This window comes from Typopeltis vanoorti, chromosome 5 (genome assembly GCF_054136105.1).
Source record: "Typopeltis vanoorti isolate ZY-2024b chromosome 5, IOZ_Tvanoo_1.0, whole genome shotgun sequence".
Lineage (NCBI taxonomy): Eukaryota > Metazoa > Arthropoda > Arachnida > Uropygi > Thelyphonidae > Typopeltis > Typopeltis vanoorti.
In genome coordinates, this window is record NC_143553.1 from 72,502,214 (window position 1) to 72,790,571 (window position 288,358).

The following is a 288,358-nucleotide window of genomic DNA, read 5'->3' on the forward strand; positions in this document are numbered from 1 at the left end:
TCCTATAGTTTTCATTCTAGATGAAAGCCTTAACTGACCGGAGTAATGGATAAAAGATAGACATAAGCTAGTAAAATTTATTCCCTTCTCTTCATTGCACAATCCTATCATCTCCCATTTTCCCAAGAGCATTTAGCATGTATGAATCACGCTTTCGTTAACTTGTTCTTGTAGACAATACTTGCAACTTTATCTAGAATAGTTAAAATATATAACTTAGAAACTAGAAACATGAATATCAGTATTAACTTTGTTATGAAATTTGTATTGAAATCAATTGTTTGTAGATTGTGTGGAATCTTTCTGCAAATGCGTCCTGAAAATATTGAACTGTCTTTATATATGTATTGTTGTGGTTCAACAAATATATGTCGACTTAATGGGTATATGAAGTAACTATTTGTAATGAAATGAAGATATTAAACTGTTGATAAACAGAGGTGTTTATTAGTTTGTTTATTTATGTTTGTCTGATATACATAACGTACTAAAATAAAACTTTTTTTTATTGTTTAAAAAAAAACAGGAAAAAAATTGAATTATACAAAAACAGTGCGCATACCTCTAATGATTGTCATAATTTAGTAGTAACTGTCTGTTAGAGAACGATTCAATAGAGAGGAAATTTTTTTATTTTGTATCATGACAGGAGGGGAAAATGAATAATGGACTACCCTGGGATGTAAGGACTGCATTTTCTTGCTTGGTGTGTAGTAAATGAGTAGAATTAACTGAACTGCACTGTTGTATATGATTGTGAGTGAGCTGTCACTAAAGGAGTTTCAGAGAAGTATGACTGGTATTGGGTGAATAATAATAATAATAATGGGTGAATTGGGTGAATAGTGTGACCTCCCTCAATGAATCTTTGGACTCCATTGAGATGTCGTTATTATTATTATTATTATTATTATTATTATTATTATTATTATTATTATTTTATTCACATAACTGATACACAGTCAAACAAGATATCATAGAAACAAAAATTTGACTGATGATACAGAACAATTCAGTCATTCTACCCAAGAATCTAAGAATAGTCCGTCAGAAAACGTCGTAAAATATAGACTGCCCAAGTAATGCTGGTTTTTGTAAGTCATATGGGATCACTTCGTTGATGTTTAATTGCTGTAAATAGTTGGGTAGCTTCTTTGAAGTTATACTTAGTGCACCGATAACTATTTGGATGACTTTGGTGTGTTTAAGAAACAGCAGGCCAACTTCGATTGCCAGATCTCGATTTTTAATCGTTTTTTCCAGTTCTTTGTTGTTAATGTTGTTATCACTGGGTACTGCGATATCAGTAATCCAAAGCTGTCGATATTCGATAATTGTGATATCAGGTCTATTGTGTTCCAAATGCCGATCAGTTTGTATTCTAAAGTCGCAGAGAATTTTTGCTGATTTGGTTTCCAATACTGTCTCTATTTTATGCTGCCACCAGTTATCGGAAGTAGCAAAGCCATATTTTTTTCATACATGCCAATGGCCACTTGATCATGGTGTATTTATAGTCAGTTTGAGCTATTTTGCTGCAGGCACTGATTAGATGTTCTACTGTCTCATCTTTCTGATCGCATAATCAGCATTTGCTGTTATTATTGATGTTCAAAATTTTTGCTTTCATTGCATTAGTTTGTAATGCTTGTTCTTGAGCTGCTAGAATAAATCCTTCTGTTTCTTTTTTAATGTATTCGTATTATAGGCATTGCCACGTTTTGTTCACGTCAATTTTGTTTTTAGTATCTCGAAGAAATTGGCCATGCACGGGTTTATTTTTCCAGTGCACATGTCGGTTATTTTATTGTTCATTTTTGTAATCGGATTTGTTTCCTGTTGCTTTTAGAAGGCCTTCTTATGTAATTGCTTGAAGCATTGGCTCAGAACCATTGTCGATGTAACTTCTTAAACTAATTTCTTCTTCTTCCACAGTCTGTCTCACTTGCAGCGACCCCGTCCATCTATTCTCTTTGGTAGTTACAACCGGTAAAGAGCACTTCGTAAATGTAATGCATGAGGTTTAGTCATTACTTTTCTAGTTTTATGATCCAGTTTGTCCAGGTCTTCTTTTGTGCAATCTATTATGCCAGCTGTGTATCGAATCACTAGTATAATAGCCCAAGAATTCATTAAACTAAATGTTTAATCCATTTAGTTTTGTTTTCAGAACATTTCTAACTCTTTTAATGTATTCTGATGCCCAGTTGTTTAACTTTCGAGCGGAGAATATCATTGGCTTCTAATATTCCTAGGTATTTATAGTGTTCGTAAGCTGAAATTGCTTTTATATATTTCTCTTGAACAAAATTAAAATTATTAGTGTCATTAATTTTTCCTCGTTTAGTAGATAAAATTGCGCATTTTTTAAACCAAATTCCATTTTGATGTCCTGACTGAAAATACGAACTGTGTCCAGTAAAGAGTGTATTTGCTGGTCGATTTTCCATATAACTTCAAGTCATCCATATACAACAGATGGAAATTTTTAATATTACATTTAGGAATTTCATATCCAAGTTTTGTTTTCTTCAGAATTATAGACAATGTTATCAAACAAATGTTGAAGAGCAATGGTGACAAGGCATCACCTTGGAAAATTTCACGTTTAATGCTAATATCTCCGAATCGTTCATTATTCACTATTAAAGTTGTTTTCCATGATTTCATAGCAGCAACCAGAAAGGAACATATGTTTTTGGTAATTCCAAATATTTGTAGTGAATTAGGATCCAAGAGTGTGGGAGGGAATCGAGTTCTTTCTTGTAGTCTATCCATGCCATGTTTAAGTTAGTTTTTCGTCTTTTTAAATTTCTGAGAATCATTTTATCAATAAGGATCTAGTCTTTTGTTCCTCTAGATTTTTGAAAATTTACTTTTTGTTATCGGATAAATCTGATTATCTGAAAAGTAGTGGTATATGGAATTTGCTATGATTGCAGTGAACAGCTTAAACATAGTTGCTAAGCATGTTATTGGACGATAGTTACTTGGGTCCGTACCCTTATCTTCAATGAAGAAAAAAGTGCATCCAGATATCATCCAATCTTCCACTGAGCCTGACTGCAACAAATAATTAAATTCTTCTGCCATTCGATCATGTAGACTGGTTAGATGTGCTTTAACCAAAATCCATGTAGTTCGTCTTTGCAAGATGCACTCCAGTTTTTTAATTTTCTGGCTTGTTCACTGACCATTTCTTTAGTGATAATGACATTTTGCATTTAATTTTGCTTCATTTCTGATTCTATTTCATTAATAGAATCAGAAATGAAGTCAGAAATTAAAAATCTTTATTGTGTTCAACAGGATTATCCCAGATTGACTTCCAAAATTTGAGTATTTCTTCTTTTTCTGGTGGATGATTGTTTGCATTTGTATTTCTCTGGAGAGACTGAAAGAACTGACGTTGGTTCTGTCGAAATTGCATATTTTGTACATATTGGTTTATTCTTGCTTTATATCTTTTAATTTTCTGTGCAGTCGCTATAATTCTTTGTTTGAGCTCTTCAGTAACTTCAGCAATTGTTTTGTTGACCAAATTATATGTGTTATCAGTTTGTTTTTGATGTTAATATTTTTCAGGCAGTGCTTCCTTAAAGTCTTTAAGTTGATTAGATGAGCTCGAAGTTTGTTGAGTTTTTGTTCCAAACCGATTTTCTATTTATGATGGCATAATTAAAAAAAAAAAAAAAAACTTATGATGAGACAGGGAATGGTAGGAATAAATATCGTTTGATGGAGCAGCAAATCCTCTCGAAAATTTGTTGCCCATGTTATGTGTATTTCTCTGGTTTGTGTATATTTTGCTCCATTTTCCAAGAAATTTCTTTTGTTTACTGAGACTCAGTATACATAACATCCGATCATTATCGGAATTATCTACACTTTCAAGAATCTACATTCATCAGTTTTTTTTTTTTTTTTTAGTATTAGCGGTTCTTGTCTTATCAATCACGCATATGCTGGTATTTTGTTGTAGATCAACAACTTCTTATAATACATAGAATATTCATTTTTATTCAGGAATAGATATTTTTTACTGTCTGTTGTTTCCAAAGACTAGAATAAAAATGTCTCTATACCGTTAAAAAACTTTGCAACCTCAACAGATGCTATACTGCTTAGCAAGAGAAACATAAAGTTTTTTTCTCCTAACATCCACTTTCAAATTCTCAGTTCCAGAAAACATGTGTAACAACTGTCTGTAATAAAGCTGTCGGATGTAGTAATCGCTCACCTCATGACAAGTGACAACATTCAGTTGAGTTGGTTGACACAATAACCAATCATAGCTGCAAGATGCTGGGTGAGCTCAAAATTTTAGCTCGCCCAGCCACGCATTCTCAGTGGTTTAAAAATATTAGAAAGCTAAGAATTTGATCTGCTGCACCCTCTTTACATCTTTTCAAAGGGTGCAAAGGTGTATGCTAAGGCACACCAGGGCTATTAACGCGAATGTGATGCAATGTTTATGCAGTGAAGAGTGCCTTCTTCATGAAGTACTAATGCTTTATCACCCTCGTGAAGAGGACAATGAAGCATTAGTACAGTATATTGTGTTCAATTTTAGGAATCGTGCGAAGTCTGCAAACAATTCATATATATATATATATATATATATATATATATATATATATATATTTATATATATTTATATATATATTTATATATATATATAAATATATATATTTATATATTTATATATATATTTATATATTTATATATATATATATATATATATATATATATTTATATATTTATATATATATATATATATATATATATATATATATATATATATATATTTATATATTTATATATATATTTATATATATATTTATATATTTATATATTTATATATATATTTATATATTTATATATTTATATATATATTTATATATATTTATATATATATTTATATATATATTTATATATATTTATATATATTTATATATATTTATATATAAACATATATATATATATTTCCCTTGTGAGTCCTTGGACTCCCTGGAGGTGTTATGTAATAATAATAATAATATATAAAAGATAGATAGATAGATAGCACCTGTTTCAGCTCTCTGTAGGCACCTATGTTTTTCTTATCGAATGCCAGTTTCTTGATCAAGTCAGCCATATAGTAGCTCCGGGTGCCTTTCCATAGTGATTTTTAAAGTTTAGTTTGTTGACTGTGGTCTTGTTATCTGATATATTGTTCTGGTTATTCTATAGATTGTACTGAAGCAGCATTTTAGCATGACTGCGTAGTAGCATAAACCCTAAATGTTTAGAGTAAAATATCTGTCATTGAGTCCCGTATGAGTATGGGATCCATTTTTGTTCCCAGAATACGAGTTTTACCATTTTATTTTGCAACGATTGTAATATGTTAAGTTTGTTATCTATGCAGAAAGCATATGATGTGATTGCATTTCTTAAAATGTTTTCACATAATGCCTTATAGATTAGCATTTTTGCGTATATGAGAGCAATGCCTTTTAATTGGTAAAGAGTGATTGTTATTATCCTGAGTTTGTTGTATAGATGATTTGTATGGCTGTTCCAATTTAGATCAGCATCGAAGTGAAGTCCGAAGTAACGTGTTGTTTTCACCTGGTTGAAAACAACACGTTACCTGGTTGTTGTGGTTTTAGGTTTAGTGCTTTGTGTATAGGAGGATGGATGTCGGTTAGTGAGATGCTTGGTTTCTATGGGTTGGGTAGGGATTTTTTTTTAAATATCATTAGCTTTGTTTTTTTCAGCATTTATATATGTGTCATTTTTAGTTAGCCATTTATGATCTGATTGAGATCATATTGCATATTTGTGTAGGCGATATTTGCGTCATTTGAATGGACACTATGGTCGTGTGTTGTCTGCACATTGGAAGATATTATTATTTTTATGGGAAGTTGGTTAATGTTGTGTGTGTGTGTGTGTGTGTGTGTGTGTGTGTGTGTGTGTGTGTGTGTGTGTGTGTGTAAACAGAATCGGAGAAAGAATAGCTCATTTTGGTATTCCACATGTTACTGTTAGCTCCTTGCTGTGCGCCGATTCTATACGTGTGAGGTGCTTTTTCCATGTGTGCTTTGAACCACAAGAGTAGACGTCCTTCGAACAAAGTTTTGTGTGTTAGTGTTAACGGCGTATTGATTTGATCTGTGAAATCTTCTAGGAAGGTTGTTGTTCCTTTATTGATTTGAAAACCATACTGTGTTTTGGAGATTATGTGGAATTTTTCTATGTATATATGTGTAGAGAGTTTGCGATATACTGTACGCTCCATAATTTGGTTGATTACCAATAATGTGGCGATGGGTCTCTAGCTACTTATAAGTTCTTTTCCTTGCGCGCGCGCAAAGAAAAGAACTTATAAGTAGCTAGAACTTAAGCACTCACACAACAACAACAACAACAACAACAACAATAATAATAATAATAATAATAATAATAATAATAATAATAATAATAATAATAATAATATTTTAATGAGCAACAAACATAACATCTTAGAAAACAGTAAATTAAAATATGTTTTTCATTGTTTTCATATCAAAATTTACAGGTGTGTTAAAAACAAAGATTCTTATAATATACTGATATACTATTTTGCAGCAAAATTTTATTTCCGATATTGAATGTGCCAAGTATGATGACGGATAAAGACTGCATTTCCAAGCATGCTACTTGTCTTAAGAGTTATTTTAGGCAATAATATGATTTTTTTCTACGAACATCACTTCAGTTTTTTTTTCTGTCATAATATCACTTCTAGTACTTATATATTAATTATGACTTTATTCAGCTCCATAACCATTGATCGTGTTCGTCTCTCCCTAACGGTTGACACGGAACACCACGAAACGCTTCGCTGAAATGCCTTTATACTTCTGCTTTATTTCCTTAGTTACCCTTGCCTGAAAAGATAGTAATTAGTTAAGGATGATCGCCGTTAAAAAAATTATGCCGTGCAAAACTGCTAAAGGCCGGCAATTATATATCTGAAAATCGTTTAGGTCTAGTTCTTGTTAATCGCAGTTATCAGAATATTTCTCACACTTAATCTAAACAGCATTTAAACTTTTTCTCGGTTTTGCTAAAAGAAAGTCTATATTCTCTTAATTATCCATTAAGTGAATAAATGATACTCGATAGTGCCACACATTAATTGCATAAATGGATTAATCATCTTATTTTTCTTTGCATTTATTTTTTTCCTATTTATCTTTTTTGGGCGTTAATTATTATTTCAAATGAGTAAATCCATGTTTCTAACAGAGCCGAAGTCGGAAAAGGAAGTGCTAACTCAGTTAGTTATTTCTTAATCGACTATTTAGACTTATTTAGATTGTTTATTTCTCACTCGTGTAGTTTGGTTTCCAATCAGAGAAGTTAAGAATCAAACAAACCAGGAGACTTCTTGTTAGGCCATGAATTCGCTGTGTTCAAGAAGTGTCATTAAGATTGCTTTTCTGATTGTAAATTTTGTACGTTGAAATTTGAACGTCAAAAGGAAGTGGGAAAATGGGCATGTGAGCAGTTCAGGATTGAGAATTAAGACAGTTTTTTGGCGTGAGTGGAGCGTTCCTTTCAGAAGAGCGGCAATGAAAGTGTATCAAAGCAAGTGCAAGCCAAAAGCAATCGCTCGCTTAGTTTGGTCTAAGGATTTCCTCTGCTTATTGAAGGGCTGAAGAAGTATTGGGCTTGATCTCTAAACTACCTTGGTCTTAACCTAACAATTGTACAATACATACGTTGTAGGTTTACAATTTTCATGGTATGTTTGCAATTTTTTAATGATGTTTTTAGCTTATAAGTGTTGTAAAGATCATTGCTATTCTTCTTACTAATCCTTCAATTAGACAAGATACATCACCTTATCATGATTTCAGACTTCAGTACTCCTCTATAATCGATGGTAATCAATAAGGAGCACGAATCTTCACAAAAAAGATTCATTACAATGCATTAGTAAATCTTTATAGCACATGGTATAAGGATTTAGGACTGCTTAGTCACTAAATCAAAACGGCCAGCTCATATCGTTTTCATTACAGGAATGGATTCAGTTTGATTAACGGTTGAGGCAACTAAGATCACAATGCCAGTATACAAGTAATGTGTTTATCATTAGGTGTCTGCTACAGCCAGTTTTTCTATTTTCAGGAACAACAACTCGAGTTTCCGGGGTTTTTTTTAGAATTAAAAATTTTTTTTAATTCTAAGAAAAATCCGGAAACGCTCGACTGCACTATAGTTCCACCCTAAGACTCATATGTTTTAGAAACTTGATGATGTATATATTATTATAAAAAAAAGCAGTTAACGCCTTTTATTCCCTCATAGGGAGTAGGCGAGGCCGTTTTAGCACTATCTAACTTTTGGAGACTGAGTGGGCAGTTCAGTCTCTACTGGAAGCCAATCAGAGATAGTTGGCTCAAGGCTATCACTTATTTAAGCGGCCCGCAGTGAAGAGACGGTTCAACAGATGCCCCTATCCTTTTGTCCATAACACACTATTTTTAATATTCGAAATAGTGTGGGTTCTGCGGTCGATTTTCTTCAGTTTATAGGACGTAAAACTATATAGTTTCCGAGAGAAAAAACTCGCTTACGCCTGCCAGAGATAAACTAACTTCAGAACCGGTCAAAAAGAAAATGTTCCTCTAGTCGGCGACTAGATATCAACCTAAGTCTATCTTCGGGCAGTTTAGCTGAGAGGAGTGCAAACACTAATTCCACTGAGCTACACGGGACACCTCCAAAGACTCTTTGCAGGAAGGAACTCTACTACATTTTTCTACAGACATCTAACCGTCTCCCATACTATTCGATTCTCCGATTATACACAATTACCATCAACGCCAATTATCAATAATTTATAATTTTGTATTGAAGGTGATAGTGGTGGGAGAATGTGCAGAAAGTGTAAACAAAGTGAGGAGTTGAAGTATGTGTCAGGTTGTGAGACAGTTATGTTTGAAGAAATCCAGCACGTGAGTGAAAATAGTGGCTTGATAGGGAATTGCGATGTACAAGATAGCAATGAGAGTGGTGATCAAAGAAACAGTGAAAGCAACTATACAGAGAGAGAAAATGGTTTAACACTTTCATTGCCAAGCAGAAAATTGGAATTTCGTGTGGTGGCCAAATTTTTTTTATTTTTTTTATTTAGTTAGCGACGTCCACGCGATAACGCGTGATCGACCGCTTGGTGAGAACTCGCATCGCGTGATCGCGCGATACCGTTCATTGCCAAGCTTAAAATTGGAATTTCGTGTGGTGGCCAACTTTTTTTTATTTTTTTATTTAGTTAACGACGTTCACGCGATAACGTGCGCTCGGCCGTTTGGTGGGAACTAGCATCGCGCGATATCGCGTGATTGGCAATGAACGTGTTAAATGATAAAAAAATGAGGAATTATTTGTAGGAAGTGAGATCGCTAGGTTGCGCGCAGTGATACAAAATGCGCTGCGGCAATTATAGCACCTGCAAAACTCTTTCCGGAGTGATTCAGCTAACGTAAATAAACAAGTATTTGAAAGGAAAAATAAGCGTAAGAGTGGGAGAGTTTCTGAAATGAAGGAAAGAGTGTTGTATGGTGACTCGTTATTAAGAGGAATGATAGATGGGAGTTTAACTAAATCATACTTACCGGGTGCAAAGTTTAAGGATGTAAGTGAGAGTATTAGAGTGCAAAAACAGAGGGTGAAAGATTTGATAGTTGTGGCAGGTACGAATGAATTGAAAGGAGATAAATTTTTTATGTGAGGGAACTTGAAAGTATTGTTAAAGGTAGCAAAAGAAAAGAGTGATAGAGTTAGGATGGTGAGTCTGTTGCTGCGGTATGACAGAGAGGAGTTTAGAAGGAGGGCCATAATCGCAAATGATATTATGCGCAGGTTATGCGGACGGTGTGGTGTGGAATTTGTGGACGTGTGGAATGAGTTTGATGGGCGAAAGGACTTATACAAGATGGATGGCCTGCATTTGAATGGATTTGGTGTGCGGAGACCGGAAAAAGTGTTGCTGAATGAAGTGAAAATGGATGTGCAGAATCAGGGAAACCAGAACTACCAAGGAGGGGAGGGGGTGGATATGTGGATATTAGTGAGATAGTTGAGTGTAAGAATGTATATAATGTACCCGAGCCAGTACTATGGACAAAAAATGGGAATGGGATATTTAGAATAACGCATTAAGATAAGGGTGGGACAAAGGGATCACTGCATTTCATGTATACTAATGCCAGGAGTATTGTCAGGACTAATGCCAGGAACAAGAAGGAAGAATTTTTGGTCTTGATTGGCTCTTCCTGGCCGCTGGTTATTGGCATGTGTGAAACATGGCTGACGGAAAATGATATAGTTAGTGGGATAGAATGTGTAGGTTATAGTGTGTTTAGGAGGGACAGAGAGAATAAAATGGGGGGAGGGGTGTTATTGATGATAGTGATGAACTGCTGCCAAGGAGAATTGAAGTTGTATCGCAGGATAGTGAAAAGAGCTCATTTGAGGCTATTTGGTGTGAGATTGAGATTGGCAGAATAAAATATACAGTTGGGTGCTGCTATAGACCAGGTGATGGAATAGATGGTGGAGATAGTATGCATAAGCAAATAGAAGAAATGAGTGGAAGGAGGGTATTATTATGGGGGATTTCAAATATGGTAACATTGATTGGAAGGAGGAGAGGACACATGTGAGGAAGAAAATGGATTTTATTCAATGATTAAGAGTTAACTATCTGAGATAGCATGTAATTGAAAATACTAGGGGTGTGAGAGTACTTGACCTGGTAATAGCATCTAAGAATTTGACTGTAATGAATATGACCATGTTGCCACCTATTGCTGAGAGTGATCATAAGGTCTTGACCTAGGAGGTGGCTAAAGTTGTGGAATTTTCGATTAAGACAGGTTTATATGTGAAATTACCGTGCTGGCAAGCATGACAAGCTTAGGAGATTGCTTGGATCAGTGCCATAGCATGTACAACTGCAAGGGCTAAATGTCAATAGAGCATGTGAAGTGGTCAAGGAGCATTTACAGGAGGTTATAGCTGATTGTATACCTAAGGTCCGAATAGTAAAACAAGTAGGGGTTAAATGGATGAATAACACCATTAAGCTTGAGCTGCAAAAAAAGAAACAACTGTGGAGGGAATTTAAAGAAAGAGGTGACTTGCAGGCACACGAACGGTATAAAGTGCAGGCCAGAAGGGTAACGAGTGTGGTAAAAACAGCAAAAGCGGATTATGAAAGGAAGCTAGCTATGCAAGCTAAAGAGAATCCCAAACAGTTCTTTCAATATGCTGCTAGCAAGAAAAAAACTGTACACGGCAAAATGATTTTAAGGAATGACGATGGTAAGGAGATCACTGAATCAGTCCTATAGTGGAGTTACTGAACGAGCACTTTTGCAAAAGTATATCACCCAGGTGGTGACATTGAAAAAATGAAGGAACCATTAGTTTATACGGGAATTGTGATGAATGAAGTGGAGGTGAATAGTCTATTACAGAACCTTAATGTGAATACATCTGTGGGATTGGATGGTATACCGGCACGGGTCTTGCGTGAAGTGGCTAAAGAATTATCAGTGCCCTTAACCATGTTCTTTAATCTGAATCTCGGGTCTGGTTTAGTCCTGAAGGTGTGGAAAGAGGGGAAAATAGTTCCACTGCATAAAGGAGGATCCAAGACTACGGTTGCAAATTACAGACCGATCAGCATATCAGGAGTCGTTGTCAAGGTCTTGGAGAAAGTAGTCAAGGGAAATATACAGGAATGGATTGATGAAAATAAGATACTGTATGGGGGACAGCATGGCTTTGTGAAGGCAGATCATGCCTCAGTAATTTACTCAAGTTTTATAACAAGGTGACGGCAGAACTGGATAAGGGAAATGGGTTTACAGTGTGATACTGCTGGACTTGGCAAAGGCGTTTGACAGGATACCAAATGAAATTCTAATCCGTAAACTACAATATATGGGAATGGATATTGGGTTGGTGAGATGGATAGGTGGGTGGTTGATGGAGAGATATCAAAGAGTAGTTTATTCAGAAGTAGAGTCCAAAAGACGGCCTGTGACTAGTGGTGTGCCGCAGGGTTCTGTTCTTGAACCACTGCTATTTAATTTGTTCATTAACGATATAGGGAAGGATCTAAGAGGAACAGTTCATTTGTTCGCTGATGATGCAAAGTTGGGTAGGGCGATAGTGAGTGCAGAAGATTTCAAAATCTTGCAGGACGACTTAGATAGATTGTAATTCTGGGCTAAGGAGAATGGATGTCATTTTTATGTCACAAAATGTAAGGTTATGCATTTGGGGGTCAAAAGATTAGCAGCAGTATACCACATTGATGGAACTGTACTCCACGAGATTGATGAGGCCAGGGACTTAGAAGTGTTGGTGGATAGGGAGATACATTTCAAAAGTAGCTAAATCAGCTCATCAACTCACTTGGTTGTTGAAAAATACCTTGACGAGCAGAGACAAGGAAGTTATTGTACCTCTGTACTGAGCCCTGATAAGACCTCATCTCGACTACTGTGCCCAGATTTGGTCACCTAGGGGTTCCTTCTTGATGGGGAGGAGGTGGAGAGGATCCAGGGGCGAGTGACTAAGATGATAGCGGGTCTATGGACTGAACCATATGAGAACAGGTTGAAGATTTGTGGGTTGCAGAAATTCGTTGATAGGCGGAAAAGGATGGAGACATTCAAATTGCTAAAGGGTTTCTATGGGATTAATTCAGAGAATATTTTTGAGATCTGGACTGGTGGTGGGAGACCTAGGGGACACTTATGAAAGCTGGGAAGGAGTGTGGTTAGCAGGGTTGTTAGAGCTGGGTTCTTTACTTTTAGAGTGGTAAATGAGTGGAATAAACTCCCAGAATCTGTTGTGGGTGCTATGATGGTGAGTGAGTTCAAGGCAAGATATGATAGATACTGTGAGAATGTCGTATAGTTTTGTGGACATGATGTTTAGGGCCTCCCTCGATGAGTCTAAGGACTCCCTGGAATCGCCCGTAATAATAATAATAATAATAATTTATATCGTAGTGTCAACAATTTAATTCTCCAGATGAAAATAAACTTATATAAGAAGATGAGATAATCGATTTTCAATTTGTTATTGTTATTAGCTTTCTTCGATGACATAAGTATTGTTTAACGTGATATCAGCATGAAGCACACAATTTTATCCAGTTCCTACTTACTTTCTGCTTAAAATATTTGATGTAACACAATGCGAGATTACTTTTACGTTAGTAACAAAAAATCAGAGTACTCTGAAGAAAACCAGTCCTACAGCCGGTGCTACTCTTTTTCTAGGATGCAGGCTAACAATATATCAACCTTTTGCTATGTATTATAAGAAAGCCAGACTCTTATCCAATGAATCCCCCATTATCCAAATCCTTTGCACAAGTTAAATATCAATCTACCATTTGGAAATAGCCCACAACTTCCAGAAATAACTGTATACTCCTTATTCACCGGCGTAGTTAATTTATTGTAAAATGGAACTAGATAACTGAAATTAGACCACACTTATCAAATCATTGATAAAGGGCGGTCTCTGTTTAAAATCTTTCCCTATCTAGCCAAATGCTGTATCATTTTCCTATCAGTCATTCCAAACCATAACCATAACAGCAGATATAAAAATAAATCTATAAATTTTTGCCTGTATTATGTTTCAATGCTTTTGCAAAAATAAGCCTTAATTTTTTATTCTTTGAGTATTCTTCCAGATAGTTTCATTAAACAACTATTTAAATGACATTAATTTCCTCAGTGCATTTCGAAGTACGCCGTAGATTTTGATACAAATAAAGTGGGTTATTCACAACCCTATTACTTAGGGTCATAAGTACATCTAGCTTATTTACCACCAGTAATTAAATTCTCTGTTCTTTAGAACAAAACTATTTCCAAATTGTGAAACACTGTAATATAAGCAGAATAGGACAATTTAGCGGCAGCACGAACTTGTTAAAAGTCTCTCTCTCTTTCAAAAGCATTTCATAGGGTGCCACATGATAAGCTGATATTAAAGATACAACTTATGCCAGTGGGTTAAACAGATGTTTTATTTGAGTCATTCAAGCTGTTGCGAGGTACGTCCGATGAATACCAGAGAATTTTCAGATAGTGAAACAAAACAAAGGGAAAAGAATTAAGGCCATCCTTGGAAATGGAGTGCAAGAAGTGGTAAATAAGAGTTTTAGGAGTATTTTTTAGGTGGAGAGTGGTGGGCGAGTGGAATGCATTGGTTGAATGGTTTGTGAATGCTAAAAGTATGAATGAGTTTAAGTAGGCTGACCATATTTCCTTGAGACAAAAACAGGACATTGGGATGGCAAAAACGGGAGGAGGGGGTTACGTAATATTCTGTATTCATGAAAAAGTAAGACGATAAAAAAAAGTTTTACTTGCCTAATATGTATGGGATAAACGTTGGTAATTATTGCTTCTGATTTAGTATATGTGCTGAAGAAAATTTTGATTCATAAATTTTATTTTTCAACCTCGACAAGCAACATTTGCGTGAAAATGGCTGTGATGCTCAGTATGATAAGCAACAAGAGCTTCACTTGCTGCAATTTTATCACTTTCGCTATCACCATCACGTCTTTCCATAAACGAGCTAATGTTGTTAACTGAAGCCAGAGTCTTTTCAGCATCCTTATATTTCTGGTTATGTAGATGTTGGTTGATATCGATTCTAACTGCATGAGCTACGGAGAAATGAACATTACAATGTTGGCATACCACTTTTGTTCCATCGCTACACTTGTCCAGTTTAATAAATTTGAATTCTTCATGGAAATCGTCATTAAAACTTCACTTTCGCCTCTTTGACATTGCAAGGAGACTTAAAGCTTTATTTTATAAACTTTAAAAATTAAACTTAAAACTTTAAAAAATATGAAATTTAAACCACCGGCATTGAATAACAAAACCCGGTTAGCATAAAAACAAAACAAAAACTAATGCTACAGCAGAACAGACGCCGCGTCTGAGACGCGCAAGTGTTGCCAACATGCATTTTTTATTTTCTATGAATAAATCACTTCAGATATCGAACAATGCGACTCCATGGTTATACATATTACTGGTATCCATGATATTTATATACGATTATAGGTTATGAATAATAATTTATGATTGACCAATATTAAAGTATATTTATAGTTTTATTAAAAACGGGACAAAATTAGCATTTTTATTAAAACGAAGGGACAGCCGGGAAATATAAAAAAACGGTACTGTCCCTTTCAAAACGGTACGTACGCAGCCTAAGTTTAAGGTTCAATATGATAAGTACGTTACAGGCAAGAGAGACTTTCTGATATAAGTCTGTAGACTTTTGTAATATTTGTAAAATTCTTATATAGCGCATATTGTATAAACTTCTCTCTCTCTCTCTCTCTCTCTCTCTCTCTCTCTCTGTCTCCTCGATGATTTTCAGGCTAGAAGATTTAATGCAATAATAATAATAATATCCAAAAGCTAGATGGGATCAGAAGGCCTCACTTACCCCCCATAAAGGAATAAAAGGTGTGTTAAATTTTTAATAATAATAATATGTCGGTGACATGTTATTTTAATAATTAAAAAACTGTGCACAATTAATTAAATATTGATGTTCAGTGAGCTTCGTTGAAAAATTGCCAAGGATTATTTACTCATTAGATAGTCTGATTTTGAAGTTCTCGTTCATTCTTTTATGCTTATGGCCTTGGTTTCGGAGCCATTGCTATTTTGGTTTTATAAGAAAAATACTCTTGTGTAAAAACATATTTAGACTACTGTAACAAGACGCTATTATTAAAAGAAACTTCGACCATTGCTTATTTTTATTATTGCTTTCATAAGATTTGCTGCATATCTATATTTTCATAATCATTGCCTAATCATCATATACAATAACACAAATAATATTTTAAAAAAAAAAGCGCTTATCCGAATTCATTGCAGCAGTTTATTCATAATATCATTTATTAATTGAATCAATCCATTTTGAGAAGCAAAGTAAGGCAATGTTTGGATGGAATTTAATAAATCTGGTATGCCTGTGCTTATTATATATCCACGGTGTCAAAAAATTGTGGGATGAACTATGTTGATAAATAACGTCACTATGCAAGAATGCTATTGTAAACGCACCTTTTAGGATGATCTCGCATCATTTCCATACTTTTTAACTTTGTTAAGTATGCTGTCTTCTTGCTGCTGCTGTCTTGTCTCTGATGAACTGCATTGTGCCATAAGCCCAGATTACTGTTTCATAATCTCAAATACCGATCAGTAAGCATATCTTTCAGTGCATTATAATTGTGGCTTTAAAGTTCCACAGCTTTACAAAATCAGTACGACTTCCTTGAAACGTCACCAGTATTTCTGATCACAATGGAAAGCGAGATGTGTTTCTCGAAAAAATCCATGTTTAGTCCCCAGAGCAGCGTTTTTGAATTCTCTACCAGTAAGTTAATCTTAGCAGACACATGGACTAATATACTATCAATTTATAACCTTTCATAAAAGGGGTGACATAAAAAAAAATTAGTTAACGCCTTTTTATTCCCGTATGCGGGGAGTAGGCGAGACCATTTAGCCCTATCTAACTTTTGGAGACTGAGTGGGCAGTTCAATCTCCACTGGTACCAATTAGAGATAGATGGCCCAAGGCTATCACTAATTAAGCAGTACACAGTGAAGAGAGACGGCTCAAATGTGCCGCCATCTCGTAGTCCCTAATCCTAACACAATATATTTAATGTCTGAAAATAATGTGGGTTCTATGGTCGATTTTCTTGAGTTTACAGGACGAAAAACCCGAGTTTCAGGGAGGAAAAACCCGCTTTCCCGTGCCAGAGATCGAGTAACTCGGGAACCGGACGAAAAAAGGCTTAGAAAAATTTCCTCTAGTCGCCGACTAGACTCGAAACTAAGTCTTCCTTCGTGCGGCCAATCGCCGTGGTGTGTAAACGCCACATCCACTGAGCTACACAGGCTCCAAGGGGGTGACATAAAGGAAAAAAAAAAGAATGACAGTATATAAAGAAAATAAAGGTATATAATACGTACCTTTATTTTCTGTACTATTTGTTAAAATATACCGTGTATAGCCCTGTAGAAATGGAGTTTATTTTCATGAGGCTGGAGCACCAGAAGATACTCAGTTATAAGTTCCTCTAGTCTCAGCTAGAGAATCTGTTTCTAGGCACACTATTCCCAAAATTATTCCATCTTTGAAACCGACAAGTATGGTTTTTCTCCCGGAATCTCAACTTCTTAACCCCTCAACCCAAGAAAATTGTCCAACAAACTATTCCGAGCAGTAATATATAGTGTGAAGGACAACAACATTAAAGCAATTATCTCACATAAATTTTTTGTTGAATTCTTTTGGATCACTGAATATTCTTGGACCAGCTGTCAGTGTTACTTAAACGGTAGCGTTTGACCGGCCATGGATGTTAAAAAAACGTTAGAGCGAAATCTATCTCGATTACCCTGTTTTGGGAATAAAAGTATTTATTTTTTTCTGTGCGTTTTCTCCTTTGTAATATTTTTCAATAACTTACAGAGAATTTTCCCACTTTCATGAAATTTTTCTACTGTATTCTTAACAAAGTCATTCCCTAACTTTTCCTTACTCTTAAAGTATACTTTTCTTACATTATTCTTAGTAGTTTTATTTTCTTAAAGCACCTCCTTATCCTGTTGCTAGAAACTGATATGATTTCTTCTTTTCGTAAACCATCTCCTTAACTTTTTTAGGTCCAGCTTGGAGTTCTGATTGTTATCATTAATTTTTTCTTTGCAAACAACATCACTTCCTGTCTCCTTGCCAACTCATTGAGAGTTTTCTTCAGATTTCTGCAGTTTGCTTTTTATTTTCTAGCACATTTTTTGGTTCAGTGATATTTTTAAATATGCATCTATACTTTACTCTCAAAAGCTGATTATTTTTCTTTTCAATATGATATTCATTTTGATATTATTCAAAACTAAATGATGATTATCAGTTCCTATTTTACATTTACAAGGGCGCCTGTGTAGCTCAGCGGAAGTGGGTTTGCACCCCAAAGTGCTTGACCATCGAATGGAAGACCTAGATTCAAACCTAGTTGCCAACTAGAAGAACATTTTCTCATTCTTTTTTTCGAGTGCTTTCCGAGTTAGTCGATCTCTGACACGGACAAAGGGTTTTTTACCCAGGAAACACGCTTTTTTCATCCTGTAAACTAGAAAATCGACCGTAGAACCTACTATCTCAGACAATACATATATAGTATTAAGATTAGGGAGTACGAGATGGCAGTAATTGTTAGCCACTTCTCTTGACCAGATGCCTGATATTGTTAGTGATAGTCTTAGGCCAGCTATCTCTAATTGGCCTCCGGTGGAGATAAAAAAAATTCCTCTCAAGTCTCCAAAAAGTTAGGCCTAAAACGGCCTTCCCCTACTTCCTGTGGAATCAAAGGTGTTATTGTTTTTTTTTTAAATTCTGTATACCTGTGTATCCAGAAGCAATGTGAATATATCACTGCCAGCAATAATGTAGTTAATAAATTTTTTAAATTTGTTGCATGTTTTATCCATGGCAATGTATGAACATAATTATGCTGAAGATAATGTTCCTAAATATACTCGCACTTCTCATTATTATTATTAGCTTTGTTCTTTTCTCCAAAATTTTCCAAATCATTTCTATAGATCTAGCATCTGTTTCCTACTTTGTTGTTTAGATTTTCAACATGAACTAGCGTTTTGTGTTTTATGTGTATTATTGGCTATCCACATAAGTTAGATAGGAATAACAGGAAGCTGTTTTATTCCTGTGTAACTTTTGGAAACTAAGCGGGTTGTAAGTCTCCTCTCTTTATTTATCTCTGATTAGCCAGTTAGCCAATTAGAGATAACTGGCTCAAATTGCAGCATCAATGATTGTAATCAGCATCCGGGAGGAGAGTATGGAAGACAACTGCTGCCATCTCATGTTCCCAAACACTACAGTATATTATTGTTTGATATAGTATGGATTCTAAGGTGAATTCATTTGAGTTAGGGGTTCTGGGAGAAAAAATATACTTTACCGTAACAGAGATCGACTTACTCGTGAACTTGTGGATTAAAAAAAAATTCACGTACAAAGATTATTTAATAGGATAATTTTCGCCTGTGTGTCACAGGTATTTTCAGTACATATTAAGCTCAAATTAAACAATAACTGACAATTATTTTTGGAATTGTCAGTTATTGTTTAATTTGAGCTTCATATGTACTGAAGATGCCTGTGACACACAGGCGAAAATTATACTATTAAATAATCTTTGTACGTGAGTTTTTTCCGTTATAATATCGCTATGTCTACTCACGGTATACCTCTTTTATAACTTATTGTGGATTAAGCACTTAGAAAATTTTTCTCTGGTCGGCAACTAAAATCGAACTTAGAACGGTCTTCAATGCGTAATGCTGTGGATGCAAACGTCATTTCTACAGGACTACACAGGTCCTGTGTAAAAAAAAGAAAAAGAAAAAAAAAGTTAATTTACATATGAAAAGAGGAAGCTAGTTTTGAATCTTTAACAATCTGAAATTTAGGATAATTTCGGATTTTTTGAATATTTTCTCGTCTTGCCTTTCAGAAAGAAATTCAAGTTAACACATTCATCAAATTTCTCATCAAGCCTTTCCACCAGGCTCCCAGTAGTGATATTTACGTAATAGCGGTCGTATTGCAGAATAATTTTTTTTTTCTGGTGCTCTATCTCCTTTTTCGCCGTCTAGTGATATTTTTGATAAACGAATATTATTATTATTTTATTCATTTATTTATATTATTATTTTTTTTTTAGTTAAGCGTTTCGCACATTTTTTTCCATTTATCATACCTTTGACATATTATTACCTATTATTACATAACATCTCCAATGGATCCAAGTACTCATCGCGAAATGTCATCCTTTTTTCATTATGCCATCTACTAGTGCTACGTAGTATTTCTATATGGTAATGAACGTAAAAATATGATACTGTATAGTTATTTGTGCAAAATCTAAAAAACTACAATATGATCGCGCAACAATTTTTCATCAACCTAGCATCAGAGAAAAAAAAATTATAATATGAAAGACTTCTTGTTATAGTTGTATAATATAGTATTAGTGACAGTGCAGTATATCAGGTAAAAAAAAAAAAAAAGATAAAAAAGTTAGGCACCACTAATACAGACGACCTTGAATTATATGTTTGAATATACTATTCTCATGATATGTACTTGAAAGCCGGTTAAGTTAATAAACTGAAGATGTATGTTTATTTGAATGCTGGTTAATATTGTTATTATTACGTGATACATGTAATAAATTGAATACCATTGCATGCAAAAAGAAATTAGTCTATACTTGCAAAGCACAGCATTAATTCACGATTTATTTCCGTGGCAAAAAAAAAAAAAAAAAAGATTAATTGATATAAATGGTATTTCTCCAATTGTAACTCGTTCTATATCTCAGTTATACCTCTACTTTTTTTTTTTCGCTCACTTGGAAATGAACTTATAATATTACCGGTGAGTTGTTTATTTTTTAATAGTCATTTTATAATTTTAAAAACGATAAATGCATATAATATAGAAAATTAGTATGCCTTTAACTTTAGGATGCATATTGCATCTATTAGACCGCTTTACGTGTGTTACGAGAGATGAAAACCAGAGATTTGGACTCTGTCCTCCCCCGCGAGAATTTTTAATAAGCTTAACAGAACAAGATTGTGTTAATGCTTGTTAAATGCTGTTGTATATTATCAGCAGACTCATCGCGTATTTAGTGCATTTCTCAATGCTTAAGCACCTTCTCCGGCCATTTCACTCGCGTTTATTTTAGAAAGCATTTAGTACAGTTAGTGTTATTAAGCGAGAGTTGGGAATGTATGTTACCTAGTATGCCATGGGCGACAAAGTTATCTTCTTATCTTCTCGATAAAGCATGAACATTTCAAATCATGCATTTATTATAAAAATAATTACCCAGTATCAGTTATCTTAGCCCTTTGTGTTTATACATGCTTTTTTCCCATGTTGATAAATGTGCTTTAAACTTCATACTTCAGTGAAAAAAAAAATTCAGATAATACAATTTTAACATGGTAACTGCTGCAGAAGACATTGTTGAGGTATTTGGTGATCAATTTATAAGTGTGTTTCATCCTGATCAGGGTGGAATGAGGAATTTAAGTGTAGAGGACATAGGAGAGGATATCTCGATTGTGAGTGAGCAGGAGGTATTTGAGGAAATAAATAACCTTGATGTTAATAAGGCAATAGGATTTGATGAAATATCAGCATGCATCTTAAGAGAATGTTCCAGGGAACTGGCAGTAGCATTGGCATGCCTGTTTAACAAGAGTTTTGCAACACGACAGGTTCCAAGAGAGAGCGGAAGGAGGGTCAAATTGTTCCATTGCATAAAGGCGATGATAAGGCTGTAGCTTCAAATTATAGACCGGTCTGTATATCTGGAGTTGTGGTGAAGGTCCTGGAGAGGTTGGTGAGAAGTAGGATACAGAAATGGGTTGATAACAATAGTATTCGCTGTGGTTATCAGCATGGGTTTGTTAAGGAATCATGTTTCACTAACTTATGTACTATAACAAGGTGACAAATACCTTGGACAGAGGAGATGCATATACAGTGGTGTACTTGGATTTTGCAAAGGCTTTTGATAGATTGCTACATGACAAGCTTAAATAAATGGAAACAGATGGGATTGGATAACAGACTAGACTTCTGTGTTGGATCAGTGACTGGCTGTAAGATAGGTATCAGAAAGTTGTATATGGGGGTGCAGTATCTCAAAAGAGAAAGGTCACCAATGGTGTTCTACAGGGGTCAGTTTTGGGTCCATTTTGTTCAATTTGTATGTTAATGATATTGGGTTTGGTTTAACTAGTGATATCCAGCTGTTTGCAGATGATGCAAACTGGGGAGAGCAATGCACAGGCAGGCTGATGTTAATGACTTACAAGAGGAATTGAATAGATTGCATGAATGAGCAGGTAAGTGGAACTGTCAGTTCAATGTTTCCAAGTGTAAGGTTTTGAGATTTGGTAAGCAACAATGGGATGCAAAGTATACACTTGGTGGGGAAACTTTAACAGAAGTAGTAGAGATGAGAGATCTAGGAGTGATGGTGGACAAGGACCTGAAATTCAGGGGCCACATTGCACAAGTTGTGAAGACATCACATCGAATAATGAATAATGACAATGATGTGGAGAACCCTGACATGCAGAAATAGAGAGGTTATGATTCCATTGTATAAGTCCTTGATCAGGCCTCATATGGATTATTGTTCATGGTGACGAGGATATGTTGGAAAGGGCAGAGAAGATTCACAAAGGTAGTCAGTGGTCTTTGGAATGTGGAGGACAGATTGAGAGAATGTAAGTTGCAGAGCCTCGTGAAGAGGAGGAAGGGGGGGGGATATGATTGAGACATATAAACTGGTCAGGGGTTGTTATCAGTTAGACATGGAAGAGATTTTTCATAGAATTGGAGAGGGGAGTAGAACAACAAGTGGCCATTGCTGGAAACTGTATAAGGAGGGTGTGAGCAAAGGAGTGAGAAGCAGGTTCTTTGCATGGAGGGTGGTTGGCGAGTGGAATGCATTTCCTGAGTGCGTTGTGGATGTGGACACATTGAATCAGTTTAAGACGCGGTTGGATGAGCATTGTATGCATATAGTGAGTACCTCCCACGATGAGTCTCTGACTCCATGGAGGTCGGGTGTTGATAATAATAATAATATCATAATCAAATGTTAAAAAGTTGCCTTCATATCATATTGCCTCCTGTTAGTATATGAATCAGAGATGGCTAGCTTTTTTTTGCTCACAGACGTTTTTTTTCCATATGACCAATATATTTTATATATTGGATATTACAGTTGAGAGGGAAATTTTTTCCCCCCTTTTTTGGAGGCCAGTTTTCATAGTTCACCAAAAATAATTATTTTGGGAGTTCAGTTCCTTTAGTTAACAATCTTCTAGTCCTTGAGTACTGTTCCAGGAGTCAATATCAATTGACTCCTGGAACAGCACTTCATAACCATATTTTTAGTTAACCAGCAAGAAAATTAATTCCTTAGTTTAACAAGACACTTGCGAGATCATTGTAGTTCCTCTCTCAGACTCATTACTATATCTAAGAATTATTTCACATAAAACCCTGCTACTTCTCAAAGTTGAGCAGCATTAACACGATAAGTTAAAAAGGCTGATATTAAAAGAAACCATAAAAAAAACCCAATGTATTTGTTACTGCTGACATATTTTAAAATGAAGAGCCTCTAACATGCTGAGAAATTAGAGAAAAAATAACAAGCAAAAACAATAACAACAAAATCAGTTTAATATATTATTTTATTGAAGTAATGCAGTAGTAAAAGTTGTTTTTTGTTCTAAGCAGAAGGTAATAGATCCTTTTTCTGTTTTGCTGCTGATTTTGAAATTACTTTTTGGCTTATTCAGCTATTTGTGCATTGCACTATCATACTGAATAGAAGTGGTCTGAATTAGTTAATTTTCTTCAATCATCTTATAGGATCAACTTCTTGTTTTGCTTATTTATTTAGGTTGCTCATTTCTTTGATCACTAGCTGGCATTTTGCACAGCTTCAGTAATGACCTTTAAACATATAAACTTTGAATTAAACAAAGTTTATAATTCCAGTTATACTGCAATTATGATGCAGGAATTACTGTGATTCCTATATCATATTTTTATTGCAGTAATTATTTATCACTATTGTTGCTATTTGATTTTATGGTCTTTTTTTTTTTTTCACTTGCTTTAAACTTAGAATATATTTTGCAATTATTGTAATACAAAAATAATTTCAGTACCTCTGTAACACAACTGATTGAGCATTAAGATAAGTTGATTTGAATTGAATAGGACTGTACTGATTCGCTAGAAGGTGTTATAAAATGTCGGTCAAGTTCAGTAATGAGGAAATTATAAGAGCATATCATTTTTACTGTATTGATGAAATTTTTTATAATTCCAGTTTATATAGGGGACAGCTGTGTAGCCTCTTTTATGTTTGATTTTGCAAAGGCATTTGACAGGATATTGCACCAGAACCCTGTTATGTAAACTGGAGTAGATAGGGATCGATATGAAGCTGGTGACATGAAGAAAAGCTTGGCTCATGGACAGATATAATTAGTATATGGTGAAGCAGTATGAAAGCAAAGGCATATGACAAATGGTGTGCCACATGGCTCTGTGCTTGGCTGCTGCTGTTTATTTTGTATATTAACCACCCAACTGGCCACACAGATAAAATATATCAAAAATATTATTATTATTTGACACCTCCAGGGAGTCCAAAGACTCATCGAGGGAGAGTGTGCCAACAGCATCGAACGATTTGTCCCCTTCCAACTGCTAACCGCACTCAAACTTACTTAACTGAGCCATTAGTAGCAGAGGCTCTACTAATCGACCAACCTTTATGCTGCATATCCATCTCAATTTTTCTATAATATCCAAAGGTTATATTGACAAAGTACAACGAGTACTTTGCATCCATGTAATTATAGATGTATATACATGTCCAGGCTGGTAGGTTGGTCAATGATATTAGGAATGATTTAAATTTAGCTGTTTACCAGTGATGATAAACTGGGGAAGGAGATAGTTAATAAAGGTTATGTATAGATCCTTCAAAATTATCTACATAGACTGGCAGTGTAGGTCAAGATAATTCAGTGTGGCAAAGTATAAGTTTATGGTTTTTGGAATGAAATTATTACAAGCTATGTATTAGATTGATGGAATTGGACTGGAGTGGGGGGGGGCGAACAGCATTGAGGTTCAGAGGACATATGTAGACTATTATGCACAGATTTGGTCATTTGGACTTCTTGGAAAAGTGGGAAGCTGTGGAGAGGATCCTCATGTCACTGACAAAGATGGTTACAGGTTTATGAAATTTCCTTGTGAAGATAGATTAAAGGTTAGTTGGTTACAAAATTTGGTTGGCTGGCATAAAATATGGAATATGATACAAACATAAGTTATGGAGTCTTTTTAAAGGATAGAAGAAATATTTCAGTTGACAACTACAGTGAAAAAAAGGTTCTTTCCTGGAAGTTGGGTGAGAGTGTGGTTAATAAGGGCATGAGGATTAAATTTTTGCTTTGAGAGTAGTGAGTGAAGGAGTTGAATGGGTGAATAAGTTCAAGGAAAGTATAATGATAAAAAAAAAATAGACCGTAAGGATGGATTGATAATTTACTGATACAAGGCCAGCAAAGGTTATACTTCACCTTTTTTAAACCATTACAGTGATTGCAGCAGTACACATGATCATAAAAAATAAATAGCTAAATAAGTGTATAACATATTATGTAAAAGAAAAATTTAAAAAAAAAATTGATCAGTTCTGTTATTTGCATTGAACATCATGTTTACAATCCGATATATTTGTATAAATTAATTATTTTTAATATGTTTAAAACTTCATGTAGTCTATTCCAGTCTTACAAGATTTCCCTGAGTGTATATGGCTCAGCCAGATTAGTAAAAATTACGTTTATTTCTTGAGCAAAGTGCTGGCACTCCAGCTGTGAAATCTAAAGCACTGAGGTAAATGGAATTAAAGAGGAAAGAAGTTGGTTCAGTATGTTTGAAACTGGACAGTTAGTGACCATTTACTAGAGCATGAGCTGAATACTAAGTTGTTAATGAGTAGACAGATACCATGTGATAATCATGCTCAAAAAATTAACAGTAATACATGCACTGCTAGCACTATCATTCATATCTCTCATCATATCCAATTAATACTAGTGATAGAAACATATTTGTTCATTTTTTCAGATTCCTAATAATCCTTCCAGCTGTATGCACATAAAATCCACTTGCCATGGGCGAGTTATCAGAGACAAGTGGCGAGTGAATTTTTAGCCTCATTCTAAATGCATTCAAAATGTATTGCGTTATTTTTTTCATATAATTTGCACTTTTTTTTTTCATTTTAAAGTATCATCTCATTCATTATAAAGTTATTTCATCAAGAACTGAAAAAAAAAAGTTTTATTTTCAATCAGGATATAGGATCATATTTAATTAATTTAATAAGTTAATATCTTTGTACACTGCTTGTTCCTGCCAAAAGTTGGTTAGCATGAAGATACTCTCAAAAATACCTTGTTGCTGTTTCTGAAATGTGAAAATTTCAATCTGTGACAACAGATGGCACTATTTATCTCTTACCTTCTTTTATAAACTCAAGCCTAACATGTGTCTGCAGATTAATTTTCAAATAAATAGATCAGGTTGAAAGTTTATTTTTCACTTGGTTAGACTATAATAAATTTAGTTTAATCCTTTATCCAAGTTTGAGCAAACAAAGTTTGCACCTGAAAATATCTTCAGAACTGAATATGGTGTTGTACTACCTTACCGGGGTAAGGCAGTACAACACTGGGTAACTCGTAGCAGAGGTGGACCAAGCTAACAACACTCCTATCCCAGTATCTCCCATAATGCAAAACACATCTCCTCCCGGATATGCATAATGTTATGCATTATGGGATTGGCCACTACTCAGACTAGTTTCGACCTTTTTCGAGGTCTCTTCAATGGGAGCCAGGCCCAGAGGTGGAGATACCAGGCAGAAGCAATAGCGAGGTCACCTTTACCTATAGGAGTTGCCAAAAGGTGTGTCACCTTTTTTATTAAATTACTCTGGATTTAGAGAAAGATGTTGAAAGTTTATTTTTCACTTGGTTAGACTATAATAAATTTAGTTTAATCCTTTATCCAAGTGTGAGCAAACAAAGTTTGCACCTGAAAATATCTTCAGGACTGAATATGGTGTTGTACTACCTTACCAGGGTAAGGTAGTACAACACTGGGCAACACATAGCAAAGGTGGACCAAGCTAATAGATATTTTCAGGTGCAAACTTTGTTTGCTCACACTTGGATAAAGGATTAAACTAAATTTATTAAAATAGTTCAAGTATTCTCAAACAGCATTTTATTTTGCATAACTTGCAAGTCATTGTTACTCTTATAAAAATCAGACATCATACCATTAAAAAATATTAACAAGATTGATTTTCATTTGTTTCAATGCCAACTGTAATTCTCCCAACATTCCTCTTTAACCCTTAAGTAGGCATGCATTTGTAATGTAGTATTAGCATAACCTTATTTTCACAGTTCACAACATGAATTAGCTTAGTGAATTATGTACTTGAACATACATGATGAAAAGACTTTTAATGATGTTATTTAAAAAAAACACATCTTGCAAAGACAAGTCGAAGACTGGATCACGTTATTGACGATGCATCGTGGAAAGTTAACCTGGCTCCATTGCTAGTGTTGATCATTTTCTCTTGTCTTAAACTTTAATATTTGTATTTCCTTTTGAATTATTTTTATGGATAATTTATATAAATTCACCTTTTTTTTTCATATATGATGGACAATAAATGAAAGGAAATACACTTTTGCCCTTCACTTCAGGTAAAGGATCGGAAAATATTGAAAACACCAGAGAAAAGAGTTCTGTTGTGTCATCAACAGAACTCTTGGTGACAAATGGCTTAGGGAATTGAAGTGGTTGTACTATGAAGATAAAGTCGCATTCTGTAATGCAGGCTTTCCCAAATTGTGTTCCGTGGAAAGTGAATAAGTGTTCTGTGAAAATTCATCGAAATTGATATGAAGCTGGAATGGTTTTAAATGCTGCGACAAGTTCAAACATGTTTGAAAATCAAGAGCTCCTCCCTTTGGTGTGAATTGTGCTATTAAGGCCAGTACATGCTGGCCTTGACTCAGCCGCTCACGGTCGACGATACCTCCGAGTGCAAGCGAAGTACAGAGGTATCTATTCTAGGAAACGTGCATCACAAGCAAGGTCAATGTGATGCAATGTGCCCAGCATGCCTGTAGTGTGCGCTGTCGCATTTTTACGATGTGATAAAGCCTGCTTTGGCAATAGTGTGCGCTTAGCTTTACATTGAATACAGGACCAACGATTCTCAACTCTAACCAAGGTGTTCGGTTAAAATTTCAGGATTTGTGAAGTGTTCCATCTTAGGAAAAATTTGGGAAACACTGCTGTAATGCATAAACAATATCCCGGGACTGCTGACAGAAACTTTAGCTTACTGCAAGGTTTTTGAGCCTTTTTTAAAGTTGGATATATTTAGGTTTCATGAGACATTCAATTTTCACAAAAACATGCTCCATAGACTTGGCCAGAAATCATCCAGGAAATATACTTCTAGTTGCTTTCCAGAGAAAACTGCATTCTGTATAAGACTCTAATCAGACCACACTTAGACTATTGTTCTCAGATCTGGTCCCCAAGATTTGAAGGGGATAAAGCAGGATAACTATGGAAAGGGTGCAAAGGCAGATAACAAAGATGGTTTCATTGCTCATAACTAACATTGTAACTAACTTTACAATGTTAGTTATGAGGATCGACTGAGGGAATGTAGACTGCAGAGTTTGGTAGATAGAAGAAGGAGAGGTGATATGGAGACTTTTAAACTGTTGAGAGGTGGTTACAGGGTTGACACAGGGGAGTTCTTTTGCTTAGTTGAACAGCAGGAAGAAGTGATGACAAGGGGCCATCCCTGGAAGTTACGAAAGGAAACTGTGAGAAAGAGAGTGAGGAGTGGTTTCTTTTCATGGAGGGTGGTTGAACCATGGAATGCATTGCCTGATAGAGTGGTGAGAGCATGAACAGTCAGTGAGTTTAAGGAGTGGTATGATAGACTTTGTGTTTCCTTGATGAGTCTTGATAGACTTTGTGTTTCTTAGGAAGGACCTCCCATGATGAGTCTTTTGGCTCCATGGAGACCTGAATAATAATAATAATAATAAACTGCTTAAACACCCGAAGTGTCTTTTTAAAAACTTTATAGACCTAGTAGTAAAACAGTACCAAAATGACAACATGGAATGTATTTGTGTCAGTGACTGCTGATGTCATTAAAGAAAAATTAAGAAAATCGGGCACTCCAGTAGTGAATCTCTTCCATCTCTTTGATATCTTTTTTTGGAGTCTTTGATTTCCTTAACTAATTTTTCTTTAATGATGTTAGCGATAATGTAACCGACACAAATTCTTTACATTTCACGTCATTTTGATAATATGAAGTTTTTGAAGTCGCTAAGTGTTTATTGAATTTAGTTTTATATAATTTCAGATGAGGAGAAACTCATTCATTATGTGAGATTATTATTATTATCCCAAGACCTCATGGAGTCAAAGACTCATCTGGGAGGTCCTTTTATCACATACAGCTCATACTGTGCCTTGAACACATTCAAACTCAGAGATGCATAAATAAATTTCAGAAGAGACATTTGTGTACATAATCTTCTCCAGAACTCAGCTGCAGTGTATTGTGATAGTTGAGAGAGTGAAATAAAGAAATTCTTCTGGTCATGGAAGAGTGTTAATTGGTTAATAGGCAATGGAACAAAAGTAGCATGTAATTCTAGAGGGCGGAGGGAGGGAATGAACTAGTGGCAAAATTAAAGAGACATGCCAGATCTTACAGATTATGGCACATCATTTGAAATTGACTGTTTTAATTCTGTTAAAGATGTTCTCTTTGCTGTTGAAATTGAAATAGTAATAATTTACTTAGGCATACACACACACAGCTTTGGAAGTGACCATTACTTATTACTAATCAGGATAAAAATGGATATCACATTGAAAAGAACAGTATGTAAGAAAGTTTAAAAAAAATTAAAGTTGAGCTGCTTTTACAAGGAAATTGTAGACTTGACTATACAAACATTATTGAAGAAAAAATGAAACAAATTGAAAACAAGAACCAAACCTTGGAGTCTCAGTGGCAAACTGAAGAAGACATTGATTAATTTAGCTAGGCAGGTATGTTGGGGAAGTTGTCTGCAAGGATAGAAAAATAAGAACACCGTGGTGGGCACAAGAAGTTAAAAAGTAGTCCTGAAAAAGAACAAAGCATACCAAAAATTCCTAGCAAATAAGTCAGCAGATGCCTTAAAAGAATACAGATAAAAATGTAAGAGAGCTAAGCTATGTGTAAAAAGTAGCTAAACAAAAGTCACGGGAATACTTTAGTAAGAGTATCAAAAATACTTCTTGTAGATAGGTTTATACATTGGTTAGACATACTTCTAATTTTTTAGGAAATGACAATGTAAACTATATTATTAATTATAAAAAGTATGGAATATGAAAAGTATAAAGTATGGAAAATAAATATCAGGAAGGGTGCAAAATGTTCTAGAGGCTAGAAATGGAGGAAAGAGTACTGTAAAAGGAATCAAAGATGATAGAGGTGACATGAAAACTGAAAATAAGGATATCCTAGATGTCTGGAGTAATTACTTTGAAAGACTGTTAAATTGACCAAGCAGTGACAGAACCTTACTAGAAAATTTTCAAGAGGAATGCAAAGAGGAGTACATATGAATACTTGAAAGGGAATAAAACTGAATGTGAGAATTACAGAGGAATTTCTTTAGTGTTCCAGGTAAGGTTTATGCAAGCATACTTGAAAAGAGAGCTTCTATAGTTCAGTCAGTATAGATGAAGTCCTTTGGTTGGAAAGACTTGGATTAAATTCCCGCCAGATAAAGGTATCTTTCGTCTCTTTTCAGTCTCTTTTGACGAAAGGTGAGTTAGCTGGTCTCATATTGAGGTAGAGGGTTTTTCTCCCAGAAACTCAGCTTTTTCACCCCTAAAAACAGACAAATTGGTCAGTAGAAGACTATATAACTTATTTGGTGAGATTTACTTGATGTTTTTTTTTTCTTGTAGCGTGTACAAATAAACACCTGGAATAGTTTTTCAAATTAGGCTCAAAGATAACTGCTTTCTGTGAGATATTGTTCAAGAGAGTACATTGTATTTTGTTATTACAGGGAGAGAGAAATATATAATTTTGTGCTGTTGTTTTATCTTGGATTAGCATTATACAGTGCTATAATTTCAAAAAATAAAAATAAATAAAATTTCATTGTTTTTGCAACATAATGTGTTTATGTATGCAGTAATTCTGAATTCTTTAGCATTATGACAGTGCCAAGTGAGAAGACCTCCATAACCTCTATTTCTTGTTCCATGATTAGACTACTGTTTCCATTCTACAGATCTAGATAATACTTGTTCTGATCATGTTACAGAAGTTATCCATGTTAGAATGAGAGCATTCATTCCCTACTCCACAATTCCCATCGACTATCCAAGCCATCCAATTGTTTTTCAAGAATTATGCTAAGGTAATTGGAAATAAGACAAGTATTATTATTATTATTATTATTACCACGGGCTACTCCAGGAGTCCTTAGACTCATCGAGGGAGGCCCTAAACATCATGTTCACGCAGCTGTTCAACATTCTCACAGTATCTATCATACCTTGCCTTGAACTCGCTCACTGTCATAGCACCCACAACAGACTCTGGCAGCTTATTCCACTTATTTACCACTCTAAAAGTAAAGAACCCAGCTCTAACACCCCTGCTAACCACGCTCTTGCCCAGCTTCCATGGGTGTCCCCTAGTTCTCCCACCACCAGTCCTGATCTCAAAAATATCATCTGAATTAATCCTATAGAATCCTTTTAGCAATTTGAATGTCTCAATCATGTCTCCCCTTTTCCGCCTATCAACTAGTTTCTGCAACCCACAAATCTTCAACCTGTTCTCATATGGTTCATTCCATAGACCTGCTATCATCTTAGTCACTCGCCTCTGGATCCTCTCAACCTCCTCCCCATCAAGAAGGAACCGAGGTGACCAAATCTGGGCACAGTAGTCGAGATGAGGTCTTATCAGGGCTCGGTACAGAGGTACAATAACTTGTTTTTCTCTGCTCGTCAAGGTATTTTTCAACAACCAAGTGAGTTGATGAGCTGATTTAGCTACTTTCACAATGTGCCCCCTAGACTTCATCTCCCTCTCCACCAACACTCCCAAGTCCCTGGCCTCATCAATCTCTTGGAGTACAGTTCCACCAATGTGGTATACTGCTGCTAATCTTTTCACTCCGAAATGCATAACCTTACATTTTGTCACATTAAATTGACATCCATTCTCCTTAGTCCAGAACTCCAATCTATCTAAGTCATCTTGCAAGACTTTGACATCTTCTGCATTCACTATCGCCCTACCCAACTTTGCATCATCAGCGAACAAATGAACTGTCCCACTTAGACCCTTCCCTATATCATTAATGAACAGATTAAACAGCAGTGGTCCAAGAACAGAACCCTGTGGCACACCACTAGTCACAGGCCGTTTTTTGGACTCTACTCCTGAATAAACTACTCTTTGATATCTCTCCATCAACCACCCAGCTATCCATCTCACCAACCCTATATCCATTCCCATATGTTGTAGTTTACGGATTAGAATTTCATGTGGTATCCTGTCAAACGCCTTTGCCAGGTCCAGCAGTATCACTGTAAACGCATTTCCCTTATCCAGTTCAGCCGTCACCTTGTTATAAAACTTGAGCAAGTTACTGAGGCATGATCTACCCTTCACAAAGCCATGCTGTCCTCTGTACAGTATCTCATTTTCATCAATCCATTCCTGTATTTTTCCCTTGACTACTTTCTCCAAGACCTTGACAACGACTCCTGATATGCTGATCGGTCGGTAATTTGCAACCATAGTCTTGGATCCTCCTTTATGCAGTGAAACTATTTTCCCCTCTTTCCATGCCTTTGGGACTAAGCCAGACCTGAGACTCAGATTAAACAAGATGGTCAAGGGCACTGATAATTCATTAGCCGCTTCATGCAAGACCCGTGCCGGTATACCATCCAATCCCACAGATGTATTCACATTAAGGTTCTGTAATAGACTATTCACCTCCACTTCATTCATCACAATTCCCATATAAACTAATGGTTCCTTCATTTTTTCAACGTCACCACCTGGATGATATACTTTTGCAAAGTGCGCGCTCAGTAACTCCACTATATCGACTGGTTCAGTGAACTCTTTACCATCGTCATTCCTTAAAATCATTTTGTCATGTACAGTTTTTTTCTTGCTTGCAGCATGTTGAAAGAACTGTTTGGGATTCTCTTTTGCTTGCATAGCTAGTTTCCTTTCATAATCGACTTTTGCTGTTTTTACCACACTCGTTACCCTTCTGGCCTGTACTTTATACCGTTCGTGTGCCTGCAGGTCACCCCTGTCTTTAAATTCCCTCCATAGTTGTTTCTTTTTTTGCAGCTCAAGCTTAATGGTGTTATTCATCCATTTAACCCCTCCTTGTGTCACTATTCGGACCTTAGGTATACAATCAGCCATAACCTCCTGTAAATGCTCTTTGATCACTTCCCATGCTCTATCGACGTCCAGCCCTTGCAGTTGTACATGCCATGGCACTGATCCAAGCAATCTCCTAAGCTTGTCATACTTGCCAGCACGGTAATTCCACATATACCCTGTCTTAATCACAAATTTCACACCTTTAGCCACCTCCCAGGTCAAGACCTTATGATCACTCTCACCAATAGGTGGCAACATGGTCATATTCATTACAGTCAAATTCTCAGATACTATTACCAGGTCAAGCACTCTCACACCCCTAGTATTTTCAATTACATGTTGTTTCAGATAGTTATCCCTTAATAATTGAATAAAATCCATTTCCTTCCTCACATGTGTCCTCTCCTCCTTCCAATCAATGTTACCATAATTGAAATCCCCCATAATAATTACCCTCCTTCCACTCATTTCATCAATTTGTTTATGCATACCATCTCCACCATCTATAGCAGCACCCAACTGTATATTTTATTCTGCCAGTATCAATCTCACACCAAATAGCCTCAAATGAGCTCCTTTCACTATCCTGCAATACTTCAATTCTCCTTGGCTGCAGTTCATCAGCTATCATCAGTAACACCCCTCCCCCAATTTTATTCTCTCTGTCCCTCCTAAACATACTATAACCTACACATTCTATCCCACTAACTATATCATCTTCCGTCAGCCATGTTTCACTAATGCCAATAACCTGTGGCTAGGAAGAGCCAATCAAGGCCAAAAATTCTTCCTTCTTGTTCCTAATACTCCTGGCATTAGTATACATGAATTGCAGTATTCCCTTTGTCCCATCCCTATCTTGATGCGTTATTCTAAATATCCCATTCCCATTTTTTGTCCTTTTTGCTGGCTCAGGTACATTATATACATTTTTACACTCAACTGTCTCACTAATGTCTGGATATCCACTTCCCCCCCCCCCCTCCTTGGTAGTTCTAGTTTCCCTGGTTCTGCACATCCATTTTCACTTCATTCAGCAACACTTTTTCCAGTCTCCGCACACCAAGTCCATTCAAATGCAGGCCATCCATCTTGTATAAGTCCTTTCGCCCATCAAACTCATTCCACACGTCCACAAATTCCACACCACACCGTCCGCATAACCTGCGCATAATATCATTTGCGATTATGGCCCTCCTTCTAAACTCCTCTCTGTCATACCGCGGTAACAGACTCACCATTCTAACTCTGTCACTCTTTTCTTTCGCTACCTTTAACAATACTTTCAAGTCCTCTCTCATAAAAAATTTATCACCTTTCAATTCATTCGTACCAGCCACAATTGTTATTTCTTTCACCCTCTGTTTTTGCACTCTAATGCTCTCACTTACATCCTTAAATTTCGCACCCGGTAAGTACGATTTAGTTACACTCCCATCTATTACTCCTCTTAATAACGAGTCACCATACAACACTCTCTCCTTCATTTCGGTAACTCGCCCACGCTGTTTATTTACGTTAGCCGAATCACTCTGGAAAGAGTTTTGCAGGTGCTCTAATTGCCGCTGCGCATCTTGTATCACTGCGCGCAGCCTAGCGATCTCACTTCCTACAAATAATTCCTCATTTTTTTTATCATTCAAACCATTTTCTCTTTCTGTATAATTGCTCTCGCTCTTTCTTAGATCACCGCTCACATTGCCATCTTGTACACCGCAATTCCCTATCGATCCACTATTTTCACTCGCATTCTGGCTTTCTTCAACCATAACTGTCTTACAACCTGACACATACTTCGACTCCTCACTTTGCATACACTTTCTATTTTCTATTTCTAAGTATGCTATCTGATCAAAAATATCTAAATGCTTGCTCATCCCAACTCTGACCTTAATATGGAATTGGTCAACCCTTTGCTGCTATAATAGCCTTCACTTTTCTGGGAAAGCTTTCCACTAGATTTTGGTGTGTTGCTGTGGTGATTGCTTTCAAATTCTTCCATAAGAGCATTAGTTAGGATTGGTTGTTGATGTTGGATGATCATCAGTCAATCATAAATGGCATTGTTGTGTTGATACTTGAAAGGACCTTCACCAAACCATTGCTGTAAAGTTGGAGGCACAGAATTGTCTAGAATGTCATTACTGAAACATTAAGATTCCCTATCATTGGAACTAGGTAACCCTAAGCAAAACCATAAAAAACATTCCCAGACCATGGTGCTTCCTCCACCAAACTTAGGTGGGAGATTAATTTCATTACCCAGTATGAGACCACTACCCCACTTATTGGAAGCCTGAAGTGGCTTGAAAAAGTTCCATGTTTGGTCTTTAAAGCAAGGTTTTTGGACTATGTAAAAATAAATTTAAAAAATCCCAAAAATATATACAAAATTGATGAAAAGCTAAAACAAAAATCCTTAGACCACCCACAGTACCAGTGTACATACTATAAATTTATTAATAGCCTTTTGTTAGGTGGGAACCACAAAAAAAAAAAAAAAATTCACAGTTGGTACAACATATTTGGGCAGGTAGTATTCTCCTGTCATGTTCCAAATCCAAACTTATTTATCAGGCTGCTTGAGAGTGAAGCAGGATCACTCCAGAGAATGCGTTTCCACTCCAGATTTCATTGTCAGTGAGCTCTACACCACTTCTTCTGAGCGAGCTATAAGCATGCCTATAGCTTTGAACGAGCTATAGGCATGCTTAATGTTGTCTTTGCTGATGTTAGGCTTATGCAGATGTGCGACCGTGAAAACCCATGTTCTTCAGTTCCTGACAAACAGCCATGTTGCTGCTGTTGTTGCTTGCAGCACCATTTCAGAAGTTGATAGTGAGTGTTTCAACTGAGAGTAGGCAGTTTTTTTTCATGCTATGCATTTCAGCATTCATCAGTCCTACTCTGTGACTTTATGGACTACCAGGTCACAGTTGTGCTATTGTTCCTAGGTATTTCTATTTCACAATAACATCATTTTCAGTTGATCTTTGCAATCTACAGCAGGGTAGAATTTTCCTAAACCTATTTGTTGCAAAGGTGGCATCCTATGATACTGCCACATTAGAAGTTACTGAGCTGTTTAGTACAGCCCATTTTCCTGTTAATATTTGTCCATGAAGATTACAAGCTATGTGCTTCCTTTTATACCTGTATGATTCATAGTTGTGATGTATATAGCTATATCCACTACTGCTAAGGGGTATCCAGATATTTTTGATCAGATAGTGTGTATCGCAACCTGCTTGTGACAAAAATTTCCAGCTTTATCCTCAGTCCTGTATTGAAGCCTACCACAGCAATTGCAAAACAGTCATTAACAAATCAGAGCCTGACTTTGAACGAGCTATAGGCATACGACTTTCCACTTGAAGAAATGGCATTCATGTTTTCTGTTCCCTTGCACAGCTATTGGATACAATTTTTTCCCATTTGTGCTTATACTCTTCAACCTAGATGGCATTATTGACCTAATGAAAAAACTATACTGCTGGCATCATTCTTTTCTATAATATTTGCATAGATGATAAACCAAATCACCTCTAATAATAATATTAACAATGTACTGGTACTGGCTACCTCTTTTGGCTTTCTGCCAGAAAGACATCAGAAGAATATTGAATAACTTAGATAACTTCTGATCCCAGTGGTATCTCAATTGAACTAACAACTATCTGTCCTGGATCATTTCTGTGCTGTATTATACTCAGCTGGCATCAACCTCACAGCATAGAATCAAGTCCATATTCAGCTAATTTTTAAAAAAAAAAAGAAAAAGAAAAAGAAAGTCAATGTCACCTGGAGAATTACCAACTAATCAGTGATCAGTATGGATTTTACTACTCAGGATCCACTATCTTCTTCCTTGCCACAGAAATATTTGGAGAAACCTGTGTATTTTAAAGCATTTGATAAATTCTGGCTTAGAGAGTTTCTCAGAAATTTGCTATTGTATTGTCCACCTCTTTACAGATTTCTGTCCTTTTTTTTTAATCTGATCCACACATGAAAGGCCACAAGACCTATTGCACATTAGTGCTGTGCGTGGGCATGAGGAATAGAAGAGAGGAGGAGTCTGTTCACATTTTTGCTTGAACAGCTGAGAGTTGTAATCTTTGGGGAAGGCAGGGTGGGGAGACTGTTCCAAAGTAGGTGGATGAAAGAGGAGGCAGTGAAGTTGGTTCGATGAGTTTCAAGATGGACTGTAAAAGAGTGTTTGTTAGTAGTGGCTCTTGTTTTAATGATTTTGGAGGAGAGTTGAGGAATAATAGTCAATTCAGAGAGCACTTCCATAAAAGTATCTGTAGAAGAGGCACAAGACAGAAACTGAACATCTGTGAGAAACGGATCATTAATTAATGGCAGGTTTTCTCAGCAGAGGCATAGGAATGCTATGGTGTGGGGGAGTTGCCAATGGCACTGGGGTTTGGGGGGAGCCAGTGACAAGATATTTATTTTACCACTTCTCAAAAAAAAAAAAAAAAAAGGCATATAGCTATGAATTTGCCAAGGATGCCAAAATCCTAGCTACACTACTGTTCCTCAGACTCTGCTATATCACTCATCTTCTTTCTCATATACATAACTTTCTCTCACTGACACCTGAAACCCTATCCATAGTTTTGCAGATGATATGGAAGGCAGAATTGGAAGGCCAGGATATCATTAGTGCTTGGGAAATTGTGAAGGAATATTTATTAGCAGCAATAGTAAGCGGTATTCCATGAGTGAAGAAGCAGATACAATTTGGTGTAAAGTGGATGACAAAACAATATCAAACAGGAACTGAGGGTGAAAAAGAGATTATGGAAGAGAAATAAGGAGCGATTGGAACTAAGTTCCAAAGAAAATCATAGGGAATTTTTTAGCTATGTGACCAGTAGGAGGAGAAATGATTGTGGAAGAATGACATTGCAGTATAAAAATGGGAATAGAGTGATTGATGCAGAGGACATAGTGGAGTTGTTCAATGAGTACTTTATTGGAGTATTTCATCCTGGAGAAGAAGATTTTAATACTAGGGGATAGGGCAAGTTAAGGGTTTAGAGGTGCAAGAGAAGAGTGTTTTCCAAATACTGAGTACTCTGTATACCAGTAAAGCTGTGGGACTGGAAGTTATTTCACCACAGGTTTTGAGAGAATCTGTTAAAGAACTGACAGCTTCATTGACCTCGCGTTTCAATAAAAGTCTGGCTGTGGGAAAGGTACCCAAGGAATGGAAGGAGGGTAAGATAGTGCCACTGCACAAGGGTGGTATCAAACTGGAAGTGTCTAATTATAGGCCAGTTTGTGTGTGTCATCAGTAGTTGTTAAGGTCTTGGAGAAATTAGTGAGGGACTATATACAGCATTGGGCAGATGAGGGTAATGTTATTTGTGAGAATCAACATGGATTTGTTAAGGGACATAGTGGGGGTCTTTCTTTAGTAATATGATTGCCTTTTATAATAAAGTGACAAGAGCAGTTGATGAGGGAAAGGCATATATTGCCATTTTTTTAGATTTTGCAAAGGTGTTTGACAGGGTGGCACATGATAAGCTGATATTTAATTTGCAGCACATTGGTTTAGACGTTCGGTTAATCAACTGGATTTAGGATTGGCTGTCTAATAGATATCAGAGAGTTGTGTATGGTGGGCAATATCAAGGAGGCAGAAGGTTACAAGTGGTGTTCCACAGGGCTCAGTACTGGGACCTGTATTGTTCAACCTTTATATCAGTGACATTGTCAATGGATTGCAACGGAATGTGAAGCTGGGAAGGGTTATCAGTAATAGTGCAGATGTGGCAGCCCTGCAAGAGGATTTGAATAAACTAGACAGATGGACAAATGAATTGGGGTGTCAGTTTAATGCAGCAAAATGTAAAGTCTTGAAGTTTGGGAACCATTGATGGGAGGATGCATGTTCGATTGGAGGAGCTATACTAGAGGAAGTAGGGGAGACAAGATCTGGCAGTGATGATTGATAGAAAACTGAAATTCAGGGAGCATATTGCAAAGATGGTGAAGGTAACCCAGAGGAGTGCTGCAATACTGAGGACACTGACCTGCAGAAATAAAAGAGTTATCATTCCATTGTATAAGACCCTGATCAGACCACACTTAGACTATCGTTCTCAGGTTTGGTTCCCAGGATTTGAAGGGAATAAATTAACTGTGGAAAGGGTACAGAGGTGGATAACAAAGATAGTTTCAGGACTGTACAATGTCAGTTACGAGGATCGACTGAGGGAATATGGACAGAAGTTTGGTGGATAGAAGGAGGAGTGGTGATATGATCAAGACTTTTAAACTGCTGAGAGGCAGTTACAGGGTATGGAGTTCTTTTGCTTGGTTAAGCAGTGGGAAGGAGTGATGACAAGTGGCCATCCCTGGAAGTTACGAAAGGAGGCTGTGAGCAAGAGGTTGATTGAATCATGGAATGCATTGCCTGAGAGAGTGGTTAGAGCAGGAACGGTCAGTGGGTTCAAGGAGTGGTATGATAAACTTTGTGTTTCCTAAAAACAACCTCCCACAGTGAGTCTTTTGACTCCATGGAGGCCTGGATAATAATAATAATAATAATAATCTCTATTCCTCCTACTCATAGCAAACAAACCTTGCAGTGTTTGAACATCCCGAACTTGAATATCTTTTACATCAGTATCCTGGACACTGATCTCCATACCAGCTTTCAATAGGATGATGAAAACCTAGGAACCTTCATTGCTTCTAGAATATAATTTGGCCTTTTTTCTTCACAAAAATTGATGTCTACAAAATATTTAAAGAAATTTAGCATCTAACTGTAGAATAAGAGTTAAATCAAAAATAAAATCCAAAATTTACCAACATATTATTCTTAGAAACAGAATTGCTTTAGAAACAGAGATCCTCTCTCATGGAAACCTTTAAATCTGATTTGACTATTTTCAGTGCCAGAAACAGTTTTTCAACACTGACTTTGGTGGGTGGCATTGCAGTTACAGTTCTAACTACATCACTAATAACTTCTGGATAAACAAGGATGGCTTCTTCTATGGTCAGTTTCAATGAGCAGTCATACTTTTCCACTTCTTTTAATCCTTTCAAACACTCTTGCCGAAATTCCTTTATTTTGACATTTACTGATTTTTCCATGCATAAGTGACATTGCTTTTCTTTTCTTTTAAATATTCTGTTTTGTCCAAATAGGCTTCAAAGTCTAATTCTTCATTTGAACTTGAAGAGGACAATCCTGAGTTACCAATGCTTCTAGCTTCATCCAGTAGTTCAGGTGTTTCAGGTAGTACTTGTAACCCTTTCAAACTGTACTTCATAGAGTGTAGTAATTTGGTCATTCCTCAACAAAATACTGTTCATTGGATCATTGTAAACAGCAACAGCTAACAGGATTTGATTATTCAGCAAGAAAGAGTCCCTCTTTTCTTCATTTGAAGATACAGTGCTATTGGCAATTAATCGTCGACTTTTGTTCGCATGATCCATCAAGCTCTTCCACTCCAACAAGAAAATTTACCAGGTGTTATATTTTCAGATTGCAACTTCTTGGTGACAGTAAAAGCCTTTCAAGGAAGCCTTTTAGCTCAAGCAAATGCCTTGTCATCAAATAAGTGCTTCTCCAGTGTGTTGCTTGATCCAAAATGGCTCCTTTTCCAGCATGTGTCTGCAGAATAGCATCTGTTTTAGGGACCCCTGTCTGCAAGAGCTACTTGCCAATGAGAGTAGCTGCATGATGATCTTTCAATCCATCTCTTATTGCTAGTTGCAGAGTATGAACTGCATAACGCATATGTTGAACTGTAATTAGCTTAAATGCTTCTTCAGCAATACCATCTAAAATTTTAATGCTCTTTTCTGTTTGTGAATTACTTGCAGAAATGCCATCTTCTAATATTTGTGTGCTTCCTTCATCAAATTTATTAATTTTCTTAATTCTGCTTAACATATTTGAAGCATTCTCTGTTACAATACATAGAACCTGCTCCTTTTTAATTTCAAAATTTTTTAAAGCATCTTCCATTAACTTTAGAAGATATTCACTGTTGTGATGTGCCTGGGTGTCGTTTACTCCCAGTGTCTGAGTTACCATTTTATTGTTTTCATCAACAAATCTAACATTAAGGAGTCGCCCGGTGTTGTACCACTTTACCCCAGTCCTGAAGATACTTTCAGGAGCAAACTTTGTTTGCACACACTTGGATAAAGGATTAAACTAAATTTATTATAACATTAATAGCAAAATAATTGACTCTGTTATGTGTGCATGCATGTATGCATTCATTTTAATAAAGACAAAACGTCCTTTCAGACTTTTTCTCTGAAGTTCTTCTCCAAAAATCCTTATACTTTCTCTTTCCAGAGAAACTCCAAGTTTTATAGCCATTTCTCAATTTAAGCCTAAAAGGACTGGAAGGTTGTGAGAAAAAAAAAATGATAGCAGTACACTATTCTTCACTGCCATTTCAATGATGTGGATTTTAAACTTTTCTGGCATCATTGTTGTGGTCATTTTGTCAGATGTAAAGAATATTGGTAGCTGCGTTTGGCCTCCAGTAGATTTCTGATATTTCTTTAGCACTGAAGTAGAGGGAATGTTTTTATTGCTGTCTTTTTTTTAATTTGATGCTCTTGTAGGTGCATTTTTATTAGAACCACAAAAACTACTATTTTTGCATCACATGCTTTTTCACAATCATCATCTTCTATAATACATTGGCATGCATAATATTTCTCATCTGTTGTTATTGTAAAGTGTTCAAAAACAGTAGACTTTGTTGACACTTTTTTTTTTGCCATTTCAAAATAAAACATCATAAAATGTTTTATTTTGAAATTTGCAGAGAACTTGAAATTAAAATATATCCTGAAAAAAAAATAGGTTAATCAAATTATTATCTGTGAAATAGGAAATAGCAACATATTATTTATATTACAATTTAAATTCATTAGGGGTCAGTACATTTTTACTGATTCTGACTCCAGTAAACCAAAAATTGCTTCTGCCTCTGACTCCACAACTCTGGTTCAACTGTTAACCCACTGAACTTACTACTTCCATTCGTCTTTCATTCCTTCTACCTATGCCAGCCTGGCCGACTGGCTAAGTGGTTAGCATATCTGCTCTTTGTGATTGCCTTTAGGCAGAAGATGAATTTCATTATTCAATGTGAGATCACTGCCCTGCTTATTGGATGCTTGAAGTAACTTGAAAAAATTCTGTATGGCCTCTAGAGCAAGGTTTCTGGATTATTTCTGGTGCCTTTCCTTGATGAGTCCTTGGACTCCTTGCAGGTCATTTCAATTGTCATACAATAATAATCATGTAAAATAAATAAATAAATAAATAAAAATACAAAAAATATAAATTTGATCCACAGTTGTAATGTAGTATGTTTACTACTACTATTTCTGGATTGAGAGTAATATAAAATAAGAAAATGAAAACAAACCTCTGTTCTCTGGAACAGCCTTCCACATGAAGTATTTATCCAAAGACTATATATATATCAAATTTGATAGATTCCTTCTCTGTTAACTCCTGCCCACACATGATATTAATTTGCAATAGGTTCTGCAACAATTTCTTGTTTGTAAATGATATATTATTATTATATTATTATTTTTTTATTATTATTATCACACCTCCAAGGAGTCCAAAGACTCATGTTGGGTGATCTCATTGTCACACATACACACAGTTCTTCATTCTGTGCCATAAATAATGCAATCTCTCACACTCATCGCATTCTACATTCTAATCATCCACCACTCCCTCTGCAAGAAACTCCCCCCCCCTCTGTCTACTCACATCCTCCTTATATAGATTCCGAGGATGGCATATTGTCCTCCTCACCTATCCCATTTTACAAAAAATCTCATTAATATTGATCTGGTAATAAGCCCTGACCAGCTTATATGTCTCAATGATATCCCCCCCCCCCCCACCTGGTAGAGTCCTATCTACCAGACTTTGCAAATTGCATTTCTTCAATCTCTCTTCATACTCAACATTCCAGAAACCAGTAACCACCTTATGGACCTTTCCAATATCACTTTATCCTTTTGAAAACCAAGTGACTGCATCTCTGCACAATAATCCATATGCAACCTGATTGAATTCTTATACAATGGAACCATAACATCCTTGCTTCAACACATTGTAAAATCTTACATGATTAAAGTTATATCATGTTCACTTTTACAGGTTAACTAGAAGTACATTTATATAAGGAATTATCCTTGTCTAAGATAATACTAAAATTCCTGTATATAGTAACTTTATTATAAGAAATATATCTTGTATTATTCAAGCTGGTGTTGCATGAATTGTGATATCAGCATATCTCAATGTAACGTGACTCTGAGATGGGAATCTTGCATATGTACTACGTGAAGTCCACAGTATAAAAACTCTCGTGTTAGGAAGGGGAGCATTTTGGGGCTTTTAAACTTTTCTTCCTGTGTCCACCACGATGTAAAAGCCTACTGTCGGTCGTTGAGGTATCTCGTGTGAAGAGGTCAGCACAGTTCGTCGCTGAGAGACTGGTGCAGAAAGCAGTTGTTGAATGGCCAAGGTCGTCATGTTGCTTATGAATTGAATTTGGAGGATGAAGAATATCAACAGTGAAGACAAAGAAAATGGCAGGAAAGAAAGAACAGGTGTACAGCTAGAAGAAAAGGAACATTACTGTGCAGACCAAGGAATCGAATATGGATTGTACCGAAAGAATGAAGTATATGGAATTCAACCTATTGTAAGTACTTAGAAGGATGTGTAAATACTTCCAGACAATTCACATTATGTGTTTTTGTTCCATATTTGATTATGCTAATGTAAATACTCATGATGTATCTAAATAATCATCTTGTAATAGTAAGTGAACTGCTAAGTGAAATGTAATTATCGTTAAACAAGCTCATGGGAAGTAAAATTGTAAAATGAATAGAAATGACTAGTAAATAGTGCTAAGTTATATATATAGGTTATAAGATAGAGATGTTAAGATTGCAGGGGGACTAAGCCTAAGATAGAATCGTATGAAATTATTTGACTTGTAATTTCTTTGTATCCATATATATATATATATGTTGAATGTTGTAAGTAGATTTCTTGGCTTAATTAAATTAGTTTGTGAAACAACACATTGAGGTTGATTTGTCAATGCACTAATCCCAAAACTATGAACCTGCATGTATCTGACAAATGAGGGGGCAAGGTATTTATATTATGCTAAGTAATTAGCTTAAGCCACAACTGAATAAAAAAATTAACGGTCAGAAGTAAAGGGAAATGATATTTATGTTGTCTACATTTAAGATTCTTACAATTTCACACTCAAAGGATAATTTAACTGGCACAGTCATAAAACACATAAATTTGTTAAATTACAGAGTGTGATAGTAAGAAAGCAAAAGCATAAAGTAAAACTAATATAAATATAGATAGAGTAGATATAACAGCATCACTGTCCACTGCATGATTGCCACAATCTGCTGTACTAAACCTCACTTTTCACAATGTGAAAAGAGCCAGAGGTTCAGAGGAGATCAGATCAAGTGAATGAGGCAGCCATGCAGTGGGAAACACACAGCTGATCACTCTGGCTTCTGTGAAATGTCCTCAAAACCTCCTTATGCAGATCGAACAACGTGTGGAGGAGCCCCATCTTGCATGAAAATGATTGAATCCATGCATAGGCATTGCTGTAGTTGTGGCACAACAAAATTATTTATCATATCATGATACCTCTCGGCAGGTCACAGGACTTGACTGATGAATGTCCTGAAAGAAGAATGGTCTAATGATAAACAAAGCTGACAATCTGCACCAGACACTAACTTTGGGTGAATGCAAAGGAATTTGCTAGATTGCATGTGGGTTTGCATAGTCCATACCCAGCCATTATGGGTATTCACGGCTCTGTTCAGATGAAAGTGAGGCTCGTCTCCCCACAAAATCATCCATGGCTACGTAGCATCCAACTCCACTCGAGCAAGGAATGTTAAAATGAATGTCAGTTGACTTTCAAAGTACTGCAGGTGCAACTCCTGTGTCAGGGTTATCTTGAATGAGCAGAAAAGCAGAATCTTTGGTAGAATTTTCAAGACAGTTGTGTAAGACACATCGATGTGTCTTAATTACAGAACATGCACTGCAGGAACCAATACTCTTATTCATGACCTGCTTCACACAGCCGTAGCAACTTCATTCAGTTGTTGTGAACTGATTGGTTTGTGACCTCTGAAAGATCATTTCTGCATGATGCACAATGTATTCCTGCAAAATTTTGCAGCATGTGGATCACTGGATGGCACTTCACAAGACCTTAAACAGGGATACTTTAATTTTGATCACCCTGTATTTTCTGTTAGCCTGTACTTCAGAGTAGACAGGACCTCAAACTCACTGCTGTGTGACATTATTACTATTATTGCTTTCATGAGTTTCTCTCCTGACTGTATTAAATCTAAATGTTGTTTCAGTTTCAAAGAACACATTGCATCCATGTAATTACTGACATGTAAATATGCCAAGACTAGTTAGGTGGTTAATGCAATACCGAATGTAGTTTGGTTGAATAAGTTCCAAATTGCCAAATTGTGATTGCCAGTTCAAAATTTTGATATTCTTAAATAAATAAATAAAATCTGCATTGCAAAATGGCACCTACAAGAACTCAAAAAGTTTAAATCCAGCTCTGAACATTAGTTCTTTATTTTGTATTTTTTAAAAATAATAATCCTATATCCAATAATTGGAAACAGAGTATTAGCATGTTTTCGGTGAACCAAATGTCAGAAATTCCAGCATGTTTGGCTAAGTGGTTAGTGTATCTGCTCTCCAGCCAAAAGTTGCAGGTTCATATCCCACCGTGGGCATGGATGTTTGTGATTGTGAAAATACTAGTGGTGGTGGTGGGCGGTTGGTGGCATTGGTGTAGTTGCAGTTCCTTGTAGTTAGTGGTTTGAGTGGTGGAGATAGAAAGTGTCTTCCCTAGATGAGTCTTTGCTCACCTTGGAGGTGTCACGTAATAATAATAATAAATATTAAAAAAATATCAACTCAGTTTTTCAGATCAAAGGATGATCACTTTTATTGTCTTCTGAAAAATTAATTAGAATACCTTATATGTAAGAATTTGCTAACCTGAGACATCATGTATTAACTTAATGGTAATAAAAGAATTTTGGAAATAATGAGAGGTATTCTCCTGAGTCCTAATACAAACATCTCCTAAGCAAAGTGACCTCTTCATGTATCCAGTAATATAGATTACAGTACTCTTGGGGTGGGGACAGCTGACTATAAAGCTTACTTGGTCACTCAGACATATTTTGAGGAAAAGCAGTGTTTTCTGGGTAGGAACAGAGGCAGGGTTACCTATCACTTTTTGATGGCAAGAGTGATATCAATGATGACATTCCACAGCTCTAGTTAGATAGACTTTCAATCCTCTCTGAAGCTGATTCATCATCATGGGAGAAAAAGATAACACCTCCCCATAAAAACCTTGAATATGCTATGTACAACAATATCTGGCTTTGTTGGTTATTACAATCCCCATAGAGTCTTTGGTAGAGAATTTAAACTATCTGACTTGACATTCTACTTTAAACAAAATAATAAAAGCATGTGCAAGAAAACTAATTTCACGACTGCTGTGTGTAATGTAAGAACATTAATTGGTATTGGTAACTTCAAACATAGTGATCAATTTTGTTGGAAGTTTATTTTCCACTTGGTTAGACTATAATAAATTTAGTTTAATCCTTTATCCAAGTGTAAGCAAACAAAGTTTTGCGCCTGAAGTATCTTCAGGACTGAGGCAACTCGTAGTAAAGGTGGACCAAGCTCTCATCACTCCTTGTCTTAGTATCTCCCATAATGACCTCTCCATTGTTTCTGCCTTAGTATCACCACTTCTGGGTCTGGCTTCCACTGATGAGACCTCAATAAAGGTTGGAAGGTTGGGTGATGAATGGCAATGCAGTAGCCCGTGGAGTTTTAACTGAGGCTTGGCTGTTGCTGTCACCCAGGTCTGGGGGGGGGGGTAAATGAAATGGCAATGCTGTAGCCTGTGAAGTTAACTGAGGCATAGCTGTTGCTGTTACCGCTCCAAATAAGCGGCTCTGCTCGGTGGTAGGGGAGCCTGCCACAGCGTAGAACCAATCGGTTCTCAGAGTTCTTCTCAGTGGCAGAGTGAGCCTGCTACTGAGAGGAACAACGCTGAGTTTCTGACTTTCTGATCCTGTGGGTCGCTCATTATTGGGAGATGCAGGGGATTTTACGAGTTTTTAGAGAGGTATCCCCGCACTTAAACAAAGGGAAACCGGTCTGGGTAGTGGCCCTTCCCTTAATGCATAGCATTATACATGTCTGCAAGGAGATATGCATTATGGGAGATACTGATACAAGGAGTAATGAGAGCTTGGTCCACCTTTACTACGAGTTGCCTCAGTCCTGAAGATACTTCAGGCGCAAACTTTGTTTGCTTACACTTGGATAAAGGATTAAACTAAATTTATTATAGTGATCGATTGTGGTTAATTTATAAAAGATGAAAACTCAGTAAGTCTGTTTAAAATGGAATAATCACTATATCAATACATTAACTTTTTTTAATGAATTACATTTTACTGAAACTTTTGTTTCACTAAAATGTAATTCATTAAAAATGTGTAGGCAGGAGATCTTTTGAATGCAATTCAAGGATATCCTGTGGTGTTTTTAGTTTGTTCATTCTTGATACTTTTTTCTTTATCATCAGAAATCTACTTGGAGGTCTTCTGCTTAACGTGTTGTCAATTCTGCCCCATGTTGTTTTTAAATTGTACTTCATTCTTTTATAGTTCATTTTTTGAAAATTTCTGTGAACATCCCATTGTGAACATTTTAGTACTGTGAACATCCCATTGTGAACATCTTAGTACTGTGAACATCCCAATACTAAGGAGTGTAAAAGGAAAGAAAGTGTTTAAAAAAAGAGTTTTTTAGAGATTACATGTGTTCATTGGGATGCTCTTAGTATTGATTTGCAGGAGGAGTATGAGCAAATCTTGTTTCTTACTGAAGTACAACTTGAAAACAACATGGGACAAAATTGACACTGTTAAGTAGGAGGAAAGAGGAAGACCTCTGAGTAGATTTCATAGTATTTCAAATGGTTTCAAATGCATAAAGAAAAAAGTGTCAAGAATATATGAACTAAAAACACCACAGGATACTAGTGAGGAGGTAAAGTTGATCACAAATGAAAGAAGGTCAGAGCTATTAGAACTTAATTATCCACTAACTCTGGTTTCTGTTCCTCATTCAGGCGTATACACTGGTCCAGCTCAACACTTACTTCCTTCTGTGTGGAATTCAGTGTTGGTAGAAGTATCTGACAAGGGAAAGATACTGTCATTGAAATAGAATAACCTCAGTCAATAGTACAGGCAGTGACAACAGATAGTTTATTTGTATTTTCTATCATTCTCTACCAAGATACTATGTTAATAGCATCTTGGTAGAGAATTTTACCAATAATTTTAGAGAATTCCAGTTACAAATAAGATAGCTATTCTTTCTACTGTTGGATTAGTCAAAACTCAGCCTCATCACATAGAACCAAAGCCATGTGGAGACAGACAAAAAGTATTAGTTCCTTGTTCTGTACTACCTGAGTTATTCACATCCAATCAAGTTACTCAGAATGCAATACAAGATATTGAACTTGGTATCTCAGACTTATTAGAAGAAACTCCAGTTTCACTTTTGCCAATCCTTCACACAAAGTAGTAGTGGTTCCATGATGATGTATTTAGATAAATTTGGAGTACTTACTATTATTGCACCAACTAATCATGAGTTACATGATCAGCAGTCACATCTTGGCTTGCCTGGTTGGCTGAGTGATTAGCGTATCCGCTCTTCAGCCAAAAGGCCGCAAGTTTGAATCCCACCGTGGGCATGGATGTTTGTGATTTTCTGCGAAAATATTAGTGGTGGGGTGGGCAGTAGATGGCATTGGTGTAGATAATGATAATAGTTGTGGTTTGTTGTCATTAGTGGACTGAGGGTGGAGACAGAGCGCTGTAGAGTAGGTGCCCTCCCTTGACAAGTCTCTGGACTCCCTAGAGGTGTCACGTAACAGTAATAATAATAATCTGTAAAGTCAGAATGCCACTCAGGAGAAACTACACAAGTCGGTTTATTATCCTTGAAGATCCTTGTCACAATATCAGTATAAAGATGCTATACTACCAATACCAGTTAGTATCATCATTTGAAGTTACATGAGAATATCAGATATGAATCTTTGTGTTGCCGATTTTGGATCAGGACATGAAAGTGGAGTTAGTGAAGATTAGGCAAGAGATGAAGTGTACAGGGAGTGAAATGAACAGAATTATAGACATGCATGAAAGAGTGAAGGAAGATTACTATGTGAAAGAGGTCACAAATGTTTTAATAGTGACTGCTGCTTGGAGATCCCATTATTAGAGATGTGGTGAATGAGAAGATGCACAAGGCTTGTTTTCCTGAAGACAGAATGAGCAGAGTGATTGAGGTATTAAATATGAAGAGTAAGTGAACAAAAGAGATAGTGGGGATGAATGATTTGGATAAGAAAAATGTCATATTGGATATCAGGAAGTTGTTGAGGAGAGTAAAAGATAAGTGTGACAGGAAAGGTGGTCAGTGTTTTGCCAAGGTATGATAGTGATGAGTTGAACCAGCAAGAGAAGATTGTGAATGCTATGCGAGCAGAGCTGTGTGAGGAGAAAGGAGTGCATTTTGTGTGTGAGATGAATTCAAAGGATCGATAGATGGAATTGTATGAGAGAGAGAGAGAGAGAGAGAGAGAGAGAGATGGACTGTATTTGCATGATTTTGATATGAGTCTGAATGATATATGCACGTAAACACAAGAAAGATATTTAATTAACCAAATATTTCGGTCTGGAAATAGCAGGCCATCTTCAGTGGTATTACAAGAACAGTTTTAAAAAATACAAGCTAGAATACTAACAGTAGATCGTTAAAAATAGAGCACGCCACGTGATGTTATATCACTAAGTATTAAGTATAAAATGGAATATTTTGAAGTAGACATGATTGAAAAAAAAAAAAATAAATAATGAGTAATCTTGATTAGACTTTCCCAGATTTCTGATATAGATATACAGTCATTATGATTCAGGTTGGGACAGTGGAGCAAGGCCTCCACGCTTTCCTTGAACAAACATTCGAACCTATAATGGGATCTATGTAAGAGGCAAGTCCTGGACCAAAAGATGCTGTGGTCAGTTTCAATCCCATGTTGAGCCAATCCAGACTTTTCAGGTTTACGTGCATATATCATTCAGTCTTATGTCACAAGTATCCTTAAAACAGCAAATTTGGTATGAGTCACCTGGAGAAACTGTCACCAGAAAGAAGGAAGGAAGGGCAATGACTGTAGTAAATAGAAGATCTGAGGAAGTGCCAGGTGATGTGAAAGAGTATTAAAGTAGGATAGGTGAGCTTGTGAATGGAGAGGTGAGTAGCATCAGTGAAGGAAATGAAAGAGAGGGAACACAACACAGACAGGGAAATGGGGGAGTTAGGGTAGATGGGGAAATGCTGTGTGGATACCCAATTCAGAAGTGAATGCATGAGTAAGCAAGAAAGGATTGACGTGGCCTGAAATGTGAGGGGAGGGGACATTTGCTTCTGGGGAGAGTTTTAGGATCAGTGGTAATACAAGAAAGGAGTGGGGAAGGTGTTGGGAAGTCGCATCTGAGAGGTGGTGTTGGTAGGATTTGTTATGGAACCAGAAATGATTTATTATGTTTGTTTACTAGTGCCAGAAGTATCCAATATAAGGGGAATGAAATTGTTGCATTGAACAAGTTTATTCACCCCAAAATTGTTGGAATGAACGAGACATGATTAGATGGGGATGGCATCTTGACAGGAACAGAGATTGACAGATATATTTTTCATCAAGATAGGATGAAAAGTAAGGCGTACTGTTGATGGCATCAGAGTGATTATACCCATCTTGGAAATGCAAGAGACAAATAGTCACAGCAGTTTTGAGGCAGTGTAGTGAAGACGTAATACATGCAATCTAGAAGGTGTTATGGAACCAGCACAAGATAAGTGGTAATAACTGGTTTGGATGTTATGGTTCCATTATATAAGGCTTTGATCATGTTGCATGTGAATTACTATGAACAGATTTAGTTATCCAGTTTTTAAAAGAATGAAGAGATATTGGAAAACGTCTAGAGATGATTGACGAAGGGTGGAGGTTTCTGCTCTCTGGAATTTTGAGTGTAAAGGCAGATTCATGAAATGCAATTTGTAGAATCTTTTTCACAGGAGAAGGAATGGGGGGGGGTATGATTATGACATATAAGTTGCTAAGGGATTATTACTAGATTGATGGTACAGGAAGAAAACAAGAGATCATTCCTGGAAATTGTATAAGGCAGATGCGAGTATGGATTACCTCCTTATTTTCACATCTGGAGGTTTTGGAGCAAGTTTTGCACATGGAGAGTGATAGGTGAATTGGAATGCATTTCATGAGAGTGTGGAAACAGTAAATGTATTTGAGGCAGGGTAGGATGAACTGTGTGTTTGACAATGGGACCTCCCACAATGAGTCTTTTGACTCCGTGGATGTCTGATGATAATAAATAAAGGAGTATGTTGAGGAGATACTATTTCACCAAAATTATTCAGTGCAGTATTAGAATATGTCCTAAGTGAACTAGATTGTATAACAAAGGGATTGATATCACTGGTAAAAAAAAAACAAAAAAACTAAATCATTTACAATATGCTGATGATATTGTTGTAATAGCAAACAACAAAGGAGAAATAGAAGAAATGAATGAATTAAATACTGAATGAAATAAAGTATGATTATACATAACCATGAGAAACCTAAAATAATGCCAAATATTAGATGGCATTGTGTGTTGATGATAGTAGTAGTGTAGTTGAAGGATTAAGTAGAGAAGACAGTAAGTTGAGTAGTGTGCCCTCCTACAATGAGTCCTTGGACTCCTTTGGAGGCATTACGTAATAATAATGATCATAATAATATTGAAGGAAATCAAATAACAGAAGAACAAATATCAATAGGTAATAATAAAATAGAGTACAAGAATATGTATACCTTGAAAGAACTTTTACATTAGGAAAAAGAAGCATTTATGAAGAAATAAAAAGAATTCACCTAGACTGGACAGCATTTAGCAAAATTGAAAAAATTCCTGTCCAGTAAAATGAAACCAGAAATAGGGCCAAACTTTTCAACCATAGTATTCACCCAATTATAATGTGCAGCCAGTAACCAAACAAATATTTGACAGAATGAGGAAAACTGAGTACCATAGAATGGAGAGAGAGCCATGCTAAATATTAGACTTTAAGACAAATAATGAAAATATAAGAAAAGAAATAAAAGTGTTGGATATAGGGAAAGAGATTTTAAAATTAAAATGGGATCAACGGGATATATTATATGAATGAAAACCACTCGATGGACAAAGATAGTCACCATATCCATGTGAAGGAAGAAAGATGATAACCAGAGAGAAGATGGAAGGATGGCCTAGTGACTGGAAATGTTGGCATTAGGAATCCTTCAAGAGAGAAGGATGGAGATGACTCTTAGATATTACATATCTGAGAAAAAAATTTTCATAAACCATAGCTTGTAAACTTATTTTTAAATGGAAGAGTATGCAAGATAACCATAAAAAAGAGATAGTGGATGGCCCAAAAGCGGCATTTATAAAGATTCCATTATTAGAGCGATGTGGTGCACAAGGTTTATTTTTCAGGAGGAAGGATGATCGTGTGATTGTAGCTTGGAGTATGAGGAATAAGCATGTAAGCAGAGAGTTAGAGTGGTGGGAATAAATCATTTTGTGAAAAGAATTATTTATTCTGTCCAGGTGAGACTGAGCAAAGAAGGTGAGTGGTATGTTGTATGAGAAGGGAGTGCAACTTGTGAATTGGGATGAACTTGAGGGATGGATGAAGCTCTATGAAAATGTTGGATTACATTTGAATAGATTTGGTGGGACTCATAGAAAGGAGAGTAATGAACAAAGATGAATGGGAGATGTAAATGAGCAAGAGACTGAGATTAGTTAGACTGAAGAAGTGGTTGTGAATGGATAGAGAGATGAGACTAGTGAGAGATTGCAATGAGAGAGAGCAGGTATGCACCACAGATAGGGAAATGGAGGGGGAAGTTAGGATGTACAGGGAGACAAGCCAGCAACCAAAACAAAAGGAGTAATTTGGTCTGAGTAAAAAAAAAAGATAGCAATAAAGAGGGTGAATGTGTAGAGAAGTTACAGCTGAGGCGGCATGAGTTGGACTGGTTATATCACAGAAAATGAGTTACTGTGTTTTTTTTTATGAGGAGGGAGCAAGTGAAGGAGTTGGTGGCTTTAATAGGTACGAATGACTTCACAGAGGACAAACAGCACTTCAGAATGGATATCAGGAGGTTGCTTAGACTGATAAAAGAGAATAGTGTGACAGGAAAGGTAGTAAGTGTGTTGCCTAGGTATGACTATGGTGAGCTGAGGCAGAGAGCAATGATTATGAATGGTATGTTGGTTGAAATTTGTGAGGAGAGGGGGGAGTACAATTTGTTAATGTGTGGAATGAGATTGAAGGATGAAGTGAACTGTATGGGAGCGATGGACTGCATTTGAGTGGTTATGGTGTGAGTCATTTGGAGAGATTGTTGCTGGAAGGTAGAGAAGTGAGCATAGAGAATGAATCAGATCAAGTGGGAAGTGATGTGGAAGAGCAGGAGAGATTGAAGAGGTGGTTATAAATGGGGAAGTAAGTGGCATGAGTATGGAAAATAAGAGAATGGGTGTGCAAGATGAACAGGGAAACGGGGAGGCTCAGGGTGGACAGTGGTACACAGCATAAGAAAGGTGGATGCTCCAAGATGTGAGAGCATGTGTAGACAGAAAAGGAATGGGATGACCTGGGATCAAGAGGAAACAGTTGGAATTGAAAAGGGTTCTAAAATGAATAAGCAGAAAGGGAAATGGCTCCAGTCGAGCATGGAGAGATCACATCGAATGAGTGTTATCAGTGGAGCTAGCTTTAGATCCAGGAATGAGCTGTTGTGTTTATATAGAAATGCTAGAAGTGTAAGAAACAAAGCAGATGAAATGGTAGCACCAATTGAATCTGTTCATCCAAAAATTGTTGGAATAAGTGAGACATGGTTAGATGAGGACGACATCCTGACAGGAATAGAGATGGAAGGATATGATGTGTTCCGTGAGGATAGAAGGGGTAAAAAGGAAGGGAGAGTGCTTTTGATGATAGAGAAAGAGTTATGTCCATACAAAGTAGAAATGCAAGAGGGGAAATAGTGCCAGTGGTTTTGAGGCAGTATCATGTGAGATAGAGGTGAATGGAATGAAATACTTGGTTCGATGTTGTTATAGACCAGGAAATGTGTTGACGGTAGTGACTATGAAATGTATAATCAAATTAGCCTAGCAAATAAGAAAAGAGTGATCATTATGGGCAATTTTAATTATGGCAATATAGACTGGAATGATGAGACAGCAACTGGAAGTAAAGAAAATGAATTTCTTCAGTTTTTGAGGGATAACTACCTCAGACAGTATGTAACAGAGGGCACACGAGGATTGAGGGTCTTGGATTTGGTCATCTCATCAGAGGATGTAATTATAAATTAAGTGTCAAATCACCCACCAATTGGCAACAGTGACCATGAGGTGATTACCTGGGTGGTTGCTAGCAGTGTAAGGATCCCTGTAAGAAAAGTGTATATGCAGAACTACAAGGAGGGTGATTATGAAGAGCTCAGGAGACAGCTTGCAGGTGTAGCATGGAATGAGGAGTTAGCTGGAAAACAGATCAATGCAGCTTGGGGGATTTTCAAAAACTATCCAATAGGTGAATAAGGTAGGTGTAAAATGGATGAATAAAGAGATTAAGCATGCGATACAGAGAAAAAGGGCATTATGGAGGCAGCATAAGAGAAGTGGAAATAACCAATTCCACGAGGACTACAAAGACCAGGCAAGGCAGGTGATTTGGTTGTGAGGGTAGCTAAAGAGAAGTATAAACAGCAGTTAGCTAATGAAGCAAAAAGAATCCTAAGGAGTTCTTTCGATATGTAGCCAGCAAAAGAATGATTATGGAAGGATGACATTGATTGGTAAAAATGGTATAAAGACAGCTGTTGCAGAAGGTGTGGTGGAGATACTTAATGAGCAGTTCATAAAGATCTTTCAATCTTGTGAATGTGACTTCATGGAGAGACTGAAAGCAGTTCATGATGGGGAAGAGAGACTGACTAAGTGAGCAAGAGGTGTATAGGGAGTTCAGCAAACTAGATGTAAATAAGGCTGTGGGACTTGATAATATATCACCATATATTCTGAAGGAATGTGCCAGGGATTTGATGCTGGCCTTGACATATTTTTTTTTTAATATGAGTTTTGCACTCAGTCAAGTTCCTAAGGAATGGAAGGAGGGCAAGATTGTGCCACTTCATAAAGGAGGTGACAGAACTCATGCATCAAACTATAGGCCTATCTGTGTGTCAGGTGTTGTAGTTAAGTTGTTGGAGAAGCTTGTGAGAACTAGGATCCAGAATTGGGTTGACAACAATGGTATTATCTTTTGATGGACAGCATGGATTGGCTAAAGGGAGGTCATGTTTTGGTAATCTACTACTTATTACAATAAGGTGACTGCTTCCATGGACAGAGGAGAAGGATACATAGTAATATACTTAGATTTTGCAAAGGCTTTTGATAGGTTACTGCATGATAAATTGATAGTCAAGTTAGAGCAGGTGGGGTTGGATATTAGATTAGTGCATTGGATTGGAGACTGGCTATCTGATAGGCATCAACAAGTTGTGTATGGGGGAAGCGATATCCAGGAAAAGGAAAGTCAGTAGTGGAGTGCAGGGGTCTGTATTAGGGCCATTACTGTTTAACTTGTATATTAATGATATTGGTGAAGATTTGGATAGAGATATTCAGTTATTTGCAGATGATGCAAAGTTGGGACGAACCATGAAGAGTAGAGAGGATGTTGTGGCCTTACAAGAAGACTTGAATAAATTGAGTGATTGGGCACAGAAATGGGAATGTGAGTTCAATGTTGCAAAATGTAAGGTTTTAAAATTTGGAAAACAAAAATGGGATGCAGAATTTATGCTTGGTGAGGATATATTGTCGGAGGTGGAGGAAATAAGAGATCTGGGAGTGATAGTGGATAAGGAACTGAAATTTAGGGGACACATAGCTAAAATTGTGAAGACAACACAAAGGCTTCTGGGAATGATGCAGAGGACACTGATTTGTAGAAGTAGAAAGATTCTTGTTCCATTGTATAAGGCTCTGATTAGGCCACAAATGAACTATTATGCCCAGATTTTGTCACCTGGTTTTCAGAAGGATGAAGAGATGTTGGAGAGGATCCAGAGGTGACTGACTAAGCTAGTTTCTGACCTCTGGAATGTCGAGTATGAGGAAAGATTGAGAAGATGCAATTCGCAGAGTCTTCTGGACAGGAGGAGAGATATGAAAGAGACCTGCAAGTTATTAAGGGGTTGTTATAGGATCAATGCTGGAGAGGTTCCACAGAAAATAGTGGGAGATCAGGGGAGAACCAGAGGTCATCCCTGGAAGCTGTGTAAGGAGGGTGTGAGTAGAGGAGTGAGAAGCAGATTTTTTTTCATGCAGAGTTGTGAATGATTGGAATGCCTTGCCTGAGAGTGTGGTGTCTGCAGAGAATTTGAGTGTGTTTAAAGCACGGTATGATGAGCTGTGTGTTTGATAAAAGGACTTCCTAGATGAGTCTTTGACTCCATGGGATTTTAGGTAATAATAATAATATCCTGAGGAGTAGAGATGAAGGGTGGATATGTTTAGAATAAGAAGGGCAGGGAGTGCTATTGATGATAGCAGAAAAATGTGCTGCACAAGGTGGAGATGCAGTGGTGAAATAGTGGCAGCATTTTGAGGCAGTATAGTGTGAGGAGTAAGTGGAATTAATGCAATATTGAATCATATTTTGCTATAGTCTTGGAAGAGTAGAGTGTGTTGATAAGGAAATTTGTAGGCAAATTGGCCTTGTGAACACAGGAAGGGTGATCATTATGTATAATTTTATCTTTTCTTTTATTGCTATATGGTGATCAGCATGGTAAAATTATGGAGACAATTCTGGTGTCAGAATAATAAAATTAAATTAAAATTCCTCAATGAAATAATTAGTTTCAACCTTTATATCAAGGTCAACCATTTACCTAACTGATCTATGGTGAGGAACAGGAAATAGATAAAATTTAAACTGAATTTTTTTAATATATATATATGTTACTGTGAAAGACCGATATCTGGCAAATGTCGATATTCTCCGGTGAATATCAGCATTCACATAGTTGCTTGGGGTGTATGTACGAAATATTTGCTAAATATCATTATTTCTCACTTACACCGGCAAATGTCGACATTCAGCATGCACTGATGGTGAATGTTGAATAAAAATATTTTTATTATGTTAAGACAAGAATGTTATTTTTGTCTTAACTAACTAACCTAACCGTTAATGTGATTAACGTTATACAGTCTTATTTATTACAACAACTTAAACTGTTATGACACTTTGAATTGCACAAGAGTCCCTTGCTTTTACAACTGCATTTAGTCGTGGAACATAAATAAATAGTTGCAATGTATAATAATATAACCAAATATTCGGTCTTTCAACAATGTATTTGGTATGTGTCAACATTCACCGGAGAATATTGACATTCTCTAATTTTGGTCTTTCACAGTAACACACACATATATATATACACTGTATATATCTACTCTATCATCATCATGCGTATCAAGGATTTAGGCCTAGCATGGCCTGTTCTGGCCTTAGAAGTCATCGTTGAATCATTTAAGAGGACGTCCTGATTTTCTTTTTCCTAATGGCTTGTACTTTAAGGCTTGTTTTGGTAATCTCTCTATTTTCATTCTTTGAACGTGTTCCATCCATTTATGTTTATATTTTTTAATTTTTTCTATTACTGGTTCTTGGTTTAATTCTTTCATAATATCTTCATTTCTTTTGTGATCAAATAGGGTATACTTTGCAGTTTTTCTCATAAACTTCATTTCTGCTGTTGTTAATTTTTGTTTTATTGTCCAGATTTCACTTCCATACAGTAAGACATAAGTAGGGCTAATGTATTGTATACTTTTAGCCTGGTTTGTTTTTGAACTAGGTTTGGTTTAAATATAGAGTTAATTACACCTATTATTTTTAAATATTTTGCAATTTTTATGTTTATATCTTTTTCATTTTCATATGTGATCATACATCCTAGGTAGTTAAATGAATTCACCTGTTCTAAGATCTTGTTATCTATTACTATTTTAGTTCTTGCTGGATCTTGTCCTTTACATAGTTTTTGATTTTTCTGTTGATATTATCATACCATAATCTTTGGATATCTCATTTAGATCTAAAATTGCTTTCTGTAAGTTATCTTCAGAATTTGTAATTGTTATTTGGTCGTCGGCAAAGAGGGGAGAGTTTAAGTTAACTGTAGGAGAAAGTTTAATTCCTTGATGCAAATTTTTATTCCATTTTATTATTATTTTATTTAAGTAGATATTAAAAAGAGTTGCTAAGTGGGGACATCCCTGTCGGACCCCTTGGTTTATCTCTCTCGTATATGATGGCGCGTGATTTAATCTTATTTGTATTTGATTATTTTCATATATACTTGTGATAGCTTTTAGGATATTATTTGGTATTTGTCTTTCTTTTAATATGTTAAATAATATGTTTCTTTTAATATCTACTCTCTCTCTCTCTCTCTATATATATATAAAGATAAGCCGAAATTTGAAAATTTTTTGTCACTTTTTTTTGTCTACCGGCTTACCAGCCCAGAACTCGGGGGGAGGGGTGCTGTAGGTGCCAGGGGGGAAAGAGACCCCCTGGTGTGTGTGTATATTTTTTTTTTTTAATTTCATACACAAGAGACCACAAAACCTATAACGAAATGGTGCATTATGTGGGTAAATGGTTAAGAGATAGGACATAGCATGAATAAGGCTATTCCAAAGGTAGTTGGAATGAAGAAGATGAGAAGTTGGTTTTAATATTTGGAGTTGAACTGTCTATGGATGTCAACAAGTGACTACTTGTGTTCTTACATGATTAAAGGAAAGTGAAGAAATGGAAATGGCAGTTTGGAGCAATGAAATGAACCATGAAAGTATCTATGAAAAAAAAAAGCATAATGAAAAACAGAACACCCACGAGAAAGTGACTGAAGAGGGTCTGCAAGAGAGGGATCATCTGTTGGGCAGATTGCCCTCTTCTGTATACAAACAAGAATGAGTGCACCACTCCAAATGGAAGAACAGTATTGTAAGGTTTGGTCTGATTTGGGATTTATGAAGTGTTAGGAGTTGAGTAGAATAAAGAAGTAGGCTTTTTTTGATAGTATAGGTCAGCAGGCTTCCTGGTCAACTGATGCATAATCTGCTGCTACCTACTCTTCTAGATTGTGTTCAGAGTCATGTTCACTAGTCTATCTCCTCTCAGTGCATGTCTCCACTCTTTTCTTTCATCTAACAATAAACCAAAATGAAACAGACAAACAAGGATGGCAACACTACAATCAAAATAAATCTATCATAACAACCAATTCATCCATACAAATCAATCCAAAAAACAATATTCCAAACACTTCAGAATCCCTACAAAAAAAAGTGTACCACAGGCATTACAAACATCCATGGTACATATTCCAACATAACATTACAGACATCCAAAACAGATCTCCTCCTCTTAAATTGCAGGAAACCCAAATTGCAGCTGCATCAACTACAGTTCATCTTCAATATCCAAATTATGCTCTTCATTTTATATTTTCCTGTTATTACATTTTTTTGCACAAAGGCACCTGTGCCTTTGTGCAAACTGACATTGCCTTCCAGAGAATGCGAAATTTAGAATCTCCTGCTTTTGACCTCCTGTGGCTCAAGGTTTACTTACTAATTTTTAGAGACACTTGTGACATTATGATTAAGACTTATAGACACATAAACAGAAGATTATTTTAATATTTGCCAAATATTTCAGTCTGAAAATAACAGACTATCTTCAGTGGCTACATGGGAACAGTTTTTAACAAGGTGGAATACCAATTCCACCTTGTAAAAGTAGAACGAGCCGCATGATGTTACATTGCTAAGCGTAAAGAGAGGAAAAATTTCATCAGAGTGATGATTAAACTATAGGTATTAATTTACAATTTCATGTAATAATCTTAATTTATAAGTAACATTAGATAGACTAATGTAGGAATTACAAGTCTCAATTTAAAAAAATAAATTAATGTGTTATCCTGATTAAACTTTCCCATATTTTTGATAAGGAAATACAGTCATTTCGATTCAAGTTAGGGCATCGAAGTAAGGCCCCAGCACTTTCTTTAAATAGGCATCGAAATTTATGGCGACATCTGTGTAGAAGGCAAGTCTTGGATCAGAGGATGTTGTGCCTTGTCTCTATCCCATGCTGAGCCAATCCAGACTTAATCGGATTTGTTGTGCTGAATGTATGATTGATGTTCTTGAATTTTTTTTTCTATAGAGCGACAGATTGCAGTTACAAGGAACTTGATACACACCAGGCAGAGACATAGTTGAGCATTTATCTTTAGAAGAGGGGAAATAGGTGGATATATTGTTAATAGGTATATAAGTGGTTGTTAAATCATATTTCTTCAGAATTCTTGAAATTGGTTCTGAAATCCCAGAAATATATGGAATTGGAACTCGACATATTGAATCTTTGTTGTTCTGGATTGGATTGTAGGAATCGAAAAGATGGTGTGTACTTTTTTCAAAGAAGCCATTTAATTTCATGTGATGTTTGATAGTTGAAAGTTCTTTCTGTAATTCCTTAGAAGTTGAACAATTAGTTCTAGCTCGTCAGATTAAACATTTTATGATTCCTGTTTTTTGATAAGGATGATGAGCAGATTGTTTAAGAATATAACGTCCAGTGCAAGTGGGTTTTCTGTAAACTGTTGTTGTTAGAATTCCTGAAGGTGAACGGATGAGGAGGACGTCTAAAAAGAATAACTTGTTGTCTTTTTCAGTCTCCATGGTAAACTTAATACGAGGATGTAATGAATTGATTCTTGCAAAAAAGGAAGGTAAGGAATCTCTGTTATGTGGCCACACTGAAAAGATGCCGTCTATATCTTACCCAAAAGGATGGTTCAGGGAATATAGATGAAAACAGAACATCTTCTAGATGTTCCAAATAAAAGTTGGATAGAGCAGGTGAAAGTGGACTTCCCATGGCCATTCCTTCAACTTGGTTGTAGAATTTGTTTTGACATAAGAAATATCCAGAGTGCATCACAAAATCAAATAATTTTATAATGTTTTGTGGGAAGATGTCAGCAAGTAATTGTAAAGTCTCTTTGAGAGATACATTAGTATATAGAGATTCTACATCGAAGCTCACCATAAAATCAGTGGATTGTAATGAGATATTTTTTAATTTATTTAGGAAATCCAAAGAGTTTTTAAAAAAGAGTGTGATTTGCCTATATGTGATTTTAATAATTTTGCTAAATATTTGGCTATGCGAAAAGTAGGTGAATCAATACAGTCCACTATAGAACGAAGAGGAATATCTATTGTGTATTTTAGGTAGACCATAAAATCTAGGAGGTCTTGCGAAATGTGTTTTTAGCCTTTCTATCATGTCTGCATCCAAACTTATCACCTCGTCTAGAAGGGAATTTAATTTCTTCAGTTGCCTGTTGGTGGGATCGTGATTAAGTGCTTGGTATGTTGAGTGATTACGAAGTAATGCAGAAATTTTTCTTCTATAGTTTGAAGAATCCATAATTACCGTCGCTTTTCCTTTGTCTGCTTTAGTGATGACAAGGTGACTGTTGCTTCTTAAGGAATGTAGCGCTTTCTTTTCAGAAGCAGATATGTTGGAAGGAGGAAGCTTGGATTTAAGCAGCATAGAAGCAACTTCTAGGCGAAGAGAATTAACCTTTTCACTGGCAAGATGACTAAGGTTCCATTCAATGTTAACAAGGAAATCTAGATATGGAATTTTTTTTAGGGACTATAGCGAAATCATGTCCTTTTGAGAGAATGAGTGTTTCATTACTCGTTAAAGGGCGATTTACACTTTGATGAACCAATTATCTGGAACTTGGAAAGGCTTGATTTGTCTAGAAATAAGAACCTCATATTTGCTGTTTAGATGTTGATTCTTTTTTTATAGGAACATTGTAGAGAGCGTTTAGCCACATTAAGAACTATGTCAGAAAGACATAGTTCTTAATGTGTTCTTACACTACTCGTTAAAGGGCGATTTACACTTTGACGACCCAATTATCTGGAACTTGGAAAGGCTTGATTTGTCTAGAAACAAGAACATCAAATTTGCTGTTTAGATGTTGATTCGGTTTTTATAGGAACGTTGTACAGAATGTTTAGCCACATTAGGAACTATGTCAGAAAGATGTGGGTTTAAGTTTGAGGAGATAAAGGTACAGAGATCAGAAATTTGACGAATGTTGATAGCAAGATCATGTTTAGCTGCTCTGAGTTGATTACAGGTTAAAGCTAAACTAGTGTTCCTGTAGATATTATGAGCTCCAGGAGATTTGATGGTTTCTTTTATTTTAGCAAAATTAGGAATAATCTTATCGTCGCGGTATTTTTTCAGAAAGATGATCCTCGCTCGCAACTTACCTTGTATTACTGATACCTAATTTACCGTTTTTTTTGATAAAGTTTTCCCCTTTTAGGATTAGAATTCTACTTTTCAGAGACACTTGTGACATTATGATTAAGACTTATAGACACGTAAACACAAGTTGGTGGAATACCAACAATTGATCATTCAAAAGTAGAACGAGCCGTGTGATGTTACATTGCTAAGTATTAAAGAGAGGAAAAATTTCATCAGAGTGATGATTAAACTATAGGTATTAATTTACAATTTCATGTAATAATCTTAATTTATAAGTAACATTAGACTAATGTAGGAATTACAAGTCTCAATTTAAAAAAAAAAAAAAAAAACTAATGTGTTATTCTGATTAAACTTTCCCATATTTTTGATAAGAAAATACAGTCATTTCGATTCAAGTTAGGGCATTGAAGTAAGGCCTCAGCACTTTCTAACAACAACACTTTACAGAAAACCCACTTTCACATGTTATATTCAGATGTTATATTCTCAAACAATCTGCTCATCATCCTTATCAAAAAACAGGAATCATAAAATGTTTAATCTGACGAGCTAGAACTAATTGTTCAACTTCTAAGGAATTACAGAAAGAACTTTCAACTATCAAACATCACATGAAATTAAATGGCTTCTCTGAAAAAAAAGTACACAACATCTTTTTGATTCCTACAATCCAATCCAGAACAACAAAGATTCAATACGTCGAGTTCCAATTCCATATATTTCTGGGATTTCAGAACCAATTTCAAGAATTCTGAAGAAATATAATTTAAAAACCACTTATATACACTATTAGCAAATATCCACCTATTTCCTCTCTTCTAAAGATAAATGCTCAACTATGTCTCTGCCTGGTGTGTATCAAGTTCCTTTTAACTACAATCTGTCTTACTTTGACAAACAGGACACTCTATAGAAAAAATAATTCAAGAACATCAATCATACATTCAGCACAACAAACCTGATTAAGTCTGGATTGACTCAGCACGGGATAGAGACAAGGCACAACATCCTGTGGTCCAAGATTCGCCTTCTACACAGATTTCGCTATAAATTTCAATGCCTATTTAAAGAAAGTGCTGAGGCCTTACTTCAATGCTCTTACTTAAATCAAAATGACTATATTTCCTTATCAAAAATATGGGAAAGTTTAATCAAGATAACACATTAATTTTTTGTTTTTTTTTAAATTGAGACTTGTAATTCCTACATTAGTCTAATGTTACTTATAAATTAAGATTATTACATGAAATTGTAAAATAATACCTATAGTTTAATCATCACTCTAATGAAATTTTTCCTCTCTTTAATGCTTAGCAATGTAACATCAAGCGGCTCGTTCTACTTTTGAATGATCAATTGTTGGTATTCCACCTTGTTAAAAACTGTTTCTATGTAGCCACTGAAGATAGTCTGTTATTTTCAGACTGAAATATTTGGCAAATATTAAAATAATCTTGTGTTTACATGTCTATAAGTCTTAATCAAGGTTTCCTTGCTCCACCTAATAACATTCATCTGCTACATGTAATGGGCCTCAAACTCTGAAAACCACTCTGATCTCTTCACTTTTCTTTGCATGAAGCTTGACCATCTATCTAGCTATCCAAATAGCAAAGTCATCTTTCTAAGTGACAATGTTCACCTCCAACTGGCTTCCCCTTCTCCAACACTGCCAATCAAGTTGGACATGATGCAGAAGTTTTTGCTATAACCAATGATCTAATGTAAATAGTTCATTCACCTACCTAAATTCCTGATCATCACTTCCACTTTCCTAATACTTGTGATTGTTTTTTATTTTATTTTATGTTTTTTATTAAGTTTCCAGTCTTACAGAACACTCCTCCTCTGACCAAGTTACACTGGCATGGAGGTTCTCATCCAGACACACAGAAAACATTTGAAGGAAAAAAACTCAGCTTACCCATGTGGCATGCATCAAGAACCCCAGCTTCATACTCAGCCTATGCCGAAGCACACAATAAATGTAAAATGTAAAATATAAAAGTCAGATTTGAATTTGCTATCAGCAAATCCAAATCTGACTTCATAAAGATCAGTGGTAGAAAATTTCTTGTCCAAATGAAAGCTATGCTTTCTAATCCTTCACAAAAGCCATCAGACATAAGTTTTGCTTACCTATGTGTGTTTCCAGATGGCACTACTGTTACATCACCCAAAGATAAAGCTGACCTCCTGGCATCACTCTTTTCCTCTAACTTCTGCATAGATGATGAAGGTAAATCGCCTCCTTCCCTACCTGTAACTGAACACCATATACATCTTGTGGTCTTTTGGCAAAAAGACATGAGAAGACTATTAGATAACCTGGACATCACAAAAGCTTCTGATCCTGATGTCTTCTCTCCTGTTGTATCCAAACATAATGCCCCAGAGCTAATACCTGTCCTTTATCATCATCTCTTCAATCTTCTATAATCAGCTGGCACCTATCACATCACATGGAAGCAAGCATATATCCAATCCATTTCAAAAAAAAAAAAAAAAAAAAGGGAGATGAAAGCTAACCATTCAATTACCAGCCAATTGCCATTACCTTAATCCTCTCCAAAATAATGGAGAAGGTTATCAATAGTTAACTTCTTTACTACCTAGAAGCTTACCAATTAATCAGTGACCACCAGTATAGATTCTGCCAAATGAGATCCATGGTTGATCTCTTAGCCTACATCATCCACCACTGGACATGTGCCATGGAAATATTTGTAGAAACATGCACTGTTTTCCTTGACATTTACGGGGGGGCTTTTTCGATCATGTTTGGTATTGAGGCCTGCTTTTCAAATTGCCTTCCTTTGGTCTGCCTGCCAGTCTCTGTAACTGGATATCTAGCTTTATCTCTGGTTGTTCTCTGTGTGTCATAGTGGATGGTACTCGTATACATTAATTACCTACTCCATCACCACTAATTCTATCCATAGTTTTGCCGATGATAGTATACTCCATTCATCCTATTTTTTTAACAAACCATGCAGTTCTTAGGTCCCAAACCTCAAGATCAAGTGCAAACAGTGCCTTAAACACTGATCCCCATATCATCCTTCATTGGGGCCAGGATAACCTGGTCACCTTCAATGCCACCAAATCACAGTTGTGCCTTTTTTCTCGCAAAAGAGATCTCAGCTCACCTTCCCTTGTCCTCAGTAATATATACATTACCAGACAGGATCAGATCTCTCTTTTTGGATTGGCATTTATCTCAACCTCTCCTGGCACAAACACATCACATCGGTAGCTTCTGCAGCCACTAAAAAACTAGGCATTCTTTTCTGCTCATGAAGCTGTTTTGCACCCATCCACCCACCCAGTTACTAACTTTATATAAATCCCAAATCAGCTCATCTTCAGAATACTGTTTGGAGTGGTGCACCTAAAATCTCCCTAAAAATTCATGATGCTTTTCAAAGGAGAGCAATTTGGCTTTTAGATGAACCTTCTCTTACAGGCTCACTTCAACACAACATCTTACAGATACAATGTTTCAACTTTGTGACTCTCCCATAGTCACTGCCCCAGTGAATTGAAAAACATCATCCCTCCACTTACTATTGGGCCTTAAAGTAAGAGCAGCAGCTGCACTTTTCAGTACAATTGCAATCATATTGAACCTGCTTTTCCTCTTCCTCATTTATTCCACCTACCTCTGTCTCTCTAGAACAACCTTCCTCTTCCCAACAACTTCAACTTCGAGCTCTTTAAGAAAAATGTCAATAGATTTCTTCTTTCTCATTTCTTATCTGCACCTTGCACATGGCAGTTAGGTGCTATTAATTCTTGCACTTTGCATATGTGAGACAAATATTTAATAAATAAAAAAAAAGCTAAGTACTTGGATCACGTTGGTGGAAACAATAATGAGACCATGGAAAAGAGGTCATGAAAGTCATCTATCCAATTCGACACCATTGTAGTGTCATAGAACACAAAGCTGAATTTTGTTTGGAGATAGTTAAGGGAGACTAGCATCAGTGTTATATATGAACAGAATGGTGGTTTAAAAAGAATAATTCATTAGAGAATGATGAAGATTATGTGGTGAATGATTTGTGTTAGACCATTACTGACAGCAAACAATTCTACTTCTCTTCCATCTTGGTCTGCAAACTTAGAGAAGGGTTGCCAGTGCTCAAATTTTCAGCCATTTTGAGCCAATTGTATTCAGTATTGTATTGTATTGTATTGTATTGAGCCAATGGTATCAGACCTGGAATTCCTGATAATGTTTGGCCTGGAATAGGATACTAGACCAGATAAAAGCACATGATCTGCCTTGATTACAGGAGGAGGCATGCATCATTTAATATGGAAAATTGATTTCAGCTGTATTCATAGAGGATGTCATTTGAGGTTCAGTGATGAATAATAGATATTTTTGATGCCTGTAAGTGGTAGTGATGCATATCATTGATGTTATTAGTATGACTGTCAGTATTAAGTCGATGTGAAGGTGTTTTTTTTAACATGGAATTTTATAGGATTTTTTTTTGGGGGGGGGGGGGGGAGTATATTTTTATTGTAATTTATTGTTACCTTTTTTGATATTTGAAAATTTTTTCTTCTTTTTTGTTTCAATATTTTATTTTAACCACAGTTTCACTATTTGTTATGCTAACTTTCATGGTAGTAGAATACTGAGAAATTTGCAGAGCAGGGAAATGACAACAGAGAGTAGACTAGTTTGAGATTTCAGTCTCAAATCCAAGTCATTATCATCAACTTTCTGATATATATCCTGGGGGTGTATAGGATAATTATGATAGTACTACATGAAAAAGTTACACCATTACTAACTTCCGATCAATAATTTTCCTCCAAATTAATCTCTTATCTGTCAAGACTCCAATATTATCAAATCTTATATTTCTGCTTTTTAAAGCACTTTTTACTGTATCAATCCATCTACATCTTGGTCTTCCTCTGGGTCAAAGAACACTTGTTTTGCTAATCTTTCCTCTCCCATTCTGTTTAAGTGAACATACCACTTGAGATTGCTTCTACTAACACATTCCTGAATGCTACAACAGCAAGTTCTTTCCTAATATCCTCATTTTTGATGTGATACTACCATTGATTCCATCTGTTCACTCCACTAATCTTTCTCAGCACTCTCATATTGGATGTCTCTAGTTTGTCATCAAGTGTTTTATTTCTAACCGAGCTCTCAGATCCATAAATTAAAATTGGTTTGAACACTGTCTTGTATACAGCTAATTTAGTGTTTTACTAATTTCTTTCTTTCTTATCCATATATATACATTTATTCAGCTGACTTCTTACCATACCAGCTTTACTAATTCTGTTCTCTGTTTTCATATTTAATTTATCATCTTCATTAAATATTGCCTAAATAGCTGAAACTTGTTCTATAGGTTCACCATTCAGGATACAGTTGATGTTTTCATTGTTAGTCTTTTTATTGCTGATTTTCATACCAAACCTATTACAATAGTTATTCAATTTAGGAAGTGAATCTTTGCAGACTTGTACTGGATTTATTCTGAAGTATAATATCATCTGCATAAAGTATAGAGCTAAGATTAACATCACTAATTCTGATATCAGATTTAATACCACTTTCTTCCTAATATGATCCATATAGATGATGAATAACAGTGGAGATAATGTGCACCCTTGTTGCACACTTGATTTTACTTCAAACCATCTTTCTGTACCTCCTTCAGTTCTAACTGCTGACTTGCAGCTTAAATAGAGACTATGTATCACTTGATATAATATTCCACTTTCACCGTATAACTGTAGTGTTTTGAAAAGCATTTCTCTGGGCACCTTGTCATATGCCTTTTCCAGATCAACAAAAACTTAAATACAAATCCTTGTTATATTTCTCAACTATTTGTCTTAAAGTGAAATTCTAATTCTGACAACCTCTATTTGGCCTGAATCCAGCTTGTTCTTCACCAAGCTTCCCTTCCACAATTTTTCTTAGCCATTTCTCAAGTACACTTCCATAAATCTTACTAGGAGCATTCAGTAGAGAGATACCTCTGTAATTTTCACATTCAGTTTTATGTCCAGTTTTATAGATGGGTACTGTGAGAGTTCTGCTCCAATCCTCTGTTATTTGACTGTCTGACCAGGCCTTCTGAATTATGCAATGCAGCCACTGTAAAACTTTTATACCTCCATATTTGAGCATTTCCGGTCAAATTTCATCTACTCCAGCTGCCTTTCCACATTTTAGGTTTTTAATGAATTTTCCACTTCAAGTATGGATATGTATTTCTGACTGCATTCCTGTGGGAGTTTTCTACAATCATGCTGATACTTCTTGTTTCATTTAGCAGTCTTTCAAAGTAATTACTCCAGACATCTAGAATATCATTATCTTCAGTTTTCATGTCACCTTTATCATGTCTGATTCCTTTTGGAGTATTTTTTCCTCCATTTTTAAGCTTTTTAAATAGCCTCCAGAATATTTTGCCACCTTCCTGATATTTATTTTCTATGTTCTTACCAAAGTCTTCCCATGATTTTTGTTTAGCTAGTTTTACAAAGTACTTCACTTTCTTGCATTTTTCTTTGTATTCTCTAAGAGAACAAGCTGACTCACTTTCCAGGAACTTTCTTTTACTGTCTGTTTAACTTCCTGTGTTCACCATGGAGTTCCAATTTTTTTATCTTTGCAGACAACTTCACCACATGCTTCTTTGGCTGAATCAATCAATGTTTTCTTCAGGAATTTGCCACTGAATCTCCAAGGTTTGGTTCTTGTTTTTAAATTCTTTCATTTTTTTCTTCAGTGATGTTTGTGTATTTGACTACAGTTCACCTCTGAAAAGCTGCTCAGCCTTGATTTGTTTTAAAACTTTCTTACACTCTTCTTTTCAATGTGAAATTCAATTTATCCTCTCAAAACTAAGTAGTGACCACTTCATATTTCAAATCCTCTGATGACAATTAGGGAAAAGAGGGAGTGGCATCACTTAGAAAGATCTCACTTGTTTTTGTCTTCCATGTGCTTTTCTTCTGCTAATTTCCTTTCCATTGATGCTTCTTATGTTGATAGTATCAGTTTTGTATTCTGTCGATGTTGAGTTTGGACATGTTCCAGGATTTGTTCCATTTGTTGAATTTTTGGGTTTGCCCTGTTTCCTGATGAAAACAATGGGGGTGGAGACTTGTTTAACTGGGCGATGCCCCAGCCAGCATGAAATTCTGTCATGTTGTACCATCATTTTACATTATGGTTTAAGCTAATAAGAATATGATTTGTTTGGATAAATCCCAAATTGCCAGCCCATCTTCATCGTTCAGTATCCAGGTAAATATCTAAAAGGATGCACCATGAGAAGGTGAGGATTGGACATTAGGTCAGAGGTCCCAGTTGGTTCTCTGCATTCCTTTAAAGGTTACATGGAGGACTCCAAATCCACACCTCAGATCCAAGTGTGTACCCTATTTATAATATATTAGTCAGACTCCATCCAACAATAACCTGCAGAGTAAGCAGCAACATGATTATTCACCAGCTGATCAGGAAACCTTCCAAATTGTAATCAACATGTTGGGTCCTGTGTAGTGTCTAGTGATCAGCCTGCAGTAATAAACCATTTTATTGCTGTACTCTTGAATAGAAGACGTGATTGTTTTCTAGTTAATTATGGTGTGTAGAGCAAGGTCACCATCTGCACTATATGTGAAGACAAGGTGGGGATAGAAACCAGAAGCCCTACTCTTGAGGTAAAGCATGACAGTTGTCACTCCGGTTGGCCGAGTGGCTAGCATATCCACTCTCCAATCAATAGGTCACAAATTCAAATCCCACTGTGAGCATGGATGTTTATGAATATTGTCTTTAAGTAGTAGATGAATTTCATTGCCTGGTGTGAGACTATTGCCCTGCCTATTGGAGGCCTGAAGTGGCTTGAAAAAGTTCCATATTTGGTCTCTAGAGCAGGGTTTCTGGACTATGTAAAAATAAATTTTAAAAAATTACAGAAAATATAAACTTGATAAAAATGAAAAAAATCCTTAGTCCATCCACAGTACAAATGTACTATAGATTTACTAATAATTGTTCATGGGTGGGAACTACATAAAAAAAAAAAAAAGTCTCTAATAAGCATGACAGTGGTGTTTCATTGGGTGATGAAAGTCATCTACCTATACTATGTGTGTGTGAAGATAAGGACAGAAATCTTACTCTGGAGACAAAGCATGGTAGTTATCACTTCATGTCGCTAATAAACAGGACAGTGGTGTTTTGTTGGGTGATGAAAGTCATTTACCTAGATGATCTAGCTGTATTTCCTATTAGGGAAGATGTGCCTATAAGAGTGCTATTTGTCTTGCCAGATCCCCATTTGTGAAAACAGGCCATGTCATAGTAAAGTGAGGTTCACTTGGCTGGGAGAGGCTATATATTGCATGTCACAAGCCCATAAAGGCAGTAATAATAAATAAATATTGTATATAAGTACATTGAGCCTGTGTAGCTCAGTTGAAGTGGCGTTTGCACTCTATGACGTTTGACCACACGAAGAAAGACTTGTAGTTCAAATCTAGTCGCTGACTAGAGGAACATTTTCTAAGCCTTTTATCGACCAATTCCCAGGTTAGTCAATCTCTGGCACAGGCAAGCAGGTTTTTTCCTCCCTTAAACTCCAGAAAATCGGCCATCAAACCCACACTATTTTCAGACATTAAAAATATTATATTAGGGTTAAGGACCATGAGATGGCGGCACTTGCTAGCTGCCTTCTTCACTGCGTACTGATTAATTAGTGATAGCCTTGGGCCAGCTATCTCTGATTGGCTACCAATGGAGATTGAATTGCTCACGCTATCTCCAAAAGTTAGATAGAGCTAAAATGACCTCTTCTACTCCCTATAACTGTTGATGTAGTTCTACTTATATACAGTTTTTATTTATTAATTATTTTGTTTTACTTGTTTTTGTTTAATCAATAATTATTTTATATCATGTATTCCATGCTGTATGTCACGCTAGGGTCAATGGTCGATCAAACTAGTAATACTGTTGCATACTGTAACAAAGCATAATGTAACCTGTGTCTTTGTGTGTATGATGACAACCTGAATATTTAGTAATTATTATTATTACGGCTATTATAGCCTGTTTTTATTTAGGAGTGTCCCTTATTTTAAATACATTGGCTATTTTTACTCAAAAAAATGTGTATATATATATATATATATATATATATATATATATATAAATATTTGAGGGCATTATGGGTGAGTATTGAAGGCAATTATAGCAGAATAAAAGAGGAGGAAAAATGTTGTACATACCTTGTTTTGATACTAGGATGTCTTCAAATTCCATGTTCCTGCTGACGGTTGTTTATAACAAGGGGGAAGGGAGTGTGTGTGTGGGGGGATGTTGTGACGCAGGAAGAATAAATTGGAAACCCGGGTTTATTTTAATAATATATATATAAATATATATATATATATTATTGTGTTTAAGGGCACTTTTTTTGGGGGAGGGGGAGGGTGTACTTATGGGAAAACTGGGGCAGGGGAGAATGTTAACGGAGTGCGAACTGTTTTGGTCAACTTAATAGTGTTTAAGAGGAGTAGCATGGGAATTTTCCCAGAAACAATACCTAATTTAGTAATTATTTTATTTTAATGTTATTACTCCAACATGCTAGAGAGTACTTTTGCCATAATGAATGGATCAGTTTAAATATGGTAATGTAGATTAGAATGAAGAGATGACATCTAGCAGCAAGGAAAATGAATTTTTTTAGTTTTGGGGAACAACTTTCTTAAGTAGCAGGTAATGGCGGATACACAAGGATTGAGATTCTTGGCTTCTGTCATTTCATTAAGGGATGTTATTGTGAATGAGCTACTGAATCTGACTACATTAGGCAAGCATGATCATGAGATAGTGATCGCTCCCTACCTATGGCAAGAGTGATCAACATCCAGATGATCACTCTCTACCATTTGGTGAGAGTGATCACCTGGGTAGTGGCTAGCCATATGAGAACTTCTGTTAGGAAAAGGTATATACATGTGGAACTACATCATTAGTGATTGAGAAGTGATTACTTGTCAAGAACTATTTAATAATAGAAGTGTTTGAATGTTTGACAGGAGCATGCAGTCTGGAAGAAGGCAGTACAGAGAAGACAGTATAAGCGGGATTAATGACTTGTTACATGATTATAAAGACCAGCCTAGGAAGGGACTCCGTATTGAAAGCCCAAGTGCAATCGAGCAGCACTTAGCCGATTATGCCAAGAACAATCCCAGAGTTATTTCATTATGTGGTCTGTATAAAATGACTAGTTATGTAAGGATGATGTTATTTGATGACAATGGTAGACAGACACTGGAAGGTATAGTTGAAGTATTTAATGAACACTTCATCAAGGTTTTGCTCCGTAATTATAATGTTATGAATATCAGTGGAGATGGAATGACAGAGGAGAGCTTTTTAATTAGCAAGCAACAGGTATATGAACAACTAAGTTAAATTTTATCAATTTATTTTAATTTAAAAACTGGGATTTTATTAGTCATTATTGTTACATTAGTATTGATTCTATCAGCTAGTTTCATAGACCAACTGGTTTGTTGCTTCTTCATGTTATATTTAAAAAGAGAACAACATAGACAATCCAATCTCAGATGAACCATTAACAATACAAAATAACAAGGCAATCACTACATATTGTGACACGTGATGTGTTCCATGGAGTTAACCGGTGCTCTGACATTCTTGTTTAACAAGAAAACTTTGAAACAGGATGTTTCAGTGGAGCAGGAAAGGAGCAAAAATTGTCTTACTTTTAGGTTGGGGGGAGGGAAAGAATGATAAGACTAATACTTCAAATTACAGACCACATTTGGAGAGGTTGCTGAGTGCTCTGATCCAGAATTTGTTTGTTAATGATATTGAGGAGGGTTTGAATGTGGATATTCAGTTGTTTGCAGATGTGAAGTTGAAAAGAGCTCCGAGGAGGAGTAGAGCAGATGTGGCTTTACAAGAGGACTGAACAGACTGTTCAGTGTCACAAAGTATAAGATTTTAAAATTCATAAAACAAAGATCGAATGCAGAGTATATAATTGGTAGGGAATATATTGAAGGAGGTGGAAGAAATAAGAGATCTGTGGTTGATTGTGGTTAAGGACCTAAAATTTAGAAGTCACATTGCTAAAATTGTAAGAACAGCACAATGATTCAAAGAACACTGACTTATAGAAGTAAGGAAGTTATGGTTCCATTGTATTAGGCCTTGATTTAACCACATATGGACTACTACTCTGCACAGATTTGATCAGCCGGGTTTCAAAAGGATGAAGAGATATTTGAAAAGGTCCAGATGGAGTTGACTTAGGTGATTTCTGGTCTCTGGAATAATGAGTATGAAGAAAGGTAAAGGAAATGCAAATTGAATCTAGTAGATAGGAGGGGGAATGGTTATCAGCTTAATGTTGGAGAGCTTTTTTTATACAATGGTGAGAGATGGGGGGGGTGGAAATGAATTCATCCTTAGGAACTGTATAAGGAAGGTGTGAGCCAGGATCTCCAATGATGAACTTTGATTCCATGTAGGCCTGAAGATGAAAATAATCATAATGGCAAGATTTTCTATAAGTGAGCATGGATTTGTTGAGGGAAGTTATCTTTTAGATAACTTCTCCATATTACAAGGTAACAAATCAGTTGTTTGCATATGATGAAAAGCCAAGGAGAGGTATAAGGAGTAGAGCAGATTTTTTGCAAAAGAAGGAACTGAATAGGCTGAGTGAGTGCAGCTACCTCTTCAGTGTAAAGAAGTGTACAGTTTTGAAACTTGGAAGTCACTGATTGGAATTAGTGTTTATACATTTGGTGGGAACATCTTGATGAAATCTGAATGATTTTTTACATAGATCCCTCTTGTAAAGGCAGTAAACTTGTAGTTCATTAGTACTGCAGATGGACTAAGAGAGGGGAGAAAGTTCCATGATCAAACATGGAACCCCCCCCCCCCCCAGTTATTCAGGCCTCTTATAAGCAATGTGGTAGTCTCCCATTATATGATGAAATTCATCTACTAAATAGAAATTCACAAACATCCATGCCCAAAGTGGAATAGGAAACCACAGCCTGTTTGTTGGAGAGGATGCACTTACTCAGCCAGAGTAGTAAAGTGAATTGACAAGGATCTGAAACTTAGAGCTGCATTGTTTAAATTGTGAGGAAAACAGAACAAATTATGGCAGTGTTGAAGAGGTTATTAACATAAAGAGGCTCAGATCTTGATCAGGCCATAATTACTATGCACAGATTTTTACCAGATTTTTTTTAAGGGATGATGTTTTGGAAAGGATCCAGAAAAAGAGTGAGAAAGCTGATGTTCGGATCTCTGGAATGTTGATATGACTACAAGTTGATGAAATTCCATTTGCAGAGCTTTGTAGATAGGAACAAGAGGAATGATTTGATTGGGATATATGTTATTATTATTATTATTATTATTGTAGTGGCACCTCCATAGTCTGAAGACTCAGTGCAGGAGACTCAAACTATCCACACAATCTATGAGACTCAAACTATCCACACAATCTATCATATCCCTCCTTGAACCCATTAACAGAAAAAGCACTCACAACCGACTCTGGCAACCCATTCCACTCATTCACAACTCTCCAAGCAAAAAATCTAGTCCTCCCCTCCTCCTTTCCCTCTACTAACTATGCCTTTAATTAACTTCTAGGGATAACCTCTTGTTCTGGCCCCTCTAGCCGAGTGCTGAAACATTTCCCCTGCATCCAGGGCTGGCTTAGCAAGTTTGAGTGCCCTGGGTTAAAAAAATTTGGTGCCTTAATCACATTGGATTGAGCAATAATTAAATAATACATAGAATTAATTAAATAACTTTCATTGCAAAAAACTTTATTTTAAAATATATCGACATTGCACATTTTTATTTAATTCAACAATATTTATAATATAATAAAGTTAGTTTATTTATAAAAATACACACAATAGAAAAATGCTACTCGGTTCAATGGATAAGGAGACCCTGCCTGCATCAATCCTATAAAACCCTTTAAGCAACTTAAATTATTCTATCATAATCCCCTCTTTTTCTTCTATCAGCCAACTTCTGCAATCACATACTCAATCTGTCCTCATAGGGAACATTCCACAGGGCACTCACCATCTTGGTTGCTTGCCTCTGAATCTTCTGCATTTCTTCCTCATCCCCAAGAAACCTAGGATACCAGGCCTGAGCGCAGTAATCCAGATGTGGCTGTATCAAGATCTTATAAAGAAGAATAATAACTTCTTTATACTTTTTAGTGTGTTCTTCAATAGCCAAGTAATCCTATGGGTAACCTTAGCAGTATGTCCTCTAAACTTTAACTCTTTATCACCACACCTTAAATCTCTAGCTTCATCTATTTCCTGGAGTACATTTCCATCAATGTGGTATACAGCTTGTAATCTATTTATCCCAAAATGCATAACTCTACATTTCTCAACATTAAACTGACACCCGTTATCTTTTGCCCATATTGATAGCCTATTTAAATTGTCCTGCAAGCTCTCCACATCACCTTGATTAACTATTATGCTACCTAATTTTGCATCATCAGCAAATAACTGAATTCCTTTCAGGTTATTTCCTATATCATTTAGGTACAAATTAAATAGCAATGCCCCAGCACTAAACCATGCGGCACACCACTAGTCACGTTTTCACCTTGATTCTGTCCCTCTGTATACCACTTTTTTGATGTCTGTCCAGTAGCAACCCTCTTATTCACATAACCAGTCCCATTTTTTCTAATTTGCATAACAGTTTTTCATGTGGTATTCTTTCAAATGCCTTTGCAAAATCCAGCAGAAAAAAAGTTAGTAAATTATAATCTAATATTATAATTTAAATTACTAAGGCATGACTGACCTTTCACAAGGCCATGTTGTCCCTCATACAGTACCATGTTTTTATCCACCCATTCTTGAATTCTCTTTTTGACAATTTTTCCAGTACTTTTACCACCATGCCTAAGATATTGATTGGTCTATATTGGGATCAGGTTGGGTTCATTTCTTTTCATCATTTTATTTTTCTTCATTTCATTTTCGTTCCTTGTATAATATCATTTCTATCTCCCTGATTGGCAGTTATTAGGCAAGGAACAAAATTCCTGATTAAGTTGATCAGGAATTTTTTCAAGAAGTAATATGTAAGCTTTTTTTCCCTCACAGAATGGAGAGATAGAAGTAAAACAAGAGGCCATTCCTGAATTCTGTATAAGGAGAATGTGAGCAGGAAAATGAACAGCAGGTTGTTTTTCATGGACAGTGGTTGGTGAGTGGAATGGATCACTTGAGGGTGTGCCAATTTGCAGAAATGGAGAATAAGTTGACGGAATGGTTTTATGAGTTAGTGTGTATGTGTGAGCAGCAGGACCTCAGAAGAGAAGTCTTTGACCCCATTGAGGTTTTATAGTAGTAGTAATGGTCTGATAATAATAATTTTCCTCGAATCATTGCATTTCTTTTTATCGTTTCATTTTTCTTCATTTCATTTTCATCCCTTGAATAATATCATTTGTATCTTCTTTTTTTTTTAGGGTATCAAGATGGCAAATGTAATAAAATCATCATCATCATTGACAGTTATTAGACAAGGAACAAAATGCTTTGGGAGTCACTTAATATTTAGAAAAAGGGTTTACAAGTCACCACTTCAAAGCAGGTATTGATACAGATTCACTTTCTTTTTTTCTTGCATAGTGTTAGAATTGAGCATTCACATTGAAATCTTGAAGGTGGTAAAGCAAAAGAACAAAATAAAAAGAAATAACAAAATAAATGAAACAAAAATAAAAAAAAAAACATGATGCTAAAATGAAGCTAAAATATAAAATAATAAAATATAAAAGGTATAACCATATTGAAAAGATTTAGAAGGCATCGAAAATAATTATACTGATTATTATTCTTCTTTCCAAAATTCAATGAGATAAGAAGTCTGTAAATGCTTTCCATCAGTTCCTTATCCTTGCTGCTGATCTTGGTTTAGTGAAACTTTTTTTCTTGCATTCTATTGAAGTTGGTCTAATCCATTAGGATGGCTGTGCTTTCTCTTCCTTTATGGCTTCCATTCTAGAGCTGCATGGAAGATTTCCTGACATTTTCTAAATATGCATCCACTCCACCAGAATTTTCATTTTTGGTTTCCATGTTAATATTTTGCTGATTTGTTCCTTTTGAGAGGGAATCATTACTAATAATTTGGGACTACCATAATCTGAAGTATACTCTGCCTTCATTGGTTAATGAATATTTGACGCTTTCTTTGCATCTCCTTTGAAACCAATCACATATCATATCCATATAAAATGACTGATTTAATGCATGCATTAACCACCATACCAGCCTTGTTGTTTATACATATCCATAATTACATGAATGTGAAGTGCAATCTTTGGATATTATAGAAATAATATCGATATGAAGCATATATTTTTGATATATTTTATCCATGTTTGTTTGGGTGGTTAAATATAATTATTTATTTATTTGTGTGAATATTTGTCATTTTCCATAATATACTATGCTTAGCATATTCATTTCTTGTCTTTGTAAATCCTTATATCAATGTCTCTAACTACAACTCCATCTGCAGATGAAATACTTCCAAGATACATAAAATTTGAAACAGCCTTGATTTTTTTTTCATTTTTAGTTGTACTTGGTTCATTATTTTACACATTAATTCTTATTGCTTTTATTTTTTCATTTATTGTTAAATTGACTTTTAATGATTACTCTTGCATGTGTTTAGTTTATTTTGATATTTGCATGTTTGTGAGCTAGCAGACATAACATTATATGCATCAGCTAGGTCACCTAGGATTTTATTTTTTTTTCATGATATTCCTTTGTGTGTTATAAAACATGATCTATGCACAGTAATCCAGATGTGATCTTATCAAGGCCTTAAGCAGAATGACTTCCTTATCCTTATATGTCAAGGTTCACTTCAACATCACAATTATCCTCTGAGTTGTAATTTTTGCTATGTGACCTTTGAACTTCAAATTCTTATCCACCATTGCACAAAGATCCCTAACCTCATCAGTTTCTTGTAGCATAACCATGCTAATATAATATTACACTGGAAATCTTATTACTCCAAAATGCATAACTTTATTCTTACTAACATTAAACTGATAGCCGTTTTCATTGCCCAAATTTCCAGCCTATTCAAATCATCTTGATTTGAAGTGCTAGATATCAACAGCATCCCTGATTGCCCTGCTATCTTTGCATCATTGGTAAGCAATTGCACATCTCGTTAGACCCTTCCTAATGTCATTACTCTATAGATTGAAAAACAATAGCCCAAGGACTGAACCCTGAGGTACTGGTCACTTTAAATCTGGCAGATTCACAATCACCATATACAACTTTGCCAATGATGCCAGATGTTTTAAAACTTTCTATTTCTAAAGCTTTCCTTTGTTTCATTTCTGAAATAACATGCTTTTTTTTATCTTCAGTTTAGATGCTAGATATCAATCAATTTTTAATTGATACACTCTATTTGTATTTTATCACTACTGGTGCTTACGTGTTGACTGAAGTGTTGTCTTCATTTCTCCATTTGTTCTTCTGTTGACACTAGAATTTTTTTTTTCTGTTTAGATCCTTCACTTTGGCATTCTTTCTTTGCCACTTATCAGGAAAGTCTTATAATAACTTTTACTCTTATATTCATCTGCAAGTTGAATTCCTTATTGCTAGTAGTTCAGGCTATGGGCATTTATCTTTCTTTAGCACTTTTGATTTTTTTGTTTGCAGATTATTAGTATATGTACAAATAAATGCAAATTAAGAACATTTAATTCGTCTCTGTTTGCTATTTTGTTTTCAGATCATAGCTGTGTAGATCCAATTATTAGACACTTATCTGATCCAGTATCAGCTTTTGTTATGTTTTGGACAATAATATTATTTTGTGGCACTTTCAGTTGACGGCAGTATAATTTATTTGCTTTTGTTTTGCTATCCAGTGACACCCAAGTTATTTTATATATTCTATCATACCGAAAGAAAGGGCTATGGTGGGGGGAGCAGTACAAATTACTGTTACATATGCTATGCATATTGCCTTCTATGTTGCATATGCTTTTATCTTTCTTGCTAGTATCATTATTAGCTGATCTGGATCTGGCATTTTGGATTGTGTTACTTGGAAATTGTGCTCTGAATATAATATTGCAAACAATATTATATTGTTTTAGAAGTGATTTACCCAACCTCCTTTCTCAAAAGAAAGTACAGCAATTGTTCTCAAGGGACTGAAGAATGCTAAACCAGCCATAAGTACCCTGACAATTTCAAAAAAAAAAAGTTTTTCCTTATTCTAATATTGGATATAATAAGTTTTAGTGGACCACTTATAGCCGTGATTGCAGCACAAAGCAAAGATGATAGCAACAAGGCCAAGCACTTTAAGTCTTGCTATCAGAGACATGGGGTCCATATTTCTTGAAGTTTTAGAATGCCTAAAATGCAAACTACACATTTCAGAAAATAAAAAGAGTTTTTTTATGCAATTTTTGTTGCCAGTTTTGCCTAAATTGATGAATTGGTGCTCAAACTCCTAAGCACCCTCAGTCAGCCATTTTTTCTCTCCCCTGTCCTTCTCCATCATTCAACAGTTCCTAAGTTCAGAGTACATGGACATCATGGGACAGCACCATATCATGCTCAACAAAACCTTCTCCAGGAAAATCGATTGTATTGAAAAAATCTTGAAGCAATTCATGATCAGCATCTTGAAGCTGCTGCTGACACTGCCAGCAGTAGCATAAAGGAGAGTGTGAACAAAGGAGTGAGTAGAAGGTTCTTTACATGGAGAGTGGTTTATGATTGGAATGAATTGCCTGAGAGTGGTGAGTGCAGAAACTGTGAGTGAGGTTTTGATGATATTTTGTGTGGCAGTGAGGGTGGGGGCTACCTGCAATGAGTCTTTTGATTCAGTTGAAGTCTAATGTTAGTCATAATAATAAGTTGAGTCTACAGTTCACCTCTGAAAGCTGCTTGACTTTGATTCCTTTTAAAACTTTTTTATATATTTTTTCTTTTCATTATGATATTCATTTTTATCCTGCTCAAAACTAAATGGCGATTACCTCCTATTTCAACTCTCCTATTATACTCTTGTATCTCAAACCAGAATGCAAATAAATTACACAGTCTCTGATCTGATTTTCCCCTTTAGTCATTTTCTGACTGTAGGTGACTTTGTAGGCATTGCTCACAAAGTACTCCTGGCGAGATTTTTACAGGGTAGTTCACCATTGCTTTCCCCAATCCCTCCCTTCCCCCATTTTATCTGGGCTCAGGACCGGCATATGGCTGGAATGTATTCATGACTGTAATCCTTGTGTGCTCCAGTTTGCCTGTTCTGGGGGACAAAAAACCTGGGTTTCCAGGTGAAAAAAATCCCATACCTCTGTATGAGACCGGCTAACTCACCTTTCGTCGAAAGAGACCAGATAAAAGTTCCTCATGTCACTGACAGGAATCAAACCCAGGTCTTTCTGATTAAAAAGGCTGTGTCTATACTTACTGAGCTACGGAGGCTCTAAATTACAACGTATGGATGCTTAAACATTGCTTATCATTCATATTGTTTGATTCAGTTGAAGTTATTAAATTAAATTATCTAATATAGATAATTTGATAACTAAATAACTAACTTTATTTAGTTATTAAATTATTAAAGTTAATAATTTGTCTTGAATACCATTCCATCTTCATGGACACAGAGTTATACACTCCACCCTTGCACACAGGCACACTAGTAGAAAATCAAACACAAACTGAGTTTAAAAAGGTAGAACTGGCTAGCTGGCACCTTCTGTGGGGGCCAGCCTGGTTGGCCGAGTGGTCAGCATATCCACTGTCCAGCCAAGGGCTGTGGGTACGAATCCCTCCAAGGGCATGAATTCTTGGGATTGTCCTACTAACCAATTACCATATGTAAATCTGTGACTTGTGTCCTGGTGCAGCATGACCTTTGATGTCTTTATGCCATAAAAAAAGCAAATCAAATCAACCCTCTGTGGATATAGTAAGGATATAGGATCTTGTTAGTTTTCTGTTGAAGGTCTTAAAAGTCTTAAAATGTTTCTCTGATATTTATTTAATTTTGAAAAATGTTGTAGTACTGTAGTAGATCTGGAACAATCTTTCAAATTTGTATGGGGGGATGAGGGTGGTTCCCTCAACCCCCCCCCACTGGATCCAGTGATCCATGTGGATGGTGTAATCAGCCATTCCACCCAGAATGGCTCTAGTATAGATAAGACCTAATTGGATCTAATTCCTATGTTCGTTTGTTTGGTTGGTTCCTGTTTGTCCAAAGTATATCAGTTTGTAAGATCAGGGAATAATGTTGACACCAGCATAATTAAAATGATGGAGATCATCTTTTGATGAGTGGATAAGAGTAGCTAATTTTTGGTATGGTTTAAAGTAAGTCTGCATGTTGTATTTTAAAACTAGGGATTGCCCTAGTTTTTGGAGAAAGTCCTCACTTAAACACAGATTCTGGGGAGTAGAGCAGTTCTGTTTCGTGGGAGGTTTTTACCTATCATTGAGTAGTGCCGCTGCTGAGTGACATGTTAGCAGTGATCCTTTTAGGTCACTCAGTGAGATTTAGAATTTAAAATGATTTAGATTTGGAATGTTTGGGAGAGGTACCTCCCTGTACTTTAACAGTTCCTCTATAAAGGTCAAAACTGGTCTGGGTAGTTACCTTTCCCATAATGCATAGCATGTCCAAAAGGGGTGTGTGTTTTGCATTATGGGATTTTATGGCAATTGATGTGAAGTCATTAACTTTTATATACAAGTAGAATCATGAAGATACTTCATGCACAAACTTTGTTTGTTTACACTTGAATAAAGGATCAAGAAGAATATAATTTCTTGGCAAGTTTAATTTAAAAGATAGAAGTATAATAACCTTCAGTTGCATTCTAGATAAGTAAAATGTTTCAGTAATTTAGGCACAGTTTTTAGTGAATATGGCAAATTAAATATGGAAATAGATAACAGAGTAAGCTAAGACTAGTATGGTGGGAGCCAGCTGAATAAATTTATATGGAATAAGAGAGAAATTAGCCAAAATATTAGCAGTATACAAGATCATGTTCAAATCAATTTTAAATTATGTATCTGAGAGTAGGGTTAAAAATAAAGCACTTGATCAAAGACTAGAGACCAAAAAGTTCTAAGGCACTTCTGATTGCATTAATGAACTTAGTTCTTAGTCTTACTCTTGGTCTTTTTAGTATGGTCACTTAAAAAGAATAACAAGAAAAAGACCCAGAATAAGACTAAGTTCATTAATGCAATCAGAAGTACCTTAGAAGACAGAAACATATGACAATATGAGAGTGCTGATAAGTGATAGTATCCTGTACACCATTTGAGGGTTCATATTAAGAAAGTGATGATGATGATGAGTCAAAAGCAGAGTATGAAAGGAAATTAGCACTGCAGGCCAAAGATAATACCAAACAGTTCTTTTGATAACAAGTAAAAGGAAGAAAGTTTATGACAGAATAATTTTAATGAATGCCGATGGTAGGAAAGTAACTGAATCAGTCAAAATAGTAGAATTACTAAGTGAACACATTGCAAGAGTATATGATATTGCACTAATGAGAGAGGCAAAAACTTATGTGGGAACTGAGGTAAATGAAATGGAGGTGCATAGCATATTACAGAACCTTAATGTGAATACAGCTATGGGATTAGATGGTATACCAGCTTGAGTTTTATGTGAAGGTGCTAGGGAATTGTCAGGGTCTTTGACCACATTGTTTAATCTAAATCAGCTCTGAGGTAGTCCCAAGGGGATGGAAATAGGGGAAAATAGTTCTATTGCATAAAGGAGGCTCCAAGACTGATGTAGCAAGTTACTGATCAATCAGCATATCAGGAGTTGTTATGAGGGTACTGGAGAAGTTGGTCAAGAGTAAAATACAGGAATGGATAGACAGAAATGGAATACTGTATTGGGGGGGCGGCAACATGGTTTTGTGAAGGGTGGGTCATGCCTCAGTAATCTGCTCATATTTTATAATACAGTGGCAGCTGAGTTGGATAAAGGTAATAGATTTACAGTGATATTGCTGGACTTTACAAATGCCTTTGACAGGATACCACATGGAATTGTAATCAGTAAACTGCAGCACTCGGGAATGGATATAGGGTTGGTGAGGTGGATAAGACAGTGGGTGGGTGGATGATGAAAAGATATCAGTGAGTAGTTTATTCAGTGACTAGTGGCGTGTCTCAGGGCTCTGTTCTTGGGCTGTTCTATTTAATTTGTACATTAATGATATAGGAAAGGATCTGAGAAGAACTGTTCAGTGTTTGCTGATGATGCAAAGTTGGGTAGAGCAATAGTTAATAAAGATGATTATAAAATTTTGCTGGATGATTTGGATAGACTGGCAGTCTGAGCAAAGGAGAATGGATGTCAGTTTAATGTGGTGAAATGAAGGTTATGCATTTTAGGGTGAATGGATTACCAGCTGAATACCACATATGTGGAACTGTACCTCCAGGAAATTGATGAAGCCAGAGACTTGAGAATATTAGTGGATAGAGAGTTAAAGTTTAGAGGGCACATAGCAAAAGGGGCTAAAGCAGCTCATCAGATCACTTGTTTACTGAAAATACTTTGACAAGCAGGTTATTATTCCTCTTTCTCGAGCTTTTTGGTAAGACCTCATCTTGACTATTGCATGCAGATCACCAGGGTTTCTTGGTGATAAGGAAGAGATGGAAAGGATCCAGAGGCAAGTGATCAAGATGGTAGAAGGTCTGTGGAATGACCCTTATGAGAACAGGTTGAAGATTTGTGGATTGACAGGCAGAAAAGGAGTGATATGATTGAGACATACAAATTACTAAAGGGCTTTTACAAGATTAATACAGGAAAATTTTCAGAACAAGTCTGGTGGTGGGAGAACCAGGGTCCATCCTTGGAAACTGAACAAGAGTGTAGTTAGCAAGGATGTTAGAACTGGGCGTTTTGCTTGGAGAGTGGTGTATGAGTAGAATTGATTTCCAGAATCTGTCGTGGGTACCATGACTATGAATGAGTTCAAAGCAAATTATGATAGATACTGCACAAATGTTAGATAGTGCTTGGCATGATGTTTTGGGCCTCCCTTGATAAGTCTAAGGACTCCATGGAGTAGCCCATAATAATAATAATTGTTTCTAGTGTTTTGTGTTGATTATAATCAGACAATAGTCATCAGGAAAAGGAAGGAGGTTTAGGATTAGATACTACTGAGGACTGCAGTCTTCACTATCATCGAATTCTAAACCTTGTTCCTTTACCTGTTTACTATTATCTGATCCAGTCTTTTATAGTTATTATTTAAAAGCATCTCATTTGTTTTCTCTTTTCATTTTGGTAACACCAGTTATGTTGATATGATAATTCCTCTTCTTTCCCCACTTTTTTTTGCCATTGATGGTACATTTTTTTAATTTTTGTTCAGTTAAAGTTTGTTTCAGTAGCATCATGATTCTTTAATGAAAATGGTGTGTATCTGGTATTACATTTCGTTGTGCTGTACCATCATTTTCGTCTTAAGTTATAATACAGTTTTTACTAAAATAAAGAGCCAAAAGGCTTCAGTTCAGCGATGCAAAATTATATAAGCAAAGTGGATATTAGATCTAGCATTATTTCAAAGCCGAATGTAGAAACTATGAAAGTTTCATAAAGTAAGTTGACCAGAGAGCTTACATGAATTACACTCCCTGGCATTCACGAGTTGTCTTAATGTGGATTACTTAGAAGACATAGGCACTGCCCAACCATCTATATATTCACCTTTTATTAGTCCATTTTGATATGGTTTCACTGACCTGACAGCTGCTTTGAACTGGTTGGTTCTTTTCAGAGATCAGGTAGAAATCTTAAGTGCAAAAACTCTCATTCAGTACTATCGAACTTGAAATGTCAGAGAAATTGTATTTTTTGCAAGCAAACTCTCAGTTGATGTGTAAAAGTAATTACTAAAATAAAGAGCCAAAAGGCTTTAGTTCACAATAAATGCCAAGCAATGTATTCCTCTAAGCTCTCTGGTCAACTTACCTTACAAAACTTTCATAGTTTCTACATTCGGCTTTGAAATAATGCTAGATCTGATATCCACTTTGTTTATATAATAATACAGTTTTGGCTATATCCCAAATTACCCTGATATGAGAAAGAGTGACTCAGAAGCATGGTTGGTTCTCTGCATTCCTTAAAAGCTATATGACCCCTAAGTGATCCTGGAAAGAATACAGAAGATATGTCTAATAGAAAACTTTTAATAGGAAATGTAATACTGTAAACTTAATAATGTTGTTCAGTTACAGTATTTTGTGTGCTCCTTTAAGGTAAGGTACTTCTTATCAACAATAGGTGGTTATGAAAATAAATGATGTCTCTCAAAATTTCATAAGTAAATTGTTAAAAGACACCCTCCCCTTAGCAAACTCATGAAATTCTCATAACAAATCCTTCTTTATTGATACCATCCTTGATTCTTAGCCTTCATCAATATATCCAACACTTGAATCACCATTCCAGATACAGACCAATCTGTAATTTAAAGCATCCAACTCAGTGCCCCTCTCATTATCCATTGACAGAATTTTTTCCTCTTTCCACTTTTTTGAGATTTTTTCCTGTTGCTCTTGTTCTCTCTTGTTAGATATTCTTGTCAAGAGTGCTGTTAAATATTCCATTTAAATATCCATTTCATTAAATCCTATAATTTATTAACATCATGTTTACTTAGTTTTTCATATACCTCCTCCTATCACTCATTTTAGCCCCCCCCCCACTGTTAGAATGGTGAATCAATTCGTCCTTATTCAAGCTTTGTACAGTATCACACATATCTGCATGTATGGTATTGCACAAAGTATATTGACTTAAAAGTAGAAGTATTTAGTGAGCAATCTCATGAATTGATCATTAAATACTTCAACTATATCCTCTGCACTGGTCTATGATTTCCATAGTTAATATCATCCTCCTAATCATTCTTTCTTCTATTGATTGCATATTAAAAGCACTCCCTTGGACTTCTTCTTCTCTCTTCCATCATCTATGTGGATGATGATGAGGCCGAATGAACTCTTTCCACTTCTGTCTGTTCTGGGAGAGTCCGAACAATTCTGTCCAGTTCTTTTTCCATCTAATTCTGGGCTGTCCTTTGGATCTTTTACCTTCCATCGTTGTATTCAGGGCTTTAGATGGTAGTCTTTCTGTTCCATTCTGGTCACATGGCCAAACCATCGCAGTCTTCTTTCTTGGATTTTGTCTATTACATCTATTTTGTCTATTATGTTGAATTGGTAACAAGAAATAACAATAATAGACAAAATCCATTGGACTTATTGGCTAAATACTGCTCATACTGTTCTTTCTCTTTCCTCACCAAATGTGTCACCTTCCTAACTTTTCTCTTTCTATTTCTCATTTAATCTGTTATTGTCTCTCACCCCATAATTCCAGATTGTCTGCTTAATCTCTCCATTAATCTGTTTTACTATTACCCTGTTTTTTGCTGTTGTTAAAAGTTTCTTTACCATTACTCAAGTATTGATTTTCTGTTACATATTTTGTAGTTCCACATAAATCCTGTCCTCACTGAAGCCACTCATATGTCCAGAAACAGTTCAGGAAGATGTTACATTTGCCAGGTGGATGTAGGTTCGACACCTTACATGTTCACGACTTTTGATGCAGTGATCAAATCTAAAATGCAGTTATTCTTGCGCTTTTTTTTGTTACATACTCAAAGAATTTCCTTGCTTCATTTGGGTGTGATGCTGTCGCTTCATTCTAATATTTATTTCCATGATTAAAATTGTCCATAGTGATTACTTTCCTCTCATTCACTGAACATTCCCTTTCTGATTTCCAGGTCTCTAACAATGTCCCATTAAGTATGTTATCCCATCTTTGCTAGTCTGGTAGGCTGAATGGATAGTAATTCCATCTGCAGATAGATGTGGAATTGAAATTCATAGTAGGCATAGATGTTTTATGATAGATGAATTTCAACACTCAGTATGAGATTACTTTCTAATTGGAAGCTTGAAGTGGCTTGTAAAAATTCCATGTTTGGTCTTTAGATCAGGGTTTCATGATTACTTAACCTGTAGCCAGCACTAATAATAAATGGGTCAACACTTTCTTGGGTAGGATTTACATTAAAAATAAATAAAATCTCTACAACTGAACCATAGTGCCATAAACACTCTTAACATAACAAAACATAAGAATCCCAAAACATAATATGCCAGCTTTATTTTCTAGGTATTTTTTTGACATGTTTTATTCAACTGCTATATGATGAATTGGTATTACATAGGGATGGCCTCTTGTGGAAATGAGTGCTTTGGGGGGGAAGGGGAATGACATCAGGTAACACTGAGTCCAGTTGGTATTACACTGTGCTGTTAAAAAAGAATTATCTTTTAAAGAAAGTTTGCAGCCATATTGTTTATTCTTTTGTAATTCCCAGGCACACGAAGCACATTGCCCTATTTTTTATTTATTTTTTTATTTTTTAAAGTGACTCCTTTCATTGCATTTTTACAATTTTTTATGAAGTTATAAATTATATAAAATGTAATTGTACTTTATAATCATTCTATATTATATTCTTCATAAAGGATACTTTGGAGTACAGGAATAGCAGTATCACATCTAAAACAGGAATATGTACATAGCTGTATGAAAAAATTTTCAACTTCTAGTCAACATAAAAAGTCAAAATATTCGAATTATTGGAGAAATTCTTGTATCTTAGTAGCTGTTGGGATTGGCACTGGAATTGCACTTTATTTACAGCCATATGTTGAAGCACAAAAAAAGAGTAAGTAAATATATTTAATATATTAAATATATGTGTGATGTATGGAGACTCGATGATCCATGGTGTGCAAGATAGGATGCCAGAGGAGTGTTTGCCTAGAGGAACGATAGAAAGTGTGGCTATGGCAATTAAGTGGTGTGAAAGGGTGGATGAAATGATTGTGATGGTGGGCACGAATGACTTAATAGGCAGTGTAAATCAGGTGGCGAGAGATCTGAAGTTTATGCTTGAGGTTGTACAAAAGAAAATGCAGAGAAAAAAGATAGTGTGTTACCCAGGTATGGTAATGATGAGCTGAGCAGAAGAGCAGTAATAATGAATAGCATAATAGCCAAAATGTGTCAGAAAGAGGTTTGGAATATGTGGATGCTTGGAGGGTATTTCAGGACAAAAAGGAATTGCATTTGAATGAGGAAGGACGTAGACATCTGGAGAGATTGCTGTTTTCTGAACGAGTCGGTGTGTTAATGCAGGGATACTAGAATTCTCAGGGTGGATGGTAGCAGGGGTGGCCTCTTGTGGGAATGGGTGTTTGGGGGAAGGGGGGGAATGACATCAGGTAACACTGAGTCCAGTGGGGGTCTGGAGGGAATAATGATAGATATAGAAGCAATCACATTTTTATGCTTTATACTAATGCCAGGAGTATCGGGAATAAAGGAGATGAATTCGTGGTGCTGATAGCATCAGCCTGACCAAAGACGATATAATAACAGGAATAGAAGTAGCAGGGTACAGCATTTTTTTGGCAGGATAAGAGGAGAAAACATGGTGGTTGAGTACTGCTTATGAAAACATATGGTATGAGGTAGAGGTGAGCAAGACAGGATATTTAGTGGGGCATTGCTACAAGCCAAGGAACACAGATGGTGTGGAGCAGGAGATGTTTAGGCAATTGAGCTTGGCAAGTGCAAGAAGAATGATTGTTATGGGAGATTTTAACCACAGCAGTATAAGCTGGGAAGAGGAAAATGCATGTAATAAGGGAATGGAATTTTTAGAATTCTTGATGAACAAATGTCTTAGGCAACATGTAATAGAGGGAACAAGAGGTTCAAGGGTTTTGGATTTGGTCATAGCATCAGAAGAGCTGATAATAACTGAGATGACATCTCTCAAGTTAAAGAGAATGACCATGTGGTTTTGACTTGGAAGATGAATAGACATGCAGGAGCATCAAAGAAAAGGGAACATATAAAGCGGGTGATTATAATAGTCTTAGATATCAACTTGGGGCAGTTCCATGGAGGAATTGGAAGGCCAGGATATCGTTAGTACTTAGGAAATTTTGGTGTAAAGTGGATGACAGACAAACAATATGAAACAGGAACTGCGGGTGAAAAGATTTTATGGAAGAGATATAAAGAGAGGAGTGGAGAGCAGATGAATGAAGAATATGACTCAAACCAGAGGAGCGACTAGTATAGTGAAGAAGGAAAACTGGAATATGAGAAAACATTGACACTAAGATCCAAAGAAAATCCTAGGGCATTTTTTAGCTATGTGGCCAGTAGGAGGAGAAAGGATTGTGGAAGAATGACATTGTGGGATAAAAATGGGAATACATTGGAGTATTGGAACAAATTTGAGTGTTTCATCCTGGAGAAGTAAGTTTTAATACTAGAGAGAGAGAGATAGGGTAGGTTTGAGGTTTAGAGGTGCAAGAGGAGAGTGTGTTCCAAATACTGAGTACTCTAGATGTCATTAAAGGTGTGGGACTGGATGGTGTTTTAATACGTGTTTTGAGAGAATGTGCTAAAGAACTGACAGCTCCGTTGACCTGGCTTTTCAATGAAAGTCTGGCTACAAGAAAGGTACCCAAAGAATGGAAGGAAGATAAGATAGTGCCATTGCATAAGGGTGGTAGAAGACTGGAAGTGTCTAATTATAGGCCAGTTTGTGTGTCATCAGTAGCTGTTAAGATCTTGGAGAAATTAGTGAGGGCCTATATATACAGCGTTGGGCAGATGAGGGTAATGTTATCTGTGAGAATAAACATGGATTTGTTAAGTGGCTCTTGCTGAAGTAATATGATTGCCTTTTATAATAAAGTGACAAGAGTAGTTCATGAGGAAAGGCATACACTGCCATTTTTTTTTTTTTTTTGGATTTTGCAAAGCATTTAACAGAGTGCCACATGATAAGCTGATATTTAAGTTACAGCACACGGGTTTAGATGTCAGGTTAGTCAACTGGATTCAGGATTGGCTGTTTGATAAGTATCAGAGAATTGTGTATGGTGGTGCAATATCAAGGAAGCAGAAGGTTACAAGTGGGATTCCACAGGGCTTCAGTACTGGGACCCGTGTTGTTTAACCTTTATATCTATGACATTGTCAATGGATTGCAAGGGGATATTCAGTTGTTTGCAGATAACGTGAAGCTGGGAAGGGGTATTAGTAATAGTGCAGATGTGGCAGCCCTGCAAGAGGATTTGAATAAACTAGACAGATGGGAAAATGAATGGGGGGAGGGTCGGTTTAATGCAGCAAAATGTAAAGGCTTGAAGTTTGGGATACATCGACGGGAGGCTGCATCCTCGATTGGAAGAGCTGTACTGGAGGAAGTAAGGGAGACGAGACATCTGGATGTGATAATTGATAAAAAACTGAAATTCAGGGGGGCATATTGCAAAGCTGGTGAAAGTAACCCATAGTATTGCTGCAATACTGAGAAGGACGCTGACCTGCAGAGATAGAAGAGTTTTCATATCGTTGTATAAGACCCTGAGCAGACCACACTTAGACTATTGTTCTCAAATTTGGTCCCCAGGATTTGAAAGGGATAAATTAACTGTGGAAAGGGTGCAGAGGTGGATAACAAAGATGGTTTCAGGACTGTACAATGTTAATTATAAGGATCGGCTGAGGGAATGTGGACTGCAGAGTTTGGTGGATAGGAGGAGAGGTGATATGATCGAGACTTTTAAGCTGTTGAGAGGCAGTTACAGGGTGGACACTGGGGAGTTCTTTCACTTGGTAGAGCAGCAGGAAGGAGTGATGACAAGGGGCCATCCTTGGAAGTTATGAAAGGAAGATTTGAGCAAGAGGGTGAGGAGTGATTTCTTTGCTTGGAGGATGGTGGAATCATGGAATGCATTGCCTAATAAGTGGTGAGAGCAAGAATGGTAAATTTGTTCAGGGAGTGGTATGACAGACTTTGTGTTTCCTAGGTAGGACCTCCCACGATGAGTCTCTTGACTTCATGGAGGCCTGAATAATAATAATAATATTTTTATTCATTCATCAATATTTCATGGTCTCAACAGAAATTTAAATGCAATATCATTACACCACTATACTTGGCATGACCTTAACATGGCAGCCACAACTTCTACTGTCCACTTCAACTTTCCTAACTACATTCTGCATAATTGCTTCTGATATAAGGTAGACCCCGAGCATTTGGGAATTCTGACATTCTCTGCCGCTGAATGACAATCCTTGAATCTCTTTATGATCTGCTGTGACTCAAAATTTCTTTGCCCATTCTCTCCAAATTCTTACAACCGCTCTGACTATTTTCCATATCTCTCTGAGAAGCTTAATCATCTGTGGTCCAAATACCCAAATGGAGAGGTCATCTTTCATGGGATGTCAATGTATTCAACTCAAAATAGCTTTCCTTCTCCAGTTCCATTGATCAATCTGGCAGAGATGCTTGGATATTGACTGTCAGTAACTGTCTGTTACAATTTGCCCATCTGTCTATCAGAATAGCCAGTAATCCTCTCCACTCAACACCCTTGATTTCTTCTTAGCCAGTTCTGATAAATATGCTATAGATGTCAGCTCTTCTTGTGATATTCAGACCGAAACCTTATCCAAGTCTCCTTTGCTGCATAATGTCCTTCATATAGTTACCCTTGGCCTCATATCCTTTGCACTATATCAGTGCCAAATGGGATGATCCACATGATTTTTATTCTTCTTTTCTTTGGGTTCATCACTGTTTTTGCTCTTCATATTATGTTGTTCACTCTTCTAGCTTGATTTTTGCACTACTGATGAGCTTCCTCATCACATTTCTCCTAATATTGCTTCTTCAACATTTTCTTGCTGGCCTAGTTGCTGAGTGGTTAGCATATCTGCTCTCCAGCCATGAGGCTCTTGGTTCAAATCCTGGCAGAGGCATGGATGTTTGTGGTTGTCCTACTGACTCTTTGTGGAAAGGGCATCTGCAACCCTACCACTTCTTCTAGCTGAAAGCCTCACTCCCAAAGTCCAATGAGATGTGGGAGTGACCATATGGCATCACATGTAAACTAGTTAACACTTTCTTTTATGCAGTTCCCACTTACTCCTAGTCTCATTTATCCTTCCAACTCTGGAAATTTAGTCTGTTATTAATTTACATAAACATCCTTTGTCAATTTTGTCATTATTTATTTACATGAAATAATTTTGTATGATACTGTAATATATTCACTGTGAATGTGAATAGTGATAATCATAATTTCAATGAGGGATCAAGTGAGCTGATGTCTCTGGTAGTAAGTCCTTAAGAAAGAATCTATCTAAACATGGAAGTGCAGATTGTATGAAAAAGAAGTATCTGGCACTAGAAATAGACAGGAATGGGAGAGATTGAAAAAGCACTGGTAAGTAGCAGAGAAAAAAAAAACTGTATGCCAAGTAAAGAAAAAAAAGGCAGAAAAAAATTAAAAAAAGGATATGGTGATATACTGTGATTCCATATTTAAGATGGTTCTTGATAAAATAAACGAGCAACAAAAGTGTGTTTTCCAGGTATGAAGATTCACAACATGACATGCTATGTAATAATGTAGTGGATTGCGTCATTTGTAATAATATAGACTGACTGTGCCATTTGTTATATTATATACGTTCTATCATCTATTATGTACTTCTACTACCCTGCTTTGTCTTTAATTTCTTTGCTTAATATTTGGGAATGGTTGGCTGCCACCATATATGTATTTCTACTATATCTTATTTCTCACACTCTATAGCAGGAGTGGCCAACTAGGCTCCAAAAGGGAGTGTGCCCCTTTGGAGCCAAAATAATTCCGGTAAGACTAAGAAGAGCCACAACCTTTGACCGATGTGATGGTATGGAAGTCAGTGAGTGTGTGCATGGCGAGGTGGGGATGCCGAAGCTATGCTGCCTGCCACAACACGTTGGTTACAATTTATTAAATCTAAATATAGATCTGTTTTAAATGATTTAAATGAATAAACAAGCTTGTGAGAACTGCTTTGACTAATTACACACCTAATTGTAAGGAGCTTACTAAGAAAATGGATACAAGGAATGCCTCTACTAGTAAATAAATAACTAAAATCATTGTTTTTTGACTTTAAATTATTCTAATTGTTCAAAGTAAACTTCATTTAATGCATTTCGAATTAAATCTTTTTATTGCAGTACTCTTTATCAGCCCTGTTTTTCTCTCCCTCATCTTTTTTTTTTTATTATTATTTTGTTCCTCTTTTTTTGTCTCCTCTTCTCTTTTTGTTTATTTTTCCTGGTAGTGTGTGGAGAGCCACATGTGGCTCGCAAGCCACATTGTGGCCACCCCCTACTCTATAGTTTAACAGATTTATTTGTTTTATGACTGCACCAGTTAGACTATATGTTGAGTGCGAGATTATAAGATCTTAAATCAAAGACAAAGCAGATATCGTTTATATTCCCTGCTTATATATATATATATCTCCTTACTTTAAACTAGTTGTGGCTTAAATATAAATCATAAACTTCTATCTTATGCAGGTTTGAATTTAAGATAGTGTATTGACAGAATCAGTCCAATGTGTTGTTCACAAACCATTTAATTAAGTCAAAAGGAAATAATTACAGAATGATTCACATATATGTATGAAGTCATTACAATTCTCTTGCTAGTCTCAGTTCTTTCTAATCTAACCTTAGTTTTAAGTTAATTCACAATCTAGCATAACATTAAATGAATACAAGGCATACTTTGTTTAAGCCTAATTCAACATTAATATATATTATCTTGTATATATCTCCTTACTTTAAACTAGTTGTGGCTTAAATATAAATCATAAACTTCTATCTTATGCAGGTTTGAATTTAAGATAGTGTATTGACAGAATCAGTCCAATGTGTTGTTCACAAACCATTTAATTAAGTCAAAAGGAAATAATTACAGAATGATTCACATATATGTATGAAGTCATTACAATTCTCTTGCTAGTCTCAGTTCTTTCTAATCTAACCTTAGTTTTAAGTTAATTCACAATCTAGCATAACATTAAATGAATACAAGGCATACTTTGTTTAAGCCTAATTCAACATTAATATAAATTATCTTGTTAACATAGACACTCGACATACATTCTTGTTCAGTATTATAACTACTTACAATTCTTGTTTAGCATACTGTCTTTCACATTAACCTTTTGTTCACTCGTAAGTCTTCTGCTTTTCTTTCTTTCTGCTTACCGACTCATTCTGGTTTTCCCACTAAATTTCTTCCTTGTCCAAGTTGTTGACTATACATTGCCTTATAGGACGCTGAACATGGCAGCGATGTACAGCTCCTTCCTTTCACAGCAACTTGACACAATATTTCTCACATAGTGGCAATCCAGGTAGAACACCCGGAACCCCACAACACTTTTCTTTAGACTTCCGACAGCACACTTAGCATGATGGGGACTCAGATAAGAGAAAGCTTAGAAAATCTTAAGACAAAATTCCTTCTCATGACTTGCCTTATATAGGCCCTGACCTCTTGCTCGCATGCATAATGGGGGATGAGGGCTATATATGTTTCGAAAATGTTTGAAAATGGTCATGTGTTGACCTTCGAACATGCTGACGTCATTCTTCATATGTCTTTGGAATTCTCTATCCATAACAATTGTCACATATTGGCCTTTGGATATGATAATGTCATCTTTGGTGTGTCTTTGGAAGTTTCCATCCATGGCAATTCTCAGAATTTTTTCACTAACCTTAGCATTAGACTTACTGATTTAACATTACTTAATAGCCTTACATGATTATGTCATGTGCCACATTATGTTAATAAAGGTTCAATACAATATTATTACAGAAAAGATTATTTCAGTCAAAAAATTTAACATTATTCCAAATATATTCTCCTAAACAAAAAAACCCATAAAAACGAACATGATAAGTTACACAGTCACATATCATGAAAGATTTTACAGCTATATGCAGGCAAGTAGAAGATATGATTGTTGGTTGGAATTGAATGATTTGAAAGGTGATAAGTATGCTATGAGAGAATATAAAAGAGTTGTTGAATGAGGAAAAAGTAAAACAAAAGAATTGAGATTTGGAAAGGCATAACATAAGTGAACTGAGAGAGAATTGTGAATGCAAATGATTCAGTGCCCAGGCTGTATTGGAGAAATGGTGTGTAGTATCATGTAATTTTGATGGTGGAAAGATTGGATGAGGTGTATGGAAAAATTGTCCAATGAATGAGTGAATATAAATAGTCAAGGAAAGTACATGTGTAAGGTGATTGCTTGGATGTAACACATCCAAATAAACACTAAGGAGAGAGTTCAAATTGTGTTTATAATGACACAGAGAAAGAGAGTGATTTTATGGTGAGGATGATCACAAGAAAGGTAGGAGTAGTTTTGTTTGAGGATAAGAGAATGTTGAATGCAAGAGTAGATTTGGTTTTGGTTGAGGAATCAAAATTTGGACTCTTTTATACCTGTCAGCTGGTGTTTGACCATCCTGCATATTCATTAATGTTCAAGCATCAGTAATAAAGGTGAGGAGTTCTTAACATGTGTAAATGCAAAGGGAGTCAAAAGTTGTCAATAACTAATACATGGTTAACAGAATAAATTCTATCTATCCCTCTGAGAGGTACAGTGTGATTCAAATGGGACAGAAAGGTTGGGATGCTATTGCTAATGAATATAGAGGAATTAAACTTACCCAAAGTATAAATCTCAGATAATAGTGGTAGTATGACTAAGAGATGCCATAGGCTTGAGGCTGTTTGGTGTGAGAAGATAATAGGACAAATATGTAATTGGATGTTATTGCACACATGGTTTCTCTGAAAAAGAACTGGGAACTGTATAGATGGATAAATCTTATGGATACAGGAAGGACTATTATGGGTGATTTTAATCACAGAAATGGATTGGAAGGAGGGAAAAAGAATTTATAGTTATCAAGGATAACTACCTTAATTAAGCAGCATGTGGTGGAATTGCCGTATGTTACCAGAATATTATTGGTAATGGCATCTGAGAATCTCTCAAAAATGGGATTACAGTAATCCAGAAGTGTAATGGTATGACCATTCTCTTTATTCTTTCGGATTTTACTGAGGCATCAGACAGGATTCTGCACTGAAACTCAAATAGATGAGTATTCAAAATCTACTTGTGACAGATGAAAGAGTGGGTGACTGGGTTTCAAAATGTAGAGGTTCAGAGTCTGAGAGGTGGAGGATGCATTGGAGCAGTAGCACACTCAGGATTTAATCTTTGGGGGGGGGGTGCATTGAGTAGACAATTTGAGAACACACACACTATGCATTGCATACAACCCACAACTGAGCATCTTCAGTGATCGCTAATTCATAAGTAGTATAGAAATAGAAGACAAGACATAACATAAATAAAAAAAATGAATTTTAATTAGGAAAAGATTTTTGGAAAATTTTCTAGTGTTTTTTTTTTTTCTTTTTCTTTTTGGGGGGGGGTGCACCACTGCATTGGAGTACATTACAGGAAAAATAACATTAGTAATGATTCTATTCTTGGACCATTACCAGTGCTGTTTAACTTGTGCATATTAATAATATTGTAAGTGATCTGTGTGGTAATGTTTACAACACAATTGCTCCCAATATAAAGTTGAAGAGAATGATAAGGGACATAGCTGAAACAAAATCCCTGAAGGCTGATTTGAATAGACTGGGTTCTATGGGCAGATGAAAAAGGATCTTGATTTAATGTTGTCAAATGTAAAGTTATGCATTTTGCACTGAGGACATTGCAGAAAGGTTATTATATTAATGAGAATTTGCAAGTAGTCATGGAAGCCAGAGACTTAGGGGATTTTAGCAGACAAAGAGTTTAGGGGCCCACATTGCTAAGATAAGTCATCATGTTAGATAACTGCACTATTGAAGAGAACACCACCTTGCAATGAGGTGGTGTTCTCTTTTCACAAGGCTGTGATAAGACTGAACTGAACTGGTTCTTTGGATATGAGGAAACACTTGAAAAGATTCAGCACCAAGTCATTCAACTTTGAATAACTGTTAAATGAATTTTTTTAAAAAAGTGACAGAATAGAAGTAGAAAGTATTCAAGAGGGAGGCAATCAGGAGTACATATCAGTACTTGAGGTGAATAAATTCATTAAAAATCTGAAATATGGAAAAGCAGATGGAGTAGATAATATATGAAGAGAAATGTTCCTCTCCCTCTCCAGTGTTTCCACATCACAATGAAAATCAGTTGATCAGATCTAAGTGCAAAGTCCAAGTGTGGTTTGATCAGTGTTATATACAGTAGCACAACTACCTCTTTATATGTTAGTGTATGTCTTATCATAGTGGCACTGCAATGTGCAGTCTTTGCAACACTTCCAATATGTCCTCGAAACTTCAGTCAACTGTCAACCATTACTACCAAATATTGAACCTCATCCACTTCCTGCAGTACAGAACCATCAATATAGTACCAAGCCTTATATTTCCGCGCTCCAAAACACATCATCTTGCGCTTATTAACATTAAAACTATAATACCACTTGTTTGTCCAAGTGAAAAGACTATTCAGAATCTTCCTGGAGCGAATTAACATCAGCGGTGCTACTTATAATTCTCCTCAACTCTGCATCATCAGCAACAGCTGAAGATCCCAAGTCAATGCACATGATAAATCATTTACAAACAAATTAAACAGCAGGTACACTAGAACAGAAAACACTGTGGCATGCCACTAGTTACCCTATTTTTTTTTGAGAAACTGTTCCATCATTCACAGAACAAGTCGCCAATCCATCTAATCAACATACTAGCTATTCCCATCCTCTGCAACATACACCAACTTATCATGTGGTAATCTATCTTATGCTTTTTGCAGAGTCCAAGAATATCACTATATGTAATTCTCCCTTATCTAACATGCTCATTACCTTATCACAGAATGCAAGTAAATTGCTAAAATAAGAACCGACCTTTATAATTCCATGCTGACCATCATAAAGAATGCTATGTCCATCAAGCCAATTTTTATATTCTATTCCTCACCAATCTCTCCAACGCCTTCACCCTTGACTACAACTGCAGTGGCTGTGATTGGTTACCGATCCAATTGAATGTTGTCATTTGTCATGAGTTTCTGTTTTTGTTTTCTGAGTTTCATCTGTTTTGTGCGAGTAAAGTGTGAACTGACACATGCATGCAGCATAATCTGTGGAAGCAGAGTGTTTTTCCATTAAGTGTAACGTTCAAATTGTCTCTGATTACACGAATTGTTCCTAAATAACATAGATGTTAAATGTCTCTTTACTGTATTTCATGATAAACAAAGCTACTTTTTTTTTCTTTTTTTTTTGCTTGTGCAGTATAGCATCTGTTGAGGTTGGAAAGCATTTTAATAATGGTATAGGGACATTTTTATTCTAGTCTTCAGAAACAACAGATATAGTAAAAATTTATCTATTCCAGGATAAAAATGAATATTTCTGTGTATTATAAAAAATTGTTCATCTACAACAAAATACTAACATATGTGATATGTATATTACTGATAAGACAGAAGAGATACTGGCACTAAAATCATCATCAAATTCCTGCCATGTACCAGGTGTGCAGGATATGATAGTACTACATGAAAAATTTACATCATTACTAACTTCCTATCTACAATTTTCCTCCAAATCAGTCCGTTACTTATCAAGACTCCAACATTATCAGATCTTACATTTCTATCATTTAAGGCACTTTTTACCATATCAATCCACTTATACCTTGATCTTCTGGGTCTTTTTCTTGTCAACCTGGCAGAGAACACTTGGTTTGCTAATCTTTCCTCGTCCATCCTGTTTAAGTGACCATACCACCTGAGATTAGCTCTGCTAATGCATTCCTGGATGCTCACAATGTCAAGGTCTTTCCTAATATCCTCGTTTTTAATATGATATTGCCATTGATGCCATCTGTTCGTGCCCCTAATCTTTCTCAGGACTCTCATGTCTGCAGTCTTTGGTCAAATGTTTTACTTCTGACCCAACTCTCAAAACTGGTTTTGAACACTGTCTTGTACACAGCTAATTTAGTGTTCTGACTAATTTCTCTCTTATTCCATATAAATTTATTCATTTGACTTCCTACCATACCAGCTTTGTTGATTATGTTTTCTATTTTCATATTTAATTTATCATCTTCACTAAAAATCATGCCTAAGTAGCTGAAATATTTTACTTGTTCCACAGGTTCTCCATTCACAACTCAGTTGACATTTTCAATGCTTCTGCCTATTTTCATTATCTTTGTCTTGTTATTGCTGACCTTCATACCATATCTATTACAACAGTTATTCAATTTAGTCAGGGAATCTTACAGACTTGTAGCAGATGTATTTAGAAGTGTAACATCGTCTGCATAAAGCAAAGAGCTGACATTAACACCTCCATTTTTGATATCAGGTTTAATACCACTTTCCTTCATAATGTGATTTCCATCCATATAGATAATGAATAACAGAGGGGATAATGTACATCCTTGTCTCACACCAGATTTAACATTAAACCACCTTCCTGTACTTCCTTCAATTCTAACTGCTGACTTACAACTCAAATAAAGACTAAGTATTGCTTGATATAATGAAACCATATAACTGTAGCGTATTGAATAGCTTCTCTCTTGGCACCTTGTCATATGCTTTTTCCAGATCTACAAAACTTAAATACAGATCTTTGTTATATTCCCATGATTTCTCAACTATCTGTCATAAAGTGAAGATCTGATTCTGACAGCCTCTATTTGGCCTGAATCCAGCTTGTTCTTCACCAAGCTTTTCTTCCATCTGTCCATCAATCGGCCTCTGTCCAGCCCTTCTGAGCTACGCAGGGCAGCCACTGTGAGACTTTTATACCTCCATACTTCAGCCTTTCTGGTCTAATATCATCTGTTCCTACTGCCTTTCCACATTTCAAGCCTTTGATGGCTTTTTCTACTTCAAGTATGGATATGTATGCCTGTTGAGTGTTTTTTACTACAGTGCTTTCACTGCATTTAGCAATTTTTCAAAGTAATTACTCTATACTTTAAGGATATCTTTTTCTCCAATTTCCATGTCACCTTTATCATCTCTAATTCCTTTTCAACACTCTTTCCTCCATTTCTGAGCTTCTTCAACAACCTCCAGAATATCTTGCCAACCTCTTGATATTTATTTTCTATGTTCTTACCAAAGTCTTCCCATGACTTTTGTTTAGCTAGTTTTACACAGTGTTTAGCTTTCTTACATTTGTATCTGTATTCTCTAAGAGCAAAAGCTGACTTATTTGCCAGGAACTTTTGATATGCTTTCTTCTTTTCCTTCACTGCATCTTTAACTTCCTGTGTCCACCATGGAGTTCTGAGTTTTCTATCCTTGTAGACAACATCACTACATGCCTCTCTGGCTGAATCAATCAATATTTTCTTCAAAGCTTGCCACTGAATCTCCAAGATTTGGTTTTGTTCTCAAACACTTTCATTTTTTCTTCAATAACCTTTGTGTATTTTAATCTACAGTTCATATGTGAGAGCTGCTCAACTTTTATTTGCTTTAAAACTTTCTTAAATGTTCTGCTTTTCAAAATGAAATTCAATTTTATCCTGCTCAAGACTAAATAGTGATCACTTCCAATTTCAAATCCTCTGTACACTCTGGTGTCCTGCACCAGGGAGAAAACATCACTATTGACAATAACATAGTCAATGAGACTTTTCTTATTCCTTGCCTCTTCTCTCCATGTGAATTTGTGCACATTTTTATGTTGGAACATGGTGTTAGTAATAACCAGTCCATGTCCTTAGCAGAAATCCAACACGTATTTGCCATTATTATTAGCTTTGCTCTTTTCTCCAAATTTTTTCAAAATATTTTTGTATGTCTGACAATCATTTCCTACTCTGCTATTTAGATCCCCAACAAGGACCAATTTTTCCTTTTTTATCGTGTCAATTGCTTTCTCCAAAGCCTCAAAAAATTCCTGCACTTCTACCTTAGTAGAATCATCTGTCGGACCATAGACACAAGTGAGTCTCATTGTCCAGTTCCCCATTCTGATATCTGCCTACATCACTCTACTTGAGACTGCCTGCCATTTAAGAAGATTAGCGTTGTATTTAGTGTTGAATACTATGGCTGTTCCTTCTTTTCCTTGATTGTCATTGCCTGAATATAACATTTTGTATTTATTACTCAGAAAGATCTCACCAGTTTTTGTCTTTTTTGTTTTGGTCACCCCTATTATATCGATCTGATACTTATTTAATTCCTCAGCTAGCTCTATTTCTTTGCCATTCAGGCTTCTTATGTTGATAGTACTGATCTTTAACTCCAGTGATGTTGAGTTGGGGTATGTTTTCAGATATTATTTTAGTGCCAAAATACAAATGATGGCTCTAAAATAATAATAATAAAAATAATAAAACAACTAATGAATGTGGGATTCCCAAAAGTGTGGGTAATTCTGATAATGATCAGATATTATGTATCCTATTATTGCGTAAAATGGATACTGAGTCTTAGTAAACAAGGAAAGTCTTAGAAAATGAAGCGAAATATACATAAACCAGAGTAATGTACATGGCATGCAAACAAATTTTATGAGATGATTTGCTGCTCCATCAAACCACATGTATTTTTACCACACCTAAATGAATAAAAAAAAAAGCTAATAATGATCAACATTATTAGCTCTTTTTTTTTTAATTAGGCCATCATAAATTCAGTTATTCATGTAAAAACTGTATAGGATCACAGGCTATTCGTTCTACACAGCAACTTATAGGATATGCATATCGAAAATGTTAATTATTAATAATTTGTTTGCCATTAATGAAAGTATTTCTACTCTCACTTATTCTTTCCTTTACATTTCCCAGTCTCGCATGACTTATTAATGATGGTTTACATATTTACACCTTTTAGTAATTCAAATATACCAATCAAATATAGCATTCTCCTTCATTACTGTTTTTGAATATATCTTAAAACAAACACTCTATGCAGATCTGATTAAAATTGATAAATTAAAGTTATCTTACAATTAATTGCATCAAACTAATTAAGATGAGCACTGATGCACTATACACTCTTCAAACTTTCATACAGTGATAAAAATGCAGTCAAATTGGCGTGAATTTTGTAGCGTGGGTTGCATAAGCCACACGACAGCACACCCAACTGAAATAGGCATGCAGCGCCACTCATATATTTAATTGACATTTATTTTAATCTTCTCAACAATGGGAAACAGTGTTAAAGATATTTTGGGAACACATTTTTCAAACTGAGAATACAAAGTCAAATTAAAAATTGTTCAACATGGTAAACCCACTTCCCCCTCTTCCAAATTTACATAGTCTTTACATCTCAGAAAAAAAAGGATTGAACTGATGTATAAATAGAATGGTTTTTCTTAATAAAATAAGTTTTTTTTACAAATTTAATTATTTTTTAATGTTGCCTTACAATACCATGCACCCCAGTCAGTTCCCAGTGTATGTGATGGGGGAGGAGAACTTGATATAGCACTCAAATGAGTTAATATGGTTGGCTTATTTATAGGCTTATCTCAAGGAACAGCAGAATGTTTAATCGCCCAGGTGACATATTTTCCTGAGGAAAAAATAATTAGTAAAGGAACTCAGTTTCTACCTTGCACTGCTGACAGAAATGAATATTTATGATTGCAAGTAAACTTGATGAACTTGTTATACTCATAAATTATATGAAGATTCTTTTAAAAAAAAGAAAGAGAAAGAAAGAATTATGTGAAGTTTCTTTATGTAATTTACATATATAGTAATTTCATCATGTTTATAAATTACAAGGTTAAATAATATGTTCCATAACAATATAGCAAAAATTACTAAGATTGGTAAGCTTTATGCAGCTATAAGAACTATGGGATTTTTGCAAAAAAGCAGAAATCTAATGGAATCTGTAATAGGTGAACCATATTTTCTGTTCAAGTTGAAGTAGTGCATTCAAATTAGAGAATAATATTTTGAAATAGAACAAAATAGTTATTAAAATTCTCATTGACCACTTCAATCACATTGTCTGCTACTTAGGTAATTTTAGATAATTTTTATAAAAATATATTCAAACAATATTTTATATACTAAAATGTCTTCTGGTCCTGATGGTTTGAGAACAATCTCCCCAATTGTTCTCACATATTGTGCTGCAGAGCTAACCCTCATCCTGTATTGTCTCTATAATTTAATATACATATCTGGTACTTATCTGAATGCATGTAAACAATCTCATATTCATCCTATTCCAAAAAAAGGTGATAGAAGTCTACAATTAAACTACCGACCATTTGCCATTACCTCTGTCCTCTCCAGAACAACGGAAAAAGTCATCAATATCCAACTCCTTTACTACTTAGAGGCCCATGGATTAATCAGCAACTGCCACAGATTCTGCCATCCACAGCTGACTTTGTAGCTTATATTGCCCACCACTAGACATGTACCATGGAAAGGTTTGGAGAAACTTGTGCCATTGCCCTTGACATTTCCAAAACTTTTGACTATGTGTGGCATTAAAACCTACTTAACAAATTGCCATCCTTTGGTCTCCCTGTCACCCCCTCTGTAATTTGGTAGCCAGCTTTCTCTCTCTGGTCATTCTCTGTAAGTCATAGTAGATGGCTCCCTCTCTTCAAGCTTCACTACTAATGCCGAAGAGCCTCAAGGCTCTGTACTGTCACCTACTCTCTTTCTCCTGAACATATATAAATGAACTGCTCACAATAACCACTAATCCCATCTCAGCTTTGCAGATGATAGCACTCTCCACTCATTCTACTCATTTCACAAATAATGCAGTTGTTGGAAGTTTTTCCATTTGGTTATACTATAAATTAAAGATGTCAAGAAATTATATTCTTGGTTTAATCCTTTATCTAACTGTTAGCAGAGAAAATTTCCACCTGAAGTATTTTCAGGACAGAGCATCTCGTATATAGAGGCTCATGATTTCACATCACTTGCCTTAGTATCCCATAATATACGAGTTACCTTGTCCTGAAAATACTTCAGGCGCAAACTTTGTTTGTTATAATAGTTCAGGTTTAATCCTTTATCCAAGAATATAATTTCTTGGCATCTTTAATTTATAGTATAACCAAGTGGAAAAACTTCCAACAATTATCTCTAATCCAGAGTATTTTAATAATAAGGTGTGACACCTTTTAGCTACTTGTATATGGAAATATGACCTCTGCATTACTTCAACCTTGGTACCACCTCTGGGTATGGCTCCCACTGATGAGACCTCAATAAAGGTTGAAACTGATCTGGGTAGTGACTGTTCCCATAATGCATAGCATTATACATCTCTGTAATGATATGTGCTTTGCATTATGGGATACTAAGGTAAGTGATGTGAAGTCATGAGCCTCAATATATATGAGTTGCCCTGTCCTGAAAATAGTTCAGGTGCAGATTTTGTTTTCTAACACTTGGATAAAGGATTAAACCAAGAATGTAATTTCTTCTCATCTTTAATTTATAGTACAGATAACCCTCGTGTAACGCGGTTTCGATATAACGTGGTCTACAAATTGTAGTAGCCCATTATCTTTTCATATACAGTATTTTTCACCCCACAACTTAAAAATCAAATTTTATCTTCGTTAAATTGCGTCTGCCCATATCACACACATAGTTATAAGTAGCAAATTTATATTAGGGGAAATACCTTGTAGCATGCATGTACGTCAATTGTTTACCATATAAAGTGTTTATTGTTGAAAATCTTCTTTATTTTCTGCCAGGAAAGCGCATTAAAAATCATAAGTTTGTTAAACTCAAGCTGTGCACTTTATTTTCTGATGAGTTACATATATAATTAATATGTAATGCTTTTTTTTTATGTAAAAAATTTATTTTTATAGTAATGGCCACTTACAGGGTGTTTGCGATATGGTTGAAAATGAAATTAGTGAATTAATTGATGGGTAAATAGATTTAAATGAGGAGAAATTGGTACAATTAATAAATGATGTCGAACCAAATGGTGGGGGACGTTCTGCCAAAGATTCTAATTGTGATGAATCCATTAAAGAATGCAGTTTAAAGAAATTAGCAGAAGGATTGGACGTGGCAAGAAAGTTAGGAAGTTATTTTATGGATAATGATCTCTCAATGGAGCACTCTGGAAAATACATGAGACAATTGGATATTTGTTTAGCTCCATATTATGAACTTAAAAAATTGCAGCATAGTGGTAAGCAAAGTCTTATTACTGACTTCTTGATAACTAAACCAGCCAAAGTATGAAATGAGAATTACACAAATGACGTCCAAGAGATTTCAAGTAATGATGACGACCGGCCACTCGTAAATAAAGAACATCTACAAAATGTTTGTTTTGAAGACAGTGATGACGATTAAAATATTCTCTTTTTTGCCTAAAACATTTATGCATTATGGGCAATGAAGTTTATGTACAATTTGTATTTTTATAAGTGTATACTATGTATTTTGTTTCATAGTTTATCTTTTCTTAACTTACACGAATTACCTCAATTAAATAAAAATATTTTTTGTTGGATATGTCATTGTTGTTTATATAATTTAAAAAAAAAGCCTATTTCGGAACATAATCCTACTTTTTCTATGTGATCTGATTAATGCGGCATTTCTGTGGAACCTAACATCTGCGTTATACGAGGGTTACCTGTATAACCATGCAGTACTCTGACATCATCTGCAACTAGTGGCTTAAAAATTAAAAATTAGAAATCTGCATATACTCCAATGGGAGTGAGGATAGCCTTGTTATGTAAAATGCCACCAAAACATTTTTAGGTTACCTGTGTATAACCATGCAGTACTCTGACATCATCTGCAACTAGTGGCTTAAAAATTAAAAATCTGCATACTCCAATGGGAGTGAGGATAGCCTTGTTATGTAAAATGCCACCAAAACATAGTCTTGCTTTTTCTTGCACAAAAGAGATCCCAGCTCACCTATCCTTACTCTTAGTAATTCACAAATCACCAGACAACAGATCTCTTTGCTTGGACTAAAGTTTACCTCCAGTCTTTCCTGACAAAAGTACATTGCTCAATAGCCTCTTCAGCATCCAAGAAACTTGGCATTCTCTTTCCTTCATTAGCCTATTTTACACCCAACCAACTCTTCACTATATAAAAATCTATCCATGTTTAGAATACTGCTCGTATGTTTGGAGCGGTGCACCTAAAACTTCTCTTAAAATCCTCGATGCTGTCCAAAGGTGAGAAATTAGGCTCGTTGATGATCCCTCTCTTACAGATTCACTTTAACTTCTATCTCACAGGTGCAGTGTTTCTGCACTGTGTCTATTCACTGGTTGCCAATTATCTGGTCACTGCTCCATTTAATTGGCAACCATCATTCCACTTTTGGTTGCAGCTGTTTAGCACCCCTTTACTGTGCAATTGCAAGCACACTGAATCTGCTTCTGTTCATCATCTTTTATTCTGTCCACCTCTGGAACAGTCTTCCTTGAGAAGTATTCCCAAGCAACTACAACTTGCAATTCTTCAAAAAAAAAAAAAAAACATCAGTAAGCTTCTATCTCAGTCCTTATCTGCACCTCATAGATGGCACTGATGTTCTTATAAGTCCCTCTACCTCTTCTCATGTATGGCATCAATATAAAAAAATAGATGTTCCCATAAATATGAGCTTTTTAAAGAAAGTACTTTGGCATTGCCCAAATCTCAACCTTAATGATGGACTCTCTATGCCAAAAATCTGGCAAATTATTACTAAGAACTATACTGTTTCATTATATTGGTTTTATTTTATTATTTTTTTATAATCACACGCATGCGCACTTCAACTGATCCTAACAGTATCATTTTTTACCTCACTGTCTCGTGACTACATAAGGAGAGATTCTATTTTCCATATACCTTCACTGTTGTTTAATTTTTTTGATTTCACACTGTTTTACCTGACAATGATACCTGAATCGAAATAGTTGTAATTAATCCATCTTTAATTAAATATTTTCAACTGTGTGTATATGTTCTTATTAAGAATAAATAATGCATAGTTATCTGTTTATAAACATATTGTCTTCATCAATTTTGCAATGCATCTCCTGAACATCAACTGTCTGTCCACTGTCACTTCATGATCCCTCTCCTCTTTCACTTCTTTTGTTAAATAACAAGACAGACATTACAAATTTGAGCAGTGAATTACACAGCCTCTCCTGTTTGAATTTTATACTTTAAATCCTTGCATAGATTACAATATTAAATTGACTTCGAACTCATTTTCTCTGCCTTTCTGTCCTGCTCAAATGCTGTGAATACATTAATTTTTAATATTGAATTGAAGATACACAAGTACTAGAAGTGAGATTTGTGAACACAGTTGCCATTACTAATTATGACAAATCATCATGACAAACATAATATCAGGACTGGAGTGTCAGCTATGAGGAAGACAGATTGAAAGAAGAATGTCATTTTCAATGCTTGGTAAAACATGAATATCATGTATAAGTTGTTAAAATAAGTTTTCCATATGTAGACTGGAGAAAGAGTAGGGGGGGTAAGAAAGTTTTTTTTTTTTTTTAACGAGGCAAGTGTTGGTCAAGTTTACACTTGACTAGAGAGAGTAGTGAAAGAATGATAGAATGTGATTGAATTTAAGGAGTGATATAATAAAACACTATAGGTGGTCAAGATTTAATCAAAAGATTTCATCTCTTCTGGAATGAAATCTTTTGATTTTGTGGAAGTCTAGTAATGACAACAGTATTATTTTGAGCAAACTAATTTAATGATAAATTCTATCTTGAAATTTTAGTTTTTACCTAACTAAAAATTATCATTACCTGATGATTATCATTTATCTGATAGTTTCTTACTTATTTTATTAATCTTATAAAATTATTTCAGGTGTTATACAGTTTGTTGCTGGAAATGAAATTCCAGGTTTGCCAACATATACATCTGATGAAGTTTCAGGACATGACTCAAAATCAAAGGGAATCTGGGTTTATTATCGAAATGGAGTGTATGATATTACTGATTTTATAGACAAACATCCTGGTGGTGATAAAATCTTGATGGCTGCAGGGGGAGCATTGGAACCTTTCTGGGAGATTTATGCTATTCATAAAAATCAAGAAGTTAGTATTTTAATTGCTTGTACCTAATGCAGTGTTTTTTTTTTAAAGTAATTAATGCATATAAAATTCATTATATGTAAATATTCCTATATGTAATAAAATTTATTAGTTAAATCTGATAAGTTGCAATAATCTTATGCTAGAGAATTGGTGGAGAAATCGTAGAGGAGATGAAACATCTGGGTGTAATGGTTGATAGGGACCTGTAATTTCAGGAACATTTGGCTAAAATTGTGAGTACAGCACAGCAGATTATGGCAATGATGCAGAGAACACCTGACATGTAAAGATGTTATGATTCAGTTGTACAAGGCTTGGATCATACTGTATATGGATTACAGTACACAGATTTGGTCATCTGGTTTTCAAAAGGATGATGAGTTGTTGAAGGAGGTTCAGAGATGACTGACTAATCCAGTCTCTGGAATATGGAGTATGAGGAATCATACTCTCCTTTTTGATATCGGTCAGTCAGCCATCCAAGCTAATGGTTCATAATCTAATCCTCTATCCTCCAACTTACGCTTCTATGCTGTTTCCTGTCAAAAGCCTTACCAAAGTCCAAAAGTATCGTGGTATATCCATTCCACTTGTCCAACTCATCCATAATTATTATAAAATGTGAACAAGTTGCTCAAACATGACTTTCCCTTAGTCAACTCATGCTGCTTTTTGCAGTGTAGATAAACTGTTAACAGATTTCTGTATGTGAGCTCTTAGCAACTTTTCCAAAATCTCACTACTATAGAGATTATTATAGTTCAGTAGTTACATATCGGAAGTATTATACATTCTTGAAAGTTTATTTTTCACTTGGTTAGACTATAATAAATTTAGTTTAATCCTTTATCCAAGTGTGAGCAAACAAAGTTTGTGCCTGAAAATATCTTCAGGACTGGGGTAAGGCAGTACAACACCGGGCAACTCGTAGCAAAGGTGGACCAAGCTACCATCACTCCTATCTCAGTATCTCCCATAATGCAAAACACATCTCCTTGCAGATATGTATAATGTTATGCATTAAGGGAAGGGCCACTACCCAGATTAGTTTCGACCTTTATTGAGGTCTCTTCAGTGGGAGCCAGGCCTAGAAGTGGAGATACCAGGCAGAAGCAATAGAGAGGCCATCTTTACCTATAGGAGTTGCCAAATGGTGTGCCACCTTTTTATTAAATTACTCTGGATTTAGAGAAAGATGTTGAAAGTTTATTTTTCACTTGGTTAGACTATAATAAATTTAGTTTAATCCTTTATCCAAGTGTGAGCAAACAAAGTTTGCACCTGAAAATATCTTCAGGACTGGGGTAAGGTAGTACAACACCAGGCAACTCCCACTGAAGAGACCGCAATAAAGGTCGAAACTGTCTGGGTATTGGCCCTTCCCTTATTGCATAACATTATACATATCCACAAGGAGATGTGTTTTGCATTATAGGAGTATATATAAGCTTGGTCCACCTTTGCTATGAGTTGTCCGGTGCTGTACTACCTTACCCCAGTCCTGAAGATATTTTCAGGCGCAAACTTTGTTTGCTCACACTTGGATAAAGGATTAAACTAAATTTATTATATTATACATTCTTTTTCCATTTCTGTGAGATCATTCCTGCACTAAGACTCAAGTTATACAAACATGTCAAGGGTCTAGCCAATTCATTTGAACATTCCTTTAGTATACATGCTGATATCCTGTTTGTCCCTATTGCTGAATTCTTATGCATATTATACACCAGCTCTAGAACCTTATTTTCATACACTTCTACCTCTTTGTCCCGCATAGCAATAGCACTGTTTCTCATATTAAATACATCTGGTTAATAGATCTTAATGAAGTGAACATGCATTATTTAAACAATCTCATTTGCTTCTGACACAGAGATACCATTCATTTTGTACAGCCAGCTTCTTTTCATTCTGCAATTCAATTTTCCATATGATTCTTATAATTTTTTTTTGGCCTGTACTTTATATACTTCATAACTACTGTCACTCATATTCTAATGATATTTCTTCCATCTCATCTTCTTATCAATCTCTTGCTTAATAAGATTAAACATTCATTTCACTCCTACTCTATTTGTTCTTTGAACTCTAGGGATATATTAAGATACTGCCTCATTTAAATTCCTTTTCAAAACTTTCCACTCATTGCTGATATTCTTCCAATTCAGTAACTGATACCATGGAATCAAAGATAGTATTTTCAGCTATCATATAACTATATGGAAATCCATAAATTTAGCAATTTCTCAGATCAGTACAAAATGATCACTGTCACCAACTGGTGGCAAATAGTCACATTCTTAATGAAGTTCCCCTTCTGATCAAATCTTAACACTGTAATCTTGACTTCCCTGTTTCACATGCTGGAGGAATTTATTATTATTGACATCTGACCTTCATGAAGTCAAAGGAATCATTGTGGGAGGTCCATACTCTCTCATGCAAAAAGATTATTGAACTATGCTTAAAGTTTCTGTACTCACCATACTTTTAGCAATGCATTCCACTCACTAATAACTCTCCATGCAAAGAAACTGCTTCTCACACCCTACTTATCAATCTTCCAGAAATGGTCTCTAAGGAAAAGTGTGGTTAACAAGGGTGTGAAGAATGAGGTTTTTCGCCTGGAGGGTGGTGAATGAGTGGAATGCATTGTCTGACTCGATTGTGAGTTCTTCATCTGTAAATGAATTCAAGAAGAGATATGATAGATATTGTTTTGATAGTTTGGGTCTCCCACGATGAGTCTACTGACTCCATGGAGATACCCGTAATAATAATAATAATAATAGTTCTACCTTGCCTCTTTCTCTCTCTCTCTCTCTCTACTCTATGAAAAATCTCCTCCATATTAATCTGGTAACAATCTCTCACCAACTTATGTCTCAATCATATCTCCTCTTCTTCTGTTCACTCCTCTCTCTCTCTTTTCATATCTGCCATTCCATGGACCTGACACTAACTTAGTAAACCTCCTCTGGACCCTCTTCAGTACATTCTTATTCCCCTGATAACCTGACACCCAAACACAGAGAGTAGTTCATATGTGGCCCGATCAAAGCTTTATACAAAGGAACCATAACTTCTTTGTTTCTGCATGTCATTGTCCTCATCATTATTACCATAATACATTGTGTTGTTCTTACAATTTTAGCAAAGTTAACCCTAAACTTCAAGTTCCCTCATGATAGTGAGGAGAGATGAGAGATCACTTCCAGATCTCTCATCTCTTCCACCTTCATCAAAATTTCTCCAATAACTGTATACTGTGCATCCCACCTTGCTAACTAAATTTCAAGACCTTGCACTTTGCAACATTAAACTGATAGCTCCTCTCATTTTCCAACTCACATAGTCTATTCAGATCCTCCTGCAAGCCACATCTGCTCTACTTCTCACATCTCTTCCCAACTTTGCATCATTGATAAACAGCTGCACATCTCCAGTTCAACTGGTTCAATGTCATTCATGTATAAAATTAAACAATAATGCCCCCCCCCCCCCTGTGGTACCTTAGTAGTGATCTTCCTCTTTTTGGATACCACTCCGCCATACACAATCTGTTGATATCTGTCTGAGAGGTATCAACTGATTATCAACAGGTTACTCTGTTATCTAATCTCATCTGTTTCAATGTAGCTTGTCACATGGCAGTCTGTCAAAGACCTTTGAAAAATCCAAATGCCCCACTGTATATGTATCTCCTTTATTGAGTGATGTTGTGACCATGTAATACATAAGCAAATTGATAAAACATGACCTCCCCCCCCCCGTAACAAACTCATGCTGACCATCATAAAGAATACTGCTATTATTAACTCGTTTCTGAATCTTAGTCCTCATCAACTTCTCTAACACCTTAACAACAGTACCAGACACACACACACACACAGATTTGCCTACAATTTGTAGCTCCATTCTCCCCGCCCCGTGAAATAGAACTAGTTTTCCTACCTTCCATTCCTTCGGGACTTACCTTGTTTCAAGACTCATATTAAACAGGTATGCCAAAGGTGCCATTAATTCCATAGAGCATTCCTTCAAGATGTGGCAATATATTGTAAAGTCCCACTACTTTATTAACATCAAGTTTACTTATGAAGTCTCACTACTTTATTAACATCAAGTTTACTTGTGAAGTCCCACTACTTTATTAACATCAAGTTTACTTAATTCTTTGTATACTTCCTACTCATTCGCCATCAGTCCCTCTCCACTATACCCTCTACACTCCAGCTTCTCATGGTGTTGCCTTCATGAGGATGAAATATACCGATAAACTCTCATTGAATACTTCAACTACATCTGCTGCATCAGTTACCAATCTGCCAGCATCATCCTCACTAGGAATTTTTCTTATCTTGATTGGCTAATTTCTTCTCCTACTGCTCTTTGTACTCTTCATGCAACTGATTATTACAAACATTCTTGTGTTCCCTCACTCTGCCTTCTTCTAAATTTCACACTCAATCTCTTCATTCATCCATTTTATTCCTATCTTGTTTAGCCTTTTTATCTTTGGAATACACCCAGACATTGCTGCTGTTAAATAGCTCTTTATCAATGCCCATGTGGTATCTTTCCACTCACCTCTTTTTTTCACGCTATAGCCCAGTTTTCTCCTAAACTCTGCATAATCACCGGCCTTGCACCTTGTAGTTCCACATATATCCATTCTTTATATATGTTCTCATGTGACTGGCTACAACACAGGTGATCACCTCATGATCACTCTCATTAACTAGGGGAAAGATTGGACACTATTCATAATCACATCCTCCAAAGATATAACCAGATCTAAGACTTTTAAAACCCTCATGTAGTCTTTGTTACATGTTGCCTAAAGTTATTGTCCCTTAAGAACTTGAGAAATTCATTCTCCCTGTTCCCTGACAGTATGTTTTCATTCCAATCAATATTGCTGTAATTGAAATCACCTATAATGATCACCCTTTGCATGCTCACTAAGCTAAGTTGCCTGTATATTTGTTTTTTCTCCACCCTCCACATTCTTTGGCATGTAGCACCACCCAACCAACCATGTCATTCTATCAACCTCCACTTCACACCATACTGCTTCAAAACCATTGCCACTTTTTTCCTCTTGTATCTCAACTTTGTGTGGACATAATTCCTTTGCTATAGTTGGATATAATGTTTTGTATTTATTGCTCAGAAAGATCTTACCAGCTTTTGTCTTTTATGTTTCAGTCACCCCTATTATGTCGATCTGGTACTTAACCAATTCTTCAGCTAGCTCCATTCCTTTACCATTCAGACTTCTTATGTTGATAGTACTGATCTTAAACTCTGGTGATGTTGAGTTGGGGTGTGGTTCAGGATTTATTCCAGTAGCTGACTTTTTGCTGTTTGCTTTGATTCTTTGTCAAAAAAAATGGGAGCCTTGTTTAACACGTTCGCTGCCAACTACGAGTATACTCGTAGTGGGTAATCCTGCTTCACAAGCCAGCTACGAGTATACTCGTAGGACGCTTACCGCCGGGAACGAGATTATTGTAGTGACCTTGAAGAAGTGAAAATGCTTGGCTTGTGGGGCTAGCATCAAAACTGTGTATTCTCATAGACCGTATATGCTCTGTACAAGCCAACTACGAGTATACTCGTAGGTCGTTTACCTCCGGTAACGAGATTATCGTACTGACCTTAAAGAAGTAAAACAGCTCGGCGTAGGTGAACAGACCATGCCAAAGTAGCGTGGCAGCGAACGTGTTAACCTGGTGATGTCTCAGCCAACATGAAATTCTGTCATGTACCATCATTTTATATTGTGGTTTAAACTAATAAGAATACAGTTTGGTCAGCTAAATCCTAAATTGCCAGCCCATCCTCGTTTGTTCAGTATCCAAGTAGATACCTAATAGGGTGCACCACGAGAAGGTGAGGATTGGACATTAGGTCAGAAGCCCTGGTCACATTCCTTAAAAGGCTACGTCAAGGTCCCCTCCCAGTTATACAGTTTTGACTCTTAAGCATCCTAGAGGATGAAATGTGTCACCAAATTCCTTAATGGTTATTAAATGAGTAATCATTATGGGTGACTTAAATTATTCAAACATTGGAAAGCAGAGAAAACTTAGAATGAAGGAGAATTAACTAAGCTGTTGTGAGATAACTTTCTCAAAAAGCATGTGAAAGAAGGGTCTCGAGATCAAAAGGAATTGTATTTTATCATAGTGGTAGAAGGCCTCTCAGTTTGGATATGACAGTTTTATCACCATACTTGCCTTGATCATGTTGTGCTGACCTGGAAAGTGGATATTCCACTTTATAAATTTTAAGTATATGGTAAATACCATATGGTATGGTTAAGATAAAGTATATGGATGTTCCAATTAGGAAAGGTTACATGCTGTGAACTACAAAGCTGGAAATTATGATAAGCTCAAGAGAATGCTATATATGATATCATGTTATCAGTTATGGAATGCAAAGGATATGATATCAGCATTACAATGCAAGCTTTGAAAAGATGTTAGATGATGCAGTATCTGAACATCTCCCTAGACTTCGACAAACAAGCAGGGTGGGAGTGAAATTTATGTACAACCTTATTAGATTCATGAGAAGATGAATGTGAAAGGAATATTGTGAGAATAAGGATAAGAGGAGTTATGAAATATGTAAGATACAGGGCTAGGAAAGTTATGAGCATTGTGGGGATATCCATTCAGTGTAGCTAACTATAAGTCTGTACACTTTGGAAATCAGTGATAGTAGGCTGCATACTCAATTGAGGGAGGTAAGTTTAGAAGAAGTGGAAAAATCAAAAGTCTTGCAATAGCAGACATAGAAATTTCTAGGACACATTGTTTGCAAATTTAGTTACCTAGTTTTTTGGTGATATGGAAATCCTAGAAAAGGTGTGAAGGTAAGTAACTAAGGTAATTTCAGAGCAGGGGAATGCTAGTTATGAGAGTACATTAAGGAATGTAAATTGCAGAACCTCGTAAACAGGAGAAGTGAGGGGTGATATGATCAAGACATAAGGTATTAAGGGAAGGTTATCAGATATCAGAGGACTTTCCAAAGAGTTGAAGAAATAATAGAGACGCAGTCATTGGAAATTGCATAAGATGCCAGTAGGGATATAATATCATTGTGAATGAAATTAAGATGTATGATAGATTATAGAGTATTTAGGATTTTCCTTCCATGATAAGCCTTTTTGTCTCCATGAAGATGTATAGTAATAATAATTTCATTCGGTGAAGCTGTCAAAAGGATGGAGAAATTATTATTTTGGGTAGTATTGGTTAATTATTATTATTACATCTGACCTCCATGGATTGAGAGATTCATTGTGGGTGGTGCACACTATCACACACAAGCTCATCAAACTATGCCTTAAACTGATATGTCTACATTCACAATATATTCTGGCAATGCATTCCACTCACCAACCACTCTCTATATAAAGAACCTGCTCCTCACTAATTATCAGAATATTAGTTCTGAATCCTATATACTGTAATATGTTTTTTTAGCAATTAACAAGTTGAGCTGTTAAGCTTATTTGAATTTCATATGGTAGAATTGTAGATTTGGTGCTTATTTTTTAATTACATCAGAATTACATATTAACTCTGAATTAATTTTTTCTAGGTTTTAGATATGTTAGAAATGTACAGAATAGGTAATCTTCATGCTCAAGATAGGAGTGTACCTGAGAATCCTAATGATCCATTTTCAAAAGATCCCAAGCGACATCCTATACTCCAGCCTCGATCTTTTAAGCCTTTCAATGCTGAACCACCACCTGGCCTTCTTATAGAGAGTTTTATCACTCCAAAGTAAATAGCATAACCAATTATTTTCCACTATTCAGACTTCTGAAATGTTTCTCAGTTATACACCCCCCCCCCCCATCATCAAGATGTGGATTTGTATACAAATCCACATTATATATATAAAGAAGTTTATTGTATAATTACTTAATCTTCCCTGTAAAACTGTTATTTTAAAATAACATTTAATGATACAGGTTGTAAATATCATTGCGCATGTTAAATTTATTTCCCAGCATTTTTTGTAATTTATACCAGTTGATACAAAAGTATACAAAATTAATTGATTATGAATATCACATGATCGATTTTTTTTCATTAATTGTTTCTTTTAATGTTACATGGTGATCAGCATTCATTTTGATAAAATTATGGAGACTTCTACCATGTTAACAATAATTACTTTAATTTCCTGATATTTATTAAGATCATCAATTACATCACACCAAAATTTAAATTTGTATGAGTGCAAATTTAAGGAGGCCTGTGAAATTCTAATCAACCACCCTAATCTCAATAATACTACTACTAATAATAATAATATTCTAAAAATCACAAGAATATGCATAGCACACACTCTATCCACATAGCCTCTTGTTCTAAAAGGTCATTATAAATTATAATTAGGATTGTAGTATTCTAGGATCTTAGCCTTAATATAACAAATGCTTAAGATTAAATTATTGATTAGGCCACTATTGCTGTATTAAAATATAATATAAATTTGTTTGCTGGCCATGTAAAAATAGGAAATTAAAGTTATTATTCTTAGCATGGTAGTAGTCTCCATAATTTTATCAAAATGAATGCTGATCATTTGGAACTACTCCCTTACATTTAAGGGAGCAGTTCCAAATATACTTCCAATCAAAGGAACTTTTCTGCAGATTCCATATTGCTCCTTGGAATATCACTTGCTTTTCATTAATTATTGTTATTATTATTATTATGCTTTGGGCCTCCATTAAGTCAAAAGACTCATCATGGGAGGCCCATCCTAGAAAATGAAGAGTCTATCATGCTCATTGACCATTCATGCTCTCACCACTCCATCCAGCAATGTATTCCACAGTTCAGTCATCCTCCGTGCAAAGAAACCTCCTCATCCTCCTGCTCACAATTTCCTTTTATAACTTCTAGGAATTGCCCCTTTGTTCCACCAAACGAAAGAACTCCCTGGTTTTTTTGCTTGGAAAGAACTCTCCAAATCCACTCTGTAACCATCTCTCAACAGTTGAAAAGTCTTAATCATATCATCTCTCCTTTTTCTACAAACCAAACTCCGTAGTCCACATTCCCCCAGCCTGTCTTCATAACTAACATTGTATAGTCTATTTGTTATCTGCCTCTGCAACCTTTCCACGGTTAATTTTGTCCTCTTCAAATCCTGGGGACCAAATTTGCAAACAATAGTTCAAGTGTGGTCTGGTCAGGGCTTTATACACTTTATACAATGGAATCCTCTGGGTTACCTTCACCACCTTTGCAATATATTCCCTGAATTTCAGGTTTCCATCAATCATCACCCTCAAATCCCTTGCCTCCCCCACCTCCTCCAGTACAGTTCCTCTGACAGAGTATACAACCTCCCATCGATGTATCCCAAAAGACTTTACATTTTGTTGCATCCAACTGATATCCCCATTCATTTGCCCATCTGTCCAGTTTATTCAAATCCTCTTGCAGGGCCCGCATCTGCACTAATAACCCTTCCCAGCTTCACATTATCTGCAAACAACTGAACATCTCCTTGCAATCCACTGACAATGTCATTGATATAAAGATTATAGGTCCCAGTACTGAGCTATGTGGGACCCCACTTGTAACTTTCTGCCTCCTTGATATTGCCCCATACACAACTCTCTGATACCTATCAGATATCCAATCCTGAATCCAGTCCACTAACTTAACATCTAAATCCATGTGCTGCAATTTAAACATCAGCTTATTATGTGGTACCCAGTCAAATGCCTTTGTAAAATCCAAATAATGGCAGAATATGCCTTTCCCTCATCAACTGCTCTTGGCACTTTATTATAAAAGGCAATCATATTAATAAAGCAAGAGCACCCCCTTAACAAATCCATATTGACTCTCACAGATAACATTACCCTTATCTGCTTAAAGCTGTATATAGCTCCTCACTAATTTCTCCAAGATCTTAACTATGAAACATAAACTGGTCTATAATTTGATACTTCCAGTCTGCTACCACCCTTATGCAATAGCACATCATTTTGCAGGTCAGTGGAGCTGTCAGTTCTTTAGCACATTCTCTCAAAACTTGAGAGAATGTACTAAAGTCGAAATTCAGTCCAGTCCCACTGCTTTATTAACATCCAGAGTATTCAGTATTTGAAACAGGCTCTCCTCTTCCACTCCTAAACCCCGAACCCACCCTATCCCTCTAGTATTAAAACCTACTTCTCCAGGATGAAATGCCCTGATATAGTGTTCATTGAACAACTTCACTATGTCCTTTGCATCAGTCACTCTAATTCCCATTTTTTTCCCACCAATGTCATTCTTCCACAATTGTTTCTTCACCTACTGGCCACATAACTAAAAAATTCCTTAGGATTTTCTTTGGATCTTAGGGCCAATCTCTTCTCATATTCCAGTTTTGCACAAAATATTTTCACTAATCTATGAAGGCTTGATACATTATACTGTCCTTCAGTTATTAATTTCAGAGTTCCATATTCTTGGAGAGTAATTAGAGATGCATATAAAAACTTTCCTGAGATGAGAGAACTTAACTCAGTAGTTTATTAGACATTTCTGGCTCTCCTTCCTTGCTTGCCTATTCTTTCTGGCTAATGTTCCTGTTTCCCAATGAGCTGTTCTAAAAAAAACTAATGTGCATGTCTGTTACCAAGATTCAAAACAAAACTCAAGTGACAAAATAGCTGCTGTTAATACAGCGATTGTATGCTACAAGTGTTTGACATAGCAATAATACGATAAACAACATAAATTAATTTATAATATACATACAACATTTCTATGTTATTTCCTAAGGATTACAATATATGGTAAGCAAGTTTATTGCTTAAATTCATTTAAATCTACTTTTTGTTATGCTACTGCTTAACCACATGGCAGTTCCAATAATGCTCACATATAGAATTGCATTATTAAATGCATACATACTGTATATATATTTTTAGATTATTTTATTACATAACAAAAATGTATTCCTTATTAATGAATTTTTTCTCAGTATATACAAAATACTGTAAAAACTAACATAACAAGTAAAACGTTTATGTGAAATTTTTACGTTATGATCGACTTTGTGTTGACTAGTGTTGACCTCCCACGATTAATCTTGTGACTCCATGGAAGTCAGGAAAATAATAATAATATAATATACACACACACAAAGGCAGAAAACCAGAATAAGATATTAGCAAATACTTTAATTAAAACATGATGTTTCATCCTGATTACATAGGATTTCTTCATGTGTAAACATGGTAGACAAATAGTCAAGACTAACAAAGGTGACAAACACTATGTAGTTATATGAGAGTCTGATATATATATTTTTTTAATATTTCTAATTGTGCACGTTTATGCATTCATGTACACACATTACACAGGGCTTGTGGGTTAGCTGACGTGAGAACCTATGACCACAAAGCTGAGGCCTTGCTTCTTTGGTATTCAGTATTTCAGATGTGTTGTTCTTCAGTATGCTTCTCAATAGATTTTTCTGTCTATCCATGGTAAGATTAACTGCATTTGCGTCGTAGCTGATAGACACCTGCATATTTAAATGGACCATGTCGAGGTTTTGTGGATTGGAGTTGTGATCTCATCTTGATAAAGGGGTGAATACTGTTTTGATTTTATGTTCTCTAAGTATTTTTTCAAGTTTTATAAAAATAGAGCTAATATATGAAAGAGTGATAAAGACTCTGTTTGCCTGGTCATTAGAAATATCTTGGATCTCGTATTGGTTAAGTAGTTCAGGCACAAAACTTCATTACAGCTATTTTGAAGAAAAGTGTTTTTTAAATATTGGAGTTCTTTAGTTAGTTCATCCTTGTCAATAATAAGACAGTGGGATCTTGCTCCTAGTGAAAAAATAATACCCAATTTTTGAGGTCTGTAATGATGGGAAGACACATGTAGATATCTGTGAATGTGGGCAGGCTTTTGAAATATAGATCTTTTAATTTACCTGATTTCTTAGAGTCAAAAATCCAGAAATGAGAGTTATCCATTAGATTCTAACTCGTAGGTGAATTTTATGCTAGGATGTTCATGATTGCAGTAATCATGGAAATGCAAAAGTAAAGATAGTCCATGGTTCCCGATTAAGAGTATATCTCAATTAAGACCATATCAATGAGAGACAACCCTGTGCACAAGCACCCTCTAGAACATCTGATCACATGAGTTAGGAGCAAACTTGTGGAAATACTAAGTTAAATCAGTGACAGAAATCATATTTTCATGAGTGTTTGCTTCTACTCTTGTGATCCGTGCAGAAACTGGTTGTCCACAGTGTGGTTCATCTTCCAGGGACTCCTTCTCCTCTTTAAATGTTGAAAACCAATGGAACACCTGTGAACAGCTCATAGTCATCAGCCTAAACTTTTTTCTTAGGTCTTGGTACACTTCTGTAGCAGTTTTTCCCAATTTACAGTAAAATTTTATCACAGCTCTTTGCTTCATGATGCAACTTCTGACATGCTCCACTCGCACACTCTTACTTCAATGGTTGCCACATGAAAACTGCTGCACCACATGACTTGAAAGTTGCACATATGATTACAACACACTCTTGCAGTCAAAACTATAAACATGTTTGTTACTTTTATTCAAAGGGCTGTCCTGTAAAAATCCATGTGATTAGTTAACAGGCACACTGTGTATTATTCTGCGGGTCTCAGAGCAGTAAAAAGAATGAACTTTGCAATGTTTTTTCATTTCCATTCTTGCTTTGGGTAACAGTGCATTTGTTATATGTTTATAGTGAAATGTCATGAAAACACATCACAAAATGTGTTTTCATATTATTCATAAAATATATGTGTAATCTATTTAAAATGATATGAAACAGTGTGCTGCAATGATTAAATTACCGCCAAGTACATAAGCCAAAAAAATGCAAAATTCCCCATCAAAAGGTTCAATTTCTCTTGTAATAAATGACATCATTATATAAGAATATAGTGATGCCATTAAAGTTCTAAATTCATTAAGGATATATTAAAGTAATGGATTATAGTTTATTAAGCTAATAACTTAAAATTGATAGATTAGAAAATAATTAATTATTTTCCAGTGAGCTCTTCTTTGTACGTAATCACTTACCTGTTCCAGAAGTCGATCCAAGGGAGTATGAATTAGAAGTAGATGGAAATGGAACTAATTCCATTACTCTGACACTGGAGGAGTTGAAAACCAAGTTCCCAAAAGTTACGGTGACATCTACTATACAGTGTGCTGGAAACCGAAGATCAGAATTAAATGAGGTTTGTTTTGTTTGGATCTAAGTCATGCCATTTTCATTGATACTGTACTATTTTTCACATAGATTTCTTTTTCTTTTTAATGTTTCCTTAAAGGAAATACAATTTTTTAAAAGATTATTAATAGGCTTTCAAAGCTGACTGACTAGCAGTAAATGTATAAAGTTTCTAAATGGTGCATCGTCATATTATCTTTGAATAAGAATAATAGATGAGAGATTTTTTACTTCTAGCATATTCTTAAAGCAACCCCAGTTAACTAAAGTACTAATTTTTTTATATAAATTTTTTAACCATTTTTAATGTAGTCAAGTAAAATGACTGATAAAGGAAATATTATATGCTAATATAACACTACAAACAACTGTTCAGTAATGCTTGACATGCAAACTAGTGTTACATGCTGCAATAATAAATTTGCTGTTCATTGTTTAGGGCTACCCAGAATAAGATCATCAAAGTATATGAATGGAAAAGAAAGAAACAGAGAAGAATTAGATCAGATATACAGGAAACTAAATTTAAACATGAAATTAATTGAATATGGTCATTTTAGTTCTTTGTGGTTCAGTGTTGCTTTTTCCTAAATCTTGTATACAAGTATCTAATTAATCAGAGATAAGTAGAAATGGTCAAAAAATGTATAAAAGCGCTTTGAGATTAAGATAAACATACCTAGCAAAATGGTGATATCAGATAGAATTAAACAAGAGTTATTTTTCAAACATAAAAAGTTGTAAAAGTGAAGTCTGAAAGTACAAAAGACACAATGTGTATGTATATGCACTTGCCCACCTGTGCACACATACACAAAATGACTTTTCTGTTGATACTGAAGTAAGATTACACATTCTACAGATGGTAAAAGAATTGGCATGTAATGTCAGGAAGGCTTCAAAATAAGCAGATTTTTTTCATTTGCATTGTGAATTTGTATAGTGGAAGTCAGTTTAAGAGTATACATAATGTAGTGGAGCAAAAAAGTCAAGAATCAGGGGTTCCACTTTAGAAGTACAGTGAGTTAGATATATCCAACCTCCTAATATATGACTTTTCAAACTCCAGCCTAACAAATGAAAATCAATCATTATGATATATTATTATTATTATTATTATTATTACCACGGGCTACTCCAGGAGTCCTTAGACTCATCGAGGGAGGCCGTAAACATCATGTTCACGCAGCTGTTCAACATTCTCACAGTATCTATCATACCTTGCCTTGAACTCGCTCACTGTCATAGCACCCACAACAGACTCTGGCAGCTTATTCCACTCATTTACCACTCTAAAAGTAAAGAACCCAGCTCTAACACCCCTGCTAACCACGCTCTTGCCCAGCTTCCATGGGTGTCCCCTAGTTCTCCCACCACCAGTCCTGATCTCAAAAATATCATCTGAATTAATCCTATAGAATCCTTTTAGCAATTTGAATGTCTCAATCATGTCTCCCCTTTTCCGCCTATCAACTAGTTTCTGCAACCCACAAATCTTCAACCTGTTCTCATATGGTTCATTCCATAGACCTGCTATCATCTTAGTCACTCGCCTCTGGATCCTCTCAACCTCCTCCCCATCAAGAAGGAACCGAGGTGACCAAATCTGGGCACAGTAGTTGAGATGAGGTCTTATCAGGGCTCGGTACAGAGGTACAATAACTTGTTTTTCTCTGCTCGTCAAGGTATTTTTCAACAACCAAGTGAGTTGATGAGCTGATTTAGCTACTTTCGCAATGTGCCCCCTAAACTTCATCTCCCTATCCACCAACACTCCCAAGTCCCTGGCCTCATCAATCTCTTGGAGTACAGTTCCACCAATGTGGTATACTGCTGCTAATCTTTTCACTCCGAAATGCATAACCTTACATTTTGTCACATTAAATTGACATCCATTCTCCTTAGTCCAGAACTCCAATCTATCTAAGTCATCTTGCAAGACTTTGACATCTTCTGCATTCACTATCGCCCTACCCAACTTTGCATCATCAGCGAACAAATGAACTGTCCCACTTAGACCCTTCCCTATATCGTTAATGAACAGATTAAACAGCAGTGGTCCAAGAACAGAACCCTGTGGCACACCACTAGTCACAGGCCGTTTTTTGGACTCTACTCCTGAATAAACTACTCTTTGATATCTCTCCATCAACCACCCAGCTATCCATCTCACCAACCCTATATCCATTCCCATATGTTGTAGTTTACGGATTAGAATTCCATGTGGTATCCTGTCAAACGCCTTTGCCAGGTCCAGCAGTATCACTGTAAACCCATTTCCCTTATCCAGTTCAGCCGTCACCTTGTTATAAAACTTGAGCAAGTTACTGAGGCATGATCTACCCTTCACAAAGCCATGCTGTCCTCTGTACAGTATCTCATTTTCATCAATCCATTCCTGTATTTTTTCCTTGACTACTTTCTCCAAGACCTTGACAACGACTCCTGATATGCTGATCGGTCGGTAATTTGCAACCATAGTCTTGGATCCTCCTTTATGCAGTGAAACTATTTTCCCCTCTTTCCACGCCTTCGGGACTAAGCCAGACCTGAGACTCAGATTAAACAACATGGTCAAGGGCACTGATAATTCATTAGCTGCTTCATGCAAGACCCGTGCCAGTATACCATCCAATCCCACAGATGTATTCACATTAAGGTTCTGTAATAGACTATTCACCTCCACTTCATTCATCACAATTCCCATATAAACTAATGGTTCCTTCATTTTTTCAACGTCACCACCTTGATGATATACTTTTGCAAAGTGCGCGCTCAGTAACTCCACTATATCGACTGGTTCAGTGAACTCTTTACCATCGTCATTCCTTAAAATCATTTTGCCATGTACAGTTTTTTTCTTGCTTGCAGCATATTGAAAGAACTGTTTGGGATTCTCTTTTGCTTGCATAGCTAGTTTCCTTTCATAATCCGCTTTTGCTGTTTTTACCACACTCGTTACCCTTCTGGCCTGTACTTTATACCATTCGTGTGCCTGCAGGTCATCCCTTTCTTTAAATTCCCTCCATAGTTGTTTCTTTTTTTGCATCTCAAGGTTAATGGTGTTATTCATCCATTTAACCTCTCCTTGTTTCACTATTCGGACCTTAGGTATACAATCAGCCATAACCTCCTGTAAATGCTCTTTGATCACTTCCCATACTCTATCGACGTCCAGCCAAGGGCTGGACGTCGATAGAGCATGGGAAGATATTATTTACTGATTACATACACTTCACCTATGCATCAGAAAGGTCTGAAAATTGTTCACTGCATTGACGGTCATTTGTGATTTTAATCTCTATGAACTGGCTGCAATCATTCCTTCACTTTTCCTTAAGCCTGTAAACTTATTAACAACTGCTAGTCAGCGTCCATTTACAGTCTAGCCTCCAAACATATATCAACAAACTTCTTGTTATCTACCTCTGTGCATTCTTCCCCACATAATTTTTCTGAAGGAATACACCTTCCGGTTATTCAAAAAAACATATTGTAGGTTCTTTCTTGTGTGGGATTGATATAAATACATCATTTCTTTTTTTTTTTTTTTAAATAAAAAGATGGCTTTTATGGCCTTTTTTTGCTGTTGTTTTGTTTTTAATCTCTGTATGTGCTTTTCCTGCAATTGGAAATTTTAGTTTATAATCAATATACTATACAGGTATAAAATAAATGGAAACAGAAGAGTTGGAAAACCAAGAAAGTGATGGCATGAGACCAGACAAGTCACTTGGCCTAAAATCTATGATATAGATTTTAGGCCAAATAAGGTCAACTTGTTAAATAAGGTCAACACTACTTGCTTTGATTCAATTGTTTTTATTTTATTTATTATGTTTATTTTTATTTATTTATTTCTCTGTTTGTTTGATTTTGTTTTACTCATAGGAGGTTTGTTTTTGTGTCATAAATTTGAAATTTCTGTTACTTGAGATTATGCCAAATATAAAATATTTCTGTTTTAATAATTTTGTACAACCAGTATGAGACATCTGAAGTATACAGCTTTATTACTAGTTAGCATAGCATCTGCCAAACCAAATTTCTTTGCATTAAAACATCTGAAACCCAGCTAACCTATCTAGTAAATGAAGGGAAACTGACTTAGCTTTAACAGAATTTATTACAGTAGTTATTATAAACTTTATATTTCAACCATTCCTTTTTTTTTTTTCCAATCAGATGATTTGCATTGGCAAGAAAACACAAAACATGTTAAAATTATATATTGTAGTAACTTGATCTTAGAGTTGGTGAGAGTGACCATGTAGAGGATAAATAGGCATGTAGAGGTATCAAAACATAAGGAAATTATGTGGAATTATAAGGGAGGTGACTATTATAGACTTAGAAACCAGCTTGCATCAGTACAATGGATGAAAGAATTTAAAGGAAAAGGGATTGTTAGTACATGGGAGATACTTGAGAAAAATTTGCTGACAGCAATGACAGATTGTATTTATTTATTTATTTCGTATGATGATATAACAGCCGTGAGTCCCTTTTACAGGGAGGTACAGCACCATCCATCTCAAATCCCCCCCCCCCCTTTCATCTGGGCTTGGGACCAGCATATCTGACTAATCAGCACTATGGCTGGAGCGACCATCTTAGTATTCCTGACTGTAATCCATGTGTGTTCGTGAGGCTGGTTTGCCTGTTCTGGGGGATGAAAAACCTGAGTTTTTGGATGAAAAAAAAAAAACCCTACCTCCATATGAAACAGGCTAACTTTCATCAAAAGAGATCAGATAAAAGTTCCTCATGTCACAGTTGGGAATTGAACCAAGCTCTTTCTGACCAAAGGGGTTCATCTATACTGACTGAGCTACAGGGGCTCAGACAGATTGTATACCTCAAGTGAAGAAGATAAAGCAATTTGGAGTCAAATGGATGACAAAAGGGTAATTGCAGAAGAAAAAGAGATTATGGAAGGCATATAAAGAGAGAGAGAGAGAGAGGTGGAGAACAATTGCATGAGGAATATAGGACTCAGGCTAGGAAAGTGACTAGTATTAGAAAGAAAAATTAGAATATGAAAGGAAACTGACACTGCAATCCAAGAGAATCCCAAGGAGTTTTTTCACTACGTGATGAATAGGAAGAAAAATAATAGTGGACGATTATCTTGCTGGGTGGAGATAGAAATTGGGTGACCAAAGCAGATGACATAGTTAAATTTAAAAAAATTAAAATTAATTAAATTTTATTAAGCTCACATTAATGATTACATTATTAGTGTTCCATCCTGTTACTGCAGGCTTTATTCATAGAGGGATAACAATTTATTCCCGGAGTGAGAATTATTATTATTATTAACATCTGAACTCCATGGATTCAGAGACTCATCGTGGGAAATACACACTATTGCACATAATGCTCATCCAACTGGCTTAAATTGATTCAATGTGTCTACATTCACAACACACTCAGGTAATGCATTCCACTCACCAATCACTCTCCATGCAAAGAACCTGTTCACACACTCCTTAGACAATTTCCAGCAATAGCTTCTTGTTCTACACCGTTCTACAACTCCTCTCCCATTCTATGAAAAATCTCTTCTATGTCAACCTGATAACATCCATGACTAGCTTATATGTCTCAATCATATCCCCCCCCCCCTCCTTTGTATAAAGCCTGATCGAGGCCTTATACAATGGTATCGTAACCGCTTTGTTTTTGCATGTCAGGTTCCTCTGCCTCATTGCTATTATCTGATGTGATGTCTTTGCAACTTATGCAATGTGGCACCTGAATTTTAGGTCTTTGACCATACCATTCCCAGATCTCTCATCTAATCTACCTCCTTTAAAGTTTCTCCACCGAGCATATAATTTGCATCCCATTACTGCTTACCAGATTTCAAAACCTTACACTTTGCAATATTGAACTGATAGTTCCACTTAACTGCCTATTCAAGTACTCCTGTATGGCCATAACATCTGTTTAATTCTGCATTGCTGTTCTCAATTTTGCATCATCTGCAAACAGCTATATATCACTAGTTAAACCTATCCCAATATCATTAATATGCAAATTGAACAACAGCAGTCTCAAAACTGACCCCTGCAGAACACCAGTAGTGACCTTCCTCTTTTGGGATACTGCACCCCCCCCACACACACATATACAACTTTTTGATACCTATCTGACAGCCAGTCACTGATCCAACTCAGAAGTCTGTTATACAATCCCATCTATTTCAGTTTATTTAACAGTTTTTCATGTGGCAGTCTCAAAAGCTTTTGCAAAATCCAAGTACACCACTGTATATGCATTTTCCCTGTCCAAGTTATTTTTTCACCTTGTTATAGTACATAAGTAAGTTAGTAAAACATGATCTCCCTTTAACAAACTCATGCTGATCACCACAGAGAATACTGCTGTTATCAACCCATTTCAGTATCCTATTTCTCACTGATCTCTCTCTAGTACCTTTACCACAACTCCAGATATACATATTGGCCTATAATTTGTAGCCACAACCTTATCACCCTTTATGCAGTGGAAAAATCTTACCTTCGTTCCATTCCCTTGGAACTTGAGCTATTGTTAGGCTCTTATATGTGGAATAGATGAAATTGCACTATGCGTTTTAAGGGAATGTGCTATGGCACTGACTGCATCATTAACTGGCTGTTTAATGAAAGTCTTGCAATGGGGAAGGTTCCTGCAGAAGTGGAAGGAAAGTTAAAATAGTACCATCGTAGTAACTCGATCATAATAACCATTGCGCAAGGGTGGTAGTGGAATAGAGGTATCAAATTCTAGGCTTGTTTGTATTTCTTCTGTAGTTAAGATTTTGGAAAAATTGGTAAAGAACTCATAATACAGGATTGGGCAGATCAGGGTAATATTATTTATGCAGGCCAGGATGGATTTGTTAAAGGGCACTTTGTTACTCTATTGTAAAAGGTAATCTGGTTACCTTTTACAATAGAGTAACAAGAGTAGTGGATGAAGGTAAGGCATACGCTGTAATTTTTTTGGATTTTCCCAAGGCATTTGACAGGGTGCCACATAACAAGTTGATTTTTAAGTTGCATCATATGGGTTTGAATATCAGGTTAGTGGATTGGATTGGTAATTCACTCTCTAATAGATATCAGAGAGTTGTATATGGGGATGGGGGGGGGTATAGTATCAGGCAGTATGAAGGTTACAAATGAAGTTCTGCAGGGTTCAGTCCTGGGACCATTGCTGTTCAGTCTTTATGTGAATGAAAATGTCACAGGGCTACAGGGAGATGTTCAGTTGTTTGCAGATGATGTTAAGCTTGGGAGGGTTATTTGTAATAGTGCTGATGTTTTGGCTCTTCAAGAGGATTTGAATAAGCTGGAAGGGTGGGCAAAGACACGTGGATGTCAGTTTAATGCAACTAAATGTAAGGTTTTAAATTTTGGGATCGATAGATGGGATGCTTCATGCTCACTTGATGGAGATATACTGGAAGAAGTGTAGGAAGCAAGGGATCTTGGGGTAATTGTGGATAGAGATTTAAAGTTCCAAGGTCATATTGTAAAGGTTGTGAAAACATCTGAGAGATTTGTGACAATTTTGAGGAGAACATTGACCATGAAAGATAAAAATGTGCTTGTCCCATTGTATAAAGCTTTAATAAACCACAACTGGATTTCTCTGCTCAAATCTGGTCACTGGGATTTGAAAGGAATGAAGTAACCTTGGACAGGTGCAGAGATGGATAACCAAAATTATGTCAGGACTGTATAATGCTGATTATGAGGATAGACTGAGGGCATGTGGACTGCAGAGTTTGGTGGATAGAAGACAAAGCGGGGGGGGGGGGGGGGGATATGATTGAGACATTTAAGCTGTTGGAGGGTTATTATCATATTAACCTTACCGGCGATTATGGATCAAATACGCATCCTCATACGTTTCGTATCCATCATATATTTCAATGTAATTCAATGGTATTACAATTTTAATATGCACTTCGCATCCATGATAAACTGGATGTGTATATGCGTCCTGCCGAGTAGCGTGGTTAACACTGAGGAAAATTTTCCTATGGTAGAATGAGGGAAAGGAACAAGGACAAAAGGTCATTCCTGGAAGTTGCAAAAGGGTAAGAAGTAAGTTTTTTTGCATGGAGAGTGGTGGGAGCATAGAATGCATTGCCTGAGAGGGTGGTGAATGTGCAGACTGTGGATAATTTCAAGGAGTGGTATGATCGACTTATTGCTAGTTCTACAGATAAGTTGAAAGTTAATCTAGTCCAGAAACCCTACTCTTGAGATTAAACAGGGAACTTTTTCAAGCCGCTTCAGGCCTCCTGCAAGTGGGACAGTGGTCTCACACCAGGTCATGAAATTCATCTACCACCTAATTCACAAATATCCACATCTATAGTGAGATTCGACCCCACAGTTCATTGGTTGGAGAGAGAGAAAGAGAGCAGCTTTGCTATCCCAAATTTAATAAAATTTGTATTTAAGTGATAGCAAGGCTGCTCTCTTTCTTTCTCTTTAACCAATGGACTGCAGAGTCAAAGATGTCCCTGCAATTCAGTTTTAGTTAGTGCATTTTTATTGAATAATCTAGGAAAATAATATGAATTGATATTAATAATTCTATGTGAGCTAGGTGGAATTAATGAATGGTATGAAGGATCCTGCTAAATTTTCTAAGTCATTTCAGTTTTGGTTTCAATTGGACTACTTGTAGTGGTAAAATGAAGCAGAACAAAATTATGTGTACAGTACATAAACAAATATGTGTCCAAGTTTGATGAAATAACTTAAAACATTATACACCTAACTTTTAAGATGTATATATAACTTTTATGACACTTATCATATTTTTATAAAAGTGCCACTGCTTGCTAACATTCTTTTGATAAATAACTTTGTTACAGACATTGCTATGAGAAAACAATGGAAATATTAATAGTTAGAAATTCTTAACAGCTTGCTAATCCTACCATTCATTTGATGTAGAGTGCATGGATAGCATGGATTTATGATTCTCAGACTTGGTTATTAACCAATACACAGAACAAAAAAAAAAAGCTCCAAGTTTGCCAAAGAGTAATGGAGATGAGTTTACTTGGAGTATCCAGATTAGATAGAATAAGGAACAAGGACTTAAAAGACCTAACAAAAATAAAAATACATCATTTGGAGAGCTAGGAAATCAAAATGGGATTGGCAAGATATCAAAATAATAGGTGGTCAAAGAGATCAAGAGTGGCTGCCGAGAGAAGGAGTCAGAAAACCTGGAAGACAGAGAAAAAGATGTAGAGATGACATTGAAAAATGGCTAGATGTCACATGAACAAGAGTGACCTGGGAAAGGAGAGAGTGGGAGAAGTTGGGGGAGGCCTCTGCACTTCTGTGAGACATTTAGGCTAACAACAACCAACAACAGCATGGATAGCAGTTTTTATTGTTAATCAAGTCATAGTGCAAGACTGTTTGATAAAAGATTATTTTTTTTTCTCTCTTATTTTTAGGTAGAACTTTAACTAGAATTCCAATAATCAGTCTATTTGTTCTGTTATCAGGTTAAAAAAGTTAAGGGTTTAAGCTGGGATGCAGCAGCAATATCAAATGCTACTTGGACTGGTGTTCGACTTGTGGATGTGCTCAAATATGCTAAGATAAACCCTGAAGATACCTCTATTGCTCATATTCAGTTTGAAGGTTTGGATACAGATCCCTCTGGTGCCCCTTATGGAGCTTCAATTCCTGCTTATAAGGTGAGATGATTTTTGTTTCTCCCTCCCTCTCTCTCTCTCTTTTTGTGTTTTTTTATGTGCTAATCACAGCATACCATTATAGTTGCCCCCCCCCCTTATCTACTGGGGATAAGCTCCAATATCCCCAGTGGATACCTCTAACTGCAGATAGTACTAGTACCGAACCCTATATATACTATGTTTTTTCCTATATATATATGCATACCTATGATCAAGTTTAATTGATAAATTAGGCACAGTACGAGATAACAATAACTATTAATAAAATAGAACAATTATAACAATATACTGTAATAAAGCCACAGTTAGCCTAGTGGCTATGTGCTTCGCAAACCATATGCCTGGGGAAGGAGTGTCCTGGGCTCGATTCCCGTCGCCGACATGAGAAGCTTAAGGATCTTCCTCAGCCATAGCCAAGTTAGCCGATCTTGGGCGTGGACAGCAGGGTTTTTCATCCTGCAAGCAGGCAAACCGGCCCCATGAACACACACACTGGTACTGGTACATCACCCTTAGGGGATGCGGCAGTGGAGTGGTGAACCAGCTGCATTAATTCGCCAGTAGCCCCTCATTAGGAGGGGGACTAAACCTGTCCTAGGACAGACAAGAGAAATAGAGAGAGACTGTAATAAAAGTTATGTGAATGAAATCTTAGCAACCTCAGCATATGATTTTTTTTCTTTCCTTATGAAGTTGAGAACTTTCATCTTTTTGCTTAAAGGAAATACTTTACGGTTTCATTTTGGCATATCCAAATTGCCAGCATCACTAATCTTTTATGTTCAAGTAAAATAGGGTAACTTGGACACACAAGTGCAGCGATACCATGACAGTCAATCTGATAACTGAGATGACTACTAAGTGACTAAACAGGCAGGTAGTATCATTATACAGTATAGTGTGGATACTCTGTATGCTGGACAAAGTGATGAATCTTATCCTGGGCTGGACAGAGCAGGATGGCACACAATTTAAAACTTATGAATTGTTTATTTCAAGAATTTTCCATTTAATATTTTCAGACTGAGGTTGATCACAGGTAACTGAAACTGCAGAAAGTGAACCAGCAGATAAGGAGGACTACTGTATTTTTCATTAGGTTCATAATATATATTTTTCTTTCCTCATGATACACAAAGTCTAAAAATATCTTCGTTATCGTTATTATTATTATTATCATCATCATGAATAGATAAAAGACATGGGAGGTTCTTGCCATCATGCACAATGTCACAAACAAGTTCAAGGCATTAAAATCTCTCTCTCTCTCTGAACTTGTTTACTGTTTCTGTACTTGCCATACTTTCAGGCAATCCAAAATACATTCCATTCCCTCATCCTCAAACAAAACAAAGTAACAGGGATAACTTCATGTTCTGTTCCTTTCTCTTTCTCTCTATGATAAATTCCTTATGTTTGAATCTTGTGCAAACCCTCATTAAGTTATGTGTCAATTATATCATCACTCTCTCTCCTCTTCCTCTTCTTCCTGTCCAATGGTTTTGCAGATGGCATTCCATTAATCTGACCTCATACCTTTCCAGTGACCTCAAGCTATTCTTGTTAGGATATCATTTTCATTCATCCATGTTTCACTTATTCCTATGATTTGGGGGCAAATAAACTCAATCAGTGAAACAATTTAATCTTTCTTATTTCTGATGCTCCTGGCATTTGTAAATAAACACAACAGTCCACTTCTAAGTCTATAACCAGTCCTACCTAAGCCACTTGTCGGTTGTGATTTTCCCACCTTTCCTAATCACCTTTATTATCGCTCACCATGTGTATCCACTCAGTCTCAACTATCCTGCTCACATCCTGATCTGTTCTATTTCTATGTGGATCTTCCCTCATACATACATTCACTACACTACCAGTCTCCTGATCTTTCACTTCACCTCTTCTGATCTCTTGCTTGCATCATACACTACACTTCCATCTAGCAACAGTTTCTCCAGTTCACTCACTCCAAAGCCATTCAAATGTAATTTCTCGTGTCTGTATAATTCCATTTTTGGTTCAAATACATGCCATACATTCATCAGCATACCCTTCATAATTCTGGATCTCCATCCCAGCTCATCATTGTCATACCTCAGCAACACACTGAGAACCTTTCCCACTGTACTGTTATCTTTCACTGTCGTCAATAAACTACTGATATCTACCCTTACATTCTACTTATGTTTACTTAAATCATTTGTCTCCACTACCATCACTAATTCTCTTGCTCATTTTCCCTCCTGGATAGCAAACCTTATGGACTCTCTCATTAACCAATCCTCTAACAACGGAATCTCCATATGCTGCTATTCTTGAATCATTCGTCATCTCTTTTATCCATTTTTCTTTCATTCTATTCTTTTGCAAACTTTCATTTGTTTCTCCTAAACATTTAACATCATTCCATGTATTCCTAATTTAATTTTTCATTTTGAATAACTCTTTCTTCAAATCTTGCATTCCAGCAATTTTACTCTCTGTCACTACCATAGTCTCGCTACTGCTGCACCTTACTTCCGTTTCCTCATTCATACTTCTTTACTCCCATATCACTTACTTTTGCTTCTTCATTCTTGCATTCTTTCACTCTCTCAGTCTCACTATCTTTTGTTTTGTTTCTTTCATTTACGCTAACTTTCATTCATTCAGTCTGTTTCACTTTTGTTAACTCATAGTCTAACAAAATATCACACTTTCTACAAATCCATATTTTCTCTTGTATCCTGTTCCGTCTCTCCACCAATACATTTTTCACATTTTGCCATGCATACATATTGCAATCACGACATCAAAACATTTTAAAAAAATTAGTCATTAACCGCATTTAATTTTCATGACACTCATCTGTTTGACCCAGTGTGTACCACCACCATGTTCCGTTCAAGGTAAGATTCAAAAATTCAATAAAAAAAGTCAGTAAGAAATCCACAACGGCATGTTTGGTCTCTAGAACAGGATTTCCAGACAATATAAAAAAATAAATAAAAATGTACTACTAACTGCATCAATTCACCTAGGACGTTAGTCTTTCTTTGTTTATTTATTTTCCTGCCATCTTGGCATTAACCACCTTACCGGCCATTATGGATCAATACTCATCCTCATACGCTTCTTATCCATCATATATTTCAATGTAATATCAATGGTTATTACAATTTTAATATGCACTTCGCATCCATGATAACCTTGACGTCTATAGAGTCTTGGCTGGTAGCATGGTTAAACATCTATTTTGCTAACTTTTCCTCTCCCATTCTGTGTAAGTGACCATACCACCTTACATTACCTCTGATTATATATTACTGAATCCTAACAGTATCAAATTGCTTTCTAACATCTTTATTTTTAATATCTGCCATTGATGCCATCTGTTCACTGACCCAATTTTTCTCATAATTCATTTCTGGTCTCTACTCCTTGATCATTTCCTTTATTTATACTGCTGTTGCTTATACTGCTAATTTAGTGTTTTGGCTAATTTCTCTCTTATTTCATATAAATTTATTGAGCTGGCTCCCCACTATACCAGCTCTCTTATTCTGCTGTCATTTTCCATATTTAATTTGTCATCTTTAATAAAAATTATGCCTAAAGGGCTGAAATATTTAACTTATTATATTAAGAATGCATTTGAAGTTTTCTATGTCACTGCCAAGTTTTATAAAAAGATCAATAACAGCTGTAACAAATTTTTACACCGAATTTGTTACAGCTGTTATTGAGTTAAATAATCCTAGAAACTTGCACTGCACATCTTCAGGAGTACATTATCTTCATAAATCTAGGTTTGATATCTCCAATTCTGATATCAAGTTGTTTAATGCCACTTTCTTTCATAATGTGATCCACATAGATGAGGAATAAGAGTAGAGATAGTGCACCCTTTTCTCACACATGATTTTACATCAAACCACCTTCCTGTACTTCCTCCAATTCTGACTACTGATTTAACTTAAATACACTATGTATTATGTTACATTTACCCAAAATAATTGTAGAATTCTGAACAGATTTTCTTTTGGCACCTTGTCATATGTCTTTCAGATCTACGAAACTTAAATTAGAATTTTGTTATACTCCTATGATTCTCAACTATTTGTAAAATGAAAATCTGATCTTGAAAACCTCTGTTTGGTCTTAATCTAGCTGCTGTAGCAGAAAAAACTTGGTTTTTCTTTCCTCCATTTCTAAGATTTTTTCATCAGTCTCCACAATTTTACCACCTTCCTGATATTTTCTTCTATATTCTTTCTTCTATGTTGAAGTATTCCCATGAATTTTGTTGAGTTATTTTTACACGTTGCTTTGCTTTCTTATATTTTTTGTGTATTCTCCTAGGACATCTAATGATTTACTTGCTAGTTGCTTTTAATATGCTTTTTTTTTTTCTTTTCTAGGACTGACTCTTTAACTTTTTGCATCCACCATGGAGTTCTGATTTTTCTATCTTTTTGGATAACTTCACTACATGATTGCCTAGTTGAATCAGTCAGTATTTTCTCAGAGATTTTCCACTGGGACTCCAAGGTTTGATTCTTGATTTTGAATTCTGTAATTTTTTCTTGAATAATATTTGTATAGTTAGGTTTATAGTTCACCTGTAAAAGCTGCTCAACTTTAATTCTTTTTAAAACCTTCTTATATATTAACATTTTATTGCTTAAATTAAATGATAATCACTCCCAATTTCAAATCCCTTATATGTTCTTATATTGTAAACTAGTGTGAAGATATCAGTGAAGGATTAATATAATCAATAATACTTTTCTTTTTTTGTGTGTCTTGTGTGTGAATTTGTGCATATCTTTTTGTTGAAACATGGTGTTAGTGATGACTAGTCTGTGTCCTGAACAGAAATCCATTAGGTACTTACCATTATTATTAGCTTTATTCTTTTTTTCCTAATTTTCCCAAAACATTTCTATATGCTACCTGAGATTCATTTCCTACTTGTTCTTAAGATCTCGAACAAGACCAACTTTTTATTTTCTTTATGTCAACTTGCCTTTTTAATGAATCACAAAATTCCTCCACTTCTTCCTTAGAATCTTCAGTGTTGGACCATAGGCAAAAATAAGTTTCATTATCCAGTTCTTCAGTTTGAAACTGCCCACATAAATCGACATAAAATTACCTGCTAGTCAAGTTTATATTTGTGTTTGGTGTTAAATTTAATGCTACTGCTACTTGAATTTAATTTCCTATATTTATTATTTAGCATGATCTCACTTATCTTAATCTTCACCTCAGTAACATTAATTATATCCACATGGTACTTCTCTAATTCTTCTGCCAGTTCAACTTCTTTTCTGTTGATGCTGCTTATGTTGATAGTGCCTATCTTCCATTCTCCTGTCATTAAATTTGTTCTAGTGGCTAAGTTTTCTCCTTTCTTGATATTTCTTATATACAGTCATATATTTCAGCTGGTATGAAATTTCATTATGTTGTACCCATCATGTTTGTTTCTACTTTATGCCAACAGAGAATACAGTTTTTGTTGGTTATGTCCCAATTTCCATCTCATCTTCATTAGTAGTTCAGCACTCAGTGAATACTTGCTATCTGGATGCACCACTTGAAGGTTAGGATTGGACATTAGGTCTCAGGACTCAAGAAATAAAACTTAAGTATACTAGTCACAAAAAAAAATTTATTCACCCAAAGTATCAATCTGCTTTATTTAAATATTGTTATAGGTGATGTTTTAAAAAAACTGAATGTTATGAAGAAAAATAATAAAATTCACGCAAACAACAAGAAAGTAGGTAGCACTTGTTATGGAGCCAGACTTGCTTTTGACACACACATTTTGACATATATCTTTGCAAGATAATTTATTTTTTTAAATAACCATATTAAAAAGCCTTTCATTATGCAAAATTTTCAGGTACACCGCCAATTTTATGGCAATGGATAGTGTGGCACTTCCCTTAGGCTGGATAAAATTACAAGAGCACACTTGAAATTCTGGCGACCACCCGACTAGTTAATTTGGCCACTACATATGGCATTATGTGGGTGCATGGGTCAGTTCATAGAAGTGGTGTGGTGGTGGTATTAAGCATAAGTCCATATTGTACTGTATCACTTATACTAACATATTTTATTTAATCACATAATTCACATTTAATTTACATTTAATATATAAGTTTCTAGTAGTTCATGGTACCTCAGAGATATGGGAAGAGTATAATTATTGAATTGGAGGTGTACCAATGAATTATTATTATGTGATCTCTATTGCTCCAGCAAAATGGCAAGTTTGGTCAAGCTCTGGAACCAAGGGTGTTGGTAAATCAATGGTATATGCCTGTATTTAATTACACAAAGCTAATTCATTTATAAGCTGTGAAAAGAAGTTTACAAAAATACTATTACAATTGCAAACTTAAGGGTAAAGAATGTTGAAAGAATGAGATATATAGATGTACTAGAGTATTTAATCAAATTGTGCCAGCTGTAATTTTTGTGTTTATAATAACTTATTTTTCATAATTTCATTAGTTAATGAAATTACATTGCTGCACCATTAATTTTTTTTAAATACTAAATTGTCTGTTACATATGTCAGGCATTCTGTATATATGAGATCTGCCTTGGAAATTATTACTATTATTCAGGCCTCCATGGAGTCAAGAGACTCATTGTGGGAGGGCTTTCCTAGGAAAACACAAAATCTATCACACCACCACTCCTTGAACTCATTAACCGTTCTTGCTCTCACCACTCTATCAGGTAATGCATTCCACGGTTCAACCACCCTCCACAGAAAGAAACCACTCCTCACCCTCTTGCAATAGCCTCTTGTCATCGCTCCTTCCTGCTGTTCCAGCAGTGAAAGAACTCCCCCAGTGTCCACCCTGTAACTGCCTCTCGGCAGTTTAAAATTCTAGATCATATCACCTCTGCTTCTCTCCACTAAACTCTGAAGTCCACATTCCCTCAGCTAATCCTCATAACTAACATTGTACAGTCCTGAAACCATCTTTGTTATCCATTGCTGTACTCTTTTCAAGGTTAATTTATCCCCTTCAAATTCTGGGGACCAAATTTTAGAACAATAGTCTAAGTGTGGTCTGATCAGGGTTTTATACAACAGAATAATAACTCTTCTATCTCTGCAGATCAGCACCCCTCTGTATTGCAGCACTCCTCTGGGTTACCTTCACCACCTTTGCAATATGTTCCCTGAATTTCAGTTTTCTATCAATCATCACCCCGAGATCTCTTGTCTCCCCTACTTCCTTCAGTACAGCTCCTCCAATTGAGTATGCAGCCTCCCATCGATGTATCCCAAACTTCAAGACTTTACATTTTGCTGCGTTAAACTGACCCTTTGCCCCATTCATTTGCCCATCTGTCTAGTTTATTCAAATCCTCTTGCAGGGCTACCACATCTGCACTATTACTAATAACCCTTCCCAGCTTCACATCATCTGCAAACAACTGAATATCTCCTTGCAATCCATTGACAATGTCATAGATATAAAGGTTAAACAATACAGGTCCCAGTACTAAGCTCTGTGGAACCTCACTTTTAACCTTCTGGTTCCTTGATATTGCACCGCCATACACACACAATTCTCTGATACCTATCAGAAAGTCAATCCTGAATCCAGTTGATTAACACGACATCTAAACCCATGTGCTGTAACTTAAATATCAGCTTATCATGTGCCACCCTGTCAAATGCTTTGCAAAATCAAAAAAAAAAAAAAAAAATAAAATAAAATGCAGTGTATGCCTTCATCAACTGCTCTTGTCACTTTATTATAAAAGGCAATCATATTACTAAAGCAAGAGCACCCCTTAACAAATCCATGTTGATTCTCACAAAAAACATTACCCTCACCTGCCCAACGCAGTATATAATCCCTCACTAACAAGTACTGAAGACACGCAAATTGGCTTATAATTAGACACCTCGTCAGCTACCACCCTTATTTAATGGCACTATCTTACCTTCCTTCCATTCCTTGGGTACCTTTCCCATAGCTAGCCTTTCATTGAAAAGCCAGGTCAAAGGAGCTGTTAGTTCTTTAGCACATTCCTCTCAGAACTCATGGCGAAATACCATCTGGTCCCACGGCTTTACTGACATTCAGAGTAATCAGTATTTGGAACACACTCCTCTTGCACCTCTAAACCTTGAACCTGCCCTACCCCTCTAGTATTAAAACCTTCTTCTCCAGAATGAAATACTGCAATAAAGTGCTCATTGAACAACTCCGTTATGTCCTCTGCATCAGTCACTCTATTCCCATTTTTATCCTGCAATGTTATTCTTCCACAATCATTTCTCCTCCTACTGGCCACATAGCTAAAAAATTCCCTAGGATTTTCTCTGGATCTAAGTGCCAATCTCTTCTCATATTCCAGTTTTGCATTCTTCACCATACTAGTCACTCTTCTGGCCTGAGTCTTATATTCTTCATGCATCTGCTTTCTACCCCTCTCCTTATATCTCTTCCATAATCTCTTTTTTATCCTCAGTTCCTGTTTGGTATCGTTTGTCATCCACTTTACACCAAATTGTATCTGCTTCTTCGCTCATGAAATACAGCTTACTATTGCTGCTAACAAATATTTCTTCACAATTTCCCAAGCACTAATGATATCCTGGCTTTCCAATCCCACTCTCCATGGAACTGCCCCCAATTGATATCTAACACTATTATAATCACTCACCTTATAATTCCATAATCACTCACCTTATAATTCCACATATGTTCCCTTTTCTTTGATATTCCTGCATGTCTATTCATCTTCCAAATCAAAACCACATGGCCACCTCTCTCCAACTGGGTGTGTGGGGGGGGGTATGTCATCTGAGTTATTATCAGCTCTTCTGATGCTATGATCAAATCCAAAACTCTTGAACCTCTTGTTCCCTCTGTTGCATGTTTCCTAAGACATTTGTCCCTCAAGAATTCTAGAAATTCCATTCCCTTATTACTACATGCATTTTCCTCTTCCTACAACTTTTTTTCTCTCTTCCTTAACTACTGCTGTAGTTAAAATCTCCCATAACAATCATTCTTCTTGTACTTGCCAAGCTCAACTGCCTAAACATCTCCTGCTCCACACCCTCTGTGTTCCTTGGCTTGTAGCAACACCCCACTAAATATCCTGTCTTGTCCATCTCTACTTTACGCCATATGCTTTCAAAACCATTAGTGTCACTGCCTTCCAAAGCCTCCACTCTTAGAGGACATAAATGATCACTTATCATAAGCAGTACTCCACCACCATGTTTTCCCTTCCTATCCTGCCAAAAAATGCTGTACCCTGCTACTTCTATTCCTGTTATTAGATCATCTTACGTCAACCATGTCTCAGAGATCCCAATAATCTTTGGCCAGGCTGATGCTATCAGCACCACCACTTCATCTCCTTTATTTCGGATACACCTGGCATTAGTATAAAGCATAAAAATTTCACTGCTTCTATACCTGTCATTATTCCCTACAGATCCCCACTGGACTCAGTGTTACCTTATGTTGTCCTCCTTCCCCCAAGCACCCATTCCCACAAGAGGCTACCCCTGCTACCATCCACCTTGGGAATTCTAGTTTCCCCTGCATTGACACACCAATTCGTTCAGAAAACTGCAATCTCTCCAGATGTGTACATCCTTCCTCATTCAAATGCAAGCAGTCTACAGTTCCTTTCTGTCCTCAAATACCCTCCAAGCATCCACATATTCCAATCCTCTCTTCTGACACATTCTGGCTATTATGCTGTTCATTATTACTGCTCATCTGCTCAACTCATCATTATCATACATGGGTAACACACACACACACACACGCACTAACTTTCCTCTCTGCGTTTTCTTTTGTACAATCTCAAGCATGAATCTCAGATCTCTTGCCACCTGATTTACACTGACTCTCAAGTCATTCGTGCCCACCATCACAATCATTTCATTCACCCTTTCGCCACGCTTAATTGCCATAGCCACAATTTATATCGTTCCTCTAGGTCATAGGTTCCCAAAGTGGGCGATACCACCCCTCAGTGGGCACTGAAGCCTTCTAGGGGGGATAATGGGATCAGAAGCATTTGGGGGTGTTCAGGCAGTCTAGGAGTCGGTGGCTCTTTATAGAGGAAATGAATAATATATATTTAAAAATTCATTATTTTCGTGATTTTGCGATTAGATAATCATTTAAAATTTAAATATTGCATTTTAATTTATCTTATGCCGTCTTACATGATCAATTTTTTTATCAATTTTCTATTTCAATTATTTTAGACAAAATACAAGCAAAAGCATCCAAGATTATCATTGGTGCAGTCTCATCCACTAACAACATCAGAGCCCAACAGGAATGTGGGCTTGACCTGCTGGAGGACAGACGAAAATTTGCCACCATAAAATTCATAAATAATATCAGAAGCTACCAAAGTGATCATATCTCCCTAAAAACTTATGAACATTGGAACCAAAATTGCAGACTTCACAGATCATCAACTTTACAATATGATGACACTATCAGGAAAGAAATAGGTCTTGATCAGCTAAATGTTCACATAAACAAAGAACCTCTATTTTCCAGTCCTTTACCTTCAAATACCTCCATAAATCTAATCCTTACTAAACTCTGTACAAAAAAAGAACCAAAAGAAATGCTTAAAGAAAAGGCCTAAATACCATCAACCTTCTTTCATCCTCCAAACAGGTTATTTGTTATACCGATGGATCATCAGACACCAATATGATTAATGGAGGCGCTGGTGTTCTCCTTCTACTCCCGAAAGGTGAAAAACTTTCAATAAAAGTTGGATCTGGGAGAATCGCTTCCAATTTTACCAGCGAACTCTACGCAATAAATAAAGCACTAGAAGCCTACTTAAATCTATCATCATCTCAACAATCTGAAGGAATTATAATTTACAGTGACTCAAGATCAGCTATGGAGGCAATCAAAAATGGCAATACCAAGCTCACACAAGACATCCATAAACTCTTAAATCAACTAAAGTATTTAGGTAAAAGTTGCATTTTACAATGGATTCCTGCTCATGTAGGCATTGATCACAACGAAGCAGCTGATAAATTAGCAAAAGAGGCCAGAGAACTCAACCAAGAAACTCATATGATAACTCTTGCTGATGCCAATGCACTAGCAAAAGCTAAACTAATTCCATTGAAATCAGTGATACAACATCAAATTCCCGAGATCAATGCTGACAGAAGGACCTCCACCACGATAGCAAGACTACGAACAGGACATTATAGAGGAATGAAGATCAATACAGATGATACGAGAACATATAGAAACTGCAACAACTGCCCCAATACTGAACTGACACCCACTCGCATCTTTACCTGTCCAGCAATTACAGCAGCCTTGCAAGAAATAGATCCTAATCCTGAACAACAGCTCTATACAAACAAAATCACAGACATAGCCAAAGCAGTACAAGGAGCACATGGAAACATCTAAGACTCTTCAAAGGACAAGACAACAACAACAACATTTCAATTATTTATTCATTTGAAAATTTCTATGTCAGATAGAAATAGATGTCAATTTTCTATGTCAATGAGAAAATAGAGCCTGTGTATATATGTGTGTATAATAGGTTATGTTTACAGTAGCAAATATATTCGTTATATTTCATTTCAAAATGTATATAAAATATATAAAACCACTTTTATATATTATACTGTTTTCTGTGGTTATGTTTTGTAGGTTTGTTGTTTATATCTTGTGTAATTATTTTATTTATTAATTATTATTTATTATTATTTGGACAAAATGCAGAAAACTTATAATGGGGGGGGCGTTACAAAATTTATGTCTTGCAAAGTGGGCAGTGGCCCGAAAAAGTTTGTGAACCTATGCTCTAGGCAAACACTCCTCTGGCATCCTATCTTGCACGCCACGAATCATTGAGTCTCCATACATCACACCTTTTACCACTCTGTTCCTTGACTGCTCACCCTGCATCCCTCGCTCTTTCTCCTCTAACCCGTTCTCTGTGTGTTCCCCTAATTACCTGCTGTCCTGGCATCACTCTATCACTGGTTCCAGCATTCCATCGTATTCTTCCCATTTCCTCTCTCTTACTGTTTCCATTCTCTCCTCTTCTATCATTCCCATAACTCTCTCATTCCCTCTCTTCTACTGTTTCTATTCTCTCCTCTTCTATCATTGCCATACCCCAACCTCTCTCATTCCCTCTCTTCAACTGCTCCTATTCTCTCCTCTTCTATCATTCCCTCTCTCTCTTACTGTGCCTATTCTCTTCTCTTCTATCATTCCCATTTCTCTCTCTCGCTCCTCCTCTGATTCATTGCATTCATCTCTTCCATTCACCTAATCTCCTCTTTCATATTTCTTATCTCATTCCCAAGACATTCTACCTCCTCTTTCAACTCATCTCTCTCTCTCTCTGTGCAAGTTAGTCTCTTACTCGCCATTCATCCTCCAATTCAAGACCATCTCCAAAAACTTCACAATCATTCAAGACACTCCCCACTCTTATTTTTTCATTCATATTTCACTCATTATTTTCACCTATCACACTACTCGTCTCTCTCGAGATTCTTGTCGGTTACATATCCAACTGCTGGGACACATACATGCCACAAAATCCTGTATTATGTTACGCAAAATAGAGTCTTTGAATGGTGAAGGACTTGCTGACACGGCATTTGTAATTGGAGCTTCGGCTACCGCCATCATTAACTTAGTACCAAGGAACTACTACAACTAAATGGTAAATACTAAATATTACTACAACTAAACGCTAAATACTATGTTATACACTGTAATGTAAGCTAATTTACTTAAGCGATACTTCGAGTGTAAACTATATTTAATTATACTAATAAAAACTATAAACTGGATGAAAACTTATCTTCTCTTCCACCGCAGATGCATCCAACTCTGACCTCGCCTTCTCGGTAAATCCAAAAAATTCCAAAACTTTTTAAACAAAAATTTTCCTGTCTAACTTAGAAGCTGTTCGGCCTTGTCACCTTCAAAGTACTCTCCTCCACTTTGTCGCCAGTGTTTCTTCCATCCTTTGAAACATTTCTGGAGCACATCTTTTGGTATATTTCACAGTTCTGCTAGTGATTTTTTCTTTATCGAGTCAACCTACTCAAAATGTCGGCCTTTCAACATCAATTTTAATTTGGAAAATCAAAAAGAGTTCATTGGTGCAAGGCCAGACGAGTAAGCAGAACCATTGTTTTGTGTTTTGCCAAAAATTGATGGATTAGTATTAATGTGTGTGCAGGTGCATTATCATGATGAAGCATTCATCCAGTTTCTCTCCAGGCATCATTTCTTTTTTGTTTTCTAATAGCCTCTTTTACATTGGCAGCCATCCATGATCAAATATATTGATTAATGAGATGTTTTAAAAATGAAAAAAAGAAGTGTAAACTATGTGAAGAAAATAATATATTCTGAATGCATTTCGAATGAAGCTGAAAATTCACTTGCTACTTTTCTCTAATACCTGTCATGAGTGGATTTCTGGAGTCCTGTTAGGTCTGAAGCTCTAAAGCCCTAGTCAGTGCTCTGCATTCCTTAAAGGTTATGTGATCTCCTCCAGGTTATCTAGCTTTGATCCTTAAGCAACCACTTTAAATTAAAGATACCAAGAAATTATATACTTGGTTTAATCCTTTATCCAAGTTTAAGCAAACAAGTTTGTGCCTGAACTATTTTCAGGACTGAGGCAACTCGTATAAAGAAGCTAATGACTTCACATCACTTTCCTTAATATCCCATAATGCAAAGCACATCTTCTTGCAGACATGTATAATGCTATGCATTATGGGAAGGGTCACTACCCAGACTGATTTCGACCTTTATGGAGGTCTCATCAGTGGAAGCCAGACTCAGAGGTGATACTAAGGTTGAAGTAACGTAGAAGGTCATATTTTCATATACAAGTAGTGTATACTTCTGGATCAGAGAAAGTTGTTGGAAGTTTTTTCATACTTCCAACAACTTTCTCTAATCCAGAGTTTCAATAAAGGTCAAAACTAGTCTGAGTAGTTACCCTTCCCATAATGCATAGCATTATACAAGTCTGCAAGGAGATGTGTTTTGCATTATGGGATACTAAGGGAAATGTGGTGAAGTCATTAGCTTCTTTATACGAGTTGCCTCAGTCCTGAAAATAGTTCAGGCAGGTGCAAACTTGTTTGCTTACACTTGGATAAAGGATTAAACCAAGTATATAAGTTTTTGGTATCTTTAATTTATAGTATAACCAAGTGGAAATACTTCCAATAAATAACCCCTTATTCAAACTCAGACCTATAAAATAATATCATTCACAAATAAAGAAACAAAAGAGAATGTAAAAATACAACATATAGCCTTAGAAAAGTGAGTAATCTATTTTCAGAATGTCTGGACTGATGATAAGGAATATTTTTTTCAATTGGTTAGAAATTAAATTAAACTTGCCAAGAAAATCATATTCCTGTTTAATTCTTTATCCAAGTAGAAACAAACAATGTTTGCGTGTGAAGTGTCTTCATGACTAGGTTACTTGCATATAGAGGCTGATGACTTCATATCAGTTGCCTTAGTATCCCATAGTGGAAAGCACACTTCCTTTCAGAATTGTATATTGCAATGTACAATTCTGAAAGGCAACAACTCCTCCCATACAATGTAGTATCGGAGGAGTTGTTGCCCATACTGATTTTGATCTTTATTGAGGATTCATCAGTGAAAACCAGACCCAGAAGAGATGCCAAGGTTGAATTAATGCAGAACTCATATACAAGTAGTAAAAAGGTGTAGTACCTTATTATTAAAATACTCTAGATCAGAGCCCTATATTTGTAGAAAGTTTTTTTCACTTGTTTAGATTAGAATAAAAATTCAAGATATAAAAATTTAATGAAATCTAAAATAAACTAAGATTTAAAAGTATATACAATAATTGAGAAAGTTAAAAAGAATATTTTATGAGAAAATAGTAAATAAAATAAAGTCTGCACAATTTTGAACAAGAACTGAATGACTAATATGAAAGTAATATTACCTTGATATCATTATTACTTTCATACCGGTCATTCAAAAAGAGGTTCTTCTGTATTTAAGCACTGATCAGATAATATTAATATCTGAACTTCTCTGCACAGATTTGCTCACCTGTTTTCCTGGTGATGAGGAGAATAGGTTTAACAGAGCCTTGTAGATAAAGGAGGATATGTGATGGAAGGGTAGAAACATATAATTTGGTGAGGAGTTTAGGAGACAAATGCAGAGAGAATTATTCATAGAGTGGAAGAAGGGGACAAAAACTAATCGTTGGAAGTTTTTTTCACTTGGTTATGCTATAAATTAATAATACCAAGACTTTATATACTTGGTTTAATCCATTATCCAAGTGTAAGCAAACAAAATTTGCTTACACTTGGGGCAACTCGTGGTAAAGGTGGTATTGATTTCACATAACTTGCCTTAGTATCCCATAATGTAAAGTACATCTTCTTTTGGACATGTATAATGGTATGCATTAAGGGAAGGATCACTACCCAGGCAGGTTTCAACCTTTATTGAGGTCTCTTCAATGTGACCCAGACCCAGAGGTGATACTAAGATTGAAGTAATGCAGAAGTCATATTTTCACATACAAGTTGCCAAAAGGTGTCACACGTTATTATTAAATTACTCTGGATTAGCATTATACATGTCCGAAAGGAGATATGCTTTGCATTATGGGAATACTAAGGCAAGTGATGTGAAGTCATACCACCTTTACCACGAGTTGCGCGAGTCCTGAAAATACTTCAGGCACAAACTTTGTTTGCTTACACTTAGATAATGGATTAAATCAAGTATATAAAGTCTTGGTGTCTTTAATTTATAGGACAAAAACTAACTTTCTAGGCCATTCATAGAAGTTGTATAATAGAGCAATGAACAGGAGAGTAAGAATTATATTTCTTGCTTAAAGAGTGATAGATGAGTGAAGTGCATTATTAAAGAGAATATAAATATAGAGACAGTGAAGACAAATTAAAGGTGCAGTATGATTAGTATAGTAATAGTTACTGGGGACCTTTCATTATGACTCATTATTCCTGATTAATGATAATAATATGAGTTTTACTTTCCTTTTATATCTCTTAGATAATGGATTAAACCAAGTATATAAAGTCTTGGTATCTTTAATTTATAGGACAAAAAACTAACTTTCTAGGCCATTCATAGAAGTTGTATAATAGAGCAAAGAACAGGAGAGTAAGAATTATATTTCTTACTTAAAGAGTGATAGATGAGTGAAGTGCATTATTAAAGAGAATATGGAGAGGGGTGCTTAAGGGTCAAAGCTGTATAACTGAGAGGAGACCTCCACATAGCCTTTAAAGGAATGCGGAGAACCGACCAGGGCTTCTGACCTAATGTCCAATCCTCACCTTCTCGTGGTGCACCCTGTTGGGTATCTACTTGGATACTGAACGGACGAGGATGGGCTGGCAATTTGGGATTTAGCCGACCAAATTGTATTCTTATTGGTTAAACCAAAATATAGAATGATGGTACAACACGACAAAATTTCATGCCGGCTGGGGCGTCGCCCGGTTAAACAAGGCCCCCGTTGTTTTCGCCAGGGAACCAGGGCGAACAGCGAAAAGTCAGCTACTGGAACAAATCTGAAAATAAACCCCAACTCAACATCACCAGAGTTAAAGATCGGTACTATCAACGTAAGAAGCCGGAATGGCAAAGAAATGGAGCTAGCTGAGGAATTAGATAAGTACCAGATCGACATAATAGGGGTGACTGAAACAAAAAAGACCAAAACTGGTGAGCTCTTTCTGAGCAATAAATACAAAATGTTATATTCAGGCAATGACAATCAAGGAAAAGAAGGAGTAGCCATAGTATTCAACACAAAATACGAGGCTAATCTTCTTGAATGGCAGGCAGTCTCAAGTAGAGTAATGTGGGCAAATATGAGAATGGGGAACTGGACAATGAGACTTATTTGTGCCTATGGTCCCACAGAAGGTTCTACTAAGGTAGAAGTGGAGGAATTTTTTGAGGCTTTAGAAAAAGCAACTGATACAATGAAAAATGAAAAGTTGGTCCTTGTTGGGGATCTAAATAGCAGAGTAGGAAATGATTGTGAGACATACAAAAATATTTTGGGAAAATTTGGAGAAAAGAGCAAAGCTAATAATAATGGCAAATATCTGTTGGATTTCTGCTCAGGACATGGACTGGTCATTACTAACACCATGTTCCAACATAAAAATGTGCACAAATTCACATGGAGAGAAGAGGCTAGGAATAAGAAAAGTCTCATTGACTATGTTATTGTTGATAGTGATATTTTCTCCCTGGTGCAGGACACCAGAGTGTACAGAGGATTTGAAATTGGAAGTGATCACTATTTAGTCTTGAGCAGGATAAAATTGAATTTCATATTGAAAAGAATAACATGTAAGAAAGTTTTAAAGCGAATAAAAGTTGAGCAGCTCTCAGATGTGAACTTTAGACTAAAATACACAAAGATTATTGAAGAAAAAATGAAAGAGTTTGAGAACAGGAATCAAACCTTGGAAATTCAGTGGCAAACTCTGAAGAAAACATTGATTGATTCTGCCAGAGAGGCATGTGGTGAGGTTGTTTGTAAGGATAAAAAAATCAGAACTCCCTGGTGGACACGGGAAGTTAAAGAGGCAGTGAAGGAAAAGAAGAAAGCATACCAAAAGTTCCTGGCAAATAAGTCAGCTTGTGCTCTTAGAGAATATAGAGACAAATGCAAGAATGCTAAACACTGTGTAAAACTAGCTAAACAAAAGTCATGGGAGGACTTTGGCAAGAATATAGAAAATAAATATCAAGAAGGTGGCAAGATATTCTGGAGGTTGTTGAAGAAGCTCAGAAATGGAGGAAAGAGTGCTGTAAAAGGAATTAGAGATGATAAAGGTGACATGAAAACGGGAGAAAAAGATATCCTTGAAGTATGGAGTAATTACTTTGAAAAACTGCTAAATGAAACAAGCAGTGATGACAGCACAGTGGTAAAAAACACTGACCAGGCATGGAGTCAGGAATACATATCCATACTTGAAGTAGAAAAAGCCATCAAAGGCTTGAAATGTGGAAAGGCAGCAGGAGTAGATGATATTCGACCAGAAATGCTGAAGTATGGTGGTATAAGAGTATTACAGTGGCTGCACTGCATAGTTCAGAAAGCCTGGACAGAGGGACAAATTCCCGATGATTGGAGTAGAGCTCTCATAGTACCCATATATAAAAAGGGAAATAAAACCGCATGTGAGAATTACAGAGGTATTTCCCTACTGAGTGTTCCTGGCAAGATCTATGCAAATATACTTGAGAAACGGTTGAGAAGAATTGTGGAAGAAAAGCTTGGTGAAGAACAAGCTGGATTCAGGCCAAATAGAGGCTGTCAGGATCAGATCTTCACTTTACGACAAATAGTCGAGAAAGCATGGGAATATAACAAAGATCCGTATTTAAGCTTTGTCGATTTGGAAAAGGCATATGATAAGGTGCCAAGAGAGAAGCTATTCAATACGCTGCAGTTATATGGTGTCAATGGGGCATTATATCAAGCAATACTTAGTCTTTATTTGAGTTGTAAGTCAGCAGTTAGAATTGAAGGAAGTACAGGAAGATGGTTTAATGTTAAATCTGGTGTGAGACAAGGATGTACATTATCCCCTCTGTTATTCATTATCTATATGGATCACATTATGAAGGAAAGTGGTATTAAACCTGATATCAAAATTGGAGATGTTAATGTCAGCTCTTTGCTTTATGCGGATGATGTTATACTTCTAAATAAATCTGCTACAAGTCTGCAAGATTCTCTGACTAAATCGAATAGCTGTTGTAATAGATATGGTATGAAGGTCAGCAATAAAAAGACAAAGACAATGAAAATAGGCAGAATCATTGAAAATGTCAACTGTGTTGTGAATGGAGAACCTGTGGAACAAGTTAAACATTTCAGCTATTTAGGCACGATTTTTACTGAAGATGGTAAATTAAATATAGAAATAGACAACAGAATCAGTAAAGCTGGTATGGTGGGAAGTCAATTGAATAAATTCATATGGAATAAGAGAGAAATAAGTCGGAACACTAAATTAGCTGTATACAAGACACTGTTCAAACCAGTTTTAACTTATGGATCTGAGTGCTGGGTCAGAAGTAAAACACTTGACCAAAGACTAGAGACCACAGATATGAGAGTCCTGAGAAAGATTATAGGCGTGAACAGATGGCATCAATGGCAATATCATATTAAAAACGAGGATATTAGGAAAGAACTTGACATTGTCAGCATCCAGGAATGCGTTAGCAGAGCTAATCTCAGGTGGTATGGTCACTTAAATAGAATGGGCGAGGAAAGATTAGCAAAACAAGTGTTCTTTGCCAGGGTGGCAGCAAAACGACCCAGAGGAAGGCCAAGATATAGGTGGATTGATACGATACAAAGTGCTTTAGACGATAGAAATATAAGATCTGATAATGTTGCAGTCTTGACAAGTAACAGACTGATTTGGAGGAAAATTGTAGATAGGAAATTAATAATGATGTAATTTTTTCAATGTAGTACTATCATATCCTGTACACCCCTTGAGGGTACATGGCAGGAATTTGATGATGATGATGATGAATATAGAGACAGTGAGTAGAAATTAAAGTTGCAGTATGATTAGTATAGTAATAGTTACTGGGGGACCTTTCACTATGTCTCATTATTCCTGATTAATGATGATAATATGAGTTTTACTTTCCTTTTATATCTCTTATTATATATCTATCTATCTATCTATCTATATATATATATATATATATATATATATATATATATATATATAACAGGAATCTTCAAATATATTCAACTATAATGACTATCTAAATTATTTTATTTATATAATTTTTCCATAATTTTAAACTTTACTATTGTAACTGTTTAGTTGTATCTTGTAGATAATGTATCATCATAATTTCACAAAGTAGAGTATCCTTCACTGCCTGGGGTACTCATAAGTTAGAAGATTAGATAATATTCCCATAATGAAAAAAAAATTAATTTTAATAATGTTTTATTATTTTAATATGTTTTAGGCATTTGATCCCAATGCTGATATTATTTTGGCATATGAGATGAATGGCCAAGAGCTTCCAAGAGATCATGGATATCCAATACGTGTGATTATTCCTGGGGTAGTAGGTGCACGCAATGTAAAATGGTTAGCAAAAATCATAGCCAGCAGTGAAGAGAGCCCCAGTCATTGGCAAAGGAAAGATTACAAAGGTGACCTAAATTGACTAAGCATTTTTTGTTATGATCAGCCACCTGAGAACTTAACTCTGAATCACTAACACGTAATGTATATAATTATGATGAAATGTCATTCCCATTTAATCTGCAGGGTATGCATCTGGCTTGTTTAATATCTTTAGTCATGTCCCGCTCTTGTCATTAATGTTGTTTGTCATATTTTGTTGTTGTCCATGCAATAACTCAGCTACACAGCCTAAAAGTTATGGGGTATTGTGAGCATTGTTAGTAACACTGTTCATAGTTGCTGCCGAGATGTTTTTTAACATTTAGCCTAGAATGACTGGACTTTTATTTAATTGTATGTGAAATTGAGTGTCTGTTTTATAGTTATTTATTGATGTATTATGTACTGTATATTGATAAAGTGTATGAATGTGTATATAACAATGAAGGCATTGAATTCTTCATTTGAATTCAACATGAAAAGTTAATACAAATTTCAAAAACGTTGTGTGTGTGAAATGTATTCAGTGGCAAATGCGAGTAGTTTATGGGAAAAGATGGTGCTAGGATATGCCAGAAATGTATACTAATTAGGAGAATGAGAGGTGTAAACAAATGAGATGGCTTTCTAGCTAGTGATGCATGCTAGGAGAAATATGAGAAATACAGTAAGAGTGGTGTGAGAAAGGTGATATGAAAGAAATGGAGGGGGGGGGGATTATGGCACAATGTTGGAAAATTTGAAGTAATTGAGGAAATGATAGAAAGAAAATTAAACACATGCAGCAGTAAAGAAAGATTCTAGAGAGCAGGAACAACAACAAAAAATATATGGTATTATATATGATTCCATAGCAAGGAGCATGCTGGATAAATAAGCAGTGAAAGTATGTTTTCTGGGAGAGAAGATTCATGACATGACTGAGACTATATATAGATAAGTAGAATAAGTGGGATATATGACTATGTTGATCAGAATGAATTAAGGTGAAAGGATACAAGTATGGTATGAAGGAAGATACGAAAAAGATATGACAGAAGAGACCTGAGATTGTTAATACTAGTCGGTACACTGTGCAGTATGTTAATTGCATGGAGCGAGATTGAAGGTCAAAGGAAGTTATTCTTGCAGGATGGATTATACACTAGTGTCCAAATCCTAAGGGTGAACACTATTTCTGAAGATTACAGTCACAGATTCAGATGAATCAGTTTGTGGAAATTTGTATAATTGATGATTTTGAGTAGAAAGCCAGTACACATTCAATTTTTGAATCATGCACAAAGGGGTAATGTAATAGCATGCAACAGGATAAAAGGCAAAAGGCTGAGCTAAGCAAATTGTGATTGAAGGAAGCTCCTTTCGTGAAGGAATAAAGTTGCAAACTTGGATGTTTTGTAATATCTCAAAGACATCATCTAGATGATTTTGCATGGGGAAGAATTATTGGAAAGTTTGAAGAAGGCTGCAGAATTACTGATATTGCCAGAGAGAGTGGAATTTCATATAGTGTTGTATCCAGGCTCTAGTCAGTGTTTCAAACCAGTGAAATGTGTTCCAGATGTTTGCTAAGAGGTTGCCCTTGCTCTGCAATGGAGCATGAAGACAGATTTTTGGCTATAACAGCAAAATGTAATCGATGCACCACACACCACAGCTTGCAAGTCAGATCCATTCAAGCACATATATACATATATCTTTATAAACTATGTCAAGACATCCTGTGACAAGTAGGCGTATATGCCTGAAGACCCGTAGTCTGCATTCCTTTATCCACAGCAAATCATAGGCATGTTTTTGGTGGTGTTGTATCCATAAAATTTGGACAAGATACATGGCCAAATGTACTCTTTACAGGCAGGAATCGTGTAGTCTATCTTCTGATTTGAGATGACATTTGATCTGCCATGAAGTGGTAATGCTTACCATTGCAAGAATGTTCTTGAAAGGGATAGATACTGCAGTTCTGGGGTCATGGTGTGGGGAGACAATATGCTTAATGGATGTACCAAGCTACAAGTGCTGGAAAAAGGGACTATGACTGGTGAATGATATTGCAACAAAGTTCTTCAACATTATGTTCAATTTTTCCATAGTGGTGCTGTAAGCAAAGAATTCATTTTATACCATAGAGCATGTTTAGGGAACAATAGGGAGACACTGGCTTTATCCTTGCTCTGAAGGAGAAGTGAGCCAGTTTGCCTCAAGAACTCCAGAATCAATTGATGCTAACCATAGTATGACATTGTGAGAGCTGCATCGCGGTTTGGAGTGGACATATTCCATATTGAAATGTCTCTCTACAAAGTTTTCTCTAAGCACTGTACTCAGACATCTAGTTTTCTTGACTGTAAGCATTCACTCTTTCAAAGAGCAGTAATTTCTCAAGCACCTAACACCAAACCTGTTCAAGTACACTTGTGTCCAAAAGCTAAGGATGAACTATATTTTTACCTCTATGTGAAAAAATTTTCATGACTACAGCCAAATGTGGACATAAATTTATTTCCAGCATACTAGTAAATTATATTACACAAAAAAGTGTGTTATAAATTATGTACAAAGTAAATTGCAATACATTTTTGCCAAAAGTTACAAATTTCCTAAGGATATAGTTAAGGAATTAACTATATCCTTTCTACCGAAATGTTTTTGCTGATTACATCCTTTCTCTTCTAATTATACAGGGTGTCCACAAATGTTTACCCTGATTATAATATATTATAACTCTTCAGTGGATACTTGAAATGGAACACAAAGTTAGACTTCAATGAACAACTTCAGCATGTGCACCGCCAGTAACACATAAAATATCCAAGCGGCAATCAATAACATGCCACACATTCTCCAACATTTGTTGTGTGACTCCTTCAACTGCATTTCTGATGCACTGTCGCAAGGTCACAAAGTCTGGAACTGGTGTTGCATAAATAAGATCCTTAACATATCCCTCCCCAAAAAAGTCTAGGGGCATAATTTTTGGTGATCTCAGGGGCCATGAGATTAGACCATCTCTGTCAATCCAGCAATTCGGGAATTCTCAATTAAGATGAGTACGAACATCACGAGACCAATAGGAGAGGTTCCATCCTGTTGAAAGATAACATTTGGTTGCATCTCCTGTAGCTGGGGAATGGCATAATTATTGAGCAGGTCTAAGTACGCATTTCCATTAATTTCATTTTCAAGAAAGAAGAAAGGGCCAATCATGCATTAATCCACACCACACATTGAGTTTTGGACTAGCTCGAATGTCTTCTCTTATGGCATGTGGGTTTTCAGATTCCCAGATCCTTACGTTGTGTCTGTTGACTACTCCAGTGAAATGTGAAATGTTGCCTTATCAGAGAAACAAACACGCTGCAAAAAATCATTATCTTCATCGATGCGGTTCAAAATGAGGTTAGCAAATTCTTCATGCCTTGGACGATCATCTGGCTTTATCTCCTGGACCATTTGGACTTTGTATGCAAATAATTTCAAATGTTTGCGTACCACTTTGTGGACTGTACTCCTTGGCATTTAAAGTTCTAGTGAAGCTCTTCTGATTGACTTCTGCGGTGACTGGGTGAAGGCAGTTTGAACTGCCTCAACTGTCTCCTCAGAAACCGATGGTCTGCCACTGCTTGTACTCTAGTGAACGGAACCTGTTTCTAAAAACTTTGTCTTCCATGACTTAATGAGCTTGACATCAGGTGAGTTCTTTCCATGCTGTGCCCTAAACATTCGCTGCACTGTAACTGGAGATTTTGTTTCTGCTAGCCACAGAACGCATTGGACTTTTTCCTGTACTGAGGCCATTTTTAAAGAAAATCAGCAGCAGCGCTCCTGGTGGAAAAAGCAGTATACTGAAGATACCAGTATGGAAACTTTATGAGTGCCCAAGTTTACCTGCAACAAAATTTATTCAGTTAATTTCATTGTTAAAATATTATAGCCAGTTGAAATCAGGGTAATCATTTGTGGACACCCTGTATTTATGAAATAATTATATATAATTATAATAATTTAAGTAATAATTTTTGTAATCTACTAAAGAGAAAAACATATTTCTCTTCAGGATTTTGTCCAAATATAACTTGGGATAATGTTGATTTTGATCGTTCACCTGCAATCCAAGAATTGCCTGTTACTTCTGCCATTTGTAATCCTTCTTCAGGTGATGAAGTAAAAATAGAAAATAATTGCATACCAGTGTCAGGTTATGCTTGGAGTGGTGGAGGCCAAAAAATTATCAGAGTAGATGTATCTGTTGATGGAGGAATAACATGGATGGAAGCCACCTTAAATGATAACCTTTCTCCTCCCCATAAAGCATGGGCTTGGATGCTCTGGAAAGTAAGTTCTGACATGTATAAATTTACTATAAGTTATAAACATACTTTGATTATATATCATTTATATAATATAAAGTGTATAATTTGCTTCTTGTTTAGCAAACCCTGATAGCACTCAAATCTTCCAAATTGGTGGTAGCTATTGGTCATCATGTCATCTTCCAGTAAGAGGAAAACTGAGTCAGTTTTATTGCATCTAAAAATATAATTCAAATCCTGTCTTGTTTCATTAAAAAAACTTGTAATAATAATTCTTCAGACAAGGTCAGATTCTCTCTCTCTCACACACTTTTTTCTTGGACTAACATTTATCTCAGCCTTTTCTGACACAAATACATCATGTGGCTCTATAAGCTGAAAGCTGCTCTTGCTGACATTGTGCGAATCTTAGTGTGCTTTGCATGCATTTGGGCTGGAATGTTGATATACATATATACACACACACACACACACACACTCAGGTCTCTCTTTATGCGGATTTGAAGTTATGCGGTGCATAACTTCAAATCCGGGAGTGAGAGGCAGGTTTTTTTCGTGCAGAGTTGTGAATGATTGGAATGCCTTGCCTGAGAGTGTGGTGTCTGCAAGGAGTTTGAATGTGTTTAAGACCCGGTATGATGAGATGTGTGTGAGATAAAAGGACCTCCTAGATGAGTCTTTGACTCCATGAGGTCTTGTTTAATAATAATAATAATAATAATAACTTCAAAACTTATGTATAGTACTCCCACAGATATGAGACTTTTTGACACTTCTGTGCATGTCAGCAGAAGGAGAATCCATTCCAATAATAGGGTAATCCAGCGTTTCCCAAACTTTTCCTACTACGGAACACTTCACAAATCCTGAAATTTTCATGGAATACCTTGGTTATTTTGTAATGTATTAATTAATAATTGTTAATTTACCTGATTCATTAATTAATAATTAATTAAACATCAATTAAATTCAAACGTGAGCTGAAGAACTGTATGTCTGGATATCGCGAGTTGTATAAAAAATTAATGAAATCATCATCACAAAGTTTAATCACTGATTACATTGTCAGAAGAAAAAAATCAGCACAGAACGATGGTGAAGCTAATTCTGTTTGTGAAGAACCATTGTCTTTACCATACAGATCTGATGCGCTGACTATCTCTTCTGGTGATAAAAGTGATTTTGCACCAGTTCGCAAACGTTGCCAAATGTTGTCTAATAGTGATGATAATTCTGATGACAAAATGTAAAAAAAAAAAAAAAAAAAAAAATTGTTACTTTTGAATAAAATTAAATGAATAAAGCTTTAAAACAAACAGGCATTCTTATTTTCCTGAATTTTCATAAACTTTTTTTTATGTGATTTTAGGTTTATTTTAATTCATTGCTTCGGTTTTATGCGGTTTTAGAAAATTATGAAACGTGTACGTAATTTTTCAACGTAAGTTAGGCCTTTTTTGTGCGATTTTTTATATACGGTTTTCTGTGAAACGTATCTATCGCATAAAAAGAGACCCGACTGTGTATATATATATATATATATGTTAAAGATGCCAAGCTATTAAACCTGGTTTTACTCCATTTCCCAAGTAAGCAAACAGACAAATAAGTCAAGTTTGCACCTGTACATAGTGCAAGTCTAGGTGACCCACAAAGTAGTGCAAGTCTAGGCAACTCGTGGTAAAGGTGGAATAAGCTCTGATCACTATTTTTAATATTTACCCTTAATGCAAAGCCCATCTCCTTGAGGAGATGTATGATGCTATGCATTAAAGGCAAGGGGCCACTACCCAGACCGGTTTCGACCTTTATTGAGGTCTCATATATATATATATATATATATCTACCCTATAATATAAAATGATAAGCTTTTTTTTGTAACTTTTTTTGTCAAGTTATTTGAAACAGTTTGAAACTCAGGAGCTACCCTGAGTGTCGAGTCATCAGAATTCAAGGAGAACCGGCCTACCATTCCGTAACTCGGGGGGGGGGGGGGGGGGGACCCCTTTCAAGTTTTCAAAATTTGAGTCATCAGAATTCAAGGAGAACCAGCCTACCAGTTCGGGAGGAGGGGGGGGGACCTTTTTGAGTCATCAGAATTCAAGGAGAATTGGCCTACCAGTCCGGAACTCCGGGGGGGGGGGGGGATTGTGCGCCATAGGCGTCGGGATCCCCCTGGTATATAATATATATAATTTAGTCATCATGTCATCTTCCAGTAAGAGGCCTCTTTACTGAGGTCTCTTTATTAAAGAGGCCTCAATAAAGGTCAAAACCAGTCTGGGTAGTGACCCTTCCCATTATGCATTGCCTCACACACGACCGAAAGCGGGTGTGCTTTGCATTATGGGATACATACGAAGTCATTAGCCTCTATATACAAGTAGCTCAGACGTGAACATATTTCACATTTAAAACTGTGTTTTGCTTACTTGGGAAAAGGATTAAAACCAAGTATAAAATTTCTTGGTATCTTTAACATATATATATATATATATATATATATATATATCAGGGGCGAATATTCCAGGTGTGCAGTGCTCATCCAAGAAATATCAGTATCACCGATATTATATTTTTACATTTATTCCATTAAAGACTCGCCCAGTTGTTTGCAGACTTCACACAATTCCTAAAATTGAACAATATACTGCACTAATGCTTCATTGTCCTCTTCACGAGGATAATAAAGTATTAGTGCTTCACGAAGATGGCACTTTTTGCCGCATAAACATTGCATCACATTCATGTTAATAGCCCTGGTGTGCTTTCAAAATGCATACACCTTTGAGCCATTTGAAAAGATATAAAGAGGGTGCAACATGTCAAATTCTTAGCATTATATGATTTTTAAACCGCTCAGAAGGTGTGACTAGGTGAGCTTAATTTTGAGCTCACTCAGCACCTAGTGGCTATGATTGGTCATTGTGTCAACCAATCCAATTGAATGTTGTCACGAGTTGAGAGATGATTATATCCGATGGCTTTATTACAAACAGCTGTTACACATGTTTTCTAGAACCTGAAAATTTGAAAGTGGATGTTAGAAGAAAAATGCTAATTGTTTTTTCTTTTGCTTGTGCAGTATAGCATCTGTTGAGGTTGCAAAGTTTTTAACGGTATAGAGACATTTTTATTCTAGTCTTCGGAAACAACAGACAGTAAAAAATATCTATTCCTGAATAAAAATGAATATTCTATTACTAAAATTAAGGGGATATTAAATCCCACATAGTTTTAAAACCGAATAAGAAACTCAAAGATTGGAATCAGAGAGTTTCTTGCCGAATATAGCAAACTATAAAGTATCGGCGACACTAGCGTTAGCAAATGCAAGTGATCCTAGTACGTAGTACAATACCGGACGACTCGTTGCAAAGGTGGGGGAAGTTCAGATCGTTATTCTTAGGTATTTTCCATAATGTAAAAACACGTTTCCTAGGAAATGTATGCTGTTATTACATTATGGAGGGAGGTCACTACCCAGACCGGTTTCAGCCTTTTTTGAGGCTTCATCAGTGAGTAGCTGTAATGTTTTAGTAATGTAATTAATTTTAGTAATGTTTTCATTGCCGAAATGAAGCTTATTAGCTCTTTATACTTAAGTGAATATTCTGTGTGTTATAAGAAGTTGTTTATCTACAACAAAATACCAGCATATGTGAGATTGATAAGACAAGAAGAACTGCTAATACTAAGAAAAAAAAAAACTAATGAATTTAGGTTCCCGAAAAGGTGGATAATTCTGATAATGATCAGATGTTATGTATACTGAGTCTCAGTAAACAAAATAAAATTTTTGGAAAACGGAGCGAAATATACACAAACCAGAGAAATACACATAACATGTGCGACAAATTTTACGAGATGATTTGCTGCTCCATCAAACCATATTTATCCCTGCAATACTCTCTCTCTCTCTTATAAGTTTTTTTTTTTTAATTATGCCATCATAAATTCACTTATTCATGTTTAGAATTTATAGGATCGTGCTATTCGCTCTACCCAGCAACTTATAGCACACACATATCACAAATGATAATTATTAATTATTCTTTACCATTAATGAAAGTGTTGTACTCACACTTATTCCTTCCTATTCTCATATCTCTTATAAATGATGGTTCACATATTTTCATCTTTGAGTATTTCAAATATACCAGTCTCCTGCATTGTTGTTTTCTAATCAATCATAAAACAGATTGTTCCCCTACTCTACGCAGAAGTATTCAAAGTTATCCTGCAATTAATTGCATTGGACCAATTAAGATGAGTGCTGATGCGCTATGTCCTCTCAAAACTTTTATACATTGATAAAATGCAATCCCACAGTCATGGGCATTTGCAGGGGGACGGGGCACTTCCCCCAGGATCGCTTAAAAAATTCCACAAATTATAATCGTAAAATTGATTGAGATATGTATTCTTACACCCTCGACCCTGGGAATGCTTTGTCTGTCTTAAAATTTTATTATGGGTTGGCCTGTTGCGGGGTAGCCATAGAACACGTGTTTTATTGCAGTAATAAAACGTGTTCCTGTTTTTGGTTCATCTTTTTCTGATTTGTGAACAGTGACCGGTTAGTTTGCCTTCTGTCTAGTAAGTTACAGAGTGAAGTGCGAATTGGAAATTTATAGTGAAACAAATTTAAACAAAAAAATTAAATTTTTAAAAGGTAAGTGTATGTAATTTAATACAGGAATACCTCGATTATCGCAGTTATTGTTGCCGCGAAAAATACTGTAATAATCAAATCCGTGATAATCGGGATAAATAATGGTGTAAAATGGGTGATCATTGCCAAGGATTTTTCAAATCTATTAATTAAATTTTATATATGAAGTAAAAAAGAAATGTGTTAAGTAAAAAATGAAAGTTCCTTTAGAAAAACAAGATTATTCTTTAATCTTTATTTATATATAAGGAATACATACAGTGCATACAATTATTCTCTCTTGGATAAAAATTGGTGTAGAGTTGTTTGGTGGAATTTTTTTTCTTTTTTTCTTCGTATAAAGCTCGGTAGCAATGGATGGAATTTTCAATTTCCTGATGAACTTTCATTGATCGCTCAAGATTAGGATTGCCATTCAAGATTTTTTTCTTTAAAATTTTCAGCAATTCTAAATATTTCATCCATTTCTTTGAGGGCAAATTCCTTCAGTGCCACGTCCATTTGTTCGTCATTATCATCGATTTGAGCATCATAAACACGTTCTCTCTCTCTCTCGAGGTTAATTAGGTCTTCATCATCCAGCTCCTTATCATGTGACCGAAGCAGGTCCTGAAATCACTTTTTTCAATTTCTTTTAGTCCTAGATTGAAGCCAAGCTTAGTTATGTCATTGATAACATGGGTTACTTCATTTTCAAATGCTTTAAAATCATTTGCACAATGAGGAATCATCTTTTGCCATGCTGCTCTTAGGTTGCTAGACATTACTTCACTCCATGCTTCCTTGACATTCTCAATTTAATTTTTCATATTGAATGCCTTCCAGAATTCTGTCAAAGTCATAGCTTCATCTCCTGTAGTATTTTCTATTGCTTGTGAAAAAGTTCTTCGTAGGTGATATGCCTTAAAGGATGCGATTACACCTTGATCCATTGGCTGGATGATGGAAGTGGTGTAAATAAATAACTTTTACATTTTCGCACAAATCATTCAGTGCTGATGGATGACTAGGTGCATCATCTCATATCGACAAGATTTTAAAATCAAGATTTAATGACTTGCAGTACCTTTCAGCTTCAGGACAAAAACAGTTTTTAAACCAATCCTCAAAAATAGTTTTTGTCATCCATGCTTTTCTATTGAATCTCCAATGAACAGGGAGAAAATTTTTATCTAAACTTCTAAGTGGGTGAGGATTTTGTGAACGATAAATAAAAGAGAGGCTTCATCTTGTAATCTCCAGAAGCATTGTCACATAGTAAAAGTGTTACATGCTCCTTCGAAACCTTGTAGCCAGGCTGTGATTTTTCATTTTTTGCTAAAAATGTTTTAGTGGGCATTTTTTTCCATAACAAGCCTGTTTCATCAGCATTAAATATCTGATCATCGGTATAATTTCCTTCTTCAATGATCTGTTGCAATTCACCAGAAAAACTAGCTGCTGCTTTTTTATCGGCACTTGCAATTTCACCTTGTACACGAACGCCATGAATGCTCGATCGCTTTTTGAACCGATCAAACCACCCTGAACTTGCAGAGAAAGTTTCTTCCACTACTTACGCGGAATCATTTTCGCTTTTGAATTGTTTTCTTTTTAAAGTTTCAAGCAAATTCAATGCTTTTGTTTTTATAGTCATTTGACTAAGAGGAATTCTCTTTTGGTTAAAATCTTCTATCCACACTGACAGTAGCGTTTCCATTTCAATCATAAGATGGCTTCTGTTTCTCGTAGTTTGGGAACCAGACAAGGTCGATGCACTTTGTCCTAGTTACTTATAGTTTGCAGCGTGATCTAAAATATGGTGAACAGTTGATTCATTTAGACCGTACTCTTGCAATTTTGGCTTTGGTTATGCCTGCTTCATACTTATTTATCATATGCAATTTATCTTCTAAGCTGATCACTCTACGTTTCTTCTTGATAGCTGTAGACTTGATATCATCGTTGTTTCTTTTATCATTCATTGTAGGAGTAAATAAGAAGAGAAATAGATATCCACATGTTCTTCAGGCAAAGGCGGGCAGTTACTGGTGAGTGGTGAGCAGGCATCGTCTAATAAAAACGAAGTGCTACAAGTGAGCGATACCTGGAGAGTGGCGACTCGAACTGGTTGCATATGTAGTGGGCTACATCTCGTGGCCACGATAATTCGAATTTGGAGCACAATAATTGGAATTTTGGTATCAAATTATAAACTGCGATAAATCGAGAATCACGATAATCGAAACCGCGATAATTGAGGTATTCCTGTATTATTTTACTTGTTAGTTTTATGATTTTTTTGCTTTTAAACTGAAATAGTTTAATTTAGGATTAATTAGTTAGTTGATTTTTAATATATGAAATTGTGCTAAAAACGATTAATTCTGAATACCTTTTTTTTTTTTCAAGAATTAAAGATCATTAAAATTGATGCAAAATGAAAATAATGTTATTTAAATTAAGGAGATATTGAATCCCACATTGTTTCAAAACCGAATAAGAAACTCAAAGATCGGAATCAAAGAGTTTCATGCCGAATATAGTGAACTATAAAAGTATCGGCGGATACTAGCGTAAGCCAAAGCATGTAGCACAAACTAGGGAAACTCGTAGCAAAGATGGATCACTATTCTTAGTAGTTCCCATAATGTAAAAAACACATCTCCTAGGAGATGTATGATGTTATACATTATGTAGTATAACATCATAATGTTATACATTATGATGTTTTACTACCCAGACCAGTTTTGACCTTATTGAGGTCTCGTCAGTGAATAGGTAGACCAAATTAATACTGAGGGTATAGAGAAAAGAACTTATATACTCTGCTATATGAGTTGTAGAGAATAGTGATCAGAGCTTTATCCACCTTTGCTATGAGTTGCCCTAGTTTGTACTACATGCTTTGGCTTACACTAGTATCTGCTGATACTTTTATAGTTCACTATATTCGCCATGAAACTCTTTGATTCCGATCTTTGAGTTTCTTATTCAATTTTGAAACAATATGGGATTTAATATCCCCTTAATTTAAATAATGTTACATTGCCGAAATGAAGCCTATTGGCTCTTTATTTAAGTAATGAAAATAATGTATTTATAGTTTACATCGACAAATAATTACATAAAAAAAAAAGCTAAAAGACGTTTATTGGTGTAATTATTTGTTTCCAAGCTCCCTCCTCCACCTGGAAAACATGACAGCACATCCAACCAAAATGATCACGTGACGGCACTGATATATATATACTAAAGCACCAAACCAAATGTATACCATCTGCATCAAAAATTCCATAAAAATTCTGCCTTATGCAAACTGCATAAGACTGTCACAGAAAGCCTTGCTTATACCGTTTGCTTTAAGTATTTCCACAGGAAATCTTGAACTAAACTGGCATCCATAATTCCTCCACTTCTATTAAAGCTCAAATTGTAACTATTCAACATTCATGTGTAGTCCATTTCCAAAAAGGCCAAAGATTATTATTATATTATTTTTTTATATTATTATTATTAAGAGAATCTCCAGGGAGCCAGAGACTCATCAAGAAATCCACACCTTTTCTTGAATTCATTCATACTACCTGCACTCACCACCTCCAAAGGCAATGCATATCAATCATGCACCACTCTATGTGAGAAAAATCTAGCTCTCACTCCTTGACTGTATTCATTCTCAACTTCCATGAATACCCTCTTGTCCTTCCTCTCCAACCTTCCATAAAATGAAAAATTCCATCTACTGATATTCTATATGGCCTGTTCAGAAGTTTGTAAGTCTCAATCATATCATCCCTCTTTCTCCTGTTTACTAGTGCCTGCAGTCTAATAATTTAATAACAAAATAAAGTTATCTTTCTTATAAACAACGATATAGGTCAGGGGTGGGCAACTTTTATAAGTGTGTGTGCCAAAATCGCCAAATCTTTGATGCAAAATTTTGGGGAACATATTATTATTTGGTGTCTTTTAAGTATTGGGAGAACCTTCTCAAATAATCAAAAATCACAGTAGAGTGGTAAAATCAAAGAATATTATAAGAGTGTCATAAGACTGAATGAATGTAAAAATTTGCGACAGAATTTTTATTTAAAATTCCTTTTATCCTGGTTGATACTGTGGATATTTTTTATTTGCCTTTAAGTGTAATACTAGCTGCCACATACAGGATTTGTGTATGCAACCCACATGAGGATTTATGGGTTGCAGAAGTTAGTTGATTGGCAGAAAATATGGCATATTATAGAAATTTTCAGGCACTTGCTTATAGAGGATACAACAAGGGATAATCTCTGGAAATTGTTGAAGAAGTGTATGTTTAGTAAGGCAATTACAACTAGGATTTTCACTTGGCAAGAGGTAAATGGGTGGAATGACCAGAGTGCTTTGTTGGTGATTGTATTCAAGGAGAGGTATGATAGGTACTGTGTGGATGAGTCTGGACACCATGGAGATTCCCATGTACTAATAATAGCTTGAGGTATTTTGTGAAGTGGCCTCTTCTAAAATCAAGAAATAACAAAACATATGCCTTTCTCTCTACTTCTCCTATTCTGCACAGTTATTATTGTAAAGTGTATACAAGTACTTCATAACTATCAGTCACTGAAGGTCTACCTCTCCTCTTTTTCCAGGAACTTGACCTTCTATTAGAAGGTTCTGAGAAGTCCTCCTTCCATCCTTTCAATGTGTCCAAAATATTTTAACTTTCTTCTTTCAATATCCTTAAGGAGTCTTAAAATTCTACTGATCTTTTTTAACACCCATTCATTTGTATGCCTTTCAATATATGATATCCTCAACAGCCTTCTGTAACACCACATCTCAAAAGCAGCTATCCTTTTCTTATCTACTTCATTAGGTTCCAAGTCTCACATTCATAAGTCACTGTTGGAAAAACAACTGCATTCAAAATTCTCAACTTTATTCCCATGCAGAGAGACCCAGCCTTCCAGATTTTAGACAAGTCTGCTCTGACTGTTGTTTTAGCCATTCCTAGTCTTCTTATGACATCTTCTGTACAGCAATTCATCATATTAATAGTGGTACATCTGTCATAAGCATTCCTGTTAAATTGCAAGTCATTTTATCAAGTGGTTTGTTTTATACAGCTATCTGAAGCAAACGTGTTGTCTGTATTCCATAAAATGGATAAAATTGAGTATCATGCGGTTATAAAATTCTTTGTTAAAGAAGGTTTAACGCCAAAAGAAATTCATTTGAAGTTCATAAAAGTTTATAGGCACTCTTCTTCGTTTTTGATAATTAAGAAATGGGCTGTTGAGCGTAAACATGGCTGTACCAACCTTGAAGATGATCCACATGAAGGACATACAAAAAGTGTAACAACATCAGAAATCGTTGATCAAGTGCACTATATGGTATTGGATGACCAGTGAGTCAAAGTGTGCAAAATTGCTGAGACTATTGGCATTTCAAAAGAACATGTAGGATATATTTTGCATGAAGAATTGCAAATGAAAAAGCTTTGCGCAAGATGGGTGCCATGCTTGCTCACAGCAGCTCAAAAACCACTTGCATGAAAATATCTCTGAACAGTACTTGGGGTGTTTTAACAAGAATAAAACTGATTTTGTGCATCAGTTTATTGCTATGGATGAGACTTGGATTCACTTTACACACACACACACACACACACACACACACACACACACACACACACACACACACACACACACACACACACACACACCAGAATCCAAACAGCAGTCAAAACAGGTGGTCAGAAGCCAGTTGTTCAGCGCCAAAGAAGACAAAGTCAGTTCCATCAGCAGGAAAGGTCATGGCATCGGTGTTTTGGGATGCTAAAGACATTTCGTTTATTAATTATCTTGAAAAGGGTAAAACAATAACTGGGAAATATTATCCCGAACCAGACTAGATGAAAAAATTCATGAGAAAAGACCCCGTTTGCAGAAGAAAAAATCATCTTTCATGAGGACAATGCACCTGCCCTGTGTGGCAATGGGAAAATTAAGGGATCTGTACTATGAATTGTTGGAACATCCACCCTATTTCCCAGATTTGGCTCCCTCTGACTTCTATTTCTTCCCAAAACTAAAAGTCTTTTCCTCACTGGTCAGCATTTTTCTTCGAATCAAGAGGTGATTGCAGCTGTAGAGGGGTATTTTGCAGATCTTACTGAGAACCACTACAGGGAAGGGATAATGGCACTGGAGCATCGCTGGAATAAATGTATTAGTCTTAAGGGAGATTATGTTGAAAAATAAAAATAATTTTGAAATTATAAATTCATTTTTTCATCGTTAGGCTGAGAACCTTTCAGACCACCCTCGTATATATACTATACTAGGGGGGGGAGCTCTATCCGCCTGGTGGCTACGGCATCCAACCCCCCCAAGTTCCTGGCTGGTAGGCCGGTTCTTTATGAACCTGACTTTAATTATTCAAAATCACAAAATGAAAATTAAATATTTACGATATAATCAGTCATGACATGCACGTCATGCTAATTTCAGTAATGAATACTAACACATACTGTTCTAATGGTCGACAGTGAGTTTGATTGTTGTAATCCTGAAACAATAAAATTGTTGTCTCATGAAGGCAAACACATTGTTGGATGTTTCAAAACAATGAAGATGTGACATGAAAACGTGACAAATTTCGTTTCAAATTTCAACTTATCTTTAAGCCTTCAGCTTATCGGCTTAACAAATTGTTGTCTCATGAATGCAAACACATTGTTGGACATTTCAAAAACGGGACATAAAAAATTTTCAAATTTTGGCTTATTTTTTTATATATATATATAGAATGGATAATAAACCTATTATAAATTTTGTACCATGGGTGAACTAAGAGTTGGATACTTCAGGAACCCTGCTTCTAGAATAAAAATGATATATATATATATATATATATATATTTTTTTTTTTTTTTCATGTGACTTCAGACCTCCAGTAAGCAGTACAGTGAAATGAAATGCATTTACACATAAGAACATTCACAAATAACTAAGATGAAAAGCCAAAAGGCTATTTTTTTCTGGCGAGGTTGATATATAAGTTAAGGGGATAAAAATCCCTTCTTGTTTTTCAGCCAGTAAGCGAAACTAAGATCGAACACTACGATCTGTAACGTTTCATGCTGACGAACTGTCAGCGTATCCATCCAAGCGTAAGTGACCACTTGGTAGTGCCACACCACGGCAACTCGTTGCAAAGGTGAAGCAAGCTTCCTCACTGTTCTTGATATTTTCTCATAATGTAAAACACAGCTCTTAAGAGATGTAGTACTGTTTTACATTATGAGGAGAGGTCACTACCCAGACCGGTTTCAACCTTTTTTGAGGTCTCATCAGTGAGTAGCTAGACCTAGTTAATATCAGAGTTTAAGTGAAGAAAACTTAGCCTTTTGGCTTTTCATCTTAGTTATACTATGTTATAATGTAATATAGTGACACACCTTTCGGTCAATCGTATAGCAAAAGTATGTAAGTTTTCTTCACTTAAACTCTGATATTAACTAGGTCTAGCTACTCACTGATGAGACCTCAAAAAAGGTTGAAACCGGTCTGGGTAGTGACCTCTCCTCATAATGTAAAACAGTACTACATCTCTTAAGAGCTGTGTTTTACATTATGAGAAAATATCAAGAACAGTGAGGAAGCTTGCTTCACCTTTGCAACGAGTTGCCGTGGTGTGGCACTACCAAGTGGTCACTTACGCTTGGATGGATACGCTGACAGTTCGTCGGCATGAAACGTTACAGATCGTAGTGTTCGATCTTAGTTTCGCTTACTGGCTGAAAAACAAGAAGGGATTTTTATCCCCTTAACTAACATTCACAAATATTCATATAGTGGAATTTGAATCCACAAGTTAAAAATAGAAAATAATAAATAATATCTACTCAGTCATTACCTCTAATGCTATGCAAATCTCTTTTTTATTATGCTTAAATGGAATGATTTTATTCCATATTGTTTATTTTGACTTCTTATAAACTTCCATTGCATCAGTAGTAGGCTAAAAATTTTGCAAGAAATACATAATTATCACATGCTGTTTGCGAATATTTTTAGATGGTAGATGAATTTTTTTGCTTAGTGAGATCACTACCCAGTTTATTAGAGGCCTGAAAAGTTTATTAGAGATGCTGAAGAAAGTTTCATTTTCCTAGAGCAGGTTCTCTGGATTATCTAACCTTAACTCAGCATTGGTATTAATGCACCCTGTTGTGGGTGAAAGTTGCCTAAAAAAAGTTATTCCATGAAAAATCTATACATAAGTGAGTATTTTATACAAAAAAAAAAAAAAATTTCCTTTTATACCTCTTTTCCTGCTCAGAAGAGAGAATGGTACAGGGGAGGTCGAATGTTAATAATAATCTAATAAATTTAGTTTAATCCTTTATCCAAGTGTGAGCAAACAAAGTTTGCACCTGAAAGTATCTTCAGGACTGGGGTAAAGTGGTGCAACACCAGGGCAACTCCTTGCAAAGGTGGAGCAAGCTACCAACACTCCTGTCTCAGTATCTCCCATAATGCAAGGAGTTTCCCTAGTGTTGCACCACCTTACCCCAGTCCTGAAGATACTTTCAGGTGCAAACTTTGTTTGCTCACACTTGGATAAAGGATTAAACTAAATTTATTATATTCTAACCAAGTGAAAAATAAACTTTCAACATCTTTCTCTAAATCCAGAGTAATTTATTAAAAAGGTGGCACACCATTTGGCAACTCCTATAGGTAGAGATGACCTTGCTAACGCTTCTGGCTGGTATCTCCACTTGGGCCTGGCTCCCACTGAAGAGACCTCAATAAAGCTCACACTTGGATAAAGGATTAAACTAAATTTATTATATTCTAACCAAGTGAAAAATAAACTTTCGTTAATAATAATCATATAGAGCTCTGCTTTTGAAGTATTTAAGTACTTTCCAATTTAGTTATTCATAATGGATTCATAATACGGTACTAAAGTCAAACTGTAAATAATTTATATTTTCAGGCTGCCATTCCAGTTCCAAAAGATGCAGGAAAAGGAAGCAACATTGAAATTATTTGTAAAGCAGTAGATTCTTCATACAATGTACAGCCCGACACATTTCCTCCTATCTGGAATTTGAGAGGTGTTCTTGGAAATGCTTGGCATAAAGTTAAAATTACACTACAATGAAATACATAAGTACATATTTAACAGTCAATAATGAATCAATTCTTTTTGGTTTGTTTTGACTATATTTATAAATTCCAGAATGAATTAGCAGGTGTCAGTGAATTCCATTCTTACTGAAGAGAAAATGTGTGCCTTAAAAAAAAAAAACATTGGGATGTTTAAAATGTCTTATAAACCTCTAAAGCTGTGCATCACCTGTAAATGTATAGAACATTTCAGTCAGTTTGTATCAGTAAGTATAGTCAGAAATTCTAGCCCAAACGTTCCACTCTTACTGAAGAGAAAAGATGCACCTTAATAGTGATGAAAAGCAAGTTTGAAAGGACATATTTTGAGTTTGAATAGGAAATGCTTAAAATGTCTAAGAAAGTTCTAAAACTGTAAAATATCTGTAATAATGTAATTTGACCATTTCAGTCATCTAGCAAAACTAGAGGTGCCTATAATAAAATTTGTTTTTGTGATGTAATATAAGATATATATATATATATATGAAACTTGCAAGTATTTATATTCATGCAGCCTCAAATACTGTAAAGCTTAAAATGAGGCAATTGAATAATAATCCTAAACAATTGTTAATCTGTTTGAAATAGTAAAATTTTAAATAGCTGTATTATGTTATTATCTAAGATGGATAGAAGTCCTTAACTTTAATTTCAAGCTGTTAACTAAACATAAAATGCTTTGTAAGACTGCAGCACTAGTGGTACAGTAGTAAGTAATCAGTACAACATTATTTACAACAAATTAGGATACATTACAAATGAGGACAGCTTAAATTTAATAGGTAAATTATACAGGGAGTAGTAGGTAAAATACGAAGGAAAAAGAAACTATATATATAAGTTATATACATACAATAAATATGGTCAGATGTTCCTCCAGTATCTTGCACAGTCAACGGCTCTTTCTGTGCAGGATATAAGATCCTCTTTTCTGCAGGGTAATTGAAGATGGGGGGGGAACAAGAAAGAAGGTGTTCCATGGACTGGATTGTCCTACAATCATAATTATCTGGTCCAGTGAGGTAGCTCCCATTTGATGAGGTTTTGTTTGCAGAATCCTATCGTTCTTAGTCTGTTGAGACTTTTCCAAGTATTCCAGTCCAAATAGGCACCACATGGAATATATTCAGCTGTTGGAATACAGTGTTATTCTCTGGGTATAGTGCAAATCATTGTTTGAAGGGTTTTTTAGGTGGTTCAATGGCTAGAAAGCTATGTCGGGATCTTAGTCTTCGGGGCACTGTAGTCTGGCCAGATAGTGAGTGGCGCTCATCATTCATTCATCTGCTTCTTTCATCAGTTGGGAATGCAGATCTTCAAATTGAAGGGGATGCGATAACAGCCAAAATATACAGATCTTTTAATGGTGTTGGTTTCAGGCATCCTGTAATTAAGCAGCAGCTTTCATTCAATGCTGGGTCATTTTTCAGCATGGCAGGATCTGGTCCATACAGGTCTGGCATATTCAGCAGAAGAATAGCAAAGGGCCATGGCAGAAGATCTCAGTTTGCTAGGATCTGCAAGAAACAATATACTAAGAAAGCTTACTTCTTCCCCTTTACTCACTACAATGAGTTGCCCTGGTGTTGTACTATCTTTCGACTTGAACTTTGTTTCAGGCGCAAACTTAATTGTTTGCATACTTGGAATTAGGAGTTAAAATAACCAAGTTTATAAAATTACTTGGTTATCCTAATATATATATATATATATATATATATATATACACAAATTGTCTAAAATACTTGTATCATTAAATATTTATTTGAAGTATTCATGCAGATATATAGAATTTCTGCATGACAATCTAAAAAAAAAATTTTTTTTCCCTCCAACCACCCGAATGTTGACATCTTGGCAGTTCTTCTTCCGAAATATTTCTTAGTACATTGTTTCTTGCACTAACTTTTGCCTTTGTTTTTTCTGTGTGTGTTTTATATGAAAGAGTGCAATCAAGAGTAACACCAAGGTTGACAGGGTTCCAGGAATGTTCTATATAAGAGCCTTCCCAAGATATCTGTAGCTTCTTGATGGCTTCTTTATTGTTAAGGTGGAAAAGGCCAGTCAGGAGGTTTGGTTTTAAATGATTATTGCTATATGTGGTTAGACTATTTAAGGCAAGTGATAGAGTAGTTTCAATGGACTTGAAATTATTTGATTGAGTAGCTATGGAAAGGTCATCAGTATAGATAAAATTTCTAGTTCCAAGATCATTGACATAGATGTTGAAAAGTAATAGTGATAACACACTTCCCTGAGGTAGGCCGTTTTTTTTTTTTTGGGGGGGGGGATGCTAGCAGCTCTTCCTACCCTCCAGGTCCACAAAACAGCATCTGTTTTCCAAGAGTGATTGGATCAGGAGGACAAGCCAATAGTCTCTAGTTATTCCATATATTTTATTTCTGAGTGTGTGATGGTTTATGGTATCGTATGCTGCAGTAAGGTCTACAAAGACTGCTCCTGGGGCTAGTTTTTGCTCATAACCATTTTCTGTATATTGAGTGAGGTTGAGAATTTGTGGTGTACAGGATTTGCCTAAAACCAGCCTGCTCAGCAATACGATAGGTTCAAGTAGGGAGTTTTAGCTTATTAAAAATTAATCATTCATAGAGTCTAACTGGCCATGATGTCTATAGGCGTCAAGGTTACCAAGGATGCAAAGTGCATATTAAAATTGTAATACCATTGATATTACATTGAAATATATGATGGATATGAGGTGCATGAGGAGTGTATATTTTATCCATATGGCCAGTTGCATGGTTAAAGAGGTTACATGATTTAAGTCTAATTTTTTTGGTTCGGTTGGAGTTTTCCCTGGTTTCAGAAAGGCCACTATATGTCTCCAGATAGTTTGTATCCTTAGGGTTCTGAGGCAAGTGTTGCATAGGTTTAATAACCATTCTTTAGTCCTGATTTGAAATGTTTAATTTGTTCTTTACAGATATCATCAAGGACTACAGATTTTCTAGACTTTAATAGGTTCATTGCAGTTCAGTGATCATGAAATCTGAGTCGATCATATTTTGTTCCTCACTTGGGGCTGTAAATATCTTATTTTTTGGGTGCTTTTTAGGAAATTTTCCATTCAGCAGCAGCAGCTGGTGAGCAATTGGATTAGCTGTTACTTGTGGAGTCATGAGTCATGTCAAGGGCTTCTTTTTCTTTTTTTTTTCCATGAGGAACACCTTTCTTCTTCTATCTCAGGGCATAATTTTTCTCTTGCATGGATAGTCTCCTCTGAAGTGGGGGGGATTGGTGATTAGCATACTGGACTTGTATATAAGGGTTTGGAGGGACTGACCCTATGAAGCAGTCAAGATCTTCCATGAAACCATTCCAATTAGCTTTTTTGGAAATTAAATTGTCGTCTGTAAGGCACTGTGTTACTCATAATGGCTGGGTTGAATTCAAGCATTATAGGTCTACGCTGGATATGTTGAATGGGATTTAAAACCTTTTTAATACAAGTGTTTGATATTTTTGAGCTAACAAATATTAAGTCAGGATTATCTATCAGACCATAAAAAAAATAACTAAAATAAAAAATTTTTACACCTGCATTTGAAGAATTCTTTATACCTTAAGTCAAATTGCATTTGAAGTTGAAAAGAAGTAAAGTGAATATTGAATCACACAGATATTACTGGAGGATTGTGAGTTTGAATTTCCTCCCTCTTGTTTTTAGAGGACTGTTTTATATTATACAGTGAAAGATGCCAGCCTGAGTATTATGCATCTACTTTTCGACCAAAAGGCTGCGAGTTCAAGTCCTGACTAGGTTATGAATGTTTGTGATATCCTTCATTCATTCATACATATAATATATGCACTCTCCCAAAATGAATTGGTTCAACATGGGAGAAGTAGATCCAACCCCCCCCCCCAATTAGGGGGGGGACTTCCTCAGTAATGAGTAAGATCAGAAATGAGTGTGATATGATCTTCTTTCATCAACAGAACTTCAGAATTTGTAGCTAATGGAAGATGATTCATTTGATATAATGTAGAAGGAAAAGAACAGGCAGGAGAAAAAATCAGCAAAAGAATAGTAAACCATAAGACAAGCATTTAATTTGCAGATCTTTATGCTATAACTAATCAAATACTTTGAAATGATATAAACAACTGTGTGAGGTTTGCTTAAATTCCCATGGCATATATTTGCTACTTTAGAATAGATTAAAATAAGAATCATAAGTTTTCAATGAATTTTCAACAAGTAAGTAATAAATTTTTGGAAATGGGCCAAATGGAAAATTTTCAGACTAAAGGACATAGGCTAAAAAAACACAGGAGTGTATAAGTTACAGATAAATTAAATCTTGAGCAGGTTGTTTCAAAAATAACTGAAATGATATTATAAAGACTGGAAAAATTTTCTACTTTCAAGCTGATCAAAATTCTTTCAGTGTTTTATTGGAGAGATTTTTGAATATGAAATATTGCAATAGACTGAGATCTCATCAACATATCTGAGCTCAGATATGTCGATGACATTTTTGCAATTTAGCCCCACGGCCGCAAAACATTAAAAAACATTAAATACATTCCTTAGCCACTTGAACAAACATTGTTCAGGTGGCTAAGGAATTCCAATTCAACATTGAAATCGGAAACAACAACTCACTTCCTTTTCTAGACACACACGTCTTCTTTAAGGCTGTCTCTCCATCTCGGTCTACTGCAAACCTACACACACGGTCTAGTACATACACAAAAATTCATACCACCATCCAACACAAAAACTAGGAGTCATAAGCACCCTCAAACACAGAGCACTAACTATTTACTTGAATGAACAAGCTGGTTCTAAACTTGGTTTAGAACCAAGAATTTGAAATCATTAACCATATATTTGTGAAAATTGGCTATAATAAAAAAACAGTTCACAAGATCCTGCATAAAAAATACCACTAAAAACAAAAAAGATTATAAGAATGCCATAGCCATACCCTATGTTAGAGGCATTTCAGAAAAAAAGAACACTACATAAATACAACATCGAGATTACCTTCAAACCCCCGACCAAATTAAGAAATTTACTCAGTTCTTCCAAAGATCCTCTTCCGCACCTGGCCCACCCAGTGGTTTACAAAATCCAACATACATGTAATCTACCCTACAGAGAGGAAACAGGATGCATTATCCTAATCAGAAAAGACGAACACAAATAAAACATTAAATACCTCCATTATGGAAAAACAGGCCTATCAGACCATGCACTCTAGACATACCATAGAATCGACTGGAAAGGCACCAAGTCTCTACACCACACCAAAACTTGGTTTGAGGGAACATTCAAAGAAGCCTGTGAAATGCTAAAGCACAATACAACCCAAACCTGAACAGAAATGATGGAATAATCATTCCAAGAATGTGGAGGACCTATCTGCAACTGGAACAAGCCCAGAAGAAAATCTCAATATGAGAGAACTTTAGAAATGTTTAATGTAGTTCTGTTTTTAATTTTTTATATTTATTGTTTTTTTTAATCAAATTTCTTTTATATTATTAATTTAGTTTTTTTTTCTCCACTAGAGGGCTAGATAAAAGATTAATAAGCAGCTTAATTCATTTTACTTTTGTAAAGTGCAATGGCATGTAACTTGTAACTTATATGTATTTTCCTGATGATGATGACCTCAATACAGAGGTCGAAACGTCGAATATTACTTTCCTAATACTAAGTAATTATTTTAACATGTGTGTTGTTGTTGTTGTCTCCATAAATTCTTAACTATGAATGCTGACCACCTTAAAAGAAAGAATTTTTTTTCCTTGTGTTTTCATGTGAATTGTCAAAATTAACTATTAATATCTTTTCATCTGTACCATTATCAAGATGAGTACATAGCACCAGTTTACATAATGGACAAACACATACCATATCACAGGAACTTGACAAGATTCAGATTGACTGTTTTGAAAAGTGTGAATGTGGCTTGGGAGGGAAAAAAAAAAAAAAAAAAACTGTAGTTACTTGATCAGTGTAGCAGTAATACTACACTGATCAATTAATAAGGTTCAACAAAAGGAACCTAAAGTTCTTGTTTTGTGGATAGAGCTATTATTAAATAACTAATAATGACAAAGCTAATATTACTAAGGCAAAAAATTCTAAGAATTAGGTCCCTTTATGGATTTTTTCTCAAGAAGACTGGATACCATTCTTTTTCCATATGTTAGCATCCATTGTGTTCAAAAAAGAAACATCTTTTTGATATTTTAAGATGAAGAACTTTTCATTTTCGTTTCCTGATAGGCTGATGGTTGCCTGCTTTAAGAGGAATGTTTCCACATCTTATGAAGATGAAGGATTTCTGATATAGTTTTACAACTACTTCAACAACAACTGCTCATTTTATTATTCTGTTATGCCAATATTTTTTTCCTTAGATTCAGAAACTTTTCTTTTTTTTTACTTCATTCCAGATTTTGCCACCCAACTAATCCTGTGGTTATTATGTATAGCAGAATCTGAGATCGAAGAATTTATCTTGTTGCATGAGTCTTAAATTTTTTTTTATGTTCCTCTCTCCATCTGGTAGCCATGTGATACTGTGTAATCTAGTGAAGGAATTGTCTTTATACAACTTAAGTGTAATATTAACAGTTTCTGTCAGGATTTAAAGGTGATCTACTTTTTATGAGTGCCTCAGCAGAGTAAACTGGCCTGGCCCTGTGCTTTAGGATGTTAATTGTTCTGAGTTTTGGGATACTGTGATGGTCAGAAAGTACATTTACCTAAATAATTGCATAGATGAATTATTTATAGATAAAAAAAAGTCAGTCCGTTTGGAGGTCAAATTGCTAGAATCTCCACAGTGCTAAATGTGCAATAAGTTTAATCTTTTATGGGTTCTGCTTCCCATAATATAATTAATACCTTAGCATGCAAAACCAGGGTATATAATTTTCCCAACTGAAGGCAGTCCTAAAAGAAAAGTTTTAATCACTGGAATCCATTTTTGTTAAAAATAAACAGCAAAAAACAAGTTAAAATGATTTTCTATGCTCTTGCTCATCTGCCTCTACTCTTTGAATAACTCCTTCCATGTTAAGCTGGTAAAAATTCCTTCACCAGCTTAAATGTCCCTATCATATCACCTTCCTTTGTCTGTTTACTGAGTTTAGCAATTTTCATTTGCTGAACTTTCTATAACCAAAATTCTGGATGCTTGCTGTTGCCTACTTGTTTACTGGACCCTCTACAAAGTCCCTAATCACTATAGAAACCAAGTGGTGACCATATGTGCACAAAAATTCAGGTATGTTATCCAATTCTGCTGACTAAACTGGAAGAGATGCTGAGGTATTTGCTGTAAGCAATGAGCTAATGGAAATCATCCACTGACCCATCAGAAGTTGCAAAGGTTACCTACTTGGATAATGGAGGCATTATGCACTTAGTCATGTCAAATTCCATTTCAGGTGAAAACTTGAGTGGATATTCCATCTAATACCACAACTGTATTACATTGAGATTATGCAATATCCTAAGAACCTCCAATTCATCCACCTCTGTTCCCACATTAGTGTCTCATATAGGCTAAAGCAACTTGTATCACACTAGTGAGTAACCTCACTAGTGTGATACACCTCCCTAGGATGATGATTGCAAAGTGGTCACTCAGTAACTCAACTATTTTATCCACTGTCTCCTCGTGACCATCATCACTCATAAGGTCATTCTTCTTCTTACTTGGCACATAATGAAAGAACTCTTAAGGATTTTCTTTGGCCTGGCCTGCTCAACTAAATCGGTCTCATAATCTGATTTTGCCTTCCTTGCCATGTTGGTTACCTTTTTTGCCTGAACCTTATACTGTTCATGAGTTTGCTGGTCACCTTTCTCTTTCTATATCTTCCACATCATTTTCTTCTGCAGCTCGTGCTTAATGATATTACTCATCCATTTAATCCCTACCCGATTAACCCGCCCTCCTTATTCTAGGTATACAATTATTCTTATTACATAGCACTTCCAGGGAGTCCAAAGGCTCATCGAGGGAGAGTACCTACTCTACAACTCTCCGTCTCCACCAACTGCAACTACCTTCATCTACACCAACGCCATCTACTGCTGACCACCACCATTTTCACAAACATCCATGCCCATGGCGAGATTCGAACCTGTAGCCTTTTGGCTGGAGAGCAGATACTGTAACCACTTGGCCAATTTAATACTGCTTCCTCTAGATGATCCTTAGCTATATCCCATGCACTGCTAACATCCTTATCCTGAAGAGTGTTTTATGCCATGGTTCAGATTTAAGCTTCTTCCTAAGCATGTCATAATCACCAGCCTTGTAGTTCCACAAATACCCCCTCTTGATAGAATGTTCTTCATGTTTTACAATCTTCCAAGTCAAGAACGCATGATCGCTTTCACCAATTGGAGGCAATTTGTCACCTGGTTATGGATAGCTCTTCTGATCGTATGATCAGGTCCAATACTCTCCCATCCCTAGTCCCCCCCCATCAAATGCTGCCTTAAGTTTTAGTAGGTGTATAAATGTATCTCTTAGCAGGTGGATAAATTCTATTTTGTTTTGCCATGTGATGTTTCTTCCTTCCAGTCTATATCTCCATAGTTGAAGTCCCCCAAATCATCTGTGGAACTCCCTGGCCTATAGCAACAACCAACTGTATATTTTGTCTTACTGGCCTTAATCTCGCACCAGATTACTTCAAATAAACAGCCACTTTCCTGCCTGTCTCCTATTCTTTTTGGCTGCAATTCATCTGCTGTCATCAGCAGTACTCCTTCTCCCATCCTATCTTCTCTCTCTCATCCCTGAAAATACTAAACCCTTCACATTCGATCCCTGTAACTACATTATCTGTTGTTAGCCAAGTCTTACTAATGCCTATAACTTTTTCTGAGGTTGTACTAATCAATGCCAAAAACTCCTCCCTCTTATTCCTAATACTTCTGACATTAGTATATAGAAACTGCAACATCCCTTTAGGCCCCCACCTACCTTTACTTTCTGAATTGATTACCCTATTCAATATTTTTGCTTGAGAGACTAGATTCCTCACATAGAGAGACTCTCACACTCACTTGCTTCCACTCTAATTGCTGAATTTGCACTTCAGTGAACAAAGCTCTCTCTCCAGATACCAAAACCATTTAGATGCAGTCCATCTGATCCACAAATTCTACATCATTCCTTTGGCATTCATTGGCTATCAGTGTCTTTCTCCTCAGTTTGCTTCTATCATAGCATGGGAGGACACTTACATTCTTGCTCTTCAGTTTTGCCTCTTCTAACAACTCCTTTACGTCCTTTCCTCATAGAATACTTCTCGCCTCTCAAATCATTTTCTTCGACTTACCAACTATGTCCAACCATAGGACTGAGGATTGAAGTAAATGGAGGCTATCCCACTTGGCACTGTTATAATGAAAAACTACTGTTTGAGAGTGGCCTATGAGTGTTGTTCCATAGGGGAGAAGACAAGCACTAGATTGTGGTCTAATTTACCTAGGAGTACCCACTACATTTGCAGTGTACTTGGAAGTGTCACTAGTGAGAAAGAGATCTAGGCTGTTTGGGGCATGGTTAGGGTTATCTGGTAGGCATGTGAACAATTTGTGTAAGGTTGTTAGTGATGGAAAATGTGTCAGCATCTCTGCTTGCCTGGTCTGTACAACTGGAGAAGGAAAGCCAGTTGGTGTTGTGAAGATTAAAATCTCCTAGGAGGATAATTAGGGAGGTGGGAAGTGATACTAGAGAAGATCAAAGTTTATGGAAAGGAAGTTAAAGAGCTCACAGTGGTTGTGACATTGGAGGAGTGAAAGAAACAGCAAATGAATTTGACTGAGTGAGGCAGGGAGATTTCAACAAAAGAATATCAAAGTCAGGCAATTCTAGGTTGAGTGCTCTCTGGCATGGCATTGCTGGCATATGTGCAGATGAAGAAAGGCTGGAGTCAAAGAGCATATAGTTGGGAAAGCTGAGATTAGTAGTGCCATGAGGGGAAGGGGCATGAGATTTGGATTTCTGCTAGGAAGAGTAGGTGGAGTTTGGTAGATTGGAGATGGTAGTGGACACTTAACATTGGAGTTGAGGATGTTGGTGAAGTGCATATGGAAGGCTCTGTAGAGCATATATTTGACCGCAAGGATCATGCACATTTCCGATGTAGTGCCTGCATACTGGTTTCCATGGTGGCTAATAGTGTCACTTGATTTCTGTATTGAGTGAAGCTATTATTATAGCATCACTTGTTCGTAGTCTATGATCCAACTGTCATCTTGATTTGGGCATTTTTCTTAAAGTTGTTTTTGTAGTTGACATTCTTGTTCCCTCTGAGCGATGTATGTTGCTTTCATGAGGTGTGGGAGGTTCGTTCCATCCTTTCTTTTATTTTTGCATCTGAAACAATTACACCTGATGATATTTCTGGGATCAAAGTTTCATTCTTGTGCTAACTTACTGATGTCATCCTTTAGTGATTCACCAGTTTCTGTTGGACAGTTCAGAATGACAGCATTGAATTTCTTGTTTTCAGCCTTGATTGAGTCATGTACCATTGATGCAATGAGATTACAGAGAAATTTGTTAGTGTTGTTGTTGGGAGAGAGAGAGAGAGAGGGGGGGGGCACACTTGCATTGCAGTGATGATTATCGAGCTTGGCTTCCAGTGATTGGATTTTGAAGGAGAAAATTTCATCCATAGTGTGTTAAGGCACAGTTTGAGGCTTTCGGTATATTTTCCCAAGTTCAGAAGGTATTTACAGCGAACAAAAGAAAGGCTGGATGAGGTCGATGAGTAGTTTGTGTGCCAATTCCTCTTTTACTGCACAGCAAGCATGCAGCCAATGGCAACAGAAATCACATATTAGACCGTTTTTCTTGTTGGTAGCATCAAGTTTGTAACCATGGCACTTTGTATTATCATTGAGTTTGAATTCCACCAGTTTGTGAATGTCTAGTGTGAAACCACCCACTGATTATTGGAGTACCTGAAATGGCTTTAAAAAGTTCAATGTTTAGGCTCCAGATTATTTAACCCTTATCCCACCCATAATATTAATACTGACATAGAGATTTACTTTTCAGGGATGAAATCAATGAAAGATTAATCCTGGCACAGTTTGTACAGGACATTGCTCTTGAGGGTGACAAAAATTAAGAAACTAAACAAAGGTCTTGAGAACTATTTCTGCTAGTCCAGCATTCGATGATCACATAAAAAAAAATTGCAAGTATATATAATGTCAGCCATTAAAACAAAAAAGTGTTATCTGTTATATAATAATGATTTGTAACCATGAGGTTATCAATATTTTCATCTTGTTTAATGGTACTGTTGTTCTTATACTATTTTGTTTGTTTCTGCATGTGTGTGTGTCTTCATCTGTCTGATCATTTCTAGTGTTTCTTTGATAAGGTTGAAACAAAAGTTAATAATTATTATTAACACCAGACCTCCATAGAGTCTAAAAGCTCACTGTGGGAGGCAAAGGCTGTTACACACAAAACCCATCAAACCATACTTTATACTCATTCAATATATCTGCATTCACCACAATGTCAGGAAAACATTCCACTAACCAACCACTCTCCATGAAAAGAACCTACTCCTTATGCCCCCTGCTTACACCCTCCTTATACAACTTCTAGGTATGTTCCCTGTTTTCTACCCCTTCCACCATCCTACAAAAAATTTCTTCCCCATTAACCTGGTAACAAACCTTTACCAACTTAAATGTCTCAATCATATTAAAATATCTTAAAGAAAAGGGGTTTGGAGTTGTTGCAGAAGGTGAAGGATAAAGTGTCATTGGGAAAGTGGTTAGTGAACTGAGAAGGAGAGTAATGATACTGAATGACAAGATGATTGAATTATTCAGACAGAGAGTGTTCAATTTGTGAATATATGGAATGAATCCGAAGGAAAGTTAGAATGGTTTAAAGCTGATAGAATGCATTTGAATGGGTTTGGTGTTATTTGGAGCATTGTTGTTTACTAAGAGTACACAGGATTCATATGAAATTAGTACTGCTAAGAATCAGAGAGAAGTCAAGAAGCAGGTTATGGAAGGACAGGAAGAGGATGGATACAAAGGTGAGGAAATGATTATAGCAGGGCAGAATTATGCAGTGCGAAACAGTAGGGATGATTAGAATATGAATGAAAATCAGAGTCAGGATCAGGGAAACGAGGATGGTGAATGAAGAGAGAAGTGTGCTATAGTAGAGAGAGAGAGTACAGAGTGATTGTATTGATGGATGGCCCAAAGAGTGGAGAATTGTTATGCCCGTATACTAATGTATGGAGTATTAGAAATAAAGGGGCAGAGTTTGTAGCATTGATCGAATCAGTACACCCAAAGATAATTGGCATAAGTGAAACTTGGTTGACTGAGGATGATATACTGTCAGAACTTGAAATGGTAGGATATACAGTTTTCTGAAAAGATAGGAAAGCAAAGAGAGGAAGTGGGGGGGTATTGTTAATGATAGCAGAGAAAATGTGTCCTTCAAGAGTGGAAGTGGAAAATAGGTAGGCATGAAAATTTGAAGCTATTTGGTCTGCAGTTGAGATCAATAGAATAGTATATCTAATAGGATGTTGTTATAGCCCAGGGAATGTGTGGAGAGTACTGATTGTGAAATGTTCAGACAAATTAGTTGGGCAAGTAAAAGGAAGGTTTTAATGGGAAATTTTAATTATAGGAATGTGGATTAGAAAGAAGACTAGTGTATATTAACAAGCAGAGTGAATTTGTTGAGTTACCATAATCATTCTTCCTTTTACTTGACACATATTTAAAAAAAAAAGGGGGGATTTTCTTGGCCTGATTTGTTAATTTCTCTTGTTGTACTACACTTTTTTCTTATGAAATGAGTTACTCTCCTAGCCTACTCTTTATACTCTTCATGCAACTGATTATTACCATATTCATCTTGTGCTGCCTCCAAAGTGCCTTCTTCCAGATTTCATGCTTAATCCTCTCATTCATCCATTTTACACCTACTATCTTCAGCCTTTTGACCTTCAAAATACATTCACACATTGATGCTGTTATGTATTTATTTGTCATTTCCCAAGCAGCATTTATTTCTTTACTGCTCAACTCCTAATTCCATGCTTTAGTTCCAAGCTGTCTCCTAAGCTTGTTGTAATCACCAGCCTTGTACTTCCACATATATCCTTTTCTCACAGTAGTCTTCATATGGCTAGCTACAGCCCATGTAAGCACTTCATGATTGCTTACCATTTGGAGGGAAGTGCTAAACCCCACTCACAATTACATCCTGTGATGAAATGATCAGATCCAAAACTCTTGATCCTCATTCTTGCATGCCTTCCTTTAACGTACTGCCCGAGATAGTCATTTATCAAGAGCCGAAGAAATTCATTTTTCTCATTCCTAAATGCTATGTCTTTATTCCAATCTGTACTGCTATAATTAAAATCACCCATAATAATCACTTTCCTTGTTCACTAACTGAAGTTGCTTTTACATTTCTTCACCACCACCACCCTCCACATTTTCTACCTATAGCAACATCCAACTACAGTAAATCTCTCTTTCTGTCAACATCCACCTCACTGCTTCAAACCCATTGCTACTATTTCCCTCTTTCATGTCTACCTTATGCGGACATAATTCCCCCGTTATCATCAGCACCGCTCACCCTCCCTTCTTGTCATTTCTGCCCTTATGAAAAACACTGTACCCTTCCATTTCTATTCCAGTTAGGATATCATCTTCATTCAACCACATTTATTCCAACGATTTTGGAATGAATAAACTTAATCAATGAAACAATTTCATCCTGCTTATTTCTGAATACTCCTGGCATTTGTAAATAAACACAGAAGTCCACTTTTAGATCTACGAGTCCTACCCAAGCCACTTGTTGGTTGTGATTTTCCACCACAACTGCTCTTGCCCAATCACCTTTATTACCACTTACCATACATATCTGCTCAGTCTCAACTACCCTACTCACATCCCATAATCTATTCTTCCCATACATTCACTACTACTCCCAACATCCACTCTGCCTATGCCATGTCTTCCTCCCCTCTCGTTTCCCTCTTCATCTCTCACACTACTACTGTTACCATTGCCAAGCACTTCTGTCCCTTCAATACCATTCTCCTGATCTTTCACTTTACTTCTTACTTCAGATCTTGCTTTCATCACACACTGCACTTTCATCTCTTCAAGTTTCTCCAGTTCACTCATTACACAGCTATTTAAATGCTATCTGTCACATCTGTATAATTCCATACTTCCATCAGATATATGCCATACATCTACAAATTGCACACCCTTCTCCTCATGCAGCTCTGCCAGCATACCATTCATGATTCTGGCTCTCTGTCTCAACTCATAATTTTCATACCTTGGGAACACAATAACAACCTTTCCCACTATACCTGATATCTGCCCTTACATTCTCCTTATATCAGCTTAAATCATTTATCCCCATAACCGCCACCAATTCTCTTGCTTGTTTCCTCCTCATGTTCAAAGCACATTCATTTTCCCTCCTGGATAGCAGACCAATGGAATCTCCATACACTGCCATTCTCAAATCACTAGTCACCTCTTTTACCTTGTTTTCTTTCATTCTATTCTTTTGCACACTTTCGTTTTTTTTCCACTAAATGTCTAATATCACTCTGCATATTCCTCATTTCATTTTTCAAATCTTGCATTCCAGCAATTTCACTCTCTGTCACTCCTGTAGTCTCACTACCTTTTGTTCTGGCACTCATTACTTTCGTTTCCTCATTCATACTTCCTTTCACTTCCTTATCACTTACTTATGCAGGAAGACATATCATGTGTGTAGCAGTTTCTGATTTTCAGGTCATAGTAAGTAAATGTTCCAGTAATTTGAATATTTGTATTAACTGGATAGACCTACCATTTTTGTCAGTATAAATTTTACTTCATTTTTAACATATTCTATATACTGGGTTCATTGAGGGTGATGTTTATGTGTGTGTGTGTATATCAGGTTTGTGTTCTGAAGTATTTTGACCTGTTGATTTGCAGTAGATAGTAACTCTCATGATTCATATATAACCAGTGTTTAACATCCTTTTACAATTGAATTATGGACTCACTATACCTGCTACTCACATTTGTCTTTCATTCTACTCACCTCGGTTCTGTGGAACAGCCTTCCCAGTGAAGAATTACCACCCTTTTTTTTTTTTTTTTTAATCCAAGACTACAACTTTCAGTTCTTCATGAAGAAGATCAACAAATTGCTTTCCTCTTGACCTACCCACATATGCTATTAATTTGCTGTAGGCTTTGAGGACATTCGTGTGTTGTGTGTGTGTGTGAGAGAGAGAGAGAGAGGGGGGGGGGGGGGGGAGTGTGTGTGTGTGTGTATATATATACACATATATAAAAGTTGTTTCTGGAGGGGGGGGGGTTGTCTTACATGCTGCATCATATGAAAGTTCTTCACTCTTTGGACCAGTATTTTGATAATTCCCATAACCATTTTTAAGGTTAGTGTTGTGATTATAGATGTAATTAAGATATTATGCATAAAGAAAACTTCCAAAACAGCTGGTCATTCCCATAATGCCCAGCTGTTATTGGTCATTATGGGAAAAAAAGGCAAGACATCAGCAAGTCTGAATGATAACTAAAATCTGTCACATGATCTTTTCATACCTTTCACAGCTGAGATAAATAATGAATGCATTGGTAGGTGTCTTTTATCTTGCAGAAGTAGTGCATCTAGGAAAGTGTGCTTTCCATTATGGAATACTAAGGCCATTGGTGTAAAGTAATTAGCCTTTATATAAAAGCAGCTCAGTTCATGAAAATACTGCATATGCAAACTTAGTAAGTAAAAGTAAACAAAGTAATTATATTCTTGTTTAATCCTTGTATCCAAGTGTAAGCAAACAAAGCTTGTACATGCTCTGTATGCTTTATATTTAATAAAATAACTCAAATTTGATAAGAGCGGGAATGGAAAATAATTCCTCTATATGGCAAATGATATTTACATCAGAACTAATAAAAAATCTTAAAGTGTTGGCTTAAGAGATAAAATGAAATGGATTCTTTATGAAGGATTCTTCACATTTTAAGAGCTTGGAGAGAGGAAGGGAATAGATTCATTATTCCATGTATTTAATTTAGGTCTAATAGATAACAGTAAGATTCAAAAATTTTTCTTTAATTTTCGTCTAAATATTTTCAAATCGCTACTTGATTATCATTATAGTCTTTATTTCTTCCTTGTTACAATCCTGTTGTCATCAGCTGTGATTATTTCTGAGCTACATTTGAAATGATGGAGATAGGATTTCTAGGAATCAAATGGAAGACCAAGCAAATTTTCCACATTTTGAGCTGTAAAGACTGCTTCTTTTATCTGAGTGTATAATAATAAGGTTCAAAACCAAATAACTGGGAAGACTTTCGCATCACATGAGAGTCCAATCCTCATCTTCACATGATGTGCCCTGTTAGTAGGTATCCACTGGATACTGAATAATTGAGAATAGGCTGACAGTTTGGGACTTAGCTGACCAAATTGTACTCTCTATTGAGTTAAACCAGAAATGCATATGATGAGATTTCATGCCAGCTGGGGGCATCACCTGGTTAAACAAGGGCTCTGCTGTTTTTGTCAGGAAACCAGGGAGACAGCAGTGAACAGTCAGCTAATGAAACAAACTCAAGTCATTATTTGAGTATCATTATCTGAGTGTACATAATTAGCATCACAAACAAAGAAGACAAAAACAGATGAAACTTTACTAAATGATAAGATGCTATATTTTGAGCAGTAATGATCAAAGAAAGGAAAACTAGCAACAGAATTCAACACCAAAGATAAAATTCTTGATTGGAAGGCACTATAAAGTAATTATGTGGTCAAAATGGAGAAATGGGCAATAAAACTTATTTATGCTATGACTCCACAGAAGGTTCTCCTAAGGAAGAAGTGAAGGAATTTGAACCTCAATTCGTGCAATTTTGCCATTGCAACAGCTGATGTGTGGGACAGTGCATTGTCTTGATGAAAGAGCACTTTTTTTGTGTGCCAATCTTGGCGATATTTTCTCCAGTTCTTCTTTTTAATCGTCCAACAATGAAGCATAATAGACTCCTGTTATTGTCTTACCCTTTTCCGAATAGTCTATGATGATAATTCCTCGGGAATCCCAAAAAACAGTGGCCATCACCTTTCCAGTTGACAAAACGGTCTTCGCTTTTTTCAGTGCTCTTTCACCAGGCACTGGCCACTGTTTTGACGACAGCTTGGACTCAGGTGTGTAGTGGTGGGTCCAAGTTTCATCTAGTCATGAATCGACGCAAAAAAATCCTGCGAATTGTGATTAAATATAGCCAAACACTGTGCTGAAATGTCTTTTTACATGCGTTTTTGAGTGACAGTCAACAATCATGGCACCCATCGCTTGCACAGCTTTTTCATGTGCAATTTTTTGTGCAGGATACTCCCCCCCCCCCATTCAGTTGAGATGCCAACAATGTCAGCAATCTCACACTCTTTGACTGGGCAGTCTTCCATAAATAATATCATGGATTTTGTCAATCATTTCATTCATAGAGTGACCTCAGTCGGGCTTCTAGAGCACATTTTATCTTCGATGGACTTATGATCATGTTTAAACTCATTTATCCAAAAATAAACAGTCTTTAATGCTGGTGCAGAGTCTCCATGAACTGCATCTAACTCGACTTTAATTTGTGCAGCCGTCCACTTCTTCAAATAAAAGTGTTTTATCACTGCACGAAACTAATTTTCTCCAATTTTATGAAAAATACAAACAGTCGTTTTAACTGTTTGCCAAACAAGAATTACGTGTCGCACGTGGCTAAAATTTTGCCAAGGTCATGAAAAAGATGATAAATGCTGACACTGGTATGAATAAACAAATTGTGTCGCTGTCTATTGGATATTTACCAAACTTTTCAAACAACCCTCGTATTTATGCTTGATCAGGATACACGAGTACAACAGATTTGAAATTGGAAGTAATCATTGCTTAGTTTTAAGTAGGATAATATTGAATATCATGTAGAAAAGAACAGCACATATTAGTTGTTCCTAGCAAATATGTCAGCAGATGCGCTAAAAAAACTAAGAGAGCTAAGCTGTGTGTAAAAGTAGCAAAAAGTCATGGAAGAACATAGTACAGGTAAGAATATAGAACAGGGGTGGCCACAATGAAGAGCCACATGCAGCTCTTCACAATCTACCAGGAAAAAATAAACAAAAAGAGAAGAGGAGACAACAAAAAAGAGGAACAAAATTAAAAAAAGATAGAAGAGAGAGTAAAAAAACAGGATTAATAAAAATTACTGCAATAAAAAAGTTTAATTTGAAACATATTAAATGATGTTTACTTTGAACAATTAGAATAATTTTAGTTATTTACTAGCAGAGGCCTTTTTGTATCCATTTTCTTAGTAAGCTCCTTAAAATTAGGTGTGGAATTAATCAAAGCAGTTCTTACAAGCTCGTTACAACCTCACCATGTGCACACTTACTCCTGTACCATACTTCAGTCAAAGGTTGTGGCTCTTCTTAGTCTTAATGGAATTATTTTGGCTCCAAAAGGATGCATAGTTGGTCACCTCTGATATAGAAGATAAATATTAGGAAGATGGCAAAATGTTCTGGAGGCTATGGAAAAAAAGCTTAGAAATGGTAGAAAGAGTACTGTAAAAGGAATAACAGATGATAAAGATCACATAAAAACTGAGGATAAGGATATCCCAGGTGTCTTGAGTAATTACTTTGAAAGACTGTTAAACAAAAGCAGTGATAGAAAAGTAGTAGAAAAATTTCTCAAGAGGAATGCAAACAGGAAGACACATCCATATTTGTGGTAGAAAATGCCTTCAAACACCCTGAAATGCATAATTCAGAAGGCTGGAGTACAGCTTTTATAGTTCCCATCTATAAAAAAGGAAATAAAGTTGAATGTGAGAATTAAAATAGAAATTTCTCTACTAAGTGTTCCATTTATGAAAGGCATACCTTAAAAGATGATGAGAAAGATTGTGGAAGAGAAATTTTGAGAAGAATAAGCTGGGTTCAGGCCAAATTAGACGTTGTCAAGATCAGATTTTCACTTTACAGCAAATAGTTAAAAAATCATGGGAATATTGACAAGGATCTGTACTTAAGTTGTGTAGATGTGGAAAAAGCATATGACAAGGTGCTCAGAGAAAACCTTTTCAAAACACTACAATTATATGGGGGAAATGGAACATTGTACAAAACAATACATAGTCTATATTTAAGTTATTAGTCAGCAGTTAGAATTGAAGGAAATACAGGAAGATGGTTGATTTAAAATCAGGCATAAGACAAGGATGCACATTATCTCTACTCTTATTCATCATCTATATGGATCATGTCAAACTTAGCTTTTTGCAGATTATGTTGTATACTCCTAAACACATCTATTGCGGGTCTACAGGATTCTCTATATAAATTGAATAACAGCTGTAACAAATTTGTGTCAATCAGCAATAAAAAGACCAAAAACTATGAAAATATTAAACATATCAACTGCATTCTGAATGGAGAATCTATTGAACAAGTAAAATATTTCAACTATTTAGGCACAATTTTTAGTGAAGATTGCAAATTAAATATTAGAATTGATAAGCTTCAAACAGCTCATTCTGGTTCCAAAAACTTTACCAATCTTTATTATGTTGTAGACCAAGCGCTGCATAAATATTGAGAAGTTGTTTGTAGAAAGTTTTTCTGCTTTGGTTACAAAGTATATTATGCTTGATAAAGAAATATATTGAAGTCTCATCACCATATATATACATTGCTTGGAAAGAAGTCAACAGACATCCCCATGAGCAAAGTGCAACATGCCATGTAAAGAGTCATGGTATATATGATGCCCCCAATTTAGTGCAACTGTGTTTGAGTAAAATGGCTGTGAGTAGGGAACTGATGGAGTTTGAAAGAGGTGTTGTGATAAGATGCCATGTTGCAGGCCTATATGTTTGACAGATTTGACCTGTCCAGGTCAACAATCAGTGATACTATACTGAGATGGAAGCATAGGGAGTTAGCTTTAAGTGCTACCTGCAGTGGATGACCCACCACACTCACTAAACATGACCATAGAGTGCTACAAAGGATAATATGTAAAAGCCACATTTGTCGGCTGCAATAACGAGGACACTGACCTGCAGAGATAAAACAGTTATCATTCCGTTGTATGAGACCCTGATCAGACCACACTTGGACTACTGTTCTCAGATTTGGTCCCCAGGATTTGAAGGGAATAAATTAACTGTGGAAAGGGTACAAAGGCGGATAACAAAGATGGTTTCAGGACTGTACAATGATAGTTATGAGGATCGGCTGAGGGAATGTGGACTGCAGAGTTTGGTGGATAGAAGGAGGAGAGGTGATATGATTGAGACTTTCAAACTTTTGAGAGATGGTTACAGGGTTGACACTGGGGAGTTCTTTTGCTTGGTTGAACAGTGGAAAGGGGTGATTACGAAAGGAAACTGTGAGCAAGAGTGTGAGGAGTGGTTTCTTTGCATTGAGGGTGGTTGAACCATGGAGTGGTGAGTGCGAGAACGGTCAATGAGTGGTATGATAGACTTTGTTTCTTAGGGGGGGGCCCTCCCCTCGATGAGTCTTGATAGACTTCAGTGTTTCTTAGGAAGGACCTCCCACGATGAGTCTTTTGACTCCATGGAGGCCTGAATAATGGTAATAATGATAATAACACATTGGATGCAGACTTTTAAGCATTGACTGGAACATGAATCTGCACAAAAACATTCAGAACAGAGGCTCACAATATGGAAGCCACACATTATCCAAACCAACATGTGGCATCATCTTCAGTAGTGCTACAGTGGGACTTGGAAACTGAAAATGCTGTATTATGGTGTGACGAATCATATCACACCCTCTACTGAGCAAATGGACAGGTGTGGCAGATGCCCAGTGAACATCTCTTACCAGATTGTGCAATTCCAATTATGAATTCAGAACTGGCAGCATAATGGTATGGTCCTGTTTTTCCTGATTTGGCCTCACACCTCCCTCTGTGTTGCCACAAATGCTGAATTCCAAGAGGTATTTGAACATTCTGGAGAATGCAATTCTTCCTACTTTGTGGCATTTCTATGCCTGACTGTCTCTTTCAGCAAGACAAAAAAAACCAAATGGAACCTTCAGGATTCCATTTGGTCTTTCGAGCTTCCTTTGGCCATTGAACTTTTTTCTTTTTTTTTTTGGCAAATGCCCCCACCCACTCTCCAATTATATTCTTTATCTAGATCAGCGGTCTCCAAACTTGTGAACAGTGCTGAAGTACCCAATGTGAGGGCCACATTGGGTACTTCAGCACTGTTCAGCAGGCCGTAGTAATAAAAAACTCTAGAACTAGATACAGTATACAAGTGTTATTGAAAGCAGATAAAAACTGATTACAGAGTATGTAAGATTAAATTATCGTATATTAATGACAACGAACACTATCAGCAAATTCTCATATTTTTATCACAAATTATAATAAAACCATTAATGTGAATGATGTAATGTTTGTGTTTTTAAAATTTTATTAAACTCAGGTTCAAATTTTAAAGTGCTAATTACAAGTAGCGATTTCAAATGTTCATCAGATAAATTTGTCCTGTATTTTGACTTGATATATTTCATTCGGGAAAAAGTTTGTTCGCAAATATAGGTTGTCCCAAAAATAGAGATAAATTTACAAGCAAATTTCTTCAAATTTGGGAACTGCTCAGAGTTCAAAAATTTATAAAAATCGATCAAGTTTCCTTCCTTCTATTTATCTTTAATATGTTCATTTACCTGAAGTTCATTAATTTCCATTTGAAGTTGACTTGGGACATCAGTAAATCACTTCTGAAATTGTTGTTTAAGATCTGAAATAACTAAATTTGTGAATGAGAAAGGAAATTCTGCTTCACTCTTTTTATGCAATTCTGCACAGTACGGCATATGAGCAAAGTTACAATTTTTCAGAAGTTCATACTTCTGGTCTTCCAGGAGTATCAACTTTGCTCTGAATGCCTTGATATGTGATAATAAATCACAAACTAAGTTATTTTCATCCTGCAACTTTAAATTCGAATTGTTCATGTGGTTCACCAGATCTGCAAAAAATGCCAATTTCCAAACCCACTCGGTATCTGATAAAAGTGGTTCGTAACAGTTTTTCTCGGTAAGAAGTATATCAATTTCATTCCTGAGATGAAAGAAGCGTGAAAGAACCTTTCCACAGCTAAGCCAGTGAACTGCAGTATAATATGTCAAGTCAACATACTCAGAATCTCATTCCTCGAGAAAAGACCTAAACTGGCAATGATTAAGTGCATGAGAGCGAATGAAATTTATCATAGAAATAACAGGTTTCAAGACACAGCTAGTCGTTAGTTTTTCACCCGAATATACACCAACAATTTACATATAACTTTTTTTTAATTTCATATAACTTTGAGTTTTTTGTCAATGAATACAGATCAGGAAATTTTGTTTTTTACTCGTTAGTTCATTTTAACTATGTTTTTACAGACTTTTTTAAGTGTTCTTATTTCATGCGACAATTTTTTTTGTTGATAAAAAAGTTTATTCGGATGCAACTTTTTTATTTCGTTTTGAATTCTTTTAAATTTTTATTTCTTCGTTAGTCCATTTTAACCGACCTTTTACAGTCAGAAAGACCATAACTTGGATTACAGTTACTTTTTGCTATTCGGGAATATATTTTGAACACAATTTTAATTAATGCATTTGAAATCTATCAACACCCCGTGTTTTTTTTTTTTTGCAGATTCTTATTGAAAAATTAATCCAGTTGGTGGGCCGGATAAAATCATATCGCGGGCTGCACTGACCCGTGGGCCATAGTTTGGAGACCCCCTGATCTAGATGAGGAGAAATTATTACAATTCCCTTGAAATTCTTAACAGTTTTCTCAAAGAAAATCAGAGAATCCTATAATGCATATTCAGATGAACAGCTGTATTGAATGATTCAATGAAACTTATAAGGTGCATTTGATATTCAAATAAAACTCTACATAAATTAAATAAATAAAGTGTTCATAAATACACAATTTGTATTTATGAACACTGCAGAGACAAATGAATCAAAACTCCTAATTCTGTTCTATGCCATATTGAATATTTAGTTGCTGAACATATTCCACACTTAATGCTAGGCACATTTACACAAAAATTGTATTTTTTTTATTACCACTGAAATATGGAACACAAACATAACCACAGTGATTTTGAAAGTGGTAAATGGATATTATTAGGTGATGTGAAAACAGTGAATCACTTGCTTTAGTTAGTTGTGTTTATAACAAGTCAGTCTACAGTTGCAACAACAACAACAAAAAAAAAAAAAGTGATTATATTCACAATACAGGCTATCTGTTCAGTCTGTAGTTATCTCACAAAAAGGAATGGCACTGTTGAAGTGCCATTCCTTCACAAAGATTCACAAAGAAAATACAGTTTGAAATTGTTTTCTTAGACATCCTGTAAAGAGACAAGAAAACAATTTCAAACTGTTCATTTACAAAAGGCCTACAGATACTGGATGATATCTACATTATTCTTCAAACCATCATAGATCAAATAAACATAGCATCATCCACATGTTGGAAAATAGAGTCCGTAAATTTGTCTCAGACAAAGTTCAGACAGAACTCGCAAATTGTTACAACACTATCTCAAAATGGATATCCTCTAAACATTATCAACAAATTCCTGTATAAAGATAACCCCCAACAACAAGAAACAGTCTCTCAGCAGGTTTCAACAGTCGTCATCCCCTTTATGGGTTCGGTTTCCGCCAAAATAGCAAGATTGTTAAAAGCTCATAACATCAGAATTGTATTTAAACCAACTACTAGCATTAGACAGGTGTTAAGATCTCCTAAAGATAGCGTTCCATTTTACAAATATCCAGGTGTGTATAATATTCCATGTACGTGTGGCCTTTCCTACATTGGACAAACTTCAAGCCTCGAGATCTGACAGAAAGAGCATGTTATGGATGTCAATCATAACAGGACGATCACCTCCGGTTTAGCGCATCACTTTTCAACTTCTAACCATACTATAGAGACTGGAAAATAGCTCTATGCCCTACATAGACTATGATTTCAGACACCGATTATTCAAAGAAGCAACAGTTGTCCTACGAACAGGCAGCAACCTAAACAGAAATCAAGGTGCCATATTGAAAGAGACTTGGAAAAATTTGATTCAGTTCACTCAGTTTGATGGAACCACAGTATGCCAATAATCATATAACGCGTGTTCAGGACACTGACTAAAGATTAACAATACATGCTGACATTGTCACACGAACACATCGACTGAGCTACCTACTAGTTACTAACAGTTTTGTATTCTTTATCCTTTTGTGCATTTATCATATTTTTTTTGTGTTACCATTCAAGCCAGACAGTTGCTAAAGAAACTAGTAGGCGTTACTGTATGAACATTTATATTAAGTAAAAAAACCTATGGTCACATAAACAATAATAAGTGTTATAGTGTTTCCCCATTCTCTCAGGAAGACATCAATTGCATTGCCATTCCACATGTTTAACATGTATCTGAAAATATCTCTAAAATACGTATGTCCATTGGCCTTCTACATTGTCAAAAATACTACCTTTCCTCTAAGCTAGGGGTTCTCAACCTGTGGTATGTGTGTCCCTTGGGGATACGCCATGAGAGCGCAAAAGTCGCCAGATCTAGTAACAAATTTGGCAACACTGATGAACTGTGCAAGCATAAATAAGTGCAACCATCTCACTGATTATCCAGTAAAATGCTTATAATTTTATAAGATTTGTTAAATTGTTTGCCACTCTTTGTGTTTATCAATATATGTAATTGATGAATACAAACTTTAATGTGTGTGTGTGCGTTTTATTTTATTCCCATTGTTATACTATAAGTATAGCTTTGTAAGGGGTATGCCAGTTGCATATACATTTCCAGGAAGTATGTGAAGCATAAAAGGTTGAGAACCACTGCTCTAGGCTATCGCGAAGAACAGACTTTCCAAATGGCATATCCAGTGTTCACCAAATTCCTTGCGCCTAATTTATTTTACATTCATCAGAGTGGTAGATCTTCAGTGATTAACTTCAAAACTTAAGTTACATGAGATAATCTGAACTTGCAGAACCTACCTATCCTCCTCAAAACACAGGATTTTTTTTTTTTTTTTGAACGCTCAAATATTACATAAAAAAGCATTTTCTTGTGAAACATTTGAACAAAGGACTGTGAAATCTTGCTACATCACCCTAATCTGATGGCTTAAGGTTATAGTTTATGGGAAGTTGTTCTCCTTAACATAGTTCAACCTAGTTAATTTTCATTTCAATTTTTTTTATTAAACATTTTAATTTTAACATTTATTAAGACAATCATAAATTGGACCCTGCTACTCTACATTATTCACACTTTATCTCCACATTTGCATGGTTTAATCTTCAGCTATGCTTATTTTTGTCTTTATTCCTTTTGCAAATTGATGGCCTTAATATTTGGACAAAAATTTTATATGAAATAAATCATTCATATAAGTTTTCTGTAATTTTTTATTCATTCTGCCTACTTGCATTTTATTTCTTTGAAAAATGAATTAGTGGTCTGTTTTGAGTTCTCAGGCATGAAGTGTTACTTTGCTTCTACACAACATCTATGGTAGGATCGAGTGTTTTAAATGGACTTAAGTAAGAGCCAGTAAGGCTTTGGTCCACAGAAATGAGGACACGAGTGAGTTTTGCAATAAACGGTGAGTGACCAATAAAGAAAATACTTTCATTTCTTGCTACACATAAACCAAGCATAGTTCAGACAGGCGCATGAATCATAGATACAGATATATACATGCTGGAAACATGCAGAATTTACTCAATGACACAAACTACTGGACCATGACCTCACTAGGCATACTTACAACTACCAATTTGCTTAAAGACCTTGTAAACTGGCCCAAGGATACCAAGAAGCATCTTATTTCTATGCATCTGCTGGTTCCCAGAATTTATAAAGCTCCAAAGATACAGATAAAGATGGCCTGGCTTAGCAAAACAATTAGGATTTGCTAATCATTCTAACAACATAAAGTTTACTGCTGAATTCAAAAACAACAGATTTTTTTTAACACATTCATGGAGGTCTCCTAACAGACTAAACTTAGCTATTCAGTCTACAGAAAATCAAATCAACACATAAAGATAATGCTGCCTGTGCAACATCCACCATCTCAAAAAAAAAAAAAAAAACCAATATAAAATCCCTATGAGAAAGGGCAATATAGCATTTCCTGCAGTAAAGAGATAGAAGCCAAGAGCTCAAACTCCTAACAGTCTTATCTTTCCAAAATAGGGTAAAAAAAAAAATAGGCCAATCCAGAGAGATATGCATGTCAGAACACATTGAGAGAGCATGGAGTGGAGGGGAAAAAAAGCATAATCAGGACTTAACACATACAACAGAAAATCAAGTATTGTGGTGTTGTACAGAAATGGCCTATATGGATTAAATTTTTGGCAAGAGAATTCAAAGAACACAGTTTTGTATAAATCATCATAAAGGTTAAAGAACTATTCAGTATAACAAGAAACGGCATATAATTCTACATCAAATTTGGTCTTCTTTCATCAAACACCTCGATGCAAGCAGCTCTGGCATTCTGTATGTCACATTACCAATCATATGTGGAATGTGAGACTTGCTGATATATCACCATGTACTTTAAAGAAATGTGTCAGGGAGTTGACATCTGCCTGTGCATATTGATTAATACGAGTCCTATGCTGGGTCAAGTTCCAAAGGGAAGGCATGATTGTACTGCTTCATAAGAGAGGTGAGAAGACTCGAGCATCAAATTATAGGCCAATCTGTGTGTCAGGCGAGAATCAGGATCCAGAATTAGGTTAACAACAATGGTATTATCTTTGATGGACAGTATTAATTTGCTAAAGGATGGTCATGTTTTAGTAATCTACTTATTAAAATGGGAATAAGGAGCAACCAACCTATTCTGCAGGATTATCGGTTATGGAAGCTTACGTGGTAAAATGTGTAGGCCTGTGCAAAAAGCGTAACATACGATGGAATGAATGACTTTTTAAAATAAGGTGAAAGCTGCATTGGACAAAGAAGATGGTTATATAGTAGTATACTTAAATTACCACATGATAAGTTGATAGTCAAACAAGGGCAGATAGGATTGGATATTATATTAGTGCATTGGATTGGAGATTGGCTATATGATAGATATCGGCAAGTTATGTATGGAGAAGCAATATCCTGGAAGAGGAAAGTTGCTAGCGGTGTGCCTCAGGAGTCTGTTTTATTATTATTATTAAGAGAGACCTCATCTTGAATTCATTCACACTGCTTGTACATAACACATCCAATGGCAATCCTTTCCAATCATACATCACCCTATGAGAAAAATCTAGCCCTTACCTCCCTTCTTAGCAGCATTCATTTTTAAGCTTCTGGAGATGCCTTCTTGCCATTTCCCCACCTCCATAAAATGAAAAATTCCATCAACTGAAATCCTGTACGACTCTTTCAGCAGTTTGTACATCTTGATCATATCACCCCCCCCCCACTTTCTCCTGTTTGCTAGTGTCTGCAATCTACAAATTCTCAATCTATCTTCATAATCAGTATTCCACAATCCTGATATCATTTTTAACACTCTCTTTTGCACTAACTCTCTCTCCACTGTATTAGAATCACAATGGAAATCAGGAGACCAGACCTGTGCACAATAGCCCAAGTGAGGCCATATAAAGAGGCAAAATGACATCCTTATCTTTACATGTTAAAGTTCGTTTCAGCATTGCAATCTTTGCTACATGACCACTGAACTTCAATTTACTATCTACTACATTCCAAGGATCCTTAGCCTGATCAGTATCTTCTAGCATAATCCCACCAATATAATATGGCATTGGATATCTAATCATGCCAAAGTGCATGACTTGACATTTACTGACACTGAACTGACACCCATTTTTCCCATGCCGACAATTCCATCCTATTCAAATCATTCTGCAAGTACTATATATCAGCAGCATTCCTGATTACCCCTACCTATCTTTGCATCATTAGCAAATAGCTGTATATCTCCTGTCAAATCTTTCCCAATTTCATTAATGTATAGACTGAATACCAAAAGTTACCTTAAATCTTGCAGACTCACATCCCCCATAGACCACTTTTTTGATATCTGTCAGTCAGCCATTCTCTTAACCACGCTAATATTTTATAATCCAAATCCATATTCTCCAATTTATGCAAGAGTTTTCCATGCTGTATTCTGTCAAAAGCCTTAGCAAAATCACAAAGTATCAAGATGTATTCATTCCCCTTGTCTAGTTCAATGATAACATTATTATAGAATGTGATCAATCTGTTGCACAAATGGAATTCTTATTCAGTTTGTGCAACAGCTTTAATACTTCCTCTTCATACACCTGAGTTTCTTCAGAAGAGGTAGCAGTGAAGTGAATGTTGCACACATCTGAGTTTCTTCAGAAGAGGTAGCAGTGAAGTCAATGTTGCATACACCAGCTTTTAGCAAAATGGGCACTCATTAGTTAGACAACCTCTTCTGCATGTCACCCTCACACCATCTGCATTCAGAAGAGTTCAGGGCCACTGTTGTGTGTACGTTAATGATATTGCAAAAGATTTGAATGGGGGACATTCGGTTGTTTGTAGACGATGCAAAGTTGGGAAGAATTATGAGGAGTAGAGCAGATGTTATGGCTTTACAAGAGGACTTGAATAAATTGAGTGAATAGACACAGGAATGGGATGCGAGTTCAACGTTGCAAAAAGTAAGGTTTTAAAATCTGAAAAACAAAGATAGGATGTATAGTTTACACCTGGTAGGGATATATTATTAGAGGTAGAGGAAATAAGAGATCTTGGGGTGATGGTGGATAAGAATCTAAAATTTATAGGACATATTGCCAAATTGTGAAAACAACACAACGAATTTTGGAAATTATGTGGAGAACACTGACTTATAGAAGTAAGGAGATTCTGGTTCCATTGTATAAGGCCTTGATTAGACTACATACTGTGCACAGATTTGGTCAGAGTTTTCAAAATGATTAGGAGATGTTGGAAAAGATCCAGAGGCAACTGACTAAGGTAGTTTGATCTCTGGAATGTTGAATATGAAGAAAAAAAGGTTGAGAAGATGCAATTTACAGAGAGTAATGGATAGGAGCAAGAGGGGTGATGTGATAGAGACATACTAGTAAGGGGGGGGGGAGGTTGCTATAGAATTAACGTTAAAGAGGTTTTTTATAAAATGGTGGGAGATCGGAAGAGAACAAGGTCATTCCTGGAAGTTTTATAAGGAGGGTGTGAGCAAAAGAGTGAAAAGCAGGTTTTTTGCAGGATTGCCTGAGAGTGTGGTGTCTCTAGAGAATTTGAATGTATTTAAGGCATAGTATGATGAGATGTGTGTGTATGACAAAGGTACCTCCTATAATGAATGACTCCATGGAGGGGTTGCACATGTGCTATATTGTTAGTCTATTTCAAACATTTTGTATTACTAATACCATTAACTTACTTTTACAAAACCCAATCAAAGAGGGGGAACCCATGGCAGTCCATTCTAGCTGCTTATATATTTTTCCTTTTCACACAAAAGGAAAATAGCTAGATGGGACTGCCATGGATTGCCACTCCACCTTGCAAACTTCTATATGGAGCATTTTCAAAATCAAGCTCTGAACATAAACACAGTCACACACAAAAACCAGCAGTTTGGCTGTGCTATGTTGATGATATGTTTGCTAGTAGTAAGACTTATACGTTGGTTAGACATAACTGGTAATTAATTTACGGAATTGACAACGCATATAAGATTATATGCATTGTCAATTCCGTAAATTAATTACCAGATATGTTTGCTGTTTGGCTTCATGGTCCAGACACATTAGATACATTTTTGGTGCACCTTAACAGCCAACATCCTAAACTAAACTTCACCATAGAAAAAGAAAGTAATAATAGTCTCTCTTCTTTAGATATACTAGTAGCATGACTTCCTAATGGCTCATTATCCTTCTCTATCTACAGAAAACCCACTCACACTATTAGGCATTTATATAAACAGTCACACCACCACCTCTCCCAATAGTATGGCATCCTCAGGACTATTACTGATACAAAGCTATTTGTTCAAATCAAATGACATGGTCCTTGAAACTGGGCTTAGGGACCTTTACAGAACCTTTTTAGGCAATGGCTACAGCCCATATAAAATAGACAAAATATTACATGCACCCCCCCACCCATCCTTTCTACACCCAACACACACAGGATCACAGCAAAACCATTCTATTCCATATGTTAAGGGTTGTTAATTTATCCTCACACATAGACCCACACTTCACCATGTTGGTGTTTGAAACTGAAATCCTATGGATTAGGTTGGTTAATCCCTATTCCAGGAATGTCTTATGTATGTAGATGTTTGTTAAAGGGGGGGCAGTTTGCCTGCTCCGAGAGATGAAAAAACCCTCTACATCCATGAGACCAGATAACTCACCTTTAGTCGAAAGAGAAAGGTTCCTCGCATCACTGATGGGAAGTGAACCCAGGTCTTTCCGAACAAATGGCTTCGTCTATACTGACTGAGCTATGGGGGACTCGTGTTAAGAGTACATCAGAAAAAATACAGCCCAATGATCTCCATACCACTTTCAAACTTTTCATTCAACTAGCTAATTGAATGAGTATATAAAGTTCCTTGTGCCTGCAAGTTAGTCTACTTTGGACACACTGTAAATCAGTTAATACACTTTGAACAGCATAAAATTAATAATCTAAGATCATCTATATGGCAAGTCAGAATTGGCAGCCCATGCTCTGGATACTCCTTCACATAGGATCAGATGGAGAGAAACATCTTCATTACATAGAAGTTATTACACGTCTGAGAGGCTATTCTTAGAATCAGCATCAGCTATGAAGCACTCTTCCAACCTCAACAAGTATGGTTGTATTAATTAACAAAGATCTGGGAGATTATCATTTTAAGACCTAATAGCCAGACTTCTCTGAATAAATTTTGTAGTTATCTGACCCACAGAGGGTACCATGCAAGGGCATTAGGTGTCAGTTACAATTTAAATTGTTTCTACAATTACTTGGTTTAGTGCTACGTGTCTGTCATAGTTTCATTGTGCTCTGATGATGCTGGGTAGAAAACCAGCAAAAAAGTAGCGAGATTAATAAATGTATTTTTGACTCTTGGTGTTAGTTATACTGTTAAGCTTGATTATGGATAATGAACAACACCTAAGCCTTTCTGTATGGATATAATTATTATTATTATTATTCAGGCCTCCAAGGAGTCAAAAGACTCATCGAGGGAGGTCCTTCCTAAGACAAAGTCTGTCAAGACTCATCGAGGGGAGGTCCCCCCCTGAGAAACACAAAGTTTATCATACCACTCTTTAAAGTCACTGACCGTTCTCGCTCCCACCACTCCATCAGGCAATGCATTCCACGGCTCAACCACCCTCCACACAAAGAAACCACTCCTTACCCTCTTGCTCACAGTTTCCTTTCGTAACTTCCAGGGATGGCCTCTTGTCATCACTCCTTCCCGCTGATCAACCAAGCGAAAGAACTCCCCAGTGTCAACCCTGTAACCACCTCTCAACAGTTTAAAAGTCTCAATCATATCACCTCTCCGTCTTCTATCCGCCAAACTCTGCAGTCCACATTCTCTCAGCCGATCCACATAACTATCATTGTACAGTCCTGAAACCATCTTTGTCATCCGTCTTTGTATCCTTTCCACAGTTAATTTATCCCCTTCAAATCCTGGGGACCAAATCTGAGAACAATAGTCCAAGTGTGGTCTGATCAGAGACTTATACAACGGAATGATAACCCTCTTATCTCTGCAGGTCAGTGTCCTTCTCATAATAGCAGCAATCCTCTGTGTTACCTTCACCACCTTTGCAATATGTCCCCTAAACTTCAGGTTTCTATCAATCATCAACCCGAGATCTCTTGTCTCCCCTACTTCCTCCAGTATAACTCCTCCCATAGAGTATGCAGCATCCCATCGATGTTTCTCAAACCTCAAGACCTTACATTTTGCTGCATTAAACTGACACCCCCATTCATTTGCCCATCTATCTAGCTTATTTAAATCCTCTTGCAGGGCTACCACATCTGCGCTATTACTAATAATCCTTCCCAGCTTCGCATCATCCGCAAACAACTGAATATCCCCCTGCAATCCACTGGCTATGTCATTGATATAAAGGTTAAACAATATAGGTCCTAGTACTGAGCCCTGTGGGACCCCACTTGTAACCCTCTGCCTCCTGGAAACTGCTCCACCATACACAACTCTCTGATACCTATCAGACAGCCAATCCTGAATCCAGTTGACCAATCTGACATCCAGACCCATGTGCTGCAACTTATATCAATTTAGTTTTTAATTTCAAGCAATTTCAGATATAGGCCTGAATTTTCAAATATCAATACTATTGATACTAAGATTTCTATCATGTAGTTATGCTTTTGTTAAAATCTGACAGGTGTTTCAAAAGTTACAGTGCATTTACAAAAACAATGACCTGGTTTTTGTACTTTAGACATGTTGTTTTGTCTACTACAAGTAATGTGACTGAAATATTCAACAAGCATTTTAAATACTACTAAATTTCATTAAATTCTACCTAGCCAGTCTGTAATCATTTTGCAAATATAAATGATTTGATGAAACCAAAATTGAACCACATGGACATCTCTCATACATACTGAATCTATAAAAGTAGAGATTTTTATTAATTTACATTCATCCAGATCAAAGTTACATATAATTCTGACTTTTTTTGTATTAGTGCAAATAGTTCCAATGAAACAAACTGACATAGCATGCAAAATTTTTGTAAGAATTCCAACTGCCCAGTTCAAATAAGATTCACCCAGTCTTGGAATAATCTGCATATAGCTGGATGAACAAAATTAATTTAATACATTCTTATGCACAATGTTCCAACATAAAAATGTGCACAAATTCACATAGAGAGAAGACGCAAGGAATAAGAAAAGTCTCATTGACTATGTTATTGTTGATAGTGATATTTTCCCACTCATTCAGGACATGATGGTATACAGAGGAGTTGAAATTAGAAGCGACTGCTATTTAGTCTTGAGCAGGATAAAATTGAATATCATATTGAAAAGATGAATACCTAAGAAAGTTTTAAAGCAAATAAAAGTTGAGCAGCTCTCAGATGTGAACTATACACTGACATACACAAACATTATTCAAGAAAAAATTAAAGCATTTGAGAACAGGAACCAAGCCTTGGAGATTAAGTGGCAAGCCCTGAAGGAAACTGATTGGTATTTGAGGTTGTCTGCAAGTATAGAAAAAATCAGAACTCCATGGTGGACACAGGAAGTTAAAGAGGCAGAACCTAGACGACTAAATCTGCACACAGTAGTACAAGTGTGATCATATCAAGCATTGTAACGGGAAATCTCATCATGCCAAAGTGCATATAATGCTAACATTGAATTGACAGCCATTGTCATTTTCCCACAGCCTATTCAAATCAAGTGCTTTAAACAATTGAAAATCTCCTGTCAGGTCCTACCCAATATCGTTAATGCATAGACTGAACAACAGTGATCCAAGGACTTCCCCTTGTGGTACATCACTGATCACTTTAAATATAGCAGATTCACCATCTCCCCAATATACCACTATCTGTTCATCACCCATCCACTTATCCAAGTGGAGAGTTTATATTCAAATCCCGTATTCTTCAGTTTGTGCAACATCTTTTCATTCTATAAAATACTTCAGCAAAGTCCAATAGCATCACAGTGTATCCATTCCTCTTATCCAACTCAGCCATAACATTGTTGAGTAAATTACTAAAGCATGATCTTCCTATCCATGCTATTCCTTGCAGAATATAACCTGTCTGTAAGCCCATTTCTGTATATGAGTTTTTACCAACCTCTCTAAAATCTTCCCCATCACTCCAGAAACACTGATAAGTCAGCAGTTTGATATATCTTTTTTTGCACCACTCTTGGACAATGGAACTATTATACATTCTTTCCATTCCTGTGGGATCTGTTCCTCTTGCCAAATTCTTATTCAGTTTATGCAAGAACTCTTGAACCTCCTCCTTCTCCTGCACCTCTATCTCTTCATCCACTGTATTTGTAGGTTGTTCATCATGTTGCAACACCAGGTTGATATATTTTAGTGAAGTGTGCACTCATTATTTGAACAGCCTGCTTCTGGCACAAGGGTATTACATCCACATTAACTAAAGTTATTCATCCACATTTTTTTTTCTGCTTGCGACATAACTAAAATTCTTTTGGGATGAATTTAGCCTTCACGGTCAATTTCTTTTCCTACTCCAGTTTGGCTTTCCATACAATACTTAGAATGTGCAGGCCAGTAAAGTTACATTTCATAACTCCTTTCACTGTTATTTCTTCTACATCATCTTCTTATGGATCTCTTGCTTAATGAGGTTCTACCCCATAAGCACTTTTTCAGATTCCCATACATTACTAATATCTTTCCCTTTCAATAACTGATACCAGTAGACTAAACATAATATTCTCCTGAATTTGTTATAATTTTCAGCTTTACAGTTCAGCATGTAACCTGCCCTAAATCAATCATCGACATGGTTAGCAACTTCCCTGGACAGTATGGCACTATCACCAACTAATGGCAAAACAGTCACATTCTTAAATGAGACCTCTTCTGATGCTATGATCAAATCTAACAATCTAAATTTGATCAAAGTATCAAAAGAATCTTTGGTTTCGAGTTCCCTCTTTCTCTACTTGAGAAAGTTGTCTTGCAACAGCTCAATAAATCATCTTCATTCTTATGAGATTTCTCTGCTAACCAATGAATGTTCAGATAATTTAACCCAACCATAACACTTACTCATTTAATATTCATCAATACTTGTATACAAAAGAAATACCAGGGTTGATTGAGCGGGAGATGGTAAATCCCGTTTTATTTTATATTATCTTTTCAGCTGATTATCTTTGTAAATACCAGAGTTGTTTGAACTTTATATATTGAACCATTTACAGGTGACATCCTGGTGGTTAAAAGCATGAGACCATTTGAATTTAAAGTACAATGTTTAAAACCTAAAACCTGTCATCTGGAGTCAAAAGCAGTTAATGATAAATCAACAGTAAGGATCATAACCAGCAGTATATTAAGATATGTGGAGGTTCAGAATGGAGGGCATAACAAAAATTTTTATAAATGGAAAATATGTACACAGCAAGTTACATAAATTGAATTACTGTAATGCATCAACAGAAAATTTAATACATGAATTACAAAAATAAAAAAAGAAATCAAACAAGTGTTCATTGTACTGCATTTTAACAAAAATGCCATATTTGATATTTAGCTATTAAAATCTACAGTAGAAACAATATTTAATACTAAGTATCAGTATGTATAATAGGAAAGATATTAAATAAACTAACTTTCATGCTTTTCAATTTGGCAAGTTATCCTATAGACTAAAGATGTGTCAGCAACTAAAATTGAGAAATCTCTCAAATGTGTTGAATTAAACACATTACAATCATCATCCTTGACTAATTTAAGGCAATGAAAATGAGCATATTTAAAAATATTTTAAAACTGTTTCCACATTGAGAAATGTCTCATTAACCAGACTTATTTATTTCAATATCAATCATATACATATGTAGCTAGATTGTTCCGCAACTCCGTACATAAGTCGAAATGTAAATAGTAAAAAAAAGAATAAACATCCTGTAATATATATATATATAAAAGATACATAAATTTTGGACCATATCCTGTCGAAAAATTTTAAATTCTTCAACTAGATATGGTTCAACTTTCAAACGGTCAATACAACATTATATAGGTGCAATCACAGCAAGACATGTAGGAACTGGGATGATGCAGCATGTGGGGCTGAGCGTAATTCTTACGTAAGTATGGATTTACGTATTTTGGTGTCTGTTTGTAATTATATGTTTGAAAAGCATTAAAATATTATTATAAATAGGACTTCTCATGGATATTTCTGTTATTAGGATATCATGAATAACAGTATGTGCATACTGACAATATATTTTCCCAGTGAAACAGATTTCATGATTTAATCATTCAAACTGCTTGTACCTTTCAAGTTACTATTGTCCATAACTAAATCTTCATCCTTCTCACTATTTTCAGCTATTTCTCACATTCCTCATAACTTCTGATAGAGCCTTCAGAAAATATGCTCCTTTTAGTAAATTAGATGAAGATTCACAGCATTCCTTGTGTCATTTGTGAATGCCACAAAGGATGCTATAGTGTGACTACTGCATTATAACAAACCTAAGTAGACAGATGTAAGTAACAGATTATACTAATTGTGAAATATTTTACTAAATAATATTTGGGAGAGGGGGGGGGGGAATAATTTTGAGATCCTATGAGTATTGAGTACCTGTATGATTAATCTGCCACTTAATAAAAGAGTTTACTAAATTCTGCAACTGGGGTTACATGTTGTATTATCTATGTATTACCTATGTATTTCATTATCTAAAATTTTGGAAAAAGTCTTTTTTTTTCCCATGCTAAAACCCTTTGTACATTATTTCAATAATCTTGTTTTGCAAGAAAAATTAAAATTTTATTTTTACAACATACAAAAAAAAGGCAGACTGATAACAAATAAGTATACAAGATTAGATAGATATAGCCTTTTGTACATTGCAGGATTTTTGAGACTGCATGCATGAATATGTTAAATTACCAATTTAACATTAAAGAAACATTATGGAAGTGCTGTATAAAATATGAGATGAGATGTCTGTATTTCATTTTTTACTTAAATACAGATTCTTTATTATAAAACAGTGAATGAATTATGATCTTCTGGCTGCCAGTTTTGAAGTATACATCAAAAAGTTATAGAGTAACTTGTGCCATAACTTAGGATCATCAAGATAGGCAGGATGGCGGCCATTGGGAATTTCAGCACACTGGCTCCAGGGAAGCAAATTCAACAAGGCAGAGCTACGGGTCCGATCCTTTTCTCCATATACTATCATAGTAGGAACCTTAAAAGAGAAAGCTTGAAGATACTTAAAACTTGAAGATACAGTAAGAAATTTTCAGTAAATATTTTGTCAGCTTATGTATGATGGAAGAAAGGAATAGCAAACAGAGGCTGGAAGTTTGTGAATGTGAGGTGTTTGGAATTTTAAATGTGGCATTATTTTCTCTTCTTTTTACTCTTTTAAGAATTATCCCTTTTGCCAAATTAAGGGATCCAAATCAGTAGTAGAAACTTATAGGCCAATTTGTGTTTCAAGTGTGAGAATAGTGAAATAAACAGTGCCCTGGACTGGATTATTTAACACGGGTTTGACAAACAAGAAGTCCTCAAGAGCTTTTCCTCTTCAGGAAAGGTGTCAACATAGTGTCAACATACAAGGAGAGCAAGAGATTTAAATCAGTTGTGACAAACTACAAGCACATTTGTGTTTTGGATGTCGTGGTGAATGTGTAAGAGGATACAGATAAAATACAAAACTGAATTGATAAAAAGAGAAAACCTTTCTTGAGGACTGCATTACTTTGTTAAAGAGCAATCTTCTTTCAGTAATCTAGTTATTTTATAATAGGATAACTGTATTGGATAGAGGAGATGCACATGTGGTATTTCTTAGATTTTGTTTAAGAATGCACATGACAAATTACAGGGAAATAGAGATGGTACATTTATTGGTAGCAGACTGATAGTGAATTGTATATATATGGGGTACATATCTTGAAGAAAAATTATAGTATACTGCAGGGTTCTCTAAGAATGCTAAATTTGCACAGTTTTGGTTTTAAGAGGCAAAATTCAGCTGTTTGTGAATGATGCTAAATTCTGAAAAAAAAAAAAAAAAGTCTTACATGATACTTTCAAATTGTATCATGATACATGATACAATTTGAAAAAACTACTACAATCAGAGGATTAGAGCCATACATATTGCCAAGCGCAAGGTGTGGCTTTTGACCAGAGGAATATAATGAAGTGCATTATATTTTATACTGATGAAACTTACTTCCAAGCAGTGGGGATAGCAAGAGATCTAAAGTTTGGACGATATGTTGTTGCAAAATGTGAAAGTTATTCTTTACATCAAGGTGTTTCGTTACTCTAATCCTCTCCTGCCCCAACCCATCTGCACAATTGTTAATCATTATGCAAGACAAAATGATAATTCTGGTGAGTGCTGAGATGGCTTATAAGTGGTGGCAGTAATGTGGAAACAGAAAAGGCATGGAACTCCCACTGAGTGGTTGTTCGTGTACTAATGGGGGACACCAGTGACCTATACAATTTCCATGAAAAATGATAGGCTGTTGCAGCTTGCCTCAGGGTGCAAAGGTACATGCCTCTATTATTCCTCACATGGAGGGCCCAGCCATATAATACCTTACAGCCATTCCTTTCTGATTATCCGCTTGGTGTCACACTGATTAGATTGTCGGCTTGTCAAGAGCTCCTGAAAAGATTAGTAGTATTTTGTGTTAACATTGGCAATTTTACTAGAATTTTAAGTAGTATTGCTTGCTTTTTGTTTCTTGGTGTGTCTGTGCAATTTTTGTGTGTTTTCTGTTATTTTAATTATTATTTTTAAGATAAGATAGCGTACATATGGCACCGATAAAGAAAAAAATGGCGGCCAGGTCAGCATATTTGTTTAAGAGTTTTGATGTAAACGAATTTATGCAATGTGCTGTCTGTGAGATGTATGCTTTGCGAAGAGCGGTGGGTGTCTGGTTAGAGGGTGATAGTGGAGTTGATATGTGCAGAAAGTGTAAGGAGAATGGGGATCTCAAACGTGTTTCGGGTGGCGAGAGTGATATCGTCAACGATAGTCATAATGTAGAAAATGGCGGTGTGATAGAGAATTGCGTGGTAGTGCCAGATAGGTGTGAGAGCGTTGAAAGTGTAAATGAAGGTAGAAATACAGAACGAATGGATGATTTGATTGATAATGAAAATGGTGTGATAAATATGCGTAGTGAAATTGCACGTTTGAATGGAGCGATACACAGAGCAAAAAGGCAACTGGAGCATATGGAAAAATGTGTGCTGAACATACCGTATAATAACCGGCGAAAGTCTGTGATGACAAATAATAGAATGTTCGTAAACGTCAATAAAATGAAGGAGCGAATGCTGTATGGGGATTTGCTATTAAGAGGTGTGATAGTTGAGAGTTTGACGAAGTCGTACCAGCCGGGTGTGAACATAAAGGACGTCAGCGAATCTATTCGACTGCAAAAACAGAGGGTGAAAGAGAATATAATCGTGGCAGGAACTAATGATTTGAAAGAGGACAAAATGAAAATGATGGAGGATGTGAGGGAGGTAGCAAAAGAGAAGAGTGAGAGAGTTAGGATGGTGAGTATTTTACCGCGGTATGACAGTGAAGTGTTTAGAAGGAGGGCCATAATTGCCAATGACTTTATGCGTGGGTTATGCATGGAGAGTGGTGTGGAATTTGTGGATGTGTGGAATGAGTTCGATGGGCGAAAGGACTTATATAAGATGGATGGGTTACGTTTGAATGGAGTTGGTGTACGGAGGCTTGAAAAAGTGTTGATGAATGATGTGGATGTACAGACTCAGGGAAACTAGATTTATTAAGAGGGGGGGGGGGTAGATATGCAGACTTTAGGGTGGCAGTTGAGTGTATGAATGAGTATATTATGCCCGAGCGAGTACGAAGGACAACAAATCAGAATGGGATAGTTAGTATAAGGCATCAAAGTAGGGATGGGACAAATGGGCTTCTGCAATTCATGTACACTAATGCCAGGAGTATTAGGAACAAGAAGGAAGAGTTTTTGGCCTTGGTTGGCACTTCCAGCCCACAGGTTGTTGGTATTAGTGAAACATGGCTGACAGAAGATGATAAAGCTAGTGGGATTGAATGTGACGGGTATAGCGTGTTCAGGAGTGACAGGGTGAATAAAAAGGGGGGAGGAGTGTTATTGATGATAGCTGATGAGTTGCAGCCAAGGAGTATAGAAGTTGAACTGCAGAATAGAGAAAAGAGCACATTTGAGGCTGTTTGGTGTGAGATAGAATCTAGCAGAACAAAATATACAATTGGGTGCTGCTATAGACCAGGTGATGGAATAGCTGGTGGGGATAGTATGCATAGGCAAATAGAAGAAATGAGTGGAAGGAGGGTAATTATTATGGGGGATTTCTATTATGGTAACATTGACTGGAAAGAGGGCAGATGGGAGGAAGGAATTGGATTTTATGCGGTTATTAAGGGACAACTATCTGCGGCAGCATGTAGTGGAAAATACCAGGGGCAGAGAGTGCTTGACCTAGTAATTGCAACTGAGAATGTGGCTGTAACGAACATGACCATGTTGCCACCAATTGGTGAGAGTGACCATAAGGTCGTGACTTGGGAAGTGGCTAAAGGAGTGGAATTTACAATTAAGACAGGGTAAATGTGGAATTACCGGGCTGGTAAGTATGACAAGCTTAGGTGTGTGCTTGCTCAGTGGCATGGCATGTAAAACTGCAAGGGCTGGATGTTGATAGTGCATGGGAGGTGGTTAAGAAGTGTTTGCAGGAGGCAATGGTTGACTGTATACCAAGAGTCTGAATAATAAATCAAGTAGGGGTTAAATTGATGAATAACACTATTAAGCTTGAGCTGCAAAAAAAGAAACAATTGTGGAGGGAATTTAAGGAGAAAGGTGACCAGCAGGCACAGGAACAGTATAAAGCTCAGGCCAGGATGGTAACAAGGGTGGTAAGAAAAGCAAAAGCAGATTACGAAAGAAAATTGGTCAAGCAGGCTAAAAAGAATCCCAAACAGTTTTTTCAATATGTTGCAAGTAAAAGGAAAAATGTTCATGGTAGAATGATCTTAAAAAATGCTGAGGGTAGGGAGGTAACTGAATCAGTTGATATAGTGGAATTACTGAGCGAGCACTTTGCAAAAGTATATCATCCAGGTGGTGACTTTGCAGGAGTGGAAGAATCAACAGCTTACACTGGAATTGTGATGAATGAAGTAGAGGTAACTAGACTATTACAGAACCTCAATGTCAATACATCTGTGGGACTGGATGGTATACCAGCTCGTGTCGTACATGAAGCGGCTAAAGAATTGTCAGTGCCCTTGGCCATTTTGTTTTATTTGAGCCTCGGGTCTGGATCAGTCCCAAGGAGGTGGAAAGAGTGAGAAAATAGTTCCGCTGCATAAAGGTGGTTCCAAGGCTGCTGTTGAATATTACCGGCCAATCAGCATAACAGGAATCATTATCAAGGTCTTGGAGAAAATAGTCAAGAGGAAAATACAAGATTGGATAGAAGAAAATGGGATACTGTATCGGGGACAGCATGGTTTTGTGAAGGGTAGGTCATGCCTCAGTAACTTGCTCACGTATTATAACACAGTGACGGCTGAACTGGATAAAGGTAATGGGTTTACAGTGATTCTACTGGATCTTGCTAAGGCCTTTGACAGGATACCATATGGAATTCTAATCAGTAAATTGCAGCATATGGGGATGGATATAAGGTTGGTGAGATGGATAGGAGGGTGATTGACGGAGAGATATCAGAGTGGTTTATTCAGGAGTAGAGTCCACAAGACGGCCTGTGACTAGTGGTGTGCCACAAGGATTTGTTCTTGGACCACTGCTGTTTAATTTGTTCATTAATGATATAGGAAAGGATCTGAGAGGAACAGTTCATTTGTTTGCGAATGATGCAAAGTTGAGTAGGACAACAGTGAATGCAGATGACGTCAAAATTTTGTAAGACGATTTGGATAGATTGGAGGTCTGGGCTAAGGAGAATGGATGTCAATTTAATGTGGCAAAATGTAAGGTTTTACATTTTGGGGTGAAAAGATTAGCAGCAGTTTACTACATTGGTGGAACTATACTCCAGGAAATTGATGAGGCACGAGATTTAGGAGTATTGGTGGATAAGGAGTTGAAGTTTAGGGGGCACATTGCAAAAGTGGCCAAATCAGCTCATCAAATCACTTGGTTGCTGAAGAATATGTTGACAAGCAGAGACAAGCAGGTTATTGTTCCTCTGTATCGAGCCTTGATAAGACCCCATCTATACTCCTGTGCCCAGATCTGGGCACCAGGGTTTCTTCTTGATAGGGAGGAGGTGGAGAGGATCCAGAGGCGAGTGACCAAGATGATAGCATGTCTGTGGAATGAACCTTATGAGAACAGGTTGAGGATTTGTGGGTTGCAAAAATTGGTTGATAGGCAGAGGAGGGGAGATATGATTGAAACATTCAAATTACTGAAGGGTTTCTATAAAATTAATTCAGAAGATATTTTTGAAAACAGGGCTGGTTGTGGGAGGACTAGGGGGACATCCATGGAAACTGGGCAAAAATGTGGTTAGTAAAGGTGTTAGAGCTGGGTTCTTTACTTTTAGAGTGGTGAATGAGTGGAATGCGCTCCCAGAGTCTGTGTGGATGCTGTGACAGTGAATGAGTTTAAGGCGAGGTATGATAGATACTGTATGAATGTCGAATAGTTGTGATGAATATGATTTGGGGCCTCCCTCGATGAGTCTAATGACTCCCTGGAGTTGCCCATAATAATAATAATAATAAAAATAATAATAATAATAATACCTAGTATGTTCAAGACATGCTATAGTCATGCACTGGTATGACTATAAAGAAAAAGTGATAACAGGGTGCCACATGGCTGGTCTCGCCATGTAAGCAATAACCCAGGAATATTTACACATTCCTGGGTCAACGCTAACGGATATATACCACAGCTTAAAGGTACTCCAGACCAACCAACTGTATTTTCAAACTTGGAAATGAGCAGTGACAGCTTTAAGGGGTCCATAGTGGATGACCATCTGGAAGTCATGGAGGTCACTGGTGTCCCAGTGTATACACACAACTGTAGGAATTCCATGTGTTTGGTTTCAGGGGTGAGGCTACTGTACACATCATCATCAGAATGGGCCATCATTTTGGCCTGGTGCAAAGAATGCCTATCCTGTGGGCAGGGTAAGTCCAGAGCAATAAAAACTGTATTATGGAGAAGGCAGACAAATCATGTTACAAGAGTGCACTAATCAGGTATGTGGACCATTAGTACCGAATGCCATTCACTGGTCCCTATAGACAAGTTCAGCAGTGACTGTTATGGTATTGTGTGGCAACAACTAATTCACCCAAACAAAAGTGCCTCATTGGTACCAATATGACAATGCACCATGACATAAAAGTGAGAGTTATTTCTGGATGGTTTTAAGATGGTTTCTGTGATTCAGGGATTAAGTCTGAATCATATCCCTATTCAGCACAAAAGCTGAAAGCAGAAGAAGGGGTCATGTTCTTATATGATTGCTGTAAAGTCGAGAAATGACTGGTGACCAGTTCAATAAAGCATCACTTGTGGAAATGCTGTTAGAAAAAGACAATGCAGAAAGGAAATGGAGAAAAATCATCTGTTAAACATACTGCTCTCTTCTGGATAGCATCAAATATTCTTGGGAAGGTTCTGGACACTACTCCAAATGTGAGAAGAGTATTCTAAGAGGCTGTTAGGAGTTGTGCTGGCAAGTAGTGTTTTGAATGAGAGGTGATACGAAGTTTTTTGGAGGCTGAGGAGGCTACTGAATATGATGTACAAGGAGATGCAAAAAGCAACCCAAGAAGAGGAAACTGATCTTGACTAGAGAATCTGATATTATCAAAAGTAAACATATTTTCTGCAGGAGATATAAGAGGATTGGGTTTTGTTAGCATTAAAATTCACTAGATTTTCTTACTTCACTTGAGAAGGGTAAAGAGACAGTGCTTAAGCTATTAGTTATGTAAGATCTAGAATATTAAATCATTTGAGAACTACAAGATTTCTCAAATGAGTAAGAGGAACAGGATAGCATACTGTCATCAAGGGAAAAACTATAGATAGAATCTGAAATTAATGAGTAAAGGTCATTAATGTATACAAGGCAGAGTGTGGCTGAAAGCATAGTTCTGGGTATTCTGGCATTGAGAGAGAACCATCCACCATGACATATGAACAATCAGAAAAATAAAAACTGGTGACACAATCACAAAGGGTAGGAGAGAAATTTAAGTCTCTGGATTGGATTGCATCTGGATTTCTGTGAACAGACTGGAATGTTTGGGAGATAAGAAAACATCATTCCTGAAGAAAATTTCATTCTGCAGAAAAGTGAATTTTAAAGATATTTAAATATAAACATTTAAATATCTTAACATGTTTATCTCTTGGAGGAAATCTTCACACAGCTTGTAAGAAATATGGAAATACCTGGATACTGAATGAACTGGCTTGGATAGTAATCAGAGGTTTTGTGTGGAATGGGAAGCAAAGGCCCTCAAATTCCAGCAAGGATTATTTTAGTTATTCAATTGGAGTAGTTGAATTAAAGAACAGAAGCAGTAATCGGACAATGGAAAAGAGGTGCAAAAATCCTGAAAGCCATCTCAATTGGTGCCACAGAACATGAGGCTATGACTGACTGACTGACTGGAAGAAGAGAAGATCAATCAGTAGAAAAGTAAACATGGACAAGATTATGGTCAGAGTTATCTGACCATAACCTTGATGAGAGCTACTAAGAAAAGGTCAAGGGTGATGATTATCTGATATTCTGACTGGCAGGCAAAAAAGTCTATGACAGATTACTAATAACAAAGCAAACCTAAAAGAAATATGAAAAGGGTCATAGTAATGCTATCATTTTCATTTTATCATATTATCATTTTCCACAATCCTTGTTTATCTTCACTGTACAGTTACTTTTGCACTTTGTAAACCTGTCTCTTAACCCTAATAATGCTATTAGATATTTAAAAAAAAAAAAAAAAAAAAAAAAAACACTAACTCATGCTACTGCCACAAAAATAACCCTCTGTAACATGTAGGAAACCTATGTATACGTGTGCACATGCATAAATGCAGCTTACTCATAAGCATGCATTGAACAAAAATATGTGCAATGTATTCACAAAATACTTGGTCACATGCGTCACCATGTGTTCTAAGCAACTATTTAAGAATGTTGCTGTCAGTAATTGCCAATAGTGCTGATCACAATGGGAAAAACAAAGGATCTTTCAGAGTTTGATAAAGGGCTTATTGTAGGTGCCCTTCTAGCTGGAGCCACAATTTTGAAAACAGCAGAGCTGATTGGTTTTCAAAAGATGAAATATCCTGAGTGTTTAATAAGTTAAAAATAACCCACATTGCTTATCTATGAGGTGTAACTGTGGTCCTAAGACAGTCTGTCAAAAACGAGATCATTGTCATCTGAGAAGGCTTGTACAGACAAACAGAACTTCCTGTTTGTGCAGCAATTGACTCAAGCATTTAATGAAGGCTGTTCCCAACCCATATCTCACTGAATCATGCACAGGAAATTGAAGATGATTAGTAATGGCAGTCGCATGCACCGATAGAGAAAGAAACCAGTGATTTCCACCAAGAACTGAATGGTTTGTTGGCTGGTTTATTGGTACAAGAACAGAAAAGGTTATATTGCACTATAGCAAAAGTTACAGCAATACATAAACAGTCAAAGGAGTAAACAATATGCATGAACAAAAACCAATCCAAGCAATACAGTATCTACTTATTTATAGCCCTTTGCTATAAATAAAAATTATAGCAAAGATTGTAGCAGTACATGAATAGTCAAAGAGAAATCAAGAAACAATATGCATGCACAAAAATTATGTTTAGCAATGCAGTATCTACATATAAACAAAATAACAGCAAAGGTCACAGCAATACACAAAGTCAGCAGTACATAAATAGTCAAAAATAAACTAGTAAATAATATGTATGTACAAAAATGAAGTTGAATAATGCAATATCTATATATAAATAAAATTACAGCAAAATATAGATGCTTTATCATTTCAAAATGGATGTCATCAGGCCCCACTGCACCAGGGTGAGTAGGGCCAGTAAAAGAGCTCTTTTTAGTTCCTCCTCAACAAATGGCTGATTATATGGCTCAAGCCCAATGGTAGAAAAATTTAGCCTTTGTTTTTCTTGGTGCTCTTTCAATATTTCTGTTGCTGAGATTCTGACAAAATCTTCTCCCAAGCAATAAGTTTAGGATCAGCAATAACACTTTTCCATTATGGTCTAATCTACCTTTCATTATCTGCATTTTATCCCATATAATTTTTGCACTGGTCATTTGATTAACTGATGAGATAAATTGGATCCATGATTGTTTTTGACTATGACATCTCACATAATGTGCTTTGGCCCAATCACACTTAAAAGCTATTAAATTTGATGTGGTGGATTGATTATCTACAAAATATACCCCGTGCTCTGTGTTGATCTTTTTTGGCTGTATGGCATTTTGGGTTCCACCGAGGCTTTGGATAGGGTGGAAATCGAGATGATGTTCTTAAAAAGGAGGCTGCTGCTTTCTGGACAGTGCAGTCCGTTATATACTTTACTGCTTCATTGATAGGTATTTGGCTGACAGTATCAGCATTAAATTTTGGAAGATGAGAAAAAGTGTTTCAGTCAGCTTGATCCGTATTCCATATGGCCATCTGTGTATGGTTCCTGTGAAGACATTGTGCAAAGAACAGAAAAGGGATCGCTTCCATATATGTTCTCTTTGACATCCCATGTGAAGAGTGGAAGAATGGAAAGGGAGCAGATTGTAAGATCGATTGCAGAATATGAGCAGGTACACAGACATATGGAAGAAAGTGTTGAGTCTATTATTCAAAAGGGAGAGGTCATTATTGTGTTGATACTATCCCACAAAGTATTGTGACCATTAAAGTCACCCATAAGAAGTATGGGTTCAGGCAGTTGCAAGATAAAGTTATCAAGATCAATTTCATTTAACTCAGCACTCGGTGGTAAATAAATTGAATATGCTATAAGAAGCCCACGGATAAGAGACTCGCTACTGCTTCCAGAGCAATATTAAGATGGACATGATGGAAAGGAGTAGATATGTCCACTGGGATAGCTACAATAGTGAAATTCCTTAAGGTAAAGGTCTTAGATATGTTTCTGTTTCTTGTAGACAGAAAAAGGTTTGTGTTTCTGCAACAAAATCTTGATATCATCAATATTCTGGCAAAACACATGACAGTTCCATTGTAAAAATTTTCCTGTTGTGTTGGCTTTTTAGACTTGTCTGGTGTTCAGGACTTACCTTTGTCAGGTTTATATTTATCAACTGTTTTGGGGAATTATGGGCAGCCAATATCCATCTCTTCCTCTGGTAAAATATTCAATACATCTGATGCATTAAGGTCAGTTGGCAAATTGAGCAGTGGATACCGAAGTTCCATTTTTTCTGTGGGGGTGTTTGGTGGTTTATCTTTAAGTGATATCTTTGCCTTAATTTTTTTGATAAGTGGATTCTCATTGAATGGAACTTATTTTGGAGTTGTCTCTGGAGTAAGATCGTTAAGTCATGCGAATGATGTGCTCAACACAGAAGCACTTGCAATCATAAAGTTCAGGTATGGTGAAATTATCAGATGGTGGAAGAGACATAAGAGTTTGAGTTGCTGTTGACATTTTCTTAATTGTTACCTTCTCAGCATACAAGGATCTCGAGGCTTAGTGTATCAAAAGTAAGGATGATATTCCTTGTTAAAACCAGGTGACTATCCCTAAGTATCAGAATGCGCCTCACACCTGTCACTCCTTGATCTCTAAGCTCTGAACATATCTTCTCATCAGGAACATCAAGGAGATCCCATTCTGATATCACTCCTCTATTGAATGGATTGAATGTTTTATAAGGTGTTACTGTGATAGGTATTTCACCCATTGATGTTGCTCCCAGTAGTTTCTCAGAATGTTGCTGATACAATGTTTCTACAAGGATATCACCTGAATGTAATTTTTTAAAGTTTTGGGAAGCTCTGCTAGTCATTCTAAACCCTTTTGAATAAAGAAGGGTGACATTTTCCCCATTGGCTTTTCACCAGTTGCATGGATAATCAAAAACACTGGTACAATTATACTAGTATCATATATTTTTTGTTTCTTACTTCTGTTACCAAACACTGTATCTATAGTGTTTGGTAACAGAACCAAGTATATCAGTACTTGGTTGGGACTTTGTTAGGCCCCTCCCCTAAAACATTTGACAATGAAGAATTCATGCTCAAGGAGCTTTTGGTTTGGTGCTAGAGCTCCCCATCCACCACAAAGCCAGACATGAATGCCCACTGACTGGCATACAACGATTGAGCTGGGGCATGGAATGCCAAGGCTACCCCAAATGCTATACCAGAATAACAGCAAGCTTTGGATGCTGGCCCTGGACCATGGGGCGAGAGACTTGCTGCAACACTGTTGACCCTTGCATTATTGATTCTGGCTGGGCCATCCAGGACTACCTGCCTTGCCAAGCAAGACTACCAGGATTCCCCTTTCTGGATGCCCACGAGTCACACTACACGGCAGCAGGGTGTTGGATCCCCAGTGATGGTGGTCTGGAAGAAAGGATAGTAAAAAAAAGACTCAGAAGAAGTAGAGGAAAACGGATACAGGAAGAAAAGTAAAGAAAAACAGGGAGAATGAAAAAGGCAGTACCTTCAGCAGGAGGTCCCTCTCTACATGAACAGGTGCCCCACAGGGAGGGGGAAGTTCATCTACAGTGGTGTCAGGAACACCATAATTAGACACTGGAAGACTGGAAAAAAGTCACGTGGTACCCTGAGTCACCTTCTTCTGCATCAACGGTACAGAGAGTTTGGCCGGAGCCTCATGAAGCAGTGAACCCAGCTTGCCTTGTAAACACAACTCAAGGTTTTGGAAGTGGTGTCATGTTCTGTTGGTACGGAATGGGTCCCCTGATATGGCTGGAAGGTCGGGTATCCTCTAAGGAATATCTGAATGTTGTTGCCAATCAAGTCCATCATCTTCCCTTGCTATCACAGAGCCTGGATTTGAACCCCACTGAGAATGTATGAGACATTAGAAAAACAGATCCAGGAACAAAGTCCTCTTCCATCAAATCTGAGCTAGTTAAAGGACTGCCTGGTGAACACCTGATATGTCAGAGATGTAGGTGCAATCCAACACCCTGTGGAATCTATGCCAAATCACATATGTGCTGTAATTCGGGACCAATATGGTATTAAATAAAATTTTCTAATTCAATAGTCAGTACTTGGCACAACTCTGCCAGTACACTTGTAGAGTGTAGTACAGACTGGTGTTCTTTTCTCCTTTTCTCAAAAAATAATTATGTGGGCACAGCTATCACACTTCAATTGGTCTGGTAGGCTGAATGGATAGCACTTCTATTCTCCTACCAATAGGTCCCATTGTGGCATGAATATGTCTTCCTGTGGTAGATAATTTGCACTACTTAATATGACACCACTCTTGCTTAATGGAGATCTTAAATAACTTAACAAAACAAAAACTGTTTGACTTGTAGATTATCTAACACAATGCTTAATGCTTACTTTCATTCTAACTCATACCATGTGTCAGTTCTCAAGAAGATTTGAGATGAATGAGCAAGTTAATGGCAGGATTACAGAATTTTGTAACTGGGAATGTCCAAGAATTGTTGCAAAACCAGGATACCTTTCCTATAAACAGGACAAAAATAATTCAGATTATATAAACAAGCAGAATCCTGCATCTGGAGAAGACTAGGACTGGCATAAGAGAGACAAATATAATTTGTTTTAATGTTCTAAAGTCCATTGCCTTTTTCTTTGTTCTTTGTTTAATATTATTCACCATTAGAAAATTTAAGGATTTTTTTTTAGCTGTGGTCTATAATAACTTTTAATTAACTACTGTAACAAACTGTTATAAAAAAAGAAATATTTATTCTTATTTTCTAATATGGAATTTCAAAACAGGGTGCAAAAAACTGCCTTCAATTAAAATAGACAAATGTTATTTTATTATTTCTTAAATAACTATTATGAATATAATAGTTATTTAAGAGATAACTTAAGAGATAGAACAGAATTGTATAGTTATTAAATAATAATAAGATACTATTTTTATTATGACTGAAAAAGTTTTGTTGGTATAGCCAAAATTTCATTTTTCTCAGTATCATATTTACTACACCATCCGTCCTGCATAAGCCTGCTCTAGATAAATGAACAGGATGATTATAGTCAGCTTATGAATATTATAGCTCTACTAATAACCACCACCTTAAGAAACCTGGGCATGCATACAGAAGCAGACCACTGATATGCATCAAATCCCAAGTTGGTCTTCATACTAAAAGTGAAGACCAGCTTGAAAATTTGAAAGACTTATACAGCTCAAATCCTACCACATCCTAAACACTTGAAATGCAGTAACAGACTACACTGGTACAAATATAACAACTCATTCATTACTAGTTAATTACTCCTAAACATTTCACTTAAATGAATGCATTCAAATAAGGTGCATAAGGATTTAAAAAGAGAAAAGCAACTAACGATGGAATTTTTACATCTTACAAGAGAAGAATATATCTAAAACAATTTATAAAAGAACATGAGATGTTTACAATGACTTGGTTGTTCTTCTTTTATATTTTCAAGTGGAATTTGAGGTCATGAAATTAAAACAGAAAAGAGATAAAATTAAGGATGCCCAATAAATACAACCTAGCATAGGGGAGACAAGAGATCTGGGGTTGATGATTGATAGAAACCTGAAATTTAGGTTTCTTTTTGCAATTCTCTGTGTGAAGGTAACACAGAGGATTGCTGCAATTATGAGAAGGACACTGACCTGCAGAGATAAAAGGGTTATCATTCCATTATATGTCTCTGATCAGACCACACTTAGACTATTGTTCTCAGATTTGGTCCCCAGGATTTGAAGGGGATAAATTAACTGTGGAAGGGGTACAGAGACAGATGACAAAGATGGTTTGTCATTCGTCTCTGTACAATTTTGGTTATGAGGATCGGCTGAGGGAATGTGGACTGCAGAGTTTGGTGGATAGAAGGAGAGGTGATATGATTGAGACTTTTAAACTGTTGAGAGTGGTTACAGGGTTGACAGTGGGGAGTTCTTTCGCTTGGTTGAACAGCGGGAAGGAGTGATGACAAGAGGCCATCCCTGGAAGTTATGAAAGGAAACTGAGAGCAAGAGGGTGAGGAGTGGTTTCTTTGCATGGAGGGTGGTTGAACCATGGAATGCATTGTCTGATGGAGTGGTGAGAGCAAGAACAGTCAATGAGTTTAAGGAGTGGTATGATAGACTTTGTGTTTCTTAGGGGGAACCTCCCCTCAATGAGTCTTGACAGACTTTACGTTCTTAGGAAGGACCTCCCACGATGAGTCTTTTGACTCCATGGAGGCCTGAATAATAATAAGAAGAATATTTCCAAGGATGAAGGTTCATAAAAATGAACATACACATACCTTTATTGAACTCAAATCTGGTACTGGCTGATGGAGAAATCCCTGAAGTTTAGCATCCACTTTGTGAAATTCAGTATCGTCATTTGCAGGAGGCTGTTTATCTAATACATCTATGCCAACAGGAGCCACTGGCACATAGCCTCCCATTTTGTTCCAATATTTCAACAAATATGGAAGGGAGTATGATCCACTCATACTGGGACTTATTATAACAGGATATTTTAAATCAAATGTCTCAATCAGCTTGTTTAAAAATTCCGCTTTGTCCTTTACTGAAGCTACAGGACTCTGTCCAAAACCTAATAAAATAAAACAGAAGTTTTAATTATGACTTTTCATGTTCACTACTGCACATTATATACAATATTTTAGCAACTACTTATTTATTCAAAACATTGAAATTAAATGTTTAAGGTTACAAAATATTAAAATTGGATTTATGGTTGTGAATTATTAGTATCACTTTAACTGCATTAAAAAAAAAAAAAAACACTGCAGATCTATTCTGGCTGCCCCTATATCTCTTATATTTTCCCTTATATTCAATGAACATCAAAGTCATATCACCCTCTCACAAGCAGTATGTTCTATGTTCTGCTCAGTTAACGAAAGAATAAATGCACCCTTAATAACCACACCTTTATTCAAATATACAAGATGGCATCTGGTTTCCTCTTCTAAATAATCTGTCCAAAAAATCTTCTGTATATCCAAACATGCAGCAGTTATAGCAAATTCACCCACTATTTAAAAAAAAAGGTTCTAACTAAAGTCTCATAACAGCCATGCTATTTTAAAGAATATGCTAGCAAACTTTTCACTAGAAATTTGCATTAACGACAGTTCCTATATCCATTAAGTTCCTCTCATAATCGTATATTTCCATTTCCTTGGCTATCTAGAGATCTTACCGTGTATAGATGTAGTGTCCAGCATGTCATATATTCAATAAGATGCATGTCATTTTCATTACTGTAATCATTATCTGCATTGTTTATAATCTCCTGGAGTAACCTTCCCAAAAATTACGATCACCATCACTGTAAAGTGGAGTTTAGCAGAGAAAACATACAAACTTTTCATATTAATGAGTGAATACATACTACACGCTAGAAAACACATAGAATTGATAAGAGAGCGACTGCGCTTCTCGTGTTTCTTGCTTTTACTGACTCATAAATGACACTAGCTAGCGCTAGAACTAGCTCCAGTTATGTTAGTAATATAATATTCAGTAAATTAATAAAAATATAATAGAAAAAGTATAATATTGCTCAAAATGTCAACTGCAACCTGAAATAAATGAGTAACCTTCCCATAAATTATGATCACCGTAAAGTGGAGTTTAGCTGAGATGAATACAAACTTTTTTTTTTTATATTAATGAGTGAATACACACCTACACGCTAAAAAACACATAGGATTGATAAGAGACCAACTGCGCTTCTCGCATTTCTTGATTGCACTTACTCATAAATGACTAGCTAGCGCTAGAACTAGCTCCAGTTGCCGTATGATAAGTGGATCACAGACAGCATTACCTCACATCCTAGTGGGAGTTAATACAACTAATGCAAACTCGCATTTATTCCTTTCAGAGAATGTTTATTATTTTATTCCACAGTTTAAGTTCATTTATTTGCAACTGCTATTCGTTATTATTTCTAGCGGAACCCCCAGCAATGTCTTGTGGAACCCTGGTTGAGAAACACTGCTTTAGAGAAAGCAACTGACACAATGAAAAATGAAAAGTTGGTCCTTGTTGGGCATCTAAATAGCAGAGCAGGAAATGATTGTCAGATATACAAAAATGTTTTGGGAAAATTTGGAGAAAAGAGCAAAGCTAACAATAATGGTAAATACCTGTTAGATTTCTGCTCAGGACATTGACTGGTTATTACTAACATCATGTTCCAACATAAAAGTGTGCACAAATTCACATGGAGAGAAGAGGCAACGAATAAGAAAAGTCTCATTGACAATGCTATTATTTATAGTGATGTGTTCTCTCTGGTGCAGGACACTAGAGTGTACAGAGAATTTGAAATTGGAAGTGATCACCATTTAGTCTTGAGCAGGATAAAATTGAATTTCATACTGAAAAGAAGAGCATGTAAGAAAGTTTTAAAGCGAATAAAAGTTGAGCAGCTCTCAGATGTGAACTATAGACTAAAATACACAAACATTATTCAAGAAAAAAATGAAAGACTTTGAGAACAGGAACCAAACCTTGGACAATGGCAAGCTCTAAAGAAAACACTGATTCAGCCAGAAAGTCATGTGGTGAGGTTATGTCCCATGGTAGACACAGGAAGTTAAAGAGGCAGTGAAGGAAAAGAAGAAAGCATATCAAAAGTTCCTGACAAATAAGTCATCATGTGCTCTTAGAGAATGCAGTGACAAATATAAGAAAGCTAAACGCTGTGTAAAACTAGCTAAACAAAAGTCATGGGAAAACAAATAAATTAATGAAATAAAGAGCCAAAAGGCTTCACTTCAGCAATGTAAAAATTATTTAAATTAAGGGGATATTTAATCCCACATTATTTCAAAGAATAAGAAACTCTAAGATAGAAATCAAAGAGTTTCATGCTGAATATAGCAAGCTATAAAAGTTCAGCGAGTCCAAGCATAAGCAAATACCTGGGTAGTACAATACCTGGTAACTCATAGTAAAGGTGGATATAGCTAGGATCACTATTCTTAGCATTAACCCTAATGAAAAACTCATCCCCTAGGAGATGCATGTTGTTTTATATTAAGGGAGATAGGTCACTACCCAAACTGATTTCAACCTTTATTGAGATCTCATCAGTGAGCAGGTAGACCAATAAATACCAAGATTGTACTGATAATAACTTTAATACTTTACCATACGAGTTGTTAAAGAGGTGCACAATAAATTAATGAAATAAAGAGCCAAAAGGCTTCACTTTGGCGATGTAAAAATTATTTAAATTTACTATGAGTTGCCCAGTATTGTACTATCCAGGTATTTTGCTTACACTTGGACTCGCCGAACTTTTACAGCTTGCTATATTCGGCATGAAACTCTTTGATTTATATCTTAGAGTTTCTTATTCGGCTTTGAAATAATGTGGGATTAAATATCCCCTTAATTTAAATAAATTTTACATTGCCAAAGTGAAGCCTTTTGGCTCTTTATTATTATTATTATTTTTATTATTATTATTATTACGGGTATCTCCATGGAGTCAGTAGACTCATCGCGGGAGACCCAAGCTAGCAAAACAATATCTGTCATATCTCTTCTTGAATTCATTTACAGATGAAGAGCTCACAACAAAGTCAGGCAATGAATTCCACTCATTCACCACCCTCCAGGCAAAAAACCTTGTTCTGACACCTTTGTTAACCACACTCTTCTTTAATTTCCAGAGATGACCTCTTGTTCTTCCATCACTATCACACAGCTGAAACATTTCCCCTGCATCAATCCTATAAAAACCTTTTAGTAATTTGAATGTTTCTATCATATCCCCTCTTCTTCGCCTATCAACCAATCTCTGCAATCCACAAGCTCTCAATCTATCAATGTAGGGAGCATTTTTTATATCACTCACCAACTTGGTCACTCTTCTCTGAACCCTCTCCACAGCCTCCTCATCTCCAAGGAATCCAGGTGACCAGACCTGAGCACAGTAATCCAAATGTGGATTACTGTGCTCAGTAATCTCTTTATTTCATTAATTTATTTGTGCACCTCTTTAACAACTCGTACGGTAAAGTATTAAAGCTATTATCACTACAATCTTGGTATTTATCGGTGTACCTACTCACTGATGAGACCTCAATAAAGGTTGAAACTGGTCTGGGCAGTGACCTATCTCCCTTAATATAAAATAACATACATCTCCTAGGGGATGAGTTTTACATTAGGAAATCATCATTAGGGTTAATACTAAGAATAGTGATCCTAGCTTTATCCACCTTTACTATGAGTTGCAATACCGGTTTACTACCAGTATTGTACTACCCAGGTATTTGCTTACGCTTGGACTCGCTGAACTTTTATAGCTTGCTATATTCAGCATAAAACTCATTGATTTCTATCTTAGAGTTTCTTATTCGGCTTTGAAATAATGTGGAATTAAATATCTCCTTAATTTAAATAATTTATGGGAAGACTTTGGTAAGAACAAAGAAAATAAATATCAAGGTGGCAAGATATTCTGGAAGTTGTTGAAGTAGCTCAGAAATGGAGGAAAGAATGCTATAAAAGAAATTAGAGATGATAAAGATGAGGTGAAAACTGGAGAAAAAGATATCTTTGAAATATGGAGTAATTACTTCGAAAAATTGCTAAATAAAACAAGCAGTGATAGCACAGTGGTAAAAAATACTCCACAGGCATGCAATCAGGAATACATATCCATTCTTGAAGTAGAAAAAACCATCAAAGGCATGAGATGCAGAAAGGCAGCAGGAGTAGATGATATTCGACCAGAAATGCTCAAGCATGGAGGTATAAAAGTCTTACAGTGGCTGCACTGCATAGTTCAGAAGGTCTGGACAGAGGGACGAATCCTAGATGATTGGAGTAGCGCTCTCATAATACCCACATATAAAAAGGAAAATAAAATTGAATGTGAGAATTACAGAGGTATTTCTCTACTGAGTGTTCCTGGTAAGATATACGTAAGTATACTTGAGAAATGGTTGAGAAGGATTGTGGAAGAGAAGCTTGGTGAAGAACAAGCTGGATTCAGGCCAAATAGAGGCTGTCAGGATCAGATTTTCACTTATGACAAATTGTTGAGAAATCATCGTAATATAACAGAGATCTGTATTTAAGTTTTGTAGATCTGGTAAAGGCATATGACAAGGTGCCAAGAGAGAAGCTATTCAAAACACTACAATTGTATCAGTGGGGCATTATATCAAGCAATACTTAGTCTTTATTTGAGTTGTAAGTCAGCAGTTAGAACTGAAGAAAGTATAGGAAGATGGTTTAATGTTATATCTGGTGTTAGACAAGGATGTACATTATCCCCTCTGTTATTCATTATCTATATGGATCACATCAAAATTGCAGATGTTCATATCAGCTCTTTGCTTTATGCAGATGATGTTATACTTCTAAATAAATCTGCTACAAGTCTGCAAGATTCCCTGACTAAATTGAATAACTGTTGTAATAGATATGGTATGAAGTCACCAATAATAGATGACTTCATACCATACTATACTTCGTACATATCAAGACAAAGCCAATGAAAACAGGCAGAAGCATTGAAAATATCAACCGCATTATGAATGGAGAACCTATAGAAGTAAAACATTTCAGCTACTTCGACACAATTTTTAGTGAAGATGGTGTGTGTGTGTGTGTGTGTGTGTGTGTGTGTGTGTGTGTAATAATATATATATATATATATATATATATATATATAAAATAATGCTATAATATATTCTGCTTTCACTGCATCACTGATAGAAGACAAACTGACTGTTGCAGAATCAAAATCTACTAAGGAAGAAAAGGTGGACCAGTCAGCTGGCTCAATTTTCCACTGTGATATCCGTGATGTAGTATGTGGGTGCCTATCAAGAAAAGTGGATATTACAAGAAAGTGATCGCTCCCTAGTAGGTTGTCATCAGTTTCCCACTTAAACAGTGGGAAAAGAGAGAGAGCAAGCAGATTGCAGTGAATGTTCGGGTAGTCATATGGAAGGTGTTGCTGCTTGTGTTTAAGAGGGAGAGATTGTTATTGTCAAGCATATGCTCAACAACTCTTTGTCTAATGTTTGTCTGGCCTGTACCCATAGAGCGTGTTATGACCACTTAAAATCCCCATTAAAAGTAAGAAGACTGGTATCTGTAATAAAACATTATCGAGGCTCAGATAATGAGGCAGGAGGGAGGTAGATGCAGCATACTGTTATTATATTTCCCTTTCTGCCTGAGTCTTATAGCAACTGCTTCTACATTGGTGTTAATATGGATTTATTAGAAGGGAGTATAGTTGCCTACAAAGGATGGTAACTTCTCTGTGGACAGGTCCATCCTCTGTCCTGTCCTTACAAATAATGGTGACATTATGGAGAATCAGATCATCACTTGGCTTTAGGTATGCTTCCTGCAAGCAAAAGCATATAGGATTATATTTCTGCAAGAGAGTTGATGGCATCCAGTTTTTGCTGGAATCCATGACAATTCCATTGTAAGAAGAATGTTTCCATTATTTCTTTTTTACGGTATTATCTGACTTCCTCTGGCGAGTGATTTTGTTTTCATCAGTCTTGGATTTTTTCTTTTTGTGGATAGTCAGTATCCATCATTTCCTCTTCTTCGAAAAATATCCAAGATGCTATCAAATTGCACACCCTCTAGGGCACTTGGTATACTAACTGTTTTACCTTCCTGAGGGGAAGAAAAGGTATCCAATACTATCTGTTGATGGACTATCTAATAAAGGATCTGGAGACATATCTCTGATCTTCTATGGTGCACATTCCATTATTTTTTAATAAGAGGATTTTCATGTAGTGGGAACATTTTAGGTATATCTTCAAGAGTGAGTCTATAATGATTTCTCTCTTTCATTCACTCAAAGGATATAGCAAGCAAGTCATATTTTTTAGGGATGAAGTGGTGAAAAAGTGAGATTAATATCCTTGTCATGATTCTAGGAAAATTCACCACAAACATTTTTGCCATAAACATTTATGGCGTAAGACATTTTTGCCATAAAATATTTTTGCATTAATTTCTGTAAGTAATCAATGGATGATAAAGGTTATTATAAATTCATTAAAAAAGGAAAATCTTTATTAAGGTGAATGTCAGTGATACATAACATAAGGAAATCATTTAATAATTGTGCAAATTAAAACAGATGCTGTGTAAATAATTAACTTTTTGCTGAGGATTGTCAACTCAACAAATCCATCAGTAACATCGCTCACTGGAAAAAATGCCAATGCTGTGAAGCATTTAATTTTCATGTTGAATTCAGCATCTGTTTGATAGCATAACTTCAAACAAACGGCAACAATTTTGCAATAAAGATTTTTTTGTGCCATATAAAATAAACAAACCATCATAGTTGTTGATGTAAATATGTAAGAAAAAGCATTGGCATTGCTTTCTTGAAGTCAACCATTAATGTTTCGGGAGCTAATGATGAACGCAAGCCCTTTACGGCGCTGAATAATCTGCTGTAAGTAAATTCTGACTTGCCAGGAAGCAAAGCAAAAAGCCACCATGGAATCCTTACCGGTCTCAAGCCAATCCCAAGCCTGGATAAAGGAGGAGGGTTGGTCAGATGAGTGTTGATGCTCTGACCATAAAGAAAAAACATGATTGCTATCTGATGCATATATGATCAACAGCTACAACATGCCAGCTTGGAAATCGCACAGATAAACAAGGTCCACGATACCAATCAAGCGATTCCATATCATACTCATTACCTGGTGGTGATACCCGCTTCAATTCTTCAGTCAATTTCCCAATGTTATCTAAATCTAGCTTTTATCTCAATGGTGAGTTTTAATAACTATAAAGATAGGCTAAAAAGCAAATAGGAGGAGCACCTGGTATATCAACTGCAACTGTATGATATCCCATAGCTGCAAGAAGACTTATTGTATTCAAATCCAACCATGTTTTTGATGAAAATGCTGCTCCATGAAGTAGTAATATTGTTATATAAGGAATGAGTTCATCCTGCGGTGGTTTGGCTTCTCTAAAAAACACTCTAACATCTTGTGGCACCATGGCTGGAGGGCCCTGAAATTCAAAAAGAAAGCAAGACATTTATAAAAAATTTTTAATAGTGTAGCACTGTTTAACCAGTGCTACACTATTAATGCCATTTATTAAATATTTTAAAGTACTGAGCTGATGACTTAAAAGAGTGAGAGGGTAATCTTTAATAAGTTATTCAGATTTTTCACTCAAACATAAGATTTATATCAAAAATAATCTACTCAATTTTATTCCTAAACATAAAAATAGCAATCCTTTTCTATTCTTAAAGCAAATTATGTAAAAATCATAATCAAAAGTTTTTACTATTCAATTAATATTTTTATTACAAGAAAGACCTTTCATAAAGTGGAAAACTAATAGGCACCACATAGCAAACATGCTAATTTTATTTTACCGATTTAAAACCTGGTAGGTGCCTCCGTAGCGTAACTGGAAAAACAGCAGAACATTGAGCCCTGTGATTGGAAAAGACCTAGGTTCGATTATCATCGTGATGAGGGGAATCCTTATATGGGTGTTTTCAATTGAAGGAGAGTTAGCTGATCTCATATGGAAGTAGCAGGGTATTTTCATCCAGAAACTCGGGTTTTTCATCTTGTGTACAGACAAATCGGCTTTCAGAACAGACACACACACACTTTACAGACAAAAAAAAAAAATACTGTTGTTGGTGATAGTAGTGTCATAGTAGGAAAATTAATTAGTAGTGGAGAGGGTAAGATGTATTTAGCAAAGTAGAGTTAGAGTGCCCTCAAATGATAAGTCCTTGGACTTTCTGGAGATGCCACATAATAAGAGTAATAACAATAAAATCATTTACTCTTTCCATGTCCTGGAAAGGGAAAATACTCCCTCTATCATTTTTTTTTTAAAGGTCAACATTTTCATGGATTCAAGATGAGTCTCTTGAATCCATGGAGGTCTGATAATAACAACAGTAATAATAATAATAATAATTTCTGAACTCTAGAGGCATAGGGCACTAACTCACAAAACAATTTTTCAGCATGGCCAGGAGAATCTTTTAGCACTGATTTTTCATATTTATTCTCAATTTTAATCATTTTTTTCATTTGGATGACATATAATTTTGCATTTCAATTTACAAACAGATGTTTGTAAGTATCACTGCTCCACTACTGTGCTGTCCTCCCAGTGGTGGAGCAGTGATGCTTATTGCAGACTACACTATGGTTTACAAATAAGTCCTTGTAAAAATGAAGAAAATTTTCAGTGACATCTTGGCCACCCTCATCTTGCAGCACCTTGTTATAAGCTGAACAGCCAGTTCATCATAATGTTTAGTTATACATGGTTATCCAAATCCCCTTCACCAATGCCTCTGACAATTGCCAGGTTTCTAATTATTATTAACATCTGACCTCCATGGAGTCTGAGATACACTGCAGGAGGTACACAGTATTGCACATAATGCTCATCCAACAGTGCCTTAAAATGTTTCAATGTGTTCACATTCACAACACACTCAGGCAATGCATTCCACTCACCAACCACTCTCCCTGCAAAGAACCTTCTTCTCACACCCTCTTTATACAGTTTCCAGTGATGGCCTCTTGTTCTACACCCCTCTCTCATTCTATGAAAAAATCTTTTCCATGTCAACCTGATAACAATCCCTGACAAGCTTATAATCCTAGATTTGACTCCATGGGGATCTTGGGATAATAATAATGTCTCAATCATACCCCCTCCCACCCATCTTCCTCCAATTCATGAAACTTTGCAATTCACATTCTCTCAATCTGTCCTCAAACTCCACATTCCAAAAACCAATGACAGCCTTTGTGAATCTTTTCTGGACCTTTTCCAACATATCCTTGCCATCATGAAAACCTAGTGACAAGAAATTTAGAAGCCATATTGCTAAAGTCACTAAGGCAGATCACAAGATTACTGGGTTACTGAAAAAAAGGGAGTTATTATTCCTCTTCATATAGTATCGATATGACCACATATGGATTACTGTTTGCAGGTATGATCATTTGGGTTTCTTGGGGATGAGGAAGTGGTGAAGAGTGACTAAGTTGGTGAGTGGTTTGTGAATACTCTTCTAATAAGGACAGATTTGAGGGTTTGTGGATTACAAAAGTTGGTTGACAGGCAAAAAAGTGGGAATATGATAGAAACATTTAAGTTACTTAAAGGATTTTATAGGACTGATACACAGGAAATGTTTCAGCATTTGCTGGAAGAAGAACAAGAAATTGTCCCTGGAAGTTGGTTAAGGGTGTGGTTAGCAAGGTGTGAGGATTAGATTTTATGCTTGGAGAGTAGTTAACATATAGAATAGGTTGGCTGAATCATTTGTGAGTGCTTTGTCTGTTAATGATTTCAAGGAGGAGAGGTACAATAAATACTGTGTTGATAGTTGGGGTCTCCGACAATGAGTCTTAGGACTCAATGGAGGTGCCCATGCAATAATAATAATAATTATTATTATTATTCACACAATAAATTAACTTATGAATCTTTAAAGTGGAACTGAAAGATGTCAACATTCTAATAAACTGAACTATTTATAACCACCTTTGGAACTGATATTGTTAGGTTGACATCATCAGAAGATGCAATTTCATGGGTGATGAAATGTGGTTCGAGCTGAACTACAAGTTCAAGAATAAATGGAGTCTAGAGACTCCAAATACAACATCCCTTATCAAGAAAATATTCAAATCACAAAATTCAGCAGGACAAGTGATGTGCACATTTTTCTGGAATTCATATAGATCAATTATTGAACATTATTAGTAAAGGGGAAAGGAGGGGTATGACAATAATACATATTGTACTATTTATTGAAGTACTGTGTGACAAGCTGAGCCATTTGGGGTAAGCAATCAAATAAACAAGGCTCATCCACATAATGCAGGCCAAATTACAGAAAAACTCCAGATATTAATCAGTTGCTGGCCTGGTTAGCCAAGTGGTTAGAGTACCCACTCTCCAACCCACAAGTTTGAATCATGCCATGGACATGGATGTTTGTGAATGTCTTCAGGCGGGAGATGAAATTCATCACCTGGTGTGAGACCACCACTCTGTGGTCTCACACTTGAAAAAGTTTCATGTTTGTCCCTAGGGTAGGGTTTCCAGACTATATAAAAATAAATAAAAAATTACAAAAAAAAAAAAATATATATATATATATATATATATTTTGGAAGTTTTTTCCCCACTTGGTTAGACTATAATAAATTTAGTTTAATCCTTTATCCAAGTGTAAGCAAACAAAGTTTGTGTCTGAAGTATCTTCAGGACTGAGGCAACTCGTGGTAAAGGTGGACCAAGCTCTATCCCTCCTTGTCTTAGTATCTCCCATAATGCAAAGCACATCTCCTTGAGGCCATGTATAATGCTATGCATTAAGGGAAGGGCCACTACCCAGACTGGTTTCTACCTTTATTGAGGTCTCGTCAGTGGGAGCCAGACCCAGAGGCGGTGATACCAAGGTGGAAGCAATGGAGAAGTCATATTTACCTATACGAGTTGCCAAAACATGTCTCACCTTATTATTAAATTACTCTGGATTTAGAGAAAGATGTTGGAAGTTGTTTTTTTTCCACTTGGTTAGACTATAATAAATTTAGTTTAATCCTTTATCCAAGTGTAAGCAAATAAAGTTTGTGCCTGAAGTATCTTTAGGACTGAGGTAACTCGTGGTAAAAGGTGGACCAAACTCTCATCACTCGTCCATTTACAAGAAACCTACAGATACAGGTAGATATCTACATTATTCGTCTAACCATCATAGATCACAAAAAAACACAGCATCATTCATATGCTCCGTAATAGAGCCTTAGGATCTATTTCGAAAGAAGCAGATGTACAGAGAGAACTGTCACTAATAGCTAACACTCTATCTCTGAATGGATACCCTTCTAACATTTCAAACAAATTGCTATTTAAAGACAACCTCCAACAACGTGTTACGGTGTCCCAATATGTGTCCACAGTTATCATTCCATACATTAATTCAGTATCCACAAAATGAAATTCCATGTTTCATCACATCTGGTTTAGCTCATCATTTCTCAACATCAAATCACGTTATAGATTGGAAAAACAGTTCTATGCCTTACATCGAGAATGACTACAGACACAGAACTTTCAAAGAAGCAGCTGGGTGCTACGCACAGGCAATAATTTAAATAGAAATCAAGGTGCTATTCTTAAAGACATATGGAAAAATCTCATTAATTCTCTCAGTTTAACAGAACTACAATATGCGAAAAACTACACAACATGTGGTCATGTACCGGATTCTGACTGAAGCATTCGAACGCATGCACGCCATCAAACATGAATTATCAAATGTAATGGCCAAGCAGTTACTAAAGTGTATGTTTTTCATGTAACTTGATGCATTTGTTTTCACACCAGTATAGCCTTGAAAATGCTACAAAGAGGATATCCTTAAAGGAACATAATGTGATGGTTACAGTGTAATCAAAGGAAGGACAGGCAGGATAGAAAGGTGGTGAGGGGGGGGGGGGTTACTGCTAATAACTGCAGAGGAAGTAAATCCAACTAGAGTAGAAATCTCTAAGATGATGGTAGTACAAATAATAGATAAAGCATTTGATGGTGTTTGTGGAGGTAAAGTTAAGAGGATGACAAATACATACACTTGGATGCTGCTACAGGCTAGTTGATCTGAAGTTGTGAATTGCATAGACAAACCTTATGGATACAAGTAATATCATCATTATGAATGATTTCGATTATAAGAATATAGACTGGAGAGAGAGGAGAAAGCATGGAGCATGAATTTATACAGTTATTGAGAGATAACTACCTAAAGCAACATGCATTGGAAAGGATTAAAAGAATATTGAATCTAGTGATAACATCTGCAAATCAGAATATAAATGAAATAGCTGTTTTGTCTCCAACTACGATGCAGTTTTAATTTGGGAGGTGGCAAATTGTGCGACAGCTTTAAATAAGAAATGATAAATGTGGAACTCTGAGGCATATGATTACAGAAATGGAGAAGACCGCACAATGAAGTGTCTTGTCTTGGCATGAAAAAGTACACAGTAGAAAAATCAGCAGTGTATGGTAAGTGGTCAAAGGTAGTCTGAAGAAAGCTATAGCTGCATAAAAAAGATGCATAAAAAAAAATGTTGTGGATCGAATACCATGAGAAAGGCTATAACCAGGTCATAGATCCTCATGGTGAAGAAGCGAATCAAACTATGAAAATCAGTGTTACAACGGAAATCTGAGAGAATTCTACGATTATGTGGCAAGTAAAAATGATCTTGGAAAAATAAAGTTAATGAATGCAGATGTCAGGAGAGTATCAGATACTTTAGAAATAACAGAGTTGTTAAGCGATCACTTTAGTAAGGCATACATCCAAACAAGGATGATGAGGTGGAACTAGATGAAAAGACAGAGGTAGATGCAAGAGCATGGTTCATACACAGAAATGCGAATAGATTGAATTGGATATTAGCAAGAGTGCTGAAAAAATATGCAAAAGAATTAACAGTACCTCTGACTTGGTTATTCAACTCAAGTCTCAACATGAATAAAACTCCTAATGGGTGGAAGAAGAGAAAGATAATTCCAATATACAAGGGTGAAGCTGGGAGAGAAGCAACCAATTTTGAGGGTGTGTGCGTGCTGAAAACTGGTAATTATCACCATAAAGGAATTGAGGTGTTTATCAGAACTTTACAGTCCCCCCCCCTTTGTACATATAGACCAGGCATGTCAAACACACAGCCCGCATGAGGCCTGCCAATACTTTGTAACCAATATGGTTATTTAACTTTTGACAACAGAGAATTAAATAAACATGTTTAAAAAATTAACATTTCCACTTAAGATTATTTTAACGCCAAACTATTCTGCAATTTCTAAAGAAAATAATGTTCTATTTGTCATTTCAAAAAATCTTGTTACACCACTGCATAAATATCGAATTTTAACGAGCAAGTCTACGTATGCAGCTACATCTGCTGACCACACATTCAGAGGCTAGCTGTTAGCAATTTTCAAGTCGTAAGTGTAGTGTTTTCTTTATAATTAATAAAGAATTTATAAACATAATGTCGAAACCTTCAACCAGTATGAGTAAAAAACGATTAATTGAAGAACATTGTAGTTTTCAAAAAAAAAATGGGAGTTACAATATTTTTGTTATAATACAATATAAGTTGATACTTCCAAATGAACAAAGTGTATTTACAAACCAATTGAAAATAATAGAGCTACGGTAAAAACCAGTTATTTGTTATCCCATTTAATTGTAAGCAAGTCGAAACCATTCACTGAAGGGGAATTTTTCGCGAATGTATTATTAAAGCAGTTGAAGTGTTGTGTCCTGATCAATTAAAGAAATTTAAAAATATAAGCTTATCTCGAAATACCATTGCTAGCAGAATTGATGATATAGCCGGAAACTTAAAGAATCAACTAAAATCAATAATTCCAACATTTAAGACCTATTCCCTTGTAACTGATGAAAGTACAGATGTATGAGATCTCTCACAGCTGGCTGTTTTTATTTGTTGATGTGATAAACTTAAAAGTAAGTGAAGAACTTCTAGAAATTATTTCTATGCACGATACAACCATTGGAGTTGATATTTTTGATGCCCTTATAGAAGTTTTGAATGAATACAATTTACCGATAAAAAAGCTAATTTGTCTTGCAACTGATGGTATTCCTGCAATGATTGGTATTGTTAAAGGAGTTGTTACAAATTTAAAAGAAAAATGCAAAGAACAATGTAATAATAATTTTCAACATTTTCATTGCATTATTCATCAGCAAATACTATGCTCCAAAGTTTTAAATATTGGACATATCCTAAAAAATGTCTGTAAAATTGTAAATTATATTCGTACACATGGGCTTAATCATTGTAAATTTAGTAACTTTCTATAAAGATATAGAAAGTGAATATAGTGATGTACCTTATTATACAGAAATTAGATGGCTTTCCAGTCATAAAGTTTTAAAGCGATTCTTTGAATTGCTGGACAAAATTACCATTTTTTTTAGAATCGAAAAATGGTAATTTTGGCTGGAAGGAGGTCAAAATGGAGGAAAGAAACTTGGAGAAGGTTATGGTAAGGTTTGCCAAGATGAGAGCTAATATCGACAGTATACAGTAGCAAACAAATTAATCCGAATAAACATTTTAAAAATAAATTTTAATTATGAAAGAAAATAAGCACAAAAATTAAACTTCAACTTTACCTAATAATCTCCTTTATTCTTATCTATATCTATCCTAAATAATTAAGTTCATTAATTCGCTTAGGCATGGACTCGACCAACATAGAACACATTTTTCTTATGCATCTCGAAACCATACTTTTATAATAGATTGTATTAGGTTATCCTTTGTATCACAATTTAATTTTCCAAATCTTTTTTTTTTTTACTATGGCCCACAAATTTTCTATTGAGTTAATGTCAGGAGAGTTACCTGTCCACTGAAGCAATTGGATGTTGTGATTTTTGAGGAACTCTTTCACTTTTTTTGAAGTGTGGCATGGAGCAAGAGCCTGTTGGAAGATGAGTTCTTTTTCTTTCTGGATCTGTGGGACCGTTCTTTTCTCCAGTATTAACTACTCACATCTGAAAATGTTATCTCCTTCCACGTCTCAACAGTCCACTCTTTATACACTTTTGACCACTAGAGCCTCTTTAGTTTTCCTTTTTCACCTACATTTTACTTTTCTGTCAGGAGGAAAGGTATCTGTCTCCCTAAACCTGATTAAAATCCCATTAACAATACCCAAACCAACACTGCACTTATTGGCAATTTGTCTTTGATTCATGAGAAAGAGTACATATTTTTGAATGCTTTCTTGGAGATGTACCCATTTTACAGCAACACAAAATATATAAAACAATATGAATGTCAACTTGTTTGTACTATTAAAAATGCACAACAACACGATTAATAAACATCACAGAGGCAGTTAAAACATGCAGCACTCAACCAAAATAGTGAACTAAAACCAAAACCAAAATTATTGTGAACTGAAACAAAAACCAAACCAAAAACTTGAAAAATATTTGGCTTGTTTGGATTAATTTCTTTGCTAATGTATTTGAAGGAAAAGCTGTTAAGAAAAGGTTCAGCGTGTTAAGAAAATAATGAGTATTATCTGGTATTTTGTTAGATAAGCGAACAATTTGCATCAAATCATTACTAACAGCAAATAATTTGGCTTCTCTTTAAACTTTGCTTGGTCAAGTTAGAAAAAGAAGCCAGTTTGAATTACGAACAATGAAGTCTCTCGCTGTTTAGATAAATACACTGTAGGCAATCAACCTTCAGAGATAAATAACTAAAGTGCCAGCATGGTTATCAGGATTAAGAGATCAGTAAAAATCTGTTGAAGGAAGAAAAGACAAATCCTTAACGAAATGATATGTACAATAGCAGAAGAAATGAAAAACAAGAGCAATTTTAGATAAGCTTATAATACAATTAAGCAGATTCAAGGAAAATATAGGCCAGAGCTAGATATATGGAGAGATGGACAAGGAAATGTTAACAAACAAAGAAAAAGTAAAAAACAAATGGAGAGAATAATTCCATGATTTGCTGAATAAAAATGTTAGCTCTACAACTCAAAATTATATAACTACTATTAAAGATGCTGATTCTGCAGAGCTACTGTCAAGTCAAGAACTTAACTATATTCGCTCAGGAACAAGAAATCTCCAAGAATAGACAAAATATATGAATTGATTTAACCATCTGGGAGAAATTCTCAAATGACCAGAAAGGCTTGTATTGATAGTACATGCTAGTTTATTTAATGATATTGATTTACAACACAAAATAATAATAATAAAAAAATCATATTTATAAACTTATTAGTTGATATTTTGCTGGTATTATATTCCACATCTTCAGAGCACGAGAACAGTTTGTCACAGTACACAAAACAACAACAAATATGGTATGATAGTGGGACTAGTTTAATAATATAATGGACAACACAAGGAAATAGTCCTAATTATTGTTTGATAAAGAGAGAGAGAGAGAGAGAGAGAGAGAGAGAGAGAGAGAGAGAGAGAGAGAGAGAGAGAGAGAGAACAAGTATTAATTTGATCTTAAAATGACAGTCCCCAAGATTTTTGGTAAATTGATACAGCTACACTTGGTGTTTGGAGTATCTTTTAAGGCTGCTGCTGATTCTGACTTCTATGTAGCACTTTTGTTTTCTTCCATTTGATCCTGTGTGAAAGGGTAGCCAAGGCATGGTCTGCTGGACCCAACTTGGCATAACGATAGTTGATAATGAAGTTCATTATTTTTTTTCTGTTTACAGAACACCCACACATACAGGGAGATATTTGCACAAACTTTCACACCATCATACAGTTCAACAATGTGGTATCCTAAAAACACAAACTCACAGAGTCAGAGCTATCTGCTCCAGTGACAATGCTCTTACCACTAAACTCACTTACTTGCTTCACACTTTTTTAGAAAATGGCTATAATTCCCATATTATGGAAAAAATGCTAAATGCTCCTACAGCAAAACTGTTACCTTCCAATACATTCAAGGCAGATACAAAAAAGTTATTTAGTTTTTAATAAATATCAGCTATGCACCATATTTAAACATTATTATCATCATTATCTAGACAAGTTACATGGAGTCAAGATACTCATTGCGAGAGGTTCCATTCTCACATGCACAACACATCATATATTGACTTAAATGCATTCACTGTCCCTGCACTTACCACACTCTTGGGCAATGCATTCCAATCACTCACCACTCTCCATGCAAAGAATCTACTCACACCCTTGCTCACATCCACCTTATACATCTGCCAGGGATGGTCTCTCATTCTCCCCATCTCCAGATAGTCTACGAAAAATCTCATTCACACTAATCTGGTAATTATCCCTTACCAATTTATGCATCTTGATCATGTCTCTCCTCTTCCTTCTATTCACTAGGCTCTGTAATTTGCATTCTCTCAATTTGTCCTCATATTCCACATTCCAGAGACCAGAAATCAATTTAGTCAACCATCTGTAGACCTAATAGTTCATACATGTTTGATTTTAGTAATGTAATGGTTCATGAAAGAACAGGAAAAAAGCGGGCTTGGGACACCCCCAAATGGAGATATAAGAAATGAAATAGACTTTATTCTAACAGACTCAAAAAGAATAGTTCAAGATGTAGGAACAAATGGTATAAAATTTTTCACATCCATTCAGATCACTGACCACTAAGGAGCCATCCTACAAATTAACCAAAAGAAGGAAGAATAAATACGGGCAATCTCAAACCATGCAAACCGGCTCAAATATTTAGAACCTGATTTGTTTAAGCTATCTGTTGATCATTCTTGTAGACAAGCTTATACGTTAGTTCTGCATTACTAAATAACTTAAAGAATTGACAATGTACATAAGAATATATATTAAATTATACTTTAATAAATATTTCCGATATTTCGGCAATATCACATTGCCATCTTCAAAGGAACTTACAAAAAAGGTACGTGCACATAGGCACTACAACACAGTAACTGAGAATGAAGTGAGAAAGCTATTGTTCTCCTAAAAGTCCTGATGGTGCCCCCTAGCGGGCTATGTAGGTATTCTTGGCCGTTGGGCTGAAGGTCTACTGATGTAAGCCTCCCAAATTTGGGGCAGTCTCATGCAACCAAATTTGTTGAGGTTTGGAGAGTTTCTTAGGACTGAGGCTGATTCCATGAATAGTCTTTTGAATTTGAACTTGCTATGGTGTATTATTGTAGCTTTCTTCCACCGTATTCTGTGGCGTGTATCTACAGCATGGTCTGCAAGACCTGAGTGGCTGTACTTGTGAAACCGGATGTAGTCCTTGTGTTCCGAAATTCTGATATTTGCTGTCCTGCCTGTTTGGCCAAAGTAAGACAGTTTATAGCTTCAAGGGACCTAGTATACACCAGGTAGGTCTAGGGAAAGTGGAGCAGATAAGAGATGCCAATTTTCTGTATGGTCTGTAACAGGACCATACAGAAAATTGGATTAAGATTTTGGTCATTTTTTCGGAGGCGCCTCGGATGTAGAGAATGGTGATGGATTTAGAGTAATCCTTGTTGTGAAGGGGGGGGGGGGATTGTGGTTTATTGGTTTCAATATTTTTTAGATTTTATGGGGGGGGGGGGGGTAACCATTGGCTGAAAAAAGTGTTGAGGATGTGATTTAGTTCAGCGTTTAGGACCTATTGTATAGTGTCTTCACCACTCCATATTGTTATGAGAGGGGGGGGGGATTGTTAGTGAATGTACCTGCCTGTATGGGTGGGTTTTCTATAAACTGAGAAAACCAAGGTATCATCAGGCTGGCAGCTGACTAGTGTGTGTCTAGGAAAGGGAGGCTGTTGTTTTCCTCTTTTTCCAGAGTGAACTTGATTCTGGGGTGTTGGTTGTTCAAGTGCGTTAAGAAGGAGAGGAGTGTATCAGAGCCATGTGGCCAAATAGCAAACACATCATCAACATAGCGAAGCCATATGGTTAGTTTTTGTGGGACAGAGGCTAAGGCTTTTTCTTCAAAGGTCTCCATAAAGAAATTGGCCAAGGGTGGGGAGAGTGGTGAACTCATGGCTGTCCCCCCTCTATAATCTTTTGCAAGTTCCTTTGAAGATGGCAACATGACGTTGCCGAAATATCGGAAATATTTATTAAAGTATAATTTAATATATATTCTTATGTACGTTGTCAATTCCTTAAGTTATTTAGTATCTGTTGATCAAATAAAATAGAATATGTCAAATAGAATTTGGTAATATGACATTGGCAAGCATTATGACATGCTCTTGGAAAATCTAAGCATATGGAACATTCTAAAGTCAATCAAGAACATCCTCAAAAAAAGAAAGACTCTCCATACAAACCTTGAATTTACTAAAAAAAAAAAAAAAACTGAAAGCTAAACCAAATTCACAACATGAATATAAAATTATTTGACAAGTATTAAAGATCCAAAGAAGACTATCAAACCTACAGGAAAAAAAAGGCTGAGAAATGCTGAATCAAAAAAGAGTATAAAAAGAGTTGAAAAAGAATTACCTATAAAAAGTCCAATCCAAAAAGCACTACTAGATCAAGATGGAAAGACATACACCTTGACAAAAGGATGAGAAACAAATACTGTCAAACCCACACCATTCAATTAAATAATTTCACCACAGAATGTGTAGAACCCAACACATACCTTGGTCAAACATTAAAGATAGACAACAATATTTCTGAAGAAATATCTAAAAGAAAAAGAGCTGCATGGACCTACTTCAACCATATCAAATCTATAATCACAGATCCTGAGCTAAATATCAAAATAAGAGCTAGCATGTTCAACAGCTGTGTCCTCCCATCTTTAACCTATGTCTCCGAAACTTGGAGCACCACACAAAAAGAGGAGGAACCTAAATCTTCAAACCACCCAGCATGCTATGGAAAGAAGAATCTTATGAATAAGTAAAAAAAACACATCACAAATACAACTATCAGAAAATTAACTGGAGTAAAAGAAGTAGTGAAAACAATATATCACAACAATGCTATTCATTATGGGAAGGGCCACTACTCAGTCTGGGTAGTGGTCCTTCCCACAATGCATAGCATTATACATGATGAAGATATGTACATTGCACTATGGGATATTAAGGCAATTGATATAAAGTCATTAGTCTCTATATTCTAAGGTCTTAGAGAAAATAGTCAAGAGGAAAATACAAGATTGGATAGAAGAAAATGGGATACTGTATTGGGGACAGCATGGTTTTGTGAAGGGTAGGTCATGCCTCAGTAACTTGCTCACATATTATAACACAGTGACGGCTGAACTGGATAAGGGTAATGGGTTTACAGTGATTCTACTGGACCTTGCTAAGGCCTTTGACAGGATACCACATGGAATTCTAATCAGTAAATTGCAGCATATGGGAATGGACATAGGGTTGGTGAGATGGATAGGAGGGTGGTTGACGGAGAGATATCAGAGAGTGGTTTACTCAGGAGTAGAGTCCACAAGACGGCCTGTGACTAGTGGTGTGCCACAAGGATCTGTTCTTGGACCACTGCTGTTTAATTTGTTCATAAATGATATAGGAAAGGATCTGAGAGGAACAGTTCATTTGTTTGCGGATGATGCGAAGTTGGGTAGGGCAATAGTGAATGCAGATGACGTCAAAATTTTGCAGCATGATTTGGATAGATTGGAGGTCTGGGCTAAGGAGAATGGATGTCAATTTAATGTGGCAAAATGTAAGGTTATGCATTTTGGGGTGAAAAGATTGGCGGCAGTTTACTGCATTGGTGGAACCGTGCTCCAGGAAATTGATGAGGCACGAGATTTAGGAGTGTTGGTGGATAAGGAATTGAAATTTAGGGGACACATTGCAAAAGTGGCCAAATCAGCTCATCAAATCACTTGGTTGCTGAAGAATACGTTGACAAGCAGAGACAAGCAGGTTATTGTTCATCTGTATCGAGCCTTGATAAGACCCCATCTCGACTACTGTGCTCAGATTTGGTCACCTAGGTTTCTTCTTGATGGGGAGGAGGTGGAGAGGATCCAGAGGCGAGTGACCAAGATGACAGCAGGTCTGTGGAATGAACCGTATGAGAACAGGTTGAGGATTTGTGGGTTGCAAAAATTGGTTGATAAGCGGAGGAGGGGAGATATGATTGAGACATTCAAATTACTGAAGGGTTTCTATAAAATTAATTCAGAAGATATTTTTGAGAACAGGGCTGGTTGTGGGAGGACTAGGGGACATCCATGGAAACTGGGCAAAAGTGTGGTTAGTAAAGGTGTTAGAGCTGGGTTCTTTACTTTTAGAGTAGTGAATGAGTGGAATGCGACCACAGACTCAGGGAGCGCATTCCACTCATTCACTCAATGAGTTTAAGGCGAGGTATGATAGATACTGTATGAATGTCAAATAGTTGTGATGAATATGATTTGGGGCCTCCCTCGATGAGTCTAATGACTCCCTGGAGTTGCCCGTAATAATAATAATAATAGTAATATATACAAGCAGTCCAATCATGAAATTACTTCATGTGCAAACTTTGTTTGCTTATACTGTGTCCTCCCTTCTTTAATCTATGCCTCCGAAACTGGAGCACCACACAAAAAGAGAACCTTAAGTCTTCAAACTACCCAGCATACTATGGAAAGAAGAATCTTAGGGATAAGTGAAAGGATGAAACCAAGAATATAATTTCTTGGCATCTTTAATTTATAGGATAACCAAGTGAAAAAAACTTTGAATATCAATCCAGGAATGAGCTGTTATATTTGTATACATATGATAGAAGTATAAGAAACAAGGCAAATGAAATAGTTGCATTGATTGAGTTTTTCTTATTCTCAAAAAAACCGTGGGAATAAGTGCAACATGGTTGGATGAGGATGACATCCTGACAAGAATAGAGTTGGAAGGGTATGATGTATTTCGTGAAGACTGAAAGTGTATAAAGGGAGAAGGAGTGCTATTGATGATAGAAAAAGAGTCATGTCCACACAAAGTCGAGATGCAAGAGGGAAAGTGGCAGAGATTTTGAGGCAGGTGAATAGAATAAAATACTTAAGTCAGATGTGCTATAGACCTGGTAATGTGGATTGTAGTAACCATGAAATGTATAATGAAATTAGCCAAGAAAAGGGTGATTATTATGGGTGATTTTAATTATAGCAATATAAACTGGGATGATGAGATAACATCATCCCAGTTTATATTGAAAAGAAAATAAGTTTCTCAAGTTTTTGAGGACAACTACTTCAGGCAGTATGTAATAGAGAGAATTGAGGATTGAGGGTTTTGGAATTGATCATCTCATCAGAGGACGTCATTATAAATGAGAAGTCAAATCAACCTCCAAATGATGAGAGTGATTACCTGGGTGGTTGCCAGTAGTACGAGGACTTCTGTGAGAAAAGGGTATATGTGGAACTACAAAAGGCTGGTGATTCTGCTAAACTCAGGAGACAGCTTTCAGGTGTAGCTTGGAATGAGGAGTTGGGTGAAAAGGAAATCAATGCTGCTTAGGTGATATTCAAGAACTATCTAGTAGAAGCAATGTCTAAATTTATTCTAAGAGTCAGAAAGTTAAACAAGGTATGTGTGAAATGGATGAATAAAGAGATTAAGCATATGAATCAAGATAGAAATAATCAATTCCATGACAATTAAAAAGAATATACAAGGAGAATGACTCGATTGGGTAAAGGTAGCTAAAGGGCAGTATGAGCAGCAGTTAGCTAATGAAGCTAAAAAAAAAAATCCTAAGGAGTTCTTTCAATATGTAGCCAGCAAAAAAAAAATAATAAAATAAAATAAAAATAATTATGGAAGGATGACATTGAGTGGAGATACTTAATGAGTAGTTCACAAGGTCTTTCATTCTTCTGAATGTGACATGTTTGAGAGCAGCTGATGATGGCAAGGAGAGGAGATGGCCTAAGTAAACAAGAGGTATATGGGGAAATGAGCAAACTTGATGTTAATAAGGCTATGAGACTTGATGATACATCATCCCATATTTGAAATTAATGTGCCAGGGAGTTGACATCTGCCTTGACATATTTGTTTAACATAAGTCTTACATTGGGTCAAGTTCCAACGGAGTGAGAGGAAGGCAAGATTGTACTGTTTCATGAAGGAAGTAACAGAATTCAAGCATCAAATTATAGGCCAATCAGATGTTGTGGTTAAAGTGTTGGAAAGGCCTGATGGAAAATCTGGATCCAGAATTGGGTTGACAACAATAGTATCATCTTTGATGGACAGCATGGATTTTCTAAATGGAGGTCAAAGAAGATGGATACACAGTATAGTATATTATACTTACTTAAATTTTATACTGGGTATACTTAAATTTTTCAAATGTTTTGATAGATTACCGAATGATAAGTTGATAGTCAAACTACATTGGATTGGGTTGTATATTAGATTAGTCCACTGGATTGAGATTGGCTGTCTGATAGATATCAGCAAGTTATTGTTCTTGTTCTTTCCTGATCTCCTACCAGTTTATGGAAAATCTTGTCAATGTTAATCCTATAGCATATATCACCTCTGGACCCTTTCCAACATCTCTTTGTTCTTTAGAAAACCAGGTGACCAAATTTGTGTGCAGTAGTCCATATATGGCCTATATAATTAATTCCTAATCAAGGCCTTATACAATGGAACCAGAATCTCCTGCAAGTCAAGTGTCCTCAGCATCATTCCCAGAATTCATTGTGTTGTCCTCACAATATTGGCAATGTGTCTTCTAATTTTAGATCCTTATACACCATCACCTCAACATCTCTTATTTCCTTCACCTCCAATAATATATCCCTACCAAGCAAACATCCCATCTTTGTTTCCCAAATTTTAAAACCTTACATTTTGCAACATTGAACTGCCATCCCCACTTCCATGCCTATTCATTCCTCAATCTGTTCAAGTCTTCTTGTAAGGCCATAACATCTGTTCTACTCCTCATACTTTGTCCCAACTTTGCATCATCTACAAATAACTGAATATCCCCATCCAAATCTTCTCTAATATTAATAACATACAGGTTAAACAGCAACAGCCCTAAAATAGATCCCTGAGATACATCACTAGTGACTTTCCTCTTCTGGGATATTGCATTTAAGTTGCAGCACATGGGTCTGGATGTCAGATTGGTCAACTGGATTCAGGATTGTTTGTCTGATAGGTATCAGAGAGGTGTGTATGGTCGAGCAGTTTCAAGGAGGCACAGGGTTACGTGGGGTCCCACAGGGTTCAGTACTGGGACCTATATTGTTTAACCTTTATATCAATGACATTGTCAGTGGATTGCAAGGGGATATTCAGTTGTTTGTAGATGATGCAAAGCTGGGAAGGATTATTAATAATAATGCAGATGTGGTAGCCCTGCAAGAGGATTTGAATAAGCTAGATAGATGGGCAAATGAATGGGGGATGTCAGTTTAATGCAGCAAAATGTAAGGTCTTGAGGTTTGGGAAACATCGATGGGATGCTGCATACTCTATGGGAGGAGTTATACTGGAGGAAGTAGGGGAAACAAGAGTCTGGGGTTGATGATTGATAAAAACCTGAAATTTATGGGACATATTGCAAAGATGGTGAGGGTAACACAGAGGATTGCTGCAATTATGAGAAGGACACTGACCTGCAGAGATAAAAGGGTTATCATTCCGTTGTATAAGTCTCTGATCAGACCACACTTGGACTATTGTTCTCAGATTTGGTCCCCAGGATTTGAAGGGGATAAATTAACTGTGGAAAGGGTACAAAGACAGATTACAAAGATGGTTTCAGGACTGTACAATTTTGGTTATGAGGATCGGCTGAGGGAATGTGGACTGCAGAGTTTGGTGGCTAGAAGAAGGAGAGGTGATATGATTGAGATTTTTAAGCTGTTGAGAGGTGGTTACAGGGTTGACATTGGGGAGGTCTTTCACTTGGTTGAACAGCGGGAAGGAGTGATGACAAGAGGCCATCCCTGGAAGTTACGAAAGGAAACTGTGAGCAAGAGGGCGAGTAGTGGTTTCTTTGCATGGAGGGTAGTTGAATTGTGGAATGCATTGCCTGATGGAGTGGTGAGAGCGAGAACGGTCAATGAATTTAAGGAGTGGTATGATAGACTTTGTGTTTCTTAGGGGGGGGGACCTCCCCCTCAATGAGTCTTGACAGACTATGTTCTTAGGAAGGACCTCCCACAATGAGTCTTCGACTTCATGGAGGTCTGAATAATAATAATAATAATGACAGATGTTGGTGAATGAGTGCAATCCTCTGCTATGAGTCTCAGGACCCCACAGAGGGATATATATAGTGAATCGTATTCTTTTCAGAAACCTATATCAGTTCATATTCAAACATGATTCCAGTGGAGTAGTCAGTAAAATTGCTACTAAGAATGATAAGGTTTTTATTGTGAAAAAGATTCTGATGTCTTATATTATACTTCAAAGACAGAAAATTTTCCTAATAGCAAGAGGAAAGGCAACAAATATTTTAACTTTCTTTTTATGATACTATATTATCTGAATATCAAAATAAAATCAAACCTCAATAATAGTTGTATCTTCATGGATTTTTACTGACAATGACAAATTTTTAATATCATCTGGAATGGAAAATTGCTGAAGATTTACTGTTCTCCAAAAATCTGCACTTTCAACTTCTGAAAAAAAAAATAAAAATAAATAAATAAGTATATATATATATATATATATATATATATATATATATATATACATACACGCACACACACACACACACAAGAGTGGTCTGAAAAGTTCTCGGCCTAACAAATTTATAATTTCAAAATTATTTTTTATTTTTCAACATAATCTCCCTTAAGACTAATACATTTATTCCAGCTATGCTCCAGTGCCATTATCCCGTCCCTGTAGTGGTTCTCAGTAAGATCTGCAAAATATCCTTCAACAGCTGCAATCACCTCTTGATTCGAAGAAAAACACACACTAGCGAGGAAGAGTTTTAGTTTTGGGAAGAGATAGAAGTCAGAGGGAGCAAAATCTGGGGAATATGGCAGATGCTTTAACAATTCATACTGCAGATTCTTTAATTTTCCCATTGCCAAAATACCTTTGTGGGCAGGTGCATTGTCCTGATAAAAGATGATTTTTATCTTCTACAAACCGGGGCTTTTTTCACAAATTTTTTCATCTAGTCTAGTAAAAGATTGGAATAATATTCCCCGGTTATTGTTTTACCCTTTTCAAGATAATTAATAAACAAAATGCCTTTAGCATCCCAAAACACCAATGCCATGACCTTTCCTGCTGATGGAACCGACTTTGTCTTCTTTGACGCTGAACAACTGGCTTCTGTCCACTGTTTTGACTGCTGTTTGGATTCTGGTGTGTAATGGTGAATCCAAGCCTCATCCATAGTAATAAATGAATGCACAAAATCAGTTTTATTCTCTTGAAAATGCTCCAAGCACTGTTCAGAGATTTTCATGTGAGTGCATGTTTGATCTACTGTGAGCAAGCGTGGCACCCATCTTGCACAAAGCTTTTTCATTTGCAATTCTTCGTGCAAAATATATCCTACATGTTCTTTTAAAATGCCTATAGTCTCAGCAGTTTCACGCACTTTGACTCGGAAGTCATCCAATACCATATTGTGCACTTGATCAATGATTTCTGGTGTTGTTCTTCACGTGGATCATCTTCAAGGCTGGTACGGCCACATTTAAACTTGGCAGCCCATTTCTTAATTGTTGAAAATGAAGGAGAACAGTGTCATAAACTTTAATGAACTTCAAACGAATTTCTTCTGGTGTTAAAACTTCTTTTACAAAGAATTTTATATAACAAATTACTAGATAAAATGACTTGCAATTTCACATGGATGCTTACGAGAGATGTACCAACTTAGAAAAAAAATTCTCCCCGATAGTGTTGCCATTTATGATCGACACAGAGAACTTTTCAGATCACCCTCGTATATCGGATCCAGGATTCCTTCAAGCTCTTATGTTTCCGTGCTTTCTTCTGAGCTTCTCTGGCTGCTGTGCAATCATCATTCCATCATGGCTTAGGGAGATGTGGAAACTTACTATGTGTTTTAGGAATTATAGTTGTTGCAGCTTCTGTAATACGCTCTGTCACATTGTTCACTGCATCACTGATAGGAGATCAGCTGACTGTTACAGAATTTAATTCCTAAAGTGTAGAAGGTGGGAAAATCAGTTTGCTCAATTTTCCATTGTGATATTCATGAAGTAGTACATGTTGCCCATATATAAAAAAAAAGCAACATCACAAGGAAATGATCACTCCCATACAAGTTATCTTCAGTTTCCCACTTGAGGAGTTGGAGAGGGAGAGTAAGTGGGCAGAGTCAGTGGCAGTGAATGTTTGTCAGCTTAGCATATGGAAGAAGGTGTTGCTTCTGGTGTTCAAAAGGGAAGAGATTATTGGTGTGGAGCAATGCTCAACAACTCTTCCTCTAATAGTTGTTCAGGTTACCCCATTTAAATCCCCTATTAAAAGTAGGGATGGTAATCAAGGTCATCCTTAGAAGTATCTGATACAAGAGGAAGGTAGATGTGGCACACAGTTATGAGAGTTCAGACTGAGAGATGGATGGCAGCTATCTCTACATTGTTATTAAGTGGAACTTGCTGGAGCAGGCAAGATTGCTCATAAGGATGGCAACTGCTCTGTAGGTAGTCTCATTCCCTGTCTTACCCTTACAAATCATAGTTACATTTCATAATTCCATACGCTTCAGGTATGTTTCATGCAGGGTGAAACATATTGCAAAAGATCCTTGATGTCATCAATGTTTTGTCAGAATCCAAAACAATTCCATTGTAGAAATGTTTACATCATTCTTTTTAGTGGTACATCTGGCTTTCTATGTTAAGAGGTTTTTTCATCAGTCATGGATTTTCCTGTTTCAAGAATTGTGGACAGCCAGTGTTCATTATTTCTTCATCAGGTATCCGAGACATCATATTGTACCTCTCTAGGGCAATAAGTATATTCTTGTTGAGAAGAACAAGAATCTCCAGCTCATTATACAGAGATGGTGCATGTTCCATTATTTTTTTAAGAAGAGGATTTTCATGTATTGGAACCACTGTTGCATGTTCTCTGGAGTCAGTCGATATCAATGTTTCTCTCTAATTTGCTCTAAGGAGATAGTGAGCAAGTCACATCTTTCAGGAATGTCATAGTTGTGAGAAGAAGGGATTGACAAACATGTTAACATCCCTAATGACACTTTCTTCACAGCTGCCTTCTCAACATAAGAACGGTTATCAGATGTTGCTACTGTTGTGGTATATACTGCCTCTTGCTCAGGAATATGCTGGGTGGGCTCCCTCACAGAACATTTCGGTGTTTTGCTCTGGCAACCTTTATTCTAATCATTCTTAAACTGCATACAGTTTAAGAATGACCATATTTCTGACATTTAAAGGCAGGATGTAGAGTTCAGAATGTACAGCCCTATTGGACAGGAAGGATAATGCTCCTGGTAGGAACCAGGTACCCCATCCCTGCATACAAGGATTCTCCTTACGGCTGTCAATCCTTGATTCTTGAATTCATTGCAGATTGGGAACATCAAGGAGATCCCATGCTGATATTATGCCAATAGAAAAAGTTTTAATGTTGTGTGTGTGTTGAGGAGGAGGTAACCATAATTAGTATTCCAAATAAATGTTGCATGAAGCAATTTTGCTCAGTTACTGTAGCTACATGAATAAGGATATCTCCTGAACACAGTTTCTTTACAGATTCTGGAGATCCTGCAACCCTTCCAAGCCCTTCTGGGTGCAGAAGGGTGATATTTTCCCAAGTGTATTCCCCCCCCCCACTGAATGCAGAATCAAGAAAAGTGAATTTGTTGCAACTTCTTATGATTTTTATTTCTCACCTTTGTTGATGATTCTGAATCTAGTTGAACTTGGTGAAGGTGCTGTTAAACAAGAGGATGAAAACTTATTCCTTCTCACAAGAAATCTGATTCAGTGTCATAGTTCTGCACCCACTCTCCAACAAGCAATGACTGCACTCAGCAATGAAATGCCAGAGATACCCCAGATGGCATACTGGCACCACAACAAGACTACTACAACACTGATGACCCTTGTAAGTGAGCCCATTAGCTGACTGCTCCTGGCTGGACCATCCGAGACTGGCCATCTTGCTGAAGTAGAGGCTAAAGTAGTGCAAGACTACTAGGATCCCACTTTTTTTGATGTCCACAAGTTGCACAGCATGGCAAACATGGCAGAGAAGTGCTGGATCCCAGTGATGGCAGTCTGGAAGGCAGAACAGTAGAGCAATGAATATGGGGGAGAAAAGTGAAGCAAAAGTGGAAGAATGAAAAGAGTCAGTAGCATTGTCAGTGGGAGTTCCCCTCATCACGAACAGGTGCCTCATGTGGATGGTCATCCAGAGGCAAAGTGGTGCCTTTATTATGGACAAATTCTGTAATGATCTCACCAGATCCAGCAATCTCACTTGGGTGCCTTCTATCACATTCTGTTTCAGATAATTATCTCTTAAGTAGCTGCATTATTGCTATTATTTCCTTCCCTATTTCGGTCCTCTCATCCTAATTTATTTCCCCATAGCAAAAGTCCCTTATAATAATTACCTGCCCTTTATATCTTCTTTTGCACCACTGATCCACAGCAGTGGTGCAAAAGAAGCAACCAATTATATAATTCTATTGACCAATATCTCACACCAGACAGTCTCAAATGTACTGCCTTCCTCATCCTTGCCAACTTCTGTCCTTATTAGCTGCAATTCGTTTTCTGTCATCATTAACAATATATATATTCGACTACTGTGCCCAGATATGGTCATCTAGGTTTCTTCTTGATGGGGGAGGAGATGGAGAGGATCCAGAGATGAGTGACCAAGATGATAGCAGGTCTATGGAATGAACCTTATGAGAACAGGTTGAAGATTTGTGGGTTGCAGAAATTAGTTGATAGGCAGAAAAGGGGAGATATGATTGAGACATTCAAATTGCTAAAAGGAGTCTATAGGATTAATTCAGAGGATATTTTTGAGATCAGGACTGGTGGTGGGAGAACTAGGAGACACCTATGGAAGCTGGGCAAGAGTGTGGTTAGCAGGGGTGTTAGAGCTGGGTTCTTTACTTTTAGAGTGGTAAATGAGTGGAATAAGCTGCCAGAGTCTGTTGTGGGTGCTATGTGGGTACTTCACATACACCATCCATCCAATTAGATGGATGGATGGTGTGTGTGAAGTGACTGATCTTTAGGGAGTTGAAGCCTCCAGAAAAGCATCTGAGTGATGTATGGCATCTCTTGATATCAAATGAAATGGATAGATGAACGAATGGCTTGTTGGTTGGAGAGTGGATATGTTACCCACTCAGCCAACCAGGCTGGCAATTTTTTTTTTAACTTAACAACACAATGTTTTCAGGGGGAGAGAGGGGAAGAAGTGTACTCATTAGAAAGAATTTGCATGTGTATTCAAATTTTCAATCAATTCACTGAACTTGCATTTATTTTATATACTGGTGCTGAATATTACTGTTTATTTAAATATGGTGTTCGTTCTTATTTCTCTCCAGTACAGCTATCAGAAATAAATCGAGCAATGTATAAAAAACCACTGTCATCGTTCCTTTATAAAATAATCACACTTTTTTGTATCATTTTGGAAAAGAATTCAAAAATTCAGTCTCAAATAAAGTCTGTGATACTTCACCAGGTTTGGGAATGCAAATTTCCCATAAAGCTTCACAATTCTTTATTCCTCAAATGTTTTCCAAAAACAAGGAGCCTTGCTAATCTTTTAGGATTAGCCAGGCTTTTCTTGGAAATAAATTCCGAAACCTAAAGTCTTTTTTTCTTGGAGTTAAAGAATGGAAAGAACAAATGTAAGATCATCGAAAATTCTAAGAATTTTCGATGATCTTTCTCTTAGAAATCTTAGAACTTTCTCTTAGAATTCTTAGAAAAAATTTCCCTTACTTATGAATATTTGGAAATTGGTTTAAGAGTATTTTAGTGTATTTCTGCTAAGTAATATTTTAAATTGTTTTGCTTGCACCTGTGCTGTGGTGGTAGCGTGTGCACGCGTGCGTGTAGGAGGGGATTCATATAGTTTCACTGCATTGCAAATAAAATTTATCTTCAAGCATAAAGAATATTTCTGAGTCTTACAAAAAAAGCCTGTGTCTGGTGACCTTCAACAAAATCTTTGCTTATCTAGGATTAAACAAAAGGAATTACATATGTGTATATATTATATGGAGATTTGATGATCCATGGAATGCAATAAAAATGCTACAGGATTGTGTGTCTGGAGAAACAATAGACAGTGTGACTATGACAGGCAAGAGAGGTGAAAGAGAGGATGAGATGATTGTGATGGTGGATACAAATGATTTGAGAGGCGGTGCGAATTGGGTGACAAGAGATCTGAGGTTTGTACTTGAAGCGGTATGGAAGAAGACAGAGAAGGAAGATAGTGTGTTGTCCAGGTATAATAATGAAGAGCTGCAGAGAAGAGCATCAATAACAAATAGTATGATAGCCTGAATGTGTCGAAAGAGAGGCATGGATTACATGGATGCTCAGAGGACATTTGAAGACAGAAAGGAACTGTATGCAAGAGACAGCTTACATTTGAATGAGGGAGGATGTATGCATCTGAAGAAATTGTTCTCAAAACAAGTCAGCATGTCAATGCATGAAAACTAGAATAATCAAGGTGGATGGCGGTAGAGGTGGCCTCTTATGGGAATAGTCACTTGGGAGAAGGGGACAGGATATGTTGTGGAATGCTGAATCCAGTGTAGTCTTGATAGAATAATGATAAGTATAGAAACAGTGACAATGCATTGATGATTATTTATCCTTAAATGCCAGGAATATCTGGAATAAGAGATGAATTGGTGGCACTGATAGCTTAAGCCTGTCCAAAAATTACTGAGACATGACAGGAAGATGATATACTGACAGAAACAGAAGTAGCAGGGTATAGCATTTTTTGGCAGGATAGGAAGGGAAATTGCAGTGGTGGAGTACTACTTATGATAAGTGAAGAGTTGCCTTCTCTCATAGCATTTTGGAGGGCAATGGAACTAATGGTTTAGAGATGGCATGGGGTGAGGCAGAGGTGGGCAGGACAGGATATTTATTGGAGTGTTGTTATAAGCCAGGGAGGATAGGGGATGAAGAGCAGGCGATGTTTAGGCAGTTGAGCTTGGCAAGCGCAAAAAGAACGATTGTCATGGGAAATTTTAACTGCAGAGTATAAAATGAGAGATGAAACTGCATGTAGTAGTAGAGAAATGATATTTCTGAAAATTCTTGAGGGACAAATGTCTTAGGCAACATGTAATAGAAAGAACACAAGGTTCAAGAGGCTTGATTTGGCATAGCATCAGAAGAACTGATTATAACTAACCAGCAGAGATAAAAGTATTGTTGAAGTCCTGATCACACCACACCTGGACTATTGTGCTTAAATTTGGTTCTCAGGATTTGAAAGGGATAAATTAACCTTGAAAAGAGTGCAGAGGCAGATAACAAAGATGATATCAGGACTGTACATATGAGGATAGACTGAAGGAATGTGGACTGCAAAGTTTGGTAGATAGAAGGAAAGGTGATACAACTGAGAAATGTAAAGATAGTTTAGAGGTAGTTTCAGGGTTGACACTGTGGAATTCTTTCATTTGGTGGAACAGGGGGTGGGAAAGAGCAAAGACATGTTTAGGAATGGACATTCCTAGCCCATTGTCGCAAAATTGCAAAAGGGAGTCATGAGCAAAAGGGTGAGGAGTGGTTTCTTTGCATGGAGGATGGTTTAACCATGGAATGCATTTCCTGATCAACAGCAAATAAATTCAAGGAGTAGTATGATAGGCTTTGTTTTCTAGGGTGGGCTCCCCACGATGAGTCTTGTGACTTCATGGAGGTCCTGAATATAATATAATACTGAATATAAAGAATACTAATCTTAGAGATTAAAATGTAGGAAATATGTATGCCCATAATAAACAACAGATTATACAAATTGTCTGAGAGCTCAATTAACATGTAACTGATACCATGCTCAGACAAATTATGTTCTCATACTTTATAATTGATGGAATGACTCTCATCTTGAACAAATCGATGCCGAACAGGCATACCAGCAAACACGTGATCTGCAGGCTGAGATGTACAGTGGGAAAACATCGGTTACGCCACAGCCTCTGTTCAGTGCATTTTTTTTTAAACAGGTCATCATGTAATGATGACCTGTTAAAAAAAAAAAAAAACTGGTACAAGTGATGATACTGATGTGTTCAAAGCTAGTAGAGGGTGGTTTGAAAAATTTAAGAGGAGAAGTGGCACACATAGTGTGGTAGGCATGGAGAGGCTTCAAGTTTTCTTCCCCAACAAGTGTTCAACTGTGATGAAACAGGCCTATTTTGGAAAAAATTGCCAAGGAGGATCTACATCACTCAGGAGGAAAAAGCATTGCCAGGACACAAGCCAATGAAGTACAGGCTGACTCCTTTGCTATATGAAACGCAAGTGGGGACTTCAAGGTACCACTCCAAGAATCTGAGGGTGTTTAAGAAAAATAACGTGATGAAAAGTAAATTGTAAAATACCTTCAAGAAAAAAACTTTGCCAAGAAAATGCTCCTGCTCACCCTCCAGGCTTGCAGGACAAGTTGGTGGAGGATTTTGATTTTTATCACAGTGATGTTACTGCCCCCTAACATGACTCCTCTAATCCAGCCCATGGACCAGCAGGTCATTTTGAACTTTAAGAGGCTCTACACCAAAGTAATGTTTGGTGTTTTGAAGTGACCTCTGACACAGAATTAACACTCAGAGAATTCTGGAAAAATCACTTCAACACCCTCCATTGCTTAAGTATCCTTGATAAAGCCTGAGTGCAAGTGACTTACAGGGCCATAAACTCAGCCTGGAGGAAATTGTGGCCAGACTGTGTAGCAGACAAAGACATTAAGGCTGAGTATGTTGCTATTGTCGATGATATTGTATCTCTGGGCAAAAGCATGGGCTTGGAAGTTGGCAATTCTGATGTGCAGGACCACAGAAATGAGCTCACCACAGAAGAACTGGAAGAACACCAGAAGCAGCAGCAAAAGACACTGGTGGACAAAATGTCTTCAGAGACAGAGGATGGAAGAGAGGATGTTCCTAGTTCTTTGATCAATGAAATAGCAAACTGCATCATAAACCTTTTCAATGACAATGCCATGTCTCACTTCAGAAACATTTTAAAACACAGGCAAAAATAAATCTCATTGGACAGGGTTTTAGTAAGACAGAAACCCAGTGCCTCTCAAGCAGAGTTGAGTGGTGCCAAGAGACAGAAAAGAGAAAGAGAAGAAACCCCAGAAGGACAATTACCTGATGTTTTTATGGAAGGGGCCCCTTCCTCACCACCTTCCACTTATGCCATCAACTCTCCTCTGTACAGGTAAAGTGAAGTTACATTTTCGTCTATATTTTATCTATTAATTGTGTTTATTCTTCTTATGTAAGATTGTATGCATTTTCATTGTTTTTTGTATACGCTTTTATGAAAATGCATACAATCTTACATAAGAAGAATAAACACAATAAATAGATAAAATATAGACGAAAATGTAACTTCACACCTGTACAGAGGAGAGTTGATGGCGTAAGTGGAAGGTGGTGAGGAAGGGGAGTCCCCCTTCCATAAAAACATCAGGTAATTGTCCTTCTGGGATTTCTTCTCTTTCTCTTTTCTGTCTCTTGGCACCACTCTTTATTACATGTACCTTTATTACATGTACTGTAATCTTCTTCTTCTACGCGTTATTCACGCTTCCTATGCAGGGTCCGCGTGTTACTTAGATGCGACTTCTTGTTAGTACTACTCCCAACCGACCCGTCGCCTGGTCTGCCGCTGGGGGGGGGATATATTTTTTTGACTGTAGAGACGTATGTTCACGGGGCCGGTTTGCCTGCTTGCGGGATGAAAAACGCCAGATAAACTGGCGGAAAAAACCCTACTGTCCGCGCCCAAGACCGGCTAACTTGGCTATGCCTGAGGAAGATCCTCAAATTCCTCACGTCTACAACGGGAATCGAACCTGGGACACTCCTTCCCCGGGCATATGGTTGCGAAGCGCAAAGCCACTAGGCTAACCGTGCGGTATTACATGTACTGTAATAAAGGTTTAAATAAACAATTATCTGGGGTTTGGGAATGGACTAATCCATTTTACTTTAATTCTTATGGAAAAATGGTTTCAGTTTTCAAACAAATCGGTTTCCGAACAGCCTTTGGGAACGAATTATGTTCGACAACAGAGATTCCACTGTGTGTGCGTGCTTGCATGTGAGCTATTTATTATTAGCTATTTTTAGCAAAGCAAATCCCTTCCTACTTCCTACTTGAGACTGGTAGTCAATCCAAAACATATTTCGAAAATACTTCAGTTTTATATATGTTTGGGAATACCTAAATTCTCAGAACTAATGGGTGTTTGATAGCAAGTTTTTTTTTTTTTTTTTTCAGAGTGATGAGGCTTTGATCACTTTATTCATCTTGCTGTGTACTGATAATGTTGGATCTGAATCTAGTAAGAGGTAAATGTCATTGTTGTCTAGTAAGTTATTCATTTCAGATATACATTCTTCAACATTCATAATTATGCAACACTGCCTTTGTCTGCTTTGAAAAAAAAAAATAAAAAAAAAAAATCTGAACTGCTTCAAAATCTTTTTCTACTAGTCACCATCTGACTGTTCAAACATTGCATAGAAAACATATTCTTCATTCTTCCAGCTATAAGAAAAATACTATAAACAAAACATAGTCTTGCTATGGGCTCACCTCCATATCTGCTTCTATTCAAATTTACAGAATCATCTGGAAAAAGTTGAAGAAAACTATCGTCATACACCCAAAATTTGGTTACATTATGTGGGTAATATATTCATCATCTGGTCAGACAAAACAACTAAAGAATTCACAAAGTACCTGAACAGCTTTCACCTAAGCATACATTTTACTTTTGAACTTGAAATTAAGACTAACATTTTTTGATACTCCTAAAGGTCTCCAAAGAGAACGAAGTTATTTCGTATACGTAAAGCCTATCTACACCAGAGAGTTCATCTCACAAACATTCTGCATAAAAAAAATAGGAATAACTAAAATGCTAAGAAATAGCACATACATCTCTAGAAAAGAGGAACTGAACTTAAATACCTCAGCCACATCCTATCTCAAAATGGATAAAGATGCAAGACTATCAACTGCCTGCAATTGTCTGCAAAACCAAAACAATGACCAATAAAAAAAGAACACAAAGGTACAGCAATTCTTGCTCATATCTGATATGGACCAAGCAAAATTTTTCAAATACTTCAACAAAATAACAAAAGGTAGTTCTCACCCTACTAAACTGCCTCCTATTCACCCCTTAAAAAAAAAAAAAAAATAAATAAATAAATAAATAAATAATAAAAAAAAAAAAAACAGGAGTCTATAAACTCCATTGTTCATTAAGCATATGCTAAGACGGGTCAAAAGCTGACCTGTGCCAGCTCCATGTGTTTCTGTATTATTACTTTTGTGTAATTATTATTGTTATCAACAAACCTCCATAGAGTCAAGATACTCACCATGAGAGGTTCCACTCTCACATGCACAGTTCATCGTAACTTAACTTAAATTCATTCACTGTCCCCGCACTCACCGCACTCTTGGGTAATGCATTCCAATCACTCACCACTCTCCATGCAAAAAATCTACTCCTCACACCCTTGCTCACATACGCCTCATACATCTGCCAGGAATGGCCTCTCATTATCCCCATCTCCAGATATTCTATGAAAAACTCCTTCACGCTAATCTGGTAATTACCCCTTACCAATTTAAACACCTCGATCATGTCTCTCCTCTTCCTTCTATTCACTAGGCTCTGTAATTTGCATTCTCTCAATAAGTCCTCATATTCCACATTCCAGAGACCAGAAACCGATTTAGTCAACCATCTGTAGACCTAATGGTTCACACATGTTCGATTTTAGTAATGTAATGGTTCATGAAAGAGCAGGAAAAAGATGGGCTTGGGAACCCCCCAAATGGAGATATAAGAAATGAAATAGACTTCATTCTAACAGACTGAAAAAGAATAGTTCAAGATGTAGGAACAATCGGTAGAAAGTATTTTGACATCCATTCAAATCTCTGACCACTAAGAGCCTTCCTACAAAAAAAGAAGGAAGAATAAATAAGGATAATCTCAAACTATGGAAACTGACTCAAACATTTAGATCCTGATTTGTTTATGCTATCTGTTGATGAAATATAATGGAATATTACCGAATATGACACTGACAATAATTATGACACACTCTCGGAAAATCTACGCACACATGAAACATTCTAAAGTCAATCAAGAACATTCCAAAAAAAGAAAGAATCTCAATACAAACCTTGAAGTTACTAAAAAAAGAGAAGAGAACTGAAACATAAACCAAATTCACAACTTGAATATAAAATTACTCGCAAAGTATTAAAGAAGAAGATCCAAGGAAGACTATCAAACGTATAGGGGAAAAAGGCTGAGAAATGCTGCTGCATCAATAGAGTATAAAAAGAGTTGAAAGAGAATTAACTATATAAAGGCTAATTCCAACAGCACTACTAGATCAAGATGGAAGAAGACATAGAAACAGAACAAAAAGATAATACAAGACTTCTACAATGACCTTTTTGCATCCAAATATCTTTTACCCAAACCAAAACTTGATAACACACACACACAATGTATACCAGAAGTCTCCCAGATGAAATAATATGCACTCAAAAAACATGAAACCCAATACAGCTCCTGGCATTGATCAGATGAAAACTGAAGATATTAAACAAGGAGGACCACAACTTTATAAAGCTCTAGCTGAAAGATTTACTTGGTACCTAAAAAGACAGAAAAATAACAATTCTTCTCTTCAAAAAAGGGTAACATAGAAGACATCAAGAACTACCATCCTACATGTCTGCTATCACACATATATATATAAATTAATAACAAAAAATATATCAAAGAATCAAAACCACCTTCAAGAAAAAATTGTAAACACAAGCAGGATTCAAAAAACATATTCTACAATAGATCACTTACAAGTAGTTACCCAATTCAGTAAATGATGCAAAGAATACTAGATCCCTCTTCACTTTCTATTTATCGATTTTAAAAAAAGCCTTTGACACCATAGAACATAACGCAGTTTTGCAGGCACTACTAGAGCAAGGCATCAATCCAGTCTACATCAATCTAATTAACATTGGTAGCTCTATGCGAATAACCTTATTTGATGATCCTATAACTATCACCACAAAGCGAGGTATGCAACAAGAAGATGTAATATCACCAAACCTCTTAACATATACTCTGGAAAGCACTTTAAACAAAACTGACTTAAAAGGTGGCATAAACATCAATGAAGAGCTGCTCCAAATACTAATGTTTGCAGATAACATAATACTCAAAATGTTTTAAGTAGCTCAAGACCCTTCACAACTTAAAACAATGCTTCAAGTGCATGATGCCTGTAATAAAATAGGACTAAAAATTCATCCTGACAAAACCAAATGGATGAGAAATAAATACTGTCAAACCCACACCATTCAAAGAAATAATTTCACCACAGAAAGTGTAGAACCCTACACATACCTTGGTCAAACAATAAAGATAGACAACAAGATTTCTGAAGAAATATCTAAAAGAAAAAGAGCTGCATGGACCTCCTCCAACTGTATCAAATCCATAATCACAGATCTAAGCTAAATAACAAAATAAGAGCTAGCATGTTCAACAGCTGTGTCTCCCATCTTTAACCTATGCCTCCATAAAAAAGAAACCTAAATCTTCAAACCACTCAGCATGCTATAGAAAGAAGAATCTTAGGGATAAGTAAAAAAGACCACATCATAAATACAACTATCAGAAAATTAACTGGAGTAAAAGAAGTAGTGAAAACCATATATGACAACAATGCACAGTGGGCAGGTCATATTGCAAGACTCAACAACAACAGGTGGGCTGTGTCACAATTGGTATCCAAGATCAACCAAGAAAAAATCTGGTAGAACTCCAACTACATGGGAAGCCTCTGTAGCTAGAGTGATAGGAAACAAATGGAGAAGAAAAGCCCAAGATTGCCATCACTGGAAACTTTGCAACTGGCATTCATGGAAATACCCAAAATGAAACAACAGGTCCATTTAGGTAATGGTTCGTGTTTACTATTTATTGCATGTTTTTGTTCATCATAACCCAGAAGAAGCTACTAGCATATGTGGCAAATTCTAATCGGTTTAACTATCAATAATATCATGACCTATTAAACCCAGTGTTAGTTATCATTTGTCACACTTGAGATTTCAATTATTTCAACAATCGGTGGAAAGCAATACAAAAGAAGAGATTGCAAAAATAATGCAGAACAAGAATTCTGAAAAATAAAACCCGGAAAGCCAGCAGCTCAAAAGTTACCCATTTTCCCAGTAAACATGCTGTGCAAATTGCCTAATGCATGAGTCAAAGGATGACAAAGAACTGCAAGTATACACTGAAAGAAAATAAGTATCAAACATGTGGAAAATGTGATGACAAGCTGTGGCACTTGAAAAAATAAAATAAAATAAATAAAAAAAGAATAATATGACAAAGAATAAACAAAAACAATGAACAACAATGAGGTAATGGAAATAAAGTGAAGTGAAAGACACTGCTCTTAAGATTGTCTGCAATGATTTCCTTACCTGTTGGAATAACCCAAGGCTGAACTATTAACAATATCTAATAAATGACTTCCCTACATTGAGCAAATCAGACTACGATTATTATTAAGGATTAGTTAGAATGAAAAGCAAAATGAAGGATATAGAGAATGAGACTGAATGTTTAACACCCCAATTGGTCATGACATCTATAGACGTCCAACTAAATCTGGATATGATTCTATAACACTTATTGAATAACATGGATAAGAAGTGCAATTTGGTCTCACTATTTCATCCCCCTCGGCTGGTAAGGAGGTTAAAGAAGTGACTGACAGGCATAAATGAGAAGACAATGTTGGTAAGGTGAAGAATGTATTAAAGGATGATTGTATGAGGAGTCAATCATTAGGAGTGTGCAGTAAATTAAATTTTAAGAAATTAATCCTTGTTTAATCCAGCATACACAAACAGAGTTTGCAAGTAAAGTATCTTCGCTACTAGGCTACTTATATGTAGAAGCAGTTGACTTCACAGCAATCACCTCAATATCCCATAATACAAAGCACACTTCCTTTCAGATGTCTAAATAAATTTGTATACATTAAAGGAAGGGTCACTACCAAGACTGATTTCAGCCTTTATTGAGATCTGATCAGTGAGGGCTAGATTCAGGAGGATACGAAATTTTAATTAATGCAGAAGTCATATTTCCCATATATAAAAGAAGTAAGAAGGTGTGCAGCCTAATCATTAAAATGCACTGGATCAGAGAGAGTTGTATATAGTGCATAAATATTTGCAAAAAAAAAAATGCATTCCTTTGTTTTCCCAGTGGCTAAACAAAATAAATAACCCAAACTTCACATGAAAGAAATGGATGGGCATATGAATTAATAGCTGTGGGCATAAATGACTTGAAGGTCTTTCTAAGAATATGAAACTGATATGAGAAATTTATTACAGCAGGTGAAAAATAATTAATAACTGAAAAAGTGATTAGTATGTTGCCTAGGTATGACAAGAATAAAGAGGAGAGCAGAGATAATGAATAGCATAGGGTATGTTTTCCAGGCGGTAAAATGAGTAGAGTGATTGAGGCATTGGATATGAGGAGGGAGCGAGCAAAGGAGTTGATAGTTCTAATAGGTACGAATGACTTGATAGAAGACAAAGAGCATGTCAGAATGGATATCAGGAGGCTGCTTAGACGGATAAAAGAGAATAGTGTGACAGGAAGGGTAGTAAGCTTGTTGCCTAGGTATGACTGTGGTGAGATGAAGTTGGCTGAGGTATGTTGGCTGAAATGTGTGAGGAGAGGGGAGTACAATTTGATAATGTGTGAAATGAGGTTGAAGGATGAAGTGAACTGTATGGGAGTGATGGACTGCATTGGAGTGGTTATGGTGTGAGTCGCTTGGAGAGACTGTTGCTGGAAGGTAGAGAAGTGAGTACAGAGAATGAATCAGATCAAGTGGGAAGTGATGTGGAAGAGCAGGAGAGTATGACAGGAGAGATTGAACAGGTGATTATGAATGAGGACATAAGTGGCATGAGTATGGAAAATGAGAGAATGGGTGTGCACGATGAACAAGGAAATGGGGAGGCTCAGGGTGGACAGCGGTACACAGTGTGAGAAAGTTGGATGCTCCAAGAGGATGTGAGAGCATGTGTAGGAAAGAAAAGGAATGGGATGACCTGGGATCAAGAGGAAACAGAATTGAAGAGGGTTTTAAAATGAATAAACAGAAAGGGGAAATGGCCCCTGTCACGCATGGAGAGATCAAATCGAATGAGTAGTATCAGTGGAACTAGCTTTAGATCTGGGAATGAGCTGTTGTGTTTGTATACAAATACTGTAAGAAACAAGGCAGATGAAATGATTGCACTAATTGAGTCTGTTCACCCAAAAATTGTTGGAATAAGTGAGACATGGTTAGATGAGGACGACATCCTGACAGGAATAGAGATGGAAGGGTATGATGTGTTTCACGAGGATAGAAGGGGTAAAAAGGGAGGAGGAGTGCTATTGATGATAGAGAAAGAGTTATGTCCATACAAAGTAGAGATGCAAGAGAGAAATAGTGCCAGTGGTTTTGAGGCAGTATGGTGTGAAAATGTAATGAAATACTTGGTTGGATGTTGTTATAGACCAGAAAATGTGTATGGTAGTGATTATGAAATGTATAATCAAATTAGCCAAACGAATAAGAAAAGAGTGATCATTATGGGCAATTTTAATTATGGCAATATAGACTGGAATGATGAGATAGCAACTGGAAGTAAAGAAAAGGAGTCTCTTGAGTTTTTGAAGGATAACTACCTCAGACAGTATGTAACAGAGGGCACACGAGGATTGAGGAGTCTTGGATTTGGTCATCTCATCAGAGGACGTAATTATAAATTAAGTGTCAAATCACTCACCAATTGGAAAGAGTGACCATGAGGTGATTAACTGGGTAGTTGCAAGGTGCGAGCCCTCTGTTAGAAAAGGGTATATGTGGAACTACAAGGGGGGGGGGGTGATTATGAAGAGTTCATACAGTTTGCAGGTGTAGCATGGAATAGGACTGGAAAAGAGATCAATGCAGCTTGGGGGATTTTCAAAAACTATTTAGTAGATGCAATGTCTAAATGTATTCCAAGGGTGAGAAGATTAAATAAGGTAGGTGTTTTCTGGATGAATAAAGAGATTAAGCATACGATACAGAGAAAAAGGGCATCATGGAGGTAGCATAAGAGAAGTGAAAATAACCAATTCCATGAGGACTACAAAGACCGGGCAAGGTGGGTGACTTAGTTGGTGAGAGTAACTAAAGAGAGGTATGAACAGCAGTTAGCTAATGAAGCCAAAAAGAATCCTAAGGAGTTCTTTTGATATGTAGCCAGCAAAAGAAAGAATGATTATGGAAGGGAGACATTGATTGTAGAAAATGGTATAAAGACAGCTGTTGCAGAAGGTGTGGTGGAGTTACTTAATGAGCAGTTCATAAAGGCCATTCAATCTTGTGAATGTGACTTCATGGAGAGATTGAGAGCAGTTGATGATGGGGAAGAGAGACTGACTGTAAGTGAGCAAGAGTATGGGGAGTTGAGCAAACTAGATGTAAATAAGGCTGTTGGACTTGATAATATATCACCACGAATTCTGAAGGAATGTGCCAGGGAGTTGATGCCAGCCTTGACATTTTTTTTTAATACAAGTCTTGCACTGGGTCAAGTTCCTAAGGAGTGGAAGGAGGGCAAGATTGTGCCACCTCATAAAGGAGGTGATAGAACTCAAGCATCAAACTATAGGCCTATCTGTGTGTCAGATGTTGTAGTTAAGTTGTTGGAAAAGCTTGTGAGAACTAGCTTTTCCAACAACTTAACTACAACAGAAGGGAGGTCATGTTTTAGTAATCTACTTACTTATTACAGTAAGGTGATGGCTTCCATGGACAGAGGAGAAGGATACACAGTAATATACTTAGATTTCACGAAGGCTTTGATAGATTACTGCATGATAAGTTGATAGTCAAACTAGAGTGGATGGGGTTGGATATTAGATTGGTGCATTGGATATTGGAGACTGGCTATCTGATAGGTATCAACAAGTTGTGTATGGGGGAGCAAAATCCAGGAAAAGGAAAGTTACTAGTGGTGTGCCTCAGGGGTCTGTTTTAGGGCCACTGCTGTTTAACTTGTATATTAATGATATTAGTGAAGATGTGGATGGAGATCTTCAGTTGTTTGCAAATGACGCAAAGTTGGGACGAACCATGAAGAGTAGAGAAGATGTTGTGGCCTTACAAGAAGACTTGAATAAATCGAGTGATTGCATCGGAATGGAGATGTGGGCTCAATGTTGCAAAATGTATGGTTTTAAATGCATAATTTATGTTTGGTGAGGATATATTGTCGGAGGTAGAGGAAATAAGAGATCTGGGGGTTATAGTGGATAAGGATCTATAATTTAGGGGACTCATAGCCAAAATTGTGAAGACAACACAAAGGCTTCCGGGAATGATGCAGAGGACACTGACTTGAAGAAGTAGGGAGATTCTTGTTCCATTATATAGGGCATTGATTAGGTCACACATGGACTAATGTGCCCAGATTAGGTCACCTGGTTTTCAGAAGGATGAAGAGATGTTGGAAAGGGTCCAGAGGCGATTGACTAAGGTAGTTTCTAATCCCTGGAATGTCGAGTATGAGGAAAGATTGAGAAGATGCAACTTTCAGAGTCTGGTGGACAGGAGGAAGAGGAGGGGGGGGGGTATGATAAAGACCTACAAGTTATTAAGAGGTTGTTATAGAATCAATGCTGGAGAGGTTCTACAGAAAATAGTGGGAGATCAGGGGAGAACCAGAGGTCATTCCTGGAAACTGTATAAAGACGGTGTGAGTAGGGGAGTGAGAAGCAGGTTTTTTTTCATGCAGAGTTGTGAATGATTGGAATGCCTTGCCTGTGTGGTGTCTGCAGAGAATTTGAGTGTATTTAAAGCACGGTATGATGAGCTGTGTGTATGATAAAAGGACCTCCTAGATGAGTCTTTGACTCCATGGGGTCTTGGATAATAATAATAATAATGGCTGGTTGGGCTACAAGACAAAAGGCATGTAATTTGCAATCTTTAAGTACAAATATTAACATATTTGTACTTAAAGTTTATTACTGTTTATTACTGCGGTTATCATGTAATTGTGTTTTTTGTTGTTTAATGTAAAGGGAAGTTTGAATAGTTTCAAAGAGATGGAGATGTATTTGAATAGATCTGCTGTTGGACAGTTGGATGACTGCCAGAGCAGAAAAGAAAATGTATTAAGGAAAGAAAAAGTGAGTTTAGATAAGAATCAGAGCAGGAAGTGAGGAGAATAAGAAGCAAGTTGTGGAAAAACCAGAGGAAGTATAGAAAGACTTAGGTATTGATGTTTATACCATGAAGCAATGCTATTAATAAACAATACTAAATGGAAAAGATATATAATTAATTTATTAAACATGCTTATATTTCACTAATTTTCTATCCAACACTGTCAGAGTACAATTCCAGCTGGGACAAGAAACAGCACTCAATATATAGTTGTAAAAACAATTCAAATTGTCTGAAAAGCAGCTCTAAAGGCACCCTGCCAGTTAACCATAAAGTTTATTCAGAGAAGTCAAGCTATATTTGATTTCAGAATGACTGAATCCCAAATCATCGGTAAATTAATGAAGCCATATTTGATGAGGTTGGAAAAGTGCCTCATAGCTGATGCTAGAAATAGTCTTTCAGACCAATATCAAATTCTTGTCTGCTTCTATTTAATTCTGTGCAAAGCAATATCCATAGAATGTTTAGAAGTAGTGACTTGCCATACACATGACTGCAGATGTAATTTTTGTGTTCTTCAAGGTTAACAAATCTACAAGTCTGTTCAAAGTATGCTAAACTGCAAGCACAAGGAACTTCATACACTAGAGGATGTGCAAGAGGATGAAGATAATCCTCAGGAGAACAGGTGAAGGTAGCTAGCTGAATGAGTGGTTTCAAAATATTTAAAAATAAATATCACATTAAAAAAAATAATCAAGTTGAGCAGCTTTTGTAAGTGAATTCTAGATTCAACTATAGAATATTATTTAAGAAATGAGAAAAGAAATTTGATAACAAAATCCAAAACTTGGAATCTCAGTGGAAAACTCTGAAGAAAATATTAATTGATTCAGTTATGGAGGTAGGTATGTGTTGAAGTTGTTTGTGAGGATAGAGAAATCAGAACTCCATGTTGGATGCTAGAAGTTAAAGAGGCAGTTTTGAAAAAGAAGAAAGCATGTCAAAAGCATAACAAATAGCAGGAAAGGACACAGAGGAAGATCAAGATGAACTGATTCAGTCAGAAGTGCTCTAGAAGACAGAAATATAAGAAATGACAATACCAGAATACTGAAAAGTGATATTAATTTAGAGGAAAACTGATGATAGATTAGTAATAATATAATATAACTTAATCATGCAGTACTGTTATAGCATGATTAAGTTATACAACATGAGAGTATATTTCAGGAAAATTATAATTATTATTAATAGGTAACACTTCCAAGGATGCATCACAGCAGGACAGTGTACTTCATATAACCCATCACCCACACAGTTTACTGTTATCATTGGCGCACCCAGGGAGGGGGGGCTTTGCCCCCCCCCCAAAAAAAAAAGGAAAAAAAAAAACACTAGAAAAATTTCCAAAAATCTTTTCCTAATTAAAATTATGATTTTTTTTAAATTTATATCGTGTCATGTCTTCTATTTCTATGCTACTTATGAATTAGCAGTCACATAAGGTGGAAATACTCTATAGAACTCGGGAATCCTGGCCGCTGTGAACGCAAGGCGAACGAAGTAGTGCTCGGGCAATACTTTGTTTGCCCAAGCCAGGCCAGAGGAGATCACAGGTATCACATATTGGCGATCACTGCAGATGCTCAGTCATAGCTCGTATGCAATGCGTAGTGTGTATTCTCAACTCAACTACTCAACTCGTCCCCCCCCCCAAGATTAAATCCTGAGTGTGCCACTGACTATTATTATTAACATTTGACCACTATGGAATCAAGTGACTCATCCCAGAAGGTATACACTGTAATATGCAATGCCCATACACACACATATATATATATATATATATATATATATTAAAATAAATAAATTAATAAAATTAAAAAAAAAAAAAAACAGCTCATAAGCTCAAGGAGATATACAAGCTCATCTGGAGCAAGCCTTTACAAACATCCATGCCAAATTGGTTGATTCGAACCAAATTATATATTTGGTTTAATCCTTTATCCAAGTGTAAGTAAATAGTTTGCACCTGAAGTAATTTTAGGACTGGGGCAATTCGTGGCAAAGGTGGTATAACTTCTCCTCACTTGCCTTAGTATCCCATAATGCAAAGCACATCTCCTTGCAGAAATGTATAATTCCCTTAACCTTCCCTTAATGCATAGCATTATGGGAAAGGTCACTACTTAAACGGTTTCAAACCTTATTGAGATCTCATCAGTGGGAGCTAGACCCAGAGATGGTGATACTAAGGTGGAAGTAATGGAGAAGTCATATTTCCATATACCAGTTGCTGTTGCCACAAGTTGCCCAGTCCTGAAAATACCTCAGGTGCAAACTTTGCTTACACCTGGATAAAGAATTAAACCAAATATATAATTGGTAGCAGAGCCAAGTGAAAAAAAACTTTCATCAATTTGAACTATAATCTTTTGGTTGGAAAGTAGTGGATATTTTTTGGTTGGAGAGGTGCAAATATATGTCATTAGTGTATTATTATTACGGGCAACTCCAAGGAGCCATTAGACTCATTGAGGGAGGCCCTAAACAACTACTCAATATCCACACAGTATCATACTTTGCCCTGAACTCATTCACAGTCATGGCACCCACAACAGACTCTGGCAAACTTATTCCACTCATTCACCACTCTCCAAGTAAAAAACTTAGTTCTAACACCCTTGCTAACCACACTCTTGCCCAGTTTCTATGGATGGCCCCTAGTCCTCCCACCACCAGTCCTGTTCTGAAAAATATCCTCTTAAGTAATCTTATAGAAACCCTTCAGTAATTTGAATGTCTCAATCATATCACCCCTTTTCCACCTATCAACCAATTTCTGCAACCCACAAATCTTCAACCTGTTCTCATAAGGTTCATTCCATAGACCTACTATCATCTTGGTCACTAGCCTCTGGATCCTCTCCACCTCCTCCCCATCAAGAAGAAACCCTGGTGCCCAGATCTGGGCACAGGAGTATAGATGGGGTCTTATCAAGGCTCGATACAGAGGAACAATAACTTGCTTGTCTCTGCTCATCAAAGTATTCTTCAGTAACCAAGTGATTTGATGAGCTGATTTAGCCATTTTTGCAATGTGTACCCTAAACTTCAACTCCCTATCCACCAACACTCCCAAATCCCTGGGCTCATCAATCTCCTGGAGTACAGTTCCACCAATGTGGTATACTGCTGCTAATCTTTTCACCCCAAAATGCATGACCTTACACTTTGCCACATTAAATTGACATCCATTCTCCTTAGCCCAGTCCTCCAATCTATCGAAATTATCCTGCAAGATTTTGACATCATATGCATTCACTATTGCTCTACCCAACTTTGCATCATCAGCAAACAAATGAACAGTTCCTCTCAGATCCTTTCCTATATCGTTAATGAACAAATTAAATAGTAGTGGTCGAAGAACAGAAACCCGTGGCACACCACTAGTCACAGGCCATCTTTTGGACTCTACCCTTGAATAAACTACTCTCTGATATCTCTCCATCAACCGCCTTCCTATCCATCTCACCAACCCTATATCCATCCCCATATGCAGCAGTTTACTGACTACAATTCCATGTAGTATCCTGTCAAGGTCTAGCAGTATCACTGTATACCCATTACCTTTATCTAGTTCAGACGTCACTGTGTTATAAAACGTAAGCAAGTTAGTGAGGCATGATCTACCCTTCACAAAACCATGTTGTCCCCCATTTTCATCTATCCATTCCTGTATTTTTCTCTTGACTACTTTCTCCAAAACCTTGACAATGACTCCTGATATGCTGATCGGTCAGTAATTTGCAACAGCAGTCTTGGAACCTCCTTTATGCAGTGGAACTATTTTCCCCTCTTTCCACCCCCTCGGGACTAACCCAGACCCCGAGACTCAAATTAAACAAAATGGTCAAGGGCACTGACAATTCTTTAGCTGCTTCACGTAAGACCCGAGCTGGTATACCATCCAATCCCACAGATATATTCACATTAAGGTTTTGTAATATACTATTCATCTCCATTTCATTCACCTCAATTCCCGTATAATCTATTGGTTCCTTCATTCCTGCAATATCACCACCTGGATGATATACTCTTGCAAAGTGCTTGCTCAGTAATTCCACGATATCAACTGATTCAGTTACCTCCCTACCATCAGCATTCCTTAAAATCATTGTGCTGTATACATTTTTTCTTTTACTTGCAGCATATCGAGTTTGGGATTCTCTTTAGCCTGCATGGCTAATTTCCTTTCATAACCCGCTTTTGCTTTCCTTACCACACTCATTACCTTTCTGGCCTGTACTTTATACTGTTCATGGGCCTGCAGGTCACCTTTCTCTTTAAATTCCCTCCACAGTTGTTTCTTTTTTTGCAGCTCAAGCTTAATGTTGTTATTCATCCATTTAACCCCTACTTGATTTACTATCCAGACTCTAGGTATATACAGTCAGCCATTACCTCCTTCAAACGCTCCTTTACCGCTTCCCATGCACTATTAACCTCCAGCCCTTGCAGTTGTACATACCATGGCACTGAACCAAGCAATTTCCTAAGCTTGTTATACTTATCAGCCCGGTAATTCCACATGTACCATTTCTTAATTGAAAATTCCACATATTTAGCCACTTTCCAGGTCAAGACACTATGCTCACTCTTGCCAATTGGTGGCAACATGGTCATATTCATTACAGTCAAATTCTCAGATGCAATTACTAGGTCAGGCACTCTCGAACACCTAGTATATTCCATTACATGCTGTCTCAAGTAGTTATCCCTTAATAACTGCATAAAATCCAATTCCTTCCTCCCATATGTCCTCTCCTCCTTCCAATCAATGTTACCATAGTTGAAATCCCCCATAATAATTACCTTCCTTCCACTCATTGCATCTATTTGTCTATGCATACTATCTCCACCATCTATTCCATCACCTGCTATAGCAGCACCCAACTGTATATTTTATTCCACTAGTCTTAATCTCACACCAAATAACCTCAAATGTGCTCTCTTCACTATTATTATTATTCCTGATACCTCCAAGGAGTCCGAAGACTCATCGCGGGAGGACACCTACAACTGTCTCTACACCTAACCTCTACTACAATCATCTCCATCAATGCCATCTACTGCCCACCTCCAACACACCAAAACTAGTATTTTTTGTCTGTAAATTGCGTGTGTTCTGAAGTTCACTATCCTGCAGTTCAACTTCAATTCTCCTTGGCTGTAGTTCATCAGCTATCATCAATAACACTCCCCCGCCCCCATTCTTTTCTCTCTGTCCTTCCTAAACACACTATACCCTTCACATTCTATCCCACTAGCTATATCATCTTCTGTCAGACATGTCTCACTAATGCCAATAACCTGTGGCCAGGAAGAGCCAACCAAGGGCAAAAATTCTTCCTTCTTGTTCCTAATACTCCTGGCATTAGTATACATGAAGTGCAGAAGCCTGTTAGTCGCACACGTATCTTGATGCCTTATACTAACTAAGCTTAAATGCTTTAAACGTAAATATCAAAATGTTTACAATGAAGGAAAAAATATTCTACTACTCTCCGTAACGTACATTCTAAAAGAACGCTTAATTTTTTTTTTTTAATTGTGAATAATTCTTAACTATCTTTTGAAATGTTCGTGCGCGCGTGTGTGTGTGTGTATGTATATATATATATATATATATATGTGTGTATGTATGTGTATATATATATATATATTCTCATTTAGTAATAAAATTAACATCAGAAATGTTGCACATGAACGTTAGATGCCATAGGTATAGAATAATTTAAAAGTTATGAACGTTCTACATTCTAAAATCTCTGCTTACCTGCCATTTTACGTAATTTCTTTAGATAAAAATTAATCACGACAGTTGCTCACATACGCTTTCGAAGTTATTAAAATTGATAAAGTATACTGCCCAAATATAATAAATAAATGTTATCGCAAAACGATTTCTCATTACGGAATACAGCTACTCAACGCACGTGGTTATCTGCTAACATGGATATAAAAATATAAATAAAAAATAAAATAAAAATGAAATGTCACTGCGTATTATAAGTGGACATGCTTCGTGCACATGTACCAAAATTCGAAATAAAATGAATAAATCTTAAAGCATCCCCCCCCCCCCCACTATTTAAAGGTAGACGGAACTCCATAAAGTGTTCCAAATAACTACGAGGGCACTTTTAAGAAGATAAAATACAGATATTAGCAAACTTGGAATGATTTGCTTTCTCGAGTATCTATAGTCAAACCAAGCTTACGAATAGTAACCAACACGAAATCTCACTATGGTTGAGAACTGTGATCCAAACTGCTTTCTAGAAGAAACAAGTGACATTCATTTTGCTTTATTAAGATTGGAAAAGTGAAAAGATTTTGTAGAGTAGAATATATTTTCTAGATTTTTTTTTTTTAACTGTTCGCAAGTGGGTCTGTTTTTCGCTCGTGGAATCCCCCCACCCTCGAAAAAGTTGATTTTAATCCAGCATCTTAGAAAATTTGACCGTAGAACTCGGATCATTTAGAGAAGAGTACGAGTATTACGGTTTAAGATTCAATTGACAATTGACAATTGACATTTATGTCTTTAGGGGTGAAGCAAGATGCTTTTCATATTCCCCGCTATCTGTTGTGGTTGCAGTGAAGGTAAAATTTATGAGCAGAATGCTCGCCCTGATTGGGCATGGAGATTATGCATCACTAAAGGAGGCCAATATAGCTTTTGGTCTTCTGTATTTGAATATGTCCGTTGGATCGTATGCTGTAGCTTGTTGAACCAAATCGTTGGGATGTGTGGACGTCTTTAGGAAAAACTTGGTGGCTAAGGATCGTAGAAAAGAGAAGATATAGGGAATATTTGTGTCTCTGTGGAGTTGAATGTTTCTAACATACCACGGAGCATTCAAAATCATTCTCAGGCACTTGTTCTGCACTCGCTGTATTTTGATGATGTTAGCATTAGAGGTGTGGCTCCAGGCCGGAGAGGCATAGGTGATTATAGGACGAATCGTCAACTGGTATAGCTGCAATTTGATTCTGTTGCTGAGCTTGCTATTTCTATTAATTAGCGGATAGATCTGTGCTATGACTTTAGATGCCTTTGTGCATGCAGACTTGGTGTGTTGATTGAAAGATAGCTTTTTGTCGAGAATTACACCCAGGTAATTTGTTTCTGACTGCCAGGGAATTTTAATATTGAATAGTAACAAATCTCCTACAGGAGACATTGGCCTTTTTGAGAAAAGAACGGCAGAGCTTTTCTGGGGGTTGACTTCCAATCTCCATTTAGAGAACCAACCCTCCAGCTTTAGAATGTTTTCTTGAAGCTTTCTGGTAATGAAAAGGGGTCTGAGAGATCTGGTTAGTATTGCCGTATCGTCTGCATATAAGGCCAAAATGGAAGTCATCGGATTGTGTGGGATGTCTGACATGTATACAGAGAACAGCAATGGAGCCAGCAGAGATCCCTGCGGCACTCCAGCAAAGATGTGGCGCTGGGAGGATGTAGAACCGTTGATTTTTACTTGCATTGATCTATTTTGAAGATATGAGTGGATTAAATGAACCATTTTAGGTGAGATGCCGGCTGAGATAAGCTTGTGCAGGAGTCCAAAATGCCAGATTTTGTCAAATGCTTTGGATAAGTCTAGGAAAACAGCGCCTGTGCACTGGCGCCAGTTGTAGCTGGTTGTGATGTATTCAACAATTCTGTGGATTTGCTGGGTAGTACTATGGTGTTGCCTAAAACCAAACTGTTCTTTTGGAAGGATGTTTAGGTCATTTATTGAGGTTTGAAGTCGTGAGAGGATGACCTTCTCTGCAACCTTACCCAGATTTGAGATGAGACTGATTGGACGATAATTTTGGGGTAGGTGTGAGTCTTTGCCTGGCTTATGTATGGGAATTACGTCAGCCAGTTTCCAGGTGGAAGGAAAATAGTGAAATCTTAAAATTGCATTTATTATACTGGTCAGGTACACTACTGCCCTCCGGGGCAGAAGTTTAATCACACGATTAGTAATGCCGTCTGGTCCAGGAGCTTTTTTGTTCTTTAAATTTTTAATAATGTCATATATCTCAGCAGGTGATGTTGATGCAATATGGTCAGTGCTGGTGATAGGAAGTTTGAGTGAGTGTCTGACCTTGCTGTGAATCTTATGTATGTGGTCAAAGTCAAGGTTTCCATACGAAGGCCTGCATTGCTCTTCCAAGCTGTGCGCTATAACCTCTGCTTTGTCCACATCTGTGTGAGCAAGGCCCTGATCAGTTAATATTGGGGGAAGGGATCTGCCTTTGTTTTTGGTATTTTTCAGTAGTCCCCAGATGGAGTGATCACTAGGTGAAATGGAGGATAACTTTTCATCCCATACATGGTCTCTGTGAGCTTTCAGTGCATCTCTTACTGCCCCATTTAATCTGTTTAGATTTGTTTTGTCTTGTGGTGCACACGTGTTATGGAATCTCTTTCGAGCTCTGTTTTTATCTCTGATTAAGTTCATGATGTCTTCAGGCAAACGATCTGGCTTGCGGGCAGATTTGTAGGAGGAAGCTACCTTTATAGCAGAATTAATTTGTTGTGTGAGATTTGTAACTGCAGTTTCTACTTCTTCTTTTGTGTGTATGTGAGGAACAGGTCCAATATGATCCTTGAGTGCGGCTGACAGTCTTTCCCATACAATGTAGGAGTGAGAAGGAGGACACAGGAATTCCTGATTTCCCAGATGCAGCAGTATTGGATTGTGATCGGATGATAGTTCATCCATAGAAATGATACTGTACTGAAGTTTAATATCCTGCAGGATAGCTATATCCAGGATATCAGCAGTGCCGAACGTACTGAGATGAGTTGGTTCGGTGGGGCCTGCCACAACAGCGTTGCTTGATCCTAAGTAATTGAAAAGGATGCAACCATTCTTGTTTGTGGTTGAACAATTCCAGGCAGGGTGCTTGGAATTCAGATCCCCGGCAATAATGGTGGGCCCTCTGATGCCTAAGATGGCATTTAGATCAGAGTGAAGTAGAGATTTTTGGGGAGGATTGTAAGCTGAGTAGATTTTCAGTTTGCCAGTGGAGCTGGTGACTACTTCCACTCCTGTGATCTCAAGGTTAGTGGTTGAAGGAATGCTCACAGAGTGGTGCTTAATGTAGTTTTTAATGAAGATGGCAGTGCCACCACCTCTGTAGAGTAGTCTGTCATTTCTGTATAGGTGATAGCCCCTTATTGTAGGATTGTCTGAGGGTCTTAGATGAGTTTCGCTGATTAGAATAACATCTGGCTGATACCTAGATGTGAAGGCACGGAGTTCCAGGATTTTGTTTTTGAGGCCATTTGCGTTCCAAGCAACTATTTGAAGAGATGCTGGAATGAGTTTGTTACTATTCATTTATGAGAGCTGTGAGGATGACCTGTGTTTCACGAAGAAATCTTTTAGTGGAGGTTTCAGTAGGGTTTGATAGGCTAAAATTTTGTAGCATGTTTGCTAGTGAGGCCGTGATAATAGCTGTTAGGTTTTTAGGTGCTCTTGGTTGATTTTGTTCTGGAATTGGCCTAGTTGTACGGGTCACATCGGCATAACTTCTTGTTTGCTTTTGGTTGGAGGTCTCCGACTGTGGTCGATGAGTCTCCGGTTTTGATGTCTGGGCCGCTGGTGTTCTTGTACTGTAGGAGGAGGGCTGATTGATTGCCTCCATCCGTCTGTTCTTTGGGTGTTGAGTGCATCCTTTGTAGTTCGCCGGATGAGGGCCACTGCAGTTGGCACATTTGGCCGAGGTGGTCCTTGGCTTAGTGCAGGTATTGGTTGGGTGGCTGTCTCCACATTTTAAACATCTATATTCTGCTCGGCATAGATTCTGGGCATGGCCAAACTTTTGGCACCTGTGGCACTGCCCAGAAGATGATCTTTTACGGAGTGGTTCCGGTGTGACGATGAGACCACAGACTGTTTTTAAGTTGTAGATATCCTTATATATTTTGTGAATCTCAACAAGGACTAATGGCATGGGAGTTTTGTCTGCTTTGTACATTCTGCTCACTTTGACTGGTGGCAGATCCTGAGAATTTAGGTCAGCAGCGATTTCTGCTGTGTCAATGTCTTCACAGACACCACGAAGGACTACTTTTAAATTTTTTTCTGAACTGAGCGCAAAGGTATGATACTGGATGCCTCTGTTGTCCAGTTCCTTGGTCAACCTTCTGTAGTCTGTCACTGTTGCTGGCTGAATCTTTATGCCTTCATCCATGTTTTTGGCCTTAATGAAGCCAATATGCAGATTGGACATTGTGGATCGTAAAGCTGCCCACTTTTGTTTTTCTCTAAGGATGACCGGAGGCACCTTTTCTTTGGGAGAGGTAGCGGCGTCCGAACCCTGAGAATCCTGTTCCATTACAGTGTTGTCATTGTGCGGTTCTTCTGTTGTTCTTCGCTTTTTGCGAGCACGCACTTCTACAAAGTCTGAAGGTGTAGAAGGCATCGACTCTAAATGATCTTCAGCGACGACTTTGTGAGCACGCACTTCTGCAAAGTCTGGAGGAGTAGAAGGCATCGACTCTAAATGATCTTCAGCGACAGCGTCTGAGACACATTCGGGGGGAAACGTGTCATACAGTTTAACCTTTCCCGGCCAATTTTCACTCAGCAGCTTTCCCAGTCTGAGGAATTCAAAATAAACTTCTTCGAATTTGGCCTCATTAAGAAGTTTTGCCATGACAATATTTGGAAATGTGTTAAGTCAAGGATGGAGAAAGAGTAGAGATTGCTCTGGTGTTCCGAGCAGGTAAAAGTAATCCTGTGGACTTTTGAGGGTCCACTAGCAAATCCCGTAGACACCCTAAGGTGTCTACCAGCAATAAGATGTCGCGATATAAAATACAGCAATGGCGATACTAACGGCAGTAGGCCTAGCGTATCGCCCTTATAACTTCAATTGACTTACCTGGATGGAAAATAAATAAAGTGCCTGTTTATGGCAGTAAGCAATTAACTGAAATTACTGATGAATACGCATAAATCACTAAATCATAACCGTCAAATTCACAATTCACCATCAATAATACACGACACTAAACACTACCACGCGAGCCGCCATCTTCATTCCACCCTCGTTCCGGTTTAAGATTCACGAGAAGATGGCAGTTATTTATCGTACTCCCCCCCCCCCGATGCCTCTAAATCTCATAGATAGACATGGGCTCAACTTTCATTGATGGCTACGTGAGGAACCGACTACCTAGCAATTTTCAAAAGTCGGAAATAAGAGCTTTATCCACTCCCCTTGTGAATAAAATACATCAGAGAATTCATTTATTTTGTTTTATTCATATAACAAGGATTTATTTTGTTCATTAATTTAAAAAAATCGTGTAATGCATTTCATTCTTCCAAAGGAACAAGCAGTTCCTTTAGAACCAACGAACTTTTAAGGATGTGGATAGTCAATCTCCATCTTTTTTTTTTTTCCCAGGACAAAACAGAAAAGTCTGAAGGCAACTGCCATCATTTTATAGCTCTATCACTTGTATTATTCTCTGTAATATTGTGTGATCTACAATCGATTCGTGAGATTAGGGGTTGAAAATCAAAGTTCCCTGTAAGACACTTTCTCTTATGAAATATCAACTAATTCAGGAACCTGTGGAGAAAAGGTCTAGAAAAAAGGTCCCTTAATAGGTCACCAGAATTATTATTATTATTATTATTATTATTATTATTATTATTATTATTATTATTATTATTATTGTTGTTGTTGTTGTTGTTTAATCACATAATTAATACACAGTCAAAACAAGATTTAAACAACATTATTTAAACAACAATTTGACTGGTGATACAGAACAGTATAGATTCTACTCAAGAATCTAAGAATAGTCTGTCAGGTAGCGTCGTAAAATATGGAATATTCCAAGTAATGCTGTTTTTTGTAGGTCATATGAGGTCACTTCGTTGATGTTTAGTTGCTGTAAATAGTTGGATAGCTTCTTTGAAATTGTGCCAAGTGCGCCGATACCTATTGGGATACTTTAGTGTGTTTAAGCCACAGCCTGCCAACTTCGATCGACAGATCTCGATATTTAATAATTGTTTCCAGCTCTTTGTTGTTAATGTTCTTATCACTGGGCACTGCGATATCGATAAACCAAACCTGTAGATGTTCGATGATTCTGATGTCAGATCAATGGTGTTCCAAATGCCGATCAGTCTGTATTCAAAAGTCCCAGAGAATTTTGCAGTTTCGTTTTCCAGTACTGTCTCTATTTTATACTGCCACCAGTTAACAGATGTAGGAAAACCATTTTTTTTGCATACGTGCCAATGAATTATTTAGGCCACTTGATCATGGGAGTATTTATAGTCAGTTTGAGCTATTTTGCTGCAGGCACTGATTAGATGTTCTACAGTCTCATCTTTCTGATCGCATAATCTGCATTTGCTGTTATTATTGCTGTTCAAAATTTTTGCTTTCATTGCATTAGTTTGTAATGCCTTTTCTTGAGCCGCTAGAATAAATCCTTCCATTTCCTTTTTAATATGTCCATATGTAGCCATTGCCACGTCTTGTTCACGTCAATTTTGTCCTCAGTATCTCTAAGAAACTGGCCATGCAAAGGTTTATTTTTCCAGCGTACATATCGTTTATTTAGCTGTTTCTTTTTGTAATCACATTTGTTTCCTGTTACTTTCAGAAGACCCTCTAGTGTAACTGCTTGAAGAATTTGCTCAGAGCTATTGTCGATGTAACATTTTAAGCTAATTTCTTCCTCTTCTTCCACAGTCTGTCTCACTTACAGCAGACCCCATCCACCTATTCTTCCTTGGTAGGAACAAGAGATCAACATCACTTCGTGGATGTACTGCATGATGCATAGCCATTAGTTTTCTAGTTTTGCGGTCCAATTTGTCCAGGTCTTCTTTTGTCCAATCTATTATGCCAGCTGTGTATCAGGTTGCTGGTATAGCCCAAGAATTTATTCGCTATAATTGTGTTTAATCCATTTAGTTTTGTTTTCAGAATATTCCTAACTCTTTTGGTGTATTCTGCTGCTGCCTGTTGTTTAACTTTCGAGTAGAAAATGTCACTAGCTTCTAATATTCCTAGGTTTTTATAGTGTTTGTCAGCTGAAATTGCTTTTATATATTTCTCTTGATCAAAATTAAAATTGCTAGTGTCAATTTTTCGTTGTTTAATAGATAAAATTTGCGTTTTTATCTAAACCAAATTCCATTTTGACGTCCTGACTTAAAATACTAACTGTGTCCAGTAAACAGTCTAATTGCTTGGCTGATTTTCCATATAACTTCAAGTCATCATATACAATAGATGGGAAATTTTAATATTACATTTAGGAATTTCATATCCAAGTTTTGTTTTGTTCAGAATCATAGATAAAGGTATCAAAGAAATGTTGCAGAGCAATGGTGACATCTATTTTAATGCTGATATGTCCGAATCATTCATTATTGACTATTAAAGTTGTTTTCCATGATTTCATAACAGCAGCCAGAAAGGAACATATGTTTTTGCTAATTCAAAATATTTGTAGTGATTTTATGATCCAGGACTGTGAGAGGGAATCCAATGCTTTGTTATAGTCTATTCATGCTATGATTAAGTCAGTTTTTCGTCTTTTTGAATTTCTGAGAATCATTTTATTAATAAGCATCTGGTCTTTTGTTCCTCTGGATTTTTGAAAATTGCTTTTTTTGTTCAATCGGATAAATCTGATTATCTGATAAGTAGTGGTATATTGAATTTTCTATGATTGCAGTGAACAGCTTAAGCATAGTTGGTAGGCATGTTTTTGGACGACTTGGGTGTGCACCCTTACCTTATCTTTCATGAAGAGAAAAGTGCGCCCAGATATCATCCAGTCTTCCACTGAGCCTCATTGCAACAAATAATTAAATTGTTCTGCCATTCGATGATGTAGACTGGTTAGATGCTTTACCAAAATCCAGGTAGTTTGTCTTTGCCAGGTGCACTCCAGTTTTTTAATTTTTCTGGCTTGTGCATTGCATTTCTTTAGAGATAATGACATTTTGCATCTGCTTTTGTTTCATTTCTGATTCTATTTCCTTAATCCATGAGGCATCTTTATTGTGTTCGATAGGATTATCCCAGATTATCTTTCAAAATTTGAGTGTTTCTTCTTTTTCTGGTGAATGATTGTTTGCATTTGTATTTCTCTGGAGAGACTGAAAGAACTGACGTTGGTTCTGTCCAAATTGCATATATTGTATATAATGCTTTGTTCTTGCTTCATATCTTTTAATTTTCTGTGCAGTCGTTATAATTCTTTCTTTCAGCTCTTCAATAACATCAGCAATTGTTTTGTTGACCAAATTATATCTGTTAATCAGTTTGTTTTTGATGTTATTATTTTTCAGCTGTCCTTCTTTAAAACTCTTTAAGTTGTTCAAATCAGCTCGAAGTTTGTTGACTTTTCGTTAAAATAATAAACGTTAAAAAATGGACTCTAGAAGAAAACAAAGAAGTTATGAAGTGTTTTTTACAGATCAATACCAGAAAAACGAGGTTTTAGAAAGCGTACGCATTTAATTTGGAAACAAAAATTCCCAGAATCTGCAATAGAAAGAGCAAAACAGCAGCTAGAGTGCATGAACAAAAGTAGACTGAATGAACCAACCAATAATAAAAGGTATGACAGGAAAAATAGACGTATGAATGTGAACATGAACAAAATGAAGGATAGAGTGCTGTATGGAGACTCGTTAGTACGAAGTGTGTTAGTAGAGGATTTGACAAAATCGTACCAACCTGGTGCAACCATAAAGGACGTAACTGAGTCTATTAGAGAGCAAAAGGAAAGGGTGAAAGAAATGATTGTTGTGGCAGGTACGAATGATTTGAAAGGAGATAAAATGGAAATGATAGAAGACCTGAATGAATTGTTTGAGGTAGCAAAAGAAAAGAGTGAGAGAGTTAGAATGATTAGTCTTTTGCCACGGTATGACAGTGAAATGTTTAAAAGGAGGGCCATAATTGCAATGACTTTATGCGTGGGTTATGTATGACGAGTGGTGTGGAATTTGTGGATGTGTGGAGTGAGTTTGATGGGCGAAAGGATCTATATAAGATGGATGGCTTGCATTTGAATGGTTACGGTGTAAGAAGACTTGAGAAAGTGTTGCTGAATGTAGTGGATGTGCAAATTCAGGGAAACTAGATTTGTTAAGGGGGGGGAGTAGATATACAGTCCTTATGGAGGCAGTTGAATGTAAGAATGAATATAATATGCCAGAGCAAATAAGGACAACAAATCTGAGTGAGATAGTTAATATAAGGCATCAAGGTAGGGTTGGGGCTAATGGGGGTCTTAAATTCATGTACACTAATACTAGGAGTATTAGGAGCAAGAAGGAAGAGTTTTTGGCCATGGTTGGCACTTCCAGACCACAGGTTATAGGTATTAGTGAAACATGGCTGACTGTAGATGATATAACTAGTGGGATTGAATGTGATGGGTATAGTGTGTTCAGGAATGACAGAGAGAATAAAATGGGGGGAGGAGTATTGTTGATGATAGCTGATGAGCTCCAGCCAAGGAGAATAGAAGTTGAATTGCAGGATAGAGAAAAGAGCACATTTGAGGCCATTTGGTGTGAGATTGTGGCTAGCAGAACTAAATATACAATTGGGTGCTGCTATAGACCAGGTGATGGAAAAGATGGTGGTGACAGTATGCACAAGCAAATAGAAGAAATGGGTGGAAGGAGGGTGATTATTATGGGAGATTTCAACTATGGTCGCATTGATTGGAGTGAGGAGAGGACACACGGAAGGAAGGAACTGGATTTTATGCGGTTATTAAGGGATAACTATCTGCGACAGCATGTAATGGAAAATACTAGGGGTCAGAGAGTGCCTGACCTAGTAATTACATCTGAGGATTTGGCTGTAACAAATATGACCACATTGCCACCAATCGGTGAGAGTGATCATAGGGTCTTAACTTGGGAGGTGGCTAAAGGTGTAGAATTTTCAATTAAGACAGGGTACATGTGGAATTATCGGGCTGGAAAGTATGACAAGCTTAGGAGTTTGATTGGCTCAGTGCCATGGCATGTACAACTGCAAGGACTAGAAGTTGATAGTGCATGGGAGGTAGTTAAGAAGTGCTTGCATGAAGCAATGGCTGACTGTATACCTAGAGTCTGAATAATAAATCAAGTAGGGGTTAAATGGATGAATAACACGATTAAGCTTGAGCTGCAAAAAAAGAAACAACTATGGAGGGAATTTAAGGAGAAGGGTGTCCGGCAGGCACATGAACGGTATAAAGCGCAGGCCAGAAGAGTGACGAGTGTGGTAAGAAAAACAAAAAAGGATTACGAAAGAACATTGGCCATGCAGGCTAAAGAGAATCCTAAACAGTTTTTTAGATATGTAGCAAGTAAAAGGAAAAATGTACATGGCAGATTGATTTTAAAGAATGCCGATGGTAGGGAGGTAACTGAATCAGTTGAGATAGTTGAGTTACTGAGTGAGCACTTTGCAAGAGTATATCATCCAGGTGGTGACATTGCAGAAACGAATAAACCAGTAGATTATACGGGAATTGTGGTTAATGAAGTGGAGGTGAGTAGTCTATTGCATAACCTCAATGTCAATACATCTGTGGGATTGGATGGTATACCAGCTCGTGTTGTACGAGAAGCAGCTAAAGAATTGTCAGTACCCTTGACCATTTTGTTTAATTTGAGTCTCGGGTCTGGGTTAGTCCCGAGCGGGTGGTAATAGGGGAAAATAGTTCCACTGTATAAAGGTGGTTCCAAGACTGCTCCCACCCCCCCCCCCCCCCACCCCCCCCCCCCCCCACCCCCCCCCCCCCCCACCCCCCCCCCCCCCCACCCCCCCCCCCCCCCACCCCCCCCCCCCCCCACCCCCCCCCCCCCCCACCCCCCCCCCCCCCCACCCCCCCCCCCCCCCACCCCCCCCCCCCCCCACCCCCCCCCCCCCCCACCCCCCCCCCCCCCCACCCCCCCCCCCCCCCACCCCCCCCCCCCCCCACCCCCCCCCCCCCCCACCCCCCCCCCCCCCCACCCCCCCCCCCCCCCACCCCCCCCCCCCCCCACCCCCCCCCCCCCCCACCCCCCCCCCCCCCCACCCCCCCCCCCCCCCACCCCCCCCCCCCCCCACCCCCCCCCCCCCCCACCCCCCCCCCCCCCCACCCCCCCCCCCCCCCACCCCCCCCCCCCCCCACCCCCCCCCCCCCCCACCCCCCCCCCCCCCCACCCCCCCCCCCCCCCACCCCCCCCCCCCCCCACCCCCCCCCCCCCCCAAAATTTTCGCTCAACTTGCACAGCGTTACTATCGCTCAGGCGGAGCATCTGTGAGAAGACAAGAGTGCGAGTTACAGAATAGGCTGAAGAACGAAGTAGGAAAACAGAGGTCGAACGATGAAACATTGGAATGAGAACTCTTCACCTTGTAGTTTTGAGAGGTAACGAATTCGTCCCTGTAAAGTTACACTTTGCAGTTATTGGAAGATAGCTCACTACTTTCCCGTGTGAGAAAGTTACCTAGTGTGTACTCTTGCTCTTACTCAAATTTAAAACAGTTCAACACCTTGGAATTTAGCTTGATGAAGACATGAACTAGAACAGTCACATAAATCATCCATACAAGAAACTATGGACAAGAGTAAGTGAGCTACATAGATTACATAATTTAGTTCATACATAACATACATACATAAAACAATAACCTATATATATATATAACAAATAATGAGTGTGCACCCTTTCTTAAAAAATACTAAGAGCAAAGGTAATGTTTCTTAAAGTAACGTAAAACAAGTCATTTTCTAAGAATATTACCAGAATCATAATAACCAAAATTCCACCTCTTGAAACTCGGTTTCTAATTTGGGTATCATGAATCTAGTAATTAAACGTTGTTTTTTTTTTTGACGGAGATATTTCATGCTAAATCTGAAGCATCATGTTTTAAATGATGTGTGATATATGGGGAATTTTTGTGAGATTTTAATTTATTATTCTGGTCATTCGGTTAAATAGAAAAAATTAAATTACATATTTTATAACATTAATTGTTTTAATAATTTGAAAAGGTATCAAGTGCACTGTTCATGCAAACTGTTTGTTTTCCCTACGGTGACAATATTCTATATTGTCACTTCTCCTTGATAATTAGAAGGAGAAGTGACAATATAGAAGGAGTCCAATATTGTTTCCTTCTATCCAATGGATCTTCTTGACGAGAATATGAAAATAAACCAACCAGTTGATACCAGTATTAGGAAAAAATCCTCGTGTAATTCAATACATTTCACTTTCGAAAATAAGCAAAAAAAAAAAAAAATAAGTGAAAGGAGGAGAATTATATTTTAACCAAATTTAGTCTAGACTCCACATCAAACTGGTATCACTGTAGATAAGTTATTAATATAGATAATTCTTACCAGTCTTTCTTCATAACCTTTCTTTGATTCACTTAATCTTTTTGATGACTTCCAATCCAGTGTCCAAGAATATGAAATAATCTACGAGATTTTGATATAGCGACTTGATTAGTTATTCACAAGAAAATCGGGAAACCCTTGGCTTCATTCTGAATTATCTGAAACTTCTGTACAATACAAAATGTACGTTGGATGAAAATCCATTTATTGCCCCTGAAATTCTTCAAGTTTATCCTCTGGTATTGGATGGTTTTGTTCATCTACTAATCACTCTAAAAGACTACAACAACCCTGCGGCTAATTTACAAAATCAAGAGGAATACAATTTTATTAATACAGACCAGTATTTTACAATAAACATTTATTAAAACCTACCAGTTTCGCCAGCAAACTGTCTGGCTTTTTCAAGGCGTTACGGAGATATGAAAGCTAGTAAATGCAAATTAAAAGGAACATAAAAAACGTTGTAAACCAAACTAGTATCTATGGTTACACGTTTCGCGTGACAGAGATGGCTTATTGTTCTTATTCATTATCACGCATGCGTGTTTGTTGTAGACTTGTAATGTGATTACTGGCTAACTGTAGTTCAGATTGATTGAGAGAGAGGATCAAGTTTTTCCACGAGCTGTTTAGAATTACACCCTGATTTCTGTTGAGGTTTCCGCCGGTTATTAGTACTATTGTGGCTTCCTTAAATACACGATGCCTGTAGTCGTCATCGAGATATGGCATGGAGCTGTTTTGCCAATCTATCGTGTGGTTAGACGTGCAGAAATGATGTGCTAAGCCGGAAGAGATGCTTCTGTTGTGGTTTACATCGCCAACATGTTCTTTTTGTCTAATTTCTAAACTTCGTGAAGTTTGTCCGATGTAGGCAAGACCACAGGAGCAGGGAATGTAATATACTGCTGGATATTTGTAGAACGGAACTTTATCTTTTGGAGATCCTAAAACTTGTCTGATGTTGGTGGTTGGTTTGAAGACCACTCTGATGTTGTGGGCTCTTAGTATTCTTGCTATTTGATAAGAAATTGACTTGATGAAAGGTATCACTACAGTAGAAACGTGCTGACGGTGGGATTCTTCTTGTTGTCATTGTATAGATATTTTTTGATGATGTTTTGAGGATATCCATTTTGTGATAATGTGTTGGCTATTAGTGAGAGTTCATTCTGTGTATCCTCCTCTTCTGATATAAACTTTTTGGCTCTATGTTTCAACATGTGGATAATACTCAGTTTGTGTGACTTGTGATGGTTTGAAGTATAGTGAAGATATCTTCCAGTATCTGTGGGCTTTTTGTAAATGGATAATTTGACACTGCTAGGTTGTTTTTTTATCAAAATATCTAAAAAATGCAGTTGGTTGTTGTTTTCAACTTCTAGAGTGAATTTTATCTTGCTATGTATTGAGTTGATTTTATCCACAAACGATTTAAGGTTGTCTAAGCTGTCTTGCCATATGATGAATATATCATCCACATATCTCCACCATGTAGATGGTCTCGGAGAGATTGCAGAGAGAATTTCTTTTTCAAGTTTTTCCATGAAAAGGTCTGCACAAGATGATGATAGTGGGCTTCCCATTGCTAGGCCTTCTAATTGTTGGTATATGGTGTTGTTAACCTTGAAGAAATTAGATTGAAGGCAGTGTCTAAACATCTGTGTGATGTCTAGAGGAAAGAGGTCTTGGATGATGTTTATTACCTCTTCTACTGGAACATTGGTGAAAAGGGATACAACATCTAGGCTGGCTAGCATGTCAGTTGGTGCAATCTTAATGGCTTGGAGTTTATTTACAAAATGTTGACTATTCTTGATATAGGATTCTGTTGATCTTATTTTATTATTTAATAAGTTTGCAAGATGCTTTGCCAAAAGGTAGGTTGGTGATGATCTTCCATCAACAATTGGACGGAGAGGTATATCCTGTTTATGTATTTTAGGTGTTCCATATAGTCTTGGGGTGATAGGATGTGAGGATTTTAGTGTTCTCTTCACTTCTTCTGGCCAATTGTTACAATTTCTGATTAGTTGGTTTGTTTCATTATGATTTTTAATTGTGGGGTCTCTGTCTAGGATTTTATAAGTTGAGGTGTCTGATAGTAATACGTTTAACTTATCATAATAATCTTTAGAGTTGAGGATAACTGTAGAATTTTCTTTATCAGCTTTTGTAATAATGATATCTTTATTTTTCTTCAAGTTGAGAATTGCCTTTCTATCATAAGGAGACGTGTTTAGAACAGGTTGTTTTGCTTTGGCTAGAATTATTGTACTTTTGAATCTAATAGTGTCGGCAGCGTTTTTTGGTAGTGGATATAGGCCTTTTTCAATTCCACACATAAAATCCATTTTAGGAATGTTTTTGGGCGTAATCGCGAAATTAAAACCTTTTTTTAGAATATCAGATTCATTTCTTGTGAGGCTATGATTTGATAAATTGAAAATCACTTTGTCATCCGGGAGGTTGTTTTGTGTCCGATATTTTTTCTTGTAAAGTTCGTTGAATTTCCTAATTTGTTTATCCTTATAAAATTTGAAA

The 288,358-nt window shown here is 36.4% G+C and overlaps 2 protein-coding genes across 4 annotated transcripts; one reads left to right on the forward strand and one right to left on the reverse strand.

Annotated features, from left to right (window-relative positions):
* Positions 1-19,889: 19,889 nt before the first annotated feature.
* On the forward strand, positions 19,890-171,546 carry shop (sulfite oxidase). Of its 3 annotated transcripts, none has more exons than XM_090392513.1 (10): positions 19,890-20,214; positions 77,756-77,880; positions 88,914-89,116; positions 109,263-109,495; positions 117,122-117,309; positions 122,603-122,792; positions 132,318-132,512; positions 152,630-152,819; positions 156,854-157,131; positions 170,763-171,546. In XM_090392513.1, exons 2-10 carry the CDS (start codon positions 77,765-77,767, stop codon positions 170,928-170,930), a joined length of 1,761 nt encoding a protein of 586 aa, XP_090248639.1. In that variant the 5' UTR covers positions 19,890-20,214; positions 77,756-77,764; the 3' UTR covers positions 170,931-171,546. The 3 variants fall into 3 exon arrangements, with proteins under 3 accessions (XP_090248639.1, XP_090248638.1, XP_090248640.1); XM_090392512.1 differs by having other exon boundaries at positions 19,890-20,039; XM_090392514.1 differs by lacking the exons at positions 19,890-20,214; positions 77,756-77,880 and adding an exon at positions 103,909-104,036 and having other exon boundaries at positions 89,008-89,116.
* Positions 171,547-207,702: 36,156 nt separating this feature from the next.
* LOC150106525 (putative protein-lysine deacylase ABHD14B) lies at positions 207,703-273,367 on the reverse strand. The gene is made up of 5 exons (XM_090393172.1): positions 273,188-273,367; positions 248,343-248,458; positions 230,070-230,265; positions 222,510-222,808; positions 207,703-208,157 (listed from the first exon to the last, which is right to left on the reverse strand). The coding sequence occupies exons 1-5, from the start codon at positions 273,192-273,194 to the stop codon at positions 207,963-207,965; spliced, it is 813 nt and encodes a 270-aa protein (XP_090249298.1). The 5' UTR covers positions 273,195-273,367; the 3' UTR covers positions 207,703-207,962.
* Between the last annotated feature and the right edge of the window lie 14,991 nt (positions 273,368-288,358).

What these genes read in the sequence shown, in the direction of transcription:
- LOC150106525 (XM_090393172.1), bottom strand. An exon ending in AAGATACAACTATTATTGAG is followed by an intron (nt 230,266 to 248,342) that starts GTTTGATTTTAT and finishes TTTGAATTTCAG; the next exon opens with GGCCCTCCAGCCATGGTGCC. An exon ending in CAGATTTGAGTTCAATAAAG is followed by an intron (nt 208,158 to 222,509) that starts GTATGTGTATGT and finishes TTCTCTTTTAAG; the next exon opens with GTTCCTACTATGATAGTATA.
- shop (XM_090392512.1), top strand. An exon ending in TGTTGAAGCACAAAAAAAGA is followed by an intron (nt 89,117 to 109,262) that starts GTAAGTAAATAT and finishes AAATTATTTCAG; the next exon opens with GTGTTATACAGTTTGTTGCT. An exon ending in GCAAAGGAAAGATTACAAAG is followed by an intron (nt 152,820 to 156,853) that starts GTGACCTAAATT and finishes ATTTCTCTTCAG; the next exon opens with GATTTTGTCCAAATATAACT.